The 288358-nt window shown below is 42.8% G+C and overlaps 1 protein-coding gene across 2 annotated transcripts; it reads left to right on the top strand.

The window, feature by feature from the left end:
- The first annotated feature begins 132439 nt into the window (after positions 1-132439).
- Positions 132440-255061, top strand: LOC146431531 (contactin-6-like). Of its 2 annotated transcripts, none has more exons than XM_085072262.1 (23): positions 132440-132924; positions 157479-157616; positions 177567-177693; positions 182965-183140; positions 198996-199091; positions 205961-206164; positions 207865-207967; positions 216257-216441; positions 217911-218047; positions 221740-221869; positions 222762-222912; positions 237224-237351; positions 239383-239558; positions 239901-240018; positions 240831-240989; positions 241095-241244; positions 244845-244915; positions 247077-247311; positions 247823-247938; positions 249188-249374; positions 252805-252917; positions 253637-253805; positions 254513-255061. In XM_085072262.1, the coding sequence occupies exons 2-23, from the start codon at positions 157562-157564 to the stop codon at positions 254611-254613; spliced, it is 3087 nt and encodes a 1028-aa protein (XP_084928388.1). In that variant the 5' UTR covers positions 132440-132924; positions 157479-157561; the 3' UTR covers positions 254614-255061. The 2 variants fall into 2 exon arrangements, with proteins under 2 accessions (XP_084928388.1, XP_084928389.1); XM_085072263.1 differs by having other exon boundaries at positions 132441-132924; positions 183016-183140.
- The last annotated feature ends 33297 nt before the right edge of the window (positions 255062-288358 follow it).

Below are 288358 nucleotides of genomic sequence, written 5' to 3'. Positions count from 1 at the left end.
CATACCTATATATATATATATACATATTATATATAAATACATACAGGTTGAGATTGCAGATACAGATTGAATCAAACCCCAGTATATTTTAAAAGAGAACAGAAGCTTTTAGGAAATGAAAGTCAAAGAGATCAGGTTGTCCACGAAATAGAAAAATTCCTGTTGAAAAGCAAATAAAACACCACTAAGTACAACCATTGTGATCTGGTTTCTGATATATCATTCAAAAATATTTTTAAATATAAACTATTATTTTTTAAAAAATTTATTTCTTAAATTTTGTTATTGAAAATATTGAAAAATATTTTAAAATATTGAAAAATATTTTAAAAGAGGGAGGAAACACTGGAACAAATGCAACCAGCAAATATCACAAAGCCCAGCTCTCCTCAGAGCAGAAACACATCACAGTTGTTTTACCATTCCATTTGTTGACAAAGTTACAAAGATCAAGATCATTAGGCTGAGATTTACAAGAAAAAGGAACAGCAACACGGCAAAATAGGGGTGAAGGGTTTTGTTTGAACTGACAAATTGCATTTAGGATTTAAACATTATCATCATCAATTGGCTGGACAGCAGAGGTAGCCTGGAAAGATGAGATTTATAAATAACTTCAACGTGGAGAGAACAATCTGATCAGCACAAAGGCAATGAGAAGCAGCCAAAAGCTGTAAATTTAAAAAAAATAGCTTTGGGTTGGATATTGGGAAGAAGGTTTTATCCAACCCAACATTTCTGAACCATGAACACTCTGCTTGTGCTCTGGGAGCAGCAGCAGCAACATCCTCAAAACACCCAGGAGCTGCATAATTTATAAATTAAATAATATATCATGCCTAGAAATGCATACTCAGAGAAATGTCCTTTCATCCTTACTCGGAGCTCTGAGTGCTCACACACAAATGCTCACACTTGGGGATAGAAATGCATTTTTTTTCTAATGGTAGGAGTTTTTCCTGTGTCCTCTGGTAGCATGGAAAGCCAAAATAATTCAGTGTCAGGCTGGAATAGATCTGTTGTGAGCAGCAATGCATCTGGGGCTGGGATAACATCAACAATCCCAAGCAAAACTTTATTTCTCCAGAGAACCTCCCTGTTTAAGCTGCTTTTCCTTATCCTTCAAGGATGTGGCCTGTATTCATCTGGAGATGACTTCTCTCAACTCTAAAGCACATTTCTGAGCTTCATTCCAAAGCCAGGGCTCCTCTGAGTTATTAAACCATTAAAGACTTCTGCCACTTTTCATATCAAGGTTAACCCATCAAGTGATTAAAGCAGTTAAAGTTACAACTGCAGCAGGAAAAAAGCAGCTTTGGCACCCATTTTATGAGATCAAGAGCAATCCTTGGTGGGTTTTACATGGGAGAAATGGGATGAAGTGTGGGTAATTAAAAGGTAGCTGATGGAAAAGGAACTTCAAATGCTGTTCATAACGCTGTGAAAAGAATGTTGGTTGATTCCTCTTTCCACTAAGGAATTGATCTTTCATTTCATGTAAATGTATTAAAAATCCTCCGTTACTTTGATTTACCTGAGTTGCAAATAACTGAGAGGTTATTTATTACCCAACAAGATGGGGTAAGTCTGAGCTCTTCGGTGCACTTGAGGCCATGAGACACTGAAAAAAAAACCAAAAAACCAAAACTCTTCCCATCCTGGAAGAGTCTCACCAAGAACAACCATGCATTTACTCTGGCCAATCAGCAGCTGCTTGGATCCTGGAAAAATTCTGAAGCCTCAAAATTCCTGAGTACAAGTTCCTGAGTAAAACATTCCATACACACTCCATGACTTTTTGGCTCATGGTTCAGCCAGCACACGGGGAGAGAGCTGGAAGAACAACCCTTGTGCAGAACAGAACTTTGAGGTGAATTTATTTCCCTGTTGGACTCACCTTGAGTGAAACCCTTGGGTTGGTGGAATATTCCACCTGCCAGGAAGCACAACTCCAGCATGGAACATCCCAACATCAGGGAAAATACAGAAATTTGACTTGATTTGTAATTTCTGTGGAGCTGCAATTTCAGTGTTGGGTTTTTGGGGTTTTTTTTCAGCTTCTTATGGCCTCAAGTGCACCGAAGAGCTCAGACTTACCCAATCTTGCTTCTAGGAACAATCTAGGAAAAGAATCCCTCATTTTGGGCTAATCTCCACTTGGAATTTTCTGTCTCCCTCCATGTTTTGTGGAGGGTGACCACTCAGTTATTTGTAACTCCATCAAGCAGTGCTAATTCAATAATGATCACTTCTGCTCCAGCTTGTTACATGCTGGATTTGGGCATCCTTAATGAGTTTCCTTATTGCAACCAACAGAATTATTCATGTGCTTATCTGTGTGTCTGAGCATTTGGCTGCTCAGAAACTTATTTTTAAAATGTTAACCAACAGCTGGAGTTAATGTTTCGTGAAAAATATTAATGCAACTGATATTTTCAGTAACTCTTCACCTCCTGAATTTCTGCATTTGCATTTGGATCATCCAGACTTGGCTTTTTAAGTGCAAGCTACTTTAGCAAAAAAGACAAAAAGTGGATTATTCAACAATTTTATGTAAATATATGAGTGTGTAAATATATATATTTGCAAGCTGTTTTTAATATGTATTTGAGAGTTGAAATTTGCTGCAGAAACCTTTGCTACAGAAACCTTTTCCTGGAGGAGAGATGTGTTAAAATTCATTCAAGAAATCTTGCTGACAACTTCAGAGAGTTCTATTGCTGTTTCTATTTCGGGCTGGCTTGTGAAGGATTTATCAGGTTTGTGAAAAGCTGAAAGCTGGTGTTGTGCATTGTGTGATGACACAACGAATTCAGCCTTCATGTTGCCACTCAGGCTTGTGCAGAATGGCACAGAATATTTCAGCTGCATGATGGGATGCTGCTGAGCAGGCATCACCTGAGTTTTGTTTAGAGAATAAAAAAAAAAAATTGGCTTTGAATGAAAATGAGGCATTGAGGCACACCAAAGTAAAATCAGAATTAACGTTATTAATATCTCTAACATGCCATGGCAAAAAATGTCTGTTTAGCAATAACCAACATCACTCCTGCAATTTTATTATTGGCTCATTTTAATCATCTGTAGACACATTAGGATAATATTTTCCTTTCCAACTGAACAAGACATAGGGTTTTAGATTACTTATATTTATGGAAGGAATGATGTGATGTGATGTGCCAGTAGGAGACAGGATATGCCAACCCAGGAGATCTTTTCCCTCCTCTATTTCCCTTTCAGTGTTCCTGTGTTCCTACTTAGGAGGGTGCTGTAATAAAAGTAGTGCTCATAACATCCAATATACTCCTCCAGATTACTTTAATAGTGCCAAAAAGATAACCAGAGAATAATCAGAATAAAATATATGTAAAGGGGATCACAAATCTCACTGATGCAGAGCAGGAAGAATTTATTATCAAAGTGTTGCTAATGACTTTCTGCCTGTCCCTTTGAAAACGGCTCTGAGCTTAGCACTACCCCTCAGAAATCCAATTTATAAATTCACAAGCAGCAGGAAATTCCAATAGGAAATGAAGCACTTTTATTCCAATGTATTACAGCACGTGAATGGTGTTTGTTACAAGGTGAAATGCAAGGAAACATCGATCTGAAATATCAACAAGGAGTGACCTCAGTGTGGGGAGCTGGACAATTCCAGGGTTAAAAGCCAAAGCTCAGCACCCAGACTGCTCAGGCTGGGAAAAAACGGATCCAGATGAAATTCCATGGCTAATGCAATGCAAGAGCTGCTCCTGGGAGTAGAGCATCCCTTCCCTGTGCTGGGAATGGCTGAGGGGCAGGAGTGGCACTGCCAGCACTGCCAGCACTGTCCTGTGCACTGTCCAGAGCTGTGCATCCAGCAGCAGCTGAGGAGGGATCATTTCCCTGGGAAAGGCTATCTCTGAAACCTTTCTCCAAAAACCTGCTCCTCCTGACTGCCTTGCTCTGTTTCCCTCCCAGTGCTCCTCTCCAGCACACTCAAGTGAGCTGCTCTGCCTGGAGAGGGAGAGACAGTCACTGAATTTCTAACTATCACCACTAAACACACTTAGGCTCCTAGCAGGACTCTGGAAATAACTGGAAGTTTCCTTGTTTCATGTTCCCCCTAGCTCTGCTGAATACTCCTGCTCGGTGCAGCTGGAAAATGTTCCTTGTGCTGCCCTGCATTGCCAGGACAGGTTTGGCTGCTCACTGCCTTTCCCTCTGCTCTTTTTTCTAAAGGAAAACAACCAATATTCTTAGAGAGCCAGAAGAGGAAACAATAGAGGTTTATGGGTGAGGAAAAAATGGGGAGCTCAGAAGTCCAGAGAATCCCAGAATGGTTTGGGGTGGAAGGGATCTAAAAACTCATCCATGCCATGGCAGGGACACCTTCCACTGTCCCAGGCTGCTCCAAGCCCTGTCCAGCCTGGCCTTGGACACTGCCAGGGATCCAGGGGCAGCACAGCTTCTCTGGGAATTCCATCCCAGCCCCTCACCACCCTCACATGGAGGAATTTCTCCCCAAAATCCCATCTCTCCCTGCCCTCTGTCACATGGAATCCATGCCTTTTGTCCTCCCCATGCTGAGGAGCCCAGAATGAAATGGTGCCTCTTTGGGGAAAAAAAAAAATTAAAAATCCTTAATTGCAAATCAGAGTAATCACCTCTGGAAAAAAGAGAAGATTAATTAACTGCAGCTCCTGCAGGTCCTGGGGAATGGGAGGTTGTCAAGCCCAGTCCAGATCCTGAGACGAGAAGTGAAGGATCAGCCACCTGGAATGGGGAAGGCTCTGGAGCTTCTGTGGGAAACCTCATGTCTCTCTCAGCTGCAGCTCCTTCAAAATATTAAAAGGCAAATGAAAGTGACCTCTGCTGAACACAAGCTTCTTCAGGAGCAAAGGAACCCCCTGTCTAGAGTTCATTTTTAACTGCAATTTCATAGTTTTTAATAATTGTGTTCATTGCCTGTAAAAGAAGAAACAGCAGATTCATCATCTGGATGACTGAATTACTGGAATGACAGAATGAGGGGAAAAAAGGAGGAAATATCAAGAATTGGCTGATTTGGGATCAATGCTCAAAAATCTATAGGGATCCATAAATGCTGTCTTGATGTCTCCATAGCTGTATGATTTATCTCCATCATCAGGGTGGTGATTTATAAGAAAGGAGGTTAAAGCTGCCTGTGTTCCTGAACTAACCTTTTCATCTCATCCTTAGCCCTGGACTTCTTTCTTCTTTCCTTTTGAGCTCCAAGGTCCCAGACTGAGTAAAACAGAATTGTGACTTGAGAGATAAGAAAGTAAAATTTGGATCAGGAGCTGCCCAGAGAAGCTGTGGCTCCCCTGGATCCCTGGAATGTCCAAGGCCAGGCTGGACAGAGCTTGGAGCAGCCTGGAAGGTGTCCTTGCCATGGCTGGGGTGGGATGGATGATTTTTAAGGCTTTTCCAACCCAAACCATTCTGTGATTCCAAATTCACGAGCTGAGAAAGAACCCAGACATTCCTTCTCCAGTCTGATGGCAAAAGACCAATTTTTGTGTTTCCCACTTCACCCTTTCTCCCATCTCCAGGAACTAGAGATGAGACTGAAGAACAAACCCTGTGCTGCAGTGACTGATGGCCTCTCCTGCTGATTCTGCTGAATTTGGTATTCCTGCTCTGCAGCCTGGGAAGGGTTTAGTCCATAATTAAACATAATTCCAGCTCTGTCAGGTCAGGCTTAAAGCAGCTGATGCTGCCTTTGAAAGTCAGCGCCCAAGACAAGCACATGAATGTCTCATGGCTTAAAATTAGACATCCAAATCCACCTTACACATCCAAATAAGCCAGAGGAGCTCTCAAAACGCTGAGAATCTGTACCATTCACAGCCTCAGCCAGAGCAGATGAAAACCAGCATCTGCAGAATCAAAGAGCTCTGATTAGTACCAAAATAGTTGGGAAATGTCTGATATCCACACTTGAATATCTTCTTCAGAGAACTCTGTATTTCATAGCCTGAAATGTTTTCATTTCCTGGAATAGCTGTGTTTATTACTTTAATAAACTGAATTGGGAAATATGGTTATTGGTTTCCTAACTAGGCTGAATTAAGTTTCATTAAAAAATAAAATTCAGGATTCTATTTTATGCTTGGTATAAATGCAGTTAAAATGTTAAAACAACCGGATTCCTTTTCCTTTTTCTTTTTATATGTAGATTAAAAAAAAAATCCTTCCTGCATTAAACCCCGAGCTATTCTCAACATTTCAAATGGACTAAAATTTCATAAATAAAAGTTTTAATTAAAACACCTAGCATATAATATTTCTAGACTTACTATGTGTACTATTTTTTCCCGCTTGTTATCCCAGCAAATTGCTGTTTAATTATCTGAATGAAAAATAAAGGGGGGGACACTGTCCCAGAGATAAACCCCCATCAATCCCCATCCCAGCAACAGTTAAAACGCTGTTTATTTCCACACAGGAGCCTGTTCAGTGTCATTTCAAAAGCCACTGAGCTGCTTCGGACCGTGGGTGGGTTATTGTGGGCTAATTTCCACTTGCAAGGTTTTCCAATGACAGATTATCTCCCTCAAAAATGGTGGTGGAGCTGAGCTGAAAAGGTTCCCTGAGCTGCAAAGGTTTGGTTACCTGGAAATATAACAGCAAATTCACTGATGTTCGACTCGTGTCATGAAAATGACTGTCTGGGCGCCAGGGGGAAGATCTGCAAACTTTTTTTGCCACATTCATAATTAAATCACTGCTCCTTCCACTTGCCTGATTTGAATATTTGAATATATGGGAAAAAAGAGAAAAGGCATTGAAAACACTTTGTGTGAGGGAAGTTAACAAAAGAAGAAATCCTGAAAAGGCTTTGAGGGTTTTAATGAGTAACTAAATGACCAAAACCAAACGGAGTACTTAGCGCCGGGAAGTCAAGCTGTGCCAAAGCTCCATTTGCAAATGTTGAAGGCTTAATGACACAAGCGTTTAATTCTTTGTCTTCTCGAGGAGAATTTCTCCTTTCAGCTCTGGTGAAGGCGACACACAATTCAGCTTTAGATAATCCACCTTCCTGTGAGTCAGCCTGCAGGAATCAGGCACAGCACTCCTGCCATCAGGCATTTCAGACAGCAGGGTGGGGGAAAATTGTTTCTTCTATTTTATGACAAATTTTATGACCTTCCTGCACCCCAATTCATGTTCTTTCCTCTGGTGGTTTAGAGTGGATAGCAGGAGGAAATCTTTCCTTGGAATGGAATTCCCAGAGAAGCTGTGGTGTCCCTGGATCCCTGGCAGTGTCCAAACCCAGGGCTTGGAGCAGCCTGGGACAGTGGAAGGTGTCCCTGCCATGGCAGGGGTGGCACTGGGTGATCTTTAAGGTCCTTTCCTACCCAAACCATTCTGTGATTCTGCACAGAACTGGGATAAATGGTCAGTTACAGTAAATTCTGTGAGCACCACCAATTATCAACTCCAGAACACAAACAGAGGAGGAATTAAATCAGCCAAGATGCAGCTCACATAATCCTCAGCGAGGATTCCAGGTGTTAGAAACCAAACTGAGAAAGAACTGCCAGGTTTTGTATTTTCCACGGCTTGGAGCAGCAGAACTGCTGATGATGTGATGTGTTTCACCAAAGTTGCTGTGAGCAGCACGGCCCAGAGAGTCAGGCAAACCTTGTAATGAGGAGATGTAGGATGCAAAAATAATTAGTCAGGGTTTGTGGAGCCTACCAGCGCAACACAGGGAGCTGTGAAGTTATCAGAGGCTCTGTGCAGGGTAGGATAATAGGAAAATGTGGCGTGGCAGATTCAGAGGGAGAAGCACAACTAACACAACTTCATTGCAGCTCCTCTTGGGATTAGTCGTTGTGAGCACAGCCAAAGAGGGATAAAACAGCCTGTTTGCACTGTATCATCTATTGCTTTTTTGATCCTAGAAACTGCTCCTCCAGTCCTGTTCTTAGCACATTTTGAGACAAAGAATCCTTGAAAGCCATTGATGGCCTCAGACACAGATTTCCCTTCAAACAAGTGAGCTCCAAACACCAAACTCACAGAAGCAGCTTTGAAAGTGCCCACCTTCATCTTTCCCTTCCCTCATCGTTAGAAATATCCTTACCACGCTGCCAGGGATTTTCACAGCAAAGATCAGAGAATTCTGCACGCTGGGGAGAGCTTTTGGAGTCACCTGAGACACAACAGGCGCCAGGAGCTGCTGTGCTGTGTCACCTGCAGGGACTCAGAGAGCCACAGAGCACAGAACAGCACCTGCAGGCAGCTCTGGAGCAAACAGCCGTCCCTGGGGGAGCTGCAGACTAATTAAAACCAGGGCTACAAAGAGATGTTGCTGTTCTAACACGTGTTAATGTGAGCTGGTGCACTGGAGAGCAATGAAAGAAATGTCAGAGGAAGTGAGGAATGGTGGAGGGGGCTGAAGTGAGGGATGAACAAACAGGAGTCTGGGGAAGCAGGGCACAGAGAGCAGAAACAGAGCTCTAAAAGTGGAAATGTGGGGAAGGAAGGTGCAGGGGAGTCTCTGCCATGGGGACAAGGGCTGATCTTGTTCTTGGAGACAGCTGTTCATATCAGAATGGGTGACTCTGCCAGATGTGACCATTTGATTCATATATTATCATAATTTAGGACATGCACTCACCTGTGTGCATCCGTTCCTGCCAGATCCTTGCATTGTGCTGGAATAGAAGAGAGGAGAATTATATCTCCAGCTCCTTCTGCAATCTCCAGATCCCAGCCCAGTGCTGCTGGTCAGCTGTGCAGCTCAAACTGTGCCCACCTGGGCAGAAACACCCTGGGAAACAGCCTGGATGCCCTGGTCAGCTTGGGAGAAAGGATTTGTCCCCTTGTGTCTGTCCCCTCTGGCTCTGAGGTCAGCAGGACTTCATTCCCAGTTCCCAGGCAGGATGACAGAGAGCAGAGCTGATCTCTGGTGAGACACAAAGTCACTCAGGTTCCAATCAATGTTCTGCAAGCCTAAGGAGAACCCAACCCTTCCCATAGAAAAACCAAAGGATTGGGAGTTCACCTTCCCCTCCTGTGCTCAGCATCCTGGAAAAATGGAAAAAAATAAAATCCCAAGTGCTTGAAACTGGGCAACAAGAAGTGCTTCTGAAAGCTCTGTGATAAATCCTTCCCCATCTGCTTGGTCTTCAGCTAATTAACTGACGTGGTTGCAAATGAGCAGCAGCTAATTGGAGATCTCTGTTCTGCCTTTCCCTGGCAGGAATGGAATGGACTCCAGATGACCATGGGTCAGCATTTTCCAAATAATCTCCACTCTGCCATCAGCACTGGCTCAGCCTCCCAACAACCTGTGCAGCTCCTGACTTGGGCTGTGACTCCAAAGAGCATCACTGGGATGGAGAGCTGCTCTGGGGAAGCATCAGGCAGATGTTTTCAGGCTCCAATTCTGATGATATCCTGGAAAACAAGCCACCTGCAGCAATCCCAGGCCAGCTGAGCCCCAGCCATGCCTTTTCCCTGCAGCCAAGGGAAGTTTCCAAGCCAGCCCATGGCACCTGGAGGCACACAGGCTGTGCTTGGTGCACTCTGCAGGAGAATTGCAATGTGGAGGAGGTGGTTCTGTGGCTCTCCTGCAGCTGGTGGGTGCCAGATTTCCAAATGTGAGCTCCTAAAAGGAGAAAAAAAGCACCATATTTTCCTATTCCAGCCTCTGCTAGCATTCCTTCCCCCTGAGCTCCCAGTCTCTTTTCCAGTGACATTATTCCCTCCCAAACACAAGGAATTGCTTTATAATAGCAAGAAATCCCTAAATATTCCCCATATCATGGAATCACAGCATGGCTGGGGTTGTAAGGGAGCTTAAAGATCATCTAATTCCAACCCTCTGCCAGGGACAGAGACACCTTCCTCTGGATCAGCACAGCCTGGCCTTGGACACTTCTCCCAGTGGACAGAACCATTAAACTGGGACCAGTGATGATCCTGTCCTGCTGTGGTCATTGCCCACAGATGGTTTAAACACCTAAAATACAAAAAACCAAACCAAAATCTCCTCCCCAAACACCCAGGTGAGCAAAACTATTTGGAAAAAATACTTGCAGTGACTCGAGCACCACAATGGCACAAAGATCAGGGCAGGTGTGATCAAACTGCACTAGGAACAAAACTCCCCAGGATTTCCCTGAAACCCAGGGATGAATTGAATGTCCATGTGAACTTATTACAGACAGAGCTGTGCTTTAAAATGAGAGTGATGAATGTCAAACTCAGTTGTTCTCATGTGGTTTACTCTCAGTTACAATATGGTGAAGCAGGGTTAAGCCCACAGAGATCCTTATTTGGGCTGCAATGGGTCCAAAATCTGTGAGACCATTCATGTCTAATGAAGGTTTTTCCCATTTCTCTGCAATAAAAATTTTAAAAATTCTCCTGGGCCTTTCCAGTTGTCTGGTCTTTAGTGGATGCTAAAAAAAACCCCAGACTTTCAGTCCCAAACCATGATACATTGAAGGAGTTGGAGTTTTTTTTTCCTATTTTCATCTTAAATTATTAAATTCTAGCAAAATCATATTAAAAGCTGGATTAACCAAGAGGAGTTCTGTGTTTCTGAGTTTGGTGTCTGTGTTTATCAAGTTTGGAAATAAGAAAGCATAAATAAAACATCTCCATGGGATGCAAATTCACTTCTCTGTCTTGAATACAAGAAATGCAGCTGTGGAATACAAATCATCTCCCAGCTAGAAACATCATTTAATATTTATTGCTGCACCCTTGGCTCTGTGGATTCAAGGAGGAGATCCCCAATTTGTTACCTGTGACCTTTTGGGGTCCTCACCTCACCATGTGCCACCACTAAACAATGCTGGAGAAATATTTATTTTACCCCATTTAAAACCATGTCAGTTTGGATGTTTCCCACTCTCAGACTTTTTGAAATACTGACATAAAATCTTGTGGGTTTTGTTGTTTTTTTTTTTAATTGAAAGACATTTGGGAAACCAGTTTGAGGATATTCTTCCACTGTGAAAATGGCAGAGTGATCCAATAGGAAGAAATCTCATGACTTTGGGCAGAGTTTTTGGTTCTGCGTGGAGGTTTTGGCTTCCCTAAGGGCTGCAGCCATCAAGAGCTTTCCAAGATCTCCCAGGGAAAGCAACTTACTCATTTTGATAAAAAACATAAAGTCAAGTTTTGAGGAAAATGGGAAGGTGTTGAATTATCAATAATCCCAGACACTTTCTGTGGATTTGTGCATGCAGAGTGATTTGGGTGGGTGATGTTGTCCTGTGTGGTTAAAATAAATTATTTCATATCAGCCCTTGGAACACTGATTCTGCAGCTGGTGAAGTGAATCCCAGAATGGTTTGGGTTGAAAGGAACCTTAAATTCCATCCCATCCTGCCACACCTTCCACTATCCCAGGCTGATCCAAGCCCTGTCCAACCTGGCCTTGGACACTGCCAGGGATATATTTTAGATTATTCTCCTTTAGACATAAATCCTTCTATGCTTTTCTCTGTGATATCTCTTTCTGTAGTCCTTGTCCAGCTGTTATCTCTCCCTCTTTATGCTCAAATTCCACATAAAAACAAGAACTCTGGGACAAAGCCATGCACATCTCCAAACTCCCATTTTCCTGTGAAATATTCCCTCCCAGGTGCTGCTTGCTCCCAAGCAGATTAGGATCACTGGAAAATGCCCAAATCCTTTAGGAGCTCTTGCATTCCCACTGTTACATAATTAACTCTCCTTACCACCTGCATTTGTCTAATTCCAGCAAAAAACCAATTTCTATGCCAATGCCCTCAATTTTTGGAAGAGTAAAGAGCACAGTGGCTCAACCTGGGGTTGGGTGGGAAGTCACTGCAGCCCCAAACTGCTCTGCTTTGGGATGTTTATTAGGAATTGGATTGCCTCAGAAATTAGCACAACATGGATAATCTAGGAAAAAAATGGATATTGCTGGCTTGCTCCTTTCCAGCAAATGGAGGGAATTATTCCATAATTGTGCCAAATTATGGAATATTATTATAATTATTTTAATATAATTAGTTTAATATTAGTTTCATATTATTGTTATTATTATTAAATTATTATTAGCCTCGTCCCCACCATGGGGATGCCCAAAGCTCTCTTATGCCATTTGATTTTTGTTGGGGTTGCTTGGAGAAGGAGAATCCTTTGGAAAGTCTGCAAGGAACAAACCCTCATCTCACTCACCCTCAAAAAATCTCACCTGGTTTTCATTCAGCTGAGCAGAGGGTGGAAATCTGGGAAACACTGAGAAAAAATTCTGGGAAAAGGTAAAAGGAGTGATCAAATTCTCTTTATTCCATCCTGCACAAACCAAGGGTCAGAGCTCCAGCAGGGCAGGGGATGGAATGAGCTTCAAGTGCTGAATTTGGCCCAGAATTGATGGAGAATTTTTTTCCTGTCTTTTCTTTTGGCAGAGTGATTGTGGCACAGCTGAGGAGATTTTTCTGGAAGGATATTTTAAGCTCCCAGGTATGGAAGTCGCTCAAAGTCTGCCATTATTATTGCCCTTCAGGAAAAACATCTGTGAGAAGTCTGATTGTGCTCACTTGGAGGCTTGCTGTTCCATTGACAAACAGAGTTTGGCTTCTCCAAAGCCAATTCTGCCGTTTATTTGTAGGAGAAATCACCCAGAAAAAGTACATTCCGCTGGGGTGTCTCGAGCAGCACAACTTGGAAAAGTTTCCCATCTGCTACCACTCCATTCGGGGCTGCAAAGTGGAATTTTCAAGCCTGTGATTTGGGTGGGAAAGGTTGAAGTTGTGTTCACAGGCACAGGCTGCAGCCACTCGGGCAGATGGGGATTGTTTATCAGCGCCTGGGAAAAGCCTCGAGTTGTACACACAGACGAGATAATTTTTATTAATGAATCATATTGACACCTCAACCCCCACTTGGGTGTCACAGGCTTTGAGTACACAAACATCTTCTGAGAGGGGAATATGCCATTATTAACCAGCAATTAATTTTAAAAGATGTATCAAAAATAGACACTGTTTCACTGCTCTAAATCGCAGTGTTTTCAGCCTTTCCTGTCTTTCGTGATAATGTTAAATTAATAATTTCTTCATGGACTAGCTCAGTATAAAACTGAAAATAAAAAGCTTGCAGAAATGTGTTCTCTTTTGGTTCCAGTTACACAATGGAATAGTCTGGAATGGTTTTTTTTCTTGACAAATAATGTGATTTAAGCTCACTCCTACTCAGCATGTCTCCACCTTGCTTCTTTCTAGTAATGACTGCACAACATGAACTGGGTATTGGATAATTAAGTTCAAATTTCATGCCAAAAATCACTTTCAGCACAAAAATCAGGTATTTTACACCTTCACTGTTCAAAAAGATGAACTCAGGGATGTCATGGTTGTAGTAGATATACCTAGAATATTGAATTTTAAGTGCAACTTGCAAATCCCCATGATTTTTTGGGTCATCTCAGCTTTACTTCATTTGATTTTTAAATGACAAAAAAAATACCATATTCTATATAAGAAGGGGGAAATCCCAACTCAAAACAGTCCTGCCTCAGATTCTGAAGGACAGTCAAAGTTTAGTGATGATAATGACAAAAACATCTCCATGAACTTCTAATGGTCAAACAAAATGAGTTCAAATCAGATTATAAATCCCTTCAAGTCTTCCTGCTAATCAAACATAAAATTTAAATTACCATCTTAATACCCTTCTTTTTTTTTAAATATTCCTAAATTTTAGTAGTTTCTTTTCCTAACTTTTGAGAGTTTGACAGTTCTGAGGTTCTACTTTAAGTAAAAATGTCTTCACCTTCTTTAGCATCAAGCTGTATTCTTGCTTTGCCCTATGAAAAATCCTAATTGTATGAATTACCTAACGTTTATTCCATGAAATTGTTATTCAGGGTGGTGTTTGCAACTCACAGTGGAATTTTGTTTTGATTTTCCTGCTGCATAAAATCTATGGAATCTGAGACACACATGACAGCCTGGACATTGAGTCACTGCTGAAATACCAGAATTAAAAGCCTTTTGAAAAAAAAATATTTTAGGGTATAAAACCACATAAACCTTGTGATGTTCCTCCATTTAATAAAAATATTTCAACTGCAAACATCATTATTTTGGTGAATATCAGCGTTCAATGCCACAATGACCACTGGGAGAGTTTTCTAGCTGAGTTTTTCTGGCAAAGGGCTCTGCACACTCTGTGTCCATCAGATATGCTGGAGGATGTGCTGGAGAGCTGAGATACTCACCTGTGGGTTCACTAAGCCTTTCAGAGGAAGGAGAAGGTCTCACTGTTATCCACTTATCTCAAATTAGAATCCAATCCCAGCCAAGCTAAAGGGGAGATAGAGGTATTTATAATATCAAAAATAGAAGCCCATGGTAACAAATGACATTGGGGAATAAAGAAAAGAAAAACTGCTTTATCTCTGCTGAGGCCACCTTGGAAAAGCATTTCCTGCATTTAAGTGTAAAGTGGAAATCTCCTCCTCCTCCTTTGGGTAACAACATTTCCTGCTTCTGCAAAACATACAAGATATCAAAATCTGATACAAAAAAAATACCAATAACACCAAAATTTGTCTCCTGTTGGTTCTTGGGAGAAAGCAGCACCTGCAGCACGAGCAGGTTTGGGGCAAGGGCTGTTCCATCTCTCACAGCAGGCACTGGATCACATCCAAACCGCCTTTTAAAGTTCTAATTGAAGTTTTATATATGCAATAACCCGAGCACTGAAATGCAAATTAAAAATCATGACTATTGCTGTCATACAGATCTATCTTCTGTAGGCACGAGTTGTCCTCCAGCACTAAAATCGGGGGAGCTGGGGGATCATTTCAGCTTTGATGCCTTGTTTTTACAGGAGAGGGGAGCAGGGGGAGAGCAGCTGGAGGAACATTTAGCCCAATTTCCATTTAGCCATTCAGGCTTGAAATCTTTTTCCTGGCTTTGCAGGAATTCTCAAACACATCAGCACAGATCCTCCCAGGGCTGCGTGGAACAGAGTTTTGTTTCCTCTCAAACTGCATTTCTCTGTTTGTGTTTCCTGTCCAGTTTGTTATTATTCTGCTGCTGCTGCAGTGAGCCCAAGGAGGGATTTCCAAAGTGTGTCACACATCCCACAGAATCCCCTCAGAGCTTCATGGGGAGCAGAATTGAACAGCTTTATTTCCCTCAGATGTAGGAGCGCCCTGTGTTTGGAGCTGCAGGAACCAGGAGCAAACCCCACCTGGTGATCCTGGGTGGAGGCTGAAGTGACAAATTTGGGGCTGGCTGTGCAGAGATCCCACCTGAAAGAAGAGGTGACAATTTTCTGGAGTGCATTTATCCAACCTGGTGCCACCTCATTCTCCAGAATCCTTCCCAGTGCCTGAGGAACAGAGCCTGGGCACTGCTGTTGGGCTGATTCCTCAAAGGATTTCACCTCCCTCAGCATCATCCCCTCCATCTTTCCCAAATTCAGCCTGTGCCAGCTGTTCCTGATCCTCCTCCTCTCCTGCAGGCTCCATAAAGCTGATGGAAGAGTGGGAGAAGTTTGCCGAGTTGATACACAAACTCTGTCTCTCCAAGAAAATGCCATCTGGGCTCCAAGCTAAAATTAGCCAGGGATAATTGGTTGCCTCACACGGAGCAGGATCTGCTCTGCTGGATGAAGGAACGTGTGTTTGAGTGGATTTTAGCTGCCCCATTATTCTCTTTTAGGGAAAACGTGCTTTCCCCTGCCAAACCCTGGGATCAGCGGGAAACAGGAATTCCACCGTCTGGGAGATCAGGAGATCCACCTCAGCCCCAAGAACCACAGCTCAGAAATTACCAGAAATAAACCTATTTAAACCAGAAATCCTGCCCTTTCCCACCTCTGAGTGCAAACAGAGCTTCACCTCTCCAGGGTTCACAGAAAGAGAGGCAATGGCAAAACTTTGGTGTTGATTTGTGCTTCCAATGACAACCTTCCTGGTTTTCCTCAAATCCTTCACGTGGGATGACCCTGTTCACCATCAGAGCTGGACAATGAGGACATTGAGGACATTGCAGTTGGTTATTTCTCTTTTTTTTGGGATGAAACAGGTAGCAGAGGAGAGAAAATGCAAAGAAGAGCTCAAAGGAATGAGCACTTGGTGTGATCATCACTCTGCATCCACACAGGAATCTCCCAACACAGGAATCGGAGCTGCTGGTTCATCCCTAATCCCTCCAGCAGCCCATGAAGCAATCAAAATAAACACCTGCTTCTCCTAAAAACTCCTTTCCCACAGAATCACAGCACCTGTGAGAATAAGAGCTGAGATGGGCATGTTACAGTAAAAAAAAAAAAAATACAGCAGAACTTTTTTAATATATTAAATTAGCCCATATTGGCTAAAATTCCATTTTAATTTGAAACTCGCTGGATATTAAAGGCAAGTTTAAAAAGTTATTATCTGAGGTTTAATTGCATACATTATGTTTGTAGCCTTAGGTGCTGCAGGTAGATCTTTAATATTCCCTGCAATATATCGAGAGCATGGAGCAGCCATTTCATTCTGCTCCAAGAAAGTTCCAGAGGTAACTAGGGGAAAGCAGAGTAGAAAAATCCAAACTTTTGGCTGTTGAGTGAAACACCAGTGGATTTGGGCCTGTTGACAGGGAATTTCCAAAGTTGTAGCTGTGGTAAGTACACTGAAAACATATGGGCTGTCATTAAAACATTGTTGAGTCCACTTCTGACAGTCAGACCATGTTAAAAATAGAAGGATTTTCAAGCTGCAATATGGGTGCTTGGAAAAATATCAGATATTTTCTTTCAAATAAATTAAAAAAAAAAAAAAATCAAATGTGTCCAAACATTTAAATGGGACAGAACTTCTCCTCTGTCTCACGTGGTGGAGGAGGTTGGTTGGGTGAGCACCTCCAACCTTCAGCAGGATTAAGCAGAAAAATTGTAAAATTAGGCTAAAAATAATGAGAATTGCAGACCTGTGCCAAAAGAGCTGGAAATTTGGTGGGGAGTAAGGATTCCTCTGAGTTTCCTGCCTTTCTACAAACATCAAGATATTCAAAATCAAGGTTTCCTGAGGCCAAAATTCAGTCAAAAAGCCAGTGCCTGAGGAGCTGGGTAAAGCCAGAACTATCATCCCCATAATCCAGAACTCATGTCATGTTCCTGAGCTCCAATCTGGGGGCTCTGATCCCCTTGACTCCTCCTGTAAATGCATTTTTGGGTCTCACCCAAGCAGGGGAGCTCTTTGTTCTCATCCTAACCCAGGGGCAAGAGGGGGCAGAGAGCTGAGGTGGGAAAATCAACAGGAAAGGAAATTGTTGGCAATCCAATCCAATCCACTCCATCCTTCCACACAGAGCTTTTCTGCACACAGACAAATTGGTGACATTTCTGCTGCTCAAGTGCCACGTGAGTGATTTGGATTTTGCCACAAATAATTTCACCTCTCCACCCTCACCAGCACCAGGAGTATTTGACTCTCAGTGAGAGCTCTCCTCCTAAAAGCACTTTTCTGGAATTGGTGCTTAATGGCACAATTAATTTGCTAAATTACTTAGGAGAGTTTGAAAACACCTCCTTTTTAAAATATATTAATTTCTTTAAAGAAATAGTAATAATGAAAAACCCAACCTAACTTTCAGATATTTTTTAAATTACCCAGAATTTCTACCCTGATTACAATGTTGCTATCTATGTTTTTCCTTCATCTTTTAACAGCCAAATCCAGAGGGAAGCACTCCAAAAGCCTTCCACCTCACTCTGCTGTTGCTGTTGAGCCACTAGCAGAGAAAAAAGGACCAGGTCCTCAGTGTGACATAAAAGTGTCTTTTATTATTTAATTCCAACATATATAGACTTTTCAAAGGTCACCCAGATTGGTCAGTTCAAAGCCTCCCCCTAGGCCTGATTGACCAGGCCTGAACTGTCCATATCTTGAAAAACTGTTTTTAATAACATCCAAACTTTATCTTTGTTTATAAAACACAGGAAGAAGAGAGAAAGAATTCTCACGGGAAAGGTCTGCGCTAGCCACACTCTGCTACCCACAGAATTTGTCCAAACCCAGCACCAAAGCTGAATAAAACCCCCAGTAGCACACAGACAATTCCAAGTCAGGACAACACCTTCCAGAAAAGGATCAGATCCAACAACAGGAAATACAAATCCTTATTTCCTTCCAAACCCACGGAAGGATTCCTGATGGAACTGAACTCCTGGAGCCCAGGATGGCAGCTGGGATTCCAGCCTGGAATGATGAGCACAGGATCTCTGCTTTCTTATTTTCAATTCCTCCGATTATCCCAGAGCGCTGCGCTCACCAAATGTTTGTTTAACTTGGAGTGTTTGCTTGTTTAAAGGCAATCTCTGCGAGGGGAATGTGCAGCCTGGTGGTGTCTGGGTGGCTTTGCTGCATGGAGAGCAGGGATGGGAGAAAAAACTGAGCTCAGCTCTTCCAGAAACATTCCATGCTCAGCAAACAAAGAGATACACACTTTTCATCTTTTGTTCAATCATTTTCAATGAATGCAAACTTTTTTTTTTTTTTTTTTTTTCCCCTTCCTTGTCATTTAATTTGAAATTAGTCTAATCAGACATCTGCTAGGATGTGTCTGAATTAACAGAGCTGAGCACAAATCTTCCGTGAGCTCTCCAGTGCTGCTTCCCTCAAATCGCATTAACTCACGCGGACACTCTGTGCAACTAATTGAACATCCCCAGCACAATATTCCAGACTTTCTGATTTAACTTTATTGTAGTCAGAAGAAATCACAGGATGGAAGGAAACATGTTGTTAAGGACTCTGTTCTGAAGCAGTTCAATAAAAGCAGGCTGCTTATCCTACTTTATTATCTTCATTATTGCTGCTCGAAGATGAAAAGAGAATTTCCTCTCAAGACAGAAAAGCAGACTTTGTCTCAAGGCTCTTTGTTTTCTTTTCAATAGCCAGGTACAGTTTACTCCTTAGAATTTATGGGAATTTTATTCTTCCATGTCCAGGGAATTTTTCAATATTGTGGAGTTCTCTTGTTCCTGTGACACATTATGGTGGCATTTGTCAGCGTTTACTAAAGGTTTTGACATTGTTCAATGATGTTGAGGTGGATTCTGCTGACTCTGGACATGTTCTGAACTAAAAATCTTTTGTCAAGCTCCTGAAATTCTCCAGGAGCTGCACACAGGTGCTCTGCTCAGGTCTGGCCCTTCTGGGGGATAGGACTTTCAAATCAGATTAACAGAATTGAGGGAATTTTTGTGTTCGTGGGGCTGATATTCACACCAACACAAGGACCACCTGAAAATCCCACTAATTCCAGGAGCCAGTTTAGCTCTGCTTCCAGTGCTACTTCAGCATTGATTAAAATAAAAATCCTGAATAAAAAGACAAGAATCCTCACATATTTTTAACCAAGACTTTTAAAGGTATCTAAGCTTTCAACCCACAGATTCTACAGGTAGAATAACTGCAAAATTCTGTAAAAGAAGCATTCTTAAGAGTTTTAAGCTGTTGCCATATTTATGTGAGTTCATAGAGGATGACCTAAAAGATTAGTTTTCATTCTTGGAGAAGTACTGTCTTTTGAGATTCTTGCCAAAGCTCTACAAGGAACACCAGTGAAGTTTCCATGAATTTTTCAGGTACCTGTGTCTCTGTCATCTCTTAAATACAAATAAAATCGAGCCCAAATGTCCCTTTTTTTTATGAGCAATGGGAAATGAGACAGAATCAATCGCTGGCAAAGTAAAAGATGCTTAATATTGATTGTTCTTCTGAAGGATGAGGAAGCTTTTCTAGTGCTCGTTGGGGGACACAGGGAGGGGACAGCTTATGGATTTGTTTTCCTTTCTGCATTCCCAAGGGAGCAAGGAAAAGATGAGGCCATGATAGATGATAATTCTGTGAGGAATGACTAATGAGGAGCTGAGCTGCTCTGGAGCAGCAGTGAAGGCAGTAATAAGCAGAGTAATTGGGTTTATTGGGTTTCTGCTTAGCACACATCCAGTCCTCTCCAACATCCTGTCCCTCCAAAGCATTTTGTGCTCTATGTCTTCCCTCTTTATTATGCCTGACTTGAGTTATTTCATGAAATTTGACCTTGTGTTCTTCATCTCATCTACTCGTTCTGCATAGTTCATCTTCTTTACTTGCCTCAGTAGCTGTTCTGTCAAACACTCCACACAACCACAACGTCTCAGGCTGTGATGCCAGCTCTGACTCAGGGTGGATTTACATTAGTGGAGATCCCAACAGCTCCATTTCATCTTCTCAGAGAGACTGGCTCAAGAAATAATGCTCCAGGATCAATTTGGTACAAGTGCAGGACTCTCTTTTACAAATCACAACAGTAACTCTGTGTTAGAATTAATTACAGCTTCCATTTCCAACTAAATGCAAATTTTTAAGAGGTTGGAAACGGCAAGAGTTGTATGCAAGTCAGAAAAAAAAAAGTTATTGTTTGCTATGATTTTTTTATTTTCTAAAAGGCTTTTACACTCCTGCTGGGAAAACATCTCTGCAGAAACTTATTCTTGCAGGGGAAAGGAAAAAAAAAACCCAACATTTCATATTTCCTGTCAGTGACATTCCACTTCCAATCCCCCAAGAGCAAAGCAGACATTTCATTCAAGCCTAATGCCACAGTAGCTGCTTGTTCCCTACAGCTGGCTGCTTTGCATGGTGAATTTATTCCTCCTGCAGGATTATGTCATGCTGGAGCTCCCTTTGGGGAAGTTTTTCCAGCCCTGCTCTGCTCCCAGCCTCTCTGGCATTTATCCTCCCACATTTCCCAGAGGTGTCTCTTTCCACAGGGCTCTGGCTCGTGGCTCCTGCTTCCCTCTGGATTATTCCCTCTGCAGGAAAACTCATCATCCACAGGAAGTTGGGTCTGACTGTTACTGTGTCCCCCTAACAATAATTGCAGCATCTCAGATTCTTTTTGGGGATGAGATGCAGTTGTCGAGTCAGAATCTTCCACAGTATGAAAGGGAAAGGGATTGCTCAGCTCCTTTTGAACAGCAGAGAGATGAACTGATGACAAATATTCCTGAGCACCCTTTTGGTGCTCTGTTTCCTCCAGGAATTGATTTTTCCCCCACATCTTTGCCCAGAGGAAAACAGATTGTTGTGAAATCTCCCCTAGGCCTGACAGCTGCCACTTGAGCTTTGAGTTACAGATATGCCCTGAAAACACACAACCTGTGATTTGGGGACAGAGACAAATGAACAGAGGGTCTCAGAATGTTTGTGATGGTTACATTTGCTCCTCACCCTCTCAAAATTTCCTGGGATGAACTCTGTTTCCATGGGAAAAGCTCCACAAGGTAAATAGTCCTACATTTCCTGCCTAGTGGTTGTGGAAATCTTATTTGGAGAGTTAAGCTTCTTCAGTTCAGCTACAAAGCACATGGTTTCCTGTCAGGAGTAAGAACACACATTTGATTTTCCTCATAAAGGCAGCTGAGGTGGTTCATCCTCACTGAAACCACACAATAAACATGTCACTGGGTCAGTCAGCTATGGAAATTCAGCATTTTTTTGGGGATTAGCACTGCTCTGGCTGTTCCTGCCAATGTGATGACAATCAGTCTGTGACCCTGTGCCAGGTCTGATGCACAGGTTGGAAAAAATCTATGGATGGTTCCCTGCAAATAAAGAATAATAACGAATGGATAGCACAGCAAAAACTTCCAAGTAAAGGTATCTTTAGGAGGCTTATTTCACCCTAGAATTTCAATTTGAAGGCAGTAGGTGCAAAGCAGGGCTCTGAACAGGCCTGGCTGAGCCAGGGAGTCTCTGAGGAGCCTCATTAACATGGATTTCCCCATTAGAGAGTCCTCAGATGGAGCCTGGATTGACACTGGTTCTGCAGGGTTTCAAATGGTTGATGTTCCATTTCTGCAGTTACATGCACATCATTAGGCATGGAGCAGGAAAAGAAGGTATTCCTAACAGAGGGAAATTATATCCTCTAAAAGAGATTAATTAAGCCTCAGCTAACGTAGAGATTATTCAGGTTTTTGTACTTCCTAGCCTCACTGAAGTTGCCCAATGAGTGCAGCCTTACAGTGGCCTTCCCCCTTTATCCACTAAATCTTGAGCTGATCCCTTTGTTTTGTGCACTAACATCCTCCAGCTCTATTAACAAAGAGTTCCTGGCACTCTTCAAACCCCTGGAATCTGGCAGCAGCACAAATAATACACACAAGATCCCCTGCCTTCAGTGACAGAGCCTCACCAGCCAAGGCAGGAGAGGGAGTGATGATAATAAGTATAATAGTAACTGCATTAGGCCACAGGGTCAACAGCTAATCTTGCTGCAGCCTGAAAGAGGTTATTTTAATTCCAGTAATTGGCCCCAGCCAGCAGCAGGAATTGATGTGCTGCCACTTTTATCTGCTTGCTGCTCTCCATGTTGGGCTGCAGCAGCACTGAACACAAATTACCTGCTGGAGTCAATGCAAGCGATTGCTTTGCTCCCATTATTGATCAGTTGTGGTGCTGAGACAAAGCCTGAGCCATTGTCCCAAGCCCAGCTCATTGGAGATGAGTGTTCTGCAGGTCCCACATGGCTCAGGGAGCCAGGGAACAGCTAATTGTTATTATGCTGCTGATCATTAGGATGATTCTTTCGCTTAATGACCAACATTTCTATGATGCTGATCATGCAGTTAGCCTACAGCACTTTGCAAGCTTCACAAAGGGTTTTACAAATTGTGTTTCTGAGCCTAAAAGGGTTGTTATGGCTGGGCCACTCTGAGTAATGGGCAAAAGGAAGATCAGGATTATCCTTAATCAGTGTTGGAACAAAACATTTTGTCTGTCTGAATGCTCAGACTATCCAGTGGGACCTGCAGCTCTGCTGGATATTGGAGACTCCCAGCTGCTGAGGGACTTGGAACTGATGCCAGATTTACCTGCAAAATGACTGAAAATCGACAAAGTCACCCAAAATTTCACGTGGGTGGGTCACAGCCTTCCAAAAAAATGGCACATCCACCATCTCAGGAGGCTCCTTCTCACCCCCAACATTTAGGGAGTGTAAAGCTCCTGACACACATTCAGTAACTTTGTTCAATGGAGTGGACAGAGCACTGAATTATGCTTTGGTGTGAGAGCCTGAGCTCCATGTCAGAGATATTGCTGTAATTAATATTTTAGATTGCATTCCAGCTCCTCCACAGAAAGGACTGGACAAAGAGCCATGCACACCATGGGTTTGTTCCACGCACACACTGCCTTTTACATCACTTTTCTACTGTTAAGAACTTAAGGGAAAAGGAAAAAAAAACAAACCACATGAGTTTAAGTGCTTTTAAATTTGAGGCATTACCTCCTGAAATGCAGAGCAATAAACAGAGCCAGCAGTTGGACTCCCTGATCCTTGTGGATCACTTCCAGCTCAGGATATTCTGTGGCCTTCTGGGACTTTCTGAATAACCATATTTTGCTCGATCCTATTGGGATAAAAATCCCAGAGCTATAACACCCAAGGGAAAAAACACAATGTATAATTCTGTGTCAGAAGACAATAAGAGCCTGAAAGTATCTTAAAATTTGGGAAGCTTCACTGGCCGGGAGTTTGGCAGCCCTGAGTCTCAGAGCAATGGGTTATGTGCTGCTATAAATAATTTAAAAGTTTGTGTGTTTGACCACCATTTGTCCCACAAACAGGGGCACAGGGAGGCAGCAGCAGCCTGGTGGAGAATCCTGAATTTTCCACAAGATCAGGACACCTCCAAGTGTCTTTTCTTCCTGCTGCTTGAACTTCCCATCCGTGCGCTATGGAAGGAATTAATTACAGAGATTTCAGTGCATCTGAGAGCTCTTCACAGGAAAGCACCTTAATATCAGGTGTAAATAAAACAATCCAAGAGCCTTGGACTCACTCCAGGAGCAATACTTGTCTCCTGTCTTTATGGATTCTCACAGAGCTGCACCCATTCCCAAAAAAATATTGGAGGAAATTAGTTTTTCCACCTGATTCTTTGGCCAATTTCCCATAGAGGAGATAAGACCCACGGCGTGTGCATTTGGAGATTACTGCTCTCTGTTCTCCTTGTCCTTGGAAAAAGGGACTTGTTTTTTCCAGGAACATTCCAGCAGCTGGAGTAGTTTTTTAACAGCATAAAGATAAATTAAATTAGAAAGTTGTGCTAAGCAAGAAGTGCAGCTGTCTAGATCCGAGCCACACATGAGATGGTAAAGCTTTTCAATATTGCTTGTTAAACTCCTTTTCAAAAAAAACAAAAAAAACCAAAAAGCCCCAAAAAAACCCTAAAAAACCCCCAAAACCCCAAACAAAAATAAATAAAAATCCAGACCCAAACAAACAAAAAAAGCCCCAAAAATCAAAACAAAAAACCCCAAACAAACAAACAAAAAAAACCCAATTAAACAACCAAGTGTGGCTTTGGGTAATTTTGTTTGATTTAAGGAAAACAGGTAAACAAAAGTAGCAATTGGCAAAGAATTCTGCCCTAAACCCCTGCAATTTAAAGGAAGCAAGATATTAATAATTTGGAGGAGAAATGGTAGGTTTGTGATTTTCTGTGTCATTTTCTAAGCTGTTTTGTTTGAAATGTTGGGGAAAGAGAGACGATTTTCACCAAATTTAAAAGTATTGATTCAATAATTTCAACTTTTAAATGAATTTCAGAAAGATTTGGATGAATCCAAGGGCAAAATCCCAAATTCTTACTCATTCTGCAGGATAGATAGGAGATTGGCAAGGAAAAGATAACCTAATTTAACACCTTTCTTTCGTGTTTAGCTGCGGTTTATATGTTGTTTTCTGACTAATTAAATGCAGATTAAAAAGCGAAATATGTGAGAAGCACTCACACCAATCAGTTGGGTAAATAAAGGTAACTAAATTACATGTATTTTTGCTAATTACTACCCTAACTACACGGGGGTTTGTCAGCAATCCTGTTCTTTATTCAGATAAAGGGAAATCCATTCCAAACAGCAGTGCCTGAACAGTATTTCTGTATTTCAGTCACATCAAATCTGGTTTGAACATGGTTGTTTTGTAGATCAAAAGCTTAATTCATAAATAAAATCAAATGGCTTGGATATTAAGGGGTGTGTTCAGCCTTGCAGTTCTTTATAAATGAACTGTGACTACAGTGGCTATTAGAGGTTTTATACAGAAATATTTTGTATATCTGTCCTTTTCCAGAGGAATCACAGAGTGGTTTGGGTTGGAAGGAACCTTAAAATCATCGAGTTTCAATCCCCTTGCCATGGGCAGGGACACCTTCCCCTAGGAAGTGTGATATTTTATAATTCCATTTGGTTTCCCAATTTTCATTCTTATGCACCACATCCTCAGCTCTCATAAACTGGAAAAACTCTGATTTTACAAGCTGAAGTATAACAATTTTTGCCACCAGGAGCTCAGGCTGATTGGTTTGGTTTAGGGGGAAACACCAAACTCCTCATTGCTGCCCATGCGTTTTCCACAGAATCAGAGAATTTTGGGGGTTTGAAGGGACCTTACAGTCCCAAATCCTTGTCATGGGACACCTTGCACTATTCCAGGTTGCTCCAAACCCCATCCAGCCTGGCCTTGGACACTGCTAGGGATGGGACAGCCACAGCTGCTTTTGGAAATGATGCATTTTGTAATTAATTATTTGGGGTTTTTTATTATTTCCAATGAGGGCTCTCCCTAGCAGCAGACAGGGAGTGTCACAGCAGCTGGCAAATCACTAAAAAGCTGCTCCAAGGACTGGATTAGTTCTGGACTTTGCCCCAAGTCTGTCATGGAATTGGAGCCTTCTGAAAAACTAGACATGAAACCATCTCTGTCATTGCAAAGGGTAAGCTGTCTGATAGATCGGGAAGATGATGGACAGTTATCTGCTCAGGAAAATCTGATGCCTGGCAGGGTGATGGACACAGTGCTAGCTGACAGGAGGATCATGGCAGGTTAATGAAGTGGGGTCAGCTCAGCACAGCAGCAAAATTCATTATCACGTCTCGGCCTGATGAATCACAACTCTCCCCACATGCTGCATTCACAGGGTTTATTTTTGCAAGTGAAAACAGCCTTGGAAGTGATTGCAAGTTTCATCTGGCTACTCTTTTAATATTCCTGCTAATCGTCCCCAAACTGTTCCCTTGGTCTTTAACTGAGCTGATCCAAAGTGGAAAATTTTGGTCATGTAATAAACCACTTTTAAGTATCTCCAAAACAGCCCCCAGCACCAAGCAATGCTTTGTCATGTCCATCTCACTGCCCCTACAACTAAAGCATGCCCTGATTTTTGGAAAAACTTTTGTTAAAAGCCAAGGGAAGTAACCCAAAGAGCTTGGAGAGGCAACAGAAGACTTTTAGGACAGGAGAGCTTGGGACATGTGGTTATGGCCCAAAATAAAGTCACATTTAGAGCTAAGTTGAACTATTTGTTTAAAATAATCAACAAATTAAAGATCTGCTTCTGCTCTTCAGGCTGCTCAGCTTAGCCTTGGCTAAAAGCTTTTATCAACAAGATCTTAAAATTATTACATTTGGGACAAACCTCCAAGATGATCGAGTCCAACCTTTGCCCAAACACCTCATGCCCATTAAACCAAAGTGCTGCATCTGCTCAGATTTTGAACACTTCCAGGGATGGTGACTCCACCAATTCCCTGTTCCAATGCTTGACCACCCTTGCTGTGAGAAATTTTTCCTGATTTCCAGCTAAGATGCATAGTTTTCCCTTCAGACATCATTTCAAGATAATATGTGCTGCTAAAGTGGAATTTTGTGCTGTTCCAAGGCCCAGTTCAGGTTGTACCCTGATAAATATCTAAACAGAGCAGAACTCCCGGAATTTATTAAGTGAAATTAGGATGAAACATCTTACGACTCTCCAAAACACCAATTTCAGGAAGCACTCAGAATAAAGTGAGGCAGTTACAGCCATATAAACCAGTGAGTGATTAAAGATTTAACATGTTGTCCTGGACTCACAATACAGCCATTCTGGAAACCAGGAACGTGCCTGTGGGATTTATAATTCCTTACAGAAAGCATTCTCATTTACTTGGAAGAAATTAAGCCCATTTGATCATTATATCATTTCAAAGAATGTACTGAAGCTTATTAAGAGCAGTAGATTTTTTTTTCTTTTCAATTGAGTCAATGGTAAATCCTATGAGAAATAATTAAAAAGTTTTTGGGGTTTTTTTTTGTTGTTGTTTTTTCCAAAAAAACCTGACAAGGACCACTATGAATTTAACTGGAATTTAATGAAGTACCTTTGGAATGTGCTTTAGCAATCAATGTGCTGCTAAAACAACCATGTGGGGATGAGATGGCCTCAAGGCCAGGTTGGATGAGACCTGGGACAGGGGAAAGTGTCCCTGCCATGGCAGGGGTGGCACTGGATGAATTTTAAGGTCCTTCCAACCCCAACCATTCAGGGATTCTGCAATTCCATGAGATAAACCACAAATAACCCCTTAATCCACAGCCTAGAAACATTCTTATTAACATCACTGCACCTTTCCGTTTCCCAACAGTGATCTCTTTTTGTCTGAAACCATTTAGAACTTTGGAGGGGGGAAAAAAAATTCTGAGCCTTAATTTTACCATAAAGCACATCAAACATTCAAATGCAGCTCTGCATGGGAGTTGAATTCCTTCCACGTATTCCAACAAGCTTGATTCTGCCACCTCTATTCAAAGCAATCATCTGAGCCTAACCTTCCAAGGAATCCTGGCACTAGAAATGCAAAAAGGACTTTCAAAGGAGCTCCCTGAGTAACTCATTGTAGCATCGGTGCTTTTATTTAAGTAATAAAACTTCAATAATTAAAGATACACAGGCAACCACATATGCAAATAAATGTCATTGCAGGGCTCCAGACAGGTGTCATGCACCAGAGCTCCTTTGAAATTTCCAGCTGACAGCTCTTCATGTTTAGGCTGATGATTATTTTGGAAATGTAGCTCTTAGGTGTTTTCATGGACTTATCTGCAAAATAAAGCTAATCCCTGACTATTGTAAAAATTAATACATTAAAAGGCTGTGCTATGCTCAGACAGCAGAGTGAAAGGTGTGTTCTGAAAAGAGCAGAAACAAGACACCAGAAATGAACACGTCACTGTGTTGGGGTTTATGTGTTTTTAGGAAATTAAGAATTGATAAATCACAGACTCCAGAAAACTGGGAAGCACTGGCAGGTTTTTCTGAATGGGAAGAGAATAGCTCTGTTTCTCCACCAAATCTGGCATAATGCAAAGTAAAATATTTAAATCTAAATAAGAATTTTTTTTAATAAAATGGATTTCAATCAGGCCCTTTCTTCTCCAAATATCAGTGAAATAATTATTTCCACCAGTTGTGTCCTTCCTCCACCATACTGTTGACACAGCTCCAGCTGATGGAACAGCTCTGCCCCTTGTACTTTCCAAGTGAGCCAAAAAATGCTTTCCCAAGGTGTCCTGTTGGCCACAGGAACACGAACTGGAGATGCCAAGGTCTGTGGAACAAGGGCAAACCAGCCCAACACCTTGGATCCTCCCCAGATCTCCCACAGACCTTGCTTGGAGGGGGAACGTGAGAGATTAGGGATAACACAACTGATGGTTATGAAGGATTAATCCCTCTGGACGTTTGATTCCCGAAGCTTAAATCCCCCTCTGCCTCCCCCTGCAGCCTCAAATCACCAGGGCTGCTCCAGCAGCAGCTCCTGTAAATAACTGCTGGAGGCTGGAAGGAGCAAATCCTTCATTACCTTTCGGGAGGAGCTGATGTGGTGACCTTGAAGTGTTACACAACCTTGTTTCTGAGCACAGGGGTGACATGAGGACCGAGCTCAGAGCCATCTGCTGCAATTCATCTCGGCCTTCCTGCTGCAATGATTGCAATGCGTGTTGCAAACAGATTAGTTTGCCTGGGAACAAGCTATTTTTGGGTCCCAACTTGTAATCCCAAATGACAAAGCCACTATTGTTGGAGGGGAATGGGGATGGCTCTGCAGGCTGCTCGGTGTGACATTGTCACCCTGGTCCCAGTGGGTTTCTCACAGTGAGGGATCTCCCAGGCTTTGGAGAAATGATCCATGGGAAGGAGTGAAGGGCCAACCCAAGTGCTTTGGGAGTGATTCCAGGTTTGCTGTAGAGCAGGAGTGGTGGATATGAGGTGATCAGGTCTCTCCGGAGCTGCTGCATCTCTCAGTCTGGTCAGAACCTCACGTGAGGTTCCCAGGTCTCTCCTGGGATTCCCCACCCTTCCTGCCATTGCTTTCCAGAAGGATCTCAAAGTCTCAAACGCCTGACCACCCTTTCAATGAAGAATTTTTTGTCCTAGATTAGACATTAGGGAAGATTTTCTCACTGCAAGGTTGGTTAGGCACTGGAACAGGTGACTCAGAGAAGGGTAGGAGTCACCATCCCTGCATGTGGCACTTGGGGACATGGTTTAGTGGTGACTACAGTGCTGTTGGGCTCGTGGTTGATGAATAATCTCATGATCTCAATGACCTTCGAGGCCTTTTCCAGCTTTAATGGTTCTGTGATTCCATGGAAGTGATCTGAAACTAAAGCATCTTGTCATAACCAGAGTGCAGTGATGTGTGAATGGGATCACTGCCAAAATAAAACACCTGAATATTCTGAATAGGGGAAATTCAATCCAATCACAGGTAGTGTCTGTTGCCTGAATTTTCATTTCTTCTGACATTCTCAAGCACTAAGAATAGTCAGATTTGAGCTATTATCTCCATTTTGCTGCTATTTTAATTTGGGGTGTTTTGTGCTGCAGTGAATACTGAGACATCACAATATTTTTAGACTCTGAAAAATAACATCACTCTGAGGCAATGGTGTGAACATTTGCATTTGGAAAATAGGACAGGTGCAGCTAAAGCATCAGCTGCAGGCAGCAAAAATTATGGCATCAATACCTGGAGAAATACTTTAAAGTGTTTTTCCAGACCTGGCTCGTTGTAGCTTTTCCTTGTTAAGTAGTCTCATTAAAACCCTTCAAGGTACTAATTTTCCAAAGCATTGGGCTTAATCCAAACCTTACTGAAGTAAATCCTGCGGTTTAAACTAAATTCACAAAATCTCCTGTGGTAATTTTGCCAAAATATAGCTGAATATTCATGGTGCAAAAGCCCCCTTGTTCCTCAGAGGGACGTGAGGATCTGCTATTCCAGTCCCACTGCTCAGCTCTCCCTACAACTTTGCTTAAAAACCAAAAAGAATGAGACAACAAGCAGCTGGAGCTTTTCAGCTTTTTTTTTTGTTTTTCTTTTTCCTTTGGTTTGCTTGACCTTTTCATAGCTGGCTGAACATTACGAGGAAACTCCACCTGGGCTCAGGCACGAGGATACAACTGATGAAAGATCCATGGCCTGAAGCTTTCCCCACTGGATGCATTCTTGGCTGTCAATACACCTCACTCTACCCTATTCATTACAAACACTTCCCCGAAGTCCCCAGGATTTAAATACCATGTGTTTTCACTTCAAAACCCAGAATAAATCTCAATTTATTCTTGAGTGTGGAGCTTTTAGGCTCCAATTTTTGCCCTAAGTGAATAAATCAATTTCTATTTAAGTAGTAGTGTCTTTCTCTCGCTGTTTGAAGCTGCAAGAACAGTTACACTTATTCTACACAGAAAAAAAACCACCTCATTGGGTACTTCATAGACTTTGGTACCGAGTCACTAATTTACTCTGTCAAATCAAATTAATCTTGTCTCAAAATTCACTCCGTTATGCTCAATGGATCAGAGATGAACTGCAAGGAATTCATTGCAAGGCCATGCTCAGATTAAACAGTGTAGCACAGAAAAACACTTGAAGAAATTAATGGAATTACTTTGGCTACAGGGAAAGATTCCCATTCAGAATTTACTTTCCCAGAAAGGCCTGGAGTTTTTCAGCTTTACTACACCAAGTTTAGAAACCTTCAGTCATGCAGTTTAGTTTTAATTATAAAACAGAACAGAGACATCATCATACAAATGATTCAAAACTTATCCTGTCTCTATTGTACAGAAATCAAGATACTGTTTGGAAATGCGAAAATTAGCTAAGCCGGAGCTAAATCCTTTGTACAAATCCTCTTCTCCAAACACTCCACTCTGCCACTTTGGATGCAGCCCAGCTATTTCTGTTCCAAACAGCTTTGGTGCTCTCTGATTGTTTTCTCTTTAGCTCAGTAAAAGGTAGCAGAACAAACAGGGGAGGTACAGGAGAGCAGCCCAGGCAGCTCTGAATCATCCAGTGATGCAAACAACATTTTGCCATTATTTTAACACACTGCCCCTTGGCTTAACCTCCTCAAAATCTGAGTCAGAACTTTTAAAAAAAGGCAGTTTTCTAGGTCCTGGGTTATCTAATTAAAAAGTTTACTCCTTCCTTTTTGAGGGATAAGGCGCAAACCCAACATTCACCATGAAAACCTCACCCACCCTGGTGAGCCCAAGATGTCCCTCAGCAGAGCTGGCAGGGTGCAGATAAATGGCAAAGCAGCACTGGGCACAACACTCTCCATGTTCCCTTTATTAGCAGCATTTAATGGCTTTTCCACTCTTGGCCGTGAATTAGAGGCGCTCATGTCTGACACTTAAGAAATTAGCACGACACAAATCATCTGTAGAAAGACTTCTTAGCACGGTGACAACTGATTTCAGCTTGCAAGGGAGAAAATTAGTCTTTTGTGAGCAGCCCTGAGAGCACCGAGCAGGAACCATCCTTTTACAAGGGAGCTGGGAATTTAGCACGAGCGCTCAACCCTCGGCAGAATCAGAGCTTTAATTTTTATGCCGCAAAAGGAACTGGAAAGAATTTGCTTTAGGAGAATTTATAGAGATGTACTTTATACACCCAGTCCATAATACAGATGAATAGCTCTAGATGTTTACGGTATATTTAAGTACACTCATGGGATCCATCCCAACTTGATTCTGTAATATCAATTTTGTTATATATTTGCTGTGGGGAAGATGTTAATAGGCTGTTAAAACAGTCACTGGGAAAAAAAAAAAATTTGAATCAACCTCATAAATCCTAAAGCATCTGATTTCAGTTTTATGTTTATTTCTTTCAGTAAGATATCGAAAAGAAGAGTTAGATTCCCAGTAAATCTTTTATAGGTTACACTGGTTTATAGTCTTAAAATGATGGCACTTGGTAGTTAATTTTGCTGCTTGGAAAAAAAAAAAAAAAGGCAACATTATCCCTATATCACATCTTCAGCTTAAATGCACATTCTGCACCCACTGCTCTTTAAGGAATCATAACTTAAAGCCAGGATTTTCATTGCCCTCCCTCTTTCAAGTTTCCTTGAGGGAAACACTTGATCATGATGAAGCAGGTTATTATTTATACCAGATCAGGCCTGAGGGTGGATTAGCCTGCCCAGGTCAGCAGCAGCACTTTTACCACAGTCAGGGACAGGACAGGCCTGGGAGAGCAAAAATACAGGAAACAAAAATACAGGAAACAAAACCTGACACATACCAGGCAATGAGAACCTGCTCAATCCTTCCACCTCTGGAGTTCCAAAATCCCCCAAAACCTCCCCCAAATCCCTCCAAAATTCCTCTGAAGTCCCAAAATCCCCGCAAATCCCTCCAAACCTCCTCAGAACCTCCCCAAATTTTGGGCTCACCCCAAATTTTGGGCTCACCTCATATTCAGGGTGGTTTTCCCTCCTTAAATTCAGGGTGTTTTTCCCTCCTCCAAAGTCCCCCTAAAAACCTGCGTGTGCAAGGCAAACACAGCAGAACTAGAAGCAGCAGGTGACAAGTTGTGACAAGGCTTGTGGCACATGGTGAAGCCAGGGGTGGCTGCAGGAAAGGTGCACCCAATTCCCAATTCCAGCAGCCACCTCAGGAGAACTGAGTTTTGTCCATTTGCACGAGGTGGAAGGCTTGGCTTTTGGCTTAGGGGTTTGGCTCGGGGTGAAGGAAGTTGAGGGAAATGTGTGAATGCACATTGCAGGTTAACCTGCTCACCAAATAATGACAGAGCAGGCTTTTGGCCGTGCTGTTATGTTTGTTTTTTAAATTATTTCAGGACTATTCTCACACCAATACTTACAGATAACACCTGACACTACATACGTAGCACATTTTAAATCACAGGTTTAGTAACTGAAGGATTCCTTGAGGTGAGACCTCCACTCCCCCCAAATTTAATGTGTCCTTCCCCCCTTTCTCTGCACACTCCTCTAGGAAGTTTGATGAGTTTAATTTCTGAGCTGTGAGAGCACATCATGCAAGGCAAACTCAAGTGAGCTTTGCAAAGCCTTCGAGGTCAGGGATGGTCTCACACCCCTCTGCTCCCTGTGGCAGAAACATGGCAAGGAAAGGAACAAACCAAAGCAATTCCAAAGCCAAAAGCCAATAAAAGACATGGAATCTGGGAGCAGGATTGAATAAGAGCTAAGTGCTGCTAAAGGAGAAGGAAATTTGCAATCAAATACATTCCTTGGAGCCCAGTCTCTGCTGGGGTACAACCTGCCTGTTGGTGGGAAGGAAATGCCACTTTTCAAGGGAAAAAAAAACCTCTCTGACAGCTTCCTTCCCAATTCCCAAAGCATCTCAGAGCACATTTAATAAGATTGTTTGGTTTCTGAGTTAATTGAAGGGATTGGTCTGCAAGAAGGCAACTCCAGGTAAAGAGGGTAAGTAGATGAAGGTGAAACTCTCTTGCCTTTGCTTCCTTCCAACACAGAGCTCTGCAAAGCTGCATTTTCTCCATTTCTCTGCACAGGCTCTCCCTCACCTGCCTCATCCCAAAGCAGCAGCTCCACTTCTTTGGCCAAAAGGATGCTGAGGGCACTGCTGCATTTTCTACATATTTTTAGTTCATTCTGCCTTGCACTGAGCTCTGGCCGGAGCTGTCAGGGGAGAACAAATTCAAATTATGGTGCAGGCTCACTTCCATTTTGAGATACAATTTAGCTGGCTGGTTTTTGGGGTTTTTAACAGCCTTTCAGTAGCCCTGTTTCCTTTGCCAGTCCCACAGGAAGGTGGAAACACCTTCATTCTCCAGGTAATTCCAGTGCCTGGGGCTGCCTGGCTGCTCTGTGTGCAGAATCTCTGCTCTGGCCACCTGCGTTTTCCAAGTTCTTTCTCTTGGGAGGCTCCACTTGAAAGAAATTATTGGTGTTTTGGGATAACCTTCCCTCCTAAACACCAAACTGCTTGGCTACCACTCTAAACAGAGATTTAAATATTTTTTGGCAAATTCATTCCCTGAACCTGCATTCTATTCCTGCTTCTCTCAGTTTACATCAGGGATAATCACGAGTTAATTCCAACACAAAGTCCCCCCAGATTCAGGCTGTGCCCTGTCTCCCATCATAGGAAAACACCCAATTTGGTTGAAATCAATGTTTATTTCGCAGGGAAGCAACAACAACTTCAGAGCCATCAGGGCCCTCATGCAGTATTCATTATTAATAAGCATTCAGGTCAGCAGTGACAGAAGAAAACACCACCTTCTTTGAAGCTCCCAACTTCAGTCCCCCAAGCCAATATAAAAATCTCATTTAGCAGTGTTTGGCTGTTTGACGAATTGGGGGGAACTTGTCTAAACATGATTTATGAATTCCATTGTGCTTTTATGAACTACCTCTACTCTTATATCTGGTGACTCTCTGTACTGTCTTATGACTCTCTTTTATTGTATTGGGCCTTATGGTTCTTATGCTAAGGACACAGGAGGATCGTTTTGGTACATCAGCTCTTAAATAATTGATAGTTAAGGACTGCAAGTTGCTGAATAGACCTGTCTGGGGAGAACAAACGACCTATGGCACTCAAGAAAAACCAGTTTTCTCCAATTTCCTTGCAGAGCCCTGGGATTTGAAAGGTTGTGCTTTAGCCAGAAGCAAAACAAACACAAGATATTAGCGAGAGCTCTTAAAAACACAGTCTGAGTCACTCGCTGAAGGCACTTGGAAAGCCAATCCACTCAGCAAAAAGGGGTTTTTGGTGCTCAGCTGGGATTGCTAACCTAGAGCAAAGATGGGCTTCATCCATACAAGGACCAGCTCCAGCTGAACTGTCCCAATCCTGTCCCACCTCAGTTTCATCAGCAAAGCCAGAAGTGAAAAAGAGCTTTTAGAACAAAGCCAGTGCAGCAAAACCCCTGCAGCAACCAGAAACTCAACTAGACCATCTGCAATCAAGATTTCTGTTCATCTTCCGTTTCCAAACTTGTCAGAAATGCAGTCAAAGCAAGGCCAGAAAGGTCCAGCAACTACAACTGACAGAGGGTAAAAGGCTTTGAAAACTGCTGGAGTGTGGTTCTGCTGGACTGGCTGGGGGAGAGGACTTGCATGGTTAGATAAACAAATGATATTTCCTTGCTGACAGTTAATGCAGGGTTTTATGTACCTAACAAGATTTCCTAGCCCTCCAGTCAGCTCCTGGAAGAGGCTGAGCTGACAGAACAAAGGCAGAGAGCAAACAGAGCAGGAATGATAAAACAGAGCTTGAAGCAGGGATGGGTTTGGCACAAGCATCTCCTCGGTGAGGGAATGTTCTTCTGTGTAAACTTAGCCAAGAGCCTTTTCATTTCAGCCAAACGGGCCCATCTCTAACATCTTTATTTTCTCCTCTGTAATGTGGTTGTTTCGCTTCTCAAAGCAACACAAAAAAATCTCTTCTTGCAGTTTAACTGGTTCCACAAACATAATTTGGTTTTGTAAACAGGAGGATTTGGCATCCCACCAGGAAATAAGGAATCCTGAGGTTTAAGAGAGATCCACAGTGGGGTTTTGTGAAAGCTTTGCAGACACAAGAGAGACCCAAAAATGTGATGCCAAGATAATTATTCTCAGTGGAGGAACTCCCACTGACCTTAACCCCACACAGGGAAGATAAGGGTTTTGTCAGACTCCCAAAACCTAAAACTGTGCTTGGGCAGAGAGCAGAACAGTTGGGTTCTTGACATGGATCCACCTGTCCACCAGGGAAATGTGTTCCCTTTGCAGAGAAGTTGGATTCATCATTGTCACATTCGAGAATCTTGAAATTCCAGAATCCCAGAATAGTTTGGGTTGGAAGAAACCTTAAATCCCACCCAGTGCCACCCCTGCCATGGCAGGGACACCTTCCACTGTCCCAGGCTGCTCCAAGCCCTGTCCAGCCTGGCCTTGGACACTGCCAGGGATCCAGGGGCAGCACAGCTTCTCTGTTGGAAGTGCAGTAGGACAAAAGTTTATCCACTTCCATAGACTTTCCACTGTTCTGTTTGAACATTGCAAATATTCCAAGAAAAAACCCAAACAAACAGGGCTGGACCTTGTTATCCCAGCTGATAACCTGAGCTAAATAAAATGTTTGAAATGCATAATTCTAGTAGGGTTTCTTAGATCAGCTGCAGCATTCCCGTGGGAAGGCTGTAGGCAAGAGAGAATTGCATTTGTATTTATAATTATGTCTTGTGGAACACACAAACGAGAAAGGTCCACCCAAAAAATAAACCTTGTTGTCTTCTAACAGCATGTTAACAACTAAAACAGCCAGCACTTTGTGAGGAAAACAGCTAAGAGCTGTTTTTCAGATAATTTCAAAAGTAGCAGCTTTGGAGTGGGTTAAAACCCACAAGATTGTAATAAAAATAAGTTATATCAAGACAAGAATCTAAAATGAGTCCTGCAAACACCTTTTAGATCATTTTATGAGTTCCACAAACAGAATTAATTTAGGATGTTTATTTTTAAGGGTTCCTTTGTGTAGCAAAATTCAGATGATGAAGTGGTGGAAAACTAAATATGAATAGCAAATAACGATTGGAAAAGGACATAAAGATACATTTAATAGTGAGGGAACATTTAAAAATAGTAAGTTAAGACAGACATCTGCACAAAACTCTGTGCAGGGTGACATCAGCTGCCACTAGAAAGGATGAGATCATCTGAAGTTATTTATACTCCATAAAATCATTGCTATTTTGAGACATTTTTAGGAGAAATATATGCCAGCATTACTTTACAGTGACTTTGTTTTGGTTGTGTCAGATAATTCCTGCAGATATAACAACATTTCTGTTGCTGTGCTATTGCTGAACACCTGAGCTGTGACTTAGGGAGCAAATGGGATCTGTCAGAACTGAAAAATAGTTCTTCCTAAGAGGAGCAGGAATAGCTGAATATAATGATGAGCTACTGGAGAATTTGATCATCCTGTTTCAGTATCATTGGGATGTGATTGACTCATGGACTCCTCACCATTATTCCTCCAGAATTTATAGCAGAGAACTCAAGTCCCAGACAGAGCTGTGGGTGAGTTCAGCACTTGTTATTTACCACCAAGGGGTGATTTCACTACCGAGTTCCAACACCAGTCAGCCCAGCAGAGTAAGTTTCCCCTTTTAACAAAGATCCCATGGTAGCAATTAGTAAATAACCCATCCTTTCACACCCAAACACGAGCAGAGACACAGAGGTCATGGGCAAAGAGCTCTCCTGCTCCTCTCAATTGGAGCAATTATTCCAGCAAGCACTGCAGGAGCGTTGTGGCCTCTGGAAAGTTAATTTAGTTTTGATCTTGACTTCCAGCTCGCTGGAAAACTGTGCCTCCAGCTCTGTGTGCTGAGCTCTTTGCCTCGCAGCACAAAGGGAAGCAAACTGCCTGACTCTCCACCGCAAATGAGTGGAATTCTGGCCGCCCAGCCGAGCTTTTCTTCAGCCTGAAAATGCAGACTTCATCCTAATGAAAGCAGCGCTGGCCACGGACAAAATACGTCCCATTTATCACGTTCCATGCGGGATCTGGCGGTGATTTTTGTGGCTGTAACTCATGCCCAGCAAGCTGGTTCCACTGGGGAGCCACGGAGCTGGCAATCAATTTCCCGCTGTGATTTGGGTTGAAAGCTGAGTCTAAAAAGGAAAGGACTAATATATTACAAGTACGTCCTAAATCTGCTCGGAAGGGCTGACAGATCACATTAAAACATGTGCCCTGAAGCTCTGGGTGACGTGGCAAGTGACTTGTGATACATGATACCGCTATTGACCTTTGAATTGGACAATTTGTAAGAGAAAAAAACAGGCTTTTTTTGCCTGGCATGTGAGCTGCACCAAAGGGGGGAAAACTTCCTGCTGAGATCATAAGGAAAGTTCTCTGTAAAGCTAAAAGTTCAAATTAATACCAGGGAAGGCACACATAATATTAGCACAAATTCTACTATTCTTTTGTGACTTGTGATTTTAATTTCTGGTTATTCCATGCAGGTGAACTGCAGTGACTGATCCTGGTGCTGGAACAGTTTTCACTCATATTTTCAAACACACTTCAACTCTCACTGAGTTTCCAAGAATCACAGAATATACATGTCAATGACACAGGATTTTTCTCATGGAATGGGCAATGCTGGTTTGAAGGAATCCTCCAGAAGAAAACATTATCTGTGACATAAGTATTTAGTTTAAACAATGAATACTATATTTATTGTATATTAGATTTTTTTTTTTTTTACATATTGAATATTTAGTGTTAAGTGGAAGAAAGAAGAGTCAGGAATGAAGTCTTGGGAAGGTCTTCATGGTGAACTGTTTAGTGCTGGATTTATGGCTAAATTTGATGATCTTAAAGGCCTTTCCCAACCACATAAATTCTGTGATTCCAGTCCCTCACAGCTCATTTGGGGAAATATTGCACAGAAAAAAACAAACACAATATTTACCACCATAAGCAATTTTATGGATCTTCTCATTCCTTCCATTTATAATGCACCAAGGGCTGTGTTTTAATTCGCATTTCTCCACTAATTGAGGCAAACCATCTGCCTGGAAGAGCAGATGAGCCATTTGGAGATGGCCTTGGGTGAGGGGACAGCTCTGTGGCCGTGGGTGGCCTGAGCACCTTCTCTAGCTGACCATCACCAGCCCTGCTCAGCATCTGCCTCTTCCTGGAGAAGAACACAGCGAGAGCAGCCAGACCAGAGGAGACACAGATGGAGCACTGATCATGGCCCAGAGCTGGAATTCCAACCCCAGGAGCAGGGGAAGAGACATGGAGCAGGTCCAGGGACATTCCAAGAGGCATCCGCAGGAGCAGCAGCATCAGCTGTCAACTGGCCTTTGGATTAATCACTTTACAGAACATAATTGTGGTCTGGTTACGAGTCCAAGCAAATAGAGAGGCTTTTACTGAGAAATGCTTTAGGACAAAGAGTTCAATTGTAGCTGATTGTGAACCTCAGAGCACCAAACACTGGGCAATTACCTCTGGTCACACTGCCCAAAACCAGAATCCCAGTGATTAGTGATGCTGGACTTGCTGCTGTCTCAGTTCTCCTCGATGTGAAGTGGGAACAGCACCGCTGAGTTTCATCAGGGAAACACTAATAAGGCATTATCAGAATCAAGTGGGTGGTTGAGGGTGTGCTTGGAAGGCTGTGGACACTCATCCTGCTCGGTGCCATTTTCAGCAGCAATAAACTGGGACATCTCCACTGAAATCAGGGAAGCCACAATAATTCTGCCCAGCTGAGCCCATGGCCTGTGTTCTCAGAAAACACAGATTGGAGACCAGAGCCCGAGAAGTTAATCACTCTTGGTTCTAGGGGGAAGCTCTGCTCCTGTCAAATTCCCTGTCTGCAGTGGTTTTACAGACCATTTTGAATTTTCTCTCCGTTTTCCTGTTGTTTTTTTTTTTAAGCGTATTTTGTGAGCCTCTTGCAGATTTTTTCTGCCTGCGAAACCAGAAACAGAAAAGGATTGCAGCGAGACTTCTCTCAGATTGGTCTTCCCTGGATTTAAAAGCCTTCAGGAAACATTTGAGGTAATCCAGAAAGATTGAAGAGTACAGATGTACCTCCCAGGATGCGAGGACTAATGCATGTAATAACTGTATTTCTTTAAAATGACTTTCTCAGGCAGAGTTAAAGGCATAGATGTAACTAAGGGATTGGACTCAGGCCAACTTGTAATGGCTCTGCTGTTTATCTTTTTTTTTTTTTTTTTCCTTATCCCCCTCAGCAGAAAGAGCAGAACAAGCATTTTACTAGGAGATTTAAGGTTTGCTTTCATTCCCTCTCTTCCTCAGCCCTCCTGCCCCAAACATTGCTGGGTCACACAAATCAAAGCCTAAATTGCCTGAACCACAGCAAGACCAGAAAACACACTGCTCCAGCTATTTTTACTTTCTCCGTCTGCTAGGAAGAGAGGGGAGATAGATAAGACAAAGTATTCATCAATATTTTAGTATTAATATATCAAAGTAGAAAGAGTAAAAAATTGTAGGTTATACCGAGTGCAATTTAGCAGCGGCCACTCTGTCACCAAGGTGACCGAGATTTGTCTTATATAGAAGTTATTTTCTTAACATTTTTCTCAAGAGGTTGTGGAGCAGACCCTGAAAAGCGTGGGGATTTGGGGGTTTTTTCACTGCTTTTCATATAAACGCAGGTTTTGCTGCTTATCCACCTCTGCTGTGCCTACTTGTGCTGACAACGATGGGATTAAAAGCTGCCTTACAACCTCTTTTCACACCTCTGTCTCCACTTATTCAACCCTTCAGGAGAAAGTCTTCTCCTCAGATGGCTCGTGCAAACACTGAAATACTCACACAGAGCTCAGAGGAATGTTTAGGACTCTGTTATGGATGTTTTGAATTATTCAAGGATAACACCACCTGCTTCTGCCCCTCTCCTGGAAAACACTGACCACAGAGAACCCCCGTGCAAAGGACATTTACATCCTATGGAAAGGGAAAAATGTCTCATTTAGCACGTGAAATATGGTGGAAAAACAGGTGTGTGGCTTCCACTCCTCTGGATTTTATCAATTTCTGGTTTTCAGGGCTTTTCCAGCCAGCAATCCGCTATGCCAAATTTTAGAACACTAATTCACAGGATATTTTAGATATATATTTGAGATGTGTGCCTGAAAAGCCCCAAATGCCAAGCACAGAAGTGATTCCATGCTCCTTTTGCTATGATTGTCATCCCAGTCTCCACTCAGACAGTTCAGCAGCAGCCCCTGAGCCCTGGCTGAGAGGACAGACTGTTTTTCTCCCAATTCTCTCCATCCATGTGATCCCAGCTCATTTCCCAGTGCCTGCCCCTGAGTTAAGTTCTGCTTTTCCAAATCCACACTGCAGAATGCAAAATTTGGCTTCTTTCCATCATCTCCCAAAGTGATTTTCAAGGTCAACCACAGGAAAAGCAGGTGAATTATGTGGAAACATCACCTGCAAAGCCCTTTCTTCAGGTGCTCTCCCTCAGCCTGGCCATTTGCTCAGCACCTCACAGCACACTCCCGACCAGAAAATTGCCCAAAGAATTCAGATTTATGCAGTGCAACAATAACCAGCTTCACAGCAAGGCTTGTGTGGAGCAAATAAAGACGAAAAACTCTCCTTCATTCCTGCCAAAATCTCTGGCAAACAAAACAACCCCGTAATAGAATCCTGCTTGTGAAAATGCTTCAGGGTGCCTGTGTTCCAGAGCTGGGAGCATCATAAATTAAGGAGTGGATTGCCTAGGACAAAACCCTGTGGGATACCTGAGCCAACCCAACAGGTGGAGAAATTGAAAACAAATTGATAGCCTTGGGAGAGGAAATATTAGAACCAAGCAATTATAGTGCCAGACTGTCTGGGATGAAAGGCAGGGAGAGGCAGTGGTGATTTGCATTGATGCAGCAGCAGGAGTGGAGTGTGTCTGGTGATACCCCAGAGCTTCTCACAGCACTGGAGCAGCAGCTGAGGGTAAAGAGGGGAAAAAACAACCAACATCCAAATCCAGAGCCAAACAACAAAAGCTGGAGGATATTTGAAACCAGCAGAGAGTGGTTTTGTCACATGGGGGCAAAGAGGGAGCTGGTTGGGATTTCAGCCTCCCTGGGACCTGTGCTTGGAGGAACTTGGGTAAAAACCAGTTGTGTCTCACGTGGTTTCCAGAGCATCCCTGGAAATCCAGCCTTGCCCAATGGTTTTGTTCTTAACAAGCAGAGGAAGGAGATCCCTAGTTACACACTCTGCCCCTATTTTTATTGTTTTTCCCCTTTTTCATTATTTTACCTCTGCACTCTCCCAGCCTGCATGGCTATCCCAGCTCTGCTCCAGGCTCAGTGCAGCAGAAAAGGATAAAAACCATTCATTTTCATTGTTATTCCACATTCCCTGATACAAACAGGCCTCCCCCTGAAAGCTACACCTGGTGTAGAGATGCTGCAGGATCAACTACTGACAGCTTTAAATTGTGACCTTTGGTTGAACACACCTTTCCTGGGACAAATCTATAATCAACTGCAGCTCCACCACCTCTGCCAGCTCCGTGCTGTTCTCTCTCTGTGGTTTGTGCATCACTAATATTAAGGACCAGAAAATACCACACTCCATAACTGGCTGCTCAAGGGTCTATTAGAGGAGAGAGAAGTGAGCCCATGACAAATTTTCCATGAGTTTTCCACTTTTCCCTGTGGGCTGGAGCAATCCCAGGGTCTGGGTGTGGAGTACAGGAGGTGTCACCTCAGCTCTGAGCTCCTTGGGGTAGGAATGGGAGGAAATGGGGTTAGAATGCATGAGTTCAAGGCACAGAAATAACCAAAAATGGAAAAGAACTTGATCTTGGGAAAGAACTCCAAGATCAAGTCCAACCCCCAAACCTCTCTCCTAAGGATTCAGGAGCTGCAAAGTTTCCCCAGGAAAATCTTCCTCACAGATGTACCAGCAAGGCTTAATATTTTGCAAGCAGCTACCCAATGGAAAATGCCAGAGAAGCACTCTCTATAATTACAATTTTACCACTTGAAAAGCTTGGCTGTGTCATAGCAGTGGCTCAATTAAGTTGAAATGCAGGACTGCTCCTGATGGTGCAACGCTTGTGAATAATATCATAAACCATTTGCTGGGCTGCTGGAAACATGCTGATTATGGGCACAAAGTACACTCTGTTTTCCTTCTGAGCACTGAGGCTCGACACATCCACTGACGTGGGGAACCAGGACAGCTCCTGCCTTTTTTAATACAACTCTGTGTCATTTATGCTTCTCATCAAAATGGCTCTGCTCCAGGCAGAGCAGGAATAGGTGCTTTGGGGAGCCTGCCTGCTTCCCAGAAAAAATAGCTCAGGTAGAACTGCCTCAGCTTTCCTTGACTGCTGGGAAAGTCAAAGCGCTTCGTGGGATGCAGAGAATGGGAATGAGGGAGTCAGGAAGCTCTTGGAGTCCTGCTGATGAGGCTGCAGTGATTAGAAAGGCTTGGGGTTCGAGTGATGCTGCAAGAAACTTGGCTGCAGGTGAGATCTGATGGAACAGGGAACTTCTGTGAGGATTTCAAGACATTCTTCACTGCAGCTCCATGCAGGAGTGCAGGGAAAGAGCATTTCTGGAGAGCAATCTGAATGCAGGAGCAGTCAGCACATCTGCTGGGACATGGGAATCAGGGCAAGGGAAGGATTTGGGAATCAGGGCAAGGAAAGGATTTGGGAATCAGGGCAAGGGAATGCTTTAGGAATCATTGCCTGTGTCACAGAGCTCCTTTGCAAGGGCTGGGGGAAGATCAGATTCACCCTGTGCTGCTCTAAAAGCAAAGCCAAAGAAAACAGAAGGGAGCTTTTGTCTACTTTCCTGCCCATGGAAGTAGGGGTTGCTCCCATCTTCTGAGCAAAAGAGAAAACATTGGTCAGCTGCTTTTGTCAAACTTCAGATCCAGAAAAAGAAATCTAACAGGAAGTTTTCAGTGGCTCTTTTACCAGGATGGAGTAGCTGCATACCCATAAAAAATTAGAGGCTTTGACTGAAGAATGTTTCCATCATGAGTAAGGATGATTCCCTCATTGTAAAGAATGTAAAAATAAGAGGCTTTCAGATCAGAGCTTTAAGCAAACGTTGTCTCTGGCTGATTTCTTGAAGCACACTCATTTTAGCTGCATTATTTGCCATGCTATTTGGCTGTGATGCTCAGCTATTACCTCTGTACTTAGACTCAAAATATTGTGAAATTAAACTTAGCATAAAACAGCAACACTTACATGCACTGTACACCCAATGCCAACATTATTCTTCAGACAAAACACTCAGTGCTCTGAATCTGTGCTTCCCACAAGGACACTTGAAGGTTTTATATTAAATATTTCCTAACCCTAAATGAGAGCAGTGCTGCCCAGCAATGCCCCAAAGCCAAAGTCTGACAGAGATCTGCTCCTTTTAGTGCCCAAATGTTAACCCAGTGTCACACAAAGCTCTAGCCCAGCAGAGCCACCAGTTCTGACAGCTCAGGGCAGCCTGTGAGAGCAGAGTTTCTGCACAAGATCTGCTGGTGCAGCTCGGTTTGGCATTGGCGTTCTCCTTGACAAGATAAATCAGATTAAAATGCGCAAGTAGCCACTGGGTCTGGAGTTTGCTGAGAGTAAGGCAGTTCTGAACGTGTTCATTTTGGCCACTCAGCTGGACCAGGGACCCTGGGGGAGCATAAGTCCACATTAAGCTGCTGTAAGGAGATATAAATCTCCCCTGACTGGATGGCCACTGGCCATTAAGCGGCTCCATAATAATTGTTAATCATTTTGGACCTGATGGAGGATTAAAAGAGTCAGAGTTACTTTTGTGTTTGAAGGTGGGGGAGGCTGAGGATGCCCTGATATTGATCTGTGCAGGAGCCAGGTGGTTGCTGGGGGTTGAGGCAGGATTCACTCAGCCCAGAGCAGCTGCACTGCTCCAAGAAATGAGATTCCAACAATACTTAAATCCTTCCTAAAACACATTCCTCAGTTTTCCACATTCCAGCATCATGGAATATTTTAGCTCCGTATTTTAGCTTCCTTTACAGATTTATTTTTTGGGTCATTCAGCACTGTAAAGCTCCCTTTAGGGCATGGTATGAGCTTTTTCAAGGACAAGAATGCAGGAGAAATATGAGGTGGGGGTGATTTAATGCCCTTCAAGAATTAGATTCCATTCATTAGATTCCATTCACGCTGCTTCCTCTTCCTGCCATAATTATCCCAAAGTTTTATGAAGCAGCAAGGTGCTGAGTAAAAAAACCCCAAAAAACAAAAACCAAAGAAACCAAAAACAACAACAAAAAACCAAAAAAAACAAACAAAAAAACCCCAAAAAACATCCTTCTTGCTTGTTATACTTGTAAAAATATGCAATTAAGGTGATGTTTTCGTTCACTTCATCATTTACCTTGTTTATGGAATGTAACCTCTCAGATATACCCTCTTTGGGTAGCAATTTATATTTCTGCAGTGACAATCCCCCAGATCTGTTGCTCTCTAAAAACTCCCTTCCCACCTGTGATCAGCAATCCTGCCGTGCTTGGTTTCTCCATTTCAATTATTCCCAAGCCTTTGTGCACAGTGTACCCAAAAGGAAGTGGGATGCTAATGTGAGCCATGTATTTATAACCACTTTGCTCCAGCTTGCAAGTGACAAATACTCCTTGTTTCTGCCATTCCCTCGAGCCTTCTGTAGAGTGTGATTTCTTATTTTATATGTAAAAATCTCTGTTCTTCTGCAGCTCCCAATGAATCTCTCTAGATTACACACAGACATGAACGCACATAAAATTGCCAGCCCAAAGCTGGAGGCAAAAAAAATTAAATTTATTGATAAATGATGCGAACTGGATTTGACGTTTGAGCAAACTTGTTAAAACAATCAGGATATCTGGTATCATTAAACCTAATAAAGATGAAATACCCAGGGTTATAAATGATAGCATGCACCCCAAGATTTATTTCAGCACAATGGTACTAAACCAAGCTGCCTTTATCAGCTCCAAGCATGGTCTTGTGTCCCAACTAACAGCTACTGCAAACACATTTAAAGGCTGAAAATGAGCTAAAGTTGCATGAACTTGTATTTTTTACTAATTCTGGAACCTTGCAGCATTGAAAGGGGAAAAAAAAAAGGTTGGGGTCATTGAGGAATCCAGAGTTTTTTACTTTTTACTAAGATACTCTGTCTTAAAAATCCCTGAAAAGAATCCATGGACAAAGAGATTTCTGTTGTACAGAATTGCATAGATATGAAGAGAATTCCCACTTCCTGCTAAAATTCAAGAGTTTACTTGTTTTTTAGGGAAAAAAAGTTTGTCCCAGCTGAACCAGGCAATATCTCCAGGAAAGGGAAAGCAGCCCTTTATTTCTGGTTCAACATTCCTACAGATGGCAGCAAGCAATCCAGGGAATAATGAAAAGTCTTGCTGGTAAAACTCCTGAGGCAGCAGGCAAAGATCCCCCAAGTCTCAACCATTTGAAGACCAACTTCCCTGTGTGCCTCACAGAAAATTCCAGACATCCACTCCTCTGAAACAGAGGTGAAAACTCAGACCTAGAGTGACAGGAATGGGACTGAACCATAAAATCTGCAAGGATGTGGTTGAGAAGCAGCAGGGCTGAGCTGGATGTTGGAATGGAGCCTTTGGGGTGGTGCTGGGAGATTCCACAGATCTGGGGACAAACTTCCCAGCTCAGGATGAGGTTGGAATGAGGAATTCTGGACAAGCTGAGTGGGTGGCAAAGACCCACCAAGCAGCAGAGAGGTTTTTGCAGGTCCTGCTCGGCCTCTCTCTACACAAAGCTCTTCGTTCTGCTTTCCTTTCTCTCACCCCCTATGTGAAATTTCCTATTACAGAATACATTTGCATGGAATCAAAGCCTTTGTTTCATTGGAATCTCCCCGTTGCTGCTGCTTATCCCTTGCAGAAGTGATGATAATCCTCCCTTTGTCATCAGCACCGTTTTGCCACAACCCAGTGCAATGTCACAAGTGAGATTATGACTTCCCATAGAAAACAAACATCTGGATCCAATGAATCCCTACGGAACAAAGGCCCTGTTTTCATGCAGATCAGTCCAGTAATAAAAATTAAGAAAAAAACCCATAAATCCTCTGGAAATACACTGTAATGGATGAGCAGAATTCCCTCTGGATGAAGGGAATTGGCACTGTGTGTTCCCATGCCACATCAGCCAGGAGATTTCAAAAGAACAGATCTATTTTCATTGAAAGGTATCCATTTTAAATGAATTTAAGCCTTTTATTTGTGACTGTTGCCAAAAGCTTTTTGTCCTACGACAGCCATTTCCACTGAGCTTGACCAATTTGCATATAAAACTAATTGAAAGGAAAACATTTGGGGGGTTTTGTTTGTTTAAAAATAGTAATCTTAAATAATTGCCATGAAATAGAAGCATTCTGATGAACATCCAACATGTGAATATTTAGAATTTTTTTGGTGATTTATACTAAGCAGATATATCTGAACTAAACCATAGTTTTTTTTATTTTTAAAAAGGATTAAGACATGTTTCCTTGGTATTTGCAGGATGATTATTATGAAAGGGAATATAAAGGGTTCCAGGGCTTCACAGGGCAGAATTTCTGCCTGATTTCGCTTTTAAATCTACTCATCATCTTCATCACTAAGGAATGAACATCTCTACAGATTGGATTTACACTCTGTGCACACTTCTCCAACATTTCCCCAGATCAGAGACAAAGGCAGTACAGAGGCCATGAAAATCCAAGGGGTTTTGGGGTGAGGTTTGCACTGAACTCCTCGTGATTAAACAAATCCAAATTTTCTATTTATTGGAATACTTCCAACATTTTCTGTGACACAGCTACAGCTCAGGGGCCTTCCCAGGAGCAGTGGGGATGGAAAGTGACCCCAAAGAGCAACCAATCCAGGTAAAAATCCCTCTCCATCCCCTCCAAGCTGTGCCTTTTCCCATCCTGAACATCCACATGGAATCACAGAGCCATTTAGGTTGGAAAAGACCTTTAAGATCATCGAGTCCAAAATTCCCTCAGCACTGCCAAGCCTCCCTAAACCACATCCCCAAGTTCCACACCCACATATCCTTCAAACACCCAGACTGGGGTGGTGGTGCCTTAAAGCTGGTAAAAATATGAGGCAGACACAGCAGTATAGGGAAAAGGGTATTATCTTGGTTTTGATAGGATCCTTGGTGCTCTACTCGTCAAAGGTGGAAACACACCGAGGAGCACATGGTGTAGAACAAGTATACCAATTTATGGACCTCAAAAATTAGCATATTTACCTAAAATACCCTAATAAGAAATTTAACAAATGAGGTAATTGTCCCCCTATTTTAATTAACCCCCCCAAGTGAGACTACAGCCTGGTTTACAAAAATATATTCCAGAGAGGAGGCTCTGGCCAAGGTTGGAGCCTCTAGTTTTGAGATAGTTATAAATGTTTTGTCTTCCCCCCCAGAGAACTCCCAAATTAAGCTAAATATCAGACTACAAGAGTTACAAACACGTAGGGCTAAGGCACAAGGAATGTTTGTGAAGGGTCCAAGGAAAGGGAAAGGGTACAAAAATGTAGAAAAAGGGTACAAAGAGAAAAGACAAAAACCCATCAGGCATCAGCGGAACGATCCAAGCTCACCCATCACGAGGAAAGTCGTCCCATTTATCCCCAGTAAAAAGGCTGACTGTAAAGCAATAATCTGTGCAGCAAGTTTACAAGCTTGTATTCAGCACTTAGCAGCCTGTGAGAGCAGCGGAAGGAGCAGAGTCCTTCATAATCAGCTCGCCCTGGAATTTGCTCACAGCAGCCTTCTCTTTTCTCACTTTGACAATTCTCATTAAGGTTTGCCTTCCCTGCACGCTCCGTGTGGAAAAGCTGATGTGAGCTGCATGCTGATCCACGCTGGGACAGCTCCTTGCAGGCTGCAGCGTGGAAATTCAGCCCAAAGCTTCGTGGGAAGGGAGGGAAGAGAATTTCTGGAAGAGTTAAGGAGTAAGGCAGGGAGAAATGGGATACATGAGCTGCAGAGAGAGTTGGGATGAGCTCAGGAACCTCAGGAACATGGGAATAACGTCCTGCAGTTCCCACTTCCTTCTGTCTTAAAATTTGCCTTTTCCAGGCAAAACTTCCAGCGTGAAAAAGGAAGTTTTGGAGTATTTTTTCTTAAAATCCAGTATTGCTTATCTCACTAATACTCATTAATATCTAATCACCTGTCAGCTATTCTCAAAAGATTCCACAAATCCCAAAGGTCCAAGAGTGACTTCAGAGTTCAAGTCAGGAAAAGCAGGCAAACAGCAGCTCCTACTTTATGCTGACTGAGAATTTGGCCCCAATTTAAAGTTTTCTCTGAGTTTTTGGTTATTTCTCAACAGAGAACAGTTACTTGGCAGAACAGAGCTCTGATGAATGAACCCATAAAGGAAGAATAGTAGCTCTGGAAGATAAGGAGATAGTTCAATCAAACATTTCCATTGACTAAACATCTTTTTAACGAATAAGAGCAATTAAGAGTTACTCTGACCTGCCCCGATTTTTCTTTAAGTGATTAATGTATTTTATGAATAATTCCATTTCCTTTTTTAATGCCCATGAAATCTGCATTTCCTGTTTCAATGGAAGGCAGCACCCAGATCTGACAATTCTTGCTTTGAGAGAAAATACTGTTTTCTCCAGACCAACATACCCACAAACATAGATTATGTTTGGGAAATCCCTCATCAAAACTGTTCCAAGCAACAACACATCTGTTCGTATTTACAGACATAAAAAGATGCAGCTCCCAATCAACAAGCAGAGTCATTAATTCTGATTTACTCTTTGCAGGCTTTAAAATGTTTTAGCTGCCACCCCCTCCCCATATTCACAAATTCTCTCCCCTCTCATTGTTTCAGAAAACCTTCAACTCCATTTGGAGAAATGCCTATTCTGTCCTTGATGACAATTTTTTTGCTGACATTTTCACCTCAATAACTGAAGATATTGTTTATGCCTTCAAATTCAGTCTGGTTTGTACTTTAAAGTGGGTTTTTTTTGTGTACACCATTAATTGAAGGGGTTCAAACCACAGATGAATGGCTCCCCAATTATTTTACAGCTTTGTGCAGCTGGAAAGTGCTCACAGAAGAGCAAAGCAGATTTCACTGCCCTGAGCATTTGCACAGCTTCATCTCCAGCCTTGAATCCAAATGCCAAGTTCCAGAAACTCCCTCTGGGTACGAAACATGTGAATACTTTGTCTTTTTAAACAGCGGAGGGAATTTATTTTCATGCTTGGGAGATAATCAGGATATCCCTGGCTCAGAATTTGGATGAGCCATTGCTTGTGAAGAGCTTTGTGGTGTTGTTAATGATTGCCAATGATCAGAGACTGCTCTGCCTCAAGGCACAGCTCCAGGAATAGCCACCGTCCCTGCTGCCCATGCCTCACCTGATCAGCACAACCCCACAGAGATGGCATGAGGAGGAAGAGGTGAAAATGGACAATCAAAAATCATTGAGGTTGGAAAAGACCTCTAAAATTATGGAGTTCAAATGTCAACCTCTGGAGCAAGGACCTGACCAGCTCACGTTGGAAAGCACTTGGACATTGTGAGGATTCCTGCTCAATGCCTTCCTGTAATTTGTGGGAATTTGCTCCCAATCTCCCCTGCATGCTAATGATGTGTTATAGAAAAGAGATGGAAGGTGTTAAGTAAAATATTTTTGGATGATAAAGAGGAAAAATGAGGAGCAGAAATGTAAGGAGAGATCCTTTCAGCTGTGTGTGATCACAAAAATGCTGGTGGATGGTAACACCAGGTTCTGCCCCATTATAGACTCCACAGCACTCTGCAGGGATGGCTCTGATTTCAAGGTGTTCTCATTTCTCTGGCAGTGACAATGATGGGCAGTGTCCCCAGCATGTAAAATACAAGAAATAGTACTTAAAGACCAAATTTACCTGATTTCTGTGACCTCTTACATTCCACTTAACATTTCTACCTGTATTTCTTGGTCTAATCTAATAAAACATACAAAAAAATATTGAAAGAGATTTATCATTTTTGTCCTTTTTTGGGGGGGAGATATTAAGCTGTAAAGCACTGCTTGTGGCCTTTAATAAAAGGTGAAAAGGCTGTAAACAACCTTCACTCCACTGCAAGGCAGAGGTGAACTGAACTATCTGGCTCAGTCAATCTCCTGGAATAAAGAGTGATTTAACTAATATGGCCCATTGAGATATTTTACATATATATATGTATATATAATATTTAGGTATTAGGCACATAGATATTAGGAAGAAATTCTTCACTCAAAGGGTGGGGAGGGGCTGGGATGGAATTCCCAGAGAAGCTGTGGTACCCCTGGATCTCTGGAAATGTCCAAGGCCAGGTTGGACAGGGCTTGGAGCAGCCTGGGACAGTGGAAGGTGTCCCTGCCATGGCAGAGAGTAGAAAACAAATAATCATCAAGGTCTCTTTCAATCCAAACCATTCTGTGATTCTGTGATGATTCTCTTCTCAGGAAGATGAGACAAACATTGCATCCAAAGCTGCTGCTTTTGTCCTGCTGGGAAGCTGGAATGCTGTAGGTAGTGAACACGATAAGCTTTTATGAGAGGATAACTAGGAAACAGCTTTTATTATTCCAATAAATACCATTTGCATTCAGACAGCACTAAATAATGTCCACAAACACACGAAAATAGAGTCACTGGCTGAGAGAGCTTGCAATGGAAAAGACAAGTTTTATTTACTTTTTAGAAACCTTTTAGTTCCTTAAAGCAGCAAAATATGATTTCATAATTATTACCTTATGCTGTCCTGACATTTACATTACCATACAGTGCTGAAAGCCAGAAAATACCAACTGTTCTGCAGAGGATTTTGTTCTCTGCAGGGTAAAAATCTATTAACTGCATTCAGACCTGTGTATATATTACAAAAAAAACCCAAAAAATACACTGGTGGGTTGCAGGATTGGGAGAGCTTGGAGGCTGAACTCTGTGTGGAGTTGGATGTTATGGATCAGTGGGTGGTGGTGGATTGGGAAGGGTTAAAGGGGTTTTATGGAGTCTCCTGTTCCAGGGATAGGTGGTCTGTACTCAGGAACTGGGCTGAGAAGGGGGTGGGAAAATAACAAAATATAAGATATATTCCTGTTGTCCTGTATTTATTGGTGCAAAGGTCTGAGCACTCCTGGAAATGTGTATAATGGAAAAAATCCTGCTCTGTTCTATATTAGCATCATTTCCTGAAATGTATAGAATATGCCCATGAGACTGGAAGATAAGGTGGGAATTGGAGACTGGGACTTAATCCAAACCACTTTACACCCCAAGGAAAGTCTCCACTCCAAGGGTCACCTCTGTCTCTGTACAGAGATTTAGTCAATCCTCCTCTGCACCTCCGCTGCTCACAGCAGTGACATTGAGCAGGGATTGGGAAGGGCTTAGAGCAGCACTCATTTCCCAAATTCTCACTAGACTGATGGATGCTCCTGTGAAAGGTGAAATCCTCACTTTTCCTGCCCCTTAAAAGGTGAAATCTTCACTTCTCCTGCCCCTCGGAGCTTCAGGGTTTCCCAATCCCAATTGTGCCCTAAACACTCACAGGACAATGCTCTGAGCAACACCAGCTTTTCCCTCACAGCAAAGGACAATCCCCAAAATCCAACCACCTTTCATTCCCTCTGCCTTCAGCCTGGGGCTCTCTGCTCCAGGAATGGAAAAGGGATGGAAACAGGTCAGCCCTACGCTGCCTCTCAGCTGTGCCAGACCTTCTCTCATGGCACTGGTTGGGTGCCATCACCAATTAATTCATTTCTTAGCTCATGATGGGGGCTCAGACACCCACTGGGGTCTCCAGAGAATAATTCCTTATGGCCAGAAGCTGGTAATCACTGGGACAGCTTGTCCAGAGAAGCTGTGGCTGTCCCTGGATGCCTGGAAATGCCCAAGGTCAGGCTGGACAGGGCTTGGAGCAACCTGGGATGGTGGAAGATGTCAGAGGGTGGAACAGGATGATCCTGAAGGTCTCTTCCAACCCACAGATTCCATGGGAAGCCTTTCCTTCCACTAGAAAAGTGTCAATCAGCAGAGATGGGAGAAGGATTTGGTCAGACAATGGCTGCTCTGACAGCTTGGGAAGTTCCCTGGCAGCAGCTCTGGCTGAGGAATGTATTTCTGTGTTCCACACAATGGGAAGGAAGAGCTGGGCCAGGAACTTGTCCCCCTGACAGGCTGAAAATGCCACTGCCTCCATCCTTGTCCTGCTGTCATGAGGAGGAGAACGGTGGGACCTTCGTGTCCTCAACACCAGGTGCAGCCAAGCAACGTGTGGCAGTTATCTTTAAATTAGAAAATAATTTAAAGCTGCAGTCCTGACACTCCATCATGCCACAGCAAGGCCAGCACAGCCTCATTACAGATAAAAATCACAAATTAAGGTGTCTCCTCTCATTGACTGAGGAGTTTCCTTCAGAGATAATTCAGAGCAGAAAACTAATTTTTGTGCTCTGAATTTCTGTGAAGGAGCTCTGTCCCCCTTCCCATCACTGTCTGCTCTGGCAGTAATGGGAAATTATCCATGTCATCCACATTAAACATCTCGGGACATCACATTTCCTTGTCCTCTTGCTTTTTGATTAATAATTATTTGGATGGTCAGAACAGTAAATTTTGATGCTCCACTGTTTCCACAGCACCTCAGTGTGAGAGAAATGGCTTCATTTCTAATTTGGAAGCAATAGAGAACTTTTTGAAAACAAGAATAAAAAATGAAATTGTCCTAAAATTTAAATCCCTAAGTTTACAGAGAAAACACCACTTCACAGGTAAAGATGATTTATGTAATTAAAAATACTCATGTACTATTAATAATCTTAATTTGCATGAGTATTGGGTCATTTTTAGGTAATTAGCTGAAACTGGAGGCTTTTTGTCAATTAAACTAATTGTTTTTCACACTAGGTGTAGAGCGAATATTGATCTTTTCTATTCAGCTCACTTACATAAGCAAATGAGATCTAATTGCATCCTTACCACATCATTACTCAGTTATTGTAAGTTACAGAACCTAGATTCCCTCACACAATAACACTTTCTTTGTGCCATGGCTGTGGAGGAGATGCTGCTTAATTTGGGAACTTCAAACTCTGGTTTCCATCTGTCGATTTAGGACAAATTTGCATTGTGGAGTTTGTCTCCTTAGTAGTCAAGATAACATAAAAGGAAAATTCCAGAGGGATAAAGGAAATGCCCAAAAGAACACCTGTGTCTTTCAAAAAGCAGTCAGAAAAATGATTAGTCAAGCAATGACAGCTCCCACTCACAAATAACAGCAGGACTTTTAGATTTAACAACATTAATCTCAACTTTGCTAATGAATTTGTGCTTTTGGCTTCAGCAAGGTTCAAAAACCCAAAGATTTTCACAGGTTTAGCTGTGAGATTTTTGCTTTTCTTGATTTTTGGTTTTGGTGGGTTTTTTTGGTTGTCTGTTTTTTGTTTTATTGGGGTTTTTTGTTTTTGTTTGTTTGGGGTTTTTTTGGGGGAGGGTTTCTTTGGTTTTTTTTTTTTGGTTGGGTTTTTTATAGCTTTGTTTGTTTGTTTGTTTTTTAAAGCCTCTACACTGGGGCAGAGGAGCGAAAATCACTTGTCCTGTTTTACCTGTAGCAAATTCCCAACTCTCAATAACTTTACTGTGTGTTCCACTCCACAGTGGCTTTTTTTTATTTACAATGCAATAGAAAAATTATTTACAATGATGTTTTTATTACAATGGGATAGCAAAATGATAATCTGTGTCCAATGGCCACCTTGTCCTCAGCCCAGAGCACTGAGTGCCACATCCAGGAATTCCTTGAACACCTCCAGGGATGGGAACTGCAAACCTCCCTGGGCAGCTCCAATGCCTGACCACCCTTTCCATGCAGAAATTCCTGCTGATGTCCACCCTGAACCTTCCTGACACATCAACAAATCCTTACCAAGACATTTTCCCTCTGACCACCTCAGCTGCTGTGTTGAAGCTGCAACATCCCTAGCCAGCCTTATTCAACCACGGGGTTAATTTGGGGTATTCTATCCAAAATAAAGAAGTCCCTGAGCATTTGTTGTTCCATTTCTTTGAATGTTTTGCAAAGAAATTCAGAGCAGTGTTTCTGCTGTGGCTCAGGCTGGAAGAAACGCTGCTGAAGAGAAGTCGCTGGGAACAACAATGTCTCTTGATGCTGTACAAATTGCTTCCCTTAAAAAATAAGAAATGAACAGTACTTAGGCTTGATGGATTGTTTGTTCTCCTCACTTGTTAAAATTCTCTGGTGCTGAAGCTGGGCCATATGGAGCAGAGCTGTTGGTGTCAGAGCCCAGATGCCAGCTGCCTACATTCTTCTAGCGACTGCATCTGGATTTCTCAGCGCTCCGGAGCCAGAATTAAAAGCAAAAATGCTAATTTCCAAAGAGAAAACACTTCCCCCCCACTCCCCCAAAAAAGGGAAAAATTCAAGAAGCTCTAGACCATGAAAGTGGAGGCAAAAGGATTCAGTACAGCCTGCTGAGCTGCCTTTACTGATCCCACTGCCAGTACTCTCCCAGCGCAACTGGGAGGTGAAAAATATTCACTTTGGCATGGCCAGAGAGGGTTTAAGGCAGTGCATTTATTGCTCAGTGAAGTGGAGCTCCCAGCACTTGCAGAGTCAGGGGGAGAAGCTCAGCTGGCGAGCAGGAACTTGTTAAACCACTATAAAACAGTCGTGTTCAATCTCGTACCACGAGCCTACACAACAAGGGGGTGGAGAGGGAAAAAACCCTTCAGAACAAACAGTCTACCATCAGCTAAATTTAACCACCTCAGCAGGCTCAGAGCTGGGGAAAACACACTTCCCATGGGCACAATGCTTCTGGTCCAGGGACTGAAAAAGCCACTGTTTTGTTTTTTAACATGTTCTCTAAGAAATGGGAGGATCTGAATTTAGGGTCTTGGTCTGGACCTGCTGGTTCTTGTTAAATGTGCAAAGAAAGCCTTTCATATCCCCAAGGAAAAGATACACAAAAAGCAAGAAGAGAAGAGGAAATGGCCTCAAGTTGAGCCAGGGGAGGTTCAGACAGGATACTAGGAAAAATGATTTAGTGGTGGGTCTGGTAGTGTTGGATTAATGGTTGAACTCAGTGATCTAGGAGGGCTTTTCCATCCTTAATGATTCCCTGATGTAAAAATTCATTCAGATATTTGAACCTACCCTATAGAAATATAACACTTCTTTAGAAGAGTGAGAGCCACCCTCAAACCCAGCTTGGACAAGCTTGGTAAAACAAACTGTCAACTTGCTGCAAATATTTTTGTGGTTCTAAACCATCTCAAAATTATCTAGACTTAGGACAGCAGCTGTGCAATTTTACTTCTGTTTAATCAGAGTAAAGTCGTGCTGGTTTTATTCTGTTTAATCAGAAGTAGAAATTAAGGTGATAACAACATAATCCCTTATATATAGGGAATTTTTCAGCATTTAGGGCAATGCCTTCTCCAGACACAAAGTGCACAGAGCAAAGGTCACAGCGCAGAGCAGAGGACCACATATTAATTTAAAAATACCCATTTATCCAGCAGCTTCAGGTACACAATAAAACATTCAGTTTTCACTGAGGACTGCAGTGCCTGGGTTAGATCCAATTCATATCAACATAATGCCTGTTCTAGTGCACAGCAGAAGGAGGAAGAGTCCTTTGTTAGCAGCACACAAAAGCACTGTAAGTCACACCCAACCCCACAGGGCAAACTTTGGAATCTCCTCTCAAACACTGCACCGAGACAGACTTGGAGACACAAATTATCTGCTTTGAGGGATCAACGGATACTGGGAAATATAGAATTAATTGTCATCTGGTAGGCAGTAAGTAGGATTTACTTCTTGATCTACTCCTCAGATGTTCAACTTTTAACATATTCTTAATTTCTGCTCTGCACTGGAGATCCTGGCTATGTCCCTGCTTTGAATTTGAATTTCTAAGACTCAAATATTGCTATCCTATAGGTGTATCCATCCAGGTATATAAACAGCAGCCCTTTCACTGCAGGCAGCTTAGCCAACTACAAGATTTGAAGTTCCAGAGCATTAATTTCTGTTATTCATCATTATTTTAGCCCATAATGTGGTGATTTTGCATATTTGAGAGCCCAGGATGAAAACACCTCTCAAGCCCAGGCTGACACTCAGAAGGGATTGGGAGCAGACTGAAATCCTGCTCCTCCTTGCCCTGAGCTGTGGCTTCAAATGCCTGTCTACATATTCCCAGATTGTTAAGTAGAGAAATTTCCTTTGAAATCTGCAGCCTTTGCCTTTTCTTTATGCAGAAAGAACAAACTTTGGGTACTGTTTCGTTGCTTTGGTTTCAGGCACACTGGAATAATGAACAGAGAGAGGAAGGAGGACTCTGAGCAGCAATAAAAATGTCCAGAAAATAGGTGTGATATACATTTGGGATCATCTCTGAACAGCTGATAATTGGTTATAGAGAATCAATCTTCAAGAATATTTCTAGAAAATCCTGTGGTATCTCTTTGCACCACTATAAATAAAAATATAAAACCGTTTCCACTATTCAATTATTGGTGCAAAGTAGAAATTAAGTAATAATGATTTAAACTAGAATTAAAGCACTCCATCTTTTTATTTCTCATACATTTTAATGCTGAACATTACGATCTGGAAGCTCCTACAGAAGTGAAAGGCTCAATCCATGCTTTCCATGCATCTTTATATTTACCTCCACTAGAGACAACACACTGAAAGTGCACCAATTTCACTAATCTAAAATATTTATTCCTAAAGTATTCCTTACCAGCTGTTGACAGATGAAAATACTGCAACACAGACTATAGGCAAATATGTCAAAAACAACTTCCTCCTTGAACAATTTCCTTTGCACACACAAAGTCTTTGCTGGCAGCAGGAGCAATCCCAGTGCAGTCAATTAACACACAGCTGCTCATGGGTAGAAAAACCAACCCTTTATGAATCAACCTGCAATTTTCTTTTTGTTCCGGGAACAAAAGCAGAAATGTGAGGGAATGGAGAATGTCAGAGTCTGGAAAACAGCAGGAGCATCCTTGTTTATGCAACAGGTTGAAGGTTTCAGCACAACAGTGTTTCCTGAAGTGTCTTATTTTAATGATCAGCGAGTAAATCATCAGAGGAATTTTCACTTAGGCCTCGCTTTTATTAATATAGAAACAGTACCCTGATTTCTAGCCTGTTTTCCAGAAAGTTTTGTTAATATCTGAAAATACCCAGAGCTTTTCAGTGATTTAATACTCAAGTTGATATTCTCCTTGAATAGAATAGAACCACAGTCTGCCTTTTTTGGCTTTTCTGAGCAACCTGGTCTAGTGGGAGGTGTCCCTTCCCATGGAGAGGGGTTGGAATGAGATGATGTTTAAGGTTCTTTCCAAACCATTCCAGGATTCCACGATGACACTGTGGATAATGTCCACATCTGTCCCGTGGCAGATCATTTTCTAACATTTATTCACACTGTGTGAGGTATTTGCACAAAATCATTCCCATCACATCTCCCAACACAAAGCTCCCTCACCACTCCCAAATCTCTCTATTTCCAACCACTCTGAGGAGAGCCAACTAAAAATGCACCAAATCCAAAAACTTAAGATTTGGGATTCACACCTTGCTAAATTTTGAAAGCCCCTGGTTAATTGAATCCTCATCTACAAAACCTTTCATATTAGACCAGAGTGCTTGGAAAAGAAGCCACTCCTGCCTCTCTTTATGGAATGAATTCCCTCTATAATATTCCTGTTCTCAACCCTCTGAAGCTGTTGGCCATAATTTCATGAAAAACCTTACATTTTTCACTTCCAGCAGCTCCATGGGTGGAACAGCAGGATGATACACAATCCAGAACAATCTGTTTGCTGCTCTGGGCATTAACCAGTCATGTTTTCAGGGCTGACATCAAGGTGCTCAAGCATTCACTCACCAGGAGGGTCACACAGCAAAACCCAACTCCACAAATGACCTTTTCCAGGGAAAGGCTCTTTGCAGCTCCCCTCGAGCTCTCAGCCTGATCCAAAGCCTATCCAAAGCACTCTGCTCACCTTGGGTGATGCTTGGCATGTTTGGAAAGCCTCACCAAGTGCCTTCAGCTGCCACTGGAATCTCCAGGAGCTGCAGGAACTCAGATACTCCAAGCCCTTCTGCAGGAATTTTTGTCTCTCCTGCTGGGATTCCCTTGCTTTCTGCAGCTGCTCCTCCAACCTTCCAGCTCCAGGAAATCCCTCTCAAGGGAACATGCTGACTGGGAATCAACTGATTGGTCCTTTTTTCAGTGGTTTCTCCATTTAGGATAACTCTTTTGTTCCTGGAAGAGGAAAAACTCTGTTCTTCTTTCTCTCCGTAACATATACATGTATTATTACAATACCTTCCCTGTACCATTATTTTATTTTATATATATTATAAAATCTGGCACCAAATTTAACCCAAAGGTTAAGAAGTTCCTTTGGTTTATGGACAAATTCTCACTCCAGATGAGAGGGGAAAAAATCCACCAAGTGGCATTTTTTTCCAAAGACATCTTCCATGATTCCCCTCTTTTCCACTTGCTGTTACACTTAGGCTTGAATATAGATTAAGAATTAAAAGTGAAATGAACCCATTAAAAAATTTACCTGCAGATAACAAGCTCAGACAAAAAGAGAGCTTCTCTGGCTTTTTTTTTTTTTGTTCCCAATGTCTTGCTCCTTTTTCAATTTTAAAAAGTGAAATCTCCTGGAATGGTTTTTACAGCCTTTATGACTTCTTTAATGAGTCTTCTGAGTGATAAAAAGTACAATTAAAAACTATAGTTCCCTCAGTTAATTCAGATTTTCTCCTTGCGCCACTAGCATGATCAGCTTTATAATCCAGGTGATACACCTTTTCTGGAGCCCATAATTAGGTCCCTAAAATTTGCTAAGATCTTAATTTCATGTCCATCTTCTATAAAAGATTATTTGCAAGAGAGATATCAGCTTTTCAAGGCAGAAATACTGACAATCTGCTGTGCTTCAGTGATTAAATGAGCAAAAGTGCTTCTGTTGGAGCTCTCAGCTGTGAGGCAACACTCCTGGATGGCTTGAGCTGTGCCAGGGGAGTTTAGGGTGGAGATCAGGAAAAGGTTCCAGAGCTCCAGGAATATTTTGGGATTCACGTTTTTATCCTGGTCTGGAGGCACTTGACTCTCACACCTCCCATGGGGTTTGCAGTCAGACACCTTTGCCCTGCTGGGCAGTGAAAAGGTATTGAGAAGTTATTCAGTTATTGAGATGTTAAGTCTCCAAAGATGGCAAAAGCTATTTCAGGACATCACTTGAAGGAATAATTGCTGGAGCATAGCAGCACAGCCACCTCAGGAACTACAAGGGAAGGAATTCAGGCTGAAACCAGCTGCTCCATTTTAGGGAATTGTACATAAAACAAAGGATGTAAAACTGCTCAGCTTTGTTAGAGAGCAACCAGAGTTGGAGAGTCAGTGTTCCAGGCCAGGCTGGACAGGGCTTGGAGCAACACAATGGAAGATGTCCCTGCCCATGGCAGGGGTGGGATGGGATGGGATAATGGGATGGGATGGGATGGGATGGGATGGGATGGTCATGAAGGGCCTTCCACCCAAACCTCTCTGGGATTCCATGAAGAGCCCAAGCAATTCCAAGATCCCTGGAGTGAGTGGCCATCATCCCAGAGCAAAGCCCTGCCAAGAACCAGGGCTGTGGGCAGCTTTAGATGCAGATTTTGCCTTGTCCTCACCTGAGATCATGGTGAGCAACATTCACACTCCTCCCAGCTTTGCTCCAGCCTGAGCAAATAATTTCCTTCCTTCAGCAGGAGCTGAGAAGGAATTGCAATCCTGGGGGTGGGCCTAGGAGAGCTCCAAGACATTGCTTGCCATTAGATGCTGAGCTCCTTAGAATAACAAATATTTCATTATTTCAGCTTTACAGGGACTTTCATCTTCTCCTCTCAATGCTGGCACCGTACCTTCACTGTCTTTCTCATTAGAGCTCCTTTCTTCTGTCTTCACTCCTGACTTTCCTTACACTGTTTGCACTTCTTTATTCTTGTTCTCCATCCGTGTATCAAAACTGTTCTGTTGAAGAGCAAATGTCTGAGAGTGAAGGGTTTTGAGCATCAAAAAGCACATCCAGAAAGTGCAGCACAAAGGATTAAAAGAACTGAGTGATGCAGTGGAGATTAGAGAGAGCAGAGAATGCTAAAGACACACAAAGAGTGCAGGAAAGCTAAAATCACTTCAAACATTAATATCCTTCTTTGTCCCATATTCTACAAAAAGTGTTCTGTATCTTAAGCTTGAATCTTTTATTCTTTTTTATTTTATTTCAAGCACTTCTCTGATAAGATGAACATCCAACCTTCTTAAAAATTAATGTTGTTATATAGATATGGGTTAAAATATATATTTCAGGAATATAATACCCTGTGAGGACTTCTGTTAAACCAATAGTTAGTGCCTGAAAAACACAGTCATGGAAGTTTTAGTGCTCAAGACTATTAGAGAAGGAAAAAAAAAGGCAGATATAATCTTGGAAATGTGATGAGAGTACAAAGAAAAATGGTTTGCCTTTTTCCTTATTTCTTTCTGAGATAATAGAGAAAAGAGCTTTTACAGCCTACAGCCACCAGTGGATGCTGTGACACAGAGAGGGAGATCCATGGGATGTCTCCTGAAGGAAAGGAGGGATGAAGGAAATGTACAGAGAGGGACTGTGGGGAGGTGGTGGTGGTGTTAGTTTGGGTTTCCTGGTTGTGTTTTGATTTATTTGTACCTTTTGTTTTTTATTTCCTCAATAGAGTTGAAGATTTTTTGTCACTTCCTGATGAGCTTCACTTAGACCTTGTCCAGCTGGTCTGGTTGTGCTCTACCCATGACATTTACTGTGACCAGGAAGAACCTGATGGAAAGTCCTTCAACCTCAAAAAAAAAAAACCAAAAAAACCCCAAAAAAACAAATTCAAAACCAAACCAAACAAGTATAGGGATAGGAAAGACAACTCAACTGAGGTCGTACAGAATTTTGAAAAAGGAACAACTAGAAATTTAAGAACTTCCAGAGAGTTCAAGTGGAATTTCTCCACTCACTAGAGGTTACACCACAGAACATGAAATGAGATGCTGGAGCAGGCAGGGCTTTCCACCCTCTGCAGTGGATCCAGTTCAGCACACAACATTAACGTTTTCCATGGAAACTTGTAAAGATATTTCACCTGGGATGAAGGATGAACAATAACTCCCAAGAATGAATGGCGTGTAAATACAGACAGACTTTTTGTTTTGTTTTTGTTTTGTTTACCTCAAATTTATCTTCTCTGCTTCTGAAAACACAGTGAGGCCATTCTCATTATTTCCTGCCATGGAGCACAGCAAGGAAAATATAATATTCCAAGCAGAACATGGGCTTCAATTGATTCATCACTTCCCTTTGCTTAGAATAAAAGGGACACATTTGTTCTGGCTAGGGGAATGGGAAGGTGCCAGTTCCCCTGGCAACAATAGCTTAGGAACTTTTTCCTCCTTAATCATGCAAATTCTTGACAATTTGGGACAACTTCGGTAGGAAGGTTTCAGTCTGAGCTCCATCACTTGAAGAACAGAGTTTCCACACTCACATGAATTCAGTATTTGTTTCTCTCAACCCAGCAAGGGTTAACTAAGAACCCAGTCCTTCATCTTGACTCCTTTATTTTCACCGAATTATTAAGGTTTGAAAAGAGCTCCAAGACCACCAAGCCCAACCTCCCACGAATACCACCATTCCCACCAAACAGCATGGTTCTCCTTTTAAATAACCTTTAAATAGCTTTTAAATAGCCTTTAAATAACAAAAAAACCTCACTCTGGTCAATGCTTTACCTGAGTTTATAGGACAACAAAGTTTCTCAGCTACTTCAAATTCCTTGAGCTACTTTTAATTCCTAACCATCAACATTTGTCTGATTGTCCCTTTTTTCTCCTCTAAATCCAAATAACCTGCTTTGGCAATGGGTTTGGGGTTGTTTAACTGGGGTAAAACCCTGCCAAGCTGCTTGTGTGTTTTATTAAACAGTAAAACCCAGAGGTACAAAATGTCAGTCCTCCACCCAAAATTCAGGAGTTTCAAGACAGATATGAGAGCCTGGAAAGTGTAGCTTGTAATTAGAACTAGCAGAGACTCTTTCATCCCGTTAAACATCACCTCCATCCTATTTTTTCCAATATCATGTGATTATGTACTTCATTAAGACAATTAGAGCATATTTATGAGCAGTCCCCTGTCTCTCAAGCACGCCTGCCAACTGGGGGTAGGAGGAAATCTTATTTCCAGCTCTTCCAAAGCCTTTTTTCCTCTTTCTGTATTTCAAAATATTTTAATTAAATCCCTGGGCACAAGTGGATATGATTTAGAAGGCAATTCAGGTCTTTAGGCCTACACAGATGTCACTTAAAATCATCTTTGAAGGATGATTTCAGAAACAACTAAAGCGCCATTAACGAGAGTAAATTGGAGGTGCAGGAGTAACAACCTCGATTATTTTGACAGCATTCAAGTCAAACAGCAGCTACAAGGAATCTCTGCCCATTAATGCTGATCAGCATTCAGCAGAAGAACTCATTAGAATATCAGTCAAGCTTTCTGAACTTTTTTTTTTTCTCAATGAAAAAGCCTCGATACAATGAAGAATTCGCGAGATGCAGATAAAAACATGAATTTTCATAAAGCGCTAAACATGTAGGAAATGAAACTGATTCACAAGGTTAAATATGTCTGCTGAGATCTTTTCGCATGTGGCTCCGCTCTATTGAATTATTTGCAAGAGGTGTTTGATGGTTCTTTCAAAACTGAATGGTGTAGCAAGCAGAATCTTGGAGTCAAGATGAAATCAAATATAAAACAAGATAAAATTCAGCTGCTGTCAGGTCTCTTTGCAAATTGAAACTTGATTTAGTGGCACGAAGAGGACGGAGTTTTTCACGGAGTTTTTCACGGAGTTTTGGGGAATTTAGATGCAGTTTAGAGCAGGTGAGTGTGGGAAGGAGAAGGGCTCAGTCCTTCCTGCAAACCCCACACTGGGGCAGCTGCTGACAGCTCAGGGGTGATTTAGGATTTATCCCAGTGCCCCATCACGACAGGAGCCCTCGAACCCAGAAGTGCTGCAGGCTCAGCTCTGCTGCCAACACTTCTCCCCACCAGAGGCTCCACAAGGAGCTCACCATTTCAGAGCAACAGGGACCTGTCTGCTCACATCAGCATTTCCTGCAGGATCACAGGAGCCCCTGAGCTCTCCTAGACACAAGGGTAAAATCCCTTCTGATCATTTCAGCTGCAGGCACCACAGGGAAGGAAGCAATACCACAGCAGAAAGCAAAAAGTGCAACTTCTGGTGGCAAAATCAAGAGCCCTAGAGCACCACAGCTGCCATTCCTGCACGGAGCTGAGCACAGCCCTGAATGCAAACAAATCCCCAAGATTTGTGGGATTTGGAGAGAGCCACACACACAAAATTATTGCCAGGCATTTGGGATTCAAAGTGAGCACTCTTTAGCAAGTCTACCCCATTTTTCCAGTTGATGTTTCCCTTTTATGCCTGTGCCAGGGGGTCAAGTGATATTATCCCTGATTTCTGTGACTGCTTGAACAACTTACTGCATTCTCCTTTAACATGCAAAGGGTAAAGGCAGTGCAGAATGCACATAATTGTGGCATTTGGTGGTTGTGAACGTGCTGCTGACAAAGCTTGGAGTAGGTAATGAAAATTTTAGAGATTATATTCAAGGAGGCAGTTCCAGGGAAGGTAGGAATTCAGAGGTAAAGGTAACCCGAGGCTTCATTGCTTATACAATTCTAATTCCTGCGTGCCTTTCCAGATATTGTCATTGGGGTCATTAATCCCAAAAGAAAATAACCAGGATAATGCTTCCAATGGCTACATTTTCTCTCATTACCTTAGAAAGGAGAATGGCATCGTTTTTAACCTGGGGGGAATTAGAATTGTTACCCAATCGCTTTGAGAGCAGCAGAGGGAAAGCACACGGGAATACAAAGCATCCCACAGCCTCCAGTTTAACAGCAACGTGGTCTATGAGTCCAAAACTGAAAATTAATCCTTAAAACAGACCTCAAAAACCAAACAAAACCCCAGTCTAGCTCGGCACCCCTCAGCATTGCTGTTCCCAGGAGAGGAACCCAAACTGCCCTTCCAGGGACACTTCAAGCTGTAAATGAAGACAATCAAATCCTTAAGAACCTGACCCCACTATCCACCCTCTTCCCCAAATTTTAATGAGGTTGGACTTCCTTTTTGCCCTTAATTGCCATCTGCCCCGAGGCTGTGGGATGAAGCTGGGGTCTCTGCCCGGGGAATTGGTTAATTCTCCCTTTCCCCACAGAGATCTCAACCCGCAAATGGTTACAAAGCCCTTGGTGCAATTACTGGGGAGTTTCTCATCACCATCATTATCTGCTGGAGCCAAAGGAAAGCACAGGTTCAGGGACCCTTCCTCTCTCCAGCTCCCACATCGCTTGAGAAGTATGGTCTGTGAGAGACAAGCTGTGGAAGGTTTTGGAGGTTTCTTTCCTACTTGGAACTCAAATGAAACAATCTCCCTTTTCATTTGTTAATGAGTCTTGGGGCCATGCTGAGGCAGATTCCTCAGCTGCAGGTGTGAGCTGGGAAGGGAAGTGATAATATAGAGGGCTGAGCTGCAGGGAATTGCTAAAAATTATCAGAGATGGTTCTTTGGGCAGAGCTGGGACAGCAGGTTGGACAGAGCTTGGAGCAGCCTGGGACAGTGGAAGGTGTCCCTGCCATGGCAGGATGAGCATTCAGGTCCTTTCCAACCCAGACCATTCTGTGATTCTATGATTCAGTGATTCTAATTAACAATTTAACAGGTATGTGGAGGTGCTGTTAGTTTTATTTTTACTCCTCTCTCGTCGAAACTGCTCTGCTTTGTGGAAAGGAACAGAAATGTCAGAGGATCAGGCAAGGAAAACACCCACTGCCCACAGCCAGGATGCTTCACCTCTCTGTGGATTATCTCTGATCTTGAGCCTGGCAGCCTGTGCTGAAAATGAACGTTGCCCTGTTCAGTTTCTCAGGTAATCAGAGGAGACAAACTTTTCCCATTCCTTGCTTTTCCTTCAGCTGGAGCAGAGCATGTGTCTGTTTTTATCAGTCAGCTCAGCCCTGGGATACCCAGGGGTGCTGAGGTGAGACCTTTGGGAAGGCTGGCATGACCTCCCTCCAACAACCTGCATTTCTTCTCCTACTGAGCTCTTCACTTGCAGCATCTTCCCCTTCATCTGATCCGCTTCTTAGGCTTTTATGCTCGAGCTGCTGTGACAGAGGGAAAAAAAAATACAGGAAAATCGGTTTTTTGGGCTCGTCTAAGTGCATGTTAAAGTGTCAGCCTGTTTGCTGAGTGGTCCGTGTTGCGTTATTGAATCTCTGAATTGATTTTGGTCTGCAGCTGAGTTAAACTTCCAGGGAGTCAGCTGAGACAGGCAAGAAAACTTTTCTGGAAGGGAAAAAGAACAGAATTCCCAGAGGGAAGGCTAGGGGTGGATTGTTGAGGCAGGGTCGGGGCTCACAGCTCACCCTGAGGATCACCTCTGCCACTGGAGCTTCCTCAGGACAGCTCTGGTGATCACCTTTGGTCCAAACATCACCACGGGTCAGGATGGAAGTGACCTGCCGAGTGCAACCCAGAAGGAGAGGAAAAAAACCAACCAAACAAATATAAAACAGCTTTTCCCCCTAAATCTTCACAAACTCGATCAAGAAACAATGAGAACTTTCTCCGCTAGAAAAGCTGGAGGAGCTTAGCTCTCACTTAAGTAGTAAATTTCCTAAATACCTTAAAACAGAGAATGGCACCAAGATTGCCTGCAAATCAGCTGGCACTTTGTGGAAAATCTGTTTTTCCAAGAGCTCAGCTATTAATCTGCTGGGTCGTTAGCAGCTTATCTCATCCTTATCTCCGAGGCACTCTCCAAACCTGCGTGTAACACATCACTTCTCTAATCACTGGGGGCTTCAAGGGTGAAATCCAGGCAGAGATAACAGCTGCCCAGTGCCACATCACAACACAATTCAAGGTGAAAACAGCTTCCTCCGGCAAGCTAGAGATGGAGCAAGGACAAAAAAAGGGGAATGGGTGGATGATGCAGAGGGACAAGGACCAGACAGAAATTCCCAGAGAAGCTGTGGCTGCCCCTGGATCCCTGGAATGTCCAAGGCCAGTCTGGACAGGGCTTGGAGCAGCCTGGGACAGTGGAAGTTGTCCCTGCCATGGCAGGGGTGGGATGAGATGATCTTTAAAGTCCCTTCCAACCAATTCCATGATTTTCTGGGTTAATAACTTACAACTCCTGTGGCTTAGGCCAGTCAAGACCTCAATTAAGTGTTTAGTTGCTACAACCCTTAGAAGTCTGTGGTCATTCTTAATTTGCATTAAAATGGGTTTTCTGGGCACGCTGCACTGGGGGAACACCTTGTGTGAGGCTGGCCAGCCTCGTCTGCAGTGCTGACAGTGACTGGTCAGCACTAAACACAAAACCACAGAACATCTCCTGAGGATGCTGCTCATGTGAGATTTTCAGACTCAAAATAGCATTTTTTTTCCCTGAGTTCCTCAAGCCAGATGTCTCTGTGTTTCAAGGTAAGCCAGAGTTATGGAATTGGCCATGGTTACAAAGTGTTGGTACCTTTGAAGTGCAGCTCTTTTCCCAATGAAATGAGAAATTATTTTGCATGTGTTCTTAAAATATGGGGCGAAGATGGAGAAGAGGAATAGGGAGGTTTATATCAGCAAGGCCTGAGTTTTATTTGTTTGCTGTTTTTTCTCTCTCTCTGGATGCCCAGAGGACTCTGAAAAGCTGATGTTTTTCTTGCCTGAGATGCAGAATATTCAAGGTCAAATCTCTTCCACCACTAACAAAGCCTGAATTTGAACTTGGTTTTCCTGTAACCTTTTGTTCCTGAGCATTTTGAGAGAAAATCTCTTTGACCAGACGTTCTACTCCAGGAGGATAAATGCTCAGAGAAATAGATGCAGGAAAGGCTCTTCACACAAGGGAATTTGTGTCTTTTTACTTCTCTCTGCCTCTAACAAAGTGAATGAGGGATAACAAAAGTTTAAGTACCTGGAGATCAGCGTCTAATGTTCTCATTTTATTTTCACAATATTCTTTGACTTAAAAAAAAAAAAAAGCAAAAAGGTGAATAAAAGGCTGGAAAACTTCAGCTCTTCATTTTCTGTGTATTAATGGGAGCGCCACAGAATATTTTTCATTTTTAAAAAATACACAAATTAATGTTCAAATCTTTCCTTTGTTGGGACAGATGAGATGACACTTTGTCAGTTGCATATGCAAATAGGTGCAGTGAATTGTTTGAATTCTTGATCGTCTGGAGAGTAAATGCTGCCGACATTGAACTTGCAATACTGTGTTATTAAAAACCCACACTTTAGGGTAGCAAAAAAAGTTGTTTTTTTCTCCTTCATATACAAGCTGTGCTTTTGTTCCCAGCAGACAAGCTAATAATGTGTGGGGGAAAAAAAGAGAAAAAATAAAATCTTGAGATTTTTTTCCCTCTGACCAAGGCAGAAAGAATAGGGCTGGCTTAGAAACTTGTATATTAAATTCCGAGGTCTAAAGGCAAACATGCCTTTAACTTCACACTGAGCAGAACGTGCTCTTGCTGCTTTGGCATTTATCACACGTTTGACAGTGAAGGAACTGCTGAATCCCAATTAGGGATGGGAAGATTTCCCAGGGTCCAGGCATTTTGAAGATTTTTTTTGCGAACCCGCTGCTTATTCAAACTTTATTAAGAATTTTAGAGAGGACTTTTGCTCTGAAATGGGCCACAGAATATCTGAAGGTGTAAAAAACCTCTTGGCACCAGAATACCAAAGGTTAGAGCCAACGCTTCTATTTCCCTGAACATTTCTGTTGTCCTCTAATCATAAACCTGTCATTCAACACAGAGATAAGAGGAGCTGGAAAAACTGAAGCTAAAGGTGAGATTTAGCAGATGAAAGGGCTGCTGGAAAGGTGGGGTTGGATTCCTTCTGGTGGGAATGATGTAGGTAAGGAGTAAACCCCTGAAATCAGGGAGTAAGAGCAGCATCCTGCTGGGAGTCCTCATCCCTGGAGGTGTCCAGGGAAGGGCTGGAGGTGACACTCAGTGCCCTGGGCTGGGGACAAGGTGGACATCAGGCACAGCTTGGACTCCATGGACTGGGAGGGGTTTTCCAACCTCAGTGATTCTGTGATTCTTTGGAGCTCCAGAGGGGATCAGTCACAGCTTGGACTCGATGATCTTGGAGATCTTTTCCAACTTCAGTGGTTCTGTGATCCATTGGAGCTCCAAAGAGGATTGGTCACAACTTGGACTCGATGATCTTGGAGATCTTTCCCAACCCCAATGATCCTATGATCCTTTGGAAAAGCCAAGAGTCCCTTGCTGAAAGAAGGCAATAGGAGATACTGGGCTGAAAACTGATGCCTTTGGATTCATTTTGCCTGACTTCACTCAATTCCAGGTTTGGAGCTTAAACCATCGTGTGTTTCCTCCACAGTGTGAAATCTTTTGTTCTGGGTGAAGACAGCAATAAACCCTGCAGAGTGATTTGTTCCACCCTAGGATGATCTGTTCTGTTCGATGCTTCACTCTCTGCTGAGCAGGGCAGGGCTGGAGTGTAACTCCCCATCTGGAGAATTCAATCTCCTACATCCTTCTACAAAGATTCTCCTGGTTCTTCTTTCACCTTCATTGGCATAAATCTCAATTAAACCCATTTAAATCCTTGACAGAAAACCAATCGCTAAAATTGAGCACATTTTCATAGTGAATGGATTCTTTTCTTTTTTTTTTTTTTTCCCAAAAGGAAAATACCTCAAAAGGCACCAAATCCAACACAAGAAAGCTGAAAAATTTATATCTTGAATATTTAACCATTTTACCTGGGAAAGAAATCCCTACATGACTCTGTCAGATAAATTTAAGGAGGATTTTTAAAACATGTAAATATTGATTAGAGCTGAAAATCAGAATTTCTGTTCAGCAGAGAATTATGAAATGCTATTTTTTTTTGCATTCCAGTACAAACTGCTGAAGCATCAGCATATTTCCACATATGCCATATTTTTTATAAAGAATTTAATTAACAGTTTTAATTAAAAATACCAGTCTTTGGCTAGCTAAATGTGAAATAACTGGGACGATGAAAAATGATACCAATAAATAACTTTAAAACTCAATAAACCTCTCTCCAGATCTGCACTGAGGAATATTTAGATGCTCTCTGTTATCAGGACATTTTTTTTCCGATGTTTTATAGGGATTGCTTTGCTACATGGTTTTATATAATGTTTTCCATAGAATCCCAGAATGGTTTGGGTTGGATGAGACCTTGAAGCTCATCCAGTTCCACTCAGAGCTCCATCCAGCCTGGGACTGAACACCTCCAGTAAAATGAATAGCATGTAGGATCCACCAAATTCCATGGAAATTGGACCAAAAAAGCCCTTTTAAAGTAATATTCACAGAGAAATAATGAATAATATTTATCATTTAGATAATGATAATTTTAGGGAGAATCCTTAGGTGAGTCTATGCCTAACTCTATAAAACTGGACACAGGATGCCAATGATAACACACAGGATTAACCTGCAAATTCCTCTGTAGCATTGCATCACCTGACGTATTTCTAGAAGTATTCTTCCCAGGAATATTCTTCTTGCCCCAATTTCTCCATGCATGAAATTCCTTTCCCACTAACACATTCATTAGGCTCCCAGCAAACGGAAAAAGAACTCTTGTTGCTGCTCTCAGCATCTCACTTCCCTCTCACTTCCTGGGCTCTAACTCCTGCCCTGCCCTGACTGCTAATAGATTTTCTCACTATTCAGCCTTCCTTTTCTCAATGAAACCTGACCTGCTTGCTTCCACTTGGGTGTCCCAACTCGTCCTTCCAAGGCTTCTCGCTCTTCAGAGCTGTCAGTCACACGTGGAGCAGGAGAGGGAATTTTGGAGCAAAGCCTCCACCTGCAGTTAGCAGTGATGAGACTTAAAGTGCTTATGGAGACATGAGAAGGGTTTGATCACAGCCTTTCCTCTGGGCCCAATTGCACCACCTGGATTGGCAGATAATTCCTCTGCAAGGAGCTCCTGTGAGCTCAAATTGGATCTTTTATTATTGATATCACGAGGTTGGATGTAGCTGGAACTTTGAGGTAATGCAAGAGGGTGAAAGACAGGAAATTTCCCTAGGCAGGCACCTTCCAGGATGGGAAGAAAAGCAATGCTTGACCTTTACTTCCATAACTAGACCTGTCTGGAGAGCAGAGGGAGGAGGGATGAAGGAAGGTTAAGGGATCTCCAGTGTTGCCAACTTCGTGAATACAGGAAATTGGCTTAAAACTGACAGAGAGCAGGTTTAGATGAGATATTAGGGGAAAAAAACCTTCCCTGTGAGGGTGGGCAGGCCCTGGGCCAGGTTACTCAGAGAAGCTGTGCTGCCTCTGGATCCCTGGCAGTGTCCAAGGCCAGGCTGGACAGAGCTTGGAGCAGCCTGGGACAGTGGAAGGTGTCCCTGCCATGGCAGGGGTGGCACTGGATGGGATTTAAGGTCCTTCCAACCCAAACATTTCTATGAAATCATGAATTGCCTTTCAAAGCATCACATGCTGATTTCAGCATCTCAGTTCTGTGCAGTCCATGTGCTTTACACATTGAAGTTGTTGTTCCTGGGCTAAGATTAAAATCCCCCTGGCTTTAAACAGCCCCAAATTGTTCCCTGTGTTATCTCCAGCATATGCAGCAGGAGCTGTCCAACCATACGGAAAGAGCAAGGAAAAGAAAGTGGCAGAGTGAAGCAGTGAATGAGAATTAGCCCATCCTGCAGGGTCATTTTCTGCAGTTAATATCTTTTATTATGCCAGCAGAGCAATTCCATGGCATGTTCTGCTCCCATCAGAGCCAGGTAATCCACACTGCTGAGCTGGGCTGCTGCCAATTAAAAGCAAAATGCCTGGCTCTCTCCAAAAGGAGCTGCACCAGTGGCTCCCTGGCTGCATCCTGGGAAGGTCTGGCTCTGATGGTCCTGAGACCATAGGAGATAAGAATTCCAGCTGCAGAGGAGCCAAAAACCTTCAAGGTTTCAATACAGTTTAGAGGAGCTTTGATAAAAATGTGTCTGGATAAAACAGTTGAATTCTGATGGACAAAAAGATCTTTAAGTCACTCTAATTTGCACTGATCTCTGGTAGAGAATGTGTACCATAAATGTTCTGTAAATGTCCTGTAATGACCTTTTTCTCCACAACGACAAACAAAAGCAGGATGCAATTAACTCTGCTTTGAATAGAACTTGAAGACCCTTAATGATCAAATGAAAGTTCTGGCTTTGAGAGCTCCAGAAAGTTGAAAGTCTTCAGAACTAAATTTAGCAGCATTGCTTTGAGAAAATTATGGAAAGTTACTCTAACTTCTCTTTCAAAAGTAGATTTGTTTTGCTCATGTAAATGAATCCCTCGTGCCCAGTTTCTTGGAAAACTACCTGCTTCCCAAAATAGTTGTTTTCTTTCTTTTCTTACAGTGAATAAATAACATGCATCATCAAAGAAAATTGCCTTTTCAATTGAATTAGAACCAGCAAAATGAGGCACTGTAATGATGAATTCCATTAAAACAAAGACTGCTGACGTACAAGGTCAAGGAAAAGTTTCTATAGTAAAATCAGCTCCTTTATGGGACATGAGCAGCATGTCCCCTTTTCCTGTCACTCACATAGTCACTTGTACCCACCTAGAGGAATGGATTTGTCTCAAAAAATAAGCCCTGTGGTTTGGAATTTAAAATTTGTCTGAAATCAAAACCTAGTGTGTCAATAGAGTGTTCAATATCTGGTTATTATTTCAGAGAAATGCTGTTAAAACACTACTGTGGTAACGAAATAAGGCAGGTTCTAGAAAGAAGATTTGTTTCTTATTATCTGGACTAGAAATTAATAAAATAAGCAATAATTTTATGTTCTATTCACAGCAGCTCAATTTGAATGGAATTTATCAAAGCCAGGTGCAATATTCTCTGGCTTCTGCTTCTGTTTATACTCAAGAAAGACATGAGACTGCAGCACCACAGGGGTAGCAAAAACTCTCTCCAAAGGCAATCTGTAACTTTTGAAGTTTGTGAAGCCTGAAAATTATGTTTGCCATAAATCTCCAGGATCTCTCAGGAGCCAGCAGCACACAGGGTATATTATGGGAAGTCATTTTGGAAATGTATCTTCATTGATTAGGAGTTTTAAAGAACATGGGAATTCATTATACAAGTAACTCTGAACCTTTAGTGGATAAATCTTCCCAGGACCGAAAATTTATATCAAGGCATCCAGGAAACCTAAAGCTGATTAAAGACTGACTAGAAACAATGCAAGGAGCCTTTCTTGAAAATAATTTTGTTCTGCTACAAATCACCTGTAGCCGAATGGAGAGGGTGGATTACCAGAAATCCTGCCCTAAAAAGTCACCCTGCTCTGCACACTCCTCTGTGCAGAGAGAATGCAGATCAAACAGCACAATTAGCTCTCCTGTGAGTGCCTGAACTCCTTTGATTTAGCTGATGGTGGAATCCTCCTCAGATTCCTGGTGGGTCAATAGTTCCAGGCGTGCCCAGTATGACTGAGAAAGATTCTGGATCAAACAGCTTCATGCCCTGGGTGCCACAGAAAGGTTCAGAGAGGGTCAACACACAGGGCTGGGGTTGGAGTTTATAAATGTGTAAAGCAACAGCAAAGCAGGTTGTAGTCCTGAGGCTTCAATAGAAAGTTATTTATATTTACTAAATCACTGGCAGGGGTTTTTATCAAAGCTTTGCCAGTAAAGGAAGGAGGACATTGTACTTGACCAATTTCATAGTAAGGTTTTTAAAGCAGAGTGGACAACTGAAAGTTCAAGAGAGAAGAAAACAAGTCCATTACCCCTTCAGGAGCCAAACTGCCTCCACCATGCAGCCATTTACTGCCATTCAAGGTCTGCAATGTCACAACCACAACAGCTCAGGACAGATATTTTTGTCTCATTCAAAACTAGAAGCAGAAATTTTCGGGATGACTGACACAGGTGGCCCAGAATCCCAACCATGCAGAGAATCACAGAATCATTAGAGCTGGAAAGATCTGCAAGATCATCAACCCCAACCTTGCACCAAACACCACCATGGCCACCAAATCGTACCCTGAGCTGCCACATCCACTTGGGTATTTCACCATTTCCAGGAGTGGTGATTCCACCTCTTCCCTGGACAGCCTGTTCCAATGTTTAACCACACTTCCAGTGAGGATTTTTTTTCCTGATATCCAGCATGAACCTCCCATGGTGCAACTTGAGGCTGTTTTCCCTTGTCCTGTCCTTGTTACCTGGGAGAAGAGCTCAATCCCCACCTGTGCACAACCTCCTGTCAGGGATAAGGTGTCCTCTGAGCCTCCTTCTCTCCACAGTTCTCATGAGAAAACCTTTTGTTGAAATGTCCTTGGGCTGATGAGGATTTAATTCATTCCATTTCTGTTATTACATGGTTTTCAGACTGGAACTGTCAGGGTTTAACCAGCTCGGAATGAAGAGCTCAGATTTGCCTGTAGCCACCTGTGTATATTAATATAATATATTTATATATATATATATAGGAATTTTTGCATCATCTGTCATTTTATAGATATTATTAGGTGTAGTTTCCTTTTCTAGGAAGAAAAATGGCACAAACAAGTGGCTTGCATTGTCTTTGCATGGTCAGACAGCTCTCAGCATCAAGCATCCAAATTTGCAAAAGTCATATCATCTGTGGCATTTATTTTTTCTGTTTACATTAAATTAATGGGAGCTTAAGATTTCCTTACTCTCTGGACAGCACTGAGTAAATCCTGGTCCTGAAAGTCCATTTCAGACAAACTCCACCAGGATATAAATCAGGAGTCAATAGCATCATGCTGCACTTTTTCCAATCACTGAATTCTCAGTCAGAGCACTCAGGTTTCTGTCTCAAGTGCCATATTTTTAACTCTCCCTCCTCTCACCTCACATATCGACACCGTTCATTTCACCACTTGCTAATTAAATCAAATTAGATGAAGGCTTGATATTTGATCTACTTGTGGATTAGCAAGAAAATAAGGCTCCAGCTATGACAAGAATTTGCAAGATAATTTTCAACCCCCAGGTAAGCCCACTTGAGTCAATCATGTTCCTGTTATGTTTAAAATCAGGTACAGATCCTGTCTCTGCAGAGTTATGGCTTGGATTTGCTCACAGGTTCCATCACAATGCTCAGTAAATTAGAAGCAGAACATGCCAATATAAATATAGACATAAGTGTATTTCTTTTTCAGAAATATATATAATTTTGCCTCTTGTCCTTTGTTGTGATGATAAGTGAAAGGAATGTTTTAATAATTTACTGTTTGATTAGTGAACTTAGGTTTTTTCTCTCTTGAAATACTGCATCAATTTATAGTCACTGTTATTCTCTCTCCTTTTGCTGAGAAGTTTGCATCCCATGCTGAGAAATAAATACTCTGTGTTGTTAATCCATCCAGCAGCAGATGCCTGATAGAGACTCACTCTGTAAATCAAAACATGAGCAAAAGCAACTCTGAGCACTGCCAAAGGCACAATCAGGCAAATATTTCATTTTTCTTTTAGCAGCTGAAGACTTTGGACAAAATCTCCAACTTGCTCAAGTCTCCTGAGCCCACAGGAAATTCTTGTCTGGCTCCTGGGTGTTTGCACACTTTGTAAAATTCCTGTTTGGGGTTTTCCATTTCAGAGAACCACAGAAAGGTGGAATGGTTTGGGTTGGAAGTGACCTTAAAGTTCACCCAGTTCCACCTCCTTTTACCAGACCAGAGGTCCATCCAACCTGGGCCTTGAAAATTACCAGTTCTAGAGAATTACCAATAAAAAATGATGCAAATCCCGGTCTCTTTATCCTTTTCCTTCCGGCTGAAGCATTAATGCTCAGTGTGAGATATCCAAGGATGTTTTCTCTTCAGCCTTCACACATTCCAAGGTTCTTCCCCCAGAGGGTGCTGGCACTGCCCAGGCTGCCCAGGGAATGGTGACATTCCCAAATCTGCCAGAGCTCCAGGAGTGTGTGGAAAATGCTCCCAGGGATGCTCAGGGTGGGGTTGTTGGGGTGTCTGGGCAGGGCCAGGGGTTGGATTTTAATTCCTGTGGGTCTCTTCCAGCTCAGGAGATGTTATGATTCTATTTGAACAGGACAGGATGCTCAGAACAGCCCCTGGCAGCTCCCTGATAGCCCAGAACTGTCAGATTTTCCCATTTTTTACAACTCCAGTTATATGGGAAACAATTACCCTTCCCCACCATTTATTTCCTAATAAAATGACACTTTATCTTTTTATCATCTCTTCCTCTGGTCAGTCTTTACTCCAGGTTGATTCCCATTTATTAGCAATACCTCCTTTCCTCTGACACCCCAAAGACAGGCAAGGCTTTATGGCACATTCATCACACCAAATAAAAGCACAACCCAAATAAAAGTACAACCTTATCTTTGTTTACTCATTAAAAACACTGATCGAGAGCTGAGATTTGCTGTTGGTATAAGAGAGGCAGGGGAAGGAAAAGAGAGGAGAAAAGGATTTGCTGCACGTGGCAGAGATATCACCCATGTGGATCAGGGCACCTGAGGAAATTGTGTATCACATCCTTTGATCCTTTGATTTCAGAGCTTTCCTTTCCTTCAAGGAATCCCGCAGAAAGCAAAACAAAACTCCCCAACCTGCCAAAGGCCGTTTTCTTTTATTATTCATAAGTGGTGGATATTACTAACGACGGCTCCATAAACTGAGGGGGGAAGAAAAAAAAAGAAAGTTTTCTCAGTCCCATCTGTGTAGTAACATTTTACGAGAGATATATTACACACGTTTATCCGGGAGTGAGAAAACGGCGGCGTAACTTTAAAATCCACTTATTGGGGGGGAAATGGGCATAATAAGCTGCACTGGGGAGGGAGGGAAAAGGGGAGGTTGGGAGGAAATGTGTATAAATATCCCTGTCTGGGGATACTTGTTCTCCTCACGCTCCATCTTAATTCCAGGCATCTCACACTGCTCCATCACGTCGATCCACAAGGGCCAAGCGATGTGTCTCCTGCTCTCCTCGCTTCCTATCCAGAACAAATCTATTTCACACAGCTGAATGTTGCTGCTGGTCTGGGAATATTTGTTAAATGGCTATAATGTGATACAGTTAAGTTATTTACTGCTTGTGACTGGGCTGAAAATTGAGGTTTATGAAATGCTGCGTTTCTACAGCGAAAAAAGTGCGTTTGGGAGAATAAATCGTTCGGGTCCCCTTTGACATTCTGTGGTTTTCAGAGGGTAAAAACAATGCATTTATGTGCTTTTAATGTCATCTAGATGGGTAGGAATGCAAAGTTATTCATGGGGGAGTGGCTACACCAGCAGATAACTACACTAAATAAAACCCATAATTATTGTACACTGATTTTTTCCACAAGTGTCAGGAAATTTGTGTTAGCTTAAAACAAAATGCTGTGCTGATTCAATCTTTATCAAGTCAAAAAAGTCTCTCTTTAACTCCACTACTTGTTGGGCTCTAAATTTCACCCGAACAGAATGTAAGCAAAAGCCAGAATTGAAATCCCTCAAGGCATGGGGGAATTCACAAGATTCCATTGAATCCCAAAATGGTTTGGGTTGACAGGCATCTTAAATCCATGGGCAGGGACACCTTCCACCATCTCAGGGTGCTGCAAACCGCATTATTATTCCAACAGCAGCAGGGATCAATGCAGCAGCATCACCTTAGGCCTCCTCATAGCTATTTTTTCATTTTCTAATGCCTCCTCATAAAGGCTGTTTCGATTCGCTAATTCACAATGGGCTGTAGCAGGTTAAACACTCATCTAACAAAATGGTTTAATCTCCATAGTGATTATTGTTGTCTCCAGCAATACTGCCACAGTTACATGGCTTAACCCAGCCAACTGTTCAGTTGCTTTTATGCAAATGTCAAAAAAGAAAAAAAAATCAAAAATCACACTTAATCCTACGGCCGTCACGCCACGTTGGAAAACAGTGATCTTTCTTCTTCTTTTTTAATGAAAGCTTTAATAATACTGAATATTTTATCTCCTTTATTTACTAATTCATGCTTCATCCAGACATTTTAAGCTGCTGAGATGGAAACAGGGCTTTGTCATCAAATGCAATGATATTTTCCTCATTTGGTCCATTTAGGACTCTATTTCTCCTGCTCCCAACAGGAGTGCTGCAAGACCTCGGTGAAACCTCAAAGGCCACTTTGATCTGGATTTTTGGAGGTCCCTGGGTGTGATAGCTGAAGTTGTTCATTGTGTGTGGCTAACCAAGCAGAAGTTTATTAAAAGTCTCACTGCCACCCAGAGTTTTCACTCTGCAGGGTCAGAGACACAAGGGTGAGGACACAAAGGCAGGTGGGCAAGGAGGAATCACAACTTTCCCATTTCTGAGTTAAAAATCGATCTGGAGCAGCAGCAGGCTTGGGCTGTGATGTTGCTGAGGAGAAAGAGAGCTAAGCAAGCTTTGAATAGAAGTTCCAGGGATTTTTGATCAAGGTCTCCTGGGCTGGTTTGCTCCTGTAAAGCCTCACATGATGGTTGCACAGCAGCTCGCCAAAGCAGGGGGGAAAAGGCAGCAATTGAGGGAATAAAGCAGGTCAAGAGTTGTGCCTTCAGTAAAACCAACCCTTTAATGAGAGGCAACCTCAGCAGAGCTCGTTGTCTCCATCTGACCCTGCAAACAGCAGCCTGGCAGTGCTGAGAGGCTCTGAGAGCCAACGGGGAAAGCTGAAGGGTCGTTTCAAGTCCTCTCTGTGGGAAGTGCCAAAGGGATCATTGAATTGAGGAACTGGCTGAGCTGGGATGGAAAACAGAGCTTTTGATGAGGAGTGTTTGCTGTTGGATCCCTGAAAAAAAGCTGTGCATCCCTCACTGTCCACTGAAAGGGATTGACAGAAAAATCCAGTTTTATGTCCCCAATATTCACAGCCAAACCTTTTTTTTCCCCCATAATTTGATGAGAATTTTAAGGGATATTGCAACATAAAGAGCAACTTGCTGGGGTTTTTTCCCCCCAACATGGACCACAAGTAAACACTCTAAATGATCCATTTCTAATATTTCTAATCTACAAGTGTGCTAATCTTGAAGGCTTCTCGCAGCAAGAATCTGTTTGTAAAATGGATAAAAGGAAAAAAATTGCCTTCAGCTTCACCAGTTCACCACATCCTAGACCCTGCACTGTCCTACACCTCAGACACCTGAGAGTTCACAGGGCAGAGAGGCAAACCAGCATTTCCCCACATCTGTGGGTGCACAGCTGCTCTGAGGGACCCCAGAGGAGTTCAAATCACTGCCAAACACAGGGATTTGTGTTTGACCAAACCCAATCTCAGAAACGCCTGAGCTTGGCCATGGTGCCTGAGAACAAACCTCCCGAGAGCAGGGAGTTTTAGGAGGAGGAAGGAGCAGCTGAAGGAGCTCAGATGAGCTGTGTGATGACAAGTGAATCACTGGAATTCAGTTTGGAAAGATGATCTCTGAGTATTGCCCTGTCTTTTACATGTTCCCAGACTCACGTCTGAGCTCATATTTCAGAAGAACAGAGCAACTGACGCACATTAAAATTATTCCCACAGCCCTGGGAAATGCTAAATATCCTGGAAAAAAAATCATTCCGTAGCCATTGTACATGGGCAGTTGGAATTAGAGCATGTTTTTGACATCAGTGCCAAAGTCCTGTGCCTCAGTTTCCAAATCTGCACCCACCACTCCTTTTGCTCTCCCAAACTGCTGCCAAGCAGTCAGAAAGGTGATGAAAACCAAATAACTCTGCACTTGGACCTCCATCCCAACCTGGACAAGGTCTGGAGGCAGAGATTAGAGTAAGTAGCAGTTAATTTTTGGGCTCACCAGGGAAGCAGAAGCCCAGCGTGAAATACGGCGAGGCACAGGGCGCTGTGTGTATAGCACTGACAGTAATGCTGACAGAAACGAGTCCTGCAACTTTGCAGCCTCCCAGGGCTGCTCTGAAGCGTTAAATTATTTTAATTTAAGTCATATATAATGCGCTGCCTGAAGTTTATCGCGGTGAGAGCGCCGATGACTCCACGTTTTTGTTTCAGCGAGGATGGTGGTTGGAGCCAAACGTAACCTGTAATTTTCTTGGGCGTTTTTATGTGAGAGAACGTTGTTAAACCTCTCCTAATGCTGACTGACTGAAGAGTATTAACAGCTGACAGCTGAGGTGCAGGGCTATTAGAATTTGGGTCTTTCTAGACTGCAACAGCTCAGGGGGTTATTATAAAACACTGAGAAAAGTTAGAAATGAAGTGGAAGATTGATAGGATTTTTTTTTTTTTTTTAACTGAGCACTGTATTAAGGGAAAGTAAGAAAAGAAAAGAAAATCTTGGACAGGTATGGCTTTGACCCGATTTATTCCAGAATTTAGTGCAAGCCTTGGCCTGCTGCTGGTGTTTTTGCAGGTTAATTTTTCAGCTGTCAAACTCTGCTCAGCCCCAGGGGCTGGTGGCACTGGGCTGGGAAGTGGCACAGACCCCCCGTGTCCCCCACCCCATGTGGGACAGCAGCTCCGTGCCACAGTGACAGAATCCTTGAATCACAGCCTCTGTGTCACTAGAGGGTGTCACAGCCATGGCAAGCAGCACGAGGTGCTCACAAACGAGGCTCCAACCGAGCTCAAGGAATAGTTTAAATAGTTTTTTCATGCCCAACACACACCCTTCTGACCCAGCTGGGTTTTTTTTCCATGTTCTGTGTGCCTCCAGTCACACACTGCACCTTTCCCTGTTCTCCAGGCAGCACCAGGCACTGAAAGCTGGTGTTGATAATCCTATTAAAAGCTTCTGTGTTTATTACCTGTAATTAAATGTTGCCATTTACAGTGCAAAGTATACGAGACAATAAAAGAGTTAGAAAGTGCTTAAATCCTCTCTTAAACCTCCAGCCTCTGACAAAAGGGAAAGCATTTGGGTTTTCCTCCCTTATATATTTCAGCCTCATGAACATAAGACTCTTAAATGGATTTAACAAAGCAGAACATAAAGCCAGGTATGGTTTTATGTTTAAAACCAGCAAAGCCCTGAGCTGCTGGCCAGACAGCGATTGAAGATGATTTTCTTTCTTGCTTCCTTTGACTTCACAAGGACCATCAAGATGGATCCCAACAGCACAGGCAGACACCACATCTATCAGAGAGTTCTCAATATTCATGAGCATTTGCTTCCCCCGTTCCAGTTTGTGGATTGCTTATTAGCTTTGCTGACACAAACACAGTGGTGGAGGGGGGCTGTTTTTGCTGTTTGGTTAAGTGAATAGCCTGGGTGGAAAAACAACACTATAATTAAAACAAAACAGGACATGTATGTGTTGTAAACAAAAGGACTGGTGATCTTCTTCACACCAATCTTCACTGAGCTGCCATCTGTTCATTATAACGAGCTTATATTTCTTGAGTGCTCGCCGTCGCTTTAATTTCTGCTTAAGACTGAACAAAATGAAGGGAAATTAATTTCTGCACACTCATGAAATTGTTTCCCCGTGAAAGAAATATTCTTCTAACCCCATTCTGCCTGCCAAAGCCACCCTGAGGTTTGTAAAATCACAAAAGATTTGGGTTGGAGGAACCTCAAAGCTCATCCAGTGCCACCCCTGCCATGGCAGGGACACCTTCCACTGTCCCAGGCTGCTCCAAGCTCTGTCCAGCCTGGCCTTGGACATTCCAGGGATCCAGGGGCAGCACAGCTTCTCTGGGAATTCCATCCCAGCCCCTCCCCACCCTCACAGGGAGGAAGCATTTCCCCCTAATATCCAACCTAAACCCACTCTTTTCCAATAGACTTGTTCAGTTTAATTAGCAACAGTTACTGCCGAAGGTACCTTTAAAGTGATCTTCAAGGAATTCTCATTTTAATTATGCTGTTATTAGTAAATTCCTGATTTGCAGCCAAGCCTGCTCTGCTCTGCTTGCAGTGGTGAGTGTCAGTGGAAGAGTGGGGAAGATGATGGGAAATGTCCTGGTCTCTGTTTGGATAAGGTATGTCCAGTTTTCCCTGGAAAGCTCTGATTTCAAACCACCTGAGAGCTGCACCCACCGAAAATCTTGGGGTAACATGGAGGTGTTATTTGTGCTCCTGCTTGAACCTCACCAGAGTGATGCCCATGGAGAAAGAACACCTGAATGTTGTACAGCAAATGCACCAACAGCAAAAACCCCTCTGCAAGTGCTGTTTGTCTCGTCACACCGAATTTAATTACAGTAAGGATTTAATTAGAATTTTTCTGTTATTCTCCTATCTGCTTTCCCCACCTTTTTTTTTTTATTATTTCTCCTTTTCCACTTGACTGATCGTTTTGTTGTTTCACTGATGTTCTCTTTACACTCCCAAACTCAAGCAGCTCCATGCCCTAGGGATGACAAATCCTTTTAGGCTTGATTACTTGTAATGATGGATTCCTCCACGGAGAGTGATCTCTCTGCCTCTTCCCTCCTCTGCCAGCCAGGAGAGCAGCAGCCTGGCACCCTCACCTGCCTGATCCTCGAGCACTGAGATGTTATTAATTAATGACTTGTTTTCTGATAGTGACTCACACCATACATTTTGCACACCGCAGAGATCTGGCAGGAGAGGAATAACTCTCATTTCAGGAGAGACCCAAATGCCATCTGTTTTTCCTGGCGCCGGCGTTGCTTGGGAGGTTACAAAGGTGGACGACCAAGTATTTTCTCCCCCACTTTCCTCTAAATCATTGTCAGAGGAAAGATGATAAGTTTTGAAACGCTCAGCCGCCTCCTTTCCCTCTTAGGTTACACACGCAGAGGTTACACCTACTTTTCCACAACATGATCTTATACATTTTTTCCTGTTGGCTGACAAAATCCATATGTTCGCGGCTCAGACCATCTGTCACTCAATTCTTTTGCACAAAAGTTTTTGATGTTTTTCTCCCCTGGTTGATTTCTCGCTGTAATTGCACAGGGGGGCATTGGACAGAAGGAATTTTCATCCCTCAGCACCCCAGAGCAATCTACAGGCACAGGTGTCCTCCATGACCAAAAGCTCCAGGAAGAAAGAGCTTTCAGCTCCCAGCCAGAGCAGAGGTGGGTTTTGCTAAGTTGGCTTTTTTTTTTGCCTCCAAGAAAACAAAATACGCCAGAAAACCAACACAGCAGTGAAAGAGTTGTTGGCTCTTCCAGGATTAGAAGTTTCCTACCAAAGCCAAGTCCCAGAGAATTCAGCAACTCCAGTTACAACCAACTTCCCAGGCTTTGAAAGGACCACAATCCAGTGAACTAGTAATATATATATAATTCCTAAATTATTTTCTCATTGCTGGCTGTAGAAATGGAAGATCAGGGTGGGTTTCAAACAAGATTTAAATCAGACAGGTTTATTTGGCTTTCTACTATGTACTGTGGCTGTTTGCAAATAATTTTTCCATATTTCCTGTGTTTTCCAGTTCTCCTTTCAAGTAGCTGCTCATGGAATTGAAAAGGACATCATCATTTTTCTTCTTTTAATTTTCCAAATTCTATTTTTGCCACCACAATTTCTCTGCAAATTTCGTTTAGTCAAAATCTGATCTAACACAGAAATCTACTTTGGAAAGAAAACGTTTTGAAAGTCCTTCAGTCACAATTTCCTCATATAAGAAACACATTCATATGAACAGCCAAGGGTGTCCATTCCCTTCTGGAGGAACCAGTGAAGGTAAATCCTCCAGAAATGCGACAAAAAGATACTGGGAGTGGTTTTGTCCTAAATATTAGGACAGCACAGGATTCTGCTGCCATTCCCAACAGATCACCACAGATCCTGAGCCCTAAACCAAATTCCTTTTTCAATCAAGACCATTTTCAAAATGGGAAATTAAACTCTTATCACAATCCCAATCCAAGCTTTTCCCAGTTCAGGGCTTAGTGGATCTCCTCAGCTCCATTGCACAGAGCAAGGGTGGGAAGGCAAGGACTGGGAATGGGGCTGAACTGGCTGAACTGGAGCCATGGACATGGACAGGGTGATGTTTCCAGAAAATCCCACCTGCAGTTCCCACAGGTACCAATTTTGCAATCCCAGCTCATGGAGAGCTTGATTGCAGCTCTGCAGAGCAATCGACTGAGCCTCCAGGGAGGGTTTGGCTCTGATTTTGTGCAGCTGCTGTGTAAAAGGTGTTTTTGTGTCAGCAGCAGCTGAAAAGGCTGGGCTGGTGCTGAGCTCACCAGGTCTGACAGCTAAACAATGTCCAATAGCAGGAATTCCTGACAGCCTGCACAAAGAGCTGGGCTTTGGCTTTTTAATGGAAAACTAAAAAATAGCCCAGAAATAAATAAACAAATAAATCCTCTATGCTTTCTGCTTCATGTTGTTCAACACCCAAAGGAACATCAGCAGATAAGACAGTTTAAGGAAATCCAAATCTGTAGCACTGCAATTTTTTTGTTTGGTTGGTTTTTTTTGGTTTTTTTTTTGGCTGTCGCTTTCTCAGTGTGTCCAAAACAAAAATTCACATTCAGGGTCTCTCTGGGAAGCTTGGATATTGACCATTGCTGAATACACAGTTTAGGCAAGGGAAGAACAACTTTGTTCCATGTTGTTTCTCTTTTTAGGACATTTAAACAGTGAGGGGTTTATTTGTAATTTTTTCTAATTGTAATATTAGAAAAATATTATAAATAAATACTTCCAAGTCCCTGTGGAAGTAAGGGAAATGCTTGCCTCTGAAAGATGATCTCCAAAAAAAAAGAATGAATTCTGTCCCTAAATCTTTGGGTTTGACCTTCCAGCTCTGATTTATGGCAATAAAGAGTCTGTAATACAAACAAAGCAGCCAAAAAAGAAACAACACGTGACTAATTAAGAGCCACTAAAGATGATGTTAGCAACCTGTCAAAATTTACAGTCCATTAATTTCAGTTATACAGTAGAACTACATATTGCCACGCTAATAATAAATGAAATCTTCATAATTAACATTATTTCAGTACAGGGGAACTTATAATATATCATACATGAGTCTATGTCTGATTAGTTCTGTGTGACATTAACAGTCCAGGGGATAATTTATGATCTCCCCTACCAAAAGCAAAGCTGGGAATTGTTGAAAGTAAACTCACGACCTGAATTTGAAACAATCTGAATTATTTATTGGGAATAATGAAAGCAGGAGTGAGGGGGTTGATTGGTTTTTTACTATCAAGTGAGTTTTCTTAGATTTTTCTCTGTGTTTTCAAACTAAAGCTGGCTGGATCTCTCTGGACCTGTTTTACTATTACTCCTAAATTACTCCAGTTCAATCCTTGTTCATTTTGATGCAGGAGAAAGGATTTGCCATTCCCTTAAATTTTTAATGTATGTCTTTGTGCTGCTGTCACCCACAAAATATCCAGATTTTTTGGTATTTTTAAGATCTGCCTCTCCCCTGTGAGAGCTGTGCTGTTCTTCTCCCCTCAGTTTCTCCACTCTCAGCTCTCTCCTCTCACCCTCTAACACCAATTTCTGCCGTGGACATACACTCTCTAAGTTTCCAGCTCTGGCTCATTTTCTTTTATGTTCATGTCCATTAAAATGAGGGGAAAAAAGGAGTTAAAAACGTCACCTTGGCTCTAGATGAGCCCTTTAGCCTTGCAGCTCTTGTTAGAGTTAATAGGATTTTGGTTCCTCCACTGCAGGGTCAAAAAACAGCATTTACCCACACATTTAACCACTTTAATTAGCAAAACCAGAGTCATTTCTTTCGGAAGTAAAGCTGGAGCTTTTCCTTTACCATTTTCCATGTCTCAATATCTGCAAATATCCCACGGCAGTGTGGAGGGAAGGTGGGAGGAGGAGAATTAAGGGTAAAGTGGTTTTTTGGGGACCCACAAAATTGACTCCTGTCCTTTCCAAAAGGTACAGCAGCTTTCAGCTGAAAAGTTTATAAACTCCATCCAGCCAAGATGTGTGTGGAAAGCAGAGCCTGAGCTTCTCTCACATTTGTATTCTCTTATCAGGAACAGGGCCCAGGAGATGACATTGATTTTGTTGCAGACAAAACGAGGTGTTTTGACTTGTTAGCAAACAGCAAATTCCGCGGGTTTGTTTCGCTCTGCCTCGACACACAAAGAGATAGAGACAATGCTGATGGGTGTCCAGAAGATGGGAGTGATATCCTTGTTGCTGCGTGGGAAGGAGACAAAGCAAAGCCAATTTTGTTTCAAACATCACCCACCAATCAGCAGAGGCTGCAGGAAGGTGACCTGCAGTGGTGAGACAGAAAGGACTGGGATTGATTTTTGGGGATTTGCCAGTGGGTGAGAAAATTATTTGAGAGGGGAGAATCACAATGGTGGGAGACTGAAAGGAACAGGTTGTCCTTTTTTTCCTTCTGTTATTTCAATTTTCCCAATTCCTGGTGCAAAGTGCTTGGCAATTAGAGAATCACAGGATCATTTGGGTTGGAAAAGCCCTCTGAGATCCTCGAGTCCAACTCTTGTCCCAGCACTGCCAAACCCAACAATTATCACCCAGTCTCAGAAGGGCAATGAACACAGTGAGTCCCTGATGGCTCTGATGCTGCCCAATGCTAAGGGAATGAAAATAAATAAATAATCAGAGCTGCAGTGCCATCCCTGTCATTTCATAGCACAGCTGTTGGTTATCAGTTCATGCTCTGGGTGGTTAAATAAGCTTTGGGGACAAAGATCTTCCTAAGACAGGAAAAAGACTAAGCTAAATCACGGATTTTAATAATTTTAAACAGACATGAACTACCAGAAAGTCACATTTTAAGTGCATTGCTCAAACCAGAAGATAATTCAGTTTTTCTGAGTTTTCTAACTGTTTAAACAGAAGGACAGCCTAGAGTGTGCCACAGATCCTGTGTGGGCAGAGGTAATGCCCTGGAGTGAATTATTAGAGCCAGGGCATTGTGCACTGCAATAGTCCCACCAGTCCTGACTGAATCTCTAAAGGGTGAAACACTTTCTCCTACTTTTGTTGGACAACTTTTGACACAAACCCTTGCCACAGCCTGAGCAGTTTTTTTATCTCTAGGAGCCCAAATGCACCAAAATAATGAGCCAGGAACACCTTCAGATCCATCTTGAACTCCCTAAAAAGGATTGATATGAAAACTGGCTTAAAAGGCAGAACAAAAAGAAGAGTCATCTTTTAAAACTCTGAATAAAAAGGAGCAACAAAGTGAAACACGTCTGGAGGCTGCTGGTGAGTACTGAGAGACACCTTAGAGACATGGAATGAAAACATGGCTCCCATTCTGCGTCCCCAAATCTCTCCAAGCACAGGAACAACAAGCACAGGGCAGCAGAGCATTTGTTTGTTTTGCAGCAGTGAACAGAGAATTCTGTGGAGAAGCTGCTGCCCAACCCATTCTCGTTTGACTTCCCCGTTAGGAAGGGTGGAGAGAGGATCTGTTTTTTTCCCTTTTAAAGAACAAAATGAAAAACTGCCCTCTCAGTTGTTTGAAGTCATTCTCTTTTGTTCAACTACGTTTTTAGTCTTTTTATGCTTGGGAATGACAATTATTGCTAAACTAGATGTTTAAAGAAACCCTTAAACTTCAGACAGTCATCATCATCAAAATTCAGAGTGAGTGGTCTTCTGAATCTGCAGTAAAAGTATTTTCTATTAAAGCAAATTGTGCTGTTGATGCCTTTGAACTGACATTTCAGTGTGTTCACCACATGCAGAGGCACTCAGGGCACAGCAGAGGAAGTTTTTGAAACTGCCCAGAGCTGATGTCCATTTTCCCATTATTTTTACCCACCAACATTTTGCACATCCCTCCTGTGTGCTGCAGGCTGAAGGGGTTTAAAAGAGTTTTGAAGTGTTCTATGTATGCAGCAGTTACATATTTAAGATCTTTTAATCCCCCTTTTTATAACTAGGGCTTTGCAAACAAAAGGAATTGCACCTTGGAATAAAATCCTGAATATGCCAGGGATGCTGTTCCTTCCTTCCTTCCTTCCTTCCTTCCTTCCTTCCTTCCTTCCAGGCATTGCTACTCAGATTTCCCTTTGCTCCCATCGAGCTCCAGACCAAACTCCAATCAGACCATCCAGCAGATATTAAATGAGATCATTCAACTTTACAGCTTAGACCTAATTAGACTATTGGATGCTCAGAACATCCACATCATGTTCTGCTCCTCTCTCAGAACTCCACAGAGGCTGAAGACCTACAAGACTCCAAAGCTTTATTCACTTGCTATAAAAATTGCATGGAGAACTGAACACTTGGTGGTTTTGCTCTCTGTTGTCCTAAAGAAGAAGGTCACTCCTCATGAAGAAAATATATCAGAAATTGTTGTTAAGGACATGCTGAAATGTCCTCCTGGAGGAAGGAGATAGAAGGACAAGAAAAATTTTGCCATAAGATGACATTTTGGGAACGTGGAGAATGACGGAATATAGCAAAAGCTTTAGAGAAAAAAAAATCAATTTATATACAGAGAGTCTGGGCTGCAAGTAACATTCCAGTAATAATCATTACATAATGGTTCAACCAGACCAGCAAAACATCTACAGGGTTGGAAACTGCAAACTCGGGAGAAAAAGATTTTAACCTCAAAGCACTCACATTGCTCCCTTTCCAAGTCAGCAGGAAGAACAAGAACTAATTTATGTTTACAATCACTCAGTTTGATTAAAAAGTCATACTTCAACAGCTCTGAAGATGCATTTTCTGAACATCCTCCTTTCCATTCAATTAATTCCAAATGATATTTGCCCAGAAAATGTAGAGCATGTTTAACGGCAATAGAGATAATGCTAAAGCAAGCAATCCCTGCTTAAAACTTGGGCTCCCTCCTGTCAGCATCCTTGCAAGAACATTACACCTTGATTCCCTCATTAATATTGTTCTGCATTAGCCTAATGGGAAGCTGAGGGATGTGTGAGGCAGCAGGACTCGGTGCACAAACAGCGTTTTACATATGGCACATTCCCAGTCACCTTCTCCATGTTCCTCGCCATAGAATCTGTGGGTTTCAGGCTTTGCCACGTCCTTAAATGCTGAGCATCCCTCTCCCCGAGTCTGAATCCTTTGGGATAGGGACAGCGCTGCGATTTGGGATGCTGATTCTATTTTTAGTTGCACCAGTGGCTTTTTTGGTGGGTAAATCACAGCAAACTGGACGTGCCTGACACAAATTGAGTTACAGCTGATGCTAAGAGAGCAGGTATGGATCTCTGTTTGCATCTGCTTCCCAAGCTGCCAAAATAGAGCAAATTAAACTTCATTAGATTAAAAAAACCAGGAAAAAATGATGAAGTCCTATGTGAAGTTACTGATTCCTTGGCAATCACAGCAAATAAAAGAGTCAGCATTTGACTGTGTCGGGCGGTTCACACACTAAAAATATTTATTCTGCATCTGTCTCTCTGTGACACAGTGTCAGAAATTAATGGGGCTGGGTGGGACCTCAGCAGGTGATTTTGGGCCATTTCCCTCTGTTTTCCCCAGGATATTCAGCTGATGATGAGCCAAAATCTTAGGATTGTGCTCATCTCTCAAGAGCTGCTTGGGCTGGGCAGCAAAGTCCAGAGAAAAAAATTATTTGCTGGGGAGCTCTGAGGGAGGAGGGAGAAGCTGAGGAAACACTGCAGGAGGAGAACCCAGAGAGCAAAAGGTGCCTGAAGCTGCTCAGAAGGAGTCAGGAGCCGAGCAGACAGCTCAGCTCGTGGAGTGGCTCTTAACTCCTCTTCATTGCAGAGTTTCCCCTCGGAAAGGATTCCTCGACACCCTGCGGAGCATCGCTGCCTTGCCAACATTCCCAGAGCTGAGCTAAAAATAGAGCCCTGTGAGAAAAATTTCAAAAGGTTTTAATTGGAATATTTCCACCTCGGAGCCTTTTTCCTGGGCAGGGCTTTTAGTGGCCACATGTGCAGCTTCCAAGTGTCCTGCAAGGCTGGGGAGAACGGCAGGAATAATTAAGCGGCGCAATTGAGCGGCGAGCGCCACACCTGCAAAGTTTGCAAGCCATGAAAATTTATGGTTTCATAATGGAGTGTGGGTTCGGCTTAATGGGTAAAATACAGCACTGCAAGGGAAACAACTGTAAATTTTCACGGGCAGCAAACTTTGCAGGTGTTGGTGTTTCACGCTCAGCTGCCCCGTTTAATTGTTTCTAGGTTTGTGGAGATCCCAGCAGAAGATCGTGTAACCAACCAGCTTTGAAAATGAGGTTCTTTCCTTTGAAATTACAAATATGGCCGGCTGAAGTGGCCCTGTTTGCAGGTAGAATTGTAGAATTCTCTTTAGGTGTGTGAAAGAGAAATCCTGGTGAAATGAAAATAATTCCCTTTGAGGTTTTGGTATGAAGAGAAAATATGAATTCATGAGATGGAGAAAGAGGGGGAAAGGACACTCAGACTTGATGTTCAGCCTGTTTTATATGATTACAGAATATAAATCACTCTATCTACCTGCTTCATCTTGTTCAGCTTTGCTCCTCTTTTAATGTTGGTGAAATCTCTCATTTTGATGTAGATCGTGGGGTAAACCTCAAACACAGACCCAAAATGCCATAAAATGGGACATGTGTGAAAGAAGCACTTGATTCAACAGCCACCAGAATTCACTGAAACCTTTCCATTGGTTTGACTCCTTTTTGGACCAGATCTTCCTATTTTCAGGAGCAGAAGCTTTTCTCCTCCCGCAGTGCAAACGTTTATCAGAGCAATTTTTCATCTCTGAGCTCCAGCAGGGAATGGTCTGGAGCCTGAACTTTGTCCCTGCTCAGCCAGCAGAGCAAGCTGTGCCAACACCTCCGGTTTACAGATCCCTGTCAAGCTGTCAAAGCCATCAGCAATTCAAAGCACCCCAGACCTTTTCAGTGCTGCTGTGTTCTGGCATGAAATATATTCAAATACCAGGAAGCTTTCAATGTCATTTCTTACAGTGAAGGGCCATGAGGAATTATTAATTAGTGTATTCTCTTATTTTTCAGGTACTGAAATGATAAACTCAGCGTCTTTTAAACCAAATGATGGATTTGAGTTCCAGTTAGACAAGAACACTTTTACCATCCTGAGTTTACAGATCTTCAGATCACACTTGAGAACAGGGCTGTTCCTTCAAAATTCAAAGGTTCACCAGCATTCTGAAGTGGGTCTTGAAATTAGGGAACAGAATATTGGTGTGTTACAAAAAAATATATATCTGAGGGGAAATAAAGGTGAGAGAAAATCCATAAAGCTCAGGATCAAGGAGCCTGGGAAAGCAACTTTTAAACTGGTGTGACCAGAGAATACCTCAAGCCCTCTAAGGGAGTCAGAAACTTCTGAAAGTGGCCAAAACCACCTAAAAAAGAGCTAATTTCCTTGTCCTCCTTCCTCCCTGAAGGGACTGAGAGCTGTGTAGATGTGGCACTTGGGGACATGGCTGTTTTCCTATTATTCTGTCAGGATTCAGGTCTGTCCATATTTCCACTACTCTGTCCTGAGAAGTAAAAGCAAATATAATTGTAAAAACTCTTTCATTCAATGCCAGGAGTGCAAAGAAAGACTTTATTTCCCTGGTTAAGGAGATCTCTCACTTCCCTGAAGAGCAATTCCACATGGCCATGCCACAGGACGGGAATTATTCTGCATTAGCATAAGGATAGACATTGTTTTAAATCCATCCAAACACTCAGTTCCCCACAACTGTGAGATAAAATAAAATTTATTTTTATTCCTTGAATCACAGGCTGGAAGTTTTCTTTCAGTTAAAGCATCCATTACCTCCTCCCTGCCTGTCCCTCCCGCTGTGTTGTGTTGCTTCTCTCTTACTGGGGGTTTTCTCCAGCATAAAAATAATGGCATTATTTACAAAAATGTAAACTTCTCGTGGAAAATGCATTATTTGTAAAGCAGATTTTGCCTCAGCCATCAAAGCAGCAGCAGGAAGAACTCACCTGAGCTAGACACAATCATGCTCCCTACTTGACAGAAACATTGTTTGAAGACGTGTTTGGGGTTTTCTTGCTTGTTTTTTCTGTTTATTTGTTTGCTTGGGTTTTTTTTTTTTTGCCACAGATTAGTGGGAGTACTTTTATTTAAACAGAAAAATCAAGAAGGGGCAGCTCCTGCTTTCTGGAAATCTCTCTCCTTCCAAGTTTGCCCTTCTCAGCTGCATTGCAATGGAACAGTTGGGCACAGTAAGTTGAAAAAAAGAAGCTGTAAACACTCAATGCAGTAATTAGAGAAGCAATTCTGTCCAATATCTTTCCATTAGATTATTCCCTCTTTGTTGCTCAGCTTTATCCCTTCCTGCAAACACAGGCTGCTCGTCTTCCTTTCAGACAGAACTTCAGAAGTTCCAAGCTGCTTCATTTTAATAAATGCTTAATAAATAAAGCAGCCCATCAGAGCTTTCCCAGCGTCTCAGGGTGTGTGACAAAGCAAGGCAGGATAACGACTGAACACAGCTGCCAAGAGCTAAACTGGATTTCGTAATCATTAGATTATTCACTTAGCTCCAAAAATATCTATTTCTGAACAGCTTTTCAGGATCCCCAAAGTGTTTCTTGAGGAAAGCTCCTGCTACTGCACTAGGAGTGTTTTTTCCCTCCTTCAATAAATTAACTATTTTCCATGAGAAATACCAAAATAAGACATGTTTTAGCAAAAAGCCAGCGACTGATTTTATCAGCTGTGCCCGAAGCAGTGAGCTGAACTCAGTGATTTTATTCGTGGGGAATAATGTTTTAACATGATGTGATCAGCTAGTTCCCGTGTTCTTCTGATATCAAACACATCCTGAGAGACAAGGCCCTGGAGAGTTTCATTGGGAATTAATCCCATTTCCACCAGAGTTCCTCCATGGAAGTTGCCACTCTGCAGGCACAGAATTCCCAGCCTGAAGGTGGGTCTTGGTGCTGGTGGTGTTGGATGGAGATTCCTCTCCTCTTCCCAATGGGATTAGCCACAAGGAATTAATCCTAAATTCATTTACAGCCTCCCACAGGCACCTCCAGCCAGGCTGGGGAGTGTATCCTAAATAAAACTGCCCTGGGGATTCCTTATTCCCATTTTTTAGGGTGCCTTTTGTGCCTCTTAGGGTTTGCAAACAAAATTTCTGACTAAACTGAGGCTACAGAGAGCTGGATTTAATTGGGCTCGAGATTAAAAGGACAAACTGTGCTCCCCTTCTCATGTTTGCAACTGTGTTTCAGAGCAGCTGAGCAGAAGAAAATGCAGGTGTGATGTAATTTTAATTATTTCCTGTAATTATGAGGCGAGAGCACAAATGAAGCTATTCAACATCTTTTATTTAATGCCTTTGAAGACAAAGCTTGTACTTCTGGTCCTTTTCCATTACTGTAGCATCTGTTCTCCCGAGGAGAAACCCCTAAAATAGTGTATTGTCTAATGTTTTGTTTTGTTTGTTTTTCATTTGCAGTGATCAAAGTAGTGATTTTGCTGTATCCTTGCAGCAAAAATATGTGTTCAAATATAGATATATATATATATAGATATATATATATATATATATACACGTACACATATATATGTATATGTTCTTTGAAATCAACAGAACAGGAGCATCCCTGGGCTTCAACCCCTTTGCCATCTCCTCCAGCAGTGTTTTGGGCTGCTGGAATTTGTCTTTCCTTGGCTACTTTTCTATATGAAGGGATGAAATACTGCTTGAAATCCTGCAATATTCTCTCTAGGGTGTCCCATTAAAATATCTCACGTTATAAAAAAATCACACAGTTTTCTGTAGTTCTGGGGCTAGTAAAATCTGTTCCATCCCCCTTAATTCCAATCAAAACACTTAGCTGAAAACGCAAAACCTACAAGTTAAAAGTGAGTGTGATGAATTGTCTCAACCTCCACGAGGTTTTAGCAAAAGCACCTTTGCTTTAGAATCCCAGCAGTGACATCAGAGCTGGGGAGAAGGTGCAGATTCCCTTTTAGTGCGATTACAGCCAGGCTTATTTACTTTAGATTAATGCTGTGAGTCATTGTCCTTCTTAGCCATGCAGGTTTGACTCTGCCGAGGTCACCCGAGGCCAACCCCCTGCCCACCCCCTGTTTATGCAATAATTAATCTCAAAGTGACAGCCCAGGAGGACAGGCTTACACCGAGATGACGTTTTAATTTGCTAAAATATTTTAAAGCGGGATTTATCCAGCCAGCACCTAAATATACAGCTAAAAATAAAGCCAGGCAGCGCCAGAGGTTCTGCATGGCCAAATTGGTGGCCTTGTGCCATCCGAGGGGTTGGAGTGGCATTTGGGATGTCACAGTTTTGGGAGGCTCTGCCCTGCTCCTTCCAGGGTGGAAAGAACAAGGAACCTGCAGCAGGTGAAGCTTTCAGAGTATTCACCTTGAAAAGTGATGGAAACATGGAGCTGCTGCTTTCTGCTAGTCTGTGCTAAGCGCTGAGCTTGGCTGCCTCAGCAGCAGCGTGGGATGGAATTTGGGATGGAATTTGGGGTGGAATTTGGGGTCGAGGGAGGATATAGGACACAATGTCAGATTTGCCCCTCGTCCAGCCTCTTTCCAGAAGTGCTTTCAGTGCCAACACCAATGATTTCCATCCACAAAACCCTTTTAAAGGATCCTTCTGCCAACACACTCTGCACGCACCGCGATCATGATCGACGTTACAAACCTTCAATAATCAAAAAAATGCTTTGTAAGTAATTTTTTTAAAAAATAAGACCAACAAAAAAACACGCGGTGCTATTCTCATCTTTTCAAATAAACACCTCAATTATCAAAACTCGTGAAGTTGCATTTCCAGCACCCAGCAAGACCCAGATTTCCAAGTCCTTTCCCGCAGCGTTAAACTGTTTTAATCCAGATTCTAGGTGGCTGTGAAGCACCTTCCATCCCCAAAAGATTCGCACTCCATCAGCCACCTAAACACCCCCAATGGCAGGTGAAATGGAGCCTGTGCCCAGCCAGCAGAAAAGCAACCCAACAATTTACAGATTTACACACAGACAAATCCAGGGGGATCTCCGGGAGAGGAACCCAAACTCCTCCCGATGAACTGGGAACTCACCCTGCCTTTAAGTGCATTTTAATACAAAATTCTTGCGAAACAAAAGGCTGATTATTTTTAACCTCCGAAGCCGAATAGATTAGAGGGGGCAGATGCATTATTGATTTAATCACAGGCACGAGAACCAAAGCGGCTCCTATCCTTCCCCATTAGGATTTTACATTGCGATATTCAGCTGCAGTTGGCCATCGCGGGATAAAAACACATTTGGCACAAGCGAAGGTCATTCCCATCGAACCTGGTGAAGTAATTACAGCCTGTGGAACACCAAATGTTCCTTAGGGATGCTCAGCTTAAGGAAAAGCTGAATTAGCTGGGAAATCCCAGCAGCAGCGAGCAGGAGGTGACTCTTGGGGGTGATGCCTTTGAGCAGGACAGGTCCGGGAGGGGAAGCTGGGCAGCGCCAGCCGGAAAATTTCCTTTAAAACAAATTAAAAGTGCAGCCCCCGAAGGGATTCGATGCATTTTTGAACGGGTATAACTTTTTTTTTTTTTTTAATTTTTTTTTCCCCACGACTTTTTTCTCACAAATTCCCAGGCTGATCTTTCTTGAGTCATTTTTCTTTAAACAAAGTTCTCCAGCATCCACCGCCCGACTCAAGCGCTGCGACTTTTCGAGGGAAAGAAAAATAAAACCAAACAAATAAACCAAAAAACAAACTAATTAAGAAAAAAGACCCAAACAAAAAACCCCAAACAAACAGAAAGAAACATGAAGCATTTAACTCATCAATGGGAAATAACATCACTGGGAAGAGGAGCGCACCCATCACCGCACCATCAGGACGGACAGCTCCAGGGGGAAAGGAGGGGGAAAAAAAGAAATCTTCAGACTTCCCTGAGCAGCTTTAGACCAATCCTCTCACTTAATTATGGGTGTATCAAGCTAATGGTGTTAATTAATGGTTGCCCCAATTTAATCGATATCTGAAACAAAGCCGACAATGAAGGCGAAAGTTTTCCTTGCTGGGATTTTATGATTTCTGATCATTAAAAACGGGGATGGATCAGGGACAGAAGAGGTTGTCAGCAGCCCATGGGCTCTGCCTAAGGACATCCAGGACTCCTAAAACTGAGCTTTAAATTGGGAACTTGATTTTTCCCACCAGGATGTGAGGAATTAATGAGAATTAAGGCTTCTTGTGGTTACCAATGTGAGGACCTCCCTGCCACCTCTGCCCAGCCGGAGTGCAGGAGGCGCAGAGTGGATGGTTGATCCCTCATTAAACTCTGCCAGCGATGGTTTCGAGCTGCTGTTTGTTAAACAAACACCTCTCAAGTGCTGCTGCCCTTCTGAGATCAGCTGCGGCATCAGCACTCAGTTCAGCCTCTGATCCCTGCCAGGCTGAGCTGGGGAGGGTGAGGAACACAAACCTCTTGAGCTGGGAGCAGAAATGGATTTATCCATAATATCCTTAATATCCATAATATTCATAATATCCGTAATTTCTTTAATATCCATAATATCCATAACCTCTACAGAACCTGCTGCCCATAGTGAATTTACTGAGGTGTTGGTAGTGTGGAGTCAAGATGTTTTCTGTCATGTGTTGTTATAATAGACAGAAATTCTACTAACAGATATGCTTTGTAATTCTCTGAACCCCTTGGAAATTGTTCAGTCACTGAGTTCTGAGCCCTCCCAAAGCCCACATTTCATTTTTTACACAATCCCAGAAAAGATTTGGGTTGGAAGGATCTCAAAGCCCATCCAGTGCCACCCTGCCATGGGCAGGGACACCTTGCACTGTCCCAGGCTGCTCCATGCCCTGTCCAGCCTGGTCTTGGACACTGCCAGGGATCCAGGGACACCACAGCTTCTCTGGGAATTCCATCCCAGAGCCTCTCCACCCTCTGAGTAAAAATTTTCTTCCCAATATCTGATCTAAACTTTCCCTCTGACACTTATAAAACCATTGCCCTTGTCCTTTCCCTATCTGCCCACATTAAAAAATCCCTCTTCCTCCTTTTTATTAATTACTTTTTAATTTTTTTTTTGCTTAAATGCAAAGTATTTAAATGGTTTGGGGTTTTCTTTGATGATTTTGTTTGGGTTTTTTAAATTTAATTTAATAAAAATTGATGGTGTAAAGCTGAAGTGTCCTTCCACCTTCAAACAGAGCCTGATCTTAACCTGGACCAAGAGGATAATAAAGCAAAAGTTTGGCTTCTTGTCCCCAGGAAGTCCCCAGAGGCCAGACTGCACCTCCCAAATCCAAGTGGTTCTGCAGAGTGGGACTTCACCTCCCCAAGGCCACCGTGTAGGAGCTCAGCTCACCTGGAGGCTACAAATCCTGCCTGAGGGTGGATTTTATCTCTGCAGAGCTCGTGCTGCTCTTTATCTCTGTTTGTGCAGCAGCCAGGGACACGTTCCTGGGCAGGACCTTGAAATTCAGCAGTGATGTTCCCGCTGGAGGACAGGGTGGGAAGAAGGAGAACACACAGCAACAGAGATTTTGGGGTTTTAAGTGAAGGGATGTGCATGAAAAAACATGTGATGTAAAGGAAATGTGGAATTGTGGGGCATAGAAATGATTTGTAGACATAAAAATAATGTATTTTAATAGTAAAAACTGTAGCTATAAAAACTACAACTATAAAACTATAAAAACTATAAACTAGGAGTGTGCAAACTCCTTTCTGGTAGCACCAACGACATCAGGACTCATTCCCACAAACGATATTTTCCACAAAGGAAGGTTCAGTGATGCATCATCTCCCCAGCAGGCAGCAAATTGCTAAATATCCCTGATCCTGCTGCCACCAGCACCTCTGGGAAGGCAGAGCCTGGAGTTCCCTTCAAAACCTCCCTGCTCTTCCCCTGAGCTACATGCTATGATGAGGTGCAGATGATATCCTCAGTGCTTCGTTAGCAGTCAGCTCGTGGCACGGTAATTAAGACTTGTGGTCAGTTTTTCTCCTTTGAAGAGCCCGAGTGGTGAGACAGGTGAATTAACTCCCCTGTGAAACTCCAATTGCCCTGACCTTTTCCTCCCAGTTCTCAGCCTCGTGTGCCACCAGGTCCTGGGTGACAGCAGAGTGACAGCTCCTGACCCTGTGACAGCAGCTTGGGGTGGCCAGCCTGCAGTGACAGCCCTTGGAGAGCTGAGGGGGTTTATGGAGAGCTCTGGGGCTGCTGGGAATGACAGCTTCCAGTTTTGCAAGGGGCTGGAGTGGGAATTCCACTGCCCATGATGGGGTAATCACAGCCTTGGACACAACTGGTGCTCCCACAGCCAGAAATTCAGATTATCCAACTGCTCCCCAGCACTGGAGAGGCACTGGGAACATGCAGGAGGCACAGATGGACCCTGAGATGGGAAATGTCTCCTGCTGCTGCTCTCAGCACATCCCTGGGTTTTTAATTTCATGGTTTGACAAGGTCTGTGAGTGCTCTCCAAGCTGCACCACAGCCCAAAAACACCACCAGCAACATCACAAAGCTCGTTTTGGGGTTAATTCGCGTTTGGGTTTTGTTTGTTGCTGGTTTTTGTGCTTGTAAAACCTCACTTGTTGAGCTGCACTGCCTGAATCATTCATGAGCACCACAAAAGAGTCAGGCAATATTCAAATCTCAGAGTCTGCTGGAAATTTGGGCATCACTGGAAGGTTGGGAAGGACTTGGAATGTTTTCTTCCCCATTGGCTCTTGGAAGCTACAAACATCCAAACAGCTCCAGCGCAGTTTGGATCTGTGTGTCTCCTGAATACTTCACTGGAGGAGGCAAAGCAGGGATGCATAAAACAAATGGAGTCTTTCCAAGCGTATTTCAGTCTGTGATTACATTTTTTAATTTCTCAGGCACTGGGTGAGAGGACAGGAGCAGCAAATCCACCTGGATGTGCTCTGCTGTGTCTGAGCTGCTTTTCCAGGAAGGGATGAGCCGATCAGGGAGTTCTCAGTCAGAGGCTGCCCTGACAGATCAGAAGTTAAAAACCTCCCAAAGTGAGAATTTGCAATTCAAGGAACAGGTAAAAATCCTGAATGAATGGGAATTCTGGATTTCATAGGTTAAACGTGGTGGATTTGACCATAGGGACTCAGAGGTGCAAACCAAGCTGATACCTTGGAGAAATGGCTAACAGAATTCTTTGCACAAAAATCCATGTAATAGGAATTGTGCCAGCAGTTTTTCCAAGGTATCAGTTTGTCCTTTTGTACCTCTGTGTGGAAATCCTGCTCTGGTGGTAAGAGAACCCCAAGGTCTCCATCCAGGCTGATGGATTTCTCCTCACTGGGAGAGGTCAGTGATAAACTTTTGGGGAGCTGGCAGTTCATGCATTTCCCTTCTCCCAGCCACTCTCAGCCAGCCTGGGACACCAAATCCATCTGCACAAAACATCCCCTCTTATGGGCACAATTCCATCACCCAGCTGAAGAAAGAGAACCCTAATAGAAAGTAGTTAATCCTCCAGCCTTTCTCCTCCTGAGACCTCTCCCAGACAATTCCAGCACAATCCTTATTAATGCTCTATCCCTCTGCTGGGAGATGTCTTCATTTCCATATCAGCATTGCCACAAGGACTGATAGAATGGCAGCATTTCCCTCTCTCCCTCCCCACAAGATGCTCCGTGGGAGGAAGGTATAAATAAGTGTGGTAAAGAATTCCCTTCTCTTGTTTTCTTCTTGTCCACTTTATGGCCTCCGTGAGAATTGCTGCCTGTTACATGGAAAAATGAAATTATTTTACAAAAAAAAAAGAAAAAAAAGCCAGAATCCTCACTCTATGCCTTTATAGTCTTTGGAATGTGTTCCTCTGGAATATCTGGCTGGAAAATCAGGCTTTGGGCTCAGAGTAATAGCAAGAGCATCTCTCTGTGGTGGACCTGTTGTGACAAAAAGGATCAGGTAAAACAAGACATTTGGGGTTAATTACAAACTCCCTTTTCTGCCTCCAGAGCTGCAAATTAACAATATTTTCATTTTGAAGTGGTGCAGTGCCCACACTCTGGGGATGTGGCTGAGCCTCTCCTGCCTCACAGTTCCAGCAGTAATTGAGTTCCCTAAATTGTCCCAATGGGTGCAAAGCAGAGCTGGGTTTTGTCTCTGCCTTCTGTTCCCCAGGACAGATTTATAGGGATACAAACCCATTTTGGGCAGGGGGGTTGAATCCACTTGTTCCTGCAAAGGGATTTTAAATAAAAATGCTAAAAATATAGATTCATGAAAGGTAAATACTTAACTTGAAGGAATTAATAAATGAAACATGATGTTTTTATATAATTTTGAGGGGATTGGGGGATTTGGAAGGGAAGGAATATCTAAAATAAATTGAAGATTCCTTGTAGAATATCCAGCAGCTCCCTTGCAGTGTCCCCTCACTTTCACTTAAATTTCATTTAAAATGCAATCCAGAGTTTTTTCTGATCCCTGGCTAGGTGGTGATGATCAGAACAATTCCTCATGTATGAACAGAATCCTCTGGATAAACTCATTTCAGACACTGAGGGTTATGAATGTGCTCCAGACCAGACATTCCTGTTTCACTTGGATTGTTTAAATTCATATTCAATAGGTCTAAACCACTTGTCTGAAATCAAGCACAGTGGGTAAAAATTGAATGCATTTCTGAGTCCTGTCTAGGTATGTTTTAGTGACAGGAGAACATTCCACTACACAGCACATTAGAAATTTAGTAAAATAGGACAGGAAAAAAGTGATAAAACACAAAAAATGCCACTGCATGCACATATAAAAGTGTGTTTGCATCTGAGGAATGTTTGGGTCATGCAACAACCCAGGTATTGCTCTGTGTGAATCGTGGTTTCTTCCCCAAAAGATAACAGTACCTGGAATTTCACCCATGGGCCATTTTCTGTGTTTTCTTCCCCAAAAGATAACAGTACCTGGAATTTCACCCCTGCACCATTCTCCCTCTGTGCATTTTATGAGATCAGCTCAGGTCAGCCCTGCCAGCCCTAAATAATCATGTTACCATTTGTACATATATTTATGTCTTCATTTAAAATGTGTTCTCTGACCCTTTGCTATTTTGCAATTCTCAGCAGCTCCAGGCAGGAGCAGGGATTGCTCTTTGCTGGAGTTCATCACACTCAGGAGGATGGAGATGTCACCTGCCCCAGGTGAGGCACTGCTGGGTTTTAATCTGAATTGGGAGCTGGACTCCCCTGAAGTTGTTCAGCTCTTTATCTACATTGAAATTCACACTTATTTTATTTCATGGTGGTGTTTTCCCTCACGAGGAGATTGATCCAGACTTGGAATGAGAAGAGTGGCACAGGCAGAGATGAGGGCATCTCAATTCCGAGCTGCTTTTAGCCAGAGCTCTGCCACCTTCCTTTCCTTCCCTGACTCCCAATTAGCATATTCATTAACTGTGCTGCTGACTGCACTGCTCCCATGCTGGGCAGGAAATCATGGAGCTGCAGTTCAGCTGAGTTTGGATTAGATTAGAAATTAAAACCTCAGGCCACTCTTTGAAAAATTCACGGAGGTTCAGCTCTCTCTGAGGCCAACCTGGGTAAATTTGCTGTTATTTTGTGTTATTTGGTGCCAGAGATGCCATTGTCCCAGAGCTGATGTGCAGAACAAGGGATCTCTCTTTTTCCAATCAAACTGCAGCCTAAATTACAGGCAGAGCCATCCTGCTGATGTCCTCAATGGCAGATCAGGGAGGGGAAGGTGATTTTGGGAGGAGCAGGTAGGACAAGGAGGTTCTCAAGCCATGAGGAGCCACAACTACCATGGTGAGTGCCCAGATCTGAGCAGAATTCCTTCCCCTGCACCTTGTGTTCTCTTTGTTCATTCTCTGGCTGTGGGAAGAGTTCCTGAGACTTGATTCTCATGGCAAACTCTGCGAAAGAGACCAGAATAATGGAGCAGAACAGGTACAGCTTCCCAAACCACACAAATCCCTTTCGTTTGGGGTAGCATGGAGGCAATGGGATGGTGTGAGTGATCACTCTGAGCCTGTTTTCCAGTGGAATTATGCATTTCCTCTGAAACCTTGGAGAAGGGAGATGTTCTGTCTCAGAGCTGGGATAACTTTTCCCAGGGATATCAAACGAAGAGCAGCTCAAGCAGCAAAGCCATCCCTGCTCCAGGAGCTCTGTGCCCACAAGGATTTGGCTCTCTGGTTATTTCTCAACTGGAAACCACCACATCCCCCTGGAAGGAATCCTAGATTCAGCCTTACCCTTGAGACAAAAGGCTCAGCCTGTCTGCAGGACAAAATTAATGGATGTGTTTGATGAGATGATTCATTTGCTGATGTGTCGACAAACGAGCTCAGCCAAACGCAGTGGCTCTGTGAAGAATCATAACATAATTAATCCCATTTTAAAGCAGGGCAGAGCAATGTGAAATCACACTCGTTGCCTGTGTAAACACTGACCACAATTAACGAGGCATTCTTCACAGTTGTGGATAAATGGGGAAATATACAGGAGATTGGGTTGGTGAACAATTTCCATTTTCCCAGTGATCCTGACTGAGTGTCCTTTGGAGAACCGCTGGAGAAATTCAAATTAGAAAATAATCAAGAGGCTCGGTAATGTGTGCATATGGTAATCTGGAATGTGTTACACAATTAAGTCAATGTTAGCTCAAGGAAAATCTTTGGAAATCATTCACTGCTAATGCAGTGTCAGATTGTGGGATCACACAGCCCCACATCCAACCCTGGACCTTCACAGCACAAAATTCATCTGAACTCACACAACTTCCTGCTTGATATGAAGGGGGAAATTTTGTTTTTCTTCACCTGGAAAAATGATAATTTTTTAAAATATTTTTTTAACCCCAAGCAGGTGCTCAGTGTCCCCCCTGGGTGGGCAGAGGTGGCAGAGAGACAGCAGGAATGGGCTGTGCATTCCTCAGGTTTGCATCTGCCTTTCTGACGGTCTGGGAGTGCAAAATACAGACTTGGGGGCAGAAAAAGCAGTTTTCCAGCAAGGATGACAACAAACTCTGAGCGAGACAGTGCCATAGCAGAGTGATCTTCCCCTGGGCCAAAGGCAAATCCTCCATCACATCTTCAAAATTTTTCTGACTGATTCGAAAAATAAGTTTAATTCCAGAGTTGTGCTTTTTTTTTCTTTCCCCCACCCCTCTCTTTCAGCTGCAGAGGTTTTGTGATTTGCACTAACCTTGAAGATACAAAAGAAAATATGTGCTAATGATATTCCTCTCTCCCAGCTGGCGCTGGCAACTCTTTTAGAGCTCCACAGGACGAGTGCAAGTACAAATGCAAATACCAGAACCTTGTTGAGAGCAGAGTGTCCCACATTTCAGGCGAACCATTCGAACGACAAGACATGTAATAAAACAGTTTCTGCTCCGAATGAATAATTGAGCTGCTTCTGTGGGGAGGCCTCAAAAGAGCCATGTGGCAGAATGTTTTTCAAGGCTCTTATGAAAGCCATCCCACCTGGAAACCATCCCACACACCGAGCCCACGGTGCTCTTCCTCTCAGCTTGCTTTAATTGCTCCTTCCGTGGCTCTGCCTCGGCTGAGCGGCGAGGAAATGCAGCAGGAGACAAGAAAAGCTGTAATTATTTTGAAGGTAGAGAAAAGACTTCCGAAATCGGAAAATTCAGCGGAAGTGGCTGGGCAGGTTTTGTGTTCAGTTCCTCCTATAGATTGAAATTCAGTTTTGTGTTCAGTTCCTCCTAGATATTGAAATTCAGTTTTGTGTTCAGTTCCTCCTGTATATTGAAATTTGGTTTTGTGTGTGGCAACATAGATTCTTTCCCATGGGAATTTTGTCTTCTTCTTCCTGTGTTTCTATAAATAAAGATAAAATTTGGATGTTATTGAAACGATCTTTGGAAGATAGGCGGTTCAAGCCTGGCCAATCGGCCTGGGGGGAGGTTTTGAATTGGCCCAATCCTGAAGACCTGTCTATATAAGTTCTTAGTCTATATAAGTTCTTAAAATTAAATAATAAATTCAGAATTCTGCACCTGAGAATCTCTCTGGACTCTTCACTCCTCTAGCGGTTCAACAGCGACTTTTGTGTTTCAGAGTTCCTCCTGTAAATCAAATTTCCTTCCCAGGATATCAAGATGAACCTAAGAACTCTTCAATGCTTGAATTAAATTATGGAGATCTTGAAAAGCCACTGCTCCATCCCTCACACCCTGCAGAGGGCACATTGCTGGGACACCATCTCAAAATATTCCTCTTTAAAAAAGGAAATACCCCTCAGCCATCAGCTGTGAGAGACCACAGCAGAGAAGAGTTTTTACATCCAGAAATCACTTTTTAATGAATAAAAAAAAATTAAAAATCAGTCTTTCTCCTTGGGATGTAACAGAGAACAAACCCAGCAGCTGCAAACCAAATTAACACTACTCACGCTAATTACAATAATAATAATAATAATAATAATAATAATAATGGTAATTTTGAGAGTATTTGTGACATATCAACATTTCCCAATGTGAGAGATTTATCAGGAAAATCCAACCTCAGCAGTACATGAGGCACCTTCACTAACCCAGAGCCTCCTCTTCCCACTCCAGGGTGTAAACTGGGACTAAGGAGCAGCCTCCCTGCCTCTGAGCATAATTTAAGCCAAAGTTTGAGTTAGGGGAAAGAAATAAAAACCTCCAAATATTTTTTTTCCCTGAAATACACTTAGATGGAGAAGGATATTTCACTGTATCCTTGGAGGATCTGTTTGCTTCCAAGGGCTACCAGGGAAACTGAAACAATCAAGCCAGAGAGACAAAATTCCACTCTTTTTCTGGAAAATATTCTCTAGAATAAGTCCTACCCATAGCATGCAGTGCTACTTTTTAATTCTAGAAACACGGATGTTTGCTTTACAGGAAAAAAATGATGTCAATGACAGATTTCTGTTCTCAGGGAGCTCCAGATGAGCCTACAAAATGTGCTTTAGGTTCCCACGTTCCCTTTAGCTCATTCATTGCTTTATTACTGAAAGCCTGATTAGCAATCCTCATGCTTAATTGCCCTCTGGCTTGTATGACTTGTAAACTCTCTGGTTAACACCACATTTCGCTTCTGAGCACAATGATATGACCTGACATCTGTGATTTACTTCATCATTATTTCTTTTTTATTTGTGGAGAAAAGGTTGTGGAGACCTGATTTTTGTTTTAATTTTTTTTTTTTTTGCCAAGGCAAGCAGAGCAGGACAGAGCATAAAGAAGAGCCAGGATATCTAAAGAATTAGGATATAACAGTGATGTGTTACAGGGAATTTTCTTCTATTATAGCACACACAAAGTTTTGAGAGATTTTGGTACTGGAAGCTGAAAATACTCAGTTTTAGGAAGTTTCATTCTGGCTTGCAAAAGTTTTGCAGCAGGCATTTGAAACAGAAAAGGGATTCTATTAATGCACAGAAATTCAGTCCATCCAGGAGAGTATTTCCAAATGCCTACTGCTGATTTTTGGTGTTTGGTGGTTTTGGTTTGCTCTTTTGGATAAGCAAAGCTTGAGGTCACTTGCAGCCGAGTGCACCTGGATTTTTTTTTCCATCAGCCCAGGCTTGTTGTACCCCTCTGGATTTCCTGCAGCCTGGACTGTGATTCCATTCATTAGGGAGCACCAATTTAATTCCCAGCAGCAGCAGCAGAATCTGCAGGTAGATCCTTCAGCGAGGCCTCATGCTGAGTATGGTGCTGCTGGATGTGAATAATGATGCCAGGATTCAGGATTTAGAAATCAGCCATTCTGCTGACCCTGGAGCAGGTAAATAATTCAATTACACAAGAGAAAAGTAGATCTGTAACCGCAGGAACATGTTCTGCAAAGTCTACATTAAAAATAAACAACAAACAACTCAATAAAAACGAAAAAACACAAAAACTATAAACCTTTACACGGCAGCACAAGAACAGCCTCCCTCTTAACAAGCATTTTGTGCAGGATCCTTTCCTCCAGCACTGACACAAAAACAATAAAGATCTCCTGGCTGGTTAACAGTTCTGCCTTTAGGGGAGTGAGAAGGAAATTACCCAGACAGGAACAAACCTCATGGCAAGTTCCTTTCAGCCTTATGGACCCTGCAGATTGAAGTGGCTTTGGCCCTCAAATATTTAGTAAAATATTTCCATAAAGGGTTGTCAGATCAGCTCTGGGCTTCATCTTTTAGAGGCAAATAAAATCTACCAAGGGCTGGCTGGAGAGGTTTTGCCAAAGCCCTGTGACAGTCCTGCCAGAGCAGCACAGAAAAAGTTCCCTCGCTGATCCCACTATTTCCTCACACAAGGAACATCACAAACATCCTGTGTTCTGAGGAGAAACACCTATTTCCACAGCACAGCCCATAAAGCACCGAATCATGGACATGAACGTGGGCTGTAAAGGTGATTTATTCCCTGGGTGTGTTGTCACCTGGGGCCTGCAAAGGCGTTTAGGGATTTACCTTTTCCCAGGTTTCCTTTTCACTGAAGCACTGAGGTGTTTCTGGGTAACAATGGGATTAATTGATGGCAAAGCAAAATGCTTTGTTTTCATGTCACAAGGGAGATAAAAAAGGAGCCTTTAATCTTTGCCCCTCGAGAGCAAATAAACTTCAGATTTGTGAACCTCATGGCTGAAATTTGAAGTTTTCAGAGAAAACAGCAGAAAGAAATTGAAGGATTTGTACTTCTGCAGAAGCTGATCTGGTCAAGGGAGAAGGATGAAAACACAGAGGAAAGTGGTTTTGGATAGTCAGGAAATTGGGAAAATGAAGGAGCAATTCCCTGCTCCGTGGACTCCAAACCCCCTGTGCAGACCTGTTTGTGCTGCTCAGCCCCTTGCTGCATCCACAGTCCATAATATCCATTCAATGTGGTCCTGGGAAGGAAATGACAGATTTAGGAGGTGCTGAGACGTTTAGGTAACATTACCACAGGAGCATCTATCTTACATAAAATAGAAATACGACCCATCCCTGCTGGCATTTTGCTTCTGTGTGGGTGGATATGAAGAGTAAAAACATGTCTTAAAAAATGAAAAAATCTCTGTCCTCACTGCTTGGAGCTGCTCCTTAGCTGTGCAGAGCTCCTTGGATCCAGCACCAGCCCCAAAACTGCTGCCCCAAACCCTACAGCTTACGGTGTTTTCCTCACTGCAGCCCCAGATCTCAGGTTTGGGAAGTGTCCAGGTGTTTTCTCCAGCCTGATTTCAGTAGGGAAATGTTTTTCCAGGCAGGAGCCCATGAATGTTTAGCACTCTTGGGAAGAGCTTTGTTCTGCCCACCCTCATGATCAAACACTTGTCCCTTATAGCTGATCTGAATCAACCCTTCTTTGGTTTCAAACCATTTACCCCTGGCTAAAAACCATTTGCTTCCTGCTAAAAATTTATCCTCCCATGAAGTGATGCCTAAACAAAACCCCTCTTTCAAAAGAGGTGTTTTCATGGCATGGTTTGGGATGGAAAAGACCTTTAAGGGCATCAAGTCCAACCTTTTCTTTGCTGCAGCCCTGAAGGAGCAGGGCTTGGGGTTCAAACTTTGCTTGTGCACTCAGATTTCTCTGTGGATCTGCTGAGCCTGGATTTTTTAGGAATTTTCCTGCTCAGCAGTCAGATGAAGCACCCTCTGAGCTGCAAGTATTCCTGTGTTATTCCTAAAAGATGCACTGAATTCCCAATCTTCAGGTGCTCTTTTTTCATCCAGTAAGAATTCTGTGGTGGTGCTTGGGGAAGTGGGTTAGTGGTGGTTGGGCTTGATGATCTTAGAAGGTTTTTCCAACCTGAAATATTCCGTGATTCCAGGAAGATCCTCCCTGCAGTCTCCTCCAAGGCAGAGCAGGTAGGAATGACAAAATCTGCCTTTAGCCACCTCATTTCGCCCCTGATCTTGTCCTTTCTGTGTCCATGAGTCACCTCCTCCCCCCAGGTGTGATCAAAGTCCTTTCCTTTCCCCCAGCTGATTTCCTCAGTGAAAACACTCACACTTCTGCCTGTCCAATGCTAAAAAGGTCTTATTAGGATCACTCATAAAAAAAATCTATATACAACCTACAAATAATTGAAATCCTATTTTCAGCTTTCTGGATGCATAAATCACTGTCCTGCTCAGCAATCCAAACCACAGGCAGGAAAACTTTTGATCTTGAAGGACAACAAAGAAGGGAAGACATGTTCTTCTCTCCTGCCTTGGAAAATATGAGGAGATGGCACCAGAGGCCTTTGCAGCGTCAAATAAATGGGAATAAACCACTTTGACCCATGGGAAGAGTGGGAATGAAACTGATATTGTTGGAGAGGAGACATTCTCTGGGCTCTTGAGATTATCTCCAGTGAGATTTGTCTTTAAGAATCCTAAGGTGGAAGTGGTAGAAGATTTTAAAAATATTATCTGTAGTTTCAGGTAAGGAATTATCCATCTCAACTCTAACTGGGTCACAGTTCTTGCAAGGTAATGGAAGTTGCATCTTGGAAAATTATGTTTTCATTCTTTTTTTTTATTTTCCCCATGAAGTGAAGTGAGAATGAATTCTAACCCTGGATTTAAATGGTGCCCAAGACTGAGTACAATGTCTGTTTGCCAAGCCAGTGTGTCCCTGCTGACAATCAGCCCTCCCAATTAATATGCATTTATTCATTGCCTTATTTATTTATTTATTGCAAGGATAACTTTCTGGAAGCTCCAGGAAAATGTTGCAGCAAATATTGTGTTACTTCCTACCTGGGCTGATGCAAAGAGGGAGACTGGAGTGTAAATTCAATGCATTATTTATTATTCAAGGGTTAACTCTAACCCAACTTAACAAAGAAAAAGATAAAGATATTTACATTTGCTAATTTGATCCTGAAGCTGAGCTGGTCACTGGGGACCTAAAATTTCCCAATCTCTTATTTTGATATTTCTGTGGAGCTGTCACTGACCTTCCCTGATTTCTCTGCCCTCTGCAGAGATCCCTCAGGAAGATTTGTCAGAGCTGGATTAGATCCTGAAGCAGGGAGGTTGTTCCAGCAATGCCTGAAGGACAATTAGTGACTGTTGACACAAATTATTGACACAGTTTGGGCTGGAGACCTTCATTGTCCAGATAAACATTAGGCCTCTCTGTGGACTACCAAGATCTCTTTGTGGGCTAAGAAGGATGAGAAACCACTGGCCAGCATTATTCAAGAGTTTTACTTTTGTATAATAAAGCTTTTTGAAGATATTTCTCCAGATTGAGGAAAGAATTGTATATCTTTTGTACTACCTGAACTATTTTGGTACCAATAAATTATCTGGAGTGTTAGGATGGCTCTTTCCTGTTCAGCACTCATTGATACACTCACTGCTTTCTCTGGGCAGGGATTACTCTTGCCTAAACTCTCCATCTTTCCACCTACACAGTTCTCTCCAATTCTTTATCTCCAAACCTTTTATTTTTCACCTGGCTCTTGCTCAGCTGAATTATGATTTGCTTTCTTAACTGACATTTTCCATCCAACTCCCTCCAGAGTACTCCTGCCTCTTTTCCCTGAAAATCTCTAAATATTTCTGCTCATGCAGAGCCTTGATCTGACCCAAATTCTGATGTGGATTTGTCTAAATCATCTACCATGATGACTTTAGGAAAGAGGAGCACAGGAGATCTGGGTTTTCCCAAATAAAGGTGATGCTGCTCCTCCATGAGATTCTCCACACTGGGGAGAAGGAAAAGAGTGGTGAGGAGAGACCTCTGTTCTGCCCCAAAAATCTGCAGGAATTCCCCCTGCCCTGCAAAGTCTCTGATGAGTATTCCAGCTTTGGGGTATTTATTTAAGTTTCTGCAGTAACTTTCATCCTTTCTTGCTTGTCACAGTGAATCAGAGTTAAAAGACAGAGATACTGCTTTGGAGAAAATGATAATTTTGCCAAAAAAAGGTTTATAATTTGCCCTGGATTGTCCTGATGGACCTGTGGGCTTTGGAGGGGCTCTGGCAGTGAGTGGTGCCCTGGTCACCTCCACCAGTCTGGGTGAAACCTAACTTCCTGAGGGATGCTGCTGGACTCACCTTTAAATTCAAATCAGATCCATTTTTCCAATCATCTGGGAACTCTCTCAGGCTCCCTGGCTACATCAAAGGCAAGGCAAACCTTTATCTTCGGTGCTGCTGAACATCATCTGAAAATACTTCAGTGGGCAAATGTGCAAAAATATCATTTTATGCTCTCGGGTCGTTTCAAAAAAGTTTCAATTTCTCCTTGCTGCAGTGCATTTGTTTTCTGTTGTGGGTTAAGGTGTCCCCAGTTAATTCAAGGAGCTCTTGAATGTTCCCTTCTCCCTGTCACTTGATCTGCAGGCAGGTTCTGCTCAGACCAGTGGGGCTGTTCTGGATCTGTGACCCCACAGAGGGATGGGAAAGGGATGAGAATTAACCCTTCTGCATCTCAGTTCTGACTGAAAAGAATAATTGGAGGTACAGCCTGAGAAAAGATTTTGTAGCTTATTTTCAATTTATTTTTAAAAAATCAACAAAACTCAGTCAATATGACATGATAATTTGTCTAAGCTTCTGGCAGATTTAAAAATAATAATTAAGCTTTCTCTCAGAGTTGAACAGAATGTTCCTTTCAAATCCAAAATTCAATGCTCTTTTCTATTTGAAAGCTTGCTTAAACATCTAAATGAGGTGCAAATACATTGAGGAAGTAAACATGGAATTAAAAAATCATGTTGTATTTACAGCAGGAAGTATGGACATACCTGGGGTTTGGGGTTTACGGTTTGAGATTTTTTTTCTTTTGACTGAATCAATCTGGCAAAAAATTTGTAGTTTAATAAAAGTTTCAGATTTTTAAGATTTTTGCAGTGGCCCACGAGAAAGGTTATACTGATCTTTGATGCTCATTGTGGAGAAGTTCACACAAAGACCTGATTTTTGCGAATGCTCTTAAAAATATAAACTGTTCAATAAAGCCTGGTAATTGTGGAAAACCTGCACTGAGTCCTTCATCAGCAATATCCCAAATTTCCAGAGAAAAAGGGATCAATTTTCCTGTTCTGCCTCTTGGAGCCAGAAATCCTAAACCCCCACGAGCTGCTGGTCATTTGGGGATGTGAAGAGAGCAAGGAAACCCCTGGCAGGAGGTGAAAAGTGGGATTACAAAGGGAAGTGCAAACTGCACGAGAAAATCATTCTGAAATTTAAAATAAATAAATAAAAAAATCCAAACCTATCCCTTTCCCAGGAGCTTGACAAAGCCCCTTTTGCCTGCCAGGAAATATCAGCCAAGTGACAGCATGGATGGTGTTGATGCCGAGCTGGTAGAGCTAAAGCCCCGTGAATTTGAACAGTTAACAGCTGGACTAATTAGAGAGCCCAGTATTATTGGGATAACTGATAACCAGGGCTAAGCAAGGTTATTTTGCGAGTAATAGATTTGACTTTGCAAAGAACAGTGGATATTTGCAGAGCTAATGAAAACTGTGCTTCCCCAAATTAAAGTGCGAGCAAGCAGGGAAGGAACTGGAGTGCACCTAATTAAAAATGCATACCCAGGCAGGCAGGCAGAGTCCAAGGGTAAACAAATGGCACAGAGCAGATTTGTTTGCAGTGAATGCAGGAGGAGAAATGAGGGGATTTGGGGTGCCCAGAGCTGGGGAGGCAGCGGTGGAATCCTCAGCTCCAGCCTGAGGGTGCAGTGGTGGAATCAGCATCCCTGGAGTGTCCAAACCTGGAGCAGATGTGGCACTGCACAGCCTGGGGTGGTGGGAAGGGTGGGATGGGGTGGGAAGTTAGGCTTGGTGATCTTGAAGTTAAGATTTTTTGATCCTTTTTGGTCTTTTCCTGTCTCAGTGGTTCCATGATTTAGAAAGTTGGGATTGGTGATCCTGGAGGTCTTTTCCAGCCTCAGTGTTTCCATGATTTGGAAAGTTAGGCTTGGTGATCTTGAAGTTAAGATTTTTTGATCCTTTTTGGTCTTTTCCGGCCTCAGTTGTTCCCTGATTTGGAAAGTTGGGACTGGTGATCTTGGAGGTCTTTTCTAGCCTTAGTGTTTCCATGATTTGGAAAATTAGGCTTGGTGATCTTGGAGTTAAGATCTTTTGATCTTTTTTAGTCTTTTCCAGCCTCAGTGATTCCATGATTTGGAAGGTTTGAATCATGGTGCAGAAACACCATGATTTGGTGATCCTGGAGGTCTTTTCCAGCCTCAGTGGTTCCATGATCTGGAAGGTTGGGAATTGTTGATCTCGAAGATCTTTTCCAGCCTCAATGATTCCATGATTTGGAAGGTTGGGATTGGTGATCTCGAAGATCTTTTCCAGCCTCAGTGATTCCATGATCTGGCAGCCTGGCAGCTCCAAGCAAACAACCTTGGGGCTCCAAACCCCAAAGGCAGCACCAGGTCATTGCACAGAGCTACTCCTTAAAGACTCTGTGTTTCCACATGCAAATGAGCTTTGATTTAGACTCATTAGCATTTTCCTTTCTAAGCTCTAGGTTGAGTTATTCTTAGCCTCCTTTCTCTTGGAGGGATGATGACTTATTTATCTGACATCCTGACGACCATCTCCCACCTCATCCTCACAGTCCAACATAACCTTCACAATTCTGTTTGACAAGCAATATGTCACAGGCACAGCTGTGTGACATCTGCCTGAGGTGCCTGCTGAGAACAGCCTGGAGTTTGGATAAAATTCCCTTTGCTTTGGTGCTCTGGGTCGGTGCAGCACGATCCCAGCTCTGGGAAAGGTTCCCAAGGGTTTGACAGCTCCAGCTGCTCACACTCGGGGTCTGGGTGGTGTTTCTGGTCCCCTCATATCAGAGTTCAAGGCATAATTTTCCTTTATTCTGCCTGAGGTTTCATTATTATTATTATTAATTTTGTCTTAGGTTATCCCTTCCATCTCTCCAACAGGATATTTACTGGGAATCATATAGGAGAAGGACATATAGGATAAAGCACAACATAAATTTCCAATATGTCATAAATCGATTGGAAAACTAATCCAGCAACTGCATGGACTAAAGGTTTGCTGAGCACTTGCTGATATTTCTGGTTTGGCTAAGGAAACAACTTTGGTGTGATGATAGGGATTAGGAATTTGCAAAAGCAAAGCTGCTCCCTTTGGATACAGAAAAAATAGGGACATTATATCAAATATTGAATGGCTGAGAGGTGTTCTCAGCACCCCAGCTTGTGCAAGTGAGGGATCATTGAACATTATCCACTTTAACCCAAGTGGATAAAAAGGAGCTGTTTTCATGTAGTGCCTGATTAGTCAGAGAGATTAATTGATGCACAAAATGGGGATGGATCTCAAAGCTGGTCATTGCTGGGAATAGCAGAAGCATCCAGTCTCTAATGATACTATTTTATCTTTTTGTGCTTTAATAGAAAGAAATGCATCTATTTGGAGCGTATTTAGCTCAAAAATTTAAAAGAGACATGAAGCCTGGTGCATCTGGGTTTAGAGCCACCTCATTAATGGTTATGAATGAAGATGGAGTGCCTAACATCCCAAATTGGCATGTTCCAGACATCTACTTCTTTCCAAAGCATCCCGTGCCAGCTCCTTGTCAAAGAGCAAATGTGGAAATGAAAGCCAGTGGATGTGAAGGAAATGAACTCCTGAATTTACACAGGGAAAAGCTGGCCATGTCCTCACAGCAGACTCAGAGCCCATAGCACAGGACATTTGTCAGGGGAGGAAAATACCAGCAGAAACTGCCTCTTCATACTTGACATCGTTGCATTGCTTCCTGGCTGTAAAAAGTTTCCACATTTCAAGGAAAACTCAGATTAGCTCTGTTCAGACCATGGAGGACAATTGATCTTTTTAAGGGATTCATCCCAGCTGGCAGGGGAGTTGAGCTGAAGGTCAAGGGCTGTCCAGGGAGGAACCTCCAGCCCTGAGTGCCACCTCGCCATCCTCCCCATCCTCCCCATCCTCCCCATCCTCCCCATCCTCCCCATCCTCCCCATCCTCCCCATCCTCCCCATCCTCCCCATCCTCCCCATCCTCCCCATCCTCCCCATCCTCCCATCCTGGAATTGGATCAGCTCCCATCCCAATCCCGACCTGAGCACATCACCTTTTCACTGAGGATGGACTGGAAACCTCAACGTTGGAATGGCTGTCAAATCATTGAGCATCTCCTGTTTCCCCTGAACCTAAAATGGTTTAAATCACAAAGCTCCTGGAGAGTGTTTTGTGGGACTGCAATTCCCAGATGTGATCGGGAGTTAATGCAGAATGAAGTCTTATCACATTAAGCATAATTTTTATCATATCAGTGACTTACTTAACAGATTAGTAAATGTTGTTTTCCTAAAATCACCAGACAGCTCCTGAGATGTAATTGGATTATGGCAGTTCATTTTCTCCGTCAGCTTTGCAACACTGCAAAAAAAGCAAGGATTTGCCATTAACATATGGAAATCACTCAAATTTCTCTTGTAATTAGACTCAGCCTGCCTTTGCTGTTGGCACATAAATATTGGGTTGTGTCTTCACACAGAAACCCCTGATCCCTTTTAGATACACTCAGAACAAAATCCACATGAACTAAGGAAAGTAAAAAGTGATGAATTTTTAAATTCTTATAACAGAAGAGTTCACAGTTCATTAAATATTTTCAGGACCATTTCAAAATGGTTTCAGGGATTGTCTTTATAGAGAGTGGAACTAGAAATGTTAAGATCTTTGTGATTGTTACTTCTTTTTATATATATATTTTTTTTAATTTTTTTTAACTAAACACGGTAAAATCTCCCCAAGTTTTGATGTTTGATGACTTCAGACCTGCCTCCCCTCAGCCTTTCAAAGCCACTGCGCCATGAATTTGTTGGCCACTGGAAAGGTGACTGTGGTTCACAGAGCGAAAATAAGGGCTGAAGATCATGTACACACTCAAGGTCAAGTCTGAAATAGTATAAATCCATCTCTATAGAGCTGCCTTAAAGTTACATTAAAGTCACAGCTGTGCTCCTCGCAGTGAAAATGCTTTTTCCATACCCTGATCTGAAGTTTTTAGGGTCACCCTTGCGAGGAGCTTTGCTGGTACTTAAAGATTGATCCAGTCCCATAAAATCAGGATGAAGACTGGTTGCCTCTCTCCCGACTCCAGCAGAACTCATAAAATTCACCCCTAATGGACCAAGGGGATGTTATGTGGCAGATCTGAGCACCTGGAATATGTGGGGTTTATCACTGCTCTGCTGCCAGCAATAGAAACCTTATTCCTGCCAAATCTCCTGGATGGAATTACAGTATATCCAGCAATATCGAGGGTATGAATTCATGCTCATGGAAATCTCTGAGAGCTCGACTTGTACAGCACAAAATTTAGACATCTGAGCCACAATTTCGTGTTCATATCATTTACTCTCGCCTACTAATAGCAATATTTGGAATAATTAGTTACAATTCAGCCTGAAGGTCTCAATTTCCATTTGACTGGCAAACTTTTCCAAGCAGCACACATTAACAATTTGAAATGTCACAGCAAAGTTTAATCAGGCAAGACAATGCATGGCAATGCTTAAAAAATACTTCTAATTGGCAATGCAATTATTTAACTTATTGCCTAAACTGTGGCACCAGGTACTTTGTCTAAGGCTTTTTATTGAGACTTTCCAAAATGAAAACAGGAATCCAAGGCCAGGTTGGAAGGGGTTAGGAGAAATCTGGGATAGGGGAAGCTGTCCCTGCCTAGGGGTGGAAAAAGGGCTTGAAGGTCTCTGAAATTCCAAACCATTCTGGGATTCTGTGATCAGCAAGGCAATACCCTCAAGGACTATGGAGCAATTCCTTATTCCAGAACTAACCCCACTAGAATGGTGCAGATTACGAGGTGTGAAGAGCTAAAAAGGCCTTCCTGGGGGTGTTGCATATTTTGGGACAGAGTTTAAACCCAGAGCTCCTGCTTTGGCTGAGCAGGAGCATCTCCTTTGGAACAGCTCCAAGTGCAAAACTTGGACAAGTGCAAAAAAAAAAAAAATTTAAAAAAATCCCATTCCTTTATCAATGGCTGCTGCCTGACAATTCCCACACCAACCACACCACAGATCTCCTTTCCCAAGACACCAGCCTTGGTGGAAAAGCTTCCAAACCACGTTTTCTCCAAATCTGCTCCCCATCCTTATTAAATGCCAGGCAGAGCTGCTCCCTGCAGTGGGAGCTTTCCCTGCCTCACTGGGCAGCTCAGTCCTGCTGCACCACGGGAATTTCCCCTGCATTTAGGTAGCCATCTGGATACAGAGATAAATGAGGAGGTTGGGAATTCTCCCAGGCTCTCAGATGAGCTGTGTCTGCATGTTTTCTGAAGGAATCTCCTCGGGGACCTGCAGGTGCTGTGTGTGTTCCTCTCCCTATTGGCATCAGTGGAGGGAGCCAGACCTCGGACTGAGAGGAATAATTAAGTGAAATAATCTTTCTTTACCGTGTCTCTCAATTCCCCACTCCCTGCTCTGGCCTTTACTCTTCCCCAGAGAGCTGCTTTTCACTGCCAACACTGCTTTGGCCAGAAGGCTCCATAAATCACCTCCTGAAGGACTGAGGGATCACCTGTAGCTCTTCCCAGTCATTCCCATGCAACAGTTCCTCTCTGGCACTAGCACACCTCAGACACAAATTAGAGAGCAGAATCCTGACAATTAGAGCAGTTTAGAAGCTCATCCTGTGGCCTGTTTGAAAGCCAGGGTTAGAAAATGAACCAAGGTTCGAGCAGAAGGGAAATATCTTGTTTCTGGTGCTGCCACTCTTGAGGAAAATAAAGAACACGAGAACAGCCACGGCTGGCCAGGCTAAGGATATATTTAGCAAGATTCTGTTCTGTGGCAGTGGTGATTATGGGAGGAATTAATAACCTGGCAGGTAAAGAGTAATCTTTCCTCCTCTTGGAAACCATCCCTGGCACATTTTGCCCGTTTGGAGCTGTCATAAGGAAAGCATCCCAACCCTGACCCAGGAGAGTGAAGTTGATCCGTGCTGCTCCCACCTCTTCCTCTCTTCTCCCTGCACTCATTTCAGTGGCTCTGCCTGGAGAAAGGTGATAACAACACTTCTTATATTCCATGTGGGGTTGTTTTTTTTTTAATTTCCAAATCCTATTCTCGGGATGCAGAAGGTGCACAAGTGGAGAATCCTCACTCAGCTACTTGAGCACCATGGCAGGATGCTGCTTTTGTGACAACACCGTAAAATAATAGCAATAACAATAATAACAAAAATAATAGCTCCTTAAAAAGAAAAAAAAAATCAGTACACTATTGAGAAAAAAACTGCTTTTCCTCCCTTTTCATCACTTCTCCCTTTCCCTGCTCCCTCATTGTTCTCCTCCCTGCCAGCCCTGCAGAACATGAAATGGATTTTCCCCCTCAGCTGGGAGTCTCTGCCAGGGAATATTGCTGCTGTGCAATGCTCTTATTTCAAGGTGCTGGCAGGGATTGTAAGACAGAGCTGAGCAAGTGAGTGAATTCCGAACTCACAAAATTACATGCCTACAGCACATCATATGGTTAATAAAATGGAAAAATCGAAGCTGTGGTCCCACAAGTTCTCTCTTTTAAAGCTCAGACACCTTTAGTTTATGAATTAGTAAGCCTTTTTCATTTCGTAGTCCAGAGGGAATCGCTGTTTGCTGCCCTGCTCCTCCCAGTCCTGCTGTGCTGTGCTCTCTTATAACTTTTATTTTAACCTTCTACTACTTTTAATTGCATTTGAGGAAGAATTCTGCCTGGGAAAATGCTCTCTTCCTCCCTGCCTGGCAGCAGTTGGCTTTGGAATAGACAGAAACATCATTAAAAATTGGAATTATTTTCGGTTCACACATTGATTGATCATTTATAATCTTTCAACCTTACAGTGTGTAAATAGGTTGAAGGCAAATGCAGGGCTTCTCCTGCATTTCCACGAGGAAATTCAGGAAGAATTTCATGCTGGAAAGAGTGGTCAGGCCTTGTCAGGAGCTGCCCAGGGAGGTTTGCAGTCCTCATCCCTGGAGATGTCCCAGGAAGGTCTGGATGTGGCACTGAGTGCTCTGGGCTGGACAAGGTGGGGATCAGGCACAGGTTTTTTCCAACCTCAGTGATTCTGAGATTCCTGAATGCCCCAAATGGAATATCTAACCCACAGCAATACCTGGGGTTACTCTGCATGCATTAAACACGTTGGGAATTTATGAAGTCCAAACCTGCTTGCAGACAAATTTTGTGACATAGTAAATATTTCCCTGAGCAGAGCAGCACTGATTCTGCCCATCCCTCACCCCCATTCCCGAGCAAATACCTGGATAACTAATATCTCTAATCACGCTAACAAGAGGCTCTATCAATACTTTCAAAACGACTAATGGCATTTAACTCCCAGTTCCCCTTTTAAATGCTCTCCACTAAACTCGTGGTGCAGTTGACTTTAATAAGTGCTCGTGGAAGGCTGGTGGAGCTCAAACACGTGCTGAGGCTGGGATGAAAATGTTCTCCAAGGAATACTTGCAGCGATGAGTGGTTTGGCTAATGACAGCAAACACACTTCGGTGAAAGCTTTATTTACACAACTCTCGAAAGCCTTCTTCCCAAACAGGCAAACCCCGGGGAAAAGGGGGTTGAATTCACCTTTTCTTAGCCATTCTTGAAGCGCATTTGAGAGACAAACCACATCTCGGCTAAGCAAATGAGGTTTAATCTCTGTGCTCTGATCTCGGGAGCTGCGCTGCTCAGGCAGGTAAAGGTGTTTAACAAGTTCCGAGTGTCAGAGCTCGGCTTCACCTCCCCGCCTGACATTTGCTCCTTATCTCTGACAATTAGTTGTGCCGAAATCACCTTGTTTATTCCATTATCACGGGAGGAAGACAGCTCTGCGCTCAGCTCTGCCCGCAAGGTGCTTTTCTGACTCTGCGGCGCGATGGAATTTATTAACCCTTCGCTCCTGCAGGTCTTTCACTTGGGGAAATTTCTGCTTTAGGACTTTTTGATGGAAAGGCAGGGATTTATTTTTTTTCTAGGATGACACCCCAGGGATATGTAATTTGTAGAGGATTCATTTCTACATGCCTTGTAAAGTTGATGAATCTCTTGAGAATCCTTACAGAGACTACATAGATGGAAGATATATAATATCTGTTATTACAACAGACTGGGAAATCCAGAAAATTGACATTACTAAAGGGGGGAAATAAGAAGTACCCACCTAAAAATGTGCATAAAAATATAATGGTTCGATTAAATTAGTGATAACAATTTTCCTAACAAACCCCGGTCATTTTTCATTTTGATTACAGTTTTTCTCTACCTTTCACACCTGCTTTTCATGATGAATTGTGGCTGTTGCTCTGCCTGCTCAAGCTCTGCTGGAGCCACATGTGTTTGGGATTTGCAGCGGTTCATTTTTAAAGGAGTCGTGTGAAAATGATTTTCATGTCTTTGGAGTCAAAATTAACCTTGGAAGAAAAGTCAAAACACCACAATCTACGTAGATCTGAACAGTTATAAATCATGGAATGGATTGGAAGGACCTTAAATCCATCCCATCCCACCCCTGCCATGGCAGGGACAACTTCCACCATCCCAGGCTGCTCCAAGCCCTGTCCAGCCTGGCCTTGGACACTGCCAGGGATCCAGGGGCAGCACAGCTTCTCTGGGAATTCCATTTCAGGGCCTCCCCACCCTCACAGGGAGGAATTTCTTCCCAACATCCCATCTATCCCTGCCCTCTGGCAGTGGGAAGCCATTCCCTCTTTTCCTGTCACTCCAGTCTCTCCCCATCTTCCCAGTTGGCTCCTTCAGCTCCTGTTCTGAGTTTGCCTGGAACAAAGTGATTAACTCAATTAGTTAACAAATTCAGCAGAATTGTGACTTTCAGCACTCCTGATCCCTCCTGCTTTCTGCATTACATAAATGTGTTCAACTTTCAGAACTGGGTTTATTCTTCCCCACACAAGCTGCAGTTCCACAGTCAAAATTTGAACTTTTTTTCTCTGTTTAGGTGAAAAGATTTTATTTCTGCAGCAGTTCTTGAGAGAACAGCTCAGCCTTTAGCTGCTGCTCATTAACACCTGCCTATTAAGGTGTACACTGCAGACAGTAACAGAGAAGCACCACAGAGCTCACTCAGTATTTCCTTTCAGAAGGGTTTTTTTGGGGTGAATGATAAGCTTTGCTTACAGTTTTATGCTTTCAGCTCCATCCTGCTGTCCCTGTAATAAATGCAGCCCTGGAGGAGAACTCTGAAGAGTAACTTCATTCCTTCACTCTTGACAGGAATCTGATGAGTCCAGCATTGAGCCATGGCGTTGCTATGCGATTTTTAGCCGTAATATTATTTAAAAATATGTATTCATTTACATTTTTCAGAACTGCTAAACTTTATGGTCCTCATCCTGATGACCTTTACTTATAATTTTGTCAAACTTTGCTGGAGGAGAGACAAAAATTCACCTGATACACACAATGTACCACAGGCAGCAGTGCTGCAAATCCTGCTCCTGTTTTCACCCTTTCAGCTCCTTGGATTTCAGCCCCATTGACTTTAAATGAGAATATTACTAATATTATTGCTGCAGAGGCTGCAATGTCTTTCTCTTTGCTAATTAAACCTCTCCCAATTAATGTATCTGTCTTTATAAGCCTCTCTAAGGGGTAGGGGGGGGTTTATAAGAGGAAGAAAACTCAGCAGAGAGGGAGGATAATTGGCTATGGGTCAGCCTGGCAGGTTGATGGGACAGGAAAGAAGCACCAGAATATCCAGGAATAACTCTGACTCCTTTCCCTTCACAAGGAGAGAAATTCCTCTGAAGTCAATAGAAATTTCTCCACCTGACACAATTTTCCTACTGCCTGACATAAGCTTTGGATCAGATGTTAAGTAAAAAAAACAAAAATCCAAAGGTAAATAATGTGTGAAAACAAATTGGTTGTGAAGTGACGTTAGATGAGAAGAGCCAGAGACAACACCTCTGATCTGAGCCTTCCCAGAGCTCTTCAAACACCAACTCCTGCATTTGCATGAAAGTTGCATCTCAGGGAAGCTTCTGAGGCAACACCACCCAGCAACAAAGCGATTGCCACAGCCCTGACATCACTTTGAAAACACTCAGCCTAATTCTCTCAGAATCTGACAATTAATTGAAATTTGGTTACTTGCAGTCACTGGAATGAAAGCAAAAAGGGAAAAGTGTAACAAGGCAAAGGTGGTAATAAATTGCATTTAATTTATTAATTTAATCTGCTTGAATTGCTTCAGAGCTGATGAACCTTTTGGTGTCACCTATAAGTCAAATGTCCATGGAAATACAAAATTCCCAAAGTGAGTCAAGTGCCCAGGAGTGGTGATTGTAGCTGGCTGAGGTAGTCAGGGACATCCCCAGCAGCTGGATAAAGCTGGAGAAATCCCTCCCAACACCACCTGCTGAATCTCCATCCCCTGATCTCTGCTCAGCCACTGCAAAGGGAGAAAAATGTGATTTCCATACAGGAGAGGCTGGATGGCTCAACCCCAGGAGCAGGGAAAGGGATGCTGAGCACTGATTCCACACCTGGGGGGACAGAGGAGAGCTGAAGGTTTTGAAATGTATAAAAGAAATAAATGTCTAGGAAGTGAAAGAGTTTTAAATGACTTGTAAGGCTGAAGTTTTGCTCTCAGGGTCAAAAGGCCTCTGCACTTGCCTTGCAGAAGGATGGCAGAAATTTTAATTGCTGGCTAAAAAAAAAAAAAAGCCATTATGGGAAAATAATTCCTTGACTCTTTTGGATAAATCAGGGCAAATTCTGGAGAGCTGTGCGTGGATGCAGCCAGGGGAATTTACATGGGAGCACAAAGGGAGGTTAAAGCTCCAAACCAAATCTCCAAGGGGGAGGAAATGGTGTCGTCACTCCCTCTGAGGCAAATTCTGCACACAGGACAGCAGTTTGGGGTTTGCCTCTTTAATCTCAGCTCATTCCCAGCTCAGGAAAAGCCTCCAGACTTGACCTGCAATCCTCAGGGACCACCTGGCCACGGAATATCAGGTTAAAAACAGTGACCTGCTGGGCTGTTCCTCTGTGCCAGGGGAGCTGGAAGAGCTCCATTCAGCCTCTTCATCAGGCCCTAGGGAGAGAAGCAGAGTTTGCAAATTTCCTGCCTTTTTCTTAATAATTTGGGCCATTAGCTGCTGGAATAAAACACACCGTGTGAAAAAGAAAACATCACTCCCTGCATAAAGCAAACCCACTCTGATTAATTCACTTTCTTCCTAAGTTGACAGCAGAGGTCAGCAAGGAAGACAACAGAAAATCCCATTTTCTCAGCTTGGCTGCAGGTTGTTTAGGGAGGTCACTGCTTGCAATCACCCACCTGGGCACTGAAATGTTACCTCAAATTACCTGCAAGGCCTGCAAGGCCACTTTTTATCCAGCTGCTTTGTTGTCACATCATGGAAACCATCAGCGCTGTTTCACCTTTGGAAATATTTTTTTTTTTCCAGAGACTCTGGATTTTATCTCTTTCTTTTTCCTCGGTAAGTTTTCATTCTATTATAATTGTAATAATTTATGGTGTGAAGCTGTGGCTTCCCCATCCCTGGAGATGTCCAAGGCCAGGTTGGAGAACCTGGGATAGTGGAAGGAATTTTGGAACTGGATGAGTTTTAAGATCCTTTCCAACCCAAACTATTAATTTCATGAAGTGGGAAAAAAAGCCACAGCTGCCATTTATTTCAAACAGCTCCCCCAATCCATTTTTCCCTTTGTCTTTGCACTGATTATTACCTTTTTTTTTTTAAATATTGTATCCTAAATATTGAAGAACTCATCTCTAAACACTTTTACAACAACAATTAAAGTGAAGCACTGGCTGGCTCAGTATTAAGTTTGCTCTTCAACCTTACTCTGCCACCTCTTCCTTCAAAACTTTCTGTTCCCCACATTCCATAAATCCTGAACACCAGAAATAACATTCAGACCACAATTACCTTTTTCCTGAAAAAAAAAACTTTAAATGTAATTTTGGGATGGGATCTTATCATCGTGGTTTTATTAGAGGCAATGAATTTAAAAAAAAAAAACCAAATTGAAAAAACCACAAGAATTATAGAAATTACCGTGAATTTCATGGTATCATCATGATATAATTTATGTGTTCATAGAAAGACAAAGAATAAAGATGTTGCTGGTAGATTTTCTCCACAGAAGAATTGCTTTATTTAGACACATTCAAACAATGTACCCTTTTTCCTGGATTTTTTTTTTTGGTAAGTCAATTAAAAACACAAGGCAAAAATATTTATTTCATCGTTATAAACCATGGAACTGGGTGGATTATTTTTGTCACTTCTGCAGTGCAGCAGAGAGGTCTATTTGTAGAGAACCTGAGCACCTCTTTGATGTGGGTGCTTTTAAATAGCTTAATTGCCAGGCAGATGGTAAGAAACAACACGAAAAAAAATACAAACAAAAAAAAATAAACCCGATGAAACAAAACCCTGCATAAAGGTGGAAAATTGCTTGAGGAATGCTCTGGTCTCACAGGGAGAAATCTTTCTATTTGTAGCTGGGAACTGCAAAACTCCAAGGCTGTGATTAGGCTTCAATGTGGAAGAGGTAACATGATGTAGCTGATGAAAACATGTCAACACAGCGTGAGGAAAAGAACAAGGAGGTATTTCTCCCTCAAATGAAAAGTTTCAGATCTTCAAACGCGCTCTGAACTTCAGTGGCAACAACTGGGGGGGGGAAAGAAAAAGCTTTTCAGTGCTTCGTACAAAGCATTCCAAAATATTTTATCAAATTTCTTCAGGCTTGTTAGCATTATGGGCTGCAGAAAATTGAGGTTTCTTCATTAGGTTCCCAGTTTTAGGTGAGATGTGACATCAGGGGAGGATTTGGCAGAGGAGCAACACAACCTGAAGTGCAGAAGGTCTGGAGCAGCTCCTTGATGGAGAAAGAATAAGAAAATTTGGGGATGTTCAGCCTGGGCAAGACGAGGTTCTGTGGTCACCTTCTATTAGAGTATGGCTAAATCCAGTGAATTTTAATATTTTTAAATAATAATTGCACATGGGAAGTGATGGGTAAACTGTGGTCTGCACGAAGCCTTGCCTGTAATGTAACACAAATCATTCTGGATCTTCAAATATTTCACTATTTCTTGTTGCTGCTGATGTAAATGGAATCAGAAACAGGAATACCTGGGAGGTTGTGGATTAAAATCACTGTAATTTGTGGATTTTACTGCATTAGAGAAGAAAAAACTGAGGAAACTTTTTTTTTGGTGCAGTTACCAAAGATTACAGAAGACAAGGAGGTCAGAAAAGGATTAAAATAGAAGAATTTAAGAGTCTTATCATTAGCCACACTTCTTTTATGCTATTAAAAGCAAATCCACCGAGGTTAACATTAAAAAAAGTTGTCTATGAAGTTTGCTTGATTTCAAACAGAAATAATTAAATACTGCCGGAGTTGTCTCAAGAAACAAATCCTTCTAAAGATCAAATATCTCCTTTAAGGTACAGAGGGGATTAAGTGCTATTGCAAAAATGTTCATGTAATTCTATTTAAAGCCATGAATTATGCAGGTAGGAAAAGACCTATAGCAGGAATAAAACCAGAATTTAGAAAAGAAACAAATACAGGTGGCATTTATAATTTCAAGCACAGAGGAATTGCAGGTCCTGTTGCATCCCAGAGCACTTGGCTGCGAGTGACAAAATTATATGATCCTGCAACAGTAAAAAAGGGAGATTTAGATTTGCAATAAAAGAATTGAAATGGGTTTTCACCTACCTACCAGGGCCCTCCAAATCAGCACCGTGCCCCATTTGCACTAACAAATGGTTGTTCCACGAGGCAGCAGACATTTTGATGTGCTGATACATTATTTGACATTACTGAGAGGGAAGCGATGCTTTGCTGAGTACAAACTGGATTTACCTGAATCAGCTCATGGGATTTTGTTTACTGGTAACCTCCAGTTTCACTCCATGTTATGGTCAATATTTGCAGGTATTTTAAAGAGCTCCTGGTTTTTAGAGGATGAAATAATCCGTGGGCTCAGAGCAGATATGTGAATTGCATGTTGTGCTGCAGCTCTGTTTTCATGGGAAAACATTCCATGGGTGGTTGAGTGTTGGTGGTTCACTCCCTGGTTGCACTTTGCCCTGGTTATTTTGGGAAAAAAACCTCCTTAAGATCAAAATCCAGTCTTTCACCTGTCAAGGCCAGCTTTCTCATGTAAAATTGAGATTATAGAAGATCATGGTCATATCATGAAGATAAATAACATAAGGGGTTTTGATATGGTCCTGGATAAAGTCTGTGGAATGCTTTCAATAATTTTATTGGGATTCAAACTGGAGCTTGATTTCCTTTCCTAAAATTTATGTTTCTTGCAGTTCTTTTTAAGGTTTCCAGAGGGGAAAAAAAGAATTGAAGATTGTAAACCAAGAAGAAAGAGTCTTAAATCCTTGGATTCTACTTTTGTTCTAATGGTGAGGAATATCACCTGAAAGGAAGGTTTTATTACTGAAATATCATTAGCTGCCATGACTGAGGTGCTTAGCACGTGCTATAAATTTCTCTTAACTGCTGCAGATCCTTAAATATAATCCACATTTAAACCTCACATCTAATCAGCCAACTAATCAACTTTTTAATCAACGTTTCACAAGTAGCCTTGACCTCCCTAAGACCACAGCTTTATCAGTGATCCCGAAAGGACTGGAAAACCCTGGGCAGTGTATGAGGCTCAGAGTCTGGATTTTTATTCAGTATTTTGACCTTGAAACCCTTGGATTCATCAGACTTGTCAGTGACAAAAGTAAGATCAAGTCCTGGAGACCCTGTGGGAGTCTTGTTTCATTTGTGTAAGAAACCCAAGGGCAGAGCTGGCAGCTCTCCAGCATTGGGATGATCCCAAGGGATGATCCCTGATGGCCAAAGGGTTTTCTAGCACTGGGATGATCCCTGATGGCCAAGGCATTTTCTAGCATTGGGATGATCCCAGGAGATGATCCCTGATGGCCAAGGGATTTTAGGATAGCTGAGAACATCACCCAGCACCCGTGGCAGGAGAGAGCCAGCGCTGCTGCCCTGAATTCAGTCCCACATCTGGATTCCTGCACAGCTGCACCAAAGGGAAGCTGCTCTAGAGTGAGATATTTTATCCTCAGGGTGAGCTCAGTGAGAAGCAGAAATCTGGAGCCCAGGGAAGGGAAAAGCCATCCCTGTGAGCAGCCATCCCTCAGCTGCTGGAGCTCCAGCCAGAAGAATTGCATGTCAAAAACAGCTTTTCACACCACTGTCAATAGACACGTTGGGTTTTTTTCCCTGTTGGATTGAGAGTGATAAAATCTATTCATGCCAAGCTCTTGAGGAACAATGTGGCTCCATATGGAAACTCTTTGTGTGGCTGCAGCTGCAGGGCTGTGGCACAGGCACTCAAAAAAGCTCCGTCTCCCACCCTAAATGGGATTTGTCCCAGGTTTTATTCCTGCCTGGTGCTGATGGCTGAGCTGGACACAGCTCTGATGTTCAAACAGATTTTTTCCTCAGGAACTGCTGGAGGATAATGAATTTCATTCCATGAACACAGCAACAGCACAGACACACATTCCCTCCCTCCTGTCCAATCTTGTTCCAGGTTTGGATGAATTGAATAACCCAAAATATTCTACACCAGTATCACCAGTCCTAACGGCTCTCCAGCCCACCAAACATCCTACAAAACGTCCCTCATTTCATAGAATCATTAAGGTCTGAAAAGACCACCAGGATCATCCAGTCCAACCTCTCCTCACACACTTTGCCCAATAGCTGCAAGTGCAAATTTCTGGCAGAAACACCACAGTTTCCAAGGGAATATTTCTCGTATTTGTTTTATCCACTACATTGTGGAAAATGCACACCAGCCAAGCTTTTCTTTTATGCAGAGAACACAACCAAGCTCTGACCTGGCTGACATTTAGGGGGTTTGATCACTGGCACTAAATGCTTAACAAGCAGAGATTTGATTGTGTGGCACCGAGCCTGCATAATTTATTTTTAACAGTCTGATAAAATCCCTTGCACAGGTGAAAGATGCGCCAAGGTTTGGAGAGAGGAGAGGATTCTCCCCGCAAAGACTGACTGTGTTATGGGAAGAGTGATGAGGTGTTAAAGTGCTGGGAGCTGTTTGAATGAGAGCTAAACAGAATGGGCTAAACACTCTCATTTTAAGGAGGGCATGGAAATCAGATTCTAAGATATGCACATCCAGAAGTGTGTTCTAAAACTGTGTAAATTGGTTTCTAAAAATACTCTTGGTGATGTGGTTTAGTGGGCACGGTGATGTTTGGACTTGATCTCAGAGGTCTTTTCCAGCCTTAATGGCCCTGTGATTCTGTGAAAAATTTGAAAATATCTGACTCGGGTAAAGCTGTTCTTTGTCAGGTTTGTTATCTATTGATTTCAGCCCTGTAAACATCTCCAAACAGCACAAAGAGCACCCAGAGCAAACTTCCCGTAGTTTTCCCCTACATTTTGGGAAGAATGGTGAATAAAACCTTTCCTGAGCTGAGCTTTGCCTCTCACTAAGCCTCCTTCTTTGCAAGGTTTATCCTGGTAGGCTTTTATTCACCCCTGGAATATATTGGGGTTTAAACCACAAAGCCAGGCTGATCCTTGGGCACAGCCCCTCTTATTACAGCAATACAAAGCAACAGCAATACAAAAATCATCATGTGGGATCCAAAAACTGACCTGCATGAGTTAATTTCCATTCGTTTTCACTCAGCTTCATTATAATCATAAGCAATGGTGTGTTTTAAGAGAGAGGAGTTTTAATTAAGCTGATCTTTGAGGAGGAAGTTGATGGCATTACATAAAGAGAGCTCTTTTCCAGCCTAATGAAAGTTGGTATAACTTTACCAAATTCAATTATTTCTTCCCGACGCAGCATGAGAAATATTTGGGAAATGACTGAAACAATTCTTAGAGCAAATTACAGCCCTGTCAGAGAACAAGAAATCAGTGTGTCAAAACACGAGGATATTTCTGTACAAAACATGCAGCAAGTGACTTCATGCAGACGATCCCTGTCTGAATATTATATTCCTCATTAAATTTATCTACAGCTGGAAAGAGGAATATTTCCTGTTTGCCACTGGAAATTAAAAAAAATAATAACCCCAATGAAAAATGTCCTCAGACATAATCCAAAGAAGGACGCAGGAAAATGTTATGTTTTAATTCAGCTAAGCTCACTCAGTGCTGTAAAAACCTAGGTACAGCTTTACTGCTGTTGTGAGCCCCAAAGAACTGCATTTTCTGCAGTAAAAGCAGATCTGTAAAATTCCACCCACTCTTCTCGTGTACACACTTTTAATAAATGGATTTTATATACTGGTTACCTGAGAGGAGGGCTGGTGTTACAGCAAGTGGTAGACCATGGACACTGCACTGTTTATATTTTCAATTAGACCAAAGTGTGATAAAGGCAGAGATGCTCAAATACCATCCTGGGGAAACTGGCTGGAAAAACAGCTGTGAAACTCCTTCTGCCATGGATCTAATCTAACCCCACTGACAGTGACTGCAGGCTGGAAATGAAGGAAGCAGAGGAACAGGGAGGGGGCAACAGCACTTGAAGGGGTTTTGTATACTTTTCTAACATTAATATCACAGAATCCCAGGTTGGTTTGGGGTGGAAAGGACCTTAAATCCCATCCAGTGCCACCCCCGCCATGGCAGGGACACCTTCCACTGTCCCAGGCTGCTCCAAACCCCATCCAACCTGGCCTTGGACATTCCAGGGATCCACATTTCAGTCCTGGCATTAAAGAGCTTCCATTTCCACTACAGATAAACCCCCAGCTATTGATCAGAGCATTTCCCACGCCAAGAACCAGGACATGCAGCTTTGAAATCTGTTTTTCTGAGGCAGCAGAGCAGCTGGAAGCACTGGAACTGTCGAGGCTCCTCTCAGAGCACCATCCCTGGCTCCAGAGGTCACCTTTGCTGGGGGGATCATTAATAAGCTGCACATTTTGCAAGGATTAACACCCACTAAACCTTGGCATTTACTGCAGAGACGGAGATCAATGGGGCACTTTAGCACAGGACTAACAACATCCCTGAGCTGCTGCTCTCCCTCTTTAATCATCTTTGAGGGGGGTACAGAGGCAGCAGCTCAGAGGGTTTGTTTTCTAGTTTATTTGTGGAGCTGGAGGCTAATTAATCCCCTCGTTATCAAAGCAGAGCCTCTGATTGGGGTTGTCCATAACTCTGCTCCATCTCTGTAGAATGGAGACCTGAATGAACCACGTGGAGACAATGAGTGAAGTTCAGGCAGAGCAAAGAGCTTTGTGGAATACAAGCAAGGGATAAAGTAGCCTAATTCTGGTTCTTTGATGGATCTAGTGTCAAAAAAAAATAAGCTTTATACTTCGAATTGTGTCTTTTTGCACTCAGCAGAAAATCTGTTTGAACATTTATCTGTTAAACCTGCAGATCCCTTTTTTTTGGCATCCTGTCTCCATCATGTGTGTGTGTCCCAAGTAAAACAAAATCTCCAAAAACTGCAGAAGAAACAGCTATTCTATATTAAAGGTGTATTTCCCATAACTACATTTTTTCTGTATGAATTTTCTTCAACATAACTCACAGTGCTAAAGCTTACAGAGAAGACACTTAGTACTCTCTCCACTTGCAGGGTAAGAGCATAAGAAAGATTTTAAAGGAATAACAATAAAAATATTTACACGAAAAGGAAAAATTTGCTTCCAGAGCAAATTCCTTTCCTTTTCCTGCAAAGCTGCAGGAATAAGGAACTTTATTGCTGGAGTGCATCTCCCTTCTTTGTGGTGGTCATTTGCCCAGAAGTCATCAAGCATTCAGGTTGCTTTGGTTGGGTTGGGTTTTCTTAGCTGTTTCTCTGCTCTAGCAGCAAACTTTTGGGGGCATTCAGAGTGCACTAATCCATTTTTGTGGGATTTCAAGACCTGTTTTGTGCAATACCACATCACTCACCAATGCCTGCCCTGTTCAACCACCCAGCCTGTCCAGCAGCTCAATTTACTTCACAGCACATCTTAATTCTTACAAAGCAACTGAATTATTATGGATTTTTGCTCTCAGGTTTCCAATATCTGTCTCTGACAAGACTTCAAGGAATATTCACGAGACAAAGGTGCTGTAACTCCATGAATGTGAAATTACATCCCCTCTGTATTGAAGAAGAATTGCAAGGTTGCATTCATGAAAAATTATGTTGAAATTTACTTTAGAACGCGTCTAACAGGATTGAGGGGAAACTAAGCCAATAATTTAGGAAATGGTAACTGGACTAGCACTGTAAAATTAATTAATCCAATCTTACTTGATCAGGGCCCTGGATTCATAAAGATGAGTAATCTGGGCTAGTGGAGGTGTCCCTGCTCATGGCAAGGGGTGGGAATGGGATGGACTTGAAGGTTCCTTCCAACCCAAACCATTCTGGAGTTCTGTGATTCGGAATTTGAGAGCAACCCAAACCCTCTGAAAAGGTTGGATGAATGAATGGATGAATGTCAGAGCAGAAGGTGGCACTGATTAAATAAAACATTTCATGGGATGCCATTGTATTCCTCTGCTAAAAAAATTCCTCTTGGGCCTTAAATTTTGCCCTTGTGGTCTCAGGTTGCCCTTGAGCAAGCTGATGGTTGTGCAGAGTGGAGAGTTTAGATCATGTTAGTCTTTGATCTAATTCAGTTGGAGAAGTTGGTAAAGACATCCTGGGTTTATCTCCTCTGTCCAAAGGAGAGATGGAAAAGCTGCTGGGAGCTGGAAATCTCTGTCTGCTGAAGGCACAAGGATGGCTCTGAAAAACCCCACAGGGATCATTCCAAGGCATCTCCAATTCCCACAGATGAATCGGAGGAGAAAATGTCTCCCAGACTGAGTTTTTGCAAGAGACACCTTGGCTCAAGTTCTAATTCCCTCTTGTCTCCCAGCCTGACTCTCCCTGGCTGCTTTATAGACCAGATCCTATCTCCCAGGTATTTTTAGCCTACGAGTGTCCTGAGAGGACAAGGACATGGTGCACTTCATCCTGAGACTGGGAAACTTCTGCCACTCCAGAGACAACTTCGGAGGACACTGCAGGCTCAGCCCAGGCTGCTGAGGTTGCCTCAGTTTGCAGGAATTGTCAAAATTCCAAGAGGAGCAGCCCTTCCTTAATGGTGGAAAAGTTTTGTTTAAAGGGTTTCTGACAGCTGAAAACACGACAAAGTTGCAGAGGTTCATTTATGGGTTTTTTTTGATCGTCAATGTTTGGTTTGGTTTTGTTTCTTTATTTTAAAAAGTGTGGTTTTTTCTGATAGAATATTGCAACTCTTCGAAAGCAAAGTGTTTGACCAAGAAACATCAACCCTGAGGAAGTTTTGTTTTGAAAGAAAACTGGGCAAACCCACAACATTTGGGTAACATGCGAATGTTTTATCCTGACCTCTAGGAAAAGCTTGCTTTAATATTCAAATTTATCATCACTTTCTGAGTTGTTTCTCAAAGATATGGGTGGAATCTTTAACAGGGTAGAAGATAGTTCAGAAAAAATCAAAGTCAGAACTTTACTGAAAAAAATTAACAGCCTTAATTTCCACAGTAACTGAGAAATTCTGTCTCCAGTCCTGTTAGACAAGAAATGCATAAGGAAATTATTATATTTTGACATTGAAAAGGCTAAATTTTTTATAAACTTTTAAAATTGGCTTCAAGAAGTTTTCTTAATCTGTTGCAAGCAACTTTTAGTCTATTTACTCTTGATACCACTTAGAAAAGGCCCTGTAATTATTTAAAGGAAAATTTTAATGAGGAAATACCTAAAATTCCATTTAAAATTTTATTCCTAATTAAAAACAGGCCTGCTAATTATAATGCCTATCTCCTTTCGAAGGTGCTGCGAGGCTTAATTAATTGTTGGTAAAGCTCATTTGAGGAGCTCAGGATGGTAGGAAAAAGGATGGAAGTGTAAAATTGTTTATGTGAATCAGGGGGAGGCTGTGAGGGCTCAGGGTGGGGCTGGCAGGGGCACCTCTGGGCGCCTTTGGGCACCTCTGGGCACATCTGGGCACATCTGGGCACATCCAGGGTTCTGTTGTCCCCATTGCACAAACCAAGAGCAGAGCAGGACAGCTGAGCTGCATCCAACGTGAGAAGTCTCCAAGAGAGATGGAGAGGGATTTGGGACAAGGGATGGAGGGGCAGGACACAGGGAATGGCTTCCCACTGCCAGGGGACAGGGATGGATGGGATATTGGGGAGGAATTGTTCCCTGGGAGGGTGGGGAGGGGCTGGGATGGAATTCCCAGAGAAGCTGTGGAAGTGTCCAAGGCCAGGCTGGACAGGGCTTGGAGCAGCCTGGGACAGTGGAAGGTGTCCCTGCCATGGCAGGGGTGGGATGGGATGATTTTTAAGTTCCCTCCCAACCCAAAGCACTCTGGAATGGAGTGATGAATACAAGAAACTTTCTCTCACCAACAGGACACTCCCCTGCCTGACTCTGCGCTTTCCCTGCCGAAACATCCCCAGGAGGGGAAATGGAAATCTGAGAAGGTTTGAAGTTCACATCAGAATTTATCTCTGCGCCACTCCAAACCAGCAGGTCTCCCCCCACTTTTTTTATCCAACATGTAACATCTGAAGGGGCAGTTCAGCGTTCCCAGAGGTCAGCCAGTGCTGCGATGTGACTCCAGTGACAACTCCCACCCTCCCAGAGCTCAGGATGCCATCGTGGCGAGCAGCACCAAACAAAACCATTCCCACTCCTGTTCCAAACCTAATCCCGTGTCGTGACCCAGTTTTTGAGCAGAGAGGTTTGTGATTACCTGACAGGAGCTCCTATTTGTACGAGAGGAGCAGCAAGAGCACATTTAATCTTTCATGCTCCGCTCTGACAGCTGCGCTTTCGCTCGCTCAGCTTTCTTGAAGGATGAGCGAGGCAGAGCTAATTTTTCCTCCATCCCAAATTTCCAGCTAGGGATCTGCACAGACTGTAGGAGCTGTTGATCTGATTGAGGCACTAATTGTGCGGGTCCTGGCTCCAGCAGCACGGGGAAGGCAGCGCATTTCACGCTTAACACCGGGGAAGAGACACGCAATGCTCAGTGGATAAAAGGCTCCTAGTCCCAGCTGGGAAAACAGTTCCATTATCTCCCAGCTGCATAGACCTTCCATACGGCTCCGTTCTGCCTGGCTGAACACTCTGCCTTGCTGAGAGCTCCAAACAGTCCTGCAGAATATTGTAAAGACCCTGAGACATTTCCCTGCTCGGAGCTGTAAGTACAGAGCCGTGCTGGCTGCTGCAGTGGGAGTGATGCTGGGGAGCTGCGTTTGCCGGGCTGCCTTTCCATCCTTCCTCACCCGTTTGCATTTGCATCAGGGGGAGAGAAGGAGGAAAAAAAATCGCTGCTTTATTTCTGCCGCGTGTCTGGAAATGGCTGATGCTCCGAATGTGCGCGTTGTGGGCAGAAAAGGACGTGTGGAATGGATTTGTATGCATGTGAGGGTTGAGGCGAGCAGAGCCGGCACTGTGCCGGTCACAGGCACCACAGGTACATCACTGGGGCTAGCCCAGCTCTGTGCTGCAGTAAAACAGGAGACACAGAGCATGACGGTGCTAATTTTGGCACTTTCAGATGACTTTCTGCAGCATATTAAAGGCTGGAGTGGGTAATGAGAGCCTAACCTCATTTCTGCCAGCTGAAGGTGGAAAAGCAATAAACATAAATCTGCAGGAAAATGTAGGTAAGTCCTAAAAAGAAAGTTTTTTTCCCCTCTTGCTCATTTAAATCATGAAAGGAAGATGCAAAGCAAGTTCACAGCCTATACTGAACTTTGGGGCTGCATCCAATGATGTGCAGGAGTGTTGGTTTGGATATTGTTATTTATTTACACTGTGACACAGCTGTAAAGGATGGGATACTTTATCAAAACTTTGGCAAGCCTGTGGTTCCAGAAGCAAGTGCCTGACCAGGACTTTCTGCCAAATCATGATTCCCATGGTGCTTTTTGGGTGAACCTTTGGGCTCAGACAGTTGTTGCATTGACAAGGGGCTCCTCCAGCAGCCTCTGGATGCTCCAGGCTGACAATTTCCTGCAGCACTTCTGGAGCTGAATGATCAAACAAGATGCAAACACACTGTAAATAACAGTTATTTGTCTTTTTATCAGCACTGGAACCCTTTGCAGATAAATATTATGAGCTAAAATCTGAGTATTTACTCTTTTGAAGCAGCATTTCCACCTCCCCTCCTTTTATTTTCCCCCCCCAAAGAGAGGAGACTTGTGACTTCCACACAAAGTTCTGAAAGTTCAGAGAATTTCTCTGTGTTTGCCACTAAACCCTGCAGTGTTTGTAATTCCAGGCAGCACATCCCCACAAATAATAACCCATCTTCATCAGCCAGCTTTGCCTTTGGTGCTCCACAGGCACTCTGTCAGTGTTTCACATTCCAGGAGTCTCTGCTTCACAGGTTTTACGGCACTAAAAAGTCCAAAATCAGTACCTATATGAAGTTAGCAACAACCATAGATCACATTTTATTGTGTGAAAAAGAAAAATAAAACACCCCGAGGTTTGCAGCTGTGGGTTTCAAATGCTGCTGAGGCACTCAGGGCCATGGATTACAAGTTTTACCTTCCATGCTGAGGATAAAATTATAAATAATCTATAACTGCTTAAGTGCTTTAAATCAAGCAGGAGCCATGTCTCTTTCCCTTTGCTTCCAGCTTTATGACCACTGTTTAAAAGGTTTGTGGGGCATAAGAAGCTACCCTAAAATTAATTTCTTGCCACTGAAGGAAATATTTCCCTCGCTGAACAAGGCACCAGTGTCCCCAAGGGGGCTTAAAACACAAAGTTGGGTGGCAAAAAGCAATATTTGTGTTTGAAGTGAGAATTTTCAGTAGAAGATGTTGGTCTGTTTTGTAGGTGGGAATAGATCAGCTCTACAAAATAGCTTCAAATTTGTATTTCACTCCCCAAAACTGTGTTAGCTGTGTGTGACTCCAATACTCCTTCTGTTGAAAGCTGAGTTTATTGCAGAAGATTGGCACATATTGGCCTCTGCTCACCTTCCTCAGGGACAAAAAGACACAAAAACCATCTCAATGGTGCCCTGCTTGTCCCCAGCCTCCCACCCTGCCCCTGGAGCAGGAAAAGCTCTTGCAGAGGAGGAAAACCAGCCAGTCTGGCAAAAAAAGTCATTTATTCCTTCTTCCCAAACACTGCACTCAGAGCTGGTCATAACTCTGGGCTTAGGGGAGTTTGTAACCTCATCTGTGCAGAGGGAATCCCTCCAGGAGTAGTGAAAACACAAAGAAATTCAGCTTTTACAGTTTTACAACTCCCTGTGCAGGAAAAACATCCCTGGGACACTGAAAAAAAAACAACCCAGACACACCAGAATTTAGGTGATGAGGTCACCTCATTTGCATTCAAGAGCTATCAGACTTCACAAATCTCTTATTTACAAAGCAAAGGCTTCCCACAAGTGCAGAATATGCAAGGAAAAAAAAAAAAACACAACAGCATTAAAAAGAAAACAAAGCATCTCCAGGCACCTGAATCACAGTAAATAAGAATAACCCATATCAAAACAGAGCAGGGCACTGTGCTCAGCAGTTCTCCATCTTTTGGAGGAAAAACCACACAGAGCAAGTGTGAGACAGAGCAGCAGAGCTATGGAAACCCTGCCTTGGTGCTGGGAAGGTGCTAAACACACCAGGTCAGCACAGAGGAAAGAGCCAGCAAGAGATTTTTGCACAAAAACACCCCATGGGGACTTGCAGACATCACTTTCAAAGGCTGGAGGAGCTCCAGACTAAAGCAGTGAGGAAATCTGGAGTTTTTCCATACCTTCCTGCTCTCAGCTCTGTCTCCTCTCCACCAAGAAGCTCCTGGGGCAGAATCTCCAGCTGGGGATTTTCCTGCTGGATCTGGTGCAGCTGATCAGCACTTCCTGCTGCTTTCATTCTTGAGGCCACAAGGGGTTTTTTCTGTTTGTTTTGGGACTGCAAAAATGATTGTTCTGTCTTATTGCAGCCTTGCAGGGCCTAAAGGAGCTCCAGGAGAGCTGGAGAGGGACTTGGGACAGGGGATGGAGGGACAGGACACAGGGAATGGCTTCCCACTGCCAGAGGGCAGGGATGGATGGGATATTGGGAAGGAATTCCTGGCTGGAATGGAATTCCCAGAGAAGCTGTGGCTGCCCCTGGATCCCTGGCAGTGTCCAAGGCCAGGCTGGACAGGGTTTGGAGCAACCTGGAATAATAGAAGGTGTCCCTGCCCATGGGGTGAAAGAGCTTTAAGGTCTCTTCCAACCTAAGAAATTTCATTATTCTATGATCTCATATCTTTATTCATTCTGGAAGTCTTTGCAGTTTGGGTTTCGTGCAAAAGGAAGAACTCCAGACCATGCAGGGCTCAGGAGAACCACTGAGAGAAAGGGGTGGGGAGGAAGGAGGTAGGGAGAAAAATAATTCCCCTCACTTAGACCCTCTGATGTATTTTTAGCCTATAAAGACCAGCAGGAATGGATCAAGTCAGTGAGAAAGGCAGTTTGTTTTATTAAAATTCTTGACAGCATCTGCTGTAATGCTCTTGTTAAAAGAGATGGAAAACAGCAGAAAGATGAGAGAAGCCTTGTTCTGTCCTTGCTCTTTACACAACATAATAATATGGAAAGGAGCAGAATTGGCTTCCCAATAAGTGATTTTATTGGCTGTTTCCAAACACAAGTGACCCAGGTACACAATGAGCCTCCCCAGGCTCTGATCCCAGCTCCACCACAGGCAGCTCAAATAAATAAAAACATTCTGCCTACTTTTCCTGCAGTAAATCCTCACTGGTTTTCAGGATATCCTGATGTGCTCACCAGTAGCATCCATTTTCTACATGATTTTCCTCAGAAAGATTGTAATTGTTAGATATTTGGTAATGAATTCAGCCCCCCCCTGGCTGCAACCAGAGCATGAGGATCCCAAGTCCCTCTTTATGGTGGTGCCAGCAAGGAATTTTTTATTAAAAATCTCTCATTAAACTAATCTCTTATTAAATGGGGGAAGTCTGGCTGGAAAACAAGGATCCTCAGCTGTAAAAAGTAGTGTCAAAATCCAGTGTGTACCTTTGAGCAGCACCTGATTTTCCTTCCCATCCCTGTGATTTACACTGTGAATAGAGAACCTGGCTGGGATGAAGTTCTGCATCAAGTTTTCCACTGAAATGAATGAATTTCCAGACATTTAGTGGTTATTTCTACTTCAAACACAGCTTTTCCTTGAGTGTTTTTGAGGCTTTAGCACTGCCTGGTCCACTGTGAGGTCAGGACATCAGGAATGGGTCTGGGTCACCAAATGCTTGTCACTGTTCCTGTTGTCACTGTCACTGCTTCTGCAACCCTGGTGCACCTCAGCAATTTAAATCCCTTTCTCCCAGACATGCTTTGAGTTTGGTGTGTGCAGAACACGAGTGGCACCTTTGGTGAGAGAAATGGGGATTAAAAGCACTGAAGTTTCTGCAACTTCATCTCTTCGAGCAGTTTCTGATAATCCTACCATGAAATTACAAAACCAGCGGGACCAGAGCAAACCTCCCTGGAAACTGTACTCCCTCCATTTGTAAAGGAAGCCAGATAAAGTGGAGATTTTTATCAGCTAAATGAGACAGCCGTGTCACGAGGACTATCCAGCATCCCAGCCCTCAGCTGCAATCCTCAGTCAGGATGGGATTTGGGTTGCTGTGCAGTGGATCTGTGGATCCCTGCCTTTCCCTGGGGTGTTGCAGCTTCCAAGGAGTTTTTCCTTGAGCCAAGGAAAGAAAAACAAAATTCAAATTCTCCACAGAACCAGCTCAGAGCCACACTGGGCATCCCCACCATGACTTCCAGCAGAGCTGCTGATTCTCCCTTGTGCCTCAGTTTCCCTCCTCTGGTCTATCCCTAACAGCCACTATTGCAGCTATTCCTGCTGCTTTGGAGTGGGATAACTCTGGCTGTGACTGCTGGGGATGTTTTACCCATGGCACTGTCACTTGTCCCTGGCACCACAGCACCAAACTCTCCTCATGCTGACGGCATTCTGCTAATTCCCTTAATTTACCCACTTAGCCCCAAATGGGTTTGTTCTCCTGAGGTTGATAACGGCAGGGAAGCTCTGCAATCCCCACTGAGGGAATTTCTCTTTCAGAAATGGTTTTGTCTGCAGGTGGAGCAGGAATGCTGGGGCTGAACAGCAGGTTGGAGGTTCTGCTAAAGTCACTCCAAGTGCCACCTGTCCCTCAGCACTGATGGCATTAGTGGTGACGTGTTGCTGCAGACTTTCCACAGAGGTCACCCAGCCCTTTCTGCAGCTACCACACAAAGCTCAAAGCCATATCTATTACATTTAACCCTCTCCTTTCCTCTACCTCTCACTCCAAAACCACTGGAGCTGCAGATCCAATTTCTTCCTTTGGTGGTCCCTCTGCTCCACCAAACCCATGAGTTAGGTTGGTATTTTCAGTCCTGGCTCAATTTCCCCTTGAAAAAATCTGAACGAAATACCAATATTTGCTATAAAACTCTAATCCCTGGGCAGCTGCATTCCCATCTGTTTGTGAGGGCAGAGCCACAGGGGAGAGACTTGTCAGAGAGATCTTCTTCTACTTACAAGGAAAATCTCTTTTCCTACATCACTGAAAGAGGAACAGTTATTCATAAATTTCTTTGCAAAACCCTGGGCTAGTGGAAGGTGTCCCTGCCCATGGCAGGGGGTTGGGGCAAGATCATCTTTATGGTTCTTTTTCAATCCAAAGCATTCTGGGATTCTCTGGAAAGCTTTACATAAATATAAACAGACAGACTCATTTTTTTAGGAGACAATTCTTGTAAAGCTAAACGTACTCTAAATATTTGTTGTTGCTGTTGAAGTCCCAAGAAGCTTTTGACCAAGGTAAAGTCAGGTTGGTGTCTGTGCAGACATTCCCAGGAAACAAACCTGTCCCAGCTGGAGGTGAGGGGTGAGAAATGCAGGTGTGGTGGGGAAGGGTGAGGAGGTGGAGTCCCCACCCCTGGAGATGTCCAGGGAAGGCCTGGATGTGGCACTCAGAGATCTGGGCTGGGGACAAAGTGGGGATTGGGCACAGCTTGGACTCTGTGATCTCAGAGGCATTTACCAACCTCAGTGATTCTGCACCTTGCTCAGGGGTGGCTCCTGCGATGAGAGAGCAGAATCCATGATGTCCATGATGTCCACGATGTTCATGATTGAGTCCATGATGTCCACAATGTCCATGATGTCCACAATGTCCACGATGTCCATGATTGAGTCCAGGTTGTCCATGAGTTAGTCCATGATGCCCATGATGCCCATGATGTCCACAATGTCCATGATGTCCATGATGTCTACAAGTGAGTCCATGATGCCCATGATGTCCATGATGTCCACAACATCCATGAGTGAGTCCCTGATGCCCACGATGTCCATGCTGTCCATGCCGTGTCCTCAGCGCTCTCCTGCTCAGGTCTCACACAAACCTTTCCATCCATGTGTGCTGGGAGCAGCTGAGCACAGAGCTATAGGTTTATCACACCATTTTTCCACTTTTCCATGTTTTTCTGTTCATAGGATTATCCACCCCTGTGCTGCTGCCATGCCCCAAACACGAGTTGCTGCCACAGCTCTGTCATTGCCATGGCTCCAGAGCTGCTCCATCCCCCTGCCCTGCACCTCTGCAGGTTTGATTCCATCTGAGACATCACCTCAGCTGTTAGTCAGTGCCTGGAGCAAAGGAGAATCCTGGCTTATGAAGCTGCTCACAATTGCTGCCGTTCCAGCCAGGAATAAACTGCTCTTAACCTAAATACTCCTCTGAGGACACTGAGCTCGGGGGAAGAAACATAACTGTGCTAGCAGGGATGAGAGAGCCTGGATATGCTGGATAACTTGGGAAAGCTGCTGGGGAGAGAGGGGAGGGAAAGGAGAGCAGTGGTGAACTCAGATAAACAATAATGACCATTTTAGATTGCAGTAAATGCAATGTTTCCAAATAAAACAGATGCTGTTGAAGCTGCAAAGAATGCAAAGGCTGCCAAAGTGAAATATTTGTCCAAAAGCAGCCCAAAAAATGCCTTAAGGAGATGCAAAAGCCCAGAGTGCTAAAATCCCTTCCACAGTGGGGGTGAGGTGGGGCTGTGGTTGGTACTGGGAACACAGGGAGAAACAACTATGGAATAATTGATATGGTGAATTAAAGGGTGATAAAAATGACAGAGCAAAGTGGGCAAAGTTCAATGCAATAAGAGCTGATGTGGACTCAAATTTACAGGAAAAATCTTTTTTTTTTTTCATTTTAATGCAAAATGCCCACTGAGGTGAGGCAGGATCTACCACCAAATCTTAGAGAATCTTGATAACAAGAGAATTCACAGGTATTTTGGGATGCTGTGAGGAAAGTTATGGGGAGTGCTGTTTGGAATTATTCTGTACTTGAGGTATTTCAGCATTAATTGCACAGCTTTACTCAGAGATTACTCGTTTTCAAGTTGGTCTTACGGAAGGTGTTGAATAATGGATGATATTAAACTTCGGGTTAGGGATTCAGGGGATTGATTTGGAAGACAGAGGTGAGACATCCCCAAAATCAAGCTTCTGTCAAAAATTAGGAGAATAAAAGTTACGTTTGAAGTGCAAGAACTGAGAAAAAGCACTTTTCTCACTGATTCAGGCAAAATAAGAATGACTAAGCCTGTCACGATCTTACCTCTTTGTCTGGCTGACTTTCTCAGCAAGATTGATTCCAAATCCATCTAAGCCCTGCAAGGAATTAGCAGGAAACTGCTTTGTTGGAGGATGCTGAGGGGGTGGGTTGAGCAGCCAGACAAGCAGCAGCAATACCCAAAAATAAAGCTTCAGCCCTGACTAACCAGGGGACCTGTCGGGTTCACTGAGGTATGAGTAAGTCATAAAACCTCTCACTCGAATCCACAGAGGCAAAGGAAATGTTTTGAGAGGATAAAAAGCGGGTTGTTTGTGAGATCATAAAATCAGAGAACACAGAGTGGGAAGGACCTTAGGGATCATGTCATCCCACCCTGCCATGGCAGGGACACCTTCCACTGTCCCAGGTTGCTCCAAGCTCTGTCCAACCTGGCCTTGGACACTGCCAGGGATCCAGGGGCAGCCACAGCTTCTCTGGGAATCCAATCCAGGCTGTCCCCACCAATTCCAGGATTTCTCCCCAATATCCAAACTATCCCTGCCCTCCCTCACCTTAAGCCATTCCCCTTTGCCCTGTCTTTCCCTGCCCTTACATAAAGTCCTTCTCCATCTTCTTGTAGCCAGGAGCAGGAAGGCTTTATCCAGAGGAAGGCCATGGGTTGGACTCATAGATAGATTCATAGTTTTTATATTTGTCTGAATTTTGATATCTGTATCTGTATGTATAAATATTTATCTCTTGAAAGTAGAAGAACTTTATAAAGTAGAAAGTATATTCTTTACAGAGCTGTGCAATAAGAACTTCTGACTCTTAGAGCAAGGAGGCGAGGCACAAACAAGTCTGCTATTACTGCTATTAATTAGCATTATTCTATCCAGAAGTGTCCCAGGCCAGGCTGGACAGGGCTTGGATCACCCTGGGACAGTGGAAGGTGTCCCTGCCCTGGCAGGAGAGGAAAGAGATGAACTTTCAGGTCTCTCCCAACCCAAACCATTCCAGGATTTTGCAGAGGCACTGATATTTTCCCCTGCTGATCAATGAAGCACAGCAGAACCATGAGCAGCAAACCTTCCCTGCAATCCCAGTGCTTGTGTTTGATCCCAGGCCTTGCCCAGGGTTGGTCACCAGGGCAATTACCCACTTCAATAATCAGTGTCTGGCTCTGATGAATTACAGCCTGGGCTGGGGATGGTTGGGAATAAATGAGCTGGGATGAGGGGTGTGACAAGCAACAAAGCATTTGGAATGTAAAATACAGCTATTAAACTTCACATGAAAAAAAGGCTACTAAAATATGTGTAGAAATAATCAGAAATAAAGCTAAAAATCTATTTAAGGCCGTGATTGTTGACCTGGCATAAAAGACTGAAAATTAACCTCATTCTGCATAAATGCAGGAGGGTGTCAGGGAGGTTCTCAGGTCACCTGAGCTGCCACACTCAGCTTTTGGGCCATTTGAGGACCCTGTTTGTCCTGTGATGGTGTAAATTTTGGCTACTCCCCAGCTGCTGTGCCCTGCCCTGCCTGGGCTGGCCATGGACAGCCAACACAAGGTGCAGGAGATGCCTCCAGGAAGCTCTCAGAAGATGCTACTGCACAAATCAGCCCCAGAGGTTTGGGTTAGACTCTTGCTTTCCTCTGAAGCCCTTCAGAACTCCTGGAGCAACCTGGGATGGTGGGAGGAGGAGATGATCCCATATTTTCCTGAGTCACTCACAGGGAAGGCACAAGGGGATCTCTAGGCTGTTCCCAGGAGTTTGCACTGCTCAGAGATGTTTCTGGTGGCTGCAGTGCTAAGAAGCCCCATAATGGATGTTTGTGTTTTCCTTTTATTTCGGTGTTTCGGAGGAACAGTAATGCTTTGGGTAAAATTCAAATCAATGCAAACCTCATAAGCCAATAAAATTTTATAGATGGTTATCCAATATGTAATTTGTTACACAATATCTCTGTGGCTTCTGTTTATTGAGACATAAAGACTTTGCTTTTTTTAAGGGAGATTTTATGAGAGGAGGGCATAAGGAGGAATAACCTTTCATACCCATTGTGCCATAAACTAAATTACTCTTAACCCAAACCATTTATCTTGTAGTGGCAGCCTAATGAGAGCAAAGGAAAGAGAAACAAACTGCCTGGAATTTTCTTGGAAGGACAGCTTCTGTTTCCATCAGTCTGTAGCCTGTAGCTCCCCAGATTGGCTGCAGGGATATCACAGTGGATAATATCAGATGCTCTGGACAATAATCCAAGAAAATTATGAAGCTCTAAAGCTTGGGAAAGGGAGTTTTTCCCCACATATCACAGGGTGGGAGTGTAGAGAGATGTTTTGAGGTAGTTGTATGTTGGAAAACACAGTTTTCCGGCAAAACTCATGCTAACTGAGCAGGCCTGAGCAAGGCTTCAGCATTCTCAGGCCTCAGTAAAATTCCAACAAGCTACAGTGGTTTGTTTACCTGAGAATGTTCTGTGGGAAGAATGTCATGAGAAAGATTAGGGAGTCAGAAGTGTTATGAGAAAAGAATAAGGGAGTTAACAGGAGGATCCCTGAATGTGTGAGAACAGACTGCAGGTGTGTGTATAGCTATGAATAGTAACTTCTGTAACAGTATATAAGTTTCTCGTTTGGTGAAATAAAATGGAGCTTACTTTATATCTCATATTGAGAGTGCCTGTGAGTTTCCCTCTCACCTCGATGTCAGTTGTACACTCTTATTTGTTTTATTTCCTGAGAGGAATTTCCTGCTGTGAGTACCAGAGGGAAGGGAAGGAAGTCTGAGCAGCAGCCTGAGGGCTGCTGAAATAGAGATCATCATGGCTTTGGTGATTGGGATGGAGAGGGCTGGGAAAGCTCTCAGGAAGAGTGATCCCCACCCTGGTGGGGAAATTCACTGCAATGCCTTCTGCTTATGACTAAGATGTTCTTTTTCTAATACAACTTTTCTCTCTGCAATATCCTTCGGCCTGCACACAACATCATTTTTTTCCCAGTGTAATTTCAAAGCAAAGGAGCAAAACTTCAGAGCAAATGCGACCTTTCTCTTTATGTTTTATTTTTTTTTGAGCCAGACACACAAACATAAAAGGAGCTTTTCCTCAGTAGGCCCTGCTTGAAGTATGAGTGCACTGACCTGGAGATACACACAGAGTAAAAGCCTATTTGAGGCTGGCTCGTGAGTTAAGTGAAGCTCCAAGGCTTGGCAAAGCTGATCTAAATCCTGCTGAAATCAGTGGGATGTGTTTCTCTTTCCCAGGGCTGAACCAGGCCTTGCATGCTGCTTATTAGCTCCATTAATTCCTGTGTGATTTCCCCTCCACACAAGGCAATCGTGGCTGAGATTCAGCTGGGCACAGGAGCTGAAATCCCTGGAGATGAACTTGAACTCTGATAAAGACTGATTTGTCTGTTAAAGAAGGAAAAGCTAAAGGCAGTGGATCCCTTCAGACCCCAAACTTGCTATTTCCCTTAAAGGATGACAGATTTTTGGGAGAGGAGCAGACCAAGAGAGGGATATAAACAATCTGTGTGTTGCTCTTAGCACAGACCTGGTGAAAAAAATGGATTTGTGTCACTCTGAGGTAACAACATTGTTTTATATGTCAAGCAAAAAAAGAGAAATAGTCCATTATTCAGATCAGCACCAGTAAATGGATGTTTTTAGGACTGAAAAGCAGGGCCATCTCCTTCTTATCATCCCCATTCAATCTCCTAAACTCTTGCTGAACCCACAGCAGAGCCTGGGCTGCAAGGCAGAGCCAGCCAAGGCTCAGAGTGACACAGAGTGCCATCAGCAGGAGTTATTAGAGGAATTTATGAGCACAATCAGACATGGGGATGACAAGAAGTTGGGGAAGAGCTGCAGTATCCCGGGAAACAATCTGCATTATTAAGAACAGAACTCCAGGGAAGGTGTGATGAGCTTGACAAAGTGCAGACACTTCACTTCAGGATCCTCCTCAAAGTCTCTTTCTCAAGTGCAGAAACACTTTAAAATCCATTAGAGACCAAACTCTGTTTTGGGGTTTTACCTTTTTTTCCAAGGAAATGTGTAGAAACTCGTTGACAGAGCAGCTTTGCAGGGCTGTGAGGCTGAAAATGATGATCACATAATTTGATAGTCCTGGGAAGCACCAGGCTGGGCTTGGCCAAAGATCCAAATGTGGCTCCAAACTGGTGTCAATGCTGGTGTGAAACTGGTCTGGAATGGGACAGAACCAGCACAGTGTCCTGAGGGCTTGGAAAAGGATGTGGAAAGAATTCAAATGGAAACTTCATTTTTAAATATTCTTGATCCCTTTTCCATGGAAACACCAGAGGGGAAGGAAGGACATAACCACGAGGGTTTGACTGTTCAGGTTTACCAATCAAACTCTTACTTCTAAGGAAGTTTTGTTTTCCTTTTGATATGCAGCCCAAATTCAGCAAAACATCTTTTGCAGTTGATATGAGAGTGATCCTATAATTACAGCAAAGAATACACCTGAAAATATATTAATTAGTAATTTCTGCTGTGGAGCAACCATTCCACAAACCTGGCATGAGACAGATCCTGAAGAAATGACCTTCCAGTCTAAAGACCCTTTAAATTCAGCATTTTTCTTGAACAAATCCTTATTTTTCTCTGGAATATTAGCCCTGTTAAATAACCACCCTCCAGTTTTGAAGGCAATTTATCTTAGGCATCGCTAAAAATGTAGGGAAAATTTGGGATGTTGCCTTGTTTTGTTTTTATTGATGTGGAAAATGAAAGTGTGATTCCTTGTTAACAAATGCACTCGTGGATTTCTTGGGACAGAACATTTTTTTCATGTTCTAAATGTTGTGGATTTGGCTTAAAACAAAGGAAAACCTTTGTAAGAGGTTTGGTGAAATCTTGTGTTTTTAAATAGTGACTCCTAAAGGCAAAAGTTGCTTTTGATAAGAGATAAAGGAATGATGAGAGGATAAGGAAAGATCCCTTTTACTATGGAAAGACAGATTTTTATACTCACAGATTCTGCTGAACCAACAACTGTAAGAGTTTACAACAAACAGTTTGATGCAGGAATGAAACCAGAGAAATTTCCCTTTCTGTGCCACCAAAAAACCACAGCCAGGGACGGACTAAGGATGCAGGAACTGCTTGGGAAGTCCACAGAAACAGAGTATAAAAATGGAATGGAAAATACAGAGCAGGAAAACACAATACAGGAAGTCCACAGAAATAAAATATAAAAATGGAATGGAAAATACAGAGCAGGGGATTGAAAAGGGAAGGAAAACCAGCTAAACATGAAGGTGAATTTTCCCCAGCTTCCTTTAATTGGCATGACAAGGATGTTAAAACCCTCAGGATTTTGCACTCTGGCGATTTCTCTGTTAATTTTGAGTGTCCTGCACTTCTCCTGGGTGCTGAGGGATGGGAATCATTCCCAACATTTCATCAGCAGAAGAATTTGCAGCAGGACTTTGCCAAGTGGGTGCTCCTCAGAGTAGCTTTGGGTGAGACAGCAGAGAGTTTAATTCACTCTTTTTTCCCTTTCTGTGCTCTAACAGATCCTCTGGCATTGTGCAGCTCCTCTCAATTATTCTCTGCGACTCCAACAACACATTTTGGTGCATGAAGAGAGCAGAAATGAATGCAAGGGGATAAAAGATTCTCCTCAGAGAGTTGAGGTTACAAGGAAACAGGTTAAAGTCTTGTTAGTTTTTAATGTCCACTTTAATGGATGAGGAAACAAAGGAGAAATGAAAAAAGAAATTTTGCTTCTGGAAAAAAAAAATGCACTGCCAGGAAAAATGTCTTGCTAAATATTTATATCCAGTCCTGGCCTTTCAGGGCCCTTCACAGTTTTGAATTTTAGAATTGATTTATTTTAAATAACTGCATACATAAATAAGTGCATCCTAAATATATCTCTCCATGTATTAGGGAACTCGAAGTAAAATTATTATTCTTATCATGAAACAGATAAATTTAAAGACTTCTTCTTCCAAATATATTTGGTCCTGGTTCCCAGCTGGTGCAAATTTGCATTTCTCCATGAAGGGCAAAGTTTCCTGTTCTCACCCCAGAGTAGCCAACCCTGTTTACCTGTCAAAAACCCAGAGCACCTCCAGAATTGCAAGTCCAAGTTCAAATGCCTTTGGCATACCCAGGAAAGGAAAACATTCCTAAATCCTGATTACTATTCCAGCTAATATTTTGCTTTTCTAACCCGTTCTGAGTTTGTTGGGATTGTCTGCTGCATATCCAGCAGATGCAAATGCATCATCCCTGCATGTGTGACTTGTTTGGAGTGCAGGGCAATTATCCAGGAATAAAATCAATTTCTAACAAATCATCTGCCATGTGCCAAGCAGGATTCTAATAGTAATTAAAGTCATAAAATGTATTAATGTTTCTCTCTGTCTCTTTTTCTTACCCACTGGTAAAAAACAGCTCACACATGAGTTCTAGGAAAGAGCATGAAGTGCAGGAGAAATTAATTCATTAAAAACAAATAATCACGAATCAATTCATTTTAGGCCTAGAATTACATCATGATTTTCAAGCAACTGGATGCAACTGATCTATGTTGTGTGAACTGACTTTGAAGTGACTTTGAAGGAACTTACATGTTCAGAGGGAACTTGTAGCAAAAACAAGAACATATTTAATGTGTAAAAAGGGAAAAATAGGTAAGCCTTGTTTTAAATGCACCAAAATATTCTCTGTAACAAAGTGAATCTCTAAAGTTGTCTTCTATTCAGCTCGCATTAACATGTACTTCTCCAATATACTCAAATACACAACTCATAATCAAGTTTTCTTCTCAAATTGCCAATTTAAATTTAAAAAAAAAAAGTCTATAAGTTATCCCATGCCTTGAAACACGACCATCTTCCCAAAATCAAAACAGTGCTTGGTGTTGTTAAAGTTGTTAAAGAAAGACATGGCTATTTGTATGTAATAAACCCTAATAACTCATTAATTTGAATTAGAGAGCAGTGGACCTTCTGTTCCCTCTGCTCAGACTCTGTTGAGCAGAAGATTCCCCAATCTCCATTTCTTGTCCTTCTCCCTCTCTCCTTGGCTGGTGTTGAGCAACATCCTCAGTTCCTCCCTTTCCCTGCTCAGCCCTGAGGATCCCCAAACCCTTCTGCAGCAAAGGGATTTCCTGGGCTGGATCCTCCAGAAACTCCACTTTTCTCCTTGGCTGATATTTAAAGCACTTCCTCCTCTCCCTTTCCTTCTGCATTCCCCCAGCATTCAGCTCCAGCAGGAGAGGTAAATAATTTGTATTCCTCATCCCATCTCCAGATCATCTCCAAACCTGTCTAGACATTAGAGCAATCTGTTTGCTGCACTGATGATTCCACTTGGCTATATCCCCCATCTTAAAATACATAGATGATGCTGAATTAAGTCCAATTTCATCCAGAAACCCCCTGATTATTTTCTTCCTGTTCCTCATTATCCAAGAGGTTCTCAATGATGGCAATAAACAGCAGCAGCATCACCAAGGAGGAAGGGAGGAATGGGAAGGATCCTCATTTCACACTGAATCATTTACTTGTTAAACAATAAGCCCTGAAATTAACTTCCCCTCCTGACACCCCTGCGTGCACACATGCAAATAAAATGATTAGAGGTTTCATCTTGGGCAAAAATAATGGCCATGGATGGTTCAGCTAATCTTAAAGTCACCCTGGAACTGCAGCCCTGCTTGTTCCTATTTATATTGTTTAGAATTCCACCTCATCATGGTTTAAATCTGTGGCCACCCAGGTCAGCCCAGAACTAGTCCTGGCCACTTTATTTATTGCTGCACTGCAATGTATGGCTATTGAAAAAAATCTAAATATTTCCTGAAAGCTCTCAGGGTAAATCTACAGTTCATCATTTCCTTTCATGGTGCTGTTAATACTTCCTGACAGGCTGAAAGCCAGTTGTTAATAATTTGGCAGATTTCCAGGTTCTTGTCTAAAATTAGCTTCAGCTTCACTTTTTTTTTTTCCCTGCAAATCTTAACCTCTGATCCAGAAGTTTCTGAGGCAGGAGTGGCAGGAGGATGCCCTGGTGACCTCCTGAAGGGGTTTGTCCAAGCCTTGAACCTCCTGGTTCAAAAGAGCATTGCTCCAACTCCAAAACTCCACTTTTTCTCAACTCCACATTCCCTTTGGGAAGAAGGTTTGGTGGATTGGTGGATTCTCTGAAATTCCCTAATTTTTTTTTTAAATTAAGAAAAAATTTTTTTTTTTTTTTTTTAATTATCTGCTGGCCAGGTGTGGTGAAAGCCACCAGCTGGAGGACCAGACGTGTAAGAAATGCAACAGCAAAAATAATAAATGCTAAAGATATTGTTTTGTTTGTAAGGAGAACCCCATAAAGATATCACAATGCTTTTAATATGGATTTTAATAAAAAGATCTGGGATATTGAATGTGAAGAAGCAAAAAGATTAAGCTGCAAACACTGAATAAGAGACTTCAGGGTGGCACAAATGAAAGCATTGCTGTGATATCAGATTCCTACAGAAACAACTGCTGCAGGAGATCTTGAGAGAGATGAAGTCTTCAAGATCTCATTGTAAAAGTTTATCAACAATTCCTTTATTAACCTCCATATCTTTGAAGAAACTTGCACACTGCCTTTTGATGATATTCTAATTTTGATCCTCTTTTTACTGAAGAAATGGGAATTTTGCTGCTAACTTAGTTGAAACAGAATCAATTTCTTTTTTTTTTTATCATTATTACACTGATAATATTTGGAAGGAGGTTTTCTTAAGCTTTTACTTGTAGATATGAAGTAGATATTAAACTTTTCACCTAGGAAGAACAATGTGTGCTCTTCACTTCCAATATTTGGGTGACATCCAGAGCTGCAGCTTTAGTGTTTGTGAACATGTTCAGAGAAATGTGATAATTGGTTTACAGGTGATATTATCAGCTTTGGCAAATTTAACACTTTCAGATCTCTTCAAAAACTGTATTCCATAATGTATTGAATGAAGATTGATCCTCACTTCCACCTCAGCCAAACCTTTGAAGCTTTTTTAGCAGACGTTTTCCATTCAATGTTTGCCCAGTAATTGCTGCAGACTGTATTGAGTGATTAGGAGAGAATCTTCTCGTTGTTGGAAATTATCTTTATGATGAAAACTTCTAAATTCTCTTTCACATGGCGAACATTTCCTTCTGTAGCTCACAGAAATCTCTGAGGACTACACAGGTGTTTTCATCCCACCAACCCTTCCAGGACAGATTTCACACAGGTGTTGGATGTCCATTCCCACATATTTAGGGATTAAAATTAGAACTGCACCATTTTAGCCAAAGAGTGTGCACAGCTCTTGTGTTTGGCCCTTGCAGTCCTGCCAGTTCCTTGACAAAGAGCTGGAAATTCCTGTGCCAGGATGACTGGAATGACTCAGGAATACTGGAATGTCTCAGGAATACTGGAATGACTCAGGAATATTGGAGTCAAAACCCAAGCCTTTACATGAAGTTAATATGAAGTTGCCATCACTTTTTAGCAGACATTAACATATTTCTGTCATGTCTTAAAATATTTTGATTTGATTCTACATGAGAATTTGGTCTTTAGGCAGTTCTGTTAAAGAATCCACTTAATCCAACATTATATAAATGTTCAATGACTGGGATTGTTCCTGGTTTTCTTCCATGAACATTTTGATGGCAGGTGACACTCCCAGTGCTGGTGCTGAGGCATGGAGGAGGATCAAACTAAAAGAGATTTGTCATGACAAGAGGGAAAGAGCCTGAGATGACCAAAGCATTGGTTTGGAGCTAAGGTGGGATTGGATTCTGCTGCCATCATGAGGAAGGAGCTCCAGAAGGGGCTAAGGATGGATCAGTCCAAATTCCCAGCTCTCCTTCCAGTGATAACCCTGGGAAAGGTTGGGGAATACCTGGATCTCGAGTCCCTGAGGAGTTAGGCTGCCACTGGGTCACACATTCAATGTATTCTCAAGTCTGGAATATTATGGAATAAATTCTGCTTTTCCTGTTGCACTTTGTAAATGAGAGACTTAAACTGCACCAAAAAAAGGAAGTGAAATGGAAAATGGTATCTGAGGTTAATTCTTCCAGCTCACCTCCAGGATCTGTGTCTGCAAATTCCAGGAGATGGAATCCCAGCAGTACATCATTTTTGGGGATCCCCATCCCAAATCTCCCAAGGATTCTCCAGAGCTGAATGAGATTTACCTTCCCCAAATTGCTGGAAACATGGGAGCCAGTGCTAAATGTTGCTCTCACTGCTGCAAATCTTTCTTTCACCTTCTCCACTTTGCCCCAGGAAGCTTTTGAGGCTGACATTTTCCTTCCTCTCAAACAACATAAGATAAATTATTGCTCTGCTTTGTCTCACTCTACTGCTGCCTCACTTCTGTTTAGTTTATAAGAAGAGTTCTGAGCCAGAAATCCACTGTAAAGGACACCTGTGCTTATCCCAGCTACAAATTTAATATAGAAAACACATCTTACAAAAATCAGAAGCAGGAATTCCTATCTAGAAAACACAGCACTGAGCCACACTGAGCACAGCTCAGTGTCAAGGATCACCACCAGAAGTGTTGCTTTATAAGCAATGTGATTTTGAGAGGCAAAATTTTATATTGCCCAAGAGTCAGCCTTTTCAGGCTGATTACTGGCACTCCATAGTGTATAAATTTTAGAAAAAAGTGTCAAAATACAACTCCAAATGATGTGGTTATTTGAGATAACTGCACCTTGGTTCAGCACGAGGGCTGGGATTGGGTTATTCTCAGCTATATTCATTATCACTTAAGCAGTTTGCTGCTGAAAGACATTTTAATGCTCATTTGTCAACAGCACAACCCACTGGGGTTTCTATCTTTCAGTCTTTCTGTTTGGGTTAAATACAGCAAAGTGTCTCGTTGGCTCCTGCCTTGAGACAGGGTTATTTACAGCTGGGAATGCCCACACTGAGTTTGGCTCCTGCCCTGAAACAGCTCAGATATTCATGAAAGGGTGAATGGCAGAGTTTCACTCACTGAGACCTTTCCAGAGCCCTGAGCAACAATTCCAGTGGGATCCTGAAACTCCTGGACAGCTCTGCAGGGCACTGATGGCACAGGGGGTTTCTCTTTCAGCTGCCAAGTGTGAGCTCTCTAATTGTTGCCATGAAAATAAAAACGTGAAAAAATCCAAAATTATTTTTAAGATATTTAAATCCTACCATGTCTTGCACTTGGCTGTTAGAAGAAGGTGTGAATCCAGACAAGGATCCTTGGAATTAAGGAATAGTTTGGGTTGGAAGGGACCTTGAAACTCATTTTTTCTCCCCCTGCCATGGGCAGGGACATCTTCCACTATCACAACCTGGCCTTGGGTGCTTCCAGGGCTGATCATCCCCAAATTCCCTGCTCCAGAGCCATTTCAATGCTGGTGGATCCATTTGGGAAGGTGAGCAAAGCCTCATCAGACACCAGAGTAGAGTCCAGCCCATTACTCCTTGGATGTCTTAATCTGGGGAGTTTTAGACACAAAAGGCTTTCTAGTGTCTTACCATGTAGGATCTCAATGTCACCTGAAACACAACGAGCTGTTTGCTCAGATTTAGGGAAATGTTTTGAAAACACGAGATTTCAACTCTCCCCGAAGGCTTTGTGCACCGAATTTGAATTGCAAATGAGCCACGATATTTTCCGTTTCCCTAGGAAAAGTAAGCAGTAGCAGTCAGGAGTGAAAACCAAATGAAAATCCAAGTCCTTTTGTGAAAGAGAAAAAAAAATAGGAGTGATCAGTATCGGAAACCTTTGTTAAATGGCATGGGGTACTTTCCTCCCTCGAAATATGGTTCAATAATTCTAAATAAGCAGAAAGCACTCCAACAGCATACGTAAATCTTGCTGGAGCCTGGAAAACTGGTGGCTCCTGCTCCTGCTCTGGTAGCTGCAAGTGTTTGCTATTCAGTCTGTTAAGGATATCTGGAAAAATAGTTTGAGTGCAGAAAGCGCCTCAGGGATAAAAAGTTTGAAAAGAAAAATGTAGCTGTATATCATTGGCATTCATGAGAAAATTCACATTAGATGCCTTCAAATCAGGTGCTCAGGAGACAATAGAGAGATCAGGAGCAATGGTGTGCCAGGAATGCAAGCCTGCCCAGGACAGGCTGGGCTTATTTCTTGGCAGATGAGGAATAAAAAAGTGTGGAAGGCCAAATTCAAAAGATAATATAGATGTGTGGAAGCTGGTGGGAGGGAAAGCTGAGACTGCAGAATAAAAAGGCTGTGCATGCATTGCCTGGATTAGAGCCTTCCTCTTCACATTTCCATTCCTTTCTTCTTCCACACATGCAGCAGATCTCGTTTGATAGAGCTGGTTATTTTTCATAGATGGTTACACCAATAAACCACTCCTGGAGTGAAGCTCCTCCACCAGCACCACTGTGGAATTTGGCCCCAAATCCCTGTCGTTAAACATTTTCCCTCCCACCAGGTCGAAAAGTCTCTCCTTCTGCAAGCACAGCTACATTTTGCCATGGGTAAAAATGTCAATTTGCTGGAATTTAGCTGAGAGCAAAATCTCATCATTCCCAGTGCCTGACAGGTTTTACCCCAGTTCAGTGTCACATCACCACCTGAACCAACTTCTGCTTTTGCAAAACTCAACAGAAAATTGTGGCAGAAATGGGAAATGGGGCTTATTTTCATGCAAATTCAGATGACACCAGAAGAGCATTTTGTGCTTTGTCACGGATTTGGTCTTGTAAGTGTTTTGTTACTCAAAAAATAAGCAGTTTTAGAAAGTAAAAATCTTGAAGCACAAAGCCATGTTGGGCTCGGTAAAGAACAAGACATTGGCACTTATGTTGATGTGTTAAATATATGTCAGATATTAATTACATTAATATATATCAGATTTTAGTTAATAAATTAACCCATAACTTATCCCCTTCTAAATTCCAAGGAAACAACTGTAACCTTCAGCCCCACAGCAAGAAAACCTTTCCCTCCATGTGCTAAGTGCAAAACCACTGACTCAATGCTCAAATCCCATGTTTAGATGGAATTTTTCAATATCCCAGATGTCCAGGATGAAATGTGTGATGAAAGCACACATTTTGTGTACTTTCTTTGCACTGATATTACCCAGAGTGCTTGCAAGGGGGAGCAGGTGCTGCACAGCCCATCCATGAGTGTTCTGTGAAGAGCCATTGGTGACATGGCTCTTTTTTTCCACCTTTTTCCATTTATTCACCTCCTTCACTTCCCCCTGTGTCCCACAGGTCACATTTGGATGTCTCAGGAACAGATATCTTCCCTTCCCCCACAGATGAGAAGTGAAAATGTCAGGTATAAAGTACCTGAGGTCTGAGTTCTTTCCTATGGACTTGTTTTGTCTAATGGCAAAACAACGAAAAAATGATGTTGCCTACTTCTGTAACAAACATATTTGTATAAATTACATCCTGCTGACAAATGGACACGCAATCAGGATTTTTAGGGGGAAATGTAATGTTTCCCCCATGATCATATTTAACATATTTTGTTTTCCATCTATCTCTCTGCTCAAACTGTGGCACAACAATTAGAATAAGTGATAGCAGCACATCCAGAAAACAAAGGGTATGATGGCAGAATTTATCTTGTTACATTTCTTGATTTAATGCCAGTCTGGGATTTCTGGTCTGAACCAGATTTTTCTTATGCTATAAATATTTCAGTTTTTTCATTTATTCTTGATTTAGTTTGACAGTAAATAATCCCATGGAAGCTGCTGTTGGAAAGATGTTGTAAAAATTATTAAGTGCCTGCTTGCCAGTTCAGTCCTTGTGTTTGTCAGAGGGAAGGGAGTAAAACAGTTGGGTTACTTACAGGAAATATGTGTGTGTGTGTTTGTATATTTACAGTAATGCCCCATAATTTGCAGTCCTAGGAGCAGAAGAATTACAGTCCTGAGGCTTGATCAATACCTTGTATGAATACAAAGAGTTTGGGTTGTATTTTCTGGGTATTGGCAGCAGCAGGTTCTTGTTTCAGGGTTCCAAAAGACTCATCCATAACCCAACGGGAGGAGAATAGAAAACAGGGAGGTTTTCAGAAGGATATTTCCTTGCAAAAAAAAAAGGAGCTGTCCTTTTGGAAAAGGCAGATTCTGGCCAGTTATTTGGCTTTTATAGGTTCTTTTTGGTCTGGAATATTCCTCCCAGGAAGTACTTGAGTAACCCTGGATGGTGTATGTGGCTTTCCTTTCCCGTGAGAGTTCTTTTCTCTCTTCTTCCTGTGTTTTATAAACAAAGATAAAGTTTGGATGTTATTAAAACAGTTTCTTGGGATGTGGACAGTTCAGGCCTGGCCAATCTGCCTAGGGGGAGGTTTTGAACTGACCAATCTGGGTGACCTTTGAAAAGTCTATATAAGTTGGAATTAAATAATAAAATGCTCTCTTTTATGTCACACGGAGAACCTGGGTCTTCTCTCTCTGCTAGCGGCTCAACAGCGACTGGTGCAAATCCATTTCCAGTCTCAGAGCTTTCCTTGGCACCTCTTGCACCTTTAAAAGGGATTTCTGCACTAAATAACTCCCACAGCGACTGTGGAAGGAGCAGGACCAGGATGTGTTTGGGAGATCTTGAGGAGAAGGATTTGGGTGGGACAGCACTGAAGAGCTCCCTGTCCAGGGCAAGAAAAACAACCACAGAAAAACTCTCAACAGGGGAGGTGAATCCAGAGAGAAATGCCAAGGAAACACGTGGGAATGTGCAAAATTCGCCGCAATAACTTCAGCAAGAGGAGATAAATTGCAGACAAGTGCTGGCTGTTATCTGCTAACAGCCAACTTGGCGTCCACAGGGATGATTTGTCAGTAAATGGGCAATTTGAGCCTCCTCGCCCCGTGGTTCTGCAGCACACACAGGTCCTGGGGGCTTGGGGAATCTTTTCACTCCTGCTAAGCTATAACCAGGAAAAAACCCTAAAACTGGGACACAGAGAAAGAGGGAAAGTCACAAAATTAATACAGGAGGAATTAACACGACCTCTAAGTAATTAATTAAAATCCTAACTTGCATTTTCTGATCTGAAGGGATACATTCTGTTCAGGGAGGACAAGGGAAAACAAAAGTAAAGTGTTTTTTTTTTTATTTGTCTCAGATATCACAGATATGTACACGAGCTTCAAGACAAATATTGACAAGCAGGAGAAAGGGTGTGAAATAAATGCGATGTGATTCAGTGAGGAGAAGCACCAGGTTTTTCACTGAAGCAAAAATAATCAATGTCTTACCTTCACTATCGACAGGTGGTTTAAAGGAGGGGTTAGACTGGAACCTGAACTGAAGGCAAGTATTTTTAGAAAAGCACCAAAAAGTACTAAAAAAGAAAGCAAATATTGATTGAGGGTACTTAGGTGCAGTTATTGGGGCAGGGTTGATATATAAAAGTGCAATCCAGCTCCTCCTTCTCTGTTTCTACTTGGACAGAATTATAATTTAGCACTTTTTAATCCTTTTCCTTTCAAACACTTATAAATTTTGCAAACGTTCTTCAGTAGATCTCGGCTGTGTGCGAAGTAGGACATCACAAGAGGCTAAGAGAAACTCTGGGTTTTTTCCATCCTTTTTTTCCCCAAACCTTAGAAGCTTGCCAAGGTTTGATCATTCCTCGGGTTTCTAAGTGTCTCCCCTGAGAGCACCTGCAATTTCTAGGTGGAGTTTGTAAAAACTATGAACAGAATTAAGTCACTTAGAGAAGTGGGACGGCTTCCAAAAGAGTTGGATTTCTTAATTTTCTTTAAAAAAAAAAAATCTCTCTCACTCCTATCAGCAATAAGTTCCAGGGCAGCCCTGGATGAGATCTTTTCACACTGCTATGAAAAATGAGACAAGTGAGAAGAGAATATGGATCCATAAGTGTGGCTCATAATTGTAATTTCTCAGTGGAAAATTTTTCCGCACTTAAAAGGTTTGGAATGATTTTACAATTTTGTAAACTCATTTTATTAAGTGATTTCTGGCTTCAGCTGCTTTATGAACTGATCCCCAACAGTAAATTACTTGTTTGCCCTTTGGGAGTATAGGCCAAACAGATACTTTTTCCTGGCTTAATTCATCATCTGTTGACTGAAATGTCAAAGGAAATTAAAGGAAATTGTTATGTAAATCCTCAGGGGCGGATGGTTCATTTCTGAAGGATAAAACTCCACACAGAAAAGGTGTTTTTTTTCTTTTACATGGGGCGTGTTTGGGACATTGTGTTCCCTTCTCCTCCCATGGGAGATCAATCCATTCACATCAGGATCTGCTCATGTTGGAACACATTCCCCAGAGCATCCTGGGATCAGAACCAGACCACTATGGAATCATGGAATTCCAGATTGCTTTGAGCTGGGAAGGACCTTAAATCCCATCCAGTGCCACCCCTGCCATGCAGGGACACCTTCCACTGTCCCAGGCTGCTCCAAGCCCTGTCCAACCTGGCCGTGGACATTCCAGGGATCCAGGGGCAGCCACAGCTTCTCTGGGAATTCCATCCCAGCCCCTCACCACCCTCCTAGGGAGAAAATCCTTCCCAATATCCCATCCATCCCTGCCCTCTGGCAGTGGGAAGCCATTCCCTGTGTCCTGTCCCTCCATCCCTTGTCCCCAGTCCCTCTCCAGCTCTCCTGCAGCCCCTTAAGGCACTGGCAGGAGCTCTGAGCTCTCCCTGGATCCTTCCCTCCCCCAGGTGAACATTCCCAGCTCATCCCTGGCTCTATGGGAATGGGATGTCATGGCTGTGATGGGACAAGAAATACTTTAAAATGTGATGAAATTTAGGATTCAGGAAAACCCCATTTTCCCAAGCACCTTTTCCTGCATCCCAGCACTGCTTGGCAGAGACCACACGTGGATTTTTTTCCCTTCTTGGATAAACTCCTCCCATCCAAGAGATCTCCATGATGCACGGAGCAGATGGGAGAAATTCCAACATCACCTCTGATTTCCATGCACCTCCTTCCCAGCTTTGTGTCATTTTGGAACTATATTTATGCCAGGATGATCCTATCCAGACTATTTATTGCCTTTTTAGTGTGTGAGTCTCCGAACAGTGCAGTAGAATGTGATTCTACCTGGGGGAAATTGGGGTATTTATTTTAGAGACTGTGCTTTAATTGCCCAATATCTCTTCCTGTTTTTGCAGAACATCCAGGTAGTCACAGGAAGACACACTTTACTTTCTTCCACTGATTGGATGGGAGGAATTTTTGACCTTGGAAAGTGGAGATGGTGTTGCTATGGAAACTAATAAGTCTGCTGCCATTCATGAGCTGCAGCACAGGTAAAATGTTCCACTATTAGTGTTTGTGATTGATAAATCTCTATCAGTGTCATAATTCTCGGGGAAAGGAGAAGCAATTACCAAAATTAACAGTCCTTTTTTGGTATGAACAAGTGACTGAGGAGCTTTTCATGAGGACACGCTTTAATTTTAAACAACTCCAGGTGCTGCCTTTGAACCAGGAAAACATTTTCCAAGATCATAAGCGAGCTGGAATCCTGGTAATAGCTTTAAAAAAATAGCCTAAGCTGTAACAGTGAGACAGGAAAACAATGGTTACTTGGGTGACAACATCATGGAGACATTTCTTGGCCACAGCATCAGCAAATGAAAGTGCATTGGAAACCAGACCAGTCTGGGAGCACTGAGGGAATGGTTTGGATTCCACACTTCACATCACACCCTTCAAGTGCTTCCATGCAAGTGAAGTGTCTTTAAATCACAGTTCACCGAAAGGCAAATGAAAGCATTTATTTGTGAAGTCCAAAAAATAGGTGAGAATTGTGAGGACCATCAGAATAGAAATGCATAAAAATGGAAGAAAATCTTGCTTAAAGCACCAAAAAAATGCAAACTTTCCTTCTTTGCCTCCTGTTGGAGTGATGATGGATCTTCATCCTTCCCCCTGGACATCCTGGCACTCCTCAGGCTGGAATCAGAGGACAAAATGTGGTTGGAGGAAGCAGGACTGCCTTCCCTCTCCCTCCTTCTTGAATATCCCTTGTGCTTAATTAAAATATCAACAGTTTGTAGCATATTGTGAGGTAAAATGTTCTTTTCTGCCTGGCTGGGCATTGCTCACAGTGAGGGTTTGGTATTCTGAGTTCATTCCTGCTCTGAACCTTTCTTCTAATTAAAAGCATATAACTTGACAATCCTGCTTCATAAACCCATAAAAATGGGATTAACTCATGTGACTCATTACAGCCTCATCTCCAAACAGGCTCTGAATGGGAACTGAACTCTTTGAGGTTATAATGAATTTGGGGATGGACTGACCCTTCACACTTGGCTGTGATAGAAACCATGACAACTGGCTTTTGTCTCCAATTAATGTATTGAACTCTAAATAGCCAGGATATTACTCATGTACTTACAAGGAAATTGTATTAAAGTAACCTCAAATGATACTTAAATTAATTATGTAGTGCATGAGTCAGCAGCTGTTTGAAGTGAAGAAACAGAGCAGAGGGCAGACTTCAGTAGCATTTTAAAATACAATTTAAATGAAACTCGATGCTGTTTTATCTAAATGTAAAATGTAAATCTCGGGATAAAAAAAATGTAAATCTCAGGATCAGACTTTCTGTTAAATCAATATAAAAGTTCTATTTCAGTAGCAAACAACCAACATGTTAAGGACTCAAAATCTCGTAACATATAAAATATAGAAATATAGAAAATATTTCAAGGCAGCAGTTGCTCATTAAGCCCAGCTTTGCTGAACTAATCACAACAATTACATGTTTAGGACTCAAAAGTTCCCTTTAATTTCCCACTGCCCCACTCAGCCCTCATGGGGATCTCACAGATCATTCCCTTCCTTCCTGCTCTGAGTAAAGGACTTTTGCCAATCTTCTGGAGCACAGGATTCCCCTGAAATTCCTTGTTTTGTTGGGAAATAGATGATGATCCTGGGATGAGAATCACTGAAGGAGCAGAACAGCTGCAGGAGGGACAAGATATCCTTACACTCATATTTTTTATCTCCAAATAGAACATTTTCCTTCACTTTTTTTCCCCCCCAAAGCTTTCATTTTTCCCACTTTTAGTCATCTTCATCATTCTTGCCAGAGGATCATCTCTAACGAGCCCAGTGGCCTGGGCCAGCTGAGTTAAAAGGTACTGGGAGCTCGCTTTCAGATGAACATGTTCAGCTTTTAAAGACTTAAAAATAGCTAAAAATGTAAATGTTCCGAATTCCCAGGCACCAAGAGCAGCTCACAAGGGCTCTTTTGTCCTGCTCCTGCTCTCAATTAAAGGAACAGCAAAAGCTCCCACTGATTTCACTGGGATAAGTTAATTTATACCTGGGTATAAATTAACTCCATTGATTTCAGCACAGCTCTGCTGATTTTCACTACATGACATTCTGAAATATGCCTGATGGTAACAGTCAAACTGCAGTTATGGCAAAACTTCTCTGATTTATCACACGGAAGGTTCACATTAATTTAGGAAGAATGGAGCTGAGTGGAAAAAATGAGGAACCAATCCTGATGCTGAGCAGAGCAGTTTTGTAGGTTGGGGCTGGAAAGGTAATTCAGGGTGTTGGATGGCATTGGTCACTCATTTCCTCCTTGTTTCTACCTCAGTTCTGCCTGACATGGAGAATGAAAATGATTTTGACCTATAAATTAATTTTAAATCTCAGGATTAAATGTGCTGTGCAGAAGAGCTGGATATTATTACCCCCCAAAATGGCAATTCAATTACTCCAAAATCAAACTGCCCTCTATATTCTCTTTATAGGCAAAAATTGTGGAAAGAATAATGTTCCCTCCAACTCCTATTTTCCAGCAGAGCTTTTTTATGTGTCTCAACGAGGGTCTTTAGGGTTTTCTTGCAGTGCCTTAGGGGACAAAATAAAATAAAGTAATGCATGCACAGTGACACAGCCAGGGAACAGATTAGATTTTTTTTTTTCATAACCCATTGCTATTTAAATGAGATAATCTGATCTAAGCAGAGCACCAGAGGCAAAAAGGGTGATGAAGATAAACTCAGAGATCATTACTTTAAATTCTGTGTACTCGCTATAGGGATGTACAACAAGCATCTCCTGACATCGTTGAAATTTAAACATTATTTGATATGAACATGTTAAGAAAAAGCCTTCACTTTCTGGATTAAAACCTAGACAGGATTTTGTGGAGATAGAATGAACAGAACTGTCCAAGGTGCTGAAGAAAATGAAATTACTGTCTCTTCATTCCAAAACTCTCTCAAGTTTTCCTCCTCTGGCTGCTCCTGGATTGAGCAATTCCTCTGGAGTTGTTGTGCAAGGCAGGTTGCCAATGATATCTTAATGACAGAATATTTTATTTTAAAATTGAATATCATATTTCTGTCTTACGCATCCATCAGCTGCACCTCAGGCTGGTTTTTGGGTGTGGTTGCCATGCCAGGTTCTCCATCAGGTTGGAGAAACAATCTCCTCATCTCTCTGTCTCTCTGCTCCCTCCATTCTCTTCTCTGCCAATAAGGAGTTACTCTGATTATTTCCAGTGTCTGTCTTCCTCCTGGACAGCTTATCCCAATTTTCTGTGTCCCTCCTGTTCCTAAAGGGAAATGGCACCTCTTTGACCTGATTCCTGGTGGCTTCTGCCCTTCAAATGAATCCATGCTGAGAGGTGGCCTTTGGAGCTCTCCTTTGTTCTGCTGAGGGTCTTTACCCCACCATGGCAACAAAGAGGTTTGCCAGGATTAAAGATAAAGAAAAAGGAGAATGGCAGTAAATGCTCTCAGGTTATTAAAATTATCTGTGAACAATAGAAATATTCCAAGCCAGCCCGATCTGCATTTTGGAAACGAGGCATTAACTCTATTTTTACACAGCCCTTTGGCTTTTTGCCTCCAAATCAATCCAAGACCCAACCACAACCTCCCGGGCTGGGGTTTTGGCCCATCATTTTGCAACTGCTAAATTAGAGAGAGACATTTCCTGATGCCAGGCGTCCTGCTCCTCCTTTGGGTCACAGCGGGATGAATATTGAACACATCACATCCCACACTCTGCCTGCAGTCTCTCGCAGATTTATTGTTAGCATAACAGCACCTTTAGGGATGGAACAGCAGACCATATATTTCCAGACAAGTGACATCTTTGCTATTTCTAACAGCGAAATGTGGAGATGAACTAGCCCAGCCTGGGAATGTTAAGGTTTCTCTGAACAACCAGAGGCATTTGGAGATCTGCTGATGAGTCAGGCGATTATAATAATTAGGTGTCCCTTAGATAAGATGGAAGTTTTCATGATGTGGGGAAAGGAAAAGCTGGATTTCTGTAAATGACTTGCAAGACTGTGGGAGGACGTGGCTGATGCTGCAGTGACCTTCCCAGGAGAGGGAGGAGTGACAGTCAAAGGAGAAATTCTCTTTCTGGGGTGCCAGGTGGTTCAGCTCAATCCCCAACATCAGAGAACAGCCACCACCCTCTGGGGCAACAAAGCCAGCAAAAGAGGGACCCTAATGCCCTGAAAATGCAGTTATATCTAGGGAATATGAGGGGGTTTGAAGCTTTCCACCTGGAGGGTCCTGGAATTCGTGGAAGTCATGACAAGAGTTTTATGTTTTCTATATATAAGTCTCTTCTATAGTCTGAAAGGCTTTGCCTATTTTTACTCTGGTTTAAATAATTATTGCTTCCTAATCTTTTCAATTAGTTGCTTTACATTATTTTTTCCCTTTTTATTTAAATTTTACACGATTTCTTTCTGATTCATATCAAGCTATTTCATCTCCCTGTACAAAAGGCTCATTAAATTTGTAAAAGAACATCCTGGTACTTTAGAAGTCATTAAATTTTTTTTCTCACTTTTTTTGTTTGCAACGGCTTCAAAGATGATTCAATTTTACTTTATTATCACTGCCAGGAAGTTGAAATTAGCAGGTGATTAAGCACTTCAAATATTTTGAGCATTTTCTATTGTCAACAATAGCAAATTTAAGTATATTAAAAAAATAAACTTAAGAAGGCACAAAAATACATCATTAAAACAGGTTATTGAGGCACAAAATTTTCAAGGAAAATTGCTGGGTTTAAGTAATTGCTTTAAACTGAGAGTAGGTTTAGATCAAATTTTAGGGCTGAATTTTGCCCTGTGAAGGTGATGAGACCCTGGCACAGGTTGCCCAGAGAAGCTGGATTTTGAGATCCCCAGTTTTAGAGTTACCAACATGAATTTCCTTGGAGTTTAACAGCCAAATCCACTCTCTTTTTCTCCTCACAACCGATGTCTCAATTAAAGAACTGACACATGAAACCTTAGATTTTATTACGGAGAGAATGATGGACATAAAATCATGGAATCACTGAGAGGTTTGGGTCAGAAGAGACCTTAAGGATCATCTTGTTCCACGTCCTACACAAAATGGAGAGAAACCCACCTGTCGCCTGGAATTTTCCACTAGCAGAAAATAAGAAAAAAAATTAATTTTTTTTTTTAAAACCGACTTAGAAAAGCATTAAAAAAAATTAAATCTGCTTTATTTTGACATGAAAACCCCAACCAAACTTCCCTGCTGTTTAATATTCCCGTCCAGCATCTCTGCACACCCTGACAGGGGTGAAGACTTCACCCACAAACTTTTAAGTGCTGCAACAATATCTGCGCCTTCCCCGTAATCACGGGCTGATCATCCCTCCCATTGTTTGCAGAAGCTGCAAAATAAAACGTCTGCAGTTATTGATTCGCTACTTCTTTTTCATTTAGCGCCTATTGATCGCTGTTTATGTGTGTGTTTCTTGTTGGGCAGGAATTAACGTTGAGAACTTCTTGGAATTCGCTGCACTCACACCTGCTTGACATTCCTGGGGAAAAGCTTTTTCTGCCACAATCCCACTCCGACTGGGGGTTTCAAAAATTGGTGTTTTCCCCTCCCATCTGTTGGCAGCAAAAGGGATTCATCTACAAAAAGCTTTTTTTTTAAATATATTATTTATGGTCAGTGCTTGCCTGGGACAGCAAATGTGGTTGGCACAGAGTTGGAGCTCCCAGAATCGTTTCCAAACCCTCGGGATGATTTAGGCTGAGGTTATGGTGGCTGTGTTACAAAAACAAACCTCTTGGGGATGTGAGGTGGTTTTTCATCCCTATCTGCAAGAGGAAATCTGGTGATTGCCACAAGAATTGCTTGTGGAGTGTGGATGAGGGAGTTGGGACGGATTAGTCCATGGCTAAGGGCTGCTGGGTGGATGGAAATATCTGGGATAGCTCTGAGCCATTCCCTGATGAAGCTGGCTCAGCTGGGCTATGTGTGAAACACTCCTCTGCTTGGTCTTGTGATATTTACACCCAAAGTTTTCCCACTTGTAGCTCCAAACACAATCAAAATCACAAGCCAACCACACATTTCCCAGGAGACTGAATTATAGTCCTGGACCAACCAAAAATGATGCACATGGATCCTTTTTTTCACCTTCCAGAACACCCCTTTTCTCTATTACTCCATTCATGTTTATGGTGAAACTCTTAAAAATAATTAAAAATTAAAAGCAAAGTTTAATTGTCATGGAATTACACAGTTTCAGGAACTGGAGAAACAATCCCACAGGTACCATGTCAGGATTTATGTCAGCAATTGCTCTGGTCACTGGCACAGTCATCATAATTAGCACCCAAAGAGAGATAAAGCTCTCCAAGGTTTCTTTTGCAGGAGGTAAAAGGGGAAGAAGAGGGAAAATTGTAGTTTAGAGGCAGTTGAGGCACAGAGGGACCTGCAGCCCCCATATCCCTGGGTCTCTCTGCTTCCCTTTGGGTGCAAAGCCCACCCAGAGGTGACAATCCTTGTCCTGAGGGTCAGACACTGCCTAAATTCCTACCAGCTTCACAGCAAGAGGAAAATTTATCAACTTTATTTTGATAGATTTGGTTTTTAGGCTCTTTTAGAGTTTTAGTAATAGCGCATTTTATCCCTTCTGCAAAACATAACCAGTGTTTTGTCCTGTGTTCAATATTAATATCTGCTTTATGGTTCTATTCTAATTAAAATATCATTATTAAAGGGGCTCTATGTTTTCCTCTGACAGATATTGCATCTCATTGTTAGTGCATCTTGGTTATTCCATGCTTATTGTTATTAATAATTTGTAGCAATTGGATTGGTATTAGAATATTACTTTGCTAAATCACTTTTGCTGCTAATTAAGGCACTGTGTGTGACATTGTTTAGCTCCAAACATCATCGTCCTGCTTTTCAGCCTGCTCTAATTACCTGTAACTCATTAATTTCTGCTGAGAAGTCAGGACTTTTAATCAAACTCCTTTGAGCTTTGCCATGGTGGGAGCTGCTCTTGGTGGGAATGAAAAGTTCTCATGGACACAGATATTTGTAATGACAAATGCACCTTTCACTGCAGCCCTGCAGCTCCTTAGAAATAGAATAATTGTCCTCAATGGTTCCAAAAGCAAGAGAAGGAGGAGAGTTCTGAGGCAAAATTGAAAGATGACTGAAAAAAATCCAACTCAAGGCATCAGCAAGGAAATTGCTGTAGCTTTAAATTGTCTTCTCTGCACAAACCCTCTGTGAGATCAGATCTGTCACACTGTTTGCCAAGGTGATATTTCCTCTGAAGAAGCAACACCACTTCATTATTTGCCTGGGAACTTTATTCACCTTGGCTGCCAAACGAACAGAGGACACACAAAGGTCATGCTTGAGTCATGAGTCTCTCTGTTAGTGACAGAACCTCTGGCATATCCTGAATATTTGAGGGAGGGCAGAAAAAGAGGTTTTTTTCTGTTTGATTCTTTTCTGCAGCCATTTTAGCAGAGTGTAAAAAAAGGAGTAAAGAAAGGTATAGATATTTGTGCTGAAGTTGTGCTGGAGCTGTTCTGCAAACACACCTGCAGTGACTTCACCTTTCTGTTCTCATGAAATCACAGAGTCATGGAATGGTGTGTGTTGGAGGGACTTAGAGCTCATCCAGTGCCATTCCCAGGGCAGGGACACCTTCCACTGTCCCAGGCTGCTCCAAGCCCTGTCCAGCCTGGCCTTGGACACTGCCAGGGATCCAGGGGCAGCACAGCTTCTCTGGGAATCTGTGCCAGTGTCACCCCCAGCTCCAAGAGCCTCCCTGGCTCTGAGGCAGGCAGGGATTCAGGCATCACTCCAGCATCCCTCCAAAGCCAATGAAAGGTTATTTCTGGGGTAAATTATTTATACACGCTGATCTCCAGTCTGGGTGGATTGTTTGCCACAGGATTTCCTTCAAAGCAGATGCAAAGCTGGTTATCATTTGGGAGAATTGTGTGGGAAAACAGAAGCCTGTTGTGAAATCACAGCACATTGTGCCCTGGAATTGGCTTCTCCTTGGTGGGATTTCTGGGTGCTCTTGGCCAGATTGGGCTTTGTTTCCCTGCCCAGCAGGTATCCAGGCTGCCTTTCCCCCCAGACCTTGGGTTAGGATCCACCTCAGTGCCCTGAACTCACCCTGGAAAATTTCGAATACTTGAGAGTAAAATCTATCCAAACTGGGGCTCACTTGCTCAGAAGGCCTTTCCCCCCAGCCCCAAAGTGATTTATGGAATGCAATTTCTTCATTCTAATGTTGTCTCACTTCATACACTTATGCCAAATGGGTTTTGATGATTTATCACTTTTCCTACAGCTTATAAAAAAATAGGTATCAATACAATGACAACAAAACTGCAGAGGTTAATCTCTAGTAACTTATTGAGCATTAATCAGATTCATATTTCAGTCATATTAGTCTAAAGCTACTCAAATCACTGATGGTCTAAAACAACTTAAATCAGAATATAACGTGATACCTCAAACTGCTGTTTCTACTTAGATTTATTCTGATTTACGCTGAATATGGTAGAAATAAAAGATTTTTCTCTGTGTCTTCCTTGTACATTTGAGAGTTTGCAAAAAACAAATAGTTTGCTCTAGGCCAGAGAAAATGTAACCATTTATGCAATAGATATTGAATTCATATTTGCCTGACAAGTGACCTTATCAGCTATAACTTGTCATCTCCTAATTAGTCTACATTTATTTTATTCACTCAATTAACCCCCAGCCTCTCCAGGAGATAAGTTGACGATACACGAAATTGTGTGTGGTGCTGCAATTAAAATGGTGCTGCACATGTACTCCACAAATTTGCCTTAAAGAAAGGTAAACCTCATTAATATCACACCAGTCTGACTGCAAATTAAAATGGTTTTTATTGCCACTGATGGCACTGACTTTCAACACTCACTGGCAGGGAACAACAATGTCTTTTCTTCAGAGAATCTAAGAATAATCACACGAGACTAAGAGTGCACAGTGAGATTTAGAGAGCAGAAATCTACATATTATGAAATCTCAGCTTCACAGAGGAATGACCAAGTTCTTAAGTTTTAAAAAATATTACTGTGATTTACAGGTCAGGAGTGACCTGAAAGGTGAGCACCTGGAATTTGTATAGAAAAGAGTGCAATCCTACAAACAGGATCCAGCCTGATTCACATTTTGTGTCCTGAAATAACTTGGGTTTACAGTTTTGGATAAAAATCTGAACCACATGATTGGAAAACTCCACAGACATTCATGCAAATTTTAAAGAAACCAAATCTGCATCAAGCTTTACATCCCAGTCTGATATGTGTAAAATGCTTGTGGATATACACAAACAATTTATAGGGAAAGGTTGGGACAAGAGCATTGTTTTCAGCCCAAAGGTGGATATCCACTGCAAGTCAAAATAAGAAGAGAAACAATATTATATTGCACTGACATTGTACTCAAATATCTGCATTGTTTTCAAGATAGTAGAGATGTGAAAACACAAACACGCAGAAAATGAATGCGGTGAAATAGGATGTGCTGCAAATTCAGTCAGATGCAATTATTGAGCAGAGGGAACGTGGAACAGCTCTTTGCTTTAAACCTCTGCAGCGCAAACCTCCAGAAATGAGAGCAGCATCCATCACTGATTATGGCATTGCCCAGAAATATGGCCTTGAGCAGGTTTGTCATAACTCTGGGGTGAGGCTGCAGCGTGGCCACGATGACCATCAGTCAGGAGGATACAATTTCCCAACGACCACAAGTCAAGCAAATGTGTTCTCAGCCTTGTGGGACAAGTTCTGCTGGAGACAGATGGTGCCAGGCTGGGATGGATGGGCAGGAGGGAGGCAGCTCCTCACACACCTCTGAGGTGCCTTTTGGTGCTCTGAGCAGGGTGAAATCCTCAAGGCAGGACAGCTCTGAAATCCCACAGGAATCAGGGAATTCCTGGCTGTGCCATCCCTGGCAGTGTCCAAGGCCAGGCTGGACAGGGCTTGGAGCAGCCTGGGACAGTGGAAGGTGTCCCTGGCCATGGCAGGGACAAAAATTCCACTGGAGAGCCCAAAAATCCCACTGGAGGGATTTTAGGGTCCATTTCAACTCAAACCATTCCGTGGTTCAATGATTCTGTGATCAAGCCTGAATTCAACACTTGGCCTTCTGTCTCTACATCCTGAAATTCTCCACCCCTTCTCCATCTCTTGATTGATTTTGATTTATAACCTCGTCCTTACATTATTTTTCACTTTTTGAATTTTATATTTACATTTCCTTTTATTTTGTCTTTAGATTTATTCCATTTTACTGCTCACCCCCACAATTTAAACACTCTGTCCCAGCTCAAGTGACAAGAAGCAGCTCCTCCATGGAGTGTCCTCCTTCCTTTGGCATCAAAACACTTCCCTATATATTTTTTTCCCCCCCAGTCCTCTGCAGTTTGAATTTCACCACTGGCAGAGACGAGACGACTAATCCAATTTCCCTCTATGCAGAGAGTCCTCTCGCGTTTCTCTCGGCACTTCTACTTTTTCCCTGAATAGCCGTCATTTAATGCCCCGTTATCTTGGATGGCACTCATTTAGTGGTTTATTAAGCAGTAATTCAGCAGCCTGTTATCAGTTCCTACTAGAGCTGGGGAGGATATGCCAGCCAAGGATGCGAGATTTCCGCAGAATTACAGCGGTTTGGCCGTTTTTGGATTAGAGAGAAATTACCCCAAAGTAATAGATGTGAAATGTTTTCCCTGCATTTCATTATTGGCCCCGTGCTAAAGCTCCCATCAGGCCATTCCAAGTGCAGATTGTCTGATTTTTATTTCTGTTTCCAGCCCAAGTAGTGAAATCCTACAGAATCGCAGGGAGCTCAATGGACTGAGAAGTCCTAAAGCTGGACTCACATTTTCTCCTGCACTCATCTCCTTTGTGAATGTTTCCAGGTGGGGAAAAGACATAAATTAATTTTTTTGGAGCTTCTTAAAAACCAGGGAGCTGAAGTGAAATAATGGGCAAGGGTAGAAACCCAAGTGTGCCCTAAATACAGAGGCATAGAGGGATCAGTATGAATCTCAGATGGCAAAAAATGGGTTTGTGAAATAATTGTGATGACAGAATAGGTAAAGGCTGGATTGGAAATTACAGCTTTTAAATGTGGATGAAAAGAGGAAAAGAGGAGTATTTTCTATTAATTAATCAGTTAACAATTTCCAGTTTTCCCTGTTTTTTCATCCTGCAGCATTTCCTCCTCACATGTCCTTGGCTCCCAGCCCTTCCTGCTGATCCCTTCCCTTTCCATCTTTGCTCCAAGGCAGAATTTCAGGCTGAATTTTTTTTCCCCTCCTTTCAGCTGGGTTTTGTTTTGTTGTTTACACTGTCACTTGTTTTTTTGTTGGTTTTTTTTGAGACTACATCAGATAAAGGTCATTTTTCCTTGAATGGAAAAGCACAGTAATTTTGACAGTGAGACATTCCCAGCTTGCTCTACATTCAGAAATGTTGATATTAGCTCCTTTCAAATGGAGAGCAGAGAAAAAAAATTGCCTGAGCAACTCGGTGACTGGCAGTTATTTCCCAAAAAAATGAGCATTTGCAAAGTTATGTTTGTGTCTTCTGCTAAATTCCAGGCTGCCATTACTGAATTTTAACTTCATATGTGTTTGCTCAGGAGGAAAAAAAAAAAGATCATCATGAAGGTATTAAGCAGCCACAAAAGATGATGGCTTCAGAGAGTGTCTTTTGGCTGATCCATAATCATTTGCTTTGGCAATTTTATCGGGGAACATTAAGGCTGATCACTAACTCTGTGTTCCTAATTATTTCTGAAATATTGTGCTGTTTGCTGTGCTGAGCTGCGGAACGAGCCGAGCAGTGGGCTGGTTGGGATTGCAATGTTCTAACTGGGTTTTAATCAATGAGTGATAATGAGAGCTTGTGTTTTGACTTTCCCTTCTTAATTGCCAGTAATAAAGCAGATCCTCATTGATGATATTTAGCGGAGTTTCGTCTCATTCATCTCTGTTTATTCTATTTATTTGGAAAGTGCCTGGGAGCTTTCAGTGCTAGACACAATAACAGAATATACAATGCTAATTATGTTTTCCTTGCCTGATATTTGCCAGAGCAGAGGAAGCTGCTGCCCTTTCCTGGGGAGTGATTGCACTTCCCTGTTTTCAGCAGGATTCTGGAATGCAGGAAGAGTCAAATGACAAATTTGTCCCATGAAATCCCAACCACATTTTGCTATTTAAATCTCTATTTCCCTTCTGCTGCTCATGATAGTTGGTTGGGTTTTTTTTGGTTTTTTGTTGGTTTTTTTTTGCCAGGATGCCAAAATAAGAATTTAAACACCAATATTCTAAGGATAAGGAAAGTTCATCTCACCCAAACAGCCACAGCAAAGCCACACCAGGTCTGATCTACCTCAGGTAGATCTTCACTGGCCAATTGTCAATTTTCCAAGCTGATTTTTGGTTAAGAAAGACCATTTTTTTTTCCTAAAGGTTCAAGTTCCAGATTTAGTTTTGCTCTTTCAAATGGATGTCAAATGTGATGACAAATGCATGCAAATCAGTAAGTCAATACGATAAATATTTTGATAATAATCTGCCTGAATAATCTAATTTAAATCAGGACCTGCCTTAGGTTTAAAACGTTTTAAATATCCCTTGCATTCCTCTTCAATTATATGTAAGAAAATAAAGAGTTTTTTAATCTTGCCTGGATCATTGCTTGAGATGATTTATATCCCCAGATTTTCTTCCTGAGTTATCAATCATCTGAAAGCAAGAAGTAGGTGGCAGCCTGAAATTTCTAGATCAGATCTTTCTGTGTCCTGAGGAATTTTTGCCTTGGCAGTAATTTGGGCTACAAAAATAAATGGTCTCCACGTGTTTTTTCTATTATCTTCATGATCTCAATTATTTCTAAGTGTTATCCCAGGATATAAACCTTGCTATCTACATATAAAATCATAGCTGATGGGAAGTTCTTACAGCTAATTCCTGACTGATTGAATTCATGCTGCTTCTTTAAGCCCTGGCGAGAAAAACAAGCATCTGGGAAGGAGCCATTTTGTTCCAGTCATTCAAAATAAATAAACAAAATTTAAATAACTCGTACAAGGAGCTGAAACACCCACCTGCATTTTAGTGCTGCAGAATGGAGATTTTAGCTGGATTTTTTTCAAGTTCTGGGACTCACAGTGCTGCAGAACCAAAATACAACTCCACATTACAAACCTTTTCCTGTTGAACAGAAGAGGGAATTACCAAGTGTGACCTCTGGAAACAAAAGAGGAATCATTGTTTGCTTTAGTAAATTCAAACTGTTCTATTCAAACTATTTGCACACCAGCCTTTTCCATGATTTCTTTCCACGATTTCTTTCCATTCCAGTGTGGCTGGATCTTTGCACTGGAACAATTCTCCCTTTTCTCCCTCTGTCTCCAGAGTCACTGGGTGGAGCGAAGGGCAGCAAAGACTAAAATGGGTCTGAAATGTGGTTTAAAGGCTGCAAGAAATTTCCCCAGATTTCTTTATTTTTCCCCTTGTTTTCTGTATAAGCAGAACTGCAGTTTCTCATGTTGTTATGTGTTTATTCAAGCCAGTGTTTCACTCTCTTCCTTCTATCAAGACAAGATTGATGAGGCATTGACAGATCATCTATCAATGAAATTTGAGAATCATCACAAAAAATTCCAACGACAAAAATCATCTGAGCTTAATTACTCCCCATCCTCTAAGAGAGCAAAGCACAGTTCTAATTTACACAGAAAAAAGTTACAAAGAAACCAATCTCTGGCTTTATTGAAGTGGCAGGATATTAAATGATAGAGCTGTTATCTTTTCCTGTAGCATAAATTATTGAATTAAGCCTTCAGTCAGCTTGGCAATGGTGCCAAATGAATATTACAGGAGTACAATGCAGCAAACAGAATCTGTCATTGGATCTGGGGCTCCCTCAGAACTGAAATTACAGGCAACAAAATGCTTGTGCACTAGATTGGAAAAGGTTCGTTATTATTTATTCATCTTGCCTGGTAACACAAAAAAAAAAAAAGAATGAAATTTCATTGAGAAGGAGCCACGTCAGGATTAGGATCCATCAGAATTCACATCCCTCCGACTCCATCAGGGATATTTGTCTCCATAATTAGATGTCTGTTCCACAGAGTTCTCCATCTGAAGGACATGCCCAAGTTGGTGACATAAAACAAATCACCCACGCTAATGAAAAGGTGATTTTCACCTCTTCTTCCACTTGTCTCCTCACACAATTGTTGCTGTTGAGCCTCTAGCAGAGTAAGAAGACCCAGGTTCAAAGTGTGGCATCCAGAAGGTTTTATTATTTAATTCCATCTTATATAGACTTTTCAAAGGTCACCCAGATTGGCCAGTCAGAAACCTCCCCCTAGGCCTGATTGGCCAGGCCTGAACTGTCCAAATCTTGAGAAACTGTTCCAACAAACATCCAAACTTTATCTTAGTTTATAAAACACAGGAAGAAGAGAGAAAAGAGTTCTCACGGGAAAGGTCTGTGCTAGCCACACACAATAGCAAAAAGTTTTCAGAAAATCTTCTCAGAAAGCCAAAAAAAGTCAGGCCCGGGTAGGAATTTCAGCTTTGCTCTTCCCATGTTTGTTTATTTTTCAGTAAAATATTCCATTATGAATCCAGGTGACACCTTGGTGTATTTATAGCCCTCCTGGAGCACCTTTCCCCACAGGCCCACAATGAATTGTTCATAAATCTGTGCTCATCTCCAGCTGAAAACCTAAATCAGTGCAGCTCCACTGGATGCTCTCCACAGCACATCCATTAGGAGCAATTTGCCTCCTCTGCAGCTTGAACTCCTGCTCTGGAATATCTAGGGAATATTTGGGGCTTTGTGTGGAACATGGAATGCTGTAAATCTGGAGTCTGATTGCTGCACTCGGGGTGACAGCAGGAGAAAATGTCACATTTTGGCATTTAGGGATTTACCCTCAATTATTTTGGGAGTAGGATGTGTGTATGTGTTGGATGGGTAATCAATTCACTGATACCCAAATATATTCCCAGGAAGTGCTGAAGCAATTCTGGTTATAACAGGAGGACTTTTAAAAAATGTTGGAAACATCACGTTTTGACAAAATCTTTTGTCACTATATACATTTAATTGAAAAAGGCTCATAATTCTCATGTATATGACAGTTTTTGCATAATACTTCCTTAATTATTACCTGTGATATATTACACCCTAATTTCCTGTGCTAGATTCTGACAATAATGGTTATATTAGCAATGAAATCCATGTTTGATGGTTTTATTGTTTGTTTTCACACCCAGGGAAAATGTGCACTCAGCTCATAACCTGAGCATGTTGTTTGCCACATCAGCCTCAGCTCACCCTGCCTGCCCCACCACAGAGATTCCTGTTTAAATAACAGGGAAAAAATTTCAATATTTGACTCATTTCTCAAGGAATGGAATTGACGGGATGCAGGATCAATTTATTGAAAAAAAATCAAATTTCTGTGCCATTTAGGGCTGGAGGAGCCCTAATTAAATGAAAGATACATCTCCAAACTCAGATTGAGGGTGGGGTTTTCTGAGTCAGCCACAGGCAACCTCCATCCACCCTGCATGGGAAAAGGGGACAAAGGAAGGGACACTTGGAGTGACAATTCCTGGGAAATGGCAGATTCCAGCTGAGCCTCCTGGCATCTGCTTGTCCTCATTATTTTCCAGATATCAAGGAAGAGGCACCATGAGCCCTCTGCCTCTCACATGGAATGGCCTCAAGTGGAGCCAAGGGGAAGTTTAGGTTGGATATCAGGAGAAATTTCTTCATGGAAAAGGTTTTAGGGGATTGGAGCAGAGTTTCCAGGGAGATGGTGGTGTCACCGTCACTGGAAGAATTCCAAAACCATGTGGCTGTGGCACTTGAGGACATGGTTGAGTGCTGAACATGGTGGTGGTGCTGAGGGGAGGGATTTGCTGTTTTGGAAGTCTTTTCCCACTGCAGTGATTCCATGAAAGGAAGTCCTTGCACTCTTGGCTGTCACTTTATAAAGCATTTCCTTTACAAACCCTGGGCTGGAGTGCCAAATTTCACATCTCTACTGAGGGTTTTTCTGACTGCAGCAGTGCCAGGACTTCACCCCTTGTCCCTCCCCAGTGCCTCCCTTCTCCCAACATCACAGGGAGCTAAACATCTCCCTGGTTTGGTGTCTGCTGACAGAGACACCCTGGAATTCCACCAGCACTCCCCACTTGACTCTTCCAACAGAAGCTGAGACTTGAAAGGAGCCCTGTGTCTCTGCAGCTCTGTGCATCAACATCTGAAGGGAGAAAACACATGAAAGTTGAAGGCCCTTTGGGAAAATCCTGCAGGTTTTAGGTTGCTTCTGCCTGCTCAAGCCTGTAACATCTCATCTCCCTTTCTGAGTGTCACTGCTTCACTCTCAGAGAGCTGGATGTCACTGGGAGGGAGAGAGGGAATCCTCCCTCTGCTGCCTGTGCTCCTGACAAGCTGTTTTTCTTCTCACAAAACACTTTCATGGCCCTTTTTCCTGCTTCCTCTTTTCCCATCTTCTCTTCCAGTGTTAAATCTGACTCCTGGAAGTGATGTGTGTTACTTTCAGTGGTACCAAACAGGGTTTCATCCACTACCTCTCGTTTTGCATCTGTCAGGCTCCTTTTAAAGTCCTTGAGCTCCCTGGTCCAGGCCTTTGGTGAGGGAAATAATAATTTCATTCTGCTCCTGAAAAAATTCAATCAAAAACCCCAGTGCTCTTTGCAGGGAAACATTCCATGACATTTAAAAATCTGTGGGCCTCATAAACTCCCTGTCTTCCAATTAAAAATTGCCAATGTCTCCAGCTGAAAAATTAAAGAGATTTTGAAGTAAGTTGGATTTTTCACAGTTTCCCTGCTGTCATTAGAAAGGGGAAGGGTCTAATTCACCTGTCCCATCCCTCTTGCTAGAACTGACAGGTGTTTTAGTATCTGGCTGATTTAAAAGAGGTTTCTTAATCAGGTGTCAGCCTTGGCCCATAAAGTCATATTAATGTTTTGGATCAGATATGAAGCTCTATCTAAGGCACATTAAGAAAGATTCATTAGAAACTCACTACCCCTGGAATTTACAGCCTTCCTGGAACTTAATAGCCTGGATAAATTCCTCCTTATCTGGTTTGCTTATGTGAATTATGGCAGTTTTGCATTTTGAAGCTTCTCCTCATGATCTTCCACAAGGATTCACTGGTGTGGTACATCCAGAATCATGGAATGGTTTGGGTTGGAAGGGATCTTAAAACTCTGCCAGTTCCACCCCACAGGGACACCTTCCACTGTCCCAGGTTGCTCCAAGCCCTGTCCAACCTGGCCTTGGGCACTGTCAGGGATTTAGGGCTAACCACAGCTTCTCTGTGCTCCCAGACCAGCAGAACTCCCCACTCCTTCTCCTGGAGCAGTGAATCCTCTGGAGTTTGGTTCTTTGGAGTTGATTCTCCCAGGCAAACCTAGAACCTTTCCCTGCAAACAGATCATGATATTTCTGGGTCACTCTCAGTCTCACCAAACAGATTTAATCTAATGTCACCAGTCACTTTGGAGTTATGGTACTTCCAACTCCACTTTGCAAAAAGTCCTAAAGGGAAGGAAGATTTGTGTAGGAATGGGATAAAAGAAAATTCAGCTAATTTACAATTTTGAGTTATCTATACTCACATTACAGCCTGAGCTGCTCTTGGGCTGTTTTCCTGTGCATTTCCAGCTGGGCACACACCTCCCAAGGAGCTGAACATGAAGCCAACCAGAGTCAGAAACAGGAAAGAACAGGGAGCAGGATTTGCCTGAGAATTAATTTGATTAAGGTGAACTCTAGATTTGTGTTTCTTTCTCCCTGTCTGGATGAGGCAGAGCACAAATATTTAAATATTGGTTGTGGCTGAGTAAAACCTCTTTTCCTGCATTTGACAGGAATACCAGGGTGGGACAGAAGCACCCACTGCCCATGAAGCAGTGACAGGGAAGCACTGAGACACTCCCTGCTGATTCCAAAATTATGGAAAAAACAGGGATTCTCCCCTCCCATTGGACTGTGTTAATCCCTGCATTGGCTGAAGACAATATCATGTAATGAATGAAGGAATGTTGATTCATTTTTCTCCTTTAGCTTTGAATTCAGGCTGGCCTAATTATGGTCTTTATGGAGATCAAACTGATTTGGCATCATGAAGAAACACATTTTAACTTCTCATCAAACATTCCACAAGAAGAGTTTATATTCACTTCCAAGCACCACGCTGAGGATTCACACATGATTTTTATATATGGAAACAATACATTTAATCAAATATTCACATTCCCATAGATTTTCAAAAGACCTGAATTATTTAAATCTTAACAAAAGCAAACAGCCCTACAAAAATGCATTTGTCATGTGTATCTCTGGAGAAATCATGGTGATTGTATTGAACCTGGAGAATGGAGAAGAAATGTATGTCCATTCTCTATAGGAAACACAAAAGGATGCATCAGGAAATTAGAAATGACCAGGCTGACCTTTTCTATAAATAAGAGATGAACTCCTAGGACACCATTGGCTCGGAGAGTGCACATCATTTCTCACAAATTTGATGTTATTCTCTGCTGCAGATCAGGCAGCAAGGAGAGGATATTAAAGAGAAAACAAAACAACAGGGAGAAGCTGCCTTTACTAAAATTCATGGGCAATGTTTTTGTGGCAGGGACTGTGACAGGTCCACTGGAAAGGAGCTGTGAAATATTGTGTCCTTATTCAACACATTAAGGGTCTCCTGCATTAAGGGAAGGAGATCCAAAATTCAGATATTCAATAGTCTGCAAATGACAAATGGGTCTAAATTCCATTTAGAAAAAAAACATTGGAAATTAATTCCAGGTTTACCAAAATATTTACATTTTTATGAGGTGAAGCAAGGATTTTTATGTACATCAGGTAGCTCCCTGCTGGCCCAGCCAGGTGCTTGGATTTAAAATGCAGAATGATGACCCCTGGGTCATTTTGGGGCTTCAGAAAAACCTTTCCCAGGCAGTTCTGGGAAGGTAATGAGAAGGACTGAGGAAATGAACCCAGAAGGGAAGAATATTCCTCCCAAAGAAAAGGCAAGTCAAAGGGTCAATTGTAGAAACAGTGAAAAAAGAAGTCTTCAAATTTGTCAAGGGATTAAACCCAGAAGAGTGGCAGGAAAAGAAACAAAGATTATTTAACCAGAGCCAGACACCATCCCAGAGAGCTGCTCTGCCTTGCCCTCGTGGTTTGCTAAACAAATTGACTTCTCCTCTGTTCCCCAGAACAAGAAAAATCACCATGAAATATAGAAATACTTCTGGTTTGCCTTGCTATCAATAATTTCATTTTGAATATGAAATAAAGGTAGATTATTTAATGCTACTCCTGTATTAAAAGGACTGGAAAATGGAGGGGAACAGGTCCCAACCCCCAAAAAACAAGCACAAAAAACCCTATAAACAACCCCCAAACCAGGCCAGTATCTATAAAATATATAAAAATAATATCTCAAAGGATGGGAAGGGTTAGAAGAGAAGGAGGTGAGTGATTCCCTCAGGCTGTGCAGTGAGCAGGGAACACCAAACAATTCCATAATTCCATCCATTCCTGCTGCCCAAGGCTGAGGTGGTTGGGCACATTTAATCCTTGGCCACAGAGCTTCCCTGGGAAATATGCAAAGGAGCTTCACTGTCACCTGCAAAATAAATCAGCAGCACCTGAGCTGGGCGATTTTATTATCAATCAGCCTTGAAATATTTCCTCCTTAATGGTCCAAAGTCTGGAGGTGGATTCTCTGCTGAATATAATAGCAGAGCTTAACTTCCAGCTGAAAGCAAAGGACTCCAAAGGACAATTTTATGTGGAAGGACACGCTGAAGCCACCTAACCTTAAATTATTGTTTTTCTTTCGCAGGGGAAGAAACCCTTCATGGGCCTATTTTTATCCAAGAGCCATATGATGTCACTTATTCCATGGGCTCAGCAAATGCAGAGATCCTCCTGAACTGCACAGCTAAAGGATATCCACTGCCATACTACAGGTGAAGTCAACCTCGGGGAAATATTGTGTCTCTGTAACCCTTTGAGCTGTGGTTTAGTCAGTAGTGAAGCCCCAGAAACACCCCAAAAAGTGCTGAGTGCTCACAGAAAGAATATGCAAAGTTTAGGGTAAAATTGAGGAATGAAGGAAAAATAGTTTTGCTGCTTTACTGTTAGGAAAATTAACGCAGGGAAAGAAAATAGTTGAAAATCATCCCTAAAGTATGTTGAAAAATACAAAATTAATTCTGGCTCCACAGAACAGCTGTGAAAATGGGAAAATAGAAGCACTGAGCATCTCTGTTTGATAAAATTTTCCATACCTTAATAAATGCTTGGAAATTAGAGGAGCAACATTCCTCCCCTTTTCTAATTCCAACATTTCATGTACATATTTATGGTGTTTATTTAGAGTAACAGCTCCAATACCTTACCAGTCTCACTTAATGAAACCTTGGCACAGAGGATTTTTTGTTTATTTAATAACTATGGACTTATAATTTCCAATATAACTTGTTGCACCAAGAATTTGGAAACCTGAGTTGGATAAGAGGAAAAGCTGGGAATCTGGGGAAAAAAAAAAAAAAGTGCTTCCTTCAGAAAATAATGGGGAAAGTAATGGTTGAGGTGCAGGGAAATTATATAGAAAGAAAGAAATCATTCATGAAAGTCATGAAAGAAAATCATGTCCTACCAAATTCTTAGGGAACATTTATTGAGGAATTTTTAACTGCTCCCACCACAGCCTCCTCTGGAAATTGCCACCACTGGTTGTCAGCTTGGCTTTTGGAATTCACAGCTTGATTTGACCCCAGATATTGTGCTGTGAAAGGAATCCATCATTTCCTTTCCACAGTGCAACTTCTCTTCCTGTGGGTAAAAATCCTCACCAATTTCCCAACCTACTTGTCCTCCCTGTTGTCAACACGAACACCAACAGATTCAGGTTGAGAACCTTTTCACCAACACAACCTCATGGCAAATTTCAAGTCTTCCTCTATTTCAAGAATTCTTCCACTATTTTTTTTTCATATCTATTCAAACAGCTGCCTAGAAAATCCCTGGATCTTGTATTCCCCCATGGATTCCTCACACCCCAAAGAGCAGAGACAGCAATTCCCATCAGGCAGGAGAGCTGTGAATTCTCCCCCATCACATGTTTGATATCTACATTTCACCTGTAATATTTTCTACCCACCCATTAATGAAATTCTCTATTTTTAAATATTTCAATGCCCAGAAGGACATTTTTCACAGCCTCAGTGACTCCAGTGAGCTCAGCTCAACATCTGGGTGGATCCTGGAGCACTGGGGTCACTTGGAAGTTATCAGACTATCAGTGCTGCAATGACACCACGATTTGGAGGGAACAGGGAGCCTGCAGCCCTTTCCTTTGATTTCCCCACAGCTAATGCTGCCTTTGGCAGATAAGGATTGAGGCCACAAATTTAAAGTTCCAACCATTTTAGATAAACCAAGCCCAGGATGAAATTTTAATCATCTCCTGTGCTGAGTGATGGCAAAGAACAGCAAGGACTGCTGGAGGTTTCTCTTTGATTCAGAAATACAGAACCACCCCAACAGGAAGAAAGTCAGATATGAGTTAATTTGCTATTTAGCTTTTTTTTTTTTTACGTCAAGAAATTTGCTGATAAATGCCTTTTCTTGAAATTAAAAAAAAATGCTTAGTGATTCCAAAAAGTTTTATTTTATGCTGCACTCTTTTATTATTACAGACTCGTTGAATATAGTAATAATTTTTTGCAACTCCTCCTCAAAATATTGTGTGTCTGAGAAGCACAGTGCAGGAATTGTGTAGGACTGTAGGTGGAAGGGCTGAGTAATAAAAATGAGACACAGTTTTCCTGTTGGAAGTAACAGAGAACACAGATTAGGCTGGAAAGAGAAATACGGATGGAAGCATCTCTAAAATCAGCATGGGTTAAGAAACCTCTGTAAATTTTCTGATAAATATAATTTTATCCCTCGTGTCTTTTTTTTAAAGCCAGAATTGTTTCTAATATCAGGTACATTATCCCAGGTGTTTCCTGGTGTGATGTTGGTGGTAAATAAACACAACTTTTAAAATGAGATTTATCATTTTTTGCATTTAAGCTTTTCTGGTTATAGTCAGCTGAGGGGTTATCACCAACTAACTCAATGAATTTTACATATTTTTTTTTACACACAGCCTATCCATGAACACACTGCAGTGTTTCCAGCAGTGTTTTGACTTTTTTTTTGTTTGATTTCAGGTGTTCTCTTTCCCTGCACTTCCATCCAATATCCAGAACAATCCCACAATCTTGCCTTTTCATGCAAGTTGGCAATGCAGGGTGTTTTCCCCTCAATAATCTGCTCAGAGAGGAGCCAATGGAACCAATACATAAATCCAAGGGCAGCATAAGCAGCGTTCATCAGAACAACATTTTAATATCTCAGCCCAGCACAGAGAGATGCACTGAAATAAGATCAAGAGATTCAAATCCAACCCAAATCCAAGCACTGTGAGGATAACAGCAACACACAAATGAAAGGGAGGGGACAGCAGCACAAAGTCTACCACGATTGCAAATGACATCAAATATGTTCATAATCATTACATCAAATTGGAGAATGATTCCCAGTAATCCCAAAAATACACCCTTGAAACAGAAATTGCAGCTCTCCTCTCCTGGGCTTGTTCCCTGGAATGCTGTTTCTTGGCTTAGTGCAGATTCTGCTTCCAAAGTGGGGTGGAATTGAAAATTCCTTCCCTCTCTGGTGTCTTGTTCACAGTGAAGAGTTTCTAAATTTCCTATTTTCTTCCTTGCTGGAAGTGCTGCCCAGAAAAGAGGGTTTTGCAAATCCTTTTCCCAATTACAAGAAAGCCTCAGGTGACTTGGCAGGGTATTTCCATTTGGATGCAAATAATCTAAGAAATATAGAACACAATGAAGTCTTCAAAATATTGATATTTTTATTATAGCAGCACGTTGAAATGATAATTTATTAAATTGTGTGAGCATATATCTACTCACAGTCCTCAGGTTCCTGGGGGACTGATGGATTCAGCATCAGAATATAGAGAATTTTTTTGAGTTTAGGTTCTGAAACAATTGGTCCAGGATGAATTTCCTATAATTGGGGAAAAATATTTCCCAATGGTTGCAAGGAGAAATTCACAAAAATATAAACATGATCCCAGCCTTAATGGGCTTATGCTAAAAATTCCCTAAAATCATTATCCAGATTTCTGTGTATTAATCCACTGCAGAAACACGCAAAGTCATTAAATCATTGTCTACCCCATGAATTCGTTAATTTGCTTCCTTCAGTGATGTAAACATATTAATTAGGAAAAAAGCCCACACCAGGAGCTGAACCCCTGATCTATATGCAAAGTTTAATAATCATTGTACCATGGTGATTAGAATGATTACGGGGATACTGTGAAGAATTCATTTGCAGCAACTAAGCCAACATCTTTGCATTTGTTTGGAAAAACAATTATAGATCTTAATTGGGAGCCATGCGATGATGACAGCAGTTATTTCAGTGATTGATTCTGAAATTGAAGAGAACTGGCAAATTAAATAGCAGAATATCTAAGATTAGAAAATCTAAAGGAGCGCTTTAGACAACTTGTAGCACGTGTAAATAATGAAATATGGAAAATCCTACCACTGGGATGTGATCCCTTCAGAAACCCAGACAAAGTTTCCTCATCCTTGCAATGAAATTTTAAAAATAGACAAAATATCCTAAAATAACAGCAAAAACTAGACCGGCTAAAGCAAATGTAAAAATAAGGAATCGAGCAGAGGTACAGAAACACCAAAAATCAGCTGCAATTTGCAGGAAGGATTCCCGAGGGTTGAGTGTTGCACCCAAATTTCTCAGTGTGGATGAATCCATGGAAAGGGAGGCAGCAGCCCAGGGAAATTATTTCATGTTACTGGAATTTGTTCACAGAATTCCATCGATTTCATCTTTAATCAGTCATTATCTTTCCAAACAACAAATCTGAAGGTCAGGACACTCCCTGTACTTGTGGAGTTTTCCCTGGGAGCAAAAAATTGCATCTCCCAGCCCAGTGTGAAAATCTTCCTGCACGAAAACAACTCCTGAGCAGTGTGAGCGTGGGGAGAGAGGTCTGGGGTGACTGAAAAAGGCCTTGTGCTGTGTGTCCAGGTCAGATTTCCAGACATAAAATATGAGTTTTCTTCCATTTGTTACCAGGGGAAACTGCCCTCACTGCCTTGCTTTGTAAATAACCAGAAATGGACAATTTTTACGCTGTGATTCTTCAGATAATGAACAAGGAGATGATTGCCCTTGGTTTGGGCACTGCCAGGAACCCAAAGGGAGCCCTTGGCAACTTTGCTGTGGTCTTTCCATCCTGTGGAGGGCTTGGAGTCACACCCAGAGGTCAACAGGAATGACAAAAGCTGAGGAGCTGGCTCTGAAATAAAATCAGGAGAAGAAAACTCCTGGTTGTGTAGTTTTACGACTTCAAACCACCTCAAAAGTGGCATTAAAAAACTCCAAAACTTGCAGGAGTTAGTTGCTGAGTCCTTTATCCTTCCTTCAGCCTTCACATGAGCAAGGAATATTCAGCCTGAATGGAATATTTGCCTGTGACTAATGGCAAAGCCACAAAAAATCCCTTCCTGGAACACATAATATTTATTTTCTTTGAAAGAGAAATTTTATTTTGACATTTGCTAACAGCTGGATAATGTTGCAGACACAATCCATTTTCTGCTTAGTGGACTAAGAGGGACAAATTATGATTTAAAACAGCGGCATTCTCATCATTAAATGATCAGTCTCCTATTTGCTGTATAAAAACTTCCCCCTCAGCTTTTGTTCTGCCCTCTGAAGTGCAATCCTTCCTGATCCACATCTCCAAAGCATTTTTGTTGCCAAATCCATGATTAATCATTTGCAAGGACTGTAAAGCACATTCGGTCACCATTCATATTATAAAAATTATTTAGTTGTAGACAAGGTATGAACCCCCTCCTGACTGGATGGATAACTTTGTATGAATATAAGTTATAATTACTTTTTGTGAACATTTGGGTGACTAAAGTAAAGATTTTCCAAAGAATACCATTATTGCTATCATTAAGATTGATGTGAGAAGCAGTCATGTGTGAAAAATGATCTAATTTTGTGATATTTAACTACATTTTTATCATTACAGGTATGCTACAGCACACTATTTAAGATAAATATGAATAGGCTCTGTAAATTATAAGCATAATTTGATTTTTTTCCCCTCAAAGGTGGAAGCAAAATGGCACAGATATTGATCTTACCATGAGTTATCACTACAGGTTGGTTGGAGGCAGCTTGGCAATCAATAACCCACATAAAAATCAGGATATTGGAACATACCAGTGTTTGGCCACAAATTCATTTGGAACAATTCTGAGCAGGAAGGCAAAGCTTCAATTTGCATGTAAGTTGGAAAGATCCTATTTATTAGAGAACTATTTTCCTATTAATTCTGCACATGGACTGTAATTTATTGGGTGATTAAAGGATCATTGGGGATTCTGTCCAAAAGGTTTGACTTCCTTCAGCACTGCTTATTCCTAAAAACCTAGTAAATATTAATAACAAAACCAGACATCTGATGGCTGCTGCCCTCAGGAACCAGAATGAAAATCAGGAAACTGGAAGGTCAAGCAGGATGAACACAATTATTTTCAGTTGATAAAGGTGTTTCCACTTTTTGGGACAGTGGTTTTGTTGTTACCCCACAGGTAGCTACAACTGGAGGGGGAATTGTTGCAAAAAGTTAGGCTTTGAGTTTTCTGTAGATAATGAGGTCTAATTGAGGCACAAAACCATTGTTCCCCTAATTGCCACACTGATTTTCTTTTTTTTTTACATTAACAAAGAAACTCTCTTTTTCCTCACACAACGTGTAAAACCGTGAGCCACGCTCTGAAACATTTCGTATTTCAGCTCCCTCAGGTCGAGCACGTTGTCTGTCTTGAGATGATTGAAAATTTATTTCATCTTTGCTCCCCATTTCACTCCTTCACAACTTCCCAACCTTTTCTCACAAGGTTTGGACGCAGTGACCGAGTTCTGTGAATGCTCTAGGGAAGGGGGGAACAACAGTGCCAACCAAAAAAAAACTCCAGAAATTCCCTCCAGCCCTTTTTTTTTTTCCAGTCTAAAGCTCAGAGCAGTCTGTTGCTGGGAGAAAGCAATTGTTTTCAAAGCTCATTAATAAAACATGTGGCTAAAGCCAACCTCATGTCGCTATTTCAGACACCAGCAAACGGATTAATTATTAATCTTGTTCCATTTCTCAGAGCAAACCTCGTGTCACAGGGGTTACACAAAGGAGACATCAGAGGTCAGGCTGGTTCACAGACTCGCTTTCAGCAGAGCTGATCAAAAGGTGTATCGCTGGTACCTCATTTAATAATGTTTTACCCTGAATTTCTCAAACAGCTTTGATTTCCAAGAGCTGGTCAAATGTAAAAAAAAAAAAAAAATTGGTTCATTATTTTCCCACTTTTTTTTTGGCTGAAATATTTTTTTTAAGCCAGCCCTCCTGAAAGGGAAGTTGTTTCAAGATTTGGAGAGGCAAGTCCTTTAGTGAGAGTACAAATTCCATTTTAGAAAGGAGCAAGACTAGAAGGCCACCTCAGAATTGTCCATGGAGTCTGTAATCCCCAAAGAATCTGGACAGGCCAGGAAAGGAGCAGGGGAAATATGTAAGGAAAAGGAATATCTTTAACTGAAGGCACAAAAGAGGCATAAAAAATTAAAAAAAAAAACCAAAAAGGGGGAGGAAAAAGGAAAACCAGGAATATCCGTGAAAGAAAGAAGGCTCTAGTGATTATTCAGCATTTCATATAGAGCAGATCCTTTATTTAAGCTTCATACCCCAGCCAAGCTCTGCCCGAAGTTCCTGGAGGGAGCAGATCCCAGAGCTGGTTTGCTTTGCCCCCAGTTCTCAGCCTGCTTAGCCCTCCAGCTCTAACAGCATCCCAGAATGCTAAATTTATCCCATAATCAAGCACTACACCACTTTGCCAGGAGTGGTGACAGATATTTACATCCTTCCCCACGGAGAAGAGAGAGGACAGACAAATCAAAGGCTGCTATTTACCCTGACAAGCACAAATTTACAGGAAAACGCTTCAATTTAGCAGCATCACTGCAGAACTGTGAGTTTTAAGTTGTCTTACAATAGGAAAAAAAAAACCCCAGAGTACATAGCAAACGTCATAATGACCTGATGAGAATAGTGGAACAAATTACCTTGAAACACTTATTTCACAGTCAACATTCCCTTGTTTCTTATTGTCTTGTTGCCATCCAATTTAATTCTTTGTTTCAACCAATACTTCAGGCTATATCTTAAAATCCAGGCAGGCAGGCATGATGTTGTTATGACACTTTCATTCAACACCTCACAAAATGGGATTCTTCCCTGGCCTGGAATGCCTGGCGTCCTATTGCAATCTCCCTGATAAAGAATTGAATCCATCCTATTATCCAAGGAGCAGGGTTTATGTGTATTTGTCTCTTTACTACAAGGTAACTAACTCTGAGTTTGAGTTTGAATTAATGATACCTCCAGAAACCTATTGAACACGTCAACTTAATACGTGAAAAATACTTTTTCCCTCTGTTTGAGATAGGAAGTTCCCCGAGCAGCAAAATAAATGCAGGACGAGATTAGAAATATGTCTTCCGATTCAGCTGGAGTTTGGTGCTTATCCTCTATTAAAACCAGAGCTGTCAAAGGAAAGCTGCAGGAGGAATATTGTACAGAAGGCAGTGGCATAGATTATTAAAGCTACAAGCTGAAAGTGAGAGACAGCATCAGGGAGAGGGAGAACAGAAATGCATTAGCAGGACGCACGGGATGGCAGCCCGTGGCATCCCCTCTCCTGCAGAAGGGTTGTTTTGGCATAAATACACTTGAAAGTTCCCTATAAATCCTGCAGGTCTCCTGCTGCCCTGCCAGCAGTATGTTTGGAGCAGCCAACGTGGGTTTTGCAGGAGTTGTCGAGGTGGGAGTTGTTGGAAAGCTTTGGTGTCAGAGCTGGTGTCAGAGCCAGAGCCAAACAGGGGAACAAGGTCCTCATCCAGCCCATGGAGCCATGGCCTGCCACCCACAGGGCTGTGCCCTTCCATTCCATGGGGACATCCAGCACAAGGTCACCTGGTGTGGCTAGCACAGACCTTTCCCGTGAGAATTCTTTCTCTCTTCTTCCTGTGTTTTATAAACAAAGATAACGTTTGGATGTTATTAAAAACAGTGTCTCGAGATGTGGACAGTTCAGGCCTGGCCAATCAGGCCTAGGGGGAGGTTTCTGACTGACCAATCTGGGTGACCTTTGAAAAGTCTATATAAGTTGGAATTAAATAAGAAAAGCTTCTTCTTGATGGCACACTTTGAACCTGGACCTTCTTTCTCTGCTAGCGGCTCAACAGTGACAACCTGGAGCACTTTGGCTCAGCCTAAAGGGGAGTCAAAGGCCTGGGAGTTCCTCTCGGAACTAGGACTGAGTCAGCTTGAAGGAAGGGATGAGGACATGGCAGCTTTTCCTTCAGAATTTACTCCAGTTAGAATCACAGCCTTAGAGGACACAATCATAAGCTGAGCCAGGGGAAGTCTAGGTTGGACACTGGGAAAAAGTTCTTCACAGAAGGAGTGGTTGGGCATTGGAAGGAGCTGCCCAGGGAGGTGGTGCAGTCACCATCCCTGGAGGTTGCACTCAGTGCCATGGTTGAGCTGACAAGGTGGTGTTGGGTCTGTGTTGGACCTGATGATCTCCAAGGTCTTTTCCAACCTACATAATTCTGTGATTTTGTAATTAAAGACAGAAAAGACCTCCAAGATCACCAAGTCCAACCATCACCCAATCCCCCCTGCTCACAAACCACGTCACAAAATGCAATATCTACTCGTTTTTTGAACAGTTCCAGAGATGGCAACTCCACCACTTCCATGAGCAGCCTGCTCCAAAGCTTGGCCACCCTTTCAGTGATGAAATTTTTCCTAAGGCGTTTTTGTTTAAGGCATTTCATGCCTTAAAAAAAGACAAACAAAAAACCTGTTAGGGAAAACTGCTTCAATATGGCTTCAATGAGAACTTTCTCCCAAGGCACACAGGGGATTTGCTTTAATTATTTCCTCAGTTTTAAGCAAAAGTAACTGTGTGCAAACAACTGGTCTTGAGGGAAATCCCCATAACAGGCTGCATGAAACAGCCTGTCCAGGCCTGTTACTTGTTCTTTTAGTTCCCAAACACATCTATAGCAGAGGCATTTAGGGATATGCAGGAGAAATCAGAAGTGCAATTAAACAAACTAGAATGAAAAAGGACTCTGCAATGAAAAAGAATCACATGTGAACCTAATTCATAATTATTCAGGGCATAAACCCAGAAAATTCGGCATTAATTGAAAACATCTTGTTGCTTAGGGATCTTAAATTAGATTCTCAGTCAAATTATTCTACCCTTGATGATAAAAGCGATGCTGATTGCAGCTTTCTCAGACCTGAAATTCTGAGAAACAATGCCAACAATCTAAATTTGTGCTTAGAATAAGTCACTTTGCCCAGAACCACCCAGGAGGGCACACTGGACCCATCAGACCCCCTATTTTAAAGTTCCCCACAATGCCACAGACCCAGGAAGGATTTCTCCTTGGAGTTTTTGAGCTCCAACCATATTCTCCTGGTTTTCAAAGCGGTGCTCAAGGGATTTGCTCGGTGTTTATCCTCAACTGCATTTTCCCATCACTGCCACCCTCCCTGCTCTTGGCCAGCGATGATGTGCTCACAGCAGTGTGGCTGAGAGTGACAGTGCTGGAGCACTTGGAATAAAATCTGCAGCTCCCAAGAGCTCCCACGTGCTTTTTGTCAGCGCCAGAAGACACAGTTTTGCTGAAACAACAAATTAGAGGCAATAATTCCTCCCGGACAGAGTTTTTGCCATGCTGAAACACAAAAATAGCCGTCCATCATTAGGATTTAACCATTTCAGGGAGGAATTTATTAAACCAAATCAAATCCTTTTGGTGTTGGCTGGATGGTGACAGGCTGGGCTGGCTGGGAGATGCTCAGCCAGCACGAAAGGCCACTTTTCATCTGCTTACTCCATCGTGTTATTTACCTTCGAGCGCACACAAATTACAGCAACATGGCGAAGCAATCCGGCAGCCTCGAGATGTCATAACCCTTTTCACTGGCAGTGTATGCTTTGAAACAGAAAATGGGAAAATCAATAGGCTCGCATCAGATCGGCTGAATTTGCAAAGTCTGGACATGCATGAATTTAGGGCTAAATGGCACCTCCACTTCTGGCTGGGCTGTGTTGTGGTGCTGTGTGTGTCCAGAAATCCCTCTGTAACAATTGGATTTGATTAAAAGGTGTGCTAGCTGTTGTAACTACCACCTGGAGTAAAGCTCTCTGGGTCTTTAAGCTGATTGTTAATTCATCACTGCACACCAGGGCTGGAATACTGATCAGGCTGCCTGGCAGTTGGATTGCAGGGATGAACTCTGGCAGGGCCTTTCTCTTTCAAAAGGAGGCATAAACTGCTCAGTTCAGTGCTCAACAGGCACTCAGGGATGTCCAGCTGATAACTCAGAAGCAGAAAGGAGGAAGAGCTCAGCTTGCCAGTGTCAGGAAAAGGTCATCATCAAAGAGACATCACCCAAAGTCTGACTTGATTTATACATTTTCCTCTTTAGGAACACATCAGGTAAAGCCCTAGAATTGCCTCTGTCCATGTGGAATCATGGAATGGCCTGGTTGGAAGGGACATTACAGATCATCTCATCCCACTCCCTGCCATGGCAGGGACACCTTCCACTGTCCCAGGCTGCTCCAAGCCCTGTCCAGCCTGGCTTTGGACACTGCCAGGGATCCAGGGGCAGCACAGCTTCTCTGGGCACCCTGTGCCAGGGCTCCCCACCCTCACAGCAAGGAATCCCTTCCCAATATGCCATCTAACCCTGCTCTCTGGCAGTTTGGAACCCATTCCTCCTTTTCCTGTCCCTCCAGGCTCTTTTCCAAAGTCTTGTAGCTCCCTTCAGCTACTAGCAGCCACAATGAGGTCACCCCAAAGTTTCTCCAGGCTGAACAATCCCAACTCTCTGAGTTTCTATCCTCATTCTAACCCTTCTCTACCCTACACATGCTGAGGGATGCACTGACCCCACCTGTCTGTTTGGAAAGGGTGGCCCTATATGTAATCCTAGAATGGTTTGGAAGGACCTTCAAGCCCATCTTGTTCCAACCCCACTCCCATGGGCAGAGATCCCTTCCTCTGAGGGAGAAACACATCTCAACTGCAGATATGTGGAGAATCTGCCATAAAACTCTCCTTGCTCTGCACAGCCCTCCTGGTGATCCTGGTAACACCTCCCAGTGTGCATCTTCCTGTGAGCAGGCAAGTCAAAAATACAGCCTGCAGTGGGAACACTCGCTGTGGATCGATCCTGTCTGGAGGATGGGAGTGCTGCTGTCACCTCTCCATGTGTCCCCAAGCAGACTCACAGCTCCAAATTGCCTTTTGGACTTTCAAGCACAGGCACAGAATCCAATATCACTGCAGCAGCAGCAGCCACCCTCCCTGGTGTGGGGAGGAGAGGGCCAGGTTCTGAGTACAATGAGTTACAGGAAATAAACCCTGTATTTTGTCAAAATTCTGCTTGGAGTGAAAAGAAAGAGAACTTTCATTTATCACCTCTGATTGTTATGGACACTCTGTGCCAATGCTCCAGCTCTCTCTGCAGCAGTTCCCATGGCAGGAGACCACATCAAGGTCTTGCTTAATGGATGCTCTCCATGGAGCAGACCCAGCAGCCTCAGGCATGTTTGCTTTTTTCCCCTTTATTTCACAATGTTTCCTCAGAAAATCAGGAAAAACACGGTGAGAACCTGATTGTTTCAAGGAATATGACTTCTCCAGGAATAGCAGCCCCACTCTCCCAGCCTGTCTTCCCAGGAGAGTTGCTCCAGCCCTCTGATCTGGTCTGTACTCACTCCAAACTGGGACACTAAGTGTCCTTCAAGGCCACTTGGAGCAGAACCCATGCAGAGAACACTCTAAAGTGATGTAATTTAATCACTCCAAGACCAAAACTGCTGCAAGACCTCAGCATGCTCAGCTCATCTTCCTGTATCTCTGCTGAGCTTCCCAGGATTTATTTCTTTGCAGAATTCTGTGCACACACAGGCTCTCCCAGGCTCTGGAAAAAGCAGGAACCACCAGTCAGCAGTGATGAAGCAGGAAGCCTGGAAGGGTTTCACCTGCCTGCTGACAGGACGAGGCAGGGTGATAATAGAGTTTCTATTTTAAGGCTCTGATATCGCAAGAATAGGATTATGCAAATCTCCTGACGTTCCTGAAGACACAAAGAACAGCCTGGAATCCTAAAACTGGAAGATATGGGTGTGTCTCCATGAGGAAGGGTTTTTGCTTCCTCCATCATTCCCTAAAGGTTTTTGCTTCCTCTGCATTCTCTCCATCGACACCAAGTGCAGCCACAGCCTCCTGAAGCTGATGGGAGCAACATTCCCAGTTTATTTTACATTGCTACAGACCAGGAACATCAGAAATTCCACTTTTCTGTCCCTCCACTGGTCTAAATATCTCTCTCAGAGTACTTAACCACTGTGTTCAAGGCTCTGCTGTATCAACACTTGGTTAAAGCTGCTTTATTCCCCAGGTTAGTTCCTTAGACTTCTATTATAAAAGGAGGGTTTTTATCTGTGAAACAGAGATCTGCATTACAGAGATGTTGTAAGGAGCATTACAGGCAGTGAACCAGGCAGATAAAGTAGTAATAGGGAACACAGAAGTATTTGAAGATTATCTTTTAGTTCTATATTACTTACTCTTCTTTAGTTCCTTTCAAAGTGTTTATCCTAAATCAACCCATTGCCAGTTGTATTGGAAAAGCAATATATGTGATTGAGATATGGTGGGGAACAAAGCATCCACAGGTCCTGGAGCTGATAGATTCTGATTGATAACATTTAATACTTGGGAAGGATAAAACCAGTCTATATTTGCAGTCTGGGTGATTTGCTATTTTATCTGCACTCCTTTCATTACAGACAATATGATGCTGATTCCAATAAATTATTGAGTGAAATATCCATGATGTTCACATGAGATTCTTCATTTTTGGTGTGCCAGAAAAAGTGATGGTGCAGGTTTGCTAGGGGGGAAAAAATACTAAATTATTTGGAATAAACAATTGGCTTTTTAAAATAAAAATAATGAAATTGATTGATTAGTTATTTTTGCAGTGAAGCACGATCCTGCATAAATATTTTTAGGCACCAGATACACTTGTCTATTCTGTAGCTTATGTTGAAGAAGGAGGAGCAGTGTGTGCCATTTGGACTTTTCATGGAGTGAAGGAATGAGGTCACAGGAGCTGCTTTTCTCAACAGGAAAACCACATCTGGCACAGAGCATGCACTGAGCTGTAAATATCCATTTCTAAATGCTGCTGCAAGGACAACAAACAGTGTAACCTACACCTGAAATCCCACTGACAACACTCACAACCAAAAATCCCCTACATCAACCACTCGGGTAAACCTTGAAATTCCCGTTGGAAGGAATTCTTTGAGGGCTTTGCAGCTGGAATGAGGGAGATAAAGCAGTGGTAGCTGGGGGTTAGCCAGGGTTATTCTACAAGAGGTAATTCTGTGCTGGATCAAGATCTCCAAAGGGATGGGCAGGAATTTGGGAAGGGCTCAGCAGTGTGTGAGTTCCTTGTCATTCCTCTCCTCCTTGCCATTTTTTATTGGATGTATTATAATCTTAATTACTTTTTTGTTGGTAGAAGTGTTATAAAAAGAATCAATAGCCTGAGGTGGGATTGTATCCATCAGAACACTTCCTGCAGGACCAGGACACAGCTCCTTGTCCCTAAAACAGGATCCAAAGGAAGGGAGCAGCTCCTGAACCATCTCCATGTAGTTACAAACACCTTGCTGTGGGAGCACTGGGAAACAGAAAAAAAAGAAGGTTTTGGATAAGAATGAACCCTCCTGCCAAAAGGACATTTGCCACAGGAGGCAGGGCCATCCCCTGTGGAAATAGGGCAAACCAGTGTAGTTTTGGCAAGGATAAATCTGCCCCTCGAGCTTCAGCCCAGGAAGAGAAATCTGTCTTTAAGAGCTCTCCAATCTGGAGAAAACTCCTGCAGACGGCGAAGTGACTCTGGTGATGACAGGTGACAAATGAACTCTGCCGTGACAAGTGAGAAAAACTGTTGGGGAATATAAAATATTAACCATCTCTCCGTGCCGTGCCCCTCCCTGGGCGAGGAGCAAAGCCTCAGCTGTGCCTCTGCCCTGCAGATGGGCTTTGGAGCAGGAGCCCCACGGCTGCCTCGTCACTCACTGCTCACAGCAAGGCCTGGCCTCGCCTCACCAGAGAAATTTAATATTTGATGCTGCTAACTCTGTAAAAGAAGGGGGAAAAAAATAACAAGAGCCAGATGTAGAGCAGCTCCGCAGCTTCCCGGCGTATGTTTCTGTGCTCTGAGGTTCTTGGTGCGTGAAGAAAAATCAAGCCAGCTCAGGGTTTTGTCCCCCCTCACCTCACCCTCCCTGTTTAATTTAATTGTGACCTTCCACTTTTTTCCTCTAGAGAAGCTTGATATTACTTTGTAAAGGGCATTTTCACTCTTTAATTGAATAAGACAATCAGGCTGTGGCAGGAATTATTGTTCCCCACCTTGAGAAGGAGTGCCTGGATTGGCCACTCTGATCATTTGAGCTGAATTGAGGAGCCTGTGTGCATCCTAGAGTGAGAATTACAGGTCCTTCCCTTTGGAAGCTCCAAAGTAATTTAACTAAAGAAGGAAGCACTGATGAAGGTCCTTGGATGGTTCCACAGCTTTGGAGAAAGACAGGACCCAGTGACTGTGCTTTTCCCTCTCCTTTTGGCAAGCAACTCCATCAGGGTTTTGGGGCTCAGGGCAGCTTTCCTTTTACCCACAGCAGATGCATTGTTCCCCTAAGGTGGAAATGAGAACAAAACTGAAAATTCCTGTTGGTTTTTAACCTGTCCTGGTGAAAGGAGATGCTCAGGCTGGTCCTGGCTGACTCAGCTTCAAATCCTCCAGACTTGAGGTGCTAAAGGCTCTCGTGTGCTTCAAATGGAGCAGGAGGACTCAGTAGGTGTCGAGGAGAAAATCCAAGTAGTTAAAAAGCAGGAAATGGGAAATACTAAGCAGCTTTCAGACACCTTAATTAGAGATAACACCTCTCTTAATCTCAGAATTGGATTCATAGAAAATCAATTAGAACATTTAAAAAATTGAGATTAGATGCTAAAGGGAAAAGATTAATGTATTGACAGCATTATCAAGACAAAGGAACTGTCAGAGGGTTTGTTCAGCAAGTTTGGTGCAGTTTGGAAAGCTGGAAAAAGAGAGTTTACTTTGCAGTGGAAGTTGTAGGAAAGGAGATTCGCCATTCCTTTGGGAGATATTTGGGAAAAGAAGGATATTTCCATAACACACCCTGCAGTATCCAGGCTTCAGGAGGTTGGTGCTCATCTCCTGCAAGGCAATTCAGTACAATAGTGAGGAGAAGCAAAAAGCAGCAACTGATGTCCAGGAGGGGTCTGGAGTGCTCTAGTCAGGCACAGCTAAAAGGGCTTTAACCCCAAATTTTTTGGGACTTCCTGTACGTGAAAGAAGAAAAAACAAACCAAAAATGTGGAAGTATGGGACCTTCCAGGATTTGAGATAATTTAAAAGATCCACTAAGCTCCATTTTTATTATTGGTGGTTATAACAGACCCAAGTTCTCTGAACCAGGCATCAAATTCAGACCCAAAATGGGGCTCCTAATTCATTACAGTCAGAGCAGAGAAAGGTGACTAATTGTCTGATAATACAGGAGCTGGAAATTCTCACAGCAAATCCTAACAAGAAGATTCCTTGGAAAACTGCAGTGATTTTCCTTCATCTCCCATTTCCCTGTGAGGAAATTCCTGCTGTGCTCCATCCCTGCAGGAACACCACTCCTACTGCAATATACCACAGGCAATAGGAGACAGAAAAAAAAAAAGGGGAACAGAAGTGATCTATCCCAATTTGACACAGCCACATGGAAAAGTGAGGAATTGTATTGATTTGTCCTCAGCAGCGTGGCTAATTTGTAAAGAGCTCTTCCTCCTCATGCCTCAACATTCATTGCACATTTCAATACCGAGTAATTGCAACCATTATATTTGGGATTATGTAATGACAAAACATTTATGAGGGGGGGAAAAAAAAATCAAAAGTTCAAGAAAGCATGAAATTACATTAATTCAGATGAACTGTGGTAATTACGCAAGGTGATAAATTGGAGTTTCTCTAATTGTCTGTAACAATTTCATATATTCAAATAGCCAAGTTTCCTTGGTTTCCTTGGAGAAGTTCTATGCTCCTTCTTAAGATGGGCTGGTTTGGAATGGGCTGGTTTGGAATGGACTGGTTTGGATGGACTGTCCCTGACCAGGTTCAGGAATTTCAAACACATGATGGAGAGGTTGAAATGAATGAGTTGCTCCTTGTGGTTAGGTTTTTGTTCCCATCAGAAATATTTAGCAAGTGATTCCTCAATCCCAGGAAAATTGACGTGGTGCTCACTCTGTTGTGTAGTTAAATCTGCCACTCTGAGACCTGTGAAGGAGTTAAAAAATACTCAGATGTGTGTGTAATGCTGGTGGTGTGAAATTAGAATAAATATATTAATGATGAATATAATGCCATAAATCAGCATAAATTCAGGTTGGACAGGGTTTGGAGCAGCCTGGGACAGTGGAAGGTGTCCCTGCCATGGCAGGGTGTGGCACTGGATGGGATTTAAAGTCCTTCCAGCTCAAACCATCCTGCAATTCCACGATCCCATCCTCGACCCCAGTGGGTAAAGCTGAGTTACACCAGCTGAGAGAAGCTCTGATCCATTCCTTCTCCCCATTCCTCCCTTCATTCCCAGTGAGGAGCTGACAGCCTCCTCCACCCCAAGAATTCCTGCTCCCAGCAGACAAAGCCATGCCATTCCCGAGCTCTATCTCCCCAAAATGCCACGTTCTGGGTGCTGTGAGCACAGCTCCTCCTCGCTGAGCTCTGCGACACTCCCAGCCTCAGACAAGGCTGTGCCACACACAGCTCAGTCCATACATTCCCACTTTTCCCCGGGAAGAATCACTCGTGCATCTGAGCATTTTGCTTGCCCTGCACGACCTCATTATCACATCCAACTGATTAATCGTGCTCTACCAGGAGCAGTCTGCCAACACGCACAGATCCGGGGGAAAAAAAGTGGTTTTTTTGTTAAAACTCGCAGCTGAGAGAGCAATGGAGTGTGAGGGAACTCGTTGTTCTTCAAGTGAGATAAATACAGACAAAGAATGAAAGGAATTATGTAGGAACTAGGTGATAATTTATTTATAGATCTCCGCAGAAACACTGAAGTTAGCAAATATCCCATCTGTTAAATAGTCATCTTATTCCTAAGTGCATATTAGCAACCTAAATGTGTGCCAAACACCTGATCTTAGCCTTCTTATTTGCTACTCCTTTTGACAAGCAGCATTCTGCTTTATTAGATTATGTCATGTTATGTTATGGAGCTGCGCTAGGGAACAGGAGCTGGGAGAACACAGTGGTTGGGATCTTGGTGTAAATGCAAACCCAGAGAAGTGGTTTGAGAGCAGCCAGAATTTCAGAATAACAAGGGAAAAGCAGAATCTCTGCATTTATATCCTCATATCTGCATTAAGTAATTTTTTTTTTAAATCTATATATAGTTAACATGTTTCAGATTGCAATTAATACAACCCCATAGGTGTGAAAATGGAGGGAGAAATCCTTGTGGCAAAGGCAAAGATTATTTTTGAGGGTCCATGTCTTCCCTCTCTCATCCACCTGGACTGAACAGCAAAAGTAGATGATTTTACAGCCCATTATTGAACTTATTTGAATGAGGTGTCATAATATTCCATGGGAGATGCTGCCTGCCTGGAGGAAGAGTCCAATAAAGTTGAAAACAGAAGCAACACTGACTCTGCTAATGGATTCTCTTTATCTATTTTGCCTTGGTTTGCTCTTTCAGAGGTTTGTAGGGTTTTTTTGTTCTTCAGTGATTCTTTATTGCAGAGATAGGCACTGAATAAATTCCCTTTGTACAATTCTCTATCAAAATCAATCAAAGCAAAAGATCTTTTCTGGCCTGGCCTGTGAAATTTTGGGGAAGTGAAGTTTTCTAAAGGATGAAGACCTGAGAGTTAAGCAGTGGAATGGATTGTCTGCAGAAAATGTCTTTTCCTAAAGGTCTTTAACACTGGGTTAAATAAGGACATCGCAGATTTGTCCCTGTCATGGGTGAGATGAAGAGATTAAATGATGATTTATGTCCCTCCACAGCTGCTTTTTTATACCTATGATTAATCAGCAGAAAGGGATGGAAATCTTCTCTCCTGCACTGGCAGATCCGAGTTGCTTTGTACAACCAAACTACAAATGTTCTCTCAAAGAGCCCAAACTCCTGCCTAGGGATTTTGATCCTCCAGGTTGAAAAGTGGAGCTAAAAAGGCAAAGCCAACTTTTTCCCACTTGTATTCCACTGAAAGGGAGTGAGTTTAGGTGGAATATTTGGAAGGAATTGTTCCCTGGGAGGGTTGGGAGGGGCTGGGATGGAATTCCCAGAGAAGTTGTGGTGCTCCTGGATCCCTGGAATGTCCAAGGCCAGGCTGGACAGGGTTTGGGACAGTGGAAGGAGTCTCAAGGGTGTCACTGGACGAGCTTCAAGGTCCTTCCCAAGCCCAACCATTCCCTGATTCCATCCCATAACCCAAAATGCTCTCTTCTCCCTATAAAACCCTTAGAGCTCTGGTTCTCCTGCTGTTTAATGATTCCAGTCAGGGCCACTCGTCCTGGTTTTAATGGAGAGCCACAGACAGGTGACACAGCACCTAAAATGAGAGGAAAAATGATAACATGACATATTGTGTCATTAAACTAAAAATTGCTACTAGCAGCTCATTACTTTCCAAAATCTATTCCAATTTCAGAGCGAGGTATTACACAGTTAATTCTCAATTGTCAGGAAAACCTTTTTTCTCCTGCTGCACTGCGCTTCCTTTATTTTTTTTTTCTCCCCCTCCTTTCTCAGGTGTCTCATAACAAGTGAAATTTTGTTCTCAGCAAAAAAAAAAAAAAAAAATTGGGCTGATTTACCACAGTGAGAAGTATTGGGTAGCATTAGTTAGACTGCACAGATTTTCCATACTGTCCAAGAGTTTGCTGGGGTTTTTTTTTTTTTTTAAACTCTATTTTTAAGTAGAAATTGCAGTTTGTTTCGTATTAGCAGCTGAGGGAAAGAGATAGGAAAGGGAACTGTGGCCAGTTAGTGCCTGAGTCCTAAAAAATCTGAATTGTTGCACCTTTCTAAATTTTTCTAAAAATGTAATATAATAAATAAGAGATTTGAGGGTCTTTTTCCCTTTCTCCTAGAGCACAAAGTTTCAGACCAGGCACCCCAAGCAAATCTTGACAGGAGTTTGAGGGAGTACTTTTCCACAACAAATATTTTGTGCTGGCCTTTTTCTCCTCAGAAAATATTTAATCACCAGTAAAGAAAAAGTGGTAAATTTTTTCAGATAGAATTTTCAAAATCAGTAAATAAATCTACATAATCAGAGGCTGGACTAAATCTAAGTATGAAGCCAAACTCTAATTAATCATATTACGCCCATCTACTCTTTTTTATTTAGAATTGCAGGACGGAACACAACAAAATAAATGATTTTTTCTCTATTTTTCTTGGCCTTTTTGTGGTTTTTCTTCCCCCTTGGACTACCCATAACCCAAGGCAGAGCTGTAGCCAGCAGGCAATTAAAAGAACATCAGAGTTGAAAACCCTTTGCAGAGTATTGACAGATCCCATCTATTGTGCTATGACAGCACAAGGAGGTGCCACAGGTATTTAATTCAATCCAACCCCCTCTGAGCAGACAATGTCTTCATAGGAGACCAATAGCCAGGAGATGAAGAGGAGGGAAAGAAAAATTAACTGTGTAAAGTTCAGCTAAGGGGGAGAAAATTGATATATTGACATAAATAGCTGAGGCTGTACAGGTAGTAATCGTTATTGCTCTGCCCAACGAGGGCTGTTTCTCTCTATTGAACTCTGGCTCAGGTTGGTGTTCAGCTGATGAAAAATGGAACAATTGTTTGAAACAAGAGTCTGCAGCAAGGTAAATAAAATGAGCTTAGGGCAGGCAGTTTACGGCTCTGTGGTATAAAGAGGTTTGAGGGGAAGCTGATATTTATTGTATTAAAGTGTACTTTGAATGTGTTTCAAGCCATCATTTCCCAAATGGCTCAGAGAAAATGGGGAAGGCTTCTCATTAGGATGAGAACTGGATCAAAAAGTGAAGAATCTTTATTTTTTTTTTTTAAAGCCCATCTTTTGTGTCATGTTTTGTAATTGAATTAAAGGGAATCAGGCTGATAATTCTTCAACATCTCAGCAAAATGTGAGGAAGGAGCAGAAATTGAGTTTGGTGTTTGATTTGCTAAAAAAAAATATATATATATACATTAAGAACCATAAAAATCTCCTATAGGAGATGGGCATGGACATTTTCACACAGGATATTTCCCACTGAAAGTCTCCTCTTCCTCCCCTTAAAACCAGTGCTAAAGCTCAAGTCAGTTCAAACATCTCCAGGAGCTGCAGCCAGTTCAGACCAGATCAGACTCATTAAGAAAACAACATATTTTTATCATCATTTTTAAACCTACACTCTGTGGGAGTCCTGCTGATCTTTAATTATCACTTGTATATATAGAACACACCTGTTCTTTATTTCTATAGAAAAAGAAACACTACAAAATGCAATTTTTTTCCAACTCATGTAGATTAGGTCTTGCAGGTTCCAAAAAATGATGCTGGAAAAATCATGGGATAACAGACTGGCTTTGCAGAGAGAAATTGTAAATACAAATTCCCAGGGGTGGAGCAAAATTGCTTGAGGAATGAGAATTTTGTGAATGCCAAAGGAGTCAGCAGTGGTTGGACTGGATGATGTGGGATGTCTTTTCCAACATGAATGATCCTGTAATTCCATGATAACAGGCTGGATGAGCTATTTTTCCATACAATTTGTCAATGAAATTCTATTCTGCTGTCCAATATGTGACTCTGTTCTCGAGTGAATGAATTGGCTAGATTGGGATGCAGTTGGGAATAAACCTGGCTGATAATAACCAAGCTTTGTTTTCTCATTCTCCCTCAAGATCTGGAAAACTTCGAGATGAGAGCCAGGAGCCCAGTGTCAGTGAGAGAGGGACAAGGAGTGGTCCTGCTCTGTGGAACTCCTGCCCACCATGGAGGTATGAGGAGGGACAGCCTGACCACCCTGCCCTGCCTCAGGAGAGGCAGAATTCCCCGTGGGATTAGCACTGGAATTTACTCATGCATCCATTACTGGGTTTACCACAGATTGGCATTTGATTTCTTTCACACACTGGGGTTCACAAGTTTTAGAGACTATTTTTTATTCTTCTGTGAGGGAGTAGAACCTGTTATTCCTTGGGTGGGACACAGCAAACACAGCATGAGAGTCTCCAGGGGCGTCTCCAGGACTCCCTGCTGCCATAACTGGTTATCCCAGAGCCTGGCTCCCCATGGAATGGCACAAGAGCAGCCCTCAGGAATTCCTCCTACTCCAAAACTACTCCAGAGCTCCATGGAATTGCTCCTTTCCCTTTTAGTTCTTGCTGCTGCAATTCTCCCGTTGGAATCCTGCATCAGACACAGATTTGCCATGAAGGTTTGGCTCCTGCTCTCAAATCCCTGATTTCATTCCTTCCTGATATAGAATCATTTACCCTGGAAGGGGCTTCTGGAGAGGTGAACTGCCTGATTGAAGGAGAGCTGCCCACATCAGGGTCCTTAGTTGTTTTCAGTGCCTCAGATGATAATGAAAAGGAGGAATTTCCTGAGGAATTGATTTGGGAATTTGCATTTGGATTTGGATTTTGGATTTGCATTTGCCTACTTTGCTTCCTCACCACAAGACCTTTGACATCTTCTTTTCAGTGTGGGCTAAAGCCCAGGTGACAATTTTACCCTAGTAAAGCAAATCTATATTAATAAAGGGCAAATCTCAATACCACAGTTACCAAATTCTCTTGTTCTGGACTTAAAGAATCAGCAGCTCTTGCATGACTCCCATCCTGCTTTTGGCAGCAGTGACCACACATCCACAGCAGCTGCAGTTTTCCATGCCCTGCTCCCAGCAACCCTCAATTTTTCTTAAAGAAACAGAGTTATAAGACAAACTCCCAGGAGAAGATAGCTAGTGATCTATAAAGGGGATGCAGTATTTCAGAGAGGGAGAACAACCCATCAATCAGTGGAAACCCCTCCAGTCCTGCACAGAGAGGAAATGTCAGTTCACTGGGTGTTTACAGCCATATGAAAGGAGGATATAATCAAGGAGATGAAGTGAAACCTGGTCCTTAAGGGCACAAAAGGCTGCGAAGAGTTCCTCAAATGTATCAGTGGGACAGGCAGAGAGACAACACATCCATCCTAGAGCCAGTGAACTATCTATTTTCCTCCTGCTGCAGGGTAAAATTATGATTTGACAAATAGGAAGGAGGAGAAGAAAACATTCGGAACAAATAAATAGTTGCCAGGTGAGTTCCCCCCAGATTAACTGAGCTGACAAAATGGGATCCAGGAGCAAAGCCTTCACCAGAGTGTTCCTTCTGCTGGGGTTGGGAGCTGCTGGCCAACAGGCCTGGAAAATGCATTCCCCAAAATAACAAGTCTCCAGAGAACAGAGCCTGAGTTCTTTTGTCATCCCTAAACACTGTGTTTAGGATCCAAAATTATATGCCACGGGGATGAAGGACATGGTGTGAGCCGTGATAAGTCAGAGGCTATTTCAGGATGCTCAGGAAGTTGTTTTTGCTGAAAAGGATTGTACATTCAGGTCTTTTTTTTTTAATTGAAACCCTTGCCTCCAACTCACAATACCTACAGGAGGAAGGATTACTAACTGTGCTTCCAGCTCACATTACAAGCATTCTGTGCAGCACTTTGAACGTGTCAGGAATTAGAGAGATGTCAAGGAATTTGGAAGATAAGCCCTACCAGCAGGGAAAGAGTTGAACTTCCTGTGATGCAATGACTTGAAGGAAGGCAGGAACTCTCTGTACAGCAGTTGTTTGAAGCAGCTGCTATTAATATCAGAAATTTGAAACAGGAAGCACTGGGTAAAACCTCCTGCCAACCTATAAAAGTCAGTATAACAATAGAAGAAGAGGAAGAGAAATAATAGGATGCAAAACAAGGAGGGTTCATTAATTCCATTCCTCCTCTATAACATCAAGAACGAGAGCTCCAGAAGTGTTCCCACCACCCGTGGTCCCCAGGGAAGTGTCTCACTTGTCTCTCTGCCCCTCTCTGCAGAGACCAACACCTGGCCAAGTTTATCTGGTCCTGCACCTCAGCACTGGAGTTAAACCTCCTGCTCACAGGAAAGCTCTGCAGAGCTCCTCAGGACACTCAGGTGCTCATCAGACACCATAAGCATTGATTCAGGGCCAAAAATATTTAAAGCATTTAAAGGAATTGGAATTAAACTTCATATTCAATTGGAATTCAACTTGGTTTTCCAATCCATTTGACAAGGAAAGATGTGCTACTCCTTTTTTGTATGCTGGTTTCTTCACTGAGAGCACTGCTAACCTATTTTTGCACAAGAGAAATGAGTGATTCATTTAAACAGAGGATAAAAATATATTAGTCAGCTGCAAATCACAAACAAACAAACCAACCCCACCAAGCAAACAAACAAAAGTACAAAAAGGCTGCTCCAGCCGCTTTCACATCAGCTTTAAACTATCTCAGAGAACAAAAACCTTTGCACTAAAGCTGTATTGAAAACACAAAAAAACTTAAACAAAAAGAGAATTCCATCTTGCTGTGAACAAATATTAGAACTTTCAGGATAGATCAAGCACAAGCATGAAAGCAAAAAGACCCACCTAAGTTTATATCATAGATCCATTAAGACATTAAAAATTGCAGTTAATGGACCAAAAAATCACAGTCTGTAATTAGCTTTCAAAGCAAGGTTTGAGCTGCCCCGGGTTCCCTGTCCATCCCCAAACCCTCCATTCCCTCCCACAGCCCCTCCTCACCTATCTGTGCCCTGCTGCCTCTGCTGTTATTTATGAGCTCATTACCACACCTTACAAAGTTCAGAGTGTGCTGCTCCTCTCCTTGTTAGCGAGGCTCGGCAGGGCAGGGGGGACCAGGGCAGCTGGATTTTTCCTGAACCACATCCCTTCCCTGCCCTAAGCTCTTCAGGTCAGCCCTTTCCCCCTGTGTAATCAACATGCAGCAATATTTTACTCGTGAAAAACAGTGGTTTACAGAGAGCTCTGAGGTGGGGAAAGGCATGGAGGGAGGGAGCTGGAAGAAGCTTTAATTTCTGCAGCTGCACATGAGCTTGACCTGCCTCTGCTTAAGAAGCTGCTGCCTAAATGGTAATACTTGACACAAGACTAGAGGGTGGACTGTTGTTCATTTCTTTCCTCAGAAGTGAAGCCTGATCTAAAGCCTGTTTCCTTCAAGCCGGCTCCCTGCAGAGCTTTAAGGAAGTTGCTAATCTTGTTAGGAGCAGCAGGATCACTCTGCATTTGCATTTATTTGTGCGGAGGAGCTGCCAGGGCTGGGAGCTGCGGCGGAGGCTCTGCGCTTCCCTCTGTGCTGCCAGAGCTGTGCTGAGCCTGAATAAACCCCAAAACGCTCCTAAGGAAGTGGGAGCCCCACGGAATGCCAAACCCTCAGCCTGCAGAGGGCTGGGGAGGGAGGTGGAACGTGCAGCTGGGGTTTGGAGAGGATGAGATGAGCAGGGCTGTGAAAAGAGCCTTTGATTTCTGCATTTTCTATTAATCGCCGCACTTGATAAAGTGCATAATCTGAAAGGGAGGGTTTGAAGTGTCTCTGCCTTTATAAAACTCAGTGCCTGAGTCATGGGCTGAGTCCCTTTCTCTCTGCTCCTGGGGATCTTTAATCCAGCTTTCCCAGAGCTCCGGAGGGAGGGAGAGTCCCTGAGCCCAGCCTGGAGCTGCTCTGCCGCAGATCCAGCAGGATCAATTGGGATTTTATTGGGCTGGGGGAAGCACTGAGATGTTCAATTCCCTGCATCAGGATATCAGGAATGATCATCAGCTGTTCCTCTTTCCCAGCTAAGCTCTGGAGGAAAGCTCTCGGGGCTGGCAGGGGTGGGAGATGCTCTGCAGCCTGGCCAAGCTCAGCGTTGCCCACCTGGAAGGTGAGGTGAATTCACCAGCTTTTGGGGTTTCTGAGGTGAGAAGGGACATTGACACCTCAATCACTTGCCTTGGATCAAAGAGAAAAACCAAACACACCCTAATATTGCAGCACTATAAGATAACTGCTGCACTGCCATCAAAGTGAGAGCATGGCAGTGCTCTTTCCCCTTTCAGTGGATCTGCTTTTCCTCCTTTCAGTGGATCTGCTACACATCTGATTTATTCTGTGACCCAAAATGGAAGATTTTATAAAGCAGCACTGGATTTTCTACTCTATTACCTGTTGCTGTAGTAACTTTCCAAGAAAAGGTACTGAGCAAGGGAGTAGGTTGCTGGTATTATGCCTTAAAAGCATGAAAAAAAGTTCAGTCTCCAAAGTTTGGCTCCTTTCTCTTGAGATTTCATCCAACTCCCACTGAAGTCAATTAAAATTAGGATTTCTAGGGTTTAGTGGAGCTGAATTAGGCTCTAGGCGAGGATGGCCTGCAGATGGGTGATGATGAACCTGCAGTTAGGAGAGGGGAGTGTTTACATCCCTTTTACTGGGGGAAAAAGGGATTTAAATATGACTAAGAGGGGCCTGTGCTTGTTCCCAGTTAATGGGAAAATCCATCAATAGTCCCTGAAGCAATGGTGGGGAGCAGGCAGGGAGAGAGGCACAGAAACTTCCGAAAATGAAGTCAGCTGGAACCCCCCTGAGAACAGAAATCAGGACAGAAAAGGTCTGGTTCTCTTTTAGTGATTAATTAATTCACGGATTGACCTCCTGAAGAATGCCTGTGTAGCATAAAGTTGGCTTTAATAGAGTTTTATTTTATTCCATCCTGCACAGAGAATTCAGCTGCAGCACCTGCTCCCAGGCTGGAGCCTGGCTTTTGGTTCCATGCCATAAAACATTTTAAAGATCCTTCCCAGGAATCCTTTTGGAGCATTGGCAGTACAGCGATGCCCTAAATGGAGGTCAGGAATTCCTGAAATTCAGCCTTGGAATTCCTGAAATTCAGGAAATCGGGAATCCCTGAAATTCCTGAAATTCAGCCCTGGAATTGCCACCACTGGAACTTTGGCAGAGAATCTCAAACTGCTTCTTCCTACTAGGCATTTTAAAAATTGCCTCCAGATTCTCTTGGATGGACTATCCTGGCATGGAAATCTGGGCATCCAAATGTCAGGTTTGACCACTCAGAGTGGGTTTTTTTGCCCATAGGTGCCTTTTTGCAGGTCTGGGTGAGGAGGAAGGCAAGAATTCCAGCTGGCAGGAAAAGCACATCAGGATCCCAACACTCAGCATTTTGGGAGATGTGGCGAGAGAGCAGATCTAAAGTATTCCTTCCACAGAAATGTTGACAATATTCTATTGAGCTTAGATTTAAGTATTTACCTTGCAAATCTTCAGATTTCTGTAGAGTCGCCAACCTGCAGCTTAGAGACCTTCAAAAAACGAGAGGAAATCAGAATTTTGCACACTTAGGTCTGCTGGGCCAGACTGTGCAGTCAGCAAACCTTGTGCCTGAGACAGGAAAACAGTCAGTGTATCTCTGTGAGACAGACCAGCTCATGGCCACAACCCTAATTTCTGATCCTTCCTGTAGGAAAACCCCTCCATGTCCGGATTTTCTTTGGTAAATAGATGCTTTAAGGTGCCTCACAGTCCCTGGGCAGGGAAATGTGACACTGTGGGGCTTTAATCTTGTGGGTGAGCACCATGTACCTGTGTTGCACTCAGAATTAATTGCTGCATCACCCAGGTTTACTGCAGACCACGGCAAAGTTTCCCATTATCTGCAGTAAAACGGAGCCTGTTGCAGGATTTAGCCAAGTATAGAAAGTGTCATTGATTGCTCCCTGGAGATGCATCATTTCTAATGAGAGTCCTAAAATGTTGGAAGCTGATAACATAAAACTCCACAAAACTAGTGGAGTTTGCAGACTTATTACCATACTGCTCCCATGCTGGAGCTGAGGGGGGGAAAGCAACGTAAATAATCTTTTTGGAATGAGGTTGTTGATGGGGGAAATGTGTAAAAATGAAGCTGTTGGCAGAACACCGTTCGCTTATGAATTATGCATTTAATTAAGGGGAGCTAAACTGGTGGATTTGGAAAGTTCTGATTTACTGTGGCTTGTAAAAGACAGGATTGGAGTCCTGCTCCTGCTCTCGGGTGCTGAGTGGAGCTGGCAGGACACCCTGGAGCATCCCACACTGGGGAACAGCTCTGAACAGCTCCTCAGTGCCCAAGGCTTGGCCCAAAAGTCTTTCCCAAAAGCAGGGAATGGTGAACTCACAAGGATATCTGCCTTTCCAGGAGGGGCTGGTTAAATAAATCAGTTTTAAGTGGGCTGGTCTATAGATCTACATAATTAAGGTTTGGATTGTGTGGAAAAAGGGGCAGGAAGTGAGAATAGAGGAAGAATCATGGAGCAGAAGGAAGTATGGAAGATAAAGAAATGTGAATTATCAAATTTTAAATAACCTCCAAAATACCTGTGTGCAGCTCAGCCCCTCCCTCCATGAAAATCCAGTGCTCAAGCTCCATGTTCCCACTTTGATTTTTCCATATTGAGAGTGAAGAAAGGAGCTGTAGCACTGAGCAGCAATTTTCCCTCTGGATTTTCAGAGGCAAAGTGCCACAAACAGAAATTATTTCCTATAGCAGCCTTCCCATGCCACTGCAGCGCTGCCATTCCTGCTTAGGAGCAGGCTAAGCAGGGAAATGAGAAGTAGCAGGGGACAAAAACCGCTGTGACCTCCTGAAGTGGCTCGAAATGAGTTGCAAACCCAAGCAATGCTTACCTGGCCTTGGCTAATTTGTGCATCCCCAGTGGTTTTCCCTGCAGCAACCTCGTCCTTCCCGCCAGCGCCGAGGAGAGCAGGGCATGCATGACGTGTGTCTGGTGTTTTCCAGGTTTGTCTTATTCATGGATCTTCAACAACAACACCTTGTACCTTCAGGAAGACAGCCGGCGCTTCGTTTCCCAGGAAACAGGCAACCTGTACCTGGCCAAGGTGGAGCCGTGGGATGTTGGGAATTACACGTGTGCCGTGAGCAGCGCCGGGGCACAGCGCCGGGTGACAGGGCCACCCACTGCCCTCACCCTGCGCCGCGATGGTGAGTCCCACGGGGGCCTGGCTGCCCCAAAACATCCTCTGCTGCCCCAAAACACCCTCTGCTGCCCCTAAACATCCTCTGCTGCCCCAAAACATCCTCTGCTGCCCGCAAACATCCTCTGCTGCCCCAAAACATCCTCTGCTGCCCGCAAACATCCTCTGCTGCCCCAAAACATCCTCTGCTGCTTCTCCAGCCACTGGGAATTCATCCCCACAGAGAGAAAGCACCCCCAGTGAGGGCTGTGCAGCAGGACATGATCCCAAAGTGAGGTGTGAGCTGTCGGGGCAGGGGTGAGGAGATGAGCATGCAAAGTTCTCAATGTCACTGACAGCAGGAGAATGTCACGAGGCACGTTAATATTTCTCATCTCGTGCCCGTGTTGAGGTTTAAATCTGACAAATCTTTCTAAATTTGTCATCTAAGTATAGCTCCAATAGCAAATCCAGAGAGCTGCTCCGAGGTGAGAAACTCCCCTGCACATGTACAAATACCTTCCTGGCAACTCTTGTAATTAAATGTTCACAGGCAGAAACAGAGACCTGGAAATCTTTGCACAAAGTTTGTTTTGTGAGTTTGCCCACCTAAATTTCAATATACTTGTGCTGTTTGCAAAGCAGTGGCGACAATCAGCGACAAAAGTCTGTGCAGAGTTGGATTTGTAGGATAAACAAAACTCAGCTGTGCTTTATGGAATAATGCTTTCACTGCAAGGCTGTGCTGTTCAATAACATCAGCAGATCACACAAAGCAACGCTGAGCTTCCTCAGCTCCAAAGTTAATAATTTGGCACAAACTGTGATTGCAAAATGCTTAAGATCTTTTCTGATTCTTTTTTTTTTCCCTTTTCATCACTCTATTCCTTTTCTCAGACTCCTTCTATCAGTCTCTTTATCTTCCCCCATTTGCTGTGGTGGCCTCTGGATTGGGTCCAACTCTGGCAGCCTCTAAGGCAGCAGTGGAAATTGCATGTGCAATATTATCCAGGTGCCTGTTAAATATAAACTGAGAATTGGTTCATTTTCTGTGTGGGATCTGGGCAAAGACACTGCAAGAAAATACCTGATTTATGTTCATCCCTACTGTTGGAATGAGTTTCACTGTGGGGCACATGAAAGACAATTAAGAAGTTCAGCTGAAAAGTTTAGTTTGCTAAATCCATCCCAAACCTGCTGCAAAATTCAATGCCCTGAATTAATACTGGATTATCTGTGATTTATCAGATCTTCAGCCAGATTTTCAAATATGATAATTCCACCTAATTACATCGGCCTTCCTCAAGTCTGCAGCTCACATTTGGATGTTTTAAAGAACTTCTAAGAGTTTTGCAAGTAGTTTGGACATGGAATTTTCGAATTCTCTTAGAATCTGTCCTGAGAAGTGACTAATGGTAAAAGCATTGCTTGATAAGGGGTGTGAAGCCAAAATTATCTCTAAAACCTCGATGCACAGCAGACTTGCAATGCAAAACTTGTATAAAGTCACGCTCCTCAACTCCTAAATGCAGGGAATGTAGAGATTTCACAGAATTCTCAGCAGAGAGTTGAATTCCACCCAGGAGGTGAAATCTGCTCCATCATGTGCTGCTTGCCACGGGCGGAACATAAGGCTGTGGAGCGATCGGTGGCACCCTTTTGGTGACACTGTGATTGTGCACGAGGCAGGGCTGGGCTGGGGCTGTGAGCTGTTCTGCTGTCCCACAGGTGTGATGGGGGAGTACGAGCCAAAGATCGAGGTGCGATTTCCAGAAACGACCCACGCGGCCAAGGGCTCCTCTGTCAGGCTGGAGTGCTTCGCCCTGGGAAAGTAAGAGCTCTGTTGTTGTTAAATGTGGGTTCCAACCCTGCTCCTTTACATTTGCACGTTGGAATTGTTCTGCTCGGAATGTGAGTTGTGCATCTCGTGGTTTTAACCTTGCTTTGGTTGTTTCTGTGCCGTGTGTTCCCAAGGAGATGAGACAGAGCCTTGTGCTATAGCTGAAGCTCGCTCGGGTGCAGCTTGGAGCAGGGGATGGAATGTGGGAAGCAGAGGGAAAACTGGAACAAAGGTTTTGTTTCTTGAGAGCAGTTTTGACTCTGAGATGAGACCTGACTCCAGGTGACAGCATTCCGTGAAACTGCACAGTCACACCTGATATCCATCAAAAGAGGATTGGTTTTTTGCCTGTGTGATGTCATAGAATCCCAGAATGGTTTGGGCTGGGAGGAACCCTAGGGATCATCCAGTTCATTCTGTGTCATGGCAGGGACACCTTCCACTGTCCCAGATGCTCCAAGCCCTGTCCAGCCTGGCCTTGGACACTGCCAGGGATCCAGGGACAGTCACAGCTTCTCTGGGCACCCTGGGCCAGGGCCTCAGCATCCTCACAGGGAGGAATTTCTTCCCAATATCCCATCTGAACTTACCCTTCTTCACTTTGAAGCCATTCCCTCTCATCCTGTCACTCCATCTCTTGTCAAGAGTCTCCATCCTTCTTGTGGCTCCTTCAGGCCCTCCAAGGCCACAGTTCAGTCACCCCAAAGCTTCTCCTCTCCAGGCTGAACAATCCCAGCTCTGCCAGCCTTTCCTCCCAGCAGAGCTGCTCCATCCTCTGCTCATCCTGCTGCCTCCTCTGGTCTCACTCACTGCTAAGAATTCAATGTGGGCAATCAGGTTTCTCTTGAAGAGCAATGTGAGATGGAGCTCCTGACACTCCTGTCTCCACAGCAAAGCTGAAGAGCCCTGGGATGACCCAGCAGCAGCTCTTCTTTAAAAAAATCCCATTTTCCTTGGAGTAACCTGAATTTTTCGAAGTTTTCTTCCACTGCTGCGCCCATTGGCTCCAGCAGCTGCTCTGCATTCAGGGAGCACAGGGGAATTAAATCAGTGTATTCAGCCTACAAATCCCAGTCCTTCCAATGAGCATCGTTTTCCCTGGAAAAGCCCAAATAACCCTTAAATTGTTGACCTCTATTTAGTTTAAGTTCACTTTGACAATCCATTTTAAGGCTGTAAGCTTTTAAAGTGTTTAGAGCTTTCCCAGAGGTTAAAAGCCTGACTTGCAGACAGCACAAATTAATCAAATGTTCCTCTGGAACCTAGGCTGGGAAGTGGAAAAATAAAGCAAATAAAAAGTTAATAAGATTGAAATGGCCTTGCCTTTCAGATGAGATTTCAATATAAACTAATACTAGAGCTAATTTTTATTAAAGCTATATGCATTTTTTTTTGGCCCAAAAGCAGTACCAGACTTTAGCACTCTTGCTGAAGCTGATTTTCTTTTCCAAATTCTTCTCTTTAAATGCCTCCTTAATTGTGTGTTAGCCCGTGCAGGCTTTACATTTCAAGTTGTCATTTCTTATTTCCATCTGTTGCATGGAGAGCATTGAACAATGGTGCAGAAAAAAACAGAATAAATGAGATGTACAAAGCAGTGACATCCTAGTGAAGGGCTAAAGATGGGTCATGGCAATGTGATGTACAGATTTTGCCATTTTAAGAAGATCTTAAGGAGGAAAAAGGGGACTGAAAGGACATATGGATAATGAGATCCCTCAGGGAGCACCTTCTATGCAGAGCTTAGAAATGGCTGAGAGGGTTAATGAAGCTTTAATGCAGATTTTCTTTTTCATGTGCAGGAGTGCAGCTGAAAGCAGTGCTGCCATACATCCCTGGAGTGATCCTGCCTAAATCCCAGATCCAAGGGCCAAAATCCACTATCCACACTCTCTGGTATCACACTGTTGATGTGCTCCATGCCTGGGAGGTGCTGCTTGGGAGCAGAGGATCCTCAGTGGTGGCACTGGAGAATTTCTCAGCATTTCCCCCCTTAAATTTTATTTTTATAAGTTCACTGTCTCGTACAGAACTGCACAGGTTCCATCCTGTTCTTTTTTCTCTCCAAACAGAGCCTTAGACCACATTTTCACCAACATGTCCATCAGTGCAAAACCTTTATTTCCAAACTGCCATTTAGACGTGAATAAAGCAAGCGAAACAGATTGCAGGTGAAACGCTCTTAACTTATTAGATAAGGCCAGATTTCTAAAGGCATGCAGGTGATTAGTGGCATTGTGAGAAGCTGGAAGTTTCCTGCCTCCAACTGTTTACAATTGCAGGCAGAACCATCTAAACCCAGCAACGTGACCACGAGCACCTCCAGCTTCCCGAATTCCACTAAAACCCTGGCCCCTGCTATTGTCTGTTTATGTTCAAATCAATCCAGCCCAGCATTTGTTGAGCTGTACCTCTGATCTGCCACAAGCACCGGTGGTTATTATCTCGCTTGGATTTCAGAACTGCTTTCCCATTATCCATAATTTTCTATATTCACACTGTTAGGCTGCTGGCTCAGACAATGCTGTGGCTGCTGCTACCTGGGCATTGTGAATAACAGAAATCTTTCACGCTGAAGGCAGATCATGGGCGACCTGCTGGGGTTTTGGTCTGCAAAAGTCTTAAATGAGAGTAGTTTGGGGGTATTTAGAGAAATAGCATCTCTTTTTTCTGGATGGAACAGCAAATCACACCAATTGGGTTTCACTCAAAAGGCACTTCTGCAGTTCAAATGCAGCTATGAGAGGCCTGACTTAGGGCTGAGTTTAAAACTCGCTTTAAAACATCTTAAAGATGCCTTTTTTTAATGTGGGGGAACTCAAAGTCACCCAAAATGTGCTCTGTGGGACACTCTGGGGTGAACATTCTGCATAGCTCCATTGCAAAGCTCTTTTCGCATTTCACATTAAAATATCCCTAATGATTTTTAAAAATCCTCTACTTGCCCCAAAAATTCTTCTTGTTTTGAGGAAAATAAGGGGGTGAAAATGTCAGAATTTATCCCTGAAAAGAGGGTTTGGAGGGATGGATCCCAAATGGACAGAGGCTTTCTGGCCCATTCTTTACTTCAAACCTTATTTTGTCGAGCAAACACCACAAACAGGACAGAAGATTTTGAAAAGGAAATTAGTGCTCACTGTGGTGAAAATGTAACACAAAGTGCAGCTCTCTGATGAATCTAAGCAGGCAAAAAACTGCACCTTATAGTTAATCCTTTAAAAGAGGCAAAACTGAAATATGAAATAGTGGTTTCACTATTTCAACTCCTGCAGCCTGTGGCAGTTTAATAGAAGAGATGAGACTTTGTGTTCTGCACCAATATTCATTATGATGACAGTGTTTAATATTATGCCAGTATTAAAAGTCCTGGTTTGGATCAAGCTCTATTAATCATGCCATATATCCAAATTATTGTTCCCTGTCTTTCAGGGGATTGAGCACCATGGAAAGAATTATGTTCAGCTGAGTTATACTGTGCTGCTTTCTTGTAGATTTCTCTCAAAATAACTTTTTTTTTCTGTTGCACAAATACAAATAGTCCCTGGCATGAAAATAAGCAAAGTAGTTTCCATGTCTGGTGCACATATTTATTAAACTGTGTCTGTGGTTTATATTTTTCTTCATTCCCTTCTCAAAGAGAGGGAAATAATCAGTTCACAATCCCTGCAGATGGGCTGTTGCCAGCTCAGGTTGTAAAAACCATGTGTGAATAGTAAAAAAAACGAGATTTCTTCCACCTTAGAATATTCATTTTTCATGGGAAGATCCCACCTATTCCTCTAAATGTATTCATGGAAGGGTTTTTCCAGCAGCTCTTGGAACGAGTAGATAATCACACTCCAAGGGGGTTCCAAATAGCCATTTTTACTAAATTTACATAAAAATCCCAGGCTTCCCCTCTGGAACATTCTCAAGGTGTTGATGCAGGAGGCTGTAAAAGGGTCAATTCCAGGATTCTGAAATCACAGATACAGGAATGACTTTTGGCCCCACAAGTGAAGTTTGCTGCTTCCAGCCCCATCCCTGCTCAGAGCACATCCCGAGGGTTTGTTACTCCAGGGATGAGCAGATCTCCTCTCCCAGTGCTCCAGCACCTTGCAGAAAAGTGCTGTTTCCAGGTAATCCATCAGGAGGACCCAAAGTGAAATCTCTAATTACGGCTCTCCGCGGATCCTCATTCCTCCCGCTGATGGCAGTGCTGCAGCTTCCAGCTCAGGCTCGTTTGTCTAACGAACCATGGGCTTCATTACCCAAAATGCAGATTGGATTCCCTTCTGAAAGGCCCCCAGATGCACAGGACAAAAGATGAGGCACGTTCCCCATGCATCATCTTTGCTGGGGAAGGTGAACCCTCCCTCGTGGCGTGGGTTCTAATTCTGCAGACAAATTAATTCCGCGTTCGCTGTGACAAGACTTGTCACCAGCTACAAAATATTTGCCATCTCCTTTTCTTCCCCAGTTAGTAACTTATGGTTTTGTGATTCTGCCGCCTGTATGGTGGAGTATAAATTAAATTAGTGCTCCTAGATGCTCTGAAGGTTTCAAATAAACTGCAGATTTATGTACTAAGACACTCTCATATTTATGCACTGTTTTCTTATTTACTCAGGGGAAAGCCAGACTTTCTCTATGAAGTGTAATAAATTTGGGAAGTGCACTCATTGTTTCTTTATAGATTCCAAAACTTTTTAGGCCCAAGCAGTTATTGTTTTTAATCTGGTTATTGGGAGGGGAGAAATGATAAAAAGGCCCATGAGGGGCAGGGCCACCCCAAACCTGTCTGTGCAGCAATGTCAGAGTCTGATCTTCCAAAGAAAATGAATGTGCAAAATAATCCTACGAAAATTCACCAGGCTGTATTTATTGAACTAGCTTTTGTATACATTTACCCACACCTAAAAGACAGTTTCACTTCTTAAAGCATCACTTACTAAATAGGGAATTTGTACCAAAACCCAGTTTAATTGAACTCAGTTTTAAATTTAAATTCATGGTTTGTTTGGTTTTTTAACCTTGAAAAGCTTCCCATGGCCTGAGTAAGAGTTGCTATTAAGAGATTTGGTTATAAAGATGTAAACTAGTAGCAGAAAAAGGTGAACCAGCCAAACCCCCCTGTTTTCTGCAAAATACAGTGACTGAGGATGCTGGGAATTCTGTATCAATGGGGTGTCAATGAAGAAATGCAGATATTCCCCAGGAAGGTCCTTTCCATGGAATTGGCTGAGCTGTGAATCCTCCCAGATTCTCTTCCTTTACCTGTAGCTCAGGTGGAGATGCTGTCCTGACCATAAATTCCTTCTCCTGATAAAATCCAGGCTCCCTGGCAGGAAAACAAAGTGCTGATAACTATTGTCTTTAAACACAGCGAAGCTGATGAACTCTGAGGTTTCTGTGTCCTCCTGCTCAGCTGACATCAGGAGTGAGTTTCAAATACCCTCATGTTTGGCCAAAAATGAGCTGAGCTTGCCTTGAAACATCCCCAAGGATGTCATTATTGCTCTGTGGTGTGGAGAAGGAGAGCAGGAGAGCATCTCCAGCTCCAACCTTGGGGAAGCTGACTTGACAAGCTGGCAGGAGAGGACTTTTCCCACCCAGCACTGCCCCTGGCCTTGGTGTCAGCACACAATTCCCTCCTTCACGGACAGTCAGTGCTGAGAGAAAACAAATGGCTGAGAGAATAGAAAATACAGAACCAAAGCTCTTCCAGGTGGCAGCATGCATCTAATTTTTGTTTTCTTCTCCCAGATGGCTGTTAGTTCCCTTTAATCTCTTTGTTACAAAAAAAAAATAATAAAATTAAATCCAGAAGAGATGCCTTTAAAGCAAGCAGTTCAGTGCTGCTGGCATTCTGCAGGCTGCTGCTCTCCAGTCGCTGCTCAGGTTGTGTTTAATATGCAGGAGGGTTGGAAAAACTCTCCTTCATGTGGATCAATCCAGCACAAGGCTGGGAAGCTCCCCTGGCTGTTTTCCTGCCTGGAGCACGGCAGGCATGAGCCAGACTGGTTCTGTGCTCCTTTGAAACAGCCCAGAGTGTCTGCTTTGGAAATAACTGGGACTAACCTGCTGCGGAGAAATCCTGCAGGAATGCTGCCATGCAGGATTGGTCTGGAGGAAAGGCTCAGGGGAGGTTTTATTGCTCTCTCCAAATACCTGGAGGAGGTTGTTGGGGAGCAGAAAGGCCTTGTAAAGTGAGATCCTTGCTGCCCTTGGGAAATCCTTGCTCAATTCTGCTCCTTTGGCTAACTAGAAAAGCATTCTGGGAATGACTCAGCTGAACTAGAGGTGACAAACAATTACATAATTGTAAAACGATTATCAGAACAATCAGTGCTCACAGTGGGGCTGTGGTTGGTCACACCTGATGTTCCTATGTGGTCTGTGGTGTTGGTTAAGCACATTTGTTGTGCCTCACAAGGATGGAAACTCAGAACAAACTAACAGTTTGAGAACCCTGGATTTGTGCAGTGAAGTGTTTTCACCATACCACCATGAAGATCATGTGTTTAATGCTGCAGGAGTTTCTTCGGGTCTTCTGGACTCTTCTCCCAGGCCACCAGCAACAGGACAAAAGCTTCAGGCTGCACCAGAAGCGGTTTAGATTGGATCTGAAGAAAAATTGCTTCACTGAAAAAGTGAATAAACATTGGAAAAGGCTGCTCAGGGCAGTGGTGGAGTCACCAGCCCTGGAAAGCTTCAAACCATGAGAAGATGTGGCATTTCCTGATGTGGTTTAGTCAGTGTGGACATGTTGGTCACCTTGACAATCTTGGATTTGATCATCTTGGAGGTCTTTTCCAACCTTAATGATCCAGTGATTCTATGCCAGGATTTTTGGAGGAAACAGCACTTTTTAACTTGGCACTCAGGAAATACAAACCCTTAGAAATGTCCTAGGAAGAAATAGTATTAAGCAAGTTTGCATCTAAAATAGCTTTTTTCTTGTAAAGCACAATTAATAGAAGTGGTGGTGACAGTGGCTGTTGTCCAGAAAGATCAGGAATTTTTACCAAACCTGAACCAAAATGGGGAAGAGTAGACTAAAATCTCAGTTGTCCTTTGACATGTCCCACTCACTCCTGCTTGTAGGCAATTCTTCAGAGAGCTCGCATTGCTCCCAAATTCTGGCTCTCCTTGCTTGGAGGAAAGTTGTGAACATCACAGACACGCAGACCCAGAATGCAGAAATCAGGCCCAAACTTCCTGAATTATTAAGAAATTAATCCATTCTGTATTTGTGGCTTGATTTCTTTGTTCAATAAACAAGGACTTGAACTTAAATAATTTAAGTTACGGTCCCTGCTAAAAAGGAATAAATCCTTTGTAAGTCAGCATTGCAGGCAGAGACCTTGGAGATTGGAAACAAGGACTTAATTTCCATGGAAGTTGTGTTTTCAATTGCTGTTGATGTTCCTTCCAGTGGAAAAAAAGTCAGCATTTAGCCAAAGCCTCTGTAAAAAGCTGCTCAAAAGGGAAGTTGGTAGAAAAAGCAACTTAGTCCAGTTTGCAGAAACAGCAAAAAACTGTGAAATCCAAGACTATTAATATTTCAAAGTGGTTTAGTGACATAATAGATCATGAAAGTGAGGCTGGTGTGGTTTGTGATATTACCAGAAATCCAAAAAGTATTTATAGCTTCCTTCTCACTTTAGTATTTTTTGTTGTATGAGATGCATTGATCCAAATATAAATGGAAATGATAGAAAGCTTTAAAAAAATGAAAAAAGTAATATTCCTTTTTGTTTCTATCTCCTTATAGCCTCAATATTTTGTTCCTTCCTCACTCAATTCTCTGTCTCCCCTTTACCTTGGTTCCTGGTTTTTATATTTAGATTTATTTGTATTTTTAGATCTTTTGAAATCTTGGCCAATATTTCCTATTTTGGGGTATGAAAATACCTTTAGTGCTACAGGGGATTTGTTTGCTGGGAGAGTCAATCAATAATTCAGTACTTCTGTGGTGTTTATTTGGATTTGCAAAGTTGTTCCTTCGGTGTCACATGGCTCAAAAACAGGTTTGAGCCCCAAGTGAGAGTTATTAAGGGGAAAATACAAGCTGGCCTAAGGAAAAATCATGGAATTGACTGAAGATTTCATCCCACTGTTGGACCTGTGCTCCTGAATAAATTGGACATGCTATAAAATCTCAGAACCTCCGTATGTCATGCTTAGAAATTATTTATTTTTTAAAAATATTACGACTCTCATGAAAGGATTTTCCATTCTTTTTCCTCTGCTGTAACCGTTGCTCTCTCTTTTTCCTTAATAAACACAATTCTTCAGTCCTGTCCCGAGTATTAGCTGGAGGAGGTCTGATGGGAACTCCTTTGCCAGGAAAATCCAAGCCAACAGAACCAGAGGAGTCCTGGAGATCCCCAACGTGCAGCAGGAAGATGAAGGTTCCTACGAGTGCATCGCGGGAAACACTCGAGGAATCAACAGTGCAAGAGGCCAATTGCTTGTCTATGGTAAGCAGATGAATTTTGATTTTTAAGGAAGAGCAGGGTGGTGCTCAGTTGTGTTTTGCAGGTGAAGTCCCTTAGCCTCTCCCTGGAGGTAGAAAGTGAAGGTAACACCCAGGGAAAGCAACAGATTTGGGCAGGAATGAGAGGAGAGATCTTTCCTTTACATCATAAATCTTTCAAAGGAGAAAGCAAAAAAAAAATTAAACATAACAGCGAATAGAACAAAAAAAAATCACAGCAAGCGAGACTGAGCCTCCAGTTAACATCTGTTGAGAAGAATCTGGCAAGTATTTTCCTTTTTTTTTTTTTTAACTAAATCTCTTCTAATGAAGAGATGCAGGCTTTGCTGATAAGCTACCAGGCTCCTGCAGTCATGGCTAATATCAAGATATATGCCAGGAATAGAACAGTCTGCTGCTGCCTTAAATATTTCATTATTTCCTTGCTTTCAGGGGGTAGTTTTTGCTCTCACTGCACACTAATTTTTTTCACCGCATCAATCAGCAGTTCCATTAAAATTAAGTTCAGTAGATTACCTGGACGTGATTGATAACAGCACAGGCAATTATAAAATTATGATCAGTTAATTCAATCTAAAACAATGTGCTTATTAAGTGTGCTTTGTACATTAATTAATAGCTGCTCACAGTGAAATGTATAAACAGTGCTCATGAAGCCTTGGCATGAGGGTTTTTTTGTCATATTAGGAGTGTGCTGGTAAATGATCTCTGTAATTGATTTCCTCGTGCTCCTTTTCTGTTCTCTGGGGGTTTTCCTCTGGGGAAAGGCTGTCTCCAAAAATAGGGATTTTTTTTTCCTGGACACTGCTTGGTGTGTGATCCCTCCAGCCCCATGCTTCAGGCTCTCAGAAATTACATGGAATAAAAATCACTTTAAAGCAAGGTGAACTCCATCCTTATAGGATCACAGAGCACCTGAAGAGGCTCCAGGAGAGCTGGAGAGGGAATTTAGGGATGGAGGGATTTAGCGATGGAGGGACAGGATACAGGGAATGGCTTCCCACTGCCAGAGGGCAGGCATGGATGGGATATTGGGAAGGAATTATTCCCTAGGAGGGGCTGGAATTCCTGTGTGATCCCTGCAAATTCTGCTTTCACACCTCAGTGAATTTCTTTAGAGAAAGGCTTTGCAGAATTAGGTGTCCTGGTGCTTTCAACGAGCAGATCCGGAATTTCAGGCATCTAAAATCACTGTTTCTGCACATTTTGGCCATAAAAATGGATCAAATCTTAACCAAACTGCCTGCCCATGAACCACTTCCTTTCTAACATTTTCCCAAGCTTGCCCCGAAGTTTATTGCCATGGAATTTTTGTACAGAATTCACTTGAAGCATAATAAAAATGTGTTGAACATTAATTAATTAGCCCTCCTCAGTTCATTAATTAATGGTAGCATACCTCCAGCAAGATCCCTTTTCTCCTGCTTAAAATGATTTGCATATTCTTTTCAGCACCCCCTGAATGGGATAAAAAAATCCAAAATGCCTTTCTGTCTCTCTATGACAGTTTGTTTTGGGAATGTAAGGCGAGAGGAAAGCCAAGTCCTTCCTACAGCTGGTTAAAAAATGGCCAGCCCATCGTGCCAGAGGTAAGATTCTTCTTGTCTTGTTTGATTTCTTCCTCATATTTTTGGCATTTTTTTCATTATTTAGTCATAACCTTGATTTCATAGTACATTAATCAAGTTAAAAAAAAAAAGTAAAGATTAATATATCAAAATAAACATAACAGCAAAAACTCTTTGCAACAAACAGCCTCAGGTTCTGGACTTCATCTGTATTGGAATTGTATGAAATTGCAGTTTAGAGAGAGAGAAACACCAATTTCTAATTGCTACAAGATATGGCTGTAGGTATAGAAGAGCTTAGAAATAGGAATTGTAATTGGTGACAGAAACATTAAATACATTAGTGGATGTCATCTGCAGTTTGGGGAGCTGGTTGGATGCCAAAGGACTGGAAGAGCATTCCAGAGCTGGAATTGCAAAATGCTCAGCGTTGAATTGCACTTTTCTTCTGTTTCTCTTCTTAATCAGTGCTGGGTGGACCTTTGCTCTGGTGCAGCATGGCGGCTCTCCTGCTGAGTTAATCCTTTAAATTAATCCATCAGTGAGCTCTGGAAATCAGCTGGTTTTGAGGGGAATATTTTCTGGTGCTGTGTGGAGGGGTAATCCACCAAAGAGAGTTGTAGAAAGGTGAAAGGAGGAGATGGATTAGTGCAAAATGTCTCTTAAGAGGACCAAGCGCAAAGGGAAGCAGTGAAGATGTAGAAATGCAAGAGGGGAAGTTTGGAGCTCAAACGTTGGAAAGCCACGATCAGATCCTTCATTATCCAGGGCTCTGAGCTCCCAGGCACAATCCCTGCATTCCTGTGCTGTCCAAGCTCCAGCCTTGGCACCCTCATGGAGAGTGACTCTGTGACAAGAGGCTCTTGGCATTCTGCTGAGGCCAAATTTTCCTTTTTTTCTTTTTTATGGAGCATCCATCCAGCATGTCTGGTGCACACGATGGCTCATCTGCAAGGCGTTGTCACTTGGATGGGAAAATAAAAAAATACTGTGATTAATTCCTGTCTAGCAAGAACACATACAGGAGAATTTCCAAAACATATGGGCTAAATTAACACCTGCTGGGCTGCAGAACCAGCTCTTATTTGATTTAGTAGCATTTATTTGAAGAAGTTGGAGTGGGGTCCAATCTTCCCTATCATTTTCTGCTGGATCAGTCCTAAACAGCGCCAACCTGCATCTGAGGAAAATAGCCAGAATTTACCTGGATTGCAATTTTTCTGAACCTGCTCATTGTGCTCGTTGTCACCTCTTTCAGAGCGAGATTATCTTGTTTCTCTCTCTTTGAAGGCAGCAATATTTAGAGTCTGTCACTCTTCAATTGCACCGTTTCAATAAAGAAGAATGAAGTGCTCGACAGACACATTTTCAACCAGCATTTTCACAGCACTTAGAGTGTGCTGTAAATGCAATTCTTCAGGCAACGAGATGCTGGATGTTACTGCTCGACGGGCAGAATGGACAGTTTGGAGGGGAAAGTACAAGGGAGATGTAATAAAATATTCAGTTTGCCGCAGCGCCCTGCGTGTTGGAATTCTCCCAGGAAGAATAACATCCTGATGCTTTTCACCCTGGGGCTGATTCTGATTGTGTCCTCTTTGTCCAACCTCTCTGCCCGACCACCTGGCTGGTCATCCCAGCATTATTCCTGCTCGTGTACACAGTGTGCTTTATTCTTCCCTTTGTCAGAGCGGCTCAAAAGAGCCAACAGAGAGCAGCGGGGAATTTGGGATAAGTGTGGAACACGAGTCTTGCTTCAGAGAGGGGTTTTGTATTCAAAGGATGTTTGTAAAAATAGAATGCACTGAGAGGATAGCAAACAGCCTGGAGGTAAAACTAAGTATGCAAAAGATATCTGTAGCGAGAGCCTCGAAAAAAATTATCAGTGGCTAAGTAATGTAATGTTGTTAATTAGTTTGCCACACACCAGCCATGCAGCCCCAGGCTGTGCTCTCATCACATTTCCAAGCTAAACAAGCTTGGGCTGGGTCAGCTCGTGGTTGGGAGACCTCCAAGGAAAAACTGGAGTATTGGAAAACCTGCCCTGGATGTGTGTGATAAACCCCAGAACCCCTGGGCAGCAGGAAAGGGAATTCTGCCCCTGTGCCCTGCCCAGGTGAGACCCAACCTGCAGAGCTGTCCAGCCCTGGGGAACAGCAGCAGGAGGAGCTGGAGCTGCTGGAGAGAGCAGAGGAGGCAGCAGGATGAGCAGAGGGATGGAGCAGCTCTGCTGGGAGGAAAGGCTAGGAGAGCTGGGATTGTTCAGCCTGGAGAGGAGAAGCTTTGGGGTGACTGAATTGTGACCTTGCAGGGCCTGAAAGAAAGATGGAGAGAGGCTATTGACAAGGAATGGAGTGACAGGATAGAGGAATGGCTTCAAACTGCCAGAGGGAAGGGATGGATGGGATATTGGGAAGGAATTGTTCCCTGGCAGGGTGGAGAGGCCCTGGGATGGAATTCCCAGAGAAGCTGTGGTGCCCCTGGATCCCTGGCAGTGTCCAGGGCCAGGCTGGACAGGGCTTGGAGCAGCCTGGGACAGTGCAAGGTGTCCCTGCCATGGCAGGGGTGGCACTGGGTGAGCTTTGAGATCCTTCCAACCCAAACCCTTCTGTGATTCTGTGGCAGATGTTTAGCAGCTCACAAATACATCTGAGGTACTTGTGGCTGCTCTCAAACACTGCAGTGCCTCCTCTAACAATGTACTCCAAACTCTTCCACTCCTGCTCCAGACTCAAGGAGCAGCAGCATCTTCCCAGTGATATCTGTTGTTCAGGCTTGCTCTTGGTGATGGGATTTATATTCCCCATGGCTATCATCCAAACTCATCTGTTTTGGGGAATGTTTTTTTTTTCCTCCTCCTCAGTGCTACATTTTGCAGTGCAGCTATTACTGTCTCCAGAGGGTAGTAATTGTAAAATCACAAGATATTTAGCTTTAAGTTATGATTGCAGCATGAAACAGGCTTTTTTTCTGTTTTCCAAAATAGAGCAAGTAAAACTTCTTTTAATACACCAAATTCCAAGCTCTCGTCCAAACATACCCACTGTGCTGCTTGCTCTATTTCATTAGAATTGCTGGAGAAAGTTGGTGTGTATAGAAATCCAAGCCTGGAGGAGAACACTCTCCCTGTGCTCTCAGCAGCTGCCTGGGGCTTTCCAATTGCAGTTTAAGTGTTGTCTTTCAATTGAGCTTTTGCAGTAGAGCTTTTCTTGCGGCTCATTTTTCTGTGGTGGGATATGTCCAAAATGTTCCTGTTTTTGGAGCAGCTCTGTCCTCCATGGAGCTTTTCTGATCTCCTGGGATTGTCACCATCGGATTTATCCGATGGGATGATGTTTCTCCATGTCCCCAGCCAGGGATGAGGGGCTGCTCCTTGGGGTCCCAGTGTGGAGGGAGGAATACCTACCCTGATACACCCAGAGATTCCCAGCCTGGCAGTGCAGGGAAACACATGGAAAATCTGGACAAACCTGCCCAAAGCAATCACCACAACATTTTCTGAAAAGCTGGAAGAGCTCAGAGGGCTGAGAACACAACCACCACCACACAGCGAGGTGCACATCCTACTTCTGAGGTGTTCACCTGCATTGCAACCAAGAAAACAACATTTCTGCTCCTGAGTCACGATCAGGTGCATCAGTGTGATACTAAAAACCTCTGGTTTGTTCACTCGTTGGCTCTGTCAATGTTTTCCCCTGTTTTTCTCTCATCAGGAAAGAATTCAAATCGAAAATGGGACTCTCATCATCCTCATGCTGAATATGTCAGACTCAGGCCTCTATCAGTGTGTGGCAGAAAACAAGTATGACACGATTTATGCCAACGCTGAGCTGAGGGTGATCGGTGAGTAAATGTCACCAGAATGAGCAGGTACCCAGTAAAAAGGACACTCATTGAAAAAAAATTTGAACTTAAGAAGAGAGGAGACGAAATTCCACCTGGCAGTTCAAACCTGATGATATTTCTTTGCTCTTCACCCACATGGAAATGTGGTTTCTTTGGTTTAATTTCATGGCTTGTTTGGGGGAAGAATTAATCCATGTGTTGTCTTTTTTTTGTCACACATACAGCAGTTTAATGAATGCTGTTTCTTGCTTAGTTTGAGTTATTAATAGTTATTCTGCAGGTTTTAAAGGTATTTCAGAAAGCAGGGGAAATAGTTCTAGCTATAAACAAAGAGAATATGGCAAATATGGACATAAATAATGTGGAACAAGGAGTCTCCTTAATGATAACCAGAGATGAACAGGAATGGAATTTACTCATAAAACACAGACTTTAGGAGCACCCAATGTCTGGTGTTTCCTCCTCCTCCATGAGTGCATTTTCACACAAACTACTGAAAAAATAAACATATTCTCAGAAAACAGTGTAAGTTTATGAAAAGAAAGCCAGAGTAAAACTGCTTGTGGTGGAATATTCTCTGCAGATGAACACATGTGGCTGGATCACGTCTGGGAAGTTTAACCTACTCAGGGATCTTCCAGCACAGATTCTCCCAGCCTCCAGATTCCCTCAGGAAAGTTTGTCAGAGTGCTAGCTAGACACCTTTAGAAACAGAACTGGAATTCTTTGGTACTTAGATACATTTTTAATGTTAGCTTTACATTTACTTTTGCAGAAATCTAAAAACCAAAACGATTACTGAATTCACTGCCTGAAGAATTTGGCAAGTTCATTTAGCAACGTGTCAGCCACATTCTGCTCTTCTCTCTCCTTCCTTGTCCCCTTTCAGCTGCAGCCCCTGACTTCTCCAGAAATCCTGTGAAGAAGCTCTCTGTTGTTCAGGTTGGAGGGGAAGTTACAATCAGTTGTAAACCCAGTGCTTCTCCCAGAGCTGTTGTTTCCTGGAGAAAAGGCTCGGAGGTTCTGCGCCAGAACAAAAGGTATGGGCAGCAACCCGCGACTGGGCCCTGTGATTGTCTCTGTTTTAATGTCATTTAAAGATCACTGAAACACAGCTGGCTCAGGATTGCTTTTGACAGCTCATTGATGCCAAACTCGGATGCCAGAGGCCTCTTTGTCTGTAGAGAGGCCGTGGAGTTCTGTGGGTTGAGAACAGAGCCGGAGCAAATCCACGCTGGGAAATGTGTGATCCATACGTTTGTGCTCACCAGCACTCAATTCGTGGCAAGCCGTGGGGCTGGAGGGGATCAGCTTCCTGAGGAGACAGCCCTGGAGGCTCAGGGCAGCAGGATGTACCCCCAGGCTGAGGTGGAATTGCTCTGCAGCTGTACAGGCTGTGCAATAACCCCTGGAACCATCAGCCACCATGCCTGTCACTTCCATTTAGGCAGGGCTGAGCCACTGGCCCAGCACCTGGGACATGCCCTGCCCACCTGGTCTGGGCCACGAGGGCTTGGTGAGGATAATTCCTTATTTCTGACTTGCCATGAGCCGTCTCTATTATTATATTTCAGTGCTCTCAGGCACAGGGTGGGATTGTTGGGTTTGGTGGGATTGTTGGGGTTGGTGAGATTGTTTGGGTTGGTGGGATTGTTGAGGTGGACAACCCCCTAGCATTGGAATCTCTGATCCCTGTGGGTCCTTTCCAGCTCAAGCTATTCCACAATTCTCTGATTCCACACTAACGGCAATTAAATGGTAAAATATTAAAACCAGAGGGTCGTACTGACAGGAATGATGAATATTATATGCAACACAGAGCCCTGAGGATATTTCCATACACAAATGGAGACAGATGGATGAAATGGGCAGCAGTGTCTTCAGAAGTGCTGAGAATGTCTGAGAGTCCTCTCAGCATCTCTTTCAGCTCACAAATAGAACAGCAACCCTCTTTTGTCACATTCTGTTGTCAGGCTTTGAGAACTATAATCAGTAATTCATAAAGCTCTGGCAACTGAACGCCAGATTTCGCACACAGGACCAGTTGCTCAAGGAGGTTACTTTGGGTCACATCAGACTTAAAATGATTGTAATTCTTCAAAACATTATCCCAAACTGTGAGAAAAGAACTATTTCCCTATGCCATGCTGCAGGAATGTACAATGGAGATAAATCACAGGAGTATTTATGAAAGAAAGTGCAAATCTGAGAATTTTATAGAGGTACTGACAATGGAAAGGAAAAACTTGGGTGAGAAATCCATCCTATGGATATAGAAAACTCCCCAGTGACTTTTCCCCTTTTTCAACAGTGGCAATTTTATTTAACAGCTCATGATGAAAAACATTTTTCTAAACTAATATTTAATCAAACCTTTATTTGTATTTTGATCACATTTTGATTGTATGGTCTATTCCAGAGGCTGAACTAAGCCTGGATCTTAAGGTTCCACCACTCTGCTATTCCCCACCTGATTTACTGATAAAAAAAAAAATTATTTACACACTCCATACAGTATTTACTTGCGCTGCTGTATTAATTTACTAACAATAACTCCGAGCACACTGTAATTCCTGAGCATCCCAGAAGGCTCCTGCTGCTCGGCAGGAGTAAACAACAGGAGCAGGATTTACAAAGGGAGACAGTGTTTAAACTCTCTGCATGCACAGCGTTATTGCCAGGGTGGCCACTGGTGCAAAGTGGAATTTATGAGGCTGTTGGATTATTAAATGACAAACTGGCTAATGCCGTGGTTTAAAAGGAGGGGAAATAAATCATCTCTGCAGTGTTAGCCCAGAGATGTGTCTGACAGAAAACAAAATGAAAGAAGGGTTTGTGTGGTTGTAAAGTACATGGCTAATTAAAGTGCTGAAATTACACATCGCTTTGCTCATAAAGAGAGAGGGAACATGGTCTGCCTTCCTCCACGGATATTATTAAACACTGACAAACCCTTATTTCTGCTCCCATTTCATTGTGCTGCAATTATAACCTTTATGGGCTCCTTTTAAAAAAATATTCGGTGGGGTTATAGATGCTAAAAAGAGGAAATAGCAATCTCATGGAGTTCTGACAGCCAGACTGCAATGGGCACATTCCTAACTAAGTCAGATCACTCAGCATCTTTGGAATGATTGAGACAAATTCACTCTTTTGTTAAAGAAATAGTGCAGACAGACCTATGCCACCCAACGGGGGCAGAATATTCTTTCTTTTTCACCTTTTTCCTCTCCTTCCCAATAGTTTATTCCTGATAGTCCTGAATATGTGGCAAGCACTCTCCATGAGCAGCTGAACTCTTGATATCACAGGAGAACTTTGCTTTCTGTTAAATTCAGTTTGTGAGTGTGTAAAGAGAAGTGTGTTAAATGAAATACTAATAAATAGATCATCCACATCAATAGTTGCATACTTAAATATTTTTAATTGGATTTACTCTGAGGGTTTTTTTTTTTTATTAAGCATTTTTAACTTTTCAAAGCTGCAGTGTTTGGGCCCCTGCTATCTGAAAAATATCTTACCATATCTTGAAGGTTAATTTTCTGCATCTCTTGCCAGAGTTCAGCAGAGAAGATCCTCAGCCCTCAGTTCTCTTTTCAGGGCAGAGTTTCCTCCAGCCCCACTTGTCTCTCCCATCCTTTCTGTGGCTCAAACACATCATTTTTCATCTCTTTAGCAGTTTGTCTGATGGAATTTCTGTAAGGTATTTTATTGCACTTGAAGCACACATGGAAATACTGCAGAAAATGCCAGAATAATCTTTTTTTTTTCATCAGATGGTGAAATAAAGCCTGAACATAGCAGTACCAGATCCACTTATTGTTCCCAGCCCTCTCCACTGAGTGTCCTCCAAAATTTTCATAAATAACTTCACTCCACCCTTCATGATAAGGCTCATCCCCTGAGCACTGGGATTTCTCCATGGTCTGTGCTGCTGGCACCTTAGAGAGGCAATTCCAGGTTATCAGCTAGAGGAATACAAAAGAATTCCCCCAGCTGGCTGTTCCTGGCTGGTTTTTCCTGCTCCTTCCTCCTGTGATCCCAAATCAGCACATCTGGATCATCCAGCAGTTCAGCTCCAGGTGCTCTCCTGGGCACTTCACCCCTTTTTCGGGTCACACTCTGGAGAAATGGGGTTTGGGGAGCAAGGCCACCTCTCCAAGGGACAACAGCTTGGCCTTTGTGGAATTCATTACTTTTTCTGGTGTGTGCTGGGGGTTTGAGCTCAATGTAGGAGTGAAACACAACAAAAACTGAGCTTTATGCTCCAAACTCCCTCCGTGGGGTCTGACACAGATTCCAGCTATTTTCATGTGTGTCACATCCTCAGCACGTGCAACAGGAGTTTTCTTCATCTCCCTCCTCACTTCTCTCCTCTTGTATCCGCTGAGGAAAAGAAAGGGAAGAAAGGAACAATTCATATATTAAATAAAACAAATTTTCCAGTCTAGACACTGATCTCATCTCAAACGTCTGTCTTCGCGCCTTCAGCGATTTCAGATTCGGGACCCTCGTGGAAAACTTACTTTACAAAAATTCCTTTTGATGGAAGCATTTTAATAAATGGGAATTGGGCCTCGTTTTGCTTTGCCAGAGAGAGGTGCTATTCCCCCAGCACTGCCGTGAATGCATAGAAACATATGTGATTCACTTCACTCGGAATTTCAATGAGGAGAGCTGAGGGAAAACTGAGAAATGAGGTAGGCTGGAAGAATGCATTAGTCATATACAGCACTTTCCATGCATTAATAATCAGTAATAAGCAAATATCCATAATTTAAATTGTTTTTTGGGGCCTGGGCAAGAAGTGCGTTTAGGGATCATAAAATATGCTCAGTGCTTGTTGGCTCCAAGTGTTGCTTGTGGGACACAGTTCAGAAGCAGCTCCGTGAAGGATGGGAATGGCTCCTCTGCCATCAATAAAGGTGGTGAATTCTCTGTCCTGTGGCACACTTGGGTTTGGTGTTTTACGCTCAAGTTGTTGCCATCACTCCAGGGAAACATGGGAAAACAGTGGAGCACCGACGTGGAAAGCTGCGTTTCAACAGCACTGTGCAAAGAGAGCAGAGCAGATGTTGTGGCTAGGTGGGGAATTCTCTGGGAATTGCTGAGCCCTTGGAGCTGCTCTCCTGCTCCCAGGTGAGCAGCCAGGAGCCAGCAGGTTTCCTCAGGATTTGCTCCCAGCCCACAGGACCTTTCTGGGCACTCTTGGCCACCCTCTGCTCGTGCCTTCCTTGTGTTCCTCCTCTGTTCACTGCCAGCTTCCAAAGCCAGGAGCATTTTAACGAATTTAAAGGTTTTTTTGGGGGAAAAGGATTGTTTTGTGTCTGTGGATGGAATTAGACAAACAGGGAGTTAAAAGGTGTGCAGTTTCTCCCAGGGACAGCTCTGATCTCTGCTCTGGGACAGGGACAGGACTCAGGGGATGTGCCAGGGAGGGTCAGGTTGGATTTTGGGAAAGGTTCTTCCCCCAGAGGGTGCTGGCACTGCCCAGGCTCCCCAGGGAATGGTGACATTCCCAAATCTGCCAGAGCTCCAGAAGGTTTGGACAGAGCTGCCAGGGATGCACAGGGTGGGGTTTTTGGGTGTCCTTGTCAGGATTTGGACTCAATGATCCTGTGGGTTCCTCCCAGCTCAGCTCCTCCTGTGATTATTTGGTAAACAGGAGAAGTCCTCAATCCCCTGATCAAATACAACACACAAAATGTATTGTCAGTGAAGCAGCATTTCAGCTCCAACCAATTTGAGCAGAAATGTGTCAGGACAGTTCAGCAAACTTCAGGGAAACATTTCAATTACCAGAATGTCAACGCTGTTGGTTTAGCTTCAGAATATCCGTTATCCTTAAAAATAAATAAAAAAATCTGCCTGGGGAGGAATCAAGACCAAATGGATAGGAAATTCCAAAATTTGCACTAGTCTGCTAACAAAGGAGGAGATTGATGCCACTTGACTATTCTTCAGCTGAAGTCAATATGCAGCCTAAGGGAGTTATTTACTTTTCCTTGGCAGGTGCCTCCCTCTCAAATGAGACACCAAAGCTAGATGAGCAAAGCTGGGGGAATGGAAGCCATCCAGAGTGTCTGAAAAAACCCTCTGCTGCCTTGAAGTCAAAGCAGATGAGTAGCACAGGCAAAGAGGAGCTTTGCTTGTCATGCTGCTTAGTGCCACAAGCCACCCTGCTTTCCTCACCCACTGCTTGCACATAAAATACCCCAAATTTGTATGCAGGTGCTATTTGCACATAAAATATATTTTTCTTATGACATTGCAGCACTTACTATTCTATAGCCAGCTTTCTGCAGCGATGCAGTTGGGTGAATAGCACTGGGATATTAATTTTACTATTATTTTATTTTTTAAGTCTGGTTTTTGAAGCCTGGATTAAGTGTGTCTCTGTTTTTATCCTCCTTGCTTTCCCACCACGAGGAGCTCTGCACAGCTTTGATGAGATGCCTTAACCCTTCTCTCTTATCAGTGTCTGTGTGCTTGTAAAGAAGTTCATTTCCTATTTTAGTATTTAAATAGAGCACTTGAAGTGTGGGCATCAGCAATCAGAGCAATTCCAGCTATCTCAGACACCACTGCTGGAAGTCAACATGAATACAAATTAAGCTTATCTGTTGATGAAATCCCACTTTTGCTGGGGGAACCAATGGGATTGATTCCCCATCTGCTAAATTTGATTAATCACTTCGGCTCCACTCCCTGCCCACAAACTGATTGACAGGAATCAAAAGCACAGATTCACCTGCCTGCTTTCAGTGCTTGGTCTGAACTTACTTATTAAGACATGAAAACTCCTACGAAGCCTGGGGTCGCCGTTTAGGGTTGTTTTTTATCTCTGAAGCCATACATTTGGTGCTAACCAGACAAACCCCACCCTCACACCGCTCCAGAGAGAATGCTGAGAGCTGCAGAAAGTATTTGCTAGCTAAAAATATCCAAGGCTGGGCTCACAGTGGTCCTGGTTTCAGAGGGAACAGAAAAGAGAAGGGTGTTGCAGAGGATGGGATCTGCAGCTCCAGTGTATTTATTGAGGATTTATCCCCTCAGCAGGGAAGTTTGTCTGGTTTTGAGATTGGCTGTGGGCATTTTCCAGTGCCACCTCCAGAACAATGCCCTGGGTCTCGGAGGAGCATCACACATGGCAGCTCTCCCAGGAATCACCAAAACTGGTGATGTTGGCAGATGGGAAGATTCCCAAGCAAAGCATTGTCAGAAAATATCTCAAACTGTTCTGAAGTACCTTCAGTCTTTCCTTGTTTTCCATGTTTCTGGTTATTTTGTTCTTGTCCCCTACACTGAGGTGAAAGCAGGGAAATGGTAAATCTGACTGAGAGACAAGGAGGGAGATAAAGAGAAGGAAAACCAGGCACAGATGATGGGAAGGAAAAGGCAATATTTTGTTTTTCCTTCTTTATCTTATTTTCCTTTGTTTTCCCCCTTTCTTCTCTGTCTGCTCTGTTTCCATTTGAGGTCAAGGTTCTGCAGAGTGATGAGGAGGCAGGAGGGGAACCCTATTGCTACCTGACCCAGGCAGCAGGCAGAGGGTTTTGGTGCAAGGAAGGGAGGAGAAAAGGGCTTTTCCTTTATTTTCCTCTCCTTGGAGAGTTTCCCAATGGAACAAGCCAATAAACCTAATTTCATCCCAGATTGCTCAGTGCTCAGTGCCAGAGTTTAGCACATCAGATAACGTGAGCAAGGAGGAAGCAGATGAAGCAGATGTTCTCACGTGAAAGAGAGGAGGAATGACAACCTCGTGCTGCTGGATTTATCACAGCTCCCCTCTGCATGACACCTCTCTGACAAAATTGGAAATTGTTCCCATCGAGTCAGGGCAGCTTTGTAGAGAGGAGCCTTTCCAAGGGGTTGTCCTGCATGCTGAGATGTCCCAGGCAATCTGGAACAAGGAATTGCATCAATGCCAACCCCAGGGAGTGTCAGTGCTGTGCTCTCTCCCTTCCAGCCAGGGTCCTGTCCCTGCTCCTTGCACATTTCCTGATGGATGTTCAGGACTCCATCCAAAGCCAGCTAATCTCGTTGGATTTTTTCCAGTGAGCAGGCTGGGAATCAAGATTCCTGATTAGGAGTCTGCTCAAAAAAATAATGAGATAATGCAACCTTCTGTGCTTCTCTTCCAGTCCAAGTTGTGCTGCCATGCACATCATTGCTGCTGGGGGTATTGCTGCAGCATCCAAAATACCAGTGTGGGGTGGAAAACATTCACCACGTTTGGGAAACATGCACCAAATTTTCTGCACAGGCACCAAATCAAAGATTGTGATCCCCAAAGTCCTCAAAGAAAGTGTAACATGAGAGGGAACAGATGAGGGTGTGTTGAGGAGGTGATAAAAAATGAGATATTGACACAGAATATCCCAGGCTGGAAAGGATCCACAAGGAGCAGCAAAGCCCAACTGCTGGCTCTGCAGAGGACAAACATGATGGGCAATTTCTAGCCATGATGAACAAAGAAGCTTCCAGAAAGGGATTTCTGGGCTCATTTGAGCTCAGAGTCATGTGAGTGAGAGAACAGGAACAGCACCCTGAAAAAGTGGCTGTGCTTGGCCAACATGAAGGATCTGTAGGAGGCTGTGAACACCTCTGGTTTGTCCATGGGACTTTGGTACAAAATAATGCTGCTATTTCATTGCTCCTTTGCCACAAGAGCTAAAAATCTTCTCAGGTTTTCAGAGAAAGGAAAATCTGGAAAAGGCAAGGAAAAGCTGAAGGGACACACACGAGTGACAGCATGTGACTCACGCATCAAAAAGACAGAAACTTCCTATGCTCTGTGCTATTTTGAGCAAGGATGTGGGTCTGGGCTGCAGTGAGCCACACACACTCCCCATCATTGTCACTTATCTGGGCACGAAATCTCCAGCCCAGGGAGGATTGTCCCAGGTTTCCTGCAGCCCCCTGTGCTTCTGAAATCTGTTCTGACAAGGAGAGAGGGAAGCAGTTTCCTGCAAGGGAACGAAACTCCCACACAGAGGGTAATTCAGGCCTTCTGTACTGTTTAAATTCGACTTAAGTTCCCATATTAAGGGCTTAGTTTTACATCTGGAGCGAATTTGGTTGCGGGAAGGGCTGAGTCAGACCTCCTGATAGTCTGGATCATCAAAACGGTGATGAATGGTGGGATTAGAGCAGTGGCAGCATGGACATCCCACCCTGTGCTGGAAGAGCTTTTATCTGATGTAATGGAGTTTCAAGGATTTCATAAAGCCAGCAGAACTTGGGAGATGGAAAAATTGGCAGCTGTTTTATTTGGCAGTTCAGTTCCTTTTCTATTTTTCTTTCCCATACACACAGAGGTGCTGTTGCCCAGTATTCCCTGGCTCCAGGTTCTGGGATGGATCATTCCAAGAGATTTGGGCACAGGGGGGTTTTGTCACTTTTTCCTTTGGCCATCACAGAACATCTGCCTCACATTTAATCCTCGAGTGTTTTACAGACAGGGCAAAACAATTTGGGTTATTTTATGTTAAAGGCTCCCGAAAATCCTGTATTTTCTCTGGAATCTTTCTGATGGAGTGTAGCTCAGTTCAGATGTCTGTATATATTTACATAAATAAATATTTGTGGTCCCAACTGCAGAGATTTGATGCAAAAATTGTTCTATTTTTAGGAAGAGGGGGTAATTTCAAGAAATAAGAGGGAAAACTTCTAGCATCACATTCTATAATTTCTAATAATATTATTTTCGACAGCATTTTAATAAGACTATTCAACCAGATTGTGTAACTTTGTTTTGATCCAAACAGTTAAAAGATTATAGTGGCATTTATTTGATTTCCAGTTAATTGTCAGTCAACCCTGAAGCTCATTTATATCAGCATGCAGATAAGGAAAATCTTTTAAGCATAGTTTATTAAATGGCAACACCATTAGCATACAAATGAGGCTCAGGATAGAATAAACAGGTACAAAGATCATTACCATATGATACAGACAGTCAGATCTCAGATGGGACTCGCTGGGACCTTTTCAAAAATACCAGGGCTGTCAGCAGCAGGGACAAGTCATTCACTCAGCCAAACTTTACTCACATTTCCATCTGCATAAATCCCTGGTAATTCCGAGTCACTTGGGAGCTCTGCTCGTCTTTCTGCCCCTCACTCAATTCCCTTTGTAGTTCCTAACGCAGCTTCTCCTGCTCCTCAATCTTTGTAAAATTAGAGGAGTCAGATATTGTCTCAGTGTCTGGCAGTGTGTCTGGAGAAATTTATAAACAATATATCTTTGCACAGGCTGGAAATAAAGAGGGGGTTTGCTCCTGAGCAGCAAAGGGAAGCTGAGCAGACATGGTTTCAAATAGGATTTCTCAGATAATAAAAATTACTTTGCCTCTGATTTCATCAGATCTGGATTCCTCCCTTTTTATCTGCAGGTGCCACGATGAGGCTTCAATAACGCTGGGAGGTGTCAGATATTAGAGGCAGACAGGAGACAAGAAAAAGGGAATCTTTACAAAGTCCCAGGGTTACTTTATTTGGAAAGGAATTACGCCCTTGAAGGGAGAGCTGTCCTTCCGGCGGTGCTGAAACCTGCCGAATTCAGCCCAGTTTCACACCAATCCAGCTCGAGATTTTGATGGGGATTTCAAAGCCCTTTGCTGTTTGAATCCATGCATTTCATATCCATGAATTATCATCCTCCTCTCCCGAAAACACATTGGCTGAACAATGCAGCAGTGCACAGAGCTACCCCTGCTGCACTTTCAAATCTAATGACTTGACACCTCTTTCTTTTCTCAGATTTTATGTTTTCCATCAGCCCCGTTAAATACATATTGTTCTTTCATGCTCTTAAGATCAAAGCAAATAGCCATCAACAATCTTTTGTTCACACGAGACAACACATCCGGGGCTGGTTTGTTTAGCCTGCTTAATTAAAAGCTGCACCTATCATCCCTGCTTGATTTCTCAAGTTCTTTACTTAAAAAGTATGTGTGACAATTTTAATGAGCTCTCACTTCTTCCCCACAGCCTCGTGGCTTCTGCACAAACTTTGCAAACTCTTCCTTTTTGAACATCACACGGAGCTCTGGCTGCAGGAGATCCTGGGGAGGCTGTTTGTTTTCCCTGCCTGCACGTGGTGCTCAGCTCATCTCATCTCATCCCCTGGAGGAGTCACTCAGAGGGGAATTTCAGTGTTTATATGTGATGGGTTTAGAGCAAAACAGGGTCAGGTTAGATTAGGAATGAGGAAGAAATATTTCACTATGCAGGTGACAAAACACTGCCACAGGGTGCCCAGAGAAGCTGTGGCTGCCCCTGGATCCCTGGAAGTGTCCAAGGCCAGGCTGGACAGGGCTTGGAGCAACCTGGGATGGTGGAAGGTGTCCCTACCCATGGAACTGGATGGTCTTTAAGGTCCCTTCCAACCCAAACCATTCCACAATTCTATATTGAATAACATTTCTGGGTATTCCTAATTCACCCTGGCATGCAGGAACCTTGTATGAATAGACAGAAGTGGATTTCCATCTCTCCTTTTCCTCACAGCAGCCTGCTTTAATTGAGCTTCACCCAGGGGTAGCAGCAGGCAGAAGCACAGGAGGCAGCAGGACTCTGATCAGAATTGGAGCATTTTGTAAGTCAGAGATGCCAGCCTGCAGTTAGGCTTGTGCTTAAGCAATCCCTTGCTGCCTGAGGGCTTTATGAACAGCTGGGTCTTGAGCTCTTCCTTCTCCTCCTTCTTTCACAGGGATGCATTGATCAGATCTGCCTCAGATCTTGTGCTTTTCAACCCTTGACAGCATTTATTTACTCATTGAGAGAAGTCCGGTTTTCCGGGCAGACAAAATATCCTCCTTGCTTTGTGTTGGACAAGTTAAACTTTCCTGTCTTGTCACAGCGCTTGGAATCACTTTGTCTCGTGATGCAGCTGCTCAGAATTATTGCCTATAGACTTCACACAGCCTCAAATGTTGTGAAAAGGAATGTTTTCCAGCGAGCCTTTCAGCAGGTGAGACGTGCCTTTCACAGCTTCTTTTTAAACCGTTGCTCAGAGCTTGATCCAAAGCCCATTAAAGGCAATATTCCCATTGCCTTTGGCATCACAGCTCCCTGATTTGAAAGAGAAATGGGAGAGGACAAAGTGCAGCCTCTCTGAAGCCACCCAGGGCAGGAAGTCGTGGCTCTGAGGGATTTCAGGGCGACTTTGCTGCTCTTGGCAACTGGGGCAGCGTTTCACAGGGCTTTGTTGTTTTTCTTCTTGCATTTGAAATGCATCATCTTGATTTTCTGCCGCGCTCTGTCTTCTCATCCCTCTCCTGACACAGACCTCAGGACAGCTGGAAATGTCTCACTTTTTTTACAAACCGTCTTTAATTCCCTTCCCCACTAAACTAATTACTGTGGAGTCCTTTGTGCTCTCACACAAATTGTGCCTGAGTGTCTTATTTACTGCTGGCTCTAATTGTCGTTAGGTAGCCTGACCTGTTTCAAACAGCTTCTCTTCAGCACATTTTCTCTCTGCTAAGCTCCAGTTTGATCCATGGAAAGAGCCATTCCATCCTCAGCCTGCCCAGCCATTGAAATATTGTTTCAGAGCAGCATTTCTTCAGATCAAACGTGGCACTGTCAGCTCTTGAGTGGCTACAAACCCCTCTGGGTGGCTAAATGAGAGAGATGGGAATTATCAAGGTCTCGATTCATCATGGAGAATACAGGGATGAAAAATCTGAGGCATGACCAAACTTCAGTGGCAAAGCTGTAACCAGAATCCACAGGGGTTGAGACAGAGCTTTCAAAGCTTCTCCCCTTTGCTATTCTCTGTTTTGCAGACTGTTTTTTTCCTGTGTATTTACCTACACTGAAGCTTTTGGGGACTGAGATTGTGAGATTTTTTTCTTTGCTTTATGCCACTTCTGGATTTTAATTTGCACCTAAGAGCTTTCAGGTGAAAATGCAGTAAAAATAACAGGTCATCAATATTTGATGGAGAGAAAGACACCGAGGTGGCTCGTTATAAATTATTATTCAGGTACCCAATTTGTGAACATTTGCTGATTCACACTGGAATCTCTTTGGATGCTGTTTGATGAGCACCATATGTTACCCAGCCACTCAACTGCATCCCCTGTTTTATCACCAGCAGTTTTGCTGCTGCCTGGTGCAAGCTGAGGTGAGGAAATGCATCATTAATGCAAAAAAATATTGCAGGGGCAGAAGGGGAATCCTTGCAAATGTTTCTTCATACTCAAAGCTGCCTTTGACATGGAGTCACAGGTGTGTCCTCACACACCTTTCCCTAAAATCCAGCCTAGCCCTCCCCTGAGGGTTTCATTCATCCTCCATTCATCCTTCCTTATCCAAAAAATATCACCCAGCAGACACAACTCTGTATTGAAGAGTGGACTTTGCTGCTCCCTGGTTTTGCCCTGCCCCAGTTGAATATGATGGATTATGAAACCTGAATTTATTTCCTCCCTGCACCACAAGTACAAACCAACAGCTGCTGCAGGACCTGGTGATTATTGCCAAGGAAACAAAGATTTTCCATTCAAGCCTAAATCCCTTCCCCTCTCAGCTCCACACCCCAGTGCCAGCTAAATTCACCTTGCCCTGCTCAGGAGAACACCTCTGGGCAGGGAAAGGTCAGAGGAGTGTGGGAGACATGAAATTAGGGGGATATAAGCAAGAAGATCACCAGAAATCCAAGTTTAGTGCTTCTCCTCCCCAGCTGGGAGTGTAACAGAAACAGGACAAGGCCTGATGTGTGTTCCACCTGCAGCTACAAGTGTGGAAATGACAGAAAGGAGAACAGAAACACACTGTGATGGGTTTTTTTTGTGTGTTTAATGGTTCTGATGCTACTGCCAGCTCCAACTTCTGCTCCTGTGATTGTTCATTTCCTTTAATAATTCAGCACATCACCCAATCTTATGTTGTTAGTAATAAATATTAAATACCCAAGCTGTGATGCATGAATTAGATATTTTCTATTTTATGAAAGGATTCTTGTATTAGAGTTGAATGTCAATTAAATGAGGGATATAAAAAATGATGCAGTGCTGCTGCGAGTGAATGGAGCCTGGTTTCCTGTGGAGTTGTGACTTTCACTGGATTTTTTTTTTACTGTAAGGAAATGTGGCATTTGGGTGCAGATTCTCTGATGCTTGTTGAGCACTAAGCTTAATGGCAAGAGGAGCTTCACATAGAGACCTTGACCCCATTTTTAGGCAATTTCCAGGAGCTTCATGTCCTAAATTTCCTTTAAACTCAGAAAAAAATTTGGTCGAGAAATTCCATATTTACCAGGTGCAGCAGGTGGGTGTTGGTTATAAAAAAAACCCAGAACGTTACCAAGTAATATTTTCTGTGCTAAAGTTCATTTTTCAGCTAATTCAGCTCTCAGTTTTAAATCCCCTACTTTCAGATGTGTGTTCTGGGTGTTTCTGAAGAAAATCCCCAAAATCCTGAAATCCTGCCCTGGCATGTGCCAGCAGGAAGGTGCCAGGCACACAGTGACAGTTCATCCAAGGAAATCATGTGCCAATCTCTGTCCTGATTCCACCCTAAAACATCTCATTAACGTGAAAAAAAATATATGAACCAGCTTAAAAATTAATTTTGTCCATAAAACAAAAGTGGTTCTGAAATTACCATTCAATGCAATTTTTCCCAGTTCTCTGCAAAGTGATACAAACAGCTCAGTGACTCCAAGGTGGTTTGAGGGCCCTGGGAGACAGTGATGGATTTGATTTGGTTCCTTGGCTTGTGAGGTGGCATTTGAGCATCTCAGCCAGTCTGATAATATCTTTTAATAATGCTGACAAAATTCCACAGGCAGCTGGGCTCACACACAACCTTAGCTTGCCTTAGGAACACTAAGATCTGTAAAAAAAACCCAAAAACCTCTCATGGTAAAAAATAGCAAAATTAAGTAGCAAGTTGTGTCTTTCAACATTTTCCTGAAACTCCAGATTTTGCTATGAGAAAATCACCTGGATAATTAATGATCAAGCCCAGTATGCCAACAGAACATTTCTAATATAGAAATTAATAAGCAGCAGAAGTGAAAATTAGTTAACACATATTCAGCTTGCTGTAGAAGCGAAAAATCATAATGGAAACGTTTAAATATTAAAAGTAGCGTTGCATTTGTGTTATTATTCCTCTACCAGAAATCTTGTATTCCTCTTTTTCTATCGTTGCAAATAAAATTTGTGAATTCCCCATCCCTGGCAGTGTCCAAGGCCAGGCTGGACAGGGCTTGGAGTAACCTGGGACAGGGAAGGTGTCCCTGCCATGGCAGGACATGGGATGAGCTCCAAGTTTCCATGCAATCCAAGCCATTCTGGCATTCCATAATTCTATTTTATTTGTTTTTCCCCAGGGTGGTGTTCCTGGAGGATGGCAGCCTCAGGATCTCCAACATCTCCAAGGCAGATGCTGGGGTTTACACCTGTGTGGCCACAAACCAGTTTGGAGCTGCCAGGAACTCAGGGAACCTCATTGTGAAAGGTATTTCAGCATTTCCTTCTTTTGGGGAACGAGATGAGCTTTAAAGTCCCTTCCAGCCCAAACCATTTCAGGATCCTCTGATTTTAATTTGCAACTTTTTGTTTCTTAATACCCTTGTTTTCAGTAGTATGATGACCTCCTCCCTAACTTTGCATCTGGCAAAAAAATCTTTTTGATATTCACCTCCTGGCAGAGCAATTAGCACTGCCAGAGCTCAGAGTGTGACCTGAGATTGGTCACAGCCAGCAGTGAAAACACCAAGAACTTCAGGCTTTCAGCAGCTCTGACTTCCTAAAGGTTCTTTCCCCTTTCACATGTCCCATACATCGCAGCAATATGGGAAAATCCCCATTAAAACATGAAAAAAACACATTATTTTGTTTGGCATTTATGAAGTTTATTAAAACACTGAGTAACAACGTGGTATAAAAATGATCTTGTTTGCAGGGAACATTTGTTTTTGTTTCCCCTCTGGAGAAGTTTGGGCTGTTCAATTATAGGCCTCATTGCTTCAGCATTATTTTCAACTGAAATGTCAGAACTTGGGAAAGCATAGCTAATGTGCAAATTAAGTTTATTGCTGCTCATTGAGTTGTTTATTCTTTGTGGGAGAAGTCTTTATTACACCTCCAGCACTCACAACATCTTCTCTCTTTTCTCCTCCGGAATGGGATTTGCCATATAATGCATGTTTGCTGTTGCTAAGCGAGATGGATGGGTGAGGCAGAACCAAGAGCTTTTAAGAAGCTTTTAAAAAGTATTTGAGGTGGAAGTTTTGAAGACAAGCCCATAAAAAAAAGCAGAAAATATCACCCAAGTGAACATTCTGCATTAGTGGGGATGAGGGGGATACAAGGACAGGTGCAAGAGGATGGCAACACCATAATAAATTAATGTACCTTTGTTATCACTACTAAAAAACACATCTCATGCCCAAGCTCTGTAATTCCCAAAAGGACAGATTTCAATGTTTATTTGGTGAAGACAAATAGGTTCATGACAGTAATAAAGGAGTTTTCTTATGATAACAGCAGCGTCCAGGGCCAGGCTGGACAGGGCTTGGAGCAGCCTGGGACAGTGGAAGGTGTCCCTGCCATGGCAGGGTGACACTGAATGGGATTTAAGGTCACTTCTGACCCAAACCATTCCAAAATTCTGTGATTTCCGACACCAGGAGCTGCTGTGATGAGCACTGAACTAACACAGCTCACGCTCATTTCCTTCTCCTCCTCTCGCATTATTTTCAGAACACATTAATATTGTTGAAGAGATTCTGCTCTCATTTTCTACATGTGTCTAAATTCTCACCATTTTATAACACTTTCATGCACAAGAGCTTTATTCAAGGGAATTGCTTACAACAAAGTGGTTGTTATCTCTAATCTGTCTGCCAGTCATGTCAACAAAACTGAAGCCATGTAAACCTGTTTCTTTCCCCTTCAGTGAGCTGATATTTCCATTTGTAAGAGCTGCAAGTTTGGGTCTCAGTGTAATGGGTTAAAAATGACCAAATAAATAATTTTCCTGCCTGGGAACCTCTTTGAAGCTGCAACATGAGTAGTGCTGGGGAGTAAAGCACCACTAACGTTCATAAAGATTAAGGATGCCAATGGATAAAGTAAGTGGAGTTGAGCAGCAATTGTGCTTTTGCAGCAGTTTTTGGTCAGGAGAACTCTTCAAGTTTGAAGAACCCTGGAAACATTTTCAAGAGTTGTAATAAAGTCTGCACTTTTTGACTGAAATCCTAACTATTGATTATGGGCTTTATGAAGTCATATAATTTAGGGTGTTCCTAATATAAATATTAACTAATTTAGGGTGTTCCTGGGACATCTGCTCACTCCCAGGCACACAGCATGGTGGTGGGGCTGGTGCTGCCACAGCAATGATCTAAAATCATCGCTGGATCAGAGAGAATTCCCTTTATTACAGAACATTTGGGCCAACTTGAAATCATTTCCCAAAACTCCTTCAATAACTGCTCTTTTTATAAGCGTTTTAATTAAAAACATTTTTTTTTTGTCTCCTCAGACAGGACTGTCATTACCATTCCACCTTCTGACACAGATGCAACAGTAGGAGAGAGCATTGTCCTGCCATGCCAGGTGTCCCATGACCCTTCCCTGGACGTGCTGTTCTCATGGGAATTCAACGGCCAGAGAATTGAATTGAGCAGAGGAATCCATCACTTTGAAAGGATTGGAAGAGTGAGTTTCCCAAAGTCCTTAATGAAACCCTTTGCCACAGTCTGGCCACGACACAAATGTTTATCATAATTCCTCCCTCGCTGTTTATATGCCTGGCAAATCACTGTTTCTTTACAAGGGCTGCAACCATTTATTTTGCTTCCCTAAATTTCATAAAGGCGCTTGAGTTATTTGTGAAGCCATAATAAAAATGTTCCCATGAAAGAAACTGATGATAGCTATGAATATTTTAATTTAAAAGCTGAATTTTTTATTAATATTGAGCAATTTATAAAAATGCCCAGTACGGAAAGCATGTTGTGAGTGATTAGTTTACTTTTTTTTTTTTTTTTATCTCTCCAGGAATCTGCTGGGGATTTGATGATAAGAAATATTCAGCTCCATCATTCTGGGAAATATGTGTGCATGGTGCAAACTTCTTTAGACAGGCAATCTGCAGCAGCAGATATAATTGTGAGAGGTATGTCTGTAAGGGAGACAACTCAGATCTTCTGGAGGAATCAGGAATTCTTAACATCAGCTGTTGTTTAAATGATTCCCAGGATATCAATTCCACATTTCAGTAGTGGAATGCTTTATATCTTGTAGTCTTGGGCCCAGAATTGTGGTCAGCATGACCCTGGTGTTGGACCAGCCTGGGGAAACCTGTGCAGTTCTGCCATGGTCTCTTTGGAAAATGAAATTTTCTGGCCACACAGGTCAGAGGGAAATCCTCTAGTTTCAGCAGTGTCACCATTTCCTGCAGGCATCCCTGGGTCACTGTGCAGGCTGGGAAAATCAAAAGACCTCATTCCTTTCCCCTATTTGGAGATAATATGAAATAAAATTTTCTAACTCAACTTTCTGCTGCCAGCAGTGAGGAAATGCTGTCATGGGAGCAGATCTGTAAACCCTAAGAGAAATGAGAAATCTGTGTAGTGCACCACCCTGCATTCTTTCTAAACCTCACTTCTGATTAAATTCAGTAGGAATTCTCAAAATGTTCAATGGCTCAACAAAAGACAACATTGGGTGCCTTCTTTTGTCAGGCAAAAAAAGAAATCATTCCTTTGTTTGTAGTTTTCATGTTAGCGACATCAAGACATTAATTTTCCTGACTCGTAAAAATGTAACCCAGGCATGGAGCCATCATTTAGAGATTGTGCTGCTTTTATGACACTGCAGCTTCATGAATAATTCCCCTGACTTGAGAAAGTAAAGAGTTGCCCAACCCATTCCAGCGGTGAATCTTCTCTTCCCAATACCTTCCTCTTAAAATGCTGATCGTGTCAGGCCCCCCAGGTCCACCAGAAGATGTTAAAGTTGAACATGTTTCTAGCACGACTGCTGGCTTATCCTGGAAGCCTGGGGTAGATAACAACAGCCCAGTGCAGATCTACAGCGTCCAGACCAGGACTCCCTTCTCGGTGGGATGGCAGGCAGTTGCCACAGGTGAGAAATTGGGGACTTGCCTTGGATTTTTTTTAATTATACTGTAATTTCTAAATGCAATTAATTACATCAAAAATCCATTGTTGGTGTCCTGCTTGCCTTCAGCTCCTGAGGTCATTAATGGCAGGACTCACAAGGCCACAGTGGTGGATTTAAGCCCTTGGGTTGAGTATGAATTCCGAGTGGTTGCCAGCAACAGCGTTGGGATTGGGGAGCCGAGCAGACCATCTGCTCTCCTGAAAACCAAGGCAGCAGGTAAGGCTCTGCTTTCTGCCATTTGCCAGCTCCCAGGGGTGGGGATTTCACTGCAGCAGAGCCACTCAGTCCCACAGGGTTATTTACCCAATTCCATGAGCAGGGAGTCTTCAACTAGACCATGGTACTGGATGTGGCTCTGAACAGCCTGAGCTGGTGGAAGATGTCCTTTCCCATGGCAAGGTTGGAGTGAAATGATCTTTAAGGTCCCTTCCAACCCAGACCATTCTGGGATTCCATGATAAAGGCTGGAGTTAGCCCATGCTCCTCCCTTTGATATGTCCCAAATGGCTGAACACAACCTTTCACTCAAGCAGCTAGGGAGAAACATTTGTGTTCTTCCAATTAAATCCAAGTTTTTACCCTACCCAGGGTGAAATAATTTCCCAAATTTTCCATCGTGAAATCATGACTCCAGTGTCTGGAAATCCCAGCACAAGCCTTGGCTGCTGAGGTGTTTCATATCTGAGCATCAGTAGGAACAGGATATTGGCTTTAACTGTGGATATTGGAGGAAATAAATGACAGTATCCAAAGACCAGTGAAGCCATCAGCTTCCACTGACTCCAGAATGAAATCCTTACTCTCTCTCTGTCTGACCTTTACTCATTTATCTTCTGGGAGTTGGAACCTCACAGGAAGCAGCATCATTCCTGGGTGACCAACACTGTCAGCCCTCTGACCTGCTTAGTTTGGTACCATTTATTTGCAGCCCAAATGTTGGGTTTGTTTTATGTTCCTCCCAGCCCCCTGCTTATCAACTCTCTCCCACCTATAAAATCAGTATTTATAGGTCGGAAAGCAGTAAAATGGAAGCAGCTTTTACAATCCACTTTCTCTTCTCTGTTTATCTCATTTGCCAAGCTCAGGAGTTTGGCAAGCTGCAGTTCAGGACAGAACTCAAAATACAGTATTGTACATTATGCAGAAGAAAATAATTTTTTTTTTTTTTTAGAATGTGGAATCTATTTGTTCCTGGGAATAGAATCCCAGAATGGTTTGGGTTGGTAGGGACCTCAAAGACTATCTAGTTCTAACCCCCAGCACCTTCCAGAGGAGGTCAGATTTTTTAAATTTTCCAGCAGAGCAGCACAAATATATATTCTCCATTACATGACAGATCACGAAGCCCAAACTAATCTTGAGAAGGTTTTTGTTGCTGTTACCACCGTGGGGCTTTGTAAAGTGGGATATTCAAAACCATACAGCCAATGGAAGCTTTCATCTTTTAAAGCTTTTATTTATTTATTTGTTAGAGGGATTCACAAGAGTGGGGCTGCAAGGAGAAAGAAACAATAAAATTATTGTTATTTATCATGGCAATAACGTAAGGAAGATTATTTCCTTACAGTGCAGCTCTGTCTGAAGTTTCACAAAAGGGGCAAGAAAGACTCATTTCAGGTTTGAGTTGCTTAACCCCTTCACTACTGTTAACCATTCTGCCTCAAAACAGAGGGAAATAACAACTTACCTTAATATTTTAATCAGAATAGGAAACTGAAAGCAGCAGGACAGTGTGGACACCAAATGCCTTGCCAGGAAAGGGCGAATTTGAGCTCTGCTGTTATAATAACTATTTTGCCAGCTGAAATCTGAGCATTAGTAGATTTGTGGATGCAAACGAGCCACTGTTCATTTCATTAAAATGGAGCTGAGAATTAATTGAGCCTCTGTTGGTGCACTCAGCTGTAAATTTTCATCTGTTTCTCAACTCTGACCCAGTTGAGGCTCTGCTGAGCAGTAGCACAAAATTTTCCCCATGCAAATGTAGTGAGTACTGAACACATTTAACACATGAGCTAATTGAGCATCAGTTGGTTCATGAAACAGTGGAACACCAGGCTGGAAAGTTTGTTTTGCATTTTCCATGCAGTTCTTGTCAGTCTGAGATTATTTGCCTCTGATGTGCCCAAAGACATTGATTGTGAGTGACAAAATTGAACAGCTCTGCAAAAGCCTCCAGAAGAGCCCAGACTGTTTGCACTTGCACTCACTTTTATGGCTGCACAGCAAAATTATCCTGAAATTCCTCCCATTTTTAGAGGAGGAAATCAGATAAAGATTTATATATGGACTGGATTCTGGACATTGTAATGGTTGGCTTCAACTGCTGTGAATTTAAAGTACCTTTGCTTTTATTGCCACCCCTGGAGCTGGGCTAATGCATTTGTCAATGGGAAGGGCAAGAAGATATGGCAAAACTTGCCCAGAATCTCTGAAAAAAGCTTCTGAGGTGCACTTATTTCTCACCCTACACATTAAGTTTTCAGAGAGTGAGAGCTGAATGGAGGGAATGAAAAAACAAAATTGAAATTTCTAAAGAAAGGGTTTGCAGATGGCACCAGCCCAAATGTCCTACAGAGGGTTCCTGTCTCTGCCAGTTCCAGGGATGTTCTCTTTTTTTATACTTCTACAGCAGCTGGAAAAGAGCATGGTATCATAAAACCATAGAATGGTTTGGGTTGGAAAGGACCTCAAAAAGGAGCAAGAGGCAGGAAATGCTGATATTCTCTTTGCCTCTCCACCATGAGCCCTTTGAGTGATGAGAAGATCCTTCAACCTCAACACAATTTGATCCAAATCCTGTATATCTGGGGAATGCTGGAGAAATCCAGCCCTAATCAAACAACTTTTGGACACTTGCAGTCTTGGGAGAAAGAGAAAAGCAAATTGCAAGTACTGAATTTGCTAAGAAAAGCATACAACCAATTAAAAAAATTAATATATTGCTCCAACAACATGTTTACTGAACAAATGCATAATTAGTAAATCAGTAGTGTTGCAGCTACAGTCTGAATGGAACATCATTTTGCCAATTAGTTGATGAGGCATAATAATGTCAGATACTTGATGCTCCTAGTTCTTTAATTAATTTTTTGAACCAGGGTACTCATGTATCAAAAGCATCTGTGGCTTCAGCCTCAGAAACTTGAAGACGTGTAAACATCATTTCAGTTCATTTGGAATGGGCTGCTGTGCAATGCAATCCCTGTTCCACCTGCTGAGAGGAGGAATGGCTGCAGGTGAGGTGGGAAATGTCTCATCACCCACCTGGAAAGGCCTGCAAGGCTGTTGAGTCCAACCTGTGGCTGATCACCTCTTTGTCCAGAACTGGAAACTGACCCCTGGTGTGGCCTCAGCAGTGCCCAGTGCAGAGGGACAATCACTGTCCTGGTCCTGTGGTCACATTATTGCTGATCCAGGCCAGGTGCCCTTGGCTTTCATGGCCACCTGGGCACACCTGGGCTGATGCTCAGCTGCTGTCACCAGCACTCCCAGGTCCTTTTCTGCTGGGCCACTTCCCACCACGCTTCCCCAGCCTGGAGCTCTCCATGGTGCTGTTGTGGCTCAAGAGAAGGACACTGAGCTCTCCTTGTTGAACCTCCCAGCCCAGCCCATGGATCCAGCCTGCCCAGATCCTTCCAGCACACCCACACTGCCACCCAACTCAGTGCCACCTGTGCACTTGCTGAGGGTTCCCTCAATCCCTGTGTGCAGATCAGCTGCACAGACCTTAAACAGGTCCACCAAGACCTTAACCTGGCCCCAGCACTGAGCCTTGGGGAACCAACTGAATCACCAACATCTTTCCTTCTCCAGTTCCTGTGGTGGCACCGACCAACATCAGCGGAGGAGGAGGGAGTCGTTCTGAGCTGGTCATCACCTGGGAGGTAATTCTTAGCTCAATTAACCTCAACTGTTTAACGGGGAAGACTCCATGGGTGAAACCACAGCCCTGCTGAAATCCGCAGGTTTTTGGCCACTGGCTTTGGTCGAGCCTGGATTTCACCCTGGCTGTGGAGAGCAAACAGCCTGCAAGATATACAGCAAGTTTTCTGTGTTACAGGGAACAATTTATAAAAATAAACAGTTTAAGAGGCATGTTGTAAAGATGTTTAGAAGTCTGTATAACCCTCTTATCTCCATTGTACAGGAGGTGCTTAACACACTAATCTGCTTGGCCATTTTCTGCATTTACATTTTTCCTACTTTTGTTTACATGTTTTCCATTCTGGAGCACTGTGCTGACAAGACATATCCTATTATGCGTTAAAGGAGATGAGCCCTTTAATTCTCCAGCACTCCAGCGAGAGCAAAGAATACACATTTTCAGAGCAGTTAATACCAGACAAGTTGCAGAGGGTGAGTGCAGGTCATTGCAGAGAGTACAAAGTGAGTGCTGTGGGAAGGAGCCTCCTTTTCCAGCCTCCCACAGGCACTGGGATGAAGACAGGCAGCCTCTGGCAAAGCCCTCGCAGTGATGGGGCAGCTGCTTGGTCAAAATGGCAAAAATCAGATCAAAAGAAATAAAAAATATCCCCACTAAATAAATAACACTGCTGATGTTTTCCCCTCCCCATGCTGCAAGCACAGTGAAATTCCACTTTCCATGAATGAAGTTTTCCTCCATCTGCACCTTTCCCTCGTTTGTTTCATTTTCTCCTCTACTGTTCTCCTCTTTGGGAGCAGAAGAACATGAAAATCGAAAACAACCTGAGAGATCTCAATCAAATTATCCTGTTGGACTCCACAGCGTGTCCTGAAAAACAGTCAGAAGAAATCCTAATTATGGCCAGTGAACAACGCTGAACACGACTCTGTGGCTTTCTGTGATGAACTCACTAAATGTCCTGATTAATTCTGAGGTCACAGGAGCCTCAAAAACAAATTAAATGCTCTAGAAAGTAGCTTGAACTCTTATAAATCCCCAGTGAGCCATCATCCTTCCCATTTAACTCTCTCAGGACTGGAAAAGAGATGGAAAGGGAAATGTTGGGGAATTGATGTTTGTAAAATGCTGAAGGAAAGACATTATATAAATGACAGGGCAGGGTTATTATCATTATTTTTGTTATTAGAATTAGAAGTAATTTATGATGAAAATAACAACGTAAGTGCCCCGAAATTTTCTGAAGTGCTTTCAGATTTTCCCCTATCATCTCACATTGTTTGTGCTCCTGAGTTTGGAGGAAAAGAGGTTGGAGCCAGGAATCAGATTCTGACCCTATTTCTGTCTTTTTGCACCATTTTTTCCATGCCTGCTTTTCCATGCCCCTTCCTTTGATGTAAGCATCTGAAATAAATGAACTTTTTACTGAGAAACACTTCCTTACTCCCTTTAATCCTGATTTTGTTCCATAAATGTCCTCTTGCCTTGAGAAGCCCATGTGGAGGTATTTTTATCCCATGAAAAACCAAACTTCATGCTGGACACGGTGTTGCTGTAATTGCCTGTTCAGTCTGAGCCTTTCATATGGATCTTGACATGAGATTTTATTAGTAGAAACATTAATTTTGCCATGTTGACTTGCAGGAACATTTCTGTTCTGAAAACTTAAATAAGAATATGTTCATGCACTCGAGGCTTTCTCTTTGCTAAAAAAAAAAAAAAAATACATCAGTGCTGTACTCACATGCAGGCAATTATACAACTGACACACATTTCTTTGTATACATTTGTTCCTTCCCAACTCTTTCGTTCCTTTCAAATCATTTATTTAAAATTAGCATTCCTATGCCCCTTTGGGGGGAAAAAAAATCTACAAGCTACAACTTGTACCGAGTGAAACGCTTTTAATTTTGCAAACTTCATGCCTGAAAGAGACAACTTTAATGGAGCCGATCAGATCTTTTGTTTCCAAATTGATTGCCTCGATAGATTTATTATTTTGATTTTTATTTCAATATTACATTGACGGATGGGGCAAACATTATTATCTTCTCCGAGGCACAGCCAACTAAATCAATACCGCTAAAATATAGTCAGGGAATGAAGATTCAATTAAAGCAGTGGGTACATGCAAACCTTTATTGACTGCCTTGTCACCACAGCCGGTGTCAGAGGAACTCCAGAACGGGGAAGGTTTTGGCTACATCATCATGTTTCGTCCCCTTGGGTCAACAACCTGGACCAAAGCAGTGGTGGCCTCAGTGGAATCCAGCAAATATGTCTACAGGAATGAGAGTATTACACCTCTGTCTCCTTTCGAGGTGAAAGTTGGTGTCTACAACAACGAAGGAGAAGGAACCCTGAGCTCCATTTCCATCGTCTACTCGGGAGAGGATGGTAACAAAATTACTCTGTGTAGTAATGGGTGTGTAGCACCGACAGGTCCCAGATATGTTCAGGTGGATCTCACAGGGGTATTAAAGAGCCTGCTCAAACCTCCTCATTGAGTGTTTATAACAGACATGAGGCAGGAGATGGGAAGCTGAAGGAAAAAGAGCAAGGGACAGATTTTCAGAATTATTTTCATTAGATGGCCTATTTCAACTAATTTCTGCACCGGCTAGGTGTGTTGGGAAAACTGGGAGACACTCAAAGGTGTAGCTCCCAGAGGGTCTGGATTTTCAGACCAGTCAGTGTGGGCAAGCTCTGCAAACCTGTCCCAGCAGATGGGGAATGACTGATTTTGAGAGCAGGATTTGCTGATGTTCCCCTGTAAATGCAGAGTAAAGCTCATGGTTACACCAGGGGCTCTTCCTGCTGCTCCCCCAGCATCTCCTCCCTCTCCATTGTCTCTCCTCCTCCCTTGATCCCACCCATGTCCCACGAGGTGTGTTTTTCCCTGTCCCAGAGCCGCAGATGGCCCCGGCAGGAGCCTCAGCGATGAGTGTGTCGGCAGCGGCGGTGGAGGTGTCCTGGCAGCCCATCCCCTGGAACAGACACACGGGCAGGGTGCTGGGCTACGAGGTGAGGGGCTGGGCTACGGGGTGAGGGGCTGGGCTATGAGGTGAGGGGCTGGGCTATGGGGTGAGGGGCTGGGCTATGAGGTGAGGGGCTCGGCTATGGGGTGAGGGGCTCTGACACCTTGTAGGTGTCCCTTTCCTCTCCAGAGTCCTGTTGTCCTACTGGTTCCTCCTCCCAAGCCAACAGACCGTGGAGCTCTTCCCCCAACTCTAAGATCCCACCCAAGATGATCAGGAGGATTTACAGCCCAGAACTGCAGCTCTGTCCCAGAGTTTTTGGGCTCAGGTTTGGTGCCAGGCACACGTGGCACTGCTTACAGATCAGGGTAGGAGAAATGTCCTCCAGTGCTACCCAGAGCTTCTGCTGTGGTGCATCAAAAGGCTTTTAACTTTTCCCTCCTCTCAGAATCACAGAACCATTTTGGTTGGAAAAGACCTTTAAGACCATTAAATCCAACCATTAACTCCAGCATTTGAAGAGGGCAGTGGTGGAGTACCCATCCCTGGAGGGATTTAAAAGCCTTACGGGTGTGGCACTTGGGGACATGGTTTAGAGCTGGGCTTGGCAGTGCTGAGTTGGTGGTTGGACTGAAAGATCTTTTCCAACCTAAATGATTCTGTGATTTTATGTTTAAGCAATGTCAGATATTATTCCTGGGTATTTCACATGCAGAGTGAAGCAATTTCCTTTTTTCTTTTCTTTTTTTCTTTTTTTTAATTTGTAGATAAGAGGGAAACAAGTCAAAAATACTTTAAATTCTGTCCTATCATTGCACTGTATAAATGAAGGTAACAAGAGTCATGTACAGTCCACAAACCCTCCTAAATCAATTACTCACTGAAAAAAAACAGGTCTAAATAGGTGTCACTGAATCAAAACTAGAGCCAGGTACAAAATAATTAAAAACCTCTTAGATGATTGAGATAAATGTTCCTTTGTATCCCTTAAAGTTTCCTTTCATTTTGTTCAACCATGAAACCAACAAAGCTTTTCTCGTTTCTCACCTTATCAAAGGTTTCCTTCTGGACATCTGTAAATTTAAGGATTTCATTTAGTTCCTTAATTGGGATTCAGTCTCTGAAATGTTATTGCTTCTCTATAAATATTCATGCCTGGGTTTACATCCTGCTAGATCTGAGTACAAAAAATCCTGCATTCCTGGAAATCTTCCTCGTCAGCACGTCTGCTTCCCAGCCAAGCCTCTAATTGCTGGAAAACAATGAATTGCCTGTTCTTTGTTCTCACTTTTCAGGTTTTATATTGGACAGACGATCCCAAGGAAAGCACAGCTGGGAAGGTCAGAGTCAGTGGAAATGTAACAGCCAAAAACATCACAGGGCTGAGAGCTAACACAGTGTACTTTGCAACAGTCAGAGCTTACAACACCGCGGGGACAGGGCCCTCCAGCACCCCTGTCAACGTCACCACCAAAAAATCCCGTGAGTATTGCGTTTGGTACAACAAGTGTCCCAAATTCCCAGCTGGGACAAGGACATTCCAGCTCACCATGTCCCCTGTACTGTCACCACCAAAAAATCCCATGAGTATTGTGTTTGGTGCAAGTGTCCCACATTCCCAGCTGGGACAAGGACATTCCAGCTCACCATGACCCCCATGAATGTCACCACCAAAGAGTCCCATGAGTATTGCATTTGGTGCAAGAGTCCTACATTCCCAGCTGGGACAAGGACATTCCAGCTCACCATGTCCCCTGTGAATGTCACCACCAAAAAATCCTGTGAGTATTGCATTTGGTACAACAAGAGTCCTACGTTCCCAACTGGGAGAAGGACATTCCAGCTCACCATGTCCCCTGTACTGTCACCACCAAAAAGTCCCGTGAGTATTGTGTTTGCTACAAGTGTCCCAAATTCCCAGCTGGGACAAGGACATTGCAGCTCACTGTGACCCATCACTGCCAAATGCTTCAATAGCAAAGAAATCAAAATCCTAAATTTCTTCATAAGTCAGACAACAAAATCTGTGATTAAGAAGTTTCCTCTAAATCAGTCCTAAATCAGTGCCCACGAGGGAGGATTTCTGTTTGCCTTGGAACAGCAGCCCCCTTGCTTCCAGGGGAGTTCAGGGAGATGCAGAGTCAGTAAATAAAGGATGTCCCACGGGTGAAACGAGAGATTTTGGGGTGAGGATGTGTTGGTTTGGGGGTTTAAAGGAAGCTGTTGAATGCACCAAATACAGAGGTTTTTGAGACCTCTAAACTCTGCACTACAGAGGGCAGAGAAAGGGATACATTGATATAAATGCAATTTAGTAGGGTTTCTTTAAATTTTACTACTAAAAGTAAAGCCCTCTGTTGTTTCATTTTCCTTGTACAATATTATCCCAGTAAATTATTGATCAGTCCTTTAGCATAAAATGTGAATATTTCTCCTGTCTTTCACCAATTTTCCTCTTGTCTATGTGCCTTTCTGTGCTATTGCTCCAAGTGCAAGATAGGAGCAACTTGTGAAATGAGTTAATTGATTTTAATTGCCACAAACCCAATATTTAATGTAAATGGAACAATCAGAACTAAAGCCAGAGAAGATATTTCTGAAGGGCTCAAAGAGGATCCATCCCTGGCAGTGTCCAAGGTCAGGTGGGACAGGGCTTGGAGCCACCTGGGATGGTGGAAGTGTCCCTGACCGTGTCAGGAAATGGATTGAAGTGAAATTTAATTCCATTCCAACCCAAACCATTCCATCATTCTATGACTTTTCTCACAGTCCATTTATCAATGGAAAATAGATTCACCTCTGGAAATTTTTCCCTCTATTCCTATGTGCATCTGAATGAAAGACAAGTTAAAGACATGGCAATCAAATGACAAAACACAGAAGGAATAAATTTGCTTTTGTTTTACATCGACTTTGTCTTCTGTCAAATTCAGGATTGTGCTAATGGCTCATTTAAAAATTAAAGTCAAAATAACCTTTTTAATATTTAAATATATAGATTAAATTTTCAAGCTCTGTCTGTGGAAGACGCAAGCACTTGCAATATGAGAAGAGATAATATGTCAAGAGAATGTAAACAATGTTTATCTGGAGCAGGAGATGGAGCTCCAAAGTGATAGCTCTGCCTTGCTGCTCAGCACCCAGGATTCCTGCAGCATCCTGCTCATCCCCTTATTGCAGGGACTCAGCAAAGCTGCAATGGTCCTTCTGCCCAAGAGGTGCAATTCTGATTGAAATGCTCTCATCTGAGATCAGTGCATGGTGGCATCTGAGGTGACATCCTGGTTTAAGCTGAAAATACTGAGGGAAGTGACGTGGTGTCCTCAAACCATGGACACAGTGTCATGCGGAGCTGCTCTCTCCTGCTTTGTTAATTATATGGCATGGGTTGATGAAATGACTCTTCCTCTCCATGTCTTCTTCCTCTTCCCATCCTCTTCCCCTTTCCCTTTCCCTTTCCCTTTCCCTTTCCCTTTCCCTTTCCCTTTCCCTTTCCCTTTCCCTTCCCTTTCCCTTTCCCTTCCCCTTCCTCTTCCTCTTCCTCTTCCTCTCCAATATATTCATATATCAAGGTAAAGCAGATAATTTTGATCTGCAAATCCTCTGTGGAGGTTTTTCAGCCCCAAGACTATGAATTAAGAGGGCTTTAAGTTTCTGTGTCAAAAAGCTTTGGACGAGGCAGTAATTCACCCATTTTTGACTGATTTCAAACCTCTTCAGAGTGCACAGCCAATGAAGTATTTGACATCCTTTGCCTCTTGTGACTATTTTGTTATCCAATTCCTCATAAAAAATATTTCCTGAAAGCAACAAAGAGCTTTCAAGCAATATTTAAATAAATTTGCAGTTTGATGTGTGTGAAAGTGGATAAATTTCTTCTAAATAAAATCAATCTTCTCCAGCCCTGACAGTGTGGCTGATGGAAGGACATCCCTGGATATCCACCTGGGAGCTCCACCAGCACCTCATTCCCCACCAGTGGGATGGATTAAACTTCTCCCCAGTCATGAGGCAGATGGATATGAAACAGCAGAGCCCATCAATTTGTTTTATCTCTGTGGGAAATCAAAGAAATTGTCACCAAATCAACTGTTCCTTCCAAGTGGCATCCATTAATCACCAAAGCATAGGGTGAAGAGAAGGATCCCAGAGTTAGAATTTTAAAGTCAGGGCTGGAATGTGTTTCTCCAAATTTCTCCTCTTGTTTTTTTAGTTCTGCTCCAATCCTTCTTTCCTGTGCCACCCCCCAGCAGGGCCCGGGAGGATGTGCCATGGAACAGGAGAGAAAGTGTTGTCCTAAATCCAGCTCCACTTGAAAGGCTCAGTTCCACCTTCACATGTTCACACACGACTCGATTCCACTTGTAGGCAAATTTTCAAAGTCCTCACACTTAGGCATAAAAAGCCTTTGAAAAAGCTGCTCTCAGCCTATTGTGCCAGGAATTTATGAAATCCTACAATGTTTCATGGTGGATCACATGGAGACTTTCATGTGCAGCTCTTTGTAACCTGTCCTGGCTGATGGAAATCTTGGCTTCTGTAGTTTGCTCTCAATTTCAGCTTTCTCTGAGCTCCAGACAGCAAAACATCCTCTAGGACATGGAAATACAGAGAGGAACAACATTTTCCTTCCACAAAATCTCCCAAATATAACTTGAACTGTCAGACACTGTCAAGCAGTGCCTAATTTGGCAAATGAAGTCTCGCAGTCAGAGGTTCTGTGCTAGGAATAGATCTTTATTCTGACTAATAGCACAGCAATGATGGGCTGGAAAATGGTTTTTTACTCTTCTAGGTTTGAATCACCCAAGCATTTGCTACTCCCATCTCAGCAGCTCGTTCAACTACATCATGAGTATTAATATTCTGTTGTATCTCATTATTATCATCATCTTTATTTTTTTTTTTAAAGCACCAAGTCAACCCCCGGCGAACATCGCCTGGAAGTTGACAAATTCCAAAATCTGCCTGAACTGGGAGCATGTCAAAACAATGGAGAATGAATCAGAGGTGTTGGGCTACAAAGTAAGTGATTTCTTTATCTCATTAGTCCAATATTTTGTTTATAATAGAGGTACAAACAGAGACTGAGGAAAGGCAAGTGTTCATCACCTGGAAAATTGTGATTTTCTGGATTTATTGGGGTGGTTGGCTGATGTTTATCAGAGTAGGATTTCTTTATCCCAACATAGGGATTTTCTGTCCCCAGTACTAGGTTTCTCTTGTCCCCTTTCCCTTGTAACCTTACCTACCTAAAGCTTCTTGCTTCCACATCTCCAGGGAAGGAGTTTCACATATATATGAGTAGAGAACAGTCTTCTAAGCATTAAAGACAGTCATAAACCACATTTAAACATCCTCACTCTCTGGCAATTCATAAATGTACCTTTATAAAAAGAGCTCAGAAGATACTCACACAAAGGTCTGTGTGGATGGACTAAAAATCACCCCCATAAATCTGCTTTTAAAGGGAATAAAAATTGATTTTAAAGTTTGGTTGCAGTGCAAAATTCTCTGATTATCCTCTTTTTCTGGGAAAGCACCTGCTGTGTTACCCACCCCAAAACCCTGCAGAATTCATTTCCCTGTTTCAAAATGGCTTTTAACACCCTGAAGGATGCCGAGAGTGCTCTGAAAACTTTGGGACACGACAGAAGAACCTCACACCCCCCGCCAAAAAAAAACCCATTAAAACTTAAAAACTAGGTGAAATAACTCTTGTTTTGCCATCCCTTTCTGCTTAGATCCTGTACAGGCAGAACAGGCACAGCAAGGCTCACATCCTGGAGACAAACAACACTTCAGCTGAACTTCTGGTCCCGTTTGAAGAAGATTATCTCATCGAGATACGAACCGTCAGCGATGGTGGCGACGGCAGCAGCAGTGAGGAAATTAGGATTCCAAAAATATCAAGTAAGTGAGAGATTTTTCCCCCCCTCTGAATGCTGTTGCATAATAAGAAATCTGTGCCTCCAAGCACAGCAGATTCCCAGCCTTTCCCTTGCCATAGGTGTTCTCCCTCCTGGTGATTTGTGGTCCCATGAATTAGTCCCTGATAATCTCATATTCATTAGGAGAGAAAATATGTAGCTCCACACCTTTTTTTAGTGCAGGTCTGCACTGGCCTGGCCTGCAGAGCTCAGGGAAGGACACAGGAATAAGTTTCCTTGTGAAAGTCAAAGTTCTCACACAAAATGTGGCTCTAAATCTGCTCTGGAGCCTCTGCTGGGACAGAGAAGCTCAGCCTTGTCCCATGGTGGGGTGGGGTGGGGTGGCACCCCATAAATACTTTGTTATTCATGGAACAGAGAGCATTTTTATATAAAAAATATATTCTCATATATATATATATATGATAATATATATTATTATTTTTGCATATAATATATATATATTATATGCAAAAAAATAGTCAAAACTCCCTTAAAGGGAATACTCACAGGAAGGGTGGGAAGCTGATCCAAAACTCTACTCCATGGAATGGCTGCTACAACTCCATAAACAACATTTTTGGATAATGTTGCATCTTGAAAGTAGAACAGAGATTGCTGTTGCACTAAAATGCAAAGAAAAACTGATTTTTGTCACAGATTTACCTCTCTTTGCATATACATTTACAGGTTTAAACTCTGGAGAAATAAAATTATCCCAAAGGATAAACCACGCATTGGCATCTGGGATCCTGCTGTTGAGTTCTGTTCTTCTAAACCCTTTTCCTTGATGGTTCAACCAATGGACTTTTAAAATCAAAAACGTAGATTTTATCTTAATTCCTCACCATAACCAACATCCCTGACAAAGAGCAGCACTGGGGAAGGGGGAGGGAGGTGGAAGTGCTCTATCATCAAGAAAACATTAGGTATCAATATTCCATGAATTTTTCAAAATAGGGCTTGGAAATGAATGGATAAAACATGCATTAATTAGCTGGAGTGGTGCCAAGCCTAATTTGGGATTGTAAAGTGGGTGGTCTCAGATTTTTTTCCAAGCAGTTGTTCTTGGAACTGCAGTTTAATGGAATGTCAGCCTGGGCTAGGCTGGTGCCACGGGGGGAAGGAGAGATTTCAGGCTGTTGTGATGTGGATATTATTTAACTCATGTTCTTCAATGTAACCTGGTAAAAAAAAAATCCTCACTTTCAATTAAATAAAAGCTATTTGTTTACTTTTTGCACTCGTCTGTATTGGAGGAGGTGTCAGAAAATGCATTATTTGAAGTGCACTGTGCTATTTTCTGCAGAAAAGGGGAATTTAAATAAAAGGAATCCTGTGGACCAACCCCAAACCCATTGAATTCCATAGAAAATATCAGCAGGCCTTGAACCAGAGCTAAATGAAGCTTTTATACCATCAGGTATTTTACATATCCTCAAATTCATTTTAAAGGACTTTTCCATGCAAAGACTGTTCTGATCAACAAAACTTCCAGAGATGCTGAATATTTTTTGAAGAGAGACTGAAATAAATCTGTCATTAAACAGGTTGAGTTGGTCTCTCCTGATTTTGCTCTTTGGTTTAGCTTGGAAGAGTAGATTCATGAAGGTAAGTGAGAAGAACATTGATTTTCATCAACTTGAAATACAAATAAAAGCAGCTAATTAAGCCCTTCAGTCTCCCGAGTCCCCAAAATGACAAATTAAACACCAGAGTTTGGCTTTCAAGTCGGCAGATGCAGCTCAACACTTGAAGCCACGCTGCTGCCAACTTGAACTAGAGCTGATAAAAGGTATTTTTTGCCTGATGTCATTGCTGGGAAACCTTTTCTTCCTTCTCGCTTTGCTCTGAAGTTTATTTTCTTTTCCCCACTGTCAGATCCAGGTTGTGTCATTTCTGTAACTATTTAGAGCTACAAGTGAACCAAATAGCCCCAATATTTTTTAAAAGAAACCTGTTGGGATGGGGATGTGTCAGCACATGAATAAAAGCAGCTCAGCTGTGTGTGAAAATCTTTCAGGGAACACATTAAATGTGTTTGTTATCCATGGGAATGGGAATGGGAATGGGAATGGGAATGGGAGTAATGGGAATTCACAGAGGAAGCCCCAAAGCTTTGGTTTCTCCTCAAGGTCCCTTCCAAGCCAAACCTTCCTCTGATTACTCACACAGCTCATGGGCTGGGCTGGCATAAAATAAACTCAAAAATGATAAAATCATGGCAGAATCACATGGCAGAGAATGGTGGCCAAGCAACAATCACTTCACAGGATCATGGAATGGTTTGGCTTGGAAGGGACACTAAAAATCCCTTACAGCTGGTGATGTCCAATAACCCCCACAGTGCATTCAATAAAATATTTTATAGAGGTCACTCCTATTTGGCAGAGTTTTGAAAGAGTTTTTTACATCATCCCTTCCCAGCAGGTGTCCAGCAGGACCTCTGCTCCCTCCCAGACCTTCTGCATCCATTAAACAGTGAACACATTTTATTTTCCTTCATTAAACTGAATCTAAATTTCTTTTACTTCATAACATAAATGCAACTCTTTGCTAAGTTTACCCGAAACATCTTTTTATTCAAGTGAAAAGTGATTTTCTGCAGAGCAGTTACAGCTCAATAGAAGGTCTGAGAGATGCTTAATTACAGGGAGGCTCTGGAAATAAAATGCCACTTTTAGAAGTCTGTCCTCTGGGATTTCTACAAAGTTCCTAATCACGGGAGTTATTAGGAAGAGGTTTAACACAGCTTTCAAAGGAGGAGAATGGTTTAGAATGAAGAGAATGTGCTAATAAAAACCCCGATAATACCTTAACGAAGTAAAAACATTTCTCTTTGCGGTGGAAGCAAACAAATGAATCACTTCTTCAGATTTCTTCTCATTTTTGTGCAGCACTGATGTTCTTTTCTCACTTCAGGAGATCCAAATCAGCCTCTTTGACTTCCTCATTTCTCCATCTTGTCACTCCCAAGGGAGCAGCCCTTGTTAAAAAAGGGACAACTGAGGAACCTCAGGAATATCAGTGGATCTCTTCCCTTGCTGATTCCCTTGGAGTTGAAACTTCCAGGGTGAATATTCTGCCTCAGGAGCTGAACTGAGTAGACTTAAGGAGCAAAACTTAAAACACAGCTCCTCCCACTCTCCCTAAATCACTGCAGAACTCATGCAGGTTTATTTTCTCCTCTTCAGCTCCCCAGTCCTCTTTATTTTTATTTTTTTTTGGTGTTTCACCAGGACAAATTGAGTCTGAGCTGCCCAAAGCAGTGAAAGTCCACCTCTTTTTATGTGGAAATGTTATTAAAGCAGCTGATGCTGAAATGGAAAGAGTTCACATGGCTGGCAGCTTTCATTAAAAAGAAAAGAGAGAGGGTCAAAAAGGAGTTTTGTCACTCAGAGTTGCAGGGAAAACTTTGGAAATACGAACAGCATAAATCCCCTACAACCAGAAGTTGAAATGAAAACAACAGAAAAACTCTGCAGTGTTCCTGATTTTTAACAGCCAAGACCCTGAATTAAAAACCCCATTTAAAGGTACCCAGTAAAGAAAATTTTGGGCCCAGACTTAGCAGATTTTAGAGAAAATCACAGACCAACAAAAGTTTTCAGATAGCTGGAAAAATAATAGCTATTTTCTTCTGATAACCTAAGCAAAGTATCGAAAAATGAAAGAGACTCACAGTCGGGGATTTTCATTTTGAGTTTAACACATCAACAAAATATTTCTCCATGAAAAAAGCAATTTTAAGCCTCTCCAAATGTTTCCATTCACTCCGAGCACAATGCTTCTTTGTGATTTACGAGCATTTAAACTTTATTTAACATCTTCTCCCTTCTTTATGGGGCAATTTTTGAATACGAACGCCAAGGAAGGGAAATAAAATAGCCCATGTGTGTTACTTTACCAGCCCCTAAATCAACATTATCCCGGAGTGCAGAAACTCCCTGTTTTCCGTGGGTTGTTGGAATTCAGCCCTGGTGACGCCGAGCTCTAAATCACCCTCGTGAACAAATGTGTTGTAAATGGATTTTATTAATATCTGCCCGTGCCTCAGTCACGGAGATTTCCCCCCCCAGTGATTTGCAGATTTGTGTGGAGGAGGGAATTCATCTGCTCAGGGGGTTTGGGGCTCGCTGGGGTGGTGTTGGGGGATCCTGGCTCCCTCTGTTCCTCCCTCCATGGATTTTTGTCTGCACATCCCCAACTCTTTGCTTTCCCTGCTCAAAAGATGCCAGATCTTGAATAAACCAATGTGTTTGTTCCCCTCCAGCACTGATATTTCCAGGGTTTTTTTTTTTTCCCAGTAAAATTATCCAGCAATTTTCCAAATTGCCCTGGAAGTGCCAAAGAGTTGCTGCATCTCAGTGCTGCCGAATATGAGGTTCTCAGTGCCTCTCTAGGTGCAGCCACGATGTCATGGGAGCTCAGAATCCTGGAATGGGTTGGAAGGGACCTTAAATCCCATCCTAGAAATGGGAATCATGGAAAATCATGGAAAATCATGGAAAATCATGGAAAATCATGGAAAATCATGGAAAATCGTGGAAAATCATGGAAAATCATGGAATGGGTTGGGTTGGAAGGACCTTAAATCCCACCCAGTGCCACCCCTGCCATGGCAGGGACACCTTCCACTGTCCCAGGTTGCTCCAAGCCCTGTCCAGCCTGGCCTGGGACACTTCCAGGGATGTGCTGGCAGGGATGGAGTGGGTTGAGGTGTGGTGGAAGCAGCAGGATTGCTGAGTTTTCCCACGAGGATGAGGAGCTCTCCAAGATACTGCTGGAGCAGGATCTCCCTGCTATCCATGGGTTATCAGCCCAGCCTCCCTCCACTGAGCTGAGCTATTTTCCATATTCTCCCTCGGCTCCTGACTGAATTTGTGGAAGTGATAACACTCCCAGGATTGCTCCGAACTGAAAATATAAAATAATGGCAAACGATGCATTCAGAAATATCTGCCTAAAAATTAAAATAAGGTTCCGCAGGCTTCACACAGAACGCCCCTGGCCAAATTCAGAGCCTAGGTAAGGATTTGACATTTCTCCTGCTCTGACCATTATCTAATCCAAAAACTGAGGGAGAGGGTGGGAAATCAGCATTATTAAAATAGCCTGTATAAAATCTTCCTTGGAAAAAATTTACCATGAGGAAAAGGTCAGTTGGACATTTTGACAGCACGGTACAGTGAGGGCCTCTAAATAGCTCCAATCATTCAGGCTTTTTTATTAGGAACTTCTTTGTATCAGTTCTTAGCACTTAATACTTGAAAATATGTCTGACGTAGCAATTAAAGTGTCATATTAATCATAGTGCTGTGCTTTGTTTCTTTACTTAACCTATTTTATAGACAGCAATATATTTCAGCGGTGAAAACCAGCTTCAAATGTTTGTCATCTTTATGGAATGAGCTGGAATAGTTCTGAAATGCTAAAGGGTACCAGAAGAGCAGAAGTTTTTTGTAAGGAATGTTCAATAACATACATGGAATTGTTGCCCTTGAGTCGTCACCTCCTAACTGTTGCTTTTTCCAGAATACCTCCAGTGAAATGTCCAACACAAATTTTCCTCATTGATGCCCCTGTTTGTCTCCTTTCCTGGTTTTCCAGTCACATTCCCAGCCCCATCCCTCTGCTCCAACCCCTGTGCTGCCATGACTCCTCAGGCTTAATCCAATTTTTCCCTTCTAAACCATCCATAAGCTCAGCCAGTAGTCTTGCATTGGGAAGAGATTATCTCACTATTATGGCAAGATGTAAAGTCCAAATTGAGATGCTTGAATGTTGGGTTTTATAAAAAATGGATGTGTCTGGAGAAGCTAAACCTCCTATGGCTCTTGGGGCTGTAAAACAAGCAGGTGGCTGAAGAGCCTTCGGTTCTCTGTGCACCCTTCCTGTCCTTAGCATCCTAGAAATAGGAATCATGGAAAATCATGGAAATCATGGAATGGGTTGGGCTGGAAGGACCTTAAATCCCATCCAGTGCCACCCTTGCCATGGCAGGGACACCTTCCACTGTCCCAGGTTGCTCCAAGCCCTGTCCAACCTGGCCTTGGACACTGCCAGGGATGAGTTATGCACTTCTCCCCACCCTATTCACCCTGAAATCCCCTTTTCCTGGCAAATTTGAGTGAAGGGATCTTTCCTGGGGCTCTCACTGCAGCAGAATTTGTGAGTGTGTGAGCACTGTTGCCATGATTTAATTACATTATTCTGCAGCCCTGCTATCCCAGAGATTTTAAAGAGAAACAGCACAAATCTTCCCCGGGTCCCAGTGCCCTCAGCAGATTTAAAGCCTGTGCAGTTTGAGTGGGTTTAGAATTTATTTGAAAGCCTTCTTACACCAGTACAATTTATCCACAGAGATCAGCAGTTTACATCGTATTGATTAATGCAGTTATTGATTTATTCTGCAATTGTACTGGCCAGGTTTATACAGCACTGGAAAGTGCTATTTTCCAGGAGTGATTGACTTCTTTCTTTATTGACTAAAATGAGCTGATAAAAATCATCCACTGGCTGAGCTAGAAGTACTTTTTTTTTGTATTCCTGCTTCCAGCTGAGAAAAGTAGGAGACAAATGCTGCTGCAGAGAAGAGGAAAGAAGTTCCAAGGTTTAACCCCTGTGGAATTACCCTGCCTGGGCTAAGCCCAGCCCCAGCCTCAGCCAGGTAAGGAGCTGCAAGGCTGGGGTGGTGAAAAGGCAGGCAAGAGTTTGGGTTTGGAGAAGGAGGATTGAGCTGCTGTTCCTCCATCTCACTCCAATTTCTGAACGTGTTTTCCAGAGCTTGCTGCTGCTCCCAAAGCTGATGTCCTGTGTCCCTCCCCAGATGTTGGGAGGTTCAGATGGGATCCCTGCAAGGGCTCAGATTGTCCCCCCAAAGGATGGAATGTTGCTTTTCCTGCTGTTTTAGGTGCTGTCTGCAGCTAAAGCTTTTTGCAGCACCTCGTGGCTCTGCAGTGCCATAAAGTGAATTTAACAGCCACTGGTCCTGGCTGTTTCTAAGGTTTTCCCAGTTTGAGGGAAGAGCCCTGTGCTCCTCAGACATTTGACTGTTAATCACAGCAGCTCTGAGCTGCTCTCCTGGTGGAACTGCTCTGCCAAGACAAGGAAATTCCACTTTCCAACAAGTGCAGAGCTGCATCCTCCCCACAACCCTGCAAACTGTCTCAGCTCCCTGTCTAGAGGGTGAAATATTTCTATTCTTATTCCTTATCATCTGTTCTGCATGCATTTTACAAGTTAGTATTGCTATATTTATATATTTTTATATATTTCCATATGTGTATATTTGCATTTAGTGGGGTAAATACAATAAAATTAGTATTGATGGATAAAGAGCTTCTACAGAGAACATCTATGAAAACACACACTGTAGCAGTTCAGAAATACTCTCTAACAGAGAAGTTCTTCCAGGCCATTGAGTTTCACAAGGCTTTTAAAATTTCTCTTCAGGTCTGACTCATAAAATCAACCCTTGTTCCTATTTCAAATGCACTCTCCTCTTTCCCAGTATCCAAGCATTGCAATTATCTGTTACAAGAGAAAACTTTGCTCTGGTGTTGTATTCTTGGGAAAAGGTGAAGTTTATTGCATTAAGCAATGGATTTAAGGCAGGGAATGGTTTGGGGTTCTGGATTTATATTTCCACTTTTCTGCTCAGGAGGAATTTCTGTCCCCAAGGAATGAATCCACAGCTCTGGGCTGCCCAGTGGCACCTGGGGCAAAGCGTGGGGCACAACACCACTGGGGAGCTGAGTGCACTTAGCAAGAACAAAATTCAGAATAAATGTATAAAATTAAAAATAAAAGTTGGCAAATAAATGGTATTTCATATACACAAAATATATACATACCAACTCACAAATATATATATATATGAGGAGCAGAAAACAGAGAGCTGTGTCATGCAAACAGCACTACAATTCTTATTTTCCTTCTCTGCCTGAGCAAGGAAATCACAGAGTGCTCCAGCCCTAGCAGGGAGGGTACAGCACAGACATTGCCATCTGGGGCCCAAAATAATCTGTCTAATTCAGCTCTGGCACTGCATTCCTAACAGGAACTCCCAACCATTCCTCTGCATTAGGAGATGTGTGTTTGAGCTTTCCTCCATAAACACATCCTGCTGTAAATCCATCCCAACTCTCACTTATTGCTTGTTGGAGGAAATAAAATAACAACCAGCCTCGCACTTTAAAGCCTTGTTTATAAAACATCTTCATAAAGCCACTCCAAGGCACAGCTGAAATCAAATCATGGCCGTTGCTCACCATCACGCCAGCCCTACAAATTGATTATTTGGTTTGAAATTAAAGCCATCAACCACGGCAGGGCTGCTCTGTGGCACCTCACAACTTTCAGTAAAATCAGCCTGCCAGCGTTTATTGATTCATAGGCACTCTGGGCTGGGCTGGTGCCTAGCTGGGTGTTTCACAAAATGAAAGAGCCCAACCCAAGTGGTGCTGTTGGGTTTTAATCACTGAGATATCCCGTGGCTGGCAAGGCTTTCAATGCTGATTGTGCATCCGTGGGTTTCTACCAGCCAGGCAGGCACTGGCAGTGACATCTCTGTCCTTTTAACAGACAAACTGGATTTTTATGGTGTTGCTTTGGGTTCTGTGGGCACTAAAACATCCTCAGATTTTCCTAATTAATTCATTAATTAATAGTTTGGAATGATGTTTTGCATTTAGCTGGTGCAAGACAGACTTCTTAAACAAAACATCATTTTGGAAAGGAAAATGGGAACTTTTCTTTGGTTGGATATCAAAACATGAAGGTTTTTCTCCAACAAAACACATTTTCTCCTGTTTTTCTCTTGCAATACTTCTATTTTTGCAGAGAACAGGAGCTGCCAAATCCTTCTAACCAGATTTCCCCAGATCTATATTTTCCAGAGTTATTTAAGCCAAAAGAGGCATCAAAATGCTCTTGGTGTGCCGCTGGGGTTGTGTTTTGCCCCTCAGGATTTTGGGCACTGAATTTGTCCACTCAGGGTCAGAAGATCCAGGAATAATTCTCCCCAAAAACATCCCTTTTTTTGGGAGCCACAATCTGGCTGATTGCCCCGAGCCGTTGTTTCCACCCTCTACGCCACAACTGTTGAGTGGAAATAACTTGAAATTAGAGAATGAAATTAGCTCGAAAAAATACCCACAAATATCTGCCACATAATTTTTAAATTCTTTAAAGATTAATGGATGAGGAGAAGTGATTAATGCAAGCTTTGCTTTGCAGATGATCTCTCAGGCCTCACAGCGTTGCGCGCACAGTCAATATTTTGCAAATGTTTTGATTAATAAATCTTTATATAGCCCACTGCAACTTTGTGGATTTAAATTGATGCTTACACTCTGCATACTGATTTTCCCTGCATGGTTTCCTGACTCAGGCTCGTTAGTCCAAAGGAAAGAAAACAAAATAAACGCTGCCAAGCACCAAATATTTCACTTTTGCCACAAAAACCCCTTGAGGTATACAACCCTCTGGAAGCCACTGTGTTCTAGGGAGAAGAAAGTGCCACCACTGCCCCCAGCTGTCCCCATCTCCAGCCCTGTCCCCACCACTGTCCCTGGATTTTTTTCTGGGCCATCAGTTGCTACCACAGCAAAAATAAATGCAAGGAGGTTGTTGCAAGGCTGGGGTTAGGAACAAGGGACAGGACAAGGGGAAATGGGCTCAGGCTGGGCCAGGGGAGGCTCAGGTTGGACATCAGCAGAAATTTCTCCATGGAAAGGGTGCTCAGGGATTGGAGCTGCCCAGGGAGGTTTGCAGTCCCCATCCCTGCAGGTGACCAAGGAATTCCTGGCTGTGGCACTCAGTGCTCTGGGCTGGGGACAAGGTGGGGACTGGGGACAGCTTGGCCTCTGTGATTCTGGAGATCTTTTCCAGCCTCAGAGATTCTGGGATTCTTGGATTCTCTGCACACTCTCACATCTCACATCACACTCTCACATCACCTTTAATGCTGCAGCAGAAGTTTGTTCTCGCTTTGCTATTTGCTTTGAGTTTTGTTTAATGCCACAAGCACTGAGAGATTCCCAGCCTGGCTGGAAGAGCTTCCAAATGACCCTGGAGCTCCAAGGGCCTGGCAGAGGCACCCTGGGGGATCTGGGAATTTGCTCCAACCTCCTCCACCAGGTCCAGCACAGGTCCAGCACCTCCAGCCCCACCTGGACACTGTCAGAGGTATCAGAACCACAATAAGACAAACCCCTTGATTGCAGCAAAACTCATTAATAAACCTGAGCTGAGTCAAGGGACAGTGAAAGTCTTGTGAGTTGCTTCTGTTAGGGAGGCAAACCAAGCCCTAAATCTCTTTGGAAATGCCCTATTGCTCACAGGAAATACAAAACACAAAATGAATTAAATAAAACAGGAAATAAAAAAGGTTTCTATCTGGTTTCTGGTGCACAGCAGGTTCACTGAGGTCCCATTTTCTCACAGCTCCGCAAGTACCTCCCACAGCCTCTGATTATTCTCTTCCCTCCCTTCCCTGATCCTGTTTTCAGGCCCCTCATGCACTCCTCTGGGCTGCTATTCACCTCTCATCCTGGCACTTCTGCAAACATTCCTGCACATCCATACAAACCCTCAGCCCACAATCCAAGGAATTTTTGGCTGGGACTGGGACAGCAGGTGCTGTCTCTGAGCTGCAGGGGAGCTTTGCTGGGGATCCCCTTCTTTCCAATTCTAATGATTAATAGAGTTGAGCAACTCCTTTTCTCTATCCAGGCTGAAGTTTGGAGTCACATCCAGCGACTTCTCCAAAGTTTTCTCTTATCCTGACACCAGATTATGGAAATACAACAGACACCTCCATTCTGCACTGAAAACATCCCCAAAATATCAAACCCCCCTTGGGCTATGCTGATCCTGAAAAAAGAGCCATTTTTTTATAAAGAAGCCCCCATAAAAGCACTCAAGTGCCAGAGAGGATGCTCAGTATCATTTTTTTAATAGTAATGGAGTAGATTAATGAGAAAAAATGTGGACCCCAGCGTTATAACTCTTGCAGCAGATATTATCATTATGTGCATTTCACATTATCACTAATTTTGTATTCAGCATGCCAGGACCATTAATTCAGATCCAGTCTGCAGCTGAATGAGCCAGATTGCTTAAGAAAATAAACGTCTCTATTACTTTTTATGGTGTTGAAATTAATTTACAGTTCCAGTTTGTGAGAACTAAAATTGAGAATTAAAACTATATTTGGTACCTGAGATTTCTCAGAGATTAGCATTCACAAGGCAGTAAAAATATTAACTACTTTAAATAATGCTTGCAATATTTCCCGGGTTATGAAGCATCTTCTCTTAGCTCATTTTAATTTATTTAGCATCCGTCTCTCTAAGCATATTCACACCACTGGAAGATTAGAACGAGATCATTGCACGAAGAGAAATGCTATTTACAGTGATGTGTAGTATCTGTATTTCCAGGGGCTTTGGAAGGCATGAAAATAAAGATTTTGATGATGCCTTTAAGGGCTCTCCCGCTGCCTTTGTGCTGCAAGAGAAGCCGAAGTTGAGGAGAATTTCTGAAGCAAAGTGGCATCGAGTCAGGAGTGGAGTAAATAAAACCTTTATAGGAAAAAGGGAACTCAGTAAAACACACAGAGACAATGTTAGGGCTGGATTTGTCTCTGAGAGTTGTAAATTCTTTGATTTGTCTCTGGAATCTTCTGTAGAAGAGAGAGATGGGGGAATGGAGGAGCAAGAGTTTGCAAGGTAAGCCAGTGGACACTGAAATTATGGAATCCCAGAATTGTTTGGGTTGGAAAGCATCTCAAAGCCCATCCAGTGCCACCCCTGCCATGGCAGGGACACCTTCCACTGTCCCAGGCTGCTCCAAGCTCTGTCCAGCCTGGCCTTGGACACTGCCAGGGATCCAGGGGCAGCACAGCTTCTCTGGGAATTCCATCCCAGGGCCTCCCCACCCTCCCAGGGAACAATTCCTTCCCAATATCCCATCTATCTCTGCCTTCTACCAGTTTGAAGCCATTCCCCTTGTCCTGTCCCTCCAGCCCTTGTAAACAATCTCTCTCCATGTTTCCTGCAGCTCCTTCAGGCACTGGAAGGTCACAATTCGGTCACCCCAAAGTTTCTCCTCTCCAGGCTGAACAATCCCAGTTCTCCCAGCCTCTCCTCATTGCAGAGCTGCTCCATCATGATTTTCTGGTTGTTGTTTCATTCTCCTCCAGGAATTACCACCCCAGCTCAGCTCTCAGGGCTGTGCTGCTCCTCCTCAGCCCCATCCAGCGAGCACTGCACTGTCACTGAGCACACCCTGTTATTTCTGGGTGAAAGCATTAAAAAAATCACAATTACAACCCAAAACAGGCAATCATTTTGATGTTCAGACATGTGGGGCTTTTTAAGCCTTCAGTGTGATCCCAAGCCCTCAATCCTGCCTGTCAGAAATTCCCTTGGAATGAACGAAAGGCTGAGCTCCTTAAACAAGTGGTTGCTACAAGCAGCTGAAGCTTAAAGAAAACCATCAAATTTCATAAGGAAATTGGAGGAGTTGGCCACAGTGTCATGGTGGGATTAGGATCTCAGACAATAACATCTGTTCTAATATGTCCCATACAGAAAGAATAAAATAGGATTTAAATTTAAATCCACAGATTGGACAAGAGGCAGATTCAGCGCTAACAAGGTGAAATATTTCCCGTCAGGTTTTGGTAAATTCTGGTTTGATTTGGATATTTAATGATAAAATGAAAGATCAGTTTAATTGGATCTGTCTGCAGAAAGCTCTGAGCAGCTGATCCAACCTTTTCCTGGCTCCTTAAACTTTGAGTTTGATGTGAGGAATGCAGTTGGAATATTTGGAAGAATATTTTGGGGAGGGAGCTGCTACAAAATGCACCATGCACTGTTAGGACCACATGTGATGGAAAATTGTTTTCCACATCTCCTACAAGAACAAGATAAAAAAAGAAAATCATTGCTTGACCATTCTTCCATATAAACATCATTTCCTTTGGGTACAATTGGAGAAGAGATGATGTTCCCAAAGACTTTCTTATTGCTTACATTAATAGCAATTTTTATTATTTCAAATTGGAGGGGTTTCTATTAGGGATTTTAGCATGAAAACGTCTCAAGCTGAGATTTTAACAGCTGAGCTCAGACTCCGAGACACAGAAATGGCACTGCCTCAAGTTTTCATTAAAAAAATTTAAAAAAAAGGAAAGAAAATATACTGTTCTTAATTCTGAAGGCAAAACCCCAAATGCCTGAGTGTCATTTTAGGGAAATCTCCCTTCCATCACGAGTGAGTCTCCAGTGTTCCACGGCGCTGCCTTTGCAATAATGGTTTCAAATGGAAACATTTCTTTTTTTCCCTGGTTTTTAGTAGCTACGGGAGAGGCAGGAGGCTAATTACCAATGCTGAGCTGCAAGGGTCAGATGGAGAGGAAAAAATAAAACTAAATGTTTCTGAAAATAGGTGAAGGATCCTGCTGGGGCAATTTTGGATGATGTAGCCTGGTGCTGGGGGTTTTTTTTACCCTGTAGTCAATAAGTTATAGTAGAGTTGGTGTTTTTTGAGTTGGAACTGGCAACTGTGGGTAAAGAGACTCAATCAGACCTGGGCAAAACAAGTTATTAAAAGACTGAAGGGTGATTTTCCCATTAGAAGCAATGCATATTTAAATTTAAATGTACATAACACCAGCAGCTGAGAATGCAGAGGTCTCTTCAGCACAGAAATCAGCAATTCAGCAGCAGTGAGAAACCTTCAGTGCTTTTCTTGCAGCTGGGTTGGCTGCTGCCAGAGGAGCATCCAAAATAGGTCATTGGAAGAAGAAAAGGCCGAGTTTAAAATTATTTTCTTGTTCAGTTGTGCTTCCATGCCACCCTAGGATCCTGGCAGGGAGAACTTTGTGGGACTTCTCCATCTCCTTTGAAGTAGGCCTCGTTGTCACATCATTGTCAGGCAAAAAGGGCAAAATGAAGAAAAAACAGCCTAAATTTACAGATGAGTCAGAGTGAGCTGTTAGCCCTGAAAAACAGAGGTATAAAATGAAGAGGAATGTGGATTTTGGGGATGATTGATGAGCCCAAGCCTGTCCTGCTCTGCCTCTCTCAGACCCCTGGCACTGCTGCTAGTGGGAGATCTGACAGAAAACCCCAAACTGTCCCTTAGGGGGTTCTGACAGAGCCCAGAGCAGCAGCAGGAGACCAACAGAGTCATTGCAGGACATCCAGCAGCCTGGCTGTCCCTTCCTGATTCCTGCAGGAGAGCAGCAGATGGCCTTTGGCTCCAAATCCCCTGCCAGGGTGAGCTGACAGCACTGGCACAGCCTGCCAGGCACTTGTGGGTATTAATTCAGTTTTGTCATCATGCAGAAAGCCTCAGCACACTTCCAGACCCCAAAATGAAAGAGCTAAGGCCCTGCAGGAGCACCCACTTCCCAGGGATCTGCTCTTTTCCAAGCAAGATCCATTTCATCAGCTACCAGCCAGCCAGAGGCAATTACTGAGCAGAGCACTGGTGGCACAAATGAGATTAAACACCCACCCACATCCACCAGCCCAAAGCAAATGGAAAAGTGGAGGAAATCAGCCCTCAGGGCACACTGGAATACAGATTATTTTTTGTTCTTCCTTTCTGGAAAGCACTGAGTAAAAGGTCTCCTTCATTCTGATCAGTTCAGATGGAGCATCTCCCTGCAGCCAGGGAAAGGCAGGCACTAAGAAGTTCTCAGAAGAAATAAAGAAGTTGAGAAAATCATTTTATTGCCTGACAGAAGGGGAGGCTGCCTTAATTTTGTTGTCACTGGGAGTCTAAATGTATAAGGACAGCTGCTGTGCTCAAGCAACAATGCAATCAGTTAATGCTTTCAGCAGGGAGACATTAGCTGCTTCTGCCTCCTGCCAGGCAGGGAGAAACAAAGTTTACCAAAAAAAGGGGAAAAAAAGGAAACTTTTAGAGATTTTTGCTATTTTTTTTCACCTGCTCTTTGGGTGAAGGGAGAACAAGGCCCACACCACACCAGAACAGGGAATGTTTTCCAGGAGGTTCCCAGGACCCCATTTTGGTGTTCTGAATGTTCCTTGTCCAGCTCACATTTCCTGAGACAACTGCAGCCAAACCACAGAATTACAATAATTAAACAGCACACAATGAGGAGCAGATAGAGGGTCACCAAATCTGCTCTCATTATTGACCAAAAAAGATCAAACAGCAGAATGTTGACTGAGATATAAAACGAAGCCACAAAATCAGGAAGAATTCACCCTACATAGAGGTGGAATTGGCATCAGGAAAATGAAGACACTTGCTATTTTTACATCCCCAATTTGAAGGTAAAGGAGAACAAACGAGGAACTAAAATTCAGTGTAAACTCAACGATGTGTTTCTGCCTGGGAGCTGGAATGAGGAAAGCTCCTGCTGAAGGAACAATTGACACGTTTTACCTGTGAAAAGTTTGGAGGTGATAAAAAGGAGAATCGAAGGAGTCTTCTCTTGGTATAATTATGTGTTTTCAGGCAGTTCATGGAGAGATGGAAGAGAGGGAACAGGAGGGAGGGAGGGAAGGAAAGAAGGAAAGGAAGGAAAGGAAGGAAAGGAAGGAAAGGAAGGAAAGGAAGGAAGGAAGGAAGGAAGGAAGGAAGGAAGGAAGGAAGGAAGGAAGGAAGGAAGGAAGGAAGGAAGGAAGGAAGGAAGGAAGGAAGGAAGGAAGGAAGGAAGGAAGGAAGGAAGGAAGGAAGGAAGGAAGGAAGGAAGGAAGGAAGGAAGGAAGATGAAAGTCACTCCTGTTAGGCACAAGCATTTCAAATCAGGGACAAAGAATCACAGATTTTTTAGTCTGTAGAAGATCCTTAAGATCCTTGAGTCCAACTCAGCACTGCCAAGTCCATGGACAGGATTTAGAAATAAATTCACTGGGATTTTGATTACCTCAGTTCCCTTTTCTGCACCTGAATTCTCTGTGCCCTTTCACAATCCAGGTAGAACTTGACTGAGAAACCCAGAGACCACAGGTCCCTCCTAAACCCAGATCTCAGAAAAAACAATTTAAAGAATGAGGTTTTACAGGCAAATCGAGCAGGCAGAATTTGGCTCTTTCAGTCAGCAAGTCTGAAACATGATGAGAACACTGAAATAAGAGAGGCAGAGACAATATTGCCTTCAAGGAAACAGGAGAATGTGGATTTTGTAACATGAATGCTCTCAGGCCATCACCAGCTGAAATGAAAGAATTTACCTTAGGTAGCTGTAAGATCCAATCTTGATCTTATTCATAATTATTACATGTTGAAAGTTTAAATATTTCATATAGAAGAGATTAAAAGATTGCAGGAGGAACCAAAGAATTTCCACAGACTTCAGAAAGCATAAAGGCCAAATCCAACCTGAAAGGAAAAGAACAGTAAAACTCCATTGTTAATTAAAATCCCTTATTTATCACATTTGTCTTAATTTCAAATATTTATTGATAAAGGATTTAAATAAAGAATGACAGATTAATCCTTTCTTTGGGACCAGTGATAATATGGAGGAGTACTGAAAATAGCAGGGAGAATGCCAGGCTGGACAGAAAGCCCAGCTCAGTTTAGATATTAATCTGCAAAAGTGGATTATCAAAGTCAGGATTGGACATTTTCACCAGGATTTTATTCAGTCTGGGGAAGAGGGTGGACAAAGAATTCACTGATCTTGAATAGCTCAGAGAAACCCACCGGGGAAGGGAGATGGAAAACAAACCTCAAATCATTTGAAGAGATTAAACGCTGCCATAAAGTAATTTAATTAGCATTTTTTGTTAATTTGGGGACATCTCCAGGGCTGTTTTATCCTCTCTTGCTTTGCTCCCTGGAAAAGGCTCAGTGATGTGGCTGTGAGAGCACCAGGAAAGGAACCACCACATCAAATAAAGCCACACGTAATGAGACTCATCTCGGTAATTAAAACACAAAAATCGCAGCCTGGTTGTGTTTCTGGTAAAAAAAAAATTAAAAAAAATTTAAAAAAAATAAAGGGGGGGAAAGTTTTGCTGTGGTTTCAGTGACAACCAGATCAGGTTTCTCCTAATATTGATCCAACATCACATGCAAGAGGGTGAGATGGTAAGCAAGGGTCAGGAGAGCAGCAAGAGTGAGGACTCTAAGCAAAACCACTCCTTGGCTGTTGTTCTGCTGACACAACTCAGTAAAACGACCTTTGAAAACATAAAATTCCTAAATTTCCACGATGATCATCATCATAAATTACTCAGATTTTTGTCAAAGGTGCTTCATGCCCTCATTGTCTTTATGAACTTCACCCAAAGAGGTTCTGCCTTGATCCAGGCTGTTGGACAAGAGGTACCTGAAGCTCAGGCTGGAGAAGATTGGCTTTGAGAGGTTGAAATGAGCTGTCAGATCCTTGCCTTCAGTGCTCTGGAGAGGACTCTGGAGTCACTGAGCCTTAAATATGTTGGGGGGATAAGTGGAGCTAAATAAATAGACACAAATAAATGAAATGAAGAGGTTATCCTCAAACAGAATTTGGCTTTATAGACAATAGAATAACACAAGAAATTTCTATGTCAATCAAGAAAATAAGGCAAATTCAGAAAAACAATTAACTATGAGCAAGCAGAAAATACAGCTGCTCACAGTGAATAGCAGATATTAGATCTGATGGAAAAATCATCTCCAGAATTCTTCTTTCTCAGGAACGAAGCTGACACCCCATTTTGTCTGATAATCTGCCTTCCCGTGATGCCACTGCTTTCTAAATTAGATAATATAATCACTTCATCCTCTCTGAAATTATTGTGTCATGTTGTGAACAGTTCAGGAGGTGCTGCAATTGAGGCAACTGTAAACACGCCAGTGGTAAATGAAAGGCAATCAATTTATTTTAATTAACTCAAGCTTTTTCGCTTATTTTTGCCAGTTCACTCTGATATATTAATTTAAGATAATGTCCTAAGCGGAAATTATCAGAAAGGCCTCTTGCAGGCTGTTTGTAGAGTCTCTTGCTGTTGCTGCAGGTGGATTAAATAAACATTTTTTTCAGTAATTGTGGAGCCTTTTTTGCAGTATTTGTTTCTAAACAGAGCCCTGAAGAGAAGCAGCAGCATCCCAGACAAGGTTTGCTCCAAAGGTCAAGTGATTCCTGGGGAAAGGCATTGCAGGATGCTCTTTCCCACTTCTTCTGTTCCAGAAGTGCTATTTGTACACTGAAAAAGCAAATTACAAGTAGAAATTATCCTCCAGTTCTGGGAAACCTCCCAGATGTTGTTAGGCATTCCCAGCACCTTCAAAAAAAAAATAAAAAGGTAAATAAATTCAGAATTGTGTTTTGAACACAGATGGGGATGTACAGTAAAAACTGGTAAGAAAATGAAGAAAATAACAATTTCCCACCGTTTTTCATAAACATTTCAGCCTTGTTTGATGCTTCCCCAAGAAATTTCATTCCAATGCTTCTCCTTGAATAGTATTTTTAACTGAGAGTAGAAGAGGTTGCAGAGGTTTAACCAATTTATTCCCCTTTAACCTCTGCTTACAATTCCATTCATGTTAGATCTGCATCCAGATGAGAGGAAAAAAAGAAAAAAAATCTTCCTCCCTTCAGAGCGGATTTATTTTCTTGGCAATTTCAGTTCTTCTGTCGATCCACAACAACGAGGCTCTTCCTTCTTTCAAATCAGAGCTGAGGAATACACAAATGAGAAGATATGCCAACTTCAGCTCCTCTCCTCCGAGATTCTTTGAAATCGTTTCCCTTGAACTCCCAGCTTTTTTTTAAAAAAAGGCAGATGACTTTAAACAACCCTCAGAACTCTCCCGAGGCATCTGTAAAATGTTTTCCCCCAGGAAATCAAAGGCAGGAGACCTTTGTTTCTCGAATCCTATGATAAATAAGGAGCTCTGAGTTAAAATATATATATACAAAAACATAGGAATCATGTTAAAATCTTGTCACGCTGTAGAGAGTCGTCGTTGACTTGCAGTTGGGAGAGGATTTCAGGGTGTACTTCAAAGGCTGTTTATTTTCCCAGACTTGCCAGAAAAAAGGCTCTGAGGGGAGGTTTTGAGTGCAGGAGAGCAGCACCTGCCAGGGTGGTGAGAGTGGGGATGCTGAGAGGTTGATGTGGCTGCTGACCTCTGAGACTGAAGGATCAGAGTCACAGCAAAGCTAAATCTTGGTCGTGGATGAAAAATATTTGGGGAATTCACACCCTCAGTTAGAGCTCACTGGCGTTGCTGAAGAGCTGACCTCAAAATAAATGAGAATAAAAAATAAATGAAGAGGTTTTAGCAAAGAATTTGAGGGGGGTTGAATTGCAGCACATGTGAGAAAACTGGCAGAGGAAGAACAAGAAATACAGAATTCCTAAAACAGCATCATCCAGACCACAAAGGGGAACACTCAGGACTCTGCTCCACCTTCACACATAAATTCAAATTACTCCCATGATTTATGCTGATTTGTTTCTCCCTCAGCCTTGGTAAGAATCCTTGTCCTGCATGAAAAACTAAATGAATGCTACTTAAAGTTTCACCTTCTCGATTTGCATTTTCTATGAGGGAGTAAATGAAATTTATGCTAATCTTACACATATATTCTTCCCTGAACCATTAAAGAGGAGGTGGGGCTACACAGTGCGATAGTTGAAATAATTATGGCTGTCACTCACAATTATTCACTCTGTTGTATGTTAAGGACCAAGTTGCAACTAGAAATTATCCTCCAGTTCCAGAAAATCTCCCAGATGTTGTTGTGCTGATCAAAGTTCTTCAAATGTTGGATGTAAGATGCAAGTTGCCCAGAAATGGAAGATCAGAAGAAGCTAAAAGTAAAATCTTTAAGGTTTAAATGGTTGGCTTTGGTTTCAAGCTTTCCCAAAAAGGTGCAGCATGGAACTAGAAATGGCAAAATATTGTTTGGATTTATTTAATCCTCCCATAAATAAGATCTCATCAAATCCTACATTAATATCCCAGAAAACTTTGGGAATTAATGACATCCATGTGACAAAGCTGCTCTGCCACTTCCAGGCTTGGCTGTACATATTTTATTTAGATTTATTTATATATATGTATATAATCAGCCTCCAACTGCCATATTCTACAGCATATCACTGGACTGGAGAGTATCTTGTTCACCTCTATTTTCACTCGAATTCAGTTTAAAAAAAATCAATAATTTTTTGGTGTGAATAGAATCCTGTCTCCAGTATCGGTGGCATTATCTCTAAAAACATGTGGCTCTTTGAGTGAAGTGACAGATCCTTTGAAATACAAAGGTAGGACCAAGTTATTAAAGCTCATTTTTTGCTGCTCAAGTATTTTTAGGCTGTGCTTGCCTTTGATTTCCAGCACTGAAGGAACAATATGGGCATCACAATAGAGGTCACAGGCAAGAACAGACAAAAATCAGGTTTTAAACTGTACCCAGGGAGATCCTCTGGTTCCTAATCCTTCAGTCCCAAATAGTGACCTCCAGGGAGTGCCAGGGAGAGATCTGTGCATCCCAATCCTGAATCCCAGTCCTCATCCCAATCCTGCATCCCAATCCTCATTCTAATCCTGCATCCCAATCCTGCATCCCAATACTCATCCCAATCCTGCATCCCAATCCTGCATCCCAATCCTCATTCTAATCCTGCATCCCAATCTTGCATCCCAATACTCATCCCAATCCTGCATCCCAATCTTGCATCCCATTCTGCATCCCAATCCTGCATCCCAATCTTACATCCCAATCCTGCATCCCAATCCTGCATCCCAATCCCTGCAGGGAGGACAACTGCTCTCTGTGATGACAATTGCTCAGTGTGGGAATCAGGCTCAGCTCAGCTCTCAGCCCCAAATTTTTGTGTGCTGAAGGCGAAGCAGAGGATGGATTTCTGCAGTGCTTTGCACCATTATGGTAATGCATGAATTTTAAAAATAGCAGGAGACAGGGAATGGAAAGGGGATGATGCCAGCACAGAATTCCTGGGTCTGAGGCACTTCCAGCTGGTGCCTCTGCTCTCTCCTCAAGCTGCTCTAATGCTGGTCTGGGCAGCCAAAAGCAGTTTTAAGCCAAACTGTTAGCCTGAATCCACTGGGAGTATTGGGCTAATGGGAAAGGAGACAGTATCCTGCAATGGAAACGAGTGGATGCACTTGCAGCTGATGGAGAAAGCTCAAGGAGAGCTGCAAAACCCCACAGAGCACTGCCCAGGGTGATGCAGAGCTAAAGCAGAGCTCAGTGCCTAAAACATGGATTGGATTTGGAATAGAATGAGGAAGCAATGATGTCTCTGGGTGTGACATTGCAGATTTTATTGGGATTTAAACAAACCCCTGCACTCCACGTTTTGCACGCCAGCTCTCGAAATTGCACCTCAGCCTTTGTTCTGTGACATTTAGCATCACTCTGCTTCAGCAAAGGTTGTTGCTTTTTTTTTTCCCAGTGCCTTCCTGACCTGTCTTTAAAGTCAGCACTGCCATCAGTCTGGGCTGACACACAGAAAATAGTGACATATCGACTCCTGCAAGGGGTGCCTCAACGTGAATAGATGAGCACTCGGCGCTGGGTTTTCCATATGAAAGGAAGTGTCAACAAAGCAGAGGAAAGTCCTCACACTTCCCCCAGTTAATGAACCCCCATTGTCCGTGGACATGCATATATTCAGTTCTCTGTGGAACACATCTCCTGAGAGAAAAGAGATGAAATTGGAAACGAAATTAAAACTTTTAGACCCAAAATTTTGATTTTTTTTTGAACATTGAAGCTCATTGCTTAAAATTCGGAAGGAATGAAGTTAATTGGTTTGAGCTGTGTGCTGCTCTGGAAGGGGAAACTTGAGGTGAATCACAACAATTTGCCTTTTCTTGAAGAGTCAACACAATGTTTCTTCTGAGAGCTTCTGAGAGCTTCAAAAAGTCATGAATTCTCCTCCTGCCACTTTCTGGAGAGCACAGGATAAGTGAGGCTGGATGGAGCCTCAGGAGGTCTCAAGTCCAACCTTGGACCCTAAGGAGCTCAACCAGGAGCTCTGACAGCTTTACCTCACACAGCATTTTTTTCTCACAAAAAGGAGGCATTTTTTGCCCTCATTCTGCATAATCCATAATGTTGGAATCTCTCCATTTTTCCCAGTAGCCACTTGGCTACAAGGAGGCCTGGGTGCAGCAGATGACCACACAGAAGCCTGTTGGGACAAAGGTGTGGCACTGGGGTTGCTCCACACTGACCTGCTGGACAATCCCTTATCCAGATGACGCTTATCCAGGTGACCCTTATCCAGGTGACCATTCCAAGATAAACCAACTGCCCTGTCCTCTTGGCTAGAATTTTAACATTCTAAATAAAATGGCTCATTTGGACTGGTTAAAACTTCAAACTTTAGGCTAAAACTTTGATCAAAAGTTGCAGAAGTGTCCTGAGTTTGCAGTGCAGAACCAAGGAATTTCCAGAAATGTCTCTTTCCCCTTTCTCAGCTGGTTTCGAGGCCCACAGAGCCACTCAGGGCTGCCAAAGCCTGAACAAATCCATAGTGAGAGCACTAATTGACTTGGGCTGATTAACAACTGACAAGTGCTCAGTGGTGCACCGAGCAGACCTGCCGCTGCCTCCGAAATTGCAAATGCTAAGATCTACCAGAACTAACACTAACTGGAATTTTTTCCCTGGCAGTTCCAACGCAGAGGTCAAAGAGGGAAGCAGCACAGCAGCGTGAGGAACAGCTCAGTTTTGCTGCACAGCTGATTTCTGGCCTCTGGGAACACATTTCCTGCAGTGCCCACAGACAAATTTTCCCAACAGCACATATTATTTCCATAGCTGATCCCAGCCATGCTGTATGCACTTTGTTTCCTTTCAAGAGTTATCACGTATGGAATTATTTATTATTGTATGGAACTGTTATAATGAAATAATGGTTGTCTCAATGCCCTAAAGCTGTAGGGTCATTTAAATGCAACTGTCAGATGAAAAGAAAAGCCACACGCTGCTTGTAAAACTGCAGGACTTGTTAGATTAGCATTTCAGCCTTCTAAAGTAAGTAGATTTGAGAAATGAATCCAATATAGAAAATTGGATGTTGAGAACGGCGTAGTTGAGTATTTATGAAATGTCACTTCCCCCTTAGAAATATAGACAAGTGGAGCTGAATATTTGCTTTCTTATCCCATTTCCGAGGATGGGTTTGACACCAAGTAGAGCAGAACTGCTGCAGCTCAGCAGCTCAGTGGGAAAATAAAGCTTGGGGGCATTTCTGTGCTGTGCCAGCACTGCAGAGTCACAGAGTCACAGGAGCAGTGAGGTTGGGTAGAACCTCCGAGATCATTAAATCCAAGATTTTAACCCCAATGCCCACTAAACCATATTGGGAAGTGCCATGTTTTTTTGAACATCCCCAGGGATGGTGACCCTGGAACAACCTGAGACTATTTATTTCCATCCCTTCTTCCCTGGGATAGGTGGATTGTCCACCTGGCAGAGCTCAACCCCACCCTCCTGTCAGGGAATTGGAGAGAGTGAGAAGATTCCCCTGAGCCTCCTTTGCTCCAGGCTGAGCTCTCCCAGCTCCCTCAGCCACCCCTGGGGCTCCAAACCCTTCCCCAGCTCCACTGCTCCTCTCTGAACATCCATTGGCCAGCAGAGAGCCACCAATTTTAATTCAGTGAAAAAAACCAAAAAAAAACAACATATGTTCCTAGCTGTCAGAAGTTGGAGAAATGCTGATACAGGTTGAAAAAGGAGTTTATAACAACCAGATTCTATGTCAGGGGCAGTGTTGTAGGTGCCTGAAGGTAGAGGCACTAAACATAGTCCAAAACCTTGGAAACATTACCATGCCCATAGATTTCTATTCCCTGCTAACCCCAAACAGTGACTGCTAGGAACAAGCTATGATTTAGGGTTAAATTTTTTTTTTTAAATTACATTTAAATAAATAAATAAATTTTTAACAAAAGAAAAGAAATTTTAAAAAATAAATGACTTACTGTTTCCATTGCACTAGCACAAATCTACCTGCAAATGCCTGGTGGTGATCCCTCACCATCCCAGTTCCACTGGAACCTGGCTGGTAAATACTTGCAACCCTCATTTCCATACAAAAGCAAACTGGGAACAGCAGTCAGTGGTTCTGTGTTAATAAACAAACACACCAGACAAGATCAATTAGTCAAAACGATGTGACTCATTTGTCATTCACGGAGGAGCTCATCCACACAAGGATTGTGCTTGTCATCCCAGGATTTGGCCTTGCTCTGCTCACAGCTCTTGCAAAAAGATGTTTCAAATCAAAAACTCAATGATCTGTGCACCCACAGAGCCCTGAGAGAAAGAATCAAGGCTTTGGCTGCTCGCTGCCTATGGGATGCATTTTCCTTCATCAGAAATAGCTGCATTACTCATCTCCACATTGTCCACATCCCTGAGAGAAATTCCAAATCATCCCTCAGCAATTCTCCTCTCTCTGATCTCTCGGGCACCTTCAGAAGAAGAAAAGCAATAAAATGAAAACCTTGAAGTGGTGGAGAACCACAGAGAATATTCAGGTGTTTCACTAAAGTGAATCCCCAGCTTCAGGATCCATCACAGTTTGGTCTGATTAATCCACAGCAATCAGCAAAATCTGCCTTTGGATTGTCTTCCTGACATCTGCAAATCTGGGATTCCAGGTGCTCCAAAGAGATTTTGCTAAAAAATAAGGTTTAAAATTATATTAATGAGGCAGGGAAAGAGTAGTATCTGGTGCTGGTCCGGTGGGTAAGAAAAATGAAATGAAATTAGTTCATTTTTTGGGATGGGGCAGCACAGGCACAGATTTCACCTTGGCAAAATGATCCTGGTTGTCTTCTACATCCATGGAATAGAAAGTCAGGGGAAACCACAGAGTCACACCCACAGTCTTTATGTTGGTCTGAATGTTAGTAGTAGCATTAGTATTAATAATATTCTTGATCATATTACTACTTTTCTCCCCTGTCCCCCAGGATTACAGGGAGAACAGAAATTTCATTTCCCAAAAGTCGGAACTCTATACCCTGGAAAACCTGACACATTATTCAGGAATTCTCCGTGAATGCCCTACATCTTTAGGAAACATGAAATGCACAGATTCTCCCTGCCCATGGACTCCTGCTGCCCCAGGCTGTGGTTCTGGGATGCCATTAAACCACAGAATCCCAGGATACCTTCCACAGGAGCCTCGGAGTCTGGCAAACAATTCCCTCCGAGCTGAAAGCTTCGGTGCCATCAGCCCGAGGCTCCCTGCTAATGGAGAGAGAGGAATTGCAAATGCAGCGAGGGTCAAGGGAAGGGGAGTTTGCTCAGAGCCTCCTTGCATTCCTCCTTGGATTCCTCCAAAGTTTTCACAGCAGTCGGAAGACAAAGGCACAGATTGCAAGGTTAAGCTTTAAGATACATCACATGCGTTCCTCAATGTGAATTTCAGCCAAGAAGGAACTGGGCAAAGCTGTAGGAATGTGTTTGAAGGAACCTTTAGAGGTGGCATCACCTCTGTTTCCCATTCCTGAACCACCTGTAGTTATAGCCAACGATTCCTAAGGAATTCCAGCAGCCATGGTAACTCCCATCCTAAGCAGGAGTGTTTAATCCACCCAGCTGATCCCTCTTGGAAATCAAATTAAAGTCCTGCTGATGGGAAGGAGTTAAGAGAAAAATCTCCTGTTGGTGTTTACTGACTAAAGAGCAGAACTTAATTATAGACGACAGCCTGACTGAGGGCATTACATAATGAGGGAGAGACATTTATAGAGACCATCTTTGTGTTGTTCCAACAGTAAGAAGGAGAACATGATGATAGAGAAAATTTAAAAGGCCAGAAAATGCTTTAGGAAGATGGGAAAAACAAGGGAAAAATCAATACATGGAGGTGTCCTCTGTTCCACTTCCTTCAAGCTCCCAAAAAACATGGACAAGGTTCTCTCACTGTCACATGTAGAGCAGGATGGCAGCAAACATGGCAGAAACTTCACTTCAGGACCCCCCTTGAATTACACAACTATTAAAAAAAAATCATTTTATCTCCTTAGCAACACTAACCACACTGAGCCATTAATGGCATCATTGTTCAACCACCACAACCCACTTTGTTGGCTTTGGGATATCAAAGGAAGATCCCTGCTAGCAGCATCATCTAGCAGTGGATTAATTAAACAGACATGCAAGCAGAAAAACTCAGCTGAAGCCACAGAGAAAGCTGTTGGGCTATGATATTTATTGTGATTATTCCCTATTTAGTCATTAATGTGCCTGAACTGGTATTCCAGGTACAAATACCTGTCAGAGAAATTCCTGACTTTATCTAACCAAGCTTTCCCCTCTTCCCTGATAACACAGAGCTCTTTCCTGGGGCCAAATTGCAACTAAAGGAAAAGTGATCAATCAGCAATTAGTGCAGGATTATTCATTCTGGCAGTGGGTGACAGGAAATTGTAAGAGAAAAAAAAAACCAAACCAGCTGTGGTTTAATGAAGATAATTAGAATATTACCCATGGTATTCATATCTTTGCATCCCATTAGCACAATGAAATGGCTGGCTTTAGGTTTGGAAGAGCTCTGCTGGCTGCAGCAAGTGTTGGCTTGGTGATTAAGCCAACAGATGCAGAAATTAGTTCAATTTTTGACCTTTTTAGAGGCTTCATTTGTGGGTCTGGGCTGATCTCTGCAGGCTGGACCCCATCAGGAGCCATCAGGAGAAGCCCAGGGAATTATCCAAAACAACCTAATTTATCCCTAACTTTTGGGATAAACCAGCATGGTGATAAACCCCTTGAATTTGCCCAAAAATCTGGAAGTTCCTCCCCTTATTGGGTTTTCCTGTAGGATCTGGACTCTGTTCTTGCTTGTGGTTCTGCAGGAGATTTTTAATTCCACTTATGAAGCTTCAGCTCCTCTCTTCTCTTGGATATTTGGTCTTACAGGGTGATGAGTCCTTCCCAGCCTGGCTTTGTTTCCATCTCTCTGTTTCCATCTCTCCTGCACTAGAACTCCGCTAGAATCTCATTTATTCCCTTATCCCAGCCCCTCCTGGCTGTAGTAACAGCAGCAGGAATTGAAGGACCATCTGTCCAAGTGTGACTCGCTCTCTGCCCACTCAGCTCCACAGTCTGTCAAAAACACCCAGCTTGAGAAAGGAAACCTGAAACCTCTACTATGCAAGTGCTGGAATTAACTGGATCTCCTTGACAGAATTGGGTTGAGGAATGACTGCAGCGGGACAGATCTGGAGGGGCAGAGATTTCTGCCAGGGTGGCAGTGATGGATACTCAGGGTGGTGGGGAGACAGGGAAGCTCTTCACTGCTAAACTGGTGTTGGGACACCGTCCCAGTACCAGCAACCCCTGGGATCTGGGAGGAGAAGATTGCCTTGGTGAAGAGCTGGGATGGTGAAAATTCTCTTTGCCCAAATCTCTCGTTTTCGTGTTCCTCCATAGAGTGAAAAAAGAGAACATTTGGTCTTCTGGATGTAGATTGAGAATTGTCCGAGCATCCTTACTCTGAGGCATCAATTCGAAAAAATAAAACATGAAAAAAGTTCCCTCCCTGCAATATTTGAAGGGATAATAACTGTTAAGAGGAAAACAAAGCAAGGAAACAGGCAGATCCATCAACAGGGAGCCCAGATCAGAGCTTTGAGCCAGCTCATCTTTTCTATTTTTGAGAACAAATATTCGGGACTTTCAATACTTTCTGTTATAATGGGTATTCTCTTCATGCTTTTTTGCCTTGCCAGGGACATACAGCTTTCTTTCAGCTTTCATTTCCAATGTTATTAAAAAATAATTTATTTTCCCGTTTTCTGTCCAACACCGTCAATCAGGTTTCGCAGCTCTGCTCCCTTGCTCTCATAATACACCCAGCAGCAGGAATTCCAGAAGTGCCCAAGCCCCTCTGGCAGCTCCCAGTGGAAATGTTTGATCTGTTTCAGGTGGACTGAAAACTCATTTGTAATCAAAAAAACCACCAAGAGACACCTGGAAAGGAAACTTATTCATTCCGAGCTCTTTGAAACCATCCTCCAGTGGGTTTGAATAGACTGGAAACAGAAGAATCTGAGGCATCCAAAGCTGTTTTCCATCTCCTGTGAGCCACATGACGAGATTACCCTGGAAAGCACTTTTTCCAGGACAAATTCTGCTTGAGTGGAGCAGGAGCTCAGTGCCCACAGCTCTTCACTGCTGCAGCAGGGGCAAAGCTCCCCAGCCTCACTGAACCCTGGCTACCCCAAATTCCCAGGGGTTTCTGCTCCCACAGGGATGGAAGTTTGGCTCCAAAAATCATTGCCTGTGCCTGTGTTGAAAGGTTCAGCTGGAAACAAAAAGCCCACATTGCATTTAGGAATAATCACAGAAAGGTTGGGCTTGGAAAGGAACTTTAAATTCATTTATTTCCACCCCCAACAACTTCCACTATCCCAGGTTGCTCAGACCTCCAACCAACCTGACCTTGAAAACACAGAGTCAGTCTGGATATTGAGAAGCTTTGCTCTTTGAGATTATCTAAACCCATCCACAGAAAAAACTCTCACATCCTTAATATTTATGTCCTAAAGACAGAGTTTGAGATGAATTTTGGGTGGAATCTCACCAGGTAGTACAAAACAGCTGTGGGTAGAAAAGCATTTTCTCAGGCTGAGGAATCAGAATTCCTGTTCTTTCCTCCTCCCCCCTCACTTGGTTCCTCACTCTCCCTGTGACTCCAGGGCTGCGCTGTAAATTGGATCAGCGAATGATCCGAGTTTAAAAAAATATAACCTGAAGGTTTGTTGTGCTTGGAGTTCCTTAATCCGGATAATTCCATCTGTCCTGCTCCCAGCAAACCCCCAAACGCTGCGATCTGCACCCTGGAGGCTTAGAGCAGCTTGGCTGAGAGGAGAAATGTTTGTGCAACTCCCCCTGCACTTTGAAGAGCCATTAAAGCCTTTTGATCAATGCAATTCCTAATTATTTGCACTTCAGTGCTTTATGCAGATAAACTCATCAGCACTTGAGACACTCCTGTCATCTGCTCCCTTGGAAATGGGGGAGTTGTGACCCTGAAGTTGTGTCTCACGCCACACATGGTGACTTGGGAACAAGATTTAGTCTCTTCCTAACAAAATCAGCTGCTGCTGGGCCTGGGATGTTCCTGCAAATTGGTTTTTGGCTCAGATGTGCTCAGCTCAGGTACCCATGGGGAGCTTTGCTTTATTTCCATCCTGGCAGTGTCCAAGGCCAGGCTGGACAGGGCTTGGAGCAGCCTGGGACAGTGGAAGGTGTCCCTGCCATGGCAGGGGTGGAGCAGGGTGATCTTCAAGGTCCTTTCAACCCAACCCATTCTAATATTCTCTGCATACATGCATGAGTGAAAGATAATATTCCTTACCAGTCCATGATGTTTCATCAGTAAAATGAACTCTAATTAAGACTTGTGTAAAAAGGAAAATACTCCCATGATGCTGAAGCCCAGTTTTTATCCCTGCAAGTGGATATCAGCAGAAGTCGTCCTTCCCCACAGAATATTATCCCAGAGCTAATGAAACCATTTCTGTGGCCCTGCTGTCCACTGTGGGATCTCAGGTCACAGAGGGCATTGCCCATTTCCACCTGAAATCATCCCAGAAGCATCACTGAGCTGAGATTTTGGCCACTCCTGGGAATTCCCACGTGGCACTGGAGGGATGGAGCTGCTGAGGAATCAGCTCAGGGGGTAAAAGGTGTTATAAACCACCTGAAAATAGGTTCTTTTTGGGTTCATGCTGATAGCAGGGCCTGAAATCTTGCAAGGGTTCTGCCTCTCCTCTAAGTGAAATCTGTGACCATCAAGATCACTTTGGGTGCCAATCCAGAAAATAAAAACTTTCCTGTTATCACACAGACAGAGCCTTTTTAGAAATCACCACTTACATTTTCTTTTCTACCTAACTGTGTTTATCTTAAGGGTGATCCTGCAGTATTGAGCTGTTGTAAGACACACTTGCTTTGTGTCAGGACAATTATTTGCAATTACAAATGTTAAAAAAAAAAAAAAAAAAAAATTAAAAATTGCAAGATCCATCCTGTACTGTGCTTGACTCTCTCATTTAACTTGTAATTGCTTTTATTGACAATTTCTTCCTCTTTCCCTGGAGCAGTGAGGTCATTAAGCAAATTTGCCTTTTTTCTGTACAAAATGATAATTTAACTGATTAAACCAGTTGCATTGTCAATACATTTCCATGAGGGAATCTCATCCCACACGCCACACTGGGATTTTCTTTTCATCTGAAGACATTTCAAACTGTTTAATGACAAATGGGGACACTGTTGGCTTTTTTCCTGTCTGGGGTTTTGTAGCCATCTCATTCAAAAATTACATCTGTTATCATTAAAAATGCAACACAACTGTGTCAGTCATTTTTCTAAGCAGGTGTTCTCAGTTTTACACCACCACTTGCAGATTGCACAAACACTGGAAGGTGACAGGACAAAAGGAAATGGCCTCAAGTTGTGCCACAGAAGGCTTAGATTGGGAAAATTTCTTCATTAAAAGGGTTCTTAAGCCCTGAAATATTGAATTTAATTATCTTAGGAATGGTTTCTGCCCTGAAATATTTAATTTAATGTTCTTGGGAATGGTTTCTGCCCTGAAAGAAGGGTCAGACACAACTAGGGGCTCCCTGGGAAAGGTAAAAACCTCAGTTTCCTTCCCATTCTCTGCTTCACAGCAGGCAGGAAAAGAGCAGAAAAGCCCTGATGGTCTTTTTTAACACAGGCTGGGAAAAGAGAGAGAATTTCCAGGCAATCCTGTTGTCACCTTGCGACAGCAAACCCAGAATATTCTGGAGGTGCCTAGAGAGAAGCTGCTTCACACACAGTTTTATCCTTTCACTCATCCTGTGCTGTGCTCACAAGTGATGAATGAGCTGAGATTGAAAGAGTTTGGGGGGAATTGGAGAAAATCCCATGATATTCTGTGATATTCCATGATAACTCCACAATATCCCAGAGCTGCAGCCACCACAGAGCCACCCCTCACCCCATCCCTGGCCCTGAACCCCATTTCCCTTTATTTTTGGGTCCCATTCAATTTGACCTTCAGCACCATGAACAGGCATTTTGGAAACATCTGCTCAAAAATCTCTTTTCTTCCTGCAGCTGGAAAGTTCTCCTCAACTTCACTACCTTCCTTTTTATCCCCAAATCTTTATTTCTGTAATTCCTAAAGAATAGACTGCTATGACTCAGGTTTTCTTCTTTTTTTCCACCTCTATTTATACTCTGTTTAAAAATAAAAAAAAAGAAATTACTCTTCCATTTTCACACAAAGTATTTAATGGAAGGCTGAAGTGAGCTCCTGCTCAGCTACTCCAGGAGCTCTCAAACAAGAGGGAAGCTTATTAGATGCTAAATGAGTTTCATTTCAAATTGAAAACATTTTCTGTCTTGTTGTTTTAATTCAAGTCATTAGCTCTACCTGAGTCTAAATTAGCTACATTCTCCTGAACTTCTGAGGTATTTTTAGCCACTCTTTCAAACTCTTTTTTGCTTTATCTGAGTGGATCTCGTGTCCCATTTGTAATGGTCTGCTGTATTCATTAGATACTGGGAACCATCTGTTAGGAATTTGCCCAGAACAAATCCAGTTTGAGAGATATAAGGAGCCACAACTCTGGATTTCTCTGAGCTAATAGCTCACATTTTGGTGAAAGGGTTTGGAATCAGCTGCACTTGAGATTTTCACCTTGTTTGGAGAAGACAGCAATGGCGGTTAATTAAAATGAGAAGACATTTCTTTAGTCTCCAAAGAATATTTGTAAATCACAGATGAAATTGGAAGTAATTTATCACTGATGCTCTGTGAAATTCAGCTGTAGATCCATCTGGCCATGGTGCTTTAGGAGGCAATATTGCTTGCAGGGCACTTTTTATTGCTTATCTCTCCTGGGGGTTATCTAAGTATTGCCTTGATAATGCTGGCAGCTCTATTCCAGCCACAAAATAATAAATGGCTCCAGTTCCTACTGTATGTAACTCAGAACAAGGCAAAAAATAAAAAATCTTTATTCATTTGTCTCCTTTAACTTTTTGCATGTAACCTTTTCCCAGCTGGGTTTGTTATCCTTGCTGTGGCTGTGGGAGATGTGGGCTCTGGGATATCCACCTGCCTTTTGTGCAGAGCCAGAGTGAAAAAACAGCAGAGTGGAGCTCATTTCAAAAATGAACCAGGCAAATTTTTGATTTGATACAACCTCGAGCTGTATTTCTTGAGCTCAGGGTTGAATGGAAGCATGGATTCTGGATATATTGATTTTAGCACATTGAAAGACATTCAGGAATAGAGGTCGTGTTTAGTGGTGTCGATGAACACAAGTAAATGACCCAGAAACACTTAGGTTTGTATTTTCTTAGAAAATAGACATCTAATCAGATGGGTTTGAAGCCCAATTAGGGGCTGCACAGAGGTGGCAGCTTCGAAAAATACAGGTTTTGAAATTAAGCTTTGCTTTGATGTCAAGCAAGCTTGGATCATAGAATAACAGATTGTTTTGAGTGGGAAAGGACCTTAAATCCCATCCAGTGCCACCCCTGCCATGGCAGGGACACCTCCCACTGTCCCAGGCTGCTCCAAGCCCTGTCCAGCCTGGCCTTGGACACTGCCAGGGATCCAGGGGCAGCACAGCTTCTCTGGGAATTCCATCTCAGCTCCTCCTGACCCTCACAGCCAGGAATTCCTTCCCAATATCCCATCTCTCCCTGCTCTCTGGCCATTCAAAGCCATTCCTGTTGTCCTAACACTTCATTCCCTTGAAGAAGTTCCTCTCCAGTTCTCCTGCACTAAAACCAGTTAGGATTTGCCCAGGAGGACTCTATTAGGAGATGCAAGTGGCCTAATTTTACCCAATATTTTCTTCTTGCCTTTCCCTCCTTCTCTGCCCAGACAGGCACTGTAGGAAAGGTAAAAAAGGGAGAATTTCATTGGAAAGGAACATTTTGGTATGAGATACCAGCAAAGAAACCCTACTGGGGTGAGTTAGATAGACAGATTTAAGTCGAGCCCATCTCACACCCCAGTGACAGTCTTTCTCAGAGTGACCCTGTGGTGGCACCTGGCTCCACCTGATGTGCTCCTGGTGTCCACCTGGCCCTGGTTTCCATAGAAAACTTGCCTTGAACTGCAGCTCAGGTAAAGATTTTTCCCCTGTCTGCAGTTCAGGGGAAGGAATTGCTCCCAGAGGTGCTGAGTGCTGTTTACTGGTTTTGCTGCTTTTCCATTAGATGTGTCTGACAACTCCTGTTGCCAGGGTTTCATCCCAGGATGAGCCACACTCCAGGGTTACTCACTGGGGGATAAAACACATTTTCCAGGGCCAGCCTCTGACCCACTGCTGTCAGTGAGAACTCCTGGTAAAAACCTCAGAAAAACCCAAGCTTTCCATTTCAGGGGAAGTTGTTTGATTTTAAATTTCTAGCCATTTTCAAATGTTATTTAACCAATCACTCATTCACTTCACTATCCCTCCCCAGCAGAGGAAAACAAACCCCAGCCAAATTTGCTTTTTTCAAGCATTAATGCAGTGTAACTGTGATGAAATCCCAGAGCAAGGCCAGGAGGAAATATCAGGAGACCTGAGGTCAGATTTGCTCCTTCCCAGGCTATTCACTTCCAGCTCAATGCTGTAGAATCAGATGAAAGACAGAGGTGTGATTTCTGTGTTCAACCCAAAATAAGCACAGGGAAGTGCTGGAATCTCACACTCCAGAGGTCAGGGGCACATGGCACTGCCAGGGACTCCCAGCAGAGGAGGAGAGCTCAGGAATGAGATTTCAGGGAGAGGGGAAGCACTGGCAGGGCTGTGGGAGTTCCTCCTCTCCTCCTGGTGTGCTGCCTGCTGATAAAGTGCCATTCCTCGGGAAAAGTCACGGAGCAGCAAATCAGAGAATGAGAGGAGCTCACCTGGGACTGAGGCTCTCCTCTGGATGCACATGAGCTCACATATGCAGGAGCTAATTTTACAAGGGGTGTTACACACTGGAGGAGCCTCGAGTAGCTCTTGGCTTGCTGCAAACCGATTCTGAATATTCTTCTTTCAGTTCCAGAGACCAATTTGGGCTTGGTTGTAGTGCAGTCCTTTAATCTTTCAATATTCATTAATATTTTCATGAATAATTTTTTGTACCTCACTGAGGTATGGGTGCTCTTCCTTCATCCGCTTCGACTTCCATGATATTTCCTATTTTTTTAGTTATTTTTCTGTATTATCTGTCATCAAACAGGAGAAAACCATGTCACTCAGGTGACCAATTCCTCGCTGTAAATACTGAATATTCAATAATTTCAGGAGTCTGCTGCAAACAACCACAGGCAGGAAGAGATCTGGCCTAATAATTAACATCTTATTAACAGCTATTAATAATAAATACACCTGCAGCAATGCTGAGCAGATCACAGGAATCAGAAGCAGAAAAACTGCTCAGTTACTTCAATAATTTATTTCCAAAGATTCAAACTGTGAGTTCTGATCACTGTTTATGATTTAGATAAGAGGAGGGGAAAAAAAACTATATTCAGGGTTTGAATGGATCTTGCAAAT

This window comes from Lichenostomus cassidix, chromosome 12, assembly GCF_008360975.1.
Source record: "Lichenostomus cassidix isolate B80296 chromosome 12, HeHo_3.0, whole genome shotgun sequence".
In the NCBI taxonomy this organism is placed as follows: domain Eukaryota; kingdom Metazoa; phylum Chordata; class Aves; order Passeriformes; family Meliphagidae; genus Lichenostomus; species Lichenostomus cassidix.
Note: the sequence above shows the minus strand (reverse complement) of the source record. Positions and strands in the feature narration are given on the sequence as shown.

What these genes read in the sequence shown, in the direction of transcription:
- LOC146431531 (XM_085072262.1), top strand. Translation starts at nt 157,562, where the DNA reads ATGGTGTTGCTATGGAAACTAATAAGTCTGCTGCCATTCATGAGCTGC. An exon ending in ATTCATGAGCTGCAGCACAG is followed by an intron (nt 157,617 to 177,566) that starts GTAAAATGTTCC and finishes TTTCTTTCGCAG; the next exon opens with GGGAAGAAACCCTTCATGGG. An exon ending in AACTCCTGCCCACCATGGAG is followed by an intron (nt 199,092 to 205,960) that starts GTATGAGGAGGG and finishes GGTGTTTTCCAG; the next exon opens with GTTTGTCTTATTCATGGATC.